Source organism: Polyergus mexicanus, unplaced genomic scaffold (assembly GCF_030449975.1).
Source record: "Polyergus mexicanus isolate NDT 795.1 unplaced genomic scaffold, iyPolMexi1.0 SCAF_26, whole genome shotgun sequence".
NCBI classification, from domain to species: Eukaryota; Metazoa; Arthropoda; class Insecta; order Hymenoptera; family Formicidae; genus Polyergus; species Polyergus mexicanus.
In genome coordinates this window covers 4437708-4681590 of record NW_027223346.1, presented here as the reverse complement: position 1 = coordinate 4681590, position 243883 = coordinate 4437708, and the positions used below count along the sequence as shown (strand labels likewise).

The 243883-nt window shown below is 34.8% G+C and overlaps 16 protein-coding genes, 2 long non-coding RNA genes and 1 pseudogene across 44 annotated transcripts in view; 9 read left to right on the top strand and 10 right to left on the bottom strand.

Annotated features, from left to right (window-relative positions):
* Positions 1 to 404: 404 nt before the first annotated feature.
* Positions 405 to 5223, top strand: LOC138943297 (uncharacterized). Of its 2 annotated transcripts, XM_070314006.1 has the most exons (9): positions 405 to 575; positions 783 to 863; positions 1348 to 1550; positions 1641 to 1794; positions 2131 to 2216; positions 2315 to 2420; positions 2774 to 2904; positions 3227 to 3522; positions 4080 to 5223. In XM_070314006.1, exons 2-9 carry the CDS (start codon positions 788 to 790, stop codon positions 4216 to 4218), a joined length of 1191 nt encoding a protein of 396 aa, XP_070170107.1. In that variant the 5' UTR covers positions 405 to 575; positions 783 to 787; the 3' UTR covers positions 4219 to 5223. The 2 variants fall into 2 exon arrangements, with proteins under 2 accessions (XP_070170107.1, XP_070170108.1); XM_070314007.1 differs by lacking the exon at positions 405 to 575 and having other exon boundaries at positions 730 to 863.
* Positions 5224 to 9350: 4127 nt separating this feature from the next.
* On the top strand, positions 9351 to 44959 carry Dsb (debris buster). Of its 2 annotated transcripts, XM_070314324.1 has the most exons (11): positions 9351 to 10325; positions 19779 to 20033; positions 20113 to 20687; positions 39343 to 39434; positions 41097 to 41257; positions 41518 to 41656; positions 41850 to 42053; positions 42194 to 42338; positions 42481 to 42732; positions 42812 to 42930; positions 43146 to 44959. In XM_070314324.1, exons 3-11 carry the CDS (start codon positions 20507 to 20509, stop codon positions 43578 to 43580), a joined length of 1728 nt encoding a protein of 575 aa, XP_070170425.1. In that variant the 5' UTR covers positions 9351 to 10325; positions 19779 to 20033; positions 20113 to 20506; the 3' UTR covers positions 43581 to 44959. The 2 variants fall into 2 exon arrangements, with proteins under 2 accessions (XP_070170425.1, XP_070170423.1); XM_070314322.1 differs by having other exon boundaries at positions 19779 to 20687.
* Positions 44150 to 55978, bottom strand: LOC138943467 (X-linked retinitis pigmentosa GTPase regulator). Of its 2 annotated transcripts, XM_070314320.1 has the most exons (12): positions 55770 to 55978; positions 52963 to 53088; positions 50351 to 50443; positions 50087 to 50149; positions 49137 to 49460; positions 48395 to 48547; positions 48045 to 48209; positions 47840 to 47961; positions 47687 to 47764; positions 46439 to 47555; positions 46159 to 46244; positions 44150 to 46016 (listed from the first exon to the last, which is right to left on the bottom strand). In XM_070314320.1, exons 1-12 carry the CDS (start codon positions 55798 to 55800, stop codon positions 45993 to 45995), a joined length of 2382 nt encoding a protein of 793 aa, XP_070170421.1. In that variant the 5' UTR covers positions 55801 to 55978; the 3' UTR covers positions 44150 to 45992. The 2 variants fall into 2 exon arrangements, with proteins under 2 accessions (XP_070170421.1, XP_070170422.1); XM_070314321.1 differs by lacking the exon at positions 50351 to 50443.
* Positions 55979 to 56182: 204 nt separating this feature from the next.
* On the bottom strand, positions 56183 to 58551 carry LOC138943316 (uncharacterized). Its single transcript, XR_011448453.1, has 3 exons — positions 58205 to 58551; positions 57790 to 57886; positions 56183 to 57706 (listed from the first exon to the last, which is right to left on the bottom strand). It is a non-coding gene; the product is annotated as an uncharacterized lncRNA (long non-coding RNA).
* Positions 58272 to 89017, top strand: Barc (RRM1_TatSF1_like and RRM2_TatSF1_like domain-containing protein barc). Its single transcript, XM_070314041.1, has 6 exons — positions 58272 to 58563; positions 58969 to 59726; positions 84304 to 84470; positions 86237 to 86423; positions 87886 to 88022; positions 88428 to 89017. Exons 2-6 carry the CDS (start codon positions 59007 to 59009, stop codon positions 88561 to 88563), a joined length of 1347 nt encoding a protein of 448 aa, XP_070170142.1. The 5' UTR covers positions 58272 to 58563; positions 58969 to 59006; the 3' UTR covers positions 88564 to 89017.
* LOC138943322 (limulus clotting factor C) lies at positions 59928 to 67565 on the bottom strand. Its single transcript, XM_070314049.1, has 5 exons — positions 67213 to 67565; positions 61626 to 61901; positions 61310 to 61543; positions 60989 to 61193; positions 59928 to 60853 (listed from the first exon to the last, which is right to left on the bottom strand). Exons 1-5 carry the CDS (start codon positions 67247 to 67249, stop codon positions 60619 to 60621), a joined length of 987 nt encoding a protein of 328 aa, XP_070170150.1. The 5' UTR covers positions 67250 to 67565; the 3' UTR covers positions 59928 to 60618.
* A 1571-nt stretch (positions 89018 to 90588) lies between the features above and the next one.
* LOC138943278 (uncharacterized) lies at positions 90589 to 92350 on the bottom strand. The gene is made up of 2 exons (XM_070313971.1): positions 92191 to 92350; positions 90589 to 91515 (listed from the first exon to the last, which is right to left on the bottom strand). The coding sequence occupies exons 1-2, from the start codon at positions 92293 to 92295 to the stop codon at positions 90790 to 90792; spliced, it is 831 nt and encodes a 276-aa protein (XP_070170072.1). The 5' UTR covers positions 92296 to 92350; the 3' UTR covers positions 90589 to 90789.
* A 1171-nt stretch (positions 92351 to 93521) lies between these two features.
* On the top strand, positions 93522 to 96649 carry LOC138943266 (uncharacterized). The gene is made up of 4 exons (XR_011448442.1): positions 93522 to 93573; positions 93936 to 94107; positions 94187 to 94473; positions 94841 to 96649. It is a non-coding gene; the product is annotated as an uncharacterized lncRNA (long non-coding RNA).
* Positions 96650 to 97169: 520 nt separating this feature from the next.
* On the top strand, positions 97170 to 137866 carry Vg (transcription factor vestigial). The gene is made up of 6 exons (XM_070313938.1): positions 97170 to 97512; positions 124964 to 125174; positions 125275 to 125433; positions 128371 to 128488; positions 129810 to 130036; positions 137730 to 137866. Exons 1-6 carry the CDS (start codon positions 97312 to 97314, stop codon positions 137774 to 137776), a joined length of 963 nt encoding a protein of 320 aa, XP_070170039.1. The 5' UTR covers positions 97170 to 97311; the 3' UTR covers positions 137777 to 137866.
* LOC138943334 (uncharacterized) lies at positions 111133 to 111975 on the bottom strand (annotated as a pseudogene).
* Positions 137867 to 151641: 13775 nt separating the features above from the next.
* On the top strand, positions 151642 to 160282 carry LOC138943344 (uncharacterized). Of its 2 annotated transcripts, none has more exons than XM_070314094.1 (4): positions 151642 to 151825; positions 157100 to 157278; positions 157666 to 157945; positions 158737 to 160282. In XM_070314094.1, the coding sequence occupies exons 2-4, from the start codon at positions 157109 to 157111 to the stop codon at positions 158980 to 158982; spliced, it is 696 nt and encodes a 231-aa protein (XP_070170195.1). In that variant the 5' UTR covers positions 151642 to 151825; positions 157100 to 157108; the 3' UTR covers positions 158983 to 160282. The 2 variants fall into 2 exon arrangements, with proteins under 2 accessions (XP_070170195.1, XP_070170193.1); XM_070314092.1 differs by lacking the exon at positions 151642 to 151825 and adding an exon at positions 156222 to 156448.
* A 2494-nt stretch (positions 160283 to 162776) lies between these two features.
* On the bottom strand, positions 162777 to 176439 carry LOC138943336 (blood vessel epicardial substance-B-like). Of its 3 annotated transcripts, none has more exons than XM_070314073.1 (7): positions 176015 to 176439; positions 174246 to 174562; positions 167386 to 167726; positions 166799 to 167196; positions 166022 to 166443; positions 165337 to 165602; positions 162777 to 164885 (listed from the first exon to the last, which is right to left on the bottom strand). In XM_070314073.1, the coding sequence occupies exons 3-7, from the start codon at positions 167719 to 167721 to the stop codon at positions 164862 to 164864; spliced, it is 1446 nt and encodes a 481-aa protein (XP_070170174.1). In that variant the 5' UTR covers positions 167722 to 167726; positions 174246 to 174562; positions 176015 to 176439; the 3' UTR covers positions 162777 to 164861. The 3 variants fall into 3 exon arrangements, with proteins under 3 accessions (XP_070170174.1, XP_070170176.1, XP_070170175.1); XM_070314075.1 differs by lacking the exon at positions 176015 to 176439 and adding an exon at positions 175681 to 175888; XM_070314074.1 differs by lacking the exon at positions 176015 to 176439 and having other exon boundaries at positions 174246 to 174677.
* Positions 176440 to 177190: 751 nt separating this feature from the next.
* LOC138943307 (popeye domain-containing protein 3) lies at positions 177191 to 180106 on the bottom strand. The gene is made up of 7 exons (XM_070314016.1): positions 179978 to 180106; positions 179562 to 179696; positions 179177 to 179358; positions 178851 to 179090; positions 178627 to 178779; positions 178269 to 178413; positions 177191 to 178103 (listed from the first exon to the last, which is right to left on the bottom strand). The coding sequence occupies exons 1-7, from the start codon at positions 180030 to 180032 to the stop codon at positions 177928 to 177930; spliced, it is 1086 nt and encodes a 361-aa protein (XP_070170117.1). The 5' UTR covers positions 180033 to 180106; the 3' UTR covers positions 177191 to 177927.
* Positions 180107 to 181410: 1304 nt separating this feature from the next.
* On the top strand, positions 181411 to 183239 carry LOC138943331 (myb-like protein V). 3 transcript variants are annotated; one of them, XM_070314067.1, is made up of 7 exons: positions 181411 to 181508; positions 181587 to 181643; positions 181870 to 182029; positions 182112 to 182293; positions 182518 to 182644; positions 182733 to 182905; positions 182998 to 183239. In XM_070314067.1, the coding sequence occupies exons 3-7, from the start codon at positions 181883 to 181885 to the stop codon at positions 183080 to 183082; spliced, it is 714 nt and encodes a 237-aa protein (XP_070170168.1). In that variant the 5' UTR covers positions 181411 to 181508; positions 181587 to 181643; positions 181870 to 181882; the 3' UTR covers positions 183083 to 183239. The 3 variants fall into 3 exon arrangements, with proteins under 3 accessions (XP_070170168.1, XP_070170170.1, XP_070170167.1); XM_070314069.1 differs by lacking the exon at positions 181587 to 181643; XM_070314066.1 differs by having other exon boundaries at positions 181411 to 181643.
* A 22-nt stretch (positions 183240 to 183261) lies between these two features.
* On the top strand, positions 183262 to 184793 carry LOC138943332 (E3 ubiquitin-protein ligase MARCHF3). Its single transcript, XM_070314070.1, has 2 exons — positions 183262 to 183575; positions 183814 to 184793. The coding sequence occupies exons 1-2, from the start codon at positions 183333 to 183335 to the stop codon at positions 184318 to 184320; spliced, it is 750 nt and encodes a 249-aa protein (XP_070170171.1). The 5' UTR covers positions 183262 to 183332; the 3' UTR covers positions 184321 to 184793.
* LOC138943330 (sin3 histone deacetylase corepressor complex component SDS3) lies at positions 183699 to 186338 on the bottom strand. 2 transcript variants are annotated; one of them, XM_070314064.1, is made up of 8 exons: positions 186171 to 186338; positions 185931 to 186000; positions 185734 to 185847; positions 185443 to 185644; positions 185197 to 185377; positions 184689 to 184806; positions 184508 to 184592; positions 183699 to 184446 (listed from the first exon to the last, which is right to left on the bottom strand). In XM_070314064.1, the coding sequence occupies exons 1-8, from the start codon at positions 186301 to 186303 to the stop codon at positions 184351 to 184353; spliced, it is 999 nt and encodes a 332-aa protein (XP_070170165.1). In that variant the 5' UTR covers positions 186304 to 186338; the 3' UTR covers positions 183699 to 184350. The 2 variants fall into 2 exon arrangements, with proteins under 2 accessions (XP_070170165.1, XP_070170166.1); XM_070314065.1 differs by having other exon boundaries at positions 184689 to 184803.
* A 141-nt stretch (positions 186339 to 186479) lies between these two features.
* Positions 186480 to 243883, top strand: part of Dila (centrosomal protein dilatory) — a 67797-nt gene continuing 10393 nt past the window's right edge. Inside the window, exons 1-2 of the mRNA XM_070313962.1 lie at positions 186480 to 186765; positions 190052 to 190088. The gene's annotated coding sequence lies outside the window, so the exon portion shown is untranslated. The remainder of the gene's footprint in view (positions 186766 to 190051; positions 190089 to 243883) is intronic.
* Mmd (disintegrin and metalloproteinase domain-containing protein mind-meld) lies at positions 187071 to 228146 on the bottom strand. Of its 17 annotated transcripts, none has more exons than XM_070313948.1 (26): positions 227239 to 228144; positions 213199 to 213252; positions 211062 to 211210; positions 210766 to 210822; positions 210567 to 210646; positions 210340 to 210406; positions 209693 to 209839; positions 209032 to 209235; positions 208592 to 208666; positions 208350 to 208522; positions 207951 to 208120; positions 207668 to 207831; positions 207392 to 207559; positions 206692 to 206993; positions 206330 to 206449; positions 206128 to 206209; positions 205891 to 205989; positions 205341 to 205494; positions 203262 to 203364; positions 198063 to 198215; positions 195605 to 195676; positions 193768 to 193916; positions 192316 to 192673; positions 191281 to 191397; positions 189551 to 189760; positions 187071 to 187888 (listed from the first exon to the last, which is right to left on the bottom strand). In XM_070313948.1, the coding sequence occupies exons 1-26, from the start codon at positions 227324 to 227326 to the stop codon at positions 187378 to 187380; spliced, it is 4026 nt and encodes a 1341-aa protein (XP_070170049.1). In that variant the 5' UTR covers positions 227327 to 228144; the 3' UTR covers positions 187071 to 187377. The 17 variants fall into 17 exon arrangements, with proteins under 17 accessions (XP_070170049.1, XP_070170051.1, XP_070170048.1 ...); XM_070313950.1 differs by having other exon boundaries at positions 198063 to 198212; XM_070313947.1 differs by lacking the exon at positions 203262 to 203364 and adding an exon at positions 200512 to 200650 and having other exon boundaries at positions 189551 to 189754; positions 227239 to 228142.
* Positions 238274 to 243883, bottom strand: part of Drep2 (DNA fragmentation factor-related protein 2) — an 11938-nt gene continuing 6328 nt past the window's right edge. Inside the window, exons 2-5 of one of the 2 annotated variants that reach the window (XM_070313963.1) lie at positions 243717 to 243813; positions 242733 to 242906; positions 241650 to 242014; positions 238274 to 241170 (exon numbers count right to left, since the gene is read on the bottom strand). In XM_070313963.1, coding sequence (XP_070170064.1) covers positions 240313 to 241170; positions 241650 to 242014; positions 242733 to 242906; positions 243717 to 243813 — 1494 coding nt within the window. In that variant the 3' untranslated portion in view covers positions 238274 to 240312. Of the gene's footprint in view, positions 241171 to 241649; positions 242015 to 242268; positions 242454 to 242732; positions 242907 to 243716; positions 243814 to 243883 lie in introns of those variants that run through there. The other variant, XM_070313964.1, reaches the window with a different exon arrangement.

Below are 243883 nucleotides of genomic sequence, written 5' to 3'. Positions count from 1 at the left end.
AAGCAGTGGTATCAACGCAGAGTACTGTTTGATGAGTTCTATTTTAATTATAATTGTGCTATTCTGAAGAATATTTGAAATTTTCGAAGCAAGAGATTAATAACGTTATAACCTTAAGATGTACACACATTCTTCTCTCTCGTATTAATAGTTTTTCTATATGTTATTATAAACTTCACGTTACGCGCTTGTTCAAATATGTATACACATTCTTCTCTTTCTTATTACCTCTCTCTCTCTCTCTCTCTCTCTCTCTCTCTCTCTCTCTCTCTCTCTCTCTCTCTCTCTCTCTCTCTCTTTCTCTCTTATTATTTACTTTTTCTATATAAGCGTATATTAAATCGAGTTGAGTTTACGATCTGATGGAATATTCTGGAATATTGCTAGGACGTAAGAATGGGGGATAGGTCGTATCGTCGTGATGTGAATCAGTTCATTCTCCCATACACGTATCGTGTGTACGGACGTCCGTTAACATAAACTCGAGTTAATTACAGCAGCAGGACTGCAGAATTTTTATAAATATCAAACTGTGCTGAAATTATATAAGTGATATTTTATAATAATAAAATAATGTAAGTATATATGCTCACTTGTTTATCAAATTTATAAAGTTCTTACATTTTGTCGCATACACGCGCAAATAATATTTTATTATACATGTTAGAAAAATAATCTTTAAATTACAATCTTATTTTTTTTTAAATTAATAATGGAATCAGATAAAGAAATATAGAAATTTATGAATATAAACAAGTGGGTATATCTTTAATTTATATCAGATATAATGGAAGAAACGGTCGCATTGATCAAATCATGCATAATTTCGAAGAAAGGAGGTGTACCGATTAATGATCTAAACGGTGAGTTTTATTATTCTTCGAGAAGCTTAATTAATATTTTTATTTAGATTTTTGTGTGTAAATTTGCTATTCATATCTGCGTAACATTTATATAAATAAAAATGATCAGAAAAATTCATCGATTTTTCTTTTAGATGTTAATATTTTAAGAAATATTAATACATTTAAATTAGAGATATTATAATATAAATTAGAGACTAAAAATTTATAAGTTAATGTTTTTTACATACAGATTACGCATTTATTAGTTTTAATAACATTTATAAATATTTTAAACTAACTTATGTTAGAGCAAAACATATTTCTTTAAGATTAAAATTACTTATAAATATATACATTCATCTATTTATATTATTTAAACAAGAGAATACTCTTTCATACTCAGAATTTTTTTTTTTCCTAATACTATTTAAATTAAAGACACTTTCTGTACAATTTAGCATTTATAAATTCAAGTATTAGAAAAAAAATGCTGTTTTCGCAGATGAGTTTCAAAATCTGGTCGGAGAATTCATACCTTACCGTAGATTAGGATTTTCAAGTCTCCGTGCACTTTTACGAACCATAGATGGTTTGGAGACAAGTTGGAACGAATTTGGCGAACAGGTGTTAAGGATAAACGATTCTAAGATTGCTCATATCGATAGACTCATACGCTATCAAAAGGTCGACTATTCGAAAACAAGAGTACGTTCGATGATTCTCACGGCAGTGTTATAACACGTAGTAATTATATTAGAGATTCGGAAAATAAAGAAATTGTAAATTTTGTTTTAGAACAAATATTATAAACAATTTGCACATCACAAGACCAATTCTGAATATAATGATGAGCGTAGGCAAAGAAACAGAACAGTGCACAATACCAATCGTGCCAATAGACGAATTCAAGGTTTCGATTATCATCGTAATCCATACTTGTTAAAAAACAGTAAGATATTTCTCATTCGGCATATTCGGTTTTGAACTATTATCGCTTAGGAAATAATATTTTATTAAATATTTTATTATATGTAATTATGTATTATGTATTAAAATTTTTTTTTATTGGTTTAATTTGCTCATTATTTTTGTTCCTTTTTAGAAACATTTTATTGTACAATTTCAGATTTATCAATTTTTATATGTATTTTCTATAGTTTTGAGTTTTATTTTATCTTGATATTTTAATTGTAACGCAAATCACTTAGAATAATTTAATCGAAGAATCTTTTCTTACGAGAAAAAAAAATTTCGAGACAAGTTGTAATACTTGTTTATATTTCAGACAGCTTTCATGAAAGTAATAGCTTCTCGTACGAAGAAGAAAATCATCGTCCGGTGGTAATAGAAATGAATGAAACGAAACAAAGTGTGAGTGTATAATAGAATTTACTTTTGAGGTCCATCAAATAAAATCCTCAGCGGTCTTTCTCGAAAGTAATATTTCGAAATATTATTTAATATTCCAGACTAGCATACATGAACCTATTGCAAATGGCCAGCAATTACTTGGCGATGATTTTTTCTTGCAACTCGCAATACGAAATCTTCATCTTCCCATTTGGAGATATAAAGGTACAAAATTTTTTTTTCCTGAAATTTCCAGCAAGTTCTATTGTATTTTTGCAAAAATCTACGTTATTTTTCTAATTATATTTTTTGACTAAATTAAAATCACACGCATACAATTAAAGTCGAAAATTTGTTTTTGCAATTATTATTTGTTTAATTAAAATTTTTGAATAATTTGTTTGATTAAAATTATTATTGCCATCTATTAAAGTCATAACAAGCGCAAAACAATCATATAATACGCAACATAATAATAATGGAAAAGTTAAATTCTCTCGCAGGATAGATTATATATTTCAAAATATATATATAAAGCGTTACGGTTTTTATATTAATTTGATTATTTTATTTTGCAGATAATTTAGCCTTACATTGTGGTTTGTGCATCTCTGGTCAAACCATAAGCAATTGTACTCGGGCTTTGAGGAATATTAGCACCATCTCCAATCGTGTCGTGATCTTGCTTGGTTCAGTCGATGTCTACAATGTAAGTTAATTTGCCTCTAGCCTATGTGTTTTCAAGCAAATATAATACTACGTAAATAATCTTTGAAGAAACTTGTAAGTGTATTTATTTACATACGGAATGTACACATACATACATATAATATAGATGCCAGTAGTAGGGAATTGGGCTGAAGTAAAAACGCCAAGCACTATAAATGAAGCGCAAATTCTTTCTTTCTAATATGACTTTATTCATAATTCAGCATAATATTTTATAATATTATTCATAATTCTTCATAATATAAAATTAGATTTTTATGAAAATAATAATTTATTTAAATAATGTTCAATTACTTTCACAGGGCGCCACTTGCGAGGAAATGATATACGATATGACGGAACTCTTGCAAGTTCTCCGGTCCAAATTTCATCTTTCGAACTCGGCTATCACTATCTGCACGCTTCCACCCTTGGCCAATCTCGGCATTTATGCTTATAAGAAACAAAGCTTGGCGTTATTTTGCTTTAATAATTGGATCAGATCTCTGGCTGACGATGCATCTAGAAGAGGCACTTCTTTCGAGAGCTATCCGATAATAGATCTGTTCGAAAGCTTCTGCAACGAAACATACGTTACGGAATATGACTGGTTTCAAACGTAAGTGAAATAATCCAGTTCTGAACTTGCCATAACTTTTGTCGTACACAAATTCTCTTGTCGATCTAAAATTGAGTCTTCTTCAACAAAAATGTCTCTCTTGATGCATATCAATAGCTTTTAAATTATAAACATTTAAAAATATAAACATTTAAAAACAATTTAAATCCTTTGAAATTAAAAATAAATAACAAATTCTTAAAACTTGCTCAATAGGTATGTGTATTTTATATAAACATTATTATATTTTAAATAAACATTATTGTCGCAAAATTTTAATTTTTAAGACTTGATTACTAAGATTTTTAACGTCCAAGGTTAGGAAAAAAATATATTGAAAAAAATGGCATCTAAACAAATTGTTAATGCTATTGTTGAAAGATAAATTCTAAATATATAAAATCTTGTATCTGCAACATATAATAATTAATTTTCTATTGCAATATTTTACGTATATATATATATATATATATATATATATATATATATAGAGAGAGAGAGAGAGAGAGAGAGAAAGAGAGAGAGAAAGAGTGTGTTTAATTATTAATCAATTTTAGGCAAGCACGTAGAGTGTCTGGAACTAAACATTCTTATGTGCTATGGAATAATAAAGGACGTAAGCAAGCGATGAACCTCATTTGCAAAAAAGAAGACACAGAACGCTCCAGAAGTCCCAACTCATTGCGGATGCAATGAGAGTTAATAGGGATCTTCCACTATATACGGATCGCGTATAATAAAAAAAAACAGGACGATACATCGCGGAAGACCTTATTCGTCTTTCACGACGACAGCTGTTTCGAGGACCCTCTCCGAGATGTATCCTTCTGCTTTCTTCGTAGATGCGCGTTCATAATTAAATCCAATTTGTGTTTATTAACAATATATTGTACATAGAACACAATGAAAATTTGCAATGTCGACACACACGTACACAGAGGATAAATCGCTTTATCGTGCTTAGTTGAACGACTGTTGTGTAAGATACTAATTAAAAAAAAAGGAAGCAGGTTTCACTTTATTTCAAAGATTAGTGTAAAGCAGCAAGGTAAAACAGTTCAGGCTCTATACAAGTTTTTCAGGAATATATAATTTAAAAAGTTTTATCTTTCAATGCATGTTGAGATCTTATCGGTCATTATATAATTTTGTTTGTTTGCATCTCAAAAACATATGCGGTTGCAAATCTCTTATTGTCTGATTATTAAAGGATTAAATTATTTTGAATTGTAAACGCCCGCTTCACGGTATTCGGAAAGTTTAAATAGGAGACACCCAACAAGCTCGTATTTAAGTATATCAGAAAAGTATAGTGCATTTTTTAATTAAATGCGGGTAATTTAAAAATGACACGCATACCTTTTTGAAAATTGTACAGGCGAACTTTAACAATTTTCCATGCTGTGCTAAAAATTAATTTTTCTTTAAATAATTTTTTACACATAAATTTAATTTATTATCATTACATTTAATTTAATATAGCGATATATTTGATAATAATTATTATAAAAGCTCTTTCTATAAAATATTAATTTTTAATAATATTATTTATTAATGATATAAAAGATTCAAAAATTTATATTAATTTATAACATAAAACGTTATATAAATTTATACAGTTACAGAGTATTTTTCTAAATATATTTACGAAAATTATTATAAATTTGAGAAAATTCATCCGCTTTCAATGTGAATAAATTAACAACCGTATTTCATGAAATATGACCGGGATTTAATGATTAAATTTAATGATTAAATGTATAATAGAAATTTTTGCAGAGAGATTAAGTTATGAAAAAAAAAAAAAACTAAATGTTTATAAGTATTATAAAAAGTTATGCGTGTATGTGATTTCTTAGTATGTCTATTTAAATTATTTAATTATTATAATAACTAAACTAAATAGTTTTATATAAACAATTAAATTAAATTAAATTATTTAATGTTGTGTAATTATTATTACAGTTGTTATGAATCTAAATTTCGAGGAAAATTGATAGAATAAGCGAAATAATTGATTTTTAAAATCAATCTTTTTTTTATTAAAATTTAAAAATAGTCTCTATAATTTACAAAGCAATATTGCTAATTCAGAGTTTGTGGTTTAAAAATGGAAATGTTGCGTTTTCAAATTAATCTTAAACTTTAGGAATGAATGCGAGAAATTATTTTTTAGCGGAAACAATGCGAAGGGCTTATTAATATATTATGACGTGCAATTAGAACAATTGTGATAATAATTGTGATAAATGTTATAAATAATAATAATAGATATGATAGCAATATACATTCTCTTTAAGCTGTTAAAGGCTAGTTATTAATAGCCATTAATAACAATGAGATAATACACTGTTGGTTATTAATATTGCAATACTATATATTCACATTTATATATATATATATATATATATATATATATATATATATGTGTGTGTGTGTATATATATATTGTGTTTGCAATTTTAATAGCCAGCAGTGTAATATAAATAATAAGAAAAATAATAAATATAATATAAATCGTAGACAAATGTATAAATATAGAAATGTAGAAACATGTCGAATTTATGTAATTATAAAGTATTGCAAGTATTATGATCAATAAATCATCAATACATATACTTATTAACTTTTTCTCCCTTAAAACACATATGCAAGAAGATAAAAATATTATATAAGTTGTAATATAGTCGCAAAAAATATTTATTTATATATGTAACAGATTTCTTTTTCAATGTACACTTTGTTCGAGCTTTTCTCTCTTTTTCAACTTCTATTTTATATATATTATTTAATATGCAAAAAATGACAAAATTTGTCACACATACAGATACACATATACGTACATATATTGATATCTGTTTTATTTTTCTGAAAATTCTTATTAAACATCATATATTCCGTATAATATGCGCCTAATCTGAATATATATCTGAAATTAATATTCTATTCTTATTTAAAAAAAAGCTTATTTAAAATAATTACTAAATTATTAATTTATTAAAACAAATATATATATAACACAGAAAGAGAGTAAGAAAAAATAGGTTTTTTTCTGAATACAATTAAGAAATAAATTTTTTAAATTCAACGTCAACAATTTATTATAGAATCTAGTTTTTACATATGCTTTTTCAACGATTACAAATATATATTTAATATATAAATATTTATTTTTTCTTTAATAAAGTTAATAGTAATAAATAAAATAGTAATAAAATTATAATAAAAAAATCTGATAGCGACTATATGCCATGTTATTTTACATGATATTTATCAAGTATTGTATTAAATATAATAAAAAATAAATTCTATTGTACTACATATATTTTATATATAAAAAAGACTTAATGTATAATATTTGATAAAACTGTTTTCAACAAAAATTATACAAAAGATTAAGATATTATACTAAATAAATTCTATTATCTTATTTAAAAGAAATGTTTTATTCTTTAAAATTATTTCACTAAGAAAAAAATGAGTTTATTAAGATCATTCTTTTTCCTAAATATCTAAACACACACACACACACACACACACACACACACACACACACACACAATAGTATATATATAACATATATAAAATGTAAATAAGATATATTTATATGTATAACATAAAAGAAAATCAGAAATACCTAATAACTTTATCCTTAAAAACTAATTAGCATATAGTCGGCAACATATAGTCAGTTTTTACATTCATAAAAATATTTAAAAATAATTAAAAGTAATTATATTTAATATATTTGTTATGCGCTCTAGGAAATCAAAAAATTAATACAACATTAAATGTAATTACAATGTTCTAACAATTGCATACTTTAGCTAATTTTACTTTTTCTTATTTGAATATAGGAGTTTTTTAAACATTCGATTCCTGATATTACCTCGCTCAACTAAATCTGTGAATTACAATTAGCAGCATTAAAATGTGATAAGTCTTCTGGAATTTTCTTGCTAATATATGTATATAAATTATGCGATTATTTATGCAAACATTGATGAATACTATTAAAATATACATAATGTTGGCCAAGACTGATATGTTAGCATAAAAAATTGTTGTTTGAACATTTAATTGGAATGATTATCTTTCTTTGTTATTTATGTAAAATTAAATAATTTTATATATAATTTGTGCAATTATATAGATCCATGCTTTTTATTTATATAAAAAAATACGCCGCTTTTTACGTAATAAAGTTGAACTGGTTTATGTGTCAAGCAAGTGTGTAGAGAGAGAGAGAGAGAGAGAGAGAGAGAGAGAGAGAGAGAGAGAGAGAAATAGAGATTTATGAACTATATTATTTATCATTGACGTGCGGTTTATTTGTTGCGCGTAATGCGACGTTTGACGTACGTCATTGTGTTTGCGATATCTATCTAATTGTAATCATATTTATCTAAAACTAATCTTTTTTTTTTTCCTTTTTTACTCCGGAGTGACTTCTGACATTACAACTTCACCTGAACAAGACTTTACTCCTCTCGTTTGACGTGATACGTATTATTTTCAATCTGTAACGTAACATTTAATGTGATTACAAGAATTCAATGTTTCTTGAACGACTTGCCTATTTACAGTTCGCATTCTTGCGGTTTCCGCTCGGCGGTCTTTAATCCTAGGGGTTCGGACGAGTCATAGGACCTCTAGTGAAGAAACGCGCGGCGGTAATATTCGTTTTAGTCTTTTTCTGAAAACCATAATAATGGTACATACTTCTCCGAGGTTCGTAGTATACGATGTTTCACTTCCGCTTTTTTGTACACTTACAACTGGTAGCGCTTATCATTCCGTAGGAATCGCTAACCGTGCCGGAGAAACTTGATTGATTTCATTATACGAGAATATATAGTGTAGCGAAAGGAAAAGTTAAAATTATTACTACTGTGATTCGTTTACTTTGTATCGCATGCAATAAAGTACTCACGCACGTAGCGAACAGCGTCGGATCCATCACCGAAGACGAAACAATAAAAATAGCAACTGCGACGACCAATGAAGCATGCATAGTACACGCACGACAGTCTGTAAAAAAACCGGAAACAAATGTCTGTTCTATGTAACATAAGTTAACTTTACGTCACGCATAGAATTCTTCATTTTCGCATGCAATATATACAATGTGTGTGTGTGTGTGTGTGTGTGTGTGTGTGTGTGTTGTATATTGCCGTCCCGTTTTAATAATTAAAGTATTTTTTTTATTCATATTTTTTTTCTTCATTGAGAGTTAGATTGATGTACGTTCTTTTATGAGGATTTATTTGTTCGTCTATATTATAGTTATACCTATACTATAGTATATTATATCTATTGTAATTTTATATGTTAATTTAAATTATCATTAACAACTTAAATTATTATTAACAATTTGATTAAATCCAACACACACATTAATATAAATTAATTACATATATAATACAATTAATTTATATAACTTAATGATAACATATTATGAATCGAAATAATTTGAATTATTAAAACGAAATAGTTATCGTCTGGTCTACACTAATTTTGATTAATGAGCGAGCGACATGGTAGACAATTTTAGAAATTCGACGCTCACTTTAATGTGCAATAAAGATGTTGAAAAATTTTTTGCGGAGAATTGCCATAAAAATCGCATCGAGTTATCTCGACGCAAATGTGCAAAGTGTTAAATGTATCGTCGTTCAGCGACGAAGCCGTGTTTTCGTGAAATCGGCGAAGTTAATATCGACAATTTGCATGCGCTCACTTGTCCGAGCTTATACTCGGCGCTCTTTCCCTACCACCAACATTCGATGGGCACTCGGTGGGTATCTGGTGGGCACCTGGTGGTCTCTGTAAGCGGCGGCACCACATCGCACTATCTCCTCGCTCGCTATTCGATAGATCGTGGACCGCGCGCGTACATCCGAACGTTACATCGGTCCGTCTCCTCTCGATTTCTTCTCCTTCATTCACCACCTTTTTCCCATCTCTATCCTCCCTCTCACCATTCCCATCATTTTCTTTCTTAAGCTTCTTAGATAATCCGCTATTTTCTCTTTCTCTCTTTTTTTCTCTGTCTCTCTCTCTCTCTCTCTCTCTCTCTCTCTCTCTCTCTCTCATTCTCTCTTCCCTATATATGCATTGATGCCTCGCGAATTAAAAAAGGGGCTCGCGATCGTTCACCAGGAATAATTCGTGGAAATGCAGCGAGTGATCTTCGCGCTCCGAGTGTCATCGCGACTTCTTACTGTGATCGATACTACCTATTGATGAACGCTTTGTTTTCGACAAAGACCAAATAAATGAAGTTTGTGACCGTCGACGGAAAGTGACTTTACGAAGTATTACGTTTGTCGCCGAGTTCTCGTCCGTTCACGAATTGTGCTCCGATAAATCGACAAATATATTAATCGATCGATCTTTCGGTATGACAAGGTGATCTAACCGTGTTGAGGAAGACAGAGGGAGATACGAATAGGTGACGGCTCGATATTCGGCGATTTTTGATAATTGGCCATAAGATTCGGCGAAGATCGAAGATATCAGAGATCCGGACGAAGTCAAAACGCATAAGTCACACCCGACAGCAGGATAGAGAAACTTGTCCGGTGTCTCTTTCGCCGCTCTTCCCACTCTCTTTCTCAAAGAGCTTGTTGTGAGTTACATAAAGAGGGATTTTAGTGGTCAGTTAATGAACCCGGCTGTGCGCTCACGCAAGGAACGTCCAACGACGACGACGACGACGACGACGACGACGACGACGACGACGACGACGACGACGACGACGACGACGAAAACGACGAGGACGACGGCTGAGTCGGCATTACGTAAGTAAATATGAATAATTTGTCATCTGAAAGCGGCGAAAAATGTAGCCCAAGAACACGGTCGCGTAATGCACGCATCGAAAAATGCATCGGCAGAGAAAAGTGACCTGTAAGGAACAAGTATACGGAAAGAGACATAAACGGACATTTATTTTATATGTCTCCAGATTTCAATTTTTTTTATGATTTTGAAAATGCTAATAAATAATAGTGAAAAGAGGGAGAGGAATAACTGTTAATAAATCTTTAAATTATTAAAATCAAATAAAACGGATTAAATACGAATAAGCAAATAGCAAACTTTTACTTTTAAGTCAGAGTTTTATTGAATAATATTTTTAAAGATTGATAAGATTATTTACGCACGATGACATTTATCGAGCGCATTTTTTCTTGGGAGATACCGGTATCATTCGTGCGTGCAAATCTCGCTATTATACGTTGCATGCAATCGCATATTTACGATTAAATCGGCCGATTTCTACCAACCTGTATTGTATATACCGAGCCTCATAACATTTCAGTAATATTTTTTAAATCTTTTTAATCTATTGTAAGCCGTAAAATTTGACTTGTTTTACGTGTGTTTTAAGAGAATTAAAATTTTTTAAATTAGAAAAATTAAAGATATTTTAAAATATAAAAAAATAAATTTATAATAAAGGAATCTATTTATAAAAAAAGTACTTATAAAAAGCTTAAATTTTGAAAGTATAGAAAAATATAACAATAAAGAATTTTTGTGGAAAGATTAGAGTAGAAAATAAAAGAGTATAAAAAATTATTAACTATAATATTGTATATACATGCAAAAAAAATTGTTTTATATTTATTGCTCGTCTTCAATAAAAGATTGGTACAAATCTTCGGATTATAACATATAAAATAGCGACCAATATTTCTGACCTGAATATATGCATCTTGACATACTTAATAAGTTCATAGAAGATTAGCCACACAACAATTACGCGTAATACATCGGGAGATTTTCCTTGCAAGAAGGTGTGATTTATCGTCTGTAGAAAATTGATTATATTAACATGCATATTAAAAATAAACGTATTACTTTACGTTAACGGATGCAATCGCGGAGCTTACACACTGACCGATTTCTCGTGCACTACTTAGGCGCGATCGGATACGAGTCCTTGAAGAGTGGATATTCCGTCGGTTTCAAATGTTCAGATTAGCAAAATCAATGATCCGATATACGTCGCGTCGTTCAGAAGTAGAGGAAACTTTTAAAAATCTTTCTAGATTATGCAATATTTCGATTCGCGGAAAATCGAGCTGCCATAACTTCTCGAATTTATCGAGTGTTTTTATGGATATAATATAGAAATAGTTTTTGTTATTTGATGAAAATTTAAAATTCACCAAAAAATGGATTTTAGATTTGCAGTTTTTTACGACAATGAATTGTCTACGCGTGATAGATCTTGAATAGAATAGAACCCATCTTATCTGAATTCTAGTTGATAATGCATATTTTTTAGCATAGGTGAGATGAGATAATTTATCTTCTTTGTATTCATCAAGTAACGGCGGGCCTTACGATGACCTTTCAATGATCATTCACACGAGACGACTTTTCACCGCGTTTATCTTTTTTTAATGGTATCTCTGTCGCCTACCGATACGTCATATTAGCGATATTTTATTGTTTTTTTTTTTCACTGTAATATTATTATTATCTGCGACTCAACTCCGCCAAAAACACATTATCAGAGCGATATTACCGAAAAATTATGGATGTGGATAAAATTTTTATCGCCGTCTTTTATTGCCGTTGCGGAAACATTAATGGGTATGATATAAACATTAGTGGGTATGATATATATATATATATATATATATATATATATATATATATAAACCTAGCTGTAAAAATTCTACAACAACAGCTCAAAGTTTTAAAGCACTCAATAAATAACGACTTTCTTTAAAAAAAAATTTTTTTTTTTTTTTAATTTTATACAGTATTTCTAATTCGGATATAATCTAGCGAATAATTTCAAATGTGCATATTATTTCGGAATTTCTGATTTATATAGATGTTTCAAAAAAATGTCAAATTGTTGCATCGTGTCCGGCTCATTTTGCGGTAACGTGAAACGGTTGAAGCACTCTTCTCTTCTTAGACTGTTCGGTAATGCGGAAGGAGTAATCATTATTTTCCTCTTTACCTTGTATTGTGCCTCGTACGTGTCATACTGCTGCATCATTACCCGCGAGGCAAACGAGTTGTTGTTGCAGGATAATTTCAGAAATTTCCAAAAATATGGATTATTGTAAAAACAGAATTGCGATTATCGTAAAAACAGAATTGCGTCTGACAACATTGTGCTCAAATTATTGCAATCTGTATATACTCCCCGTCCACGGTTTTTAGACACATAGTCTCGGTGCACTCGCACTTACACGGTTGCATCAAAATAACGGTTTTCATATCGAGGATCGAAGTTTCGGTCCGCGAGCAGATTACTTTAATATTTAATTACCGGAATTGCGCGATGCTTTTCACATCAAGGAAGAAATGGAAAGTTTCCCTCCTTAGCGATCGCCTCTTTTCACGAGTTAATCTTTACTCAAGTTAATATGGTCGGCACAGTTTATTTCGAAATTTGAAGAAACCCCGAGAAAGCAGTTTAACGTCAGCACGAGGTAGAGAGGAGAGGGTACGAGAACATTTGAAACACGATTACGTGCTTCTGTGTAATAATTTTTGCTCAATTTTTCGAGACTACTTTAAACTATTTCAATTCCCGTTGCGCGTAAACTAAAAAGATACATGCCAGGCAAATATATTTTTGATATTGCTACAACAATATCTTAATGCAAGGCAAATTTAAAATAAAATGCACTAATATATGAGACGTTCTTAATATTCAAAAATATTCAAAAATTTTGATGAATATAAGAAAGATATATTTTGCCAGAAAACAAAATGTTCTTATCGGTTTTTTTTTTTTTTTTTTTTTTTTTAATTGTTCAAAGCATGGTAACCGTTTTACAAAGTGTGTAGTGTCAATAAATATATTTGCTGGCATTCAAAACACGAATATGTCGAAGAGAGTCAATGGGATAAGTAAATATTAATGTTGAAAAACAAAGATTTATTGTGATTTAGATAAGAATATTATATTCGATAAAATTTATTTTGATATATAATAATAATAATAATAATACACAATATTTGTCGTTTACAATAGTATTAAAAATATATACAAAACAAACGTAGATATACCTAAAATAAACATAAATATATTTAAAACGTTGATATATTTTAAAAGTTGCAGTTAGTTAAAAAGATTAATATTCTTTCATTTATATAAAAAGAAAAAAACAATAAATTGTATATTAACAAAATCTGTAATTTTAATAGCAATTTTTTTTAATTAAAATTTAAATGACTTAATTATACATAAAGTAAACATTCGCATTTAGTTAGCATGCTTATTAATTAATAAATCAAAAGACTTTTTGATTCTCTGAAGCGACTAATTATCGATGGCCAATTAAATGCGCAGTTGCGGTTCTTCGTGAAAGATGATCTAATTAAAGAAAGCCAATTAAGATTGCATATAATTAAGAAATAACCCATGATCGACGAAACAAAGACCCGTATTATTGTCAACAAAACTGGAACATTAAGTAACCTGATTTTAAAACATAAAATATTTATAATTTTAGTAATTTTAGTAATTTCCTAAAAGTTTTTTTATAATCTGTGAGTATATTGAGATTTTTTTCTGATCCGTCTTACGCTTTCTACATAAGTCACGTACGTAGATATCAGGTAATATTTAATTGTTACAAATTTAAAAAAAGTTTGTGTTTTATTAATATTAATGAAGCAATTTATATCAATATTGCTGTTGATAATATGCTGTTAATAACACTGAGAAATCAACTGACAATAACAGGCAATTTATTATGCAGAAAAAGTAAATATAATAATAAGAATATAAGAGCAAAAACTGTTTTATAGATATCCAAGTATTTATCCATCTAGCAAAAAAAAAAAAAAGAGTGTCATATGTAATTGTGCGGAATATTCCGTGTTGAAAACTCCGCATCACTGATTATTCTACGTCAATAATCTAAAATAATATACATGTATAACAATGCATAATTAATAAACTGAAAGCGAGAGATAAATTGCACAAAACCTGTTAATCTCGAAAATCGAGTAGTAATGAAATAAAGCAAAAACATAAAATTTGTCAATAGAAAAAAAAATAAAATAAATATTGCAAAATAAAGTAGATATCGGGCACACATTTTGTAAGATTTTTTTGCAACAAAGAGTGTTCTTGAAATCGTAAAGGAGTGGAAGGATCGCGTATAAACAGCGCGTAGCACAAAAGAGCACGTTTTATGTAACTAGAATCAAATCCGGCAAGGACGTTTGTCAGAAAGGAACGATAATAATTTACGGATGCCAGGTTGCGTTTCCTTGATGCTCGATCTCTCATTGTCAGCGAAAGTTTCGCGATGCGTCGAGGATTCGAGGAGTCACCGATTGTGCGTGTCATTGCGTACTCTGTCAAGCAAGTTTGGCGTAACGGTTTGGCGGAGCGGCATCGCGGTACGACATCATCCCGGGGTGGTTTCACTTCTTTCGGTAACGTCGGGAGGTCGTGAAAGCTTGATCTAGTTTTAACGTCCGTGCGCGCAATAACAGACGGAAGCGGTGCGTCATGCGTGTCTCTACTCCTGCTTGTATTCGCGAATGGAAAGGCAGCTATCAGACTTCCTTTTCGCTATCGCGAGTTGGAACGACCATCGTATTTAAGGTCATTATCATTACTTAGCTGCGACGAATAGATTGGAAATAGATGTGGCAAAGAGAAAGAGAGAAAAGAGAGAGGTGGAAGTGGAAAAGGAAAATTTTTAACGATGGTGAAGGTTACAAAATAAATAAAAGTGCTGGGAAGATAATAATAGATTTAGTCGTAGATATATCAATCATATACTCACGCGATTCATTATACGAAATACGTACGGAAAGATAACTTTTATACAAAAATATACCCTATTATTATATCGTATAATAATAGATCTTTGTAATCACATAGAAAGATAATATATCAATCACATACGATACTTGCGAAAAGCAAACTTCTGTAATATGTGTGTGTGTCTGTCTATTATTATATAATAATAGAGATCTTTTTCTAAAGAGGATCACAGATATATCAATCATATATTAAATTCATGCAAAAGACTTATACGAAAAATAAACTTGCGTAATATATCCAGGCAAACTGTTTACCACTGTTTACGCGACTCGCCAAATCTACGATGAAGGTTAAAAAGACTTTAGAAAAAATTCGCAGAAGATTAGGGGGTTTGTACGCCATGGGCGTTCTTCGTGAATATTCAATGAACCTTTTGCTAATGGTACAAATTTTACTAGCTTTACTTTTTAGTAACAGATATTAACATTTTTCTACGTAACGTTTAATGAGGGACTATCTTGTTCCTTGATCCTTGATCGAAAGTTACATTGAAAACACCATCAACGTCATTATTGATTATCAGCTATGATTAAGATAACGGGATTAGCAATTAACGCTAACGTATATGTATGCCGGTACGTAGTTATATATTGTTAATAGGCGAAAATACAAGCTTGATCAGCCTAAACTGCACGCTATTATCGCAAAATATCATGCGTTTTGCCCTGCGAGTATCGATTATGCACGACAGTCGTAACAGTATATTAAGCAGAGATAAGCACACATTTTGTACGCACGCATTTAATGAAACAAAATTTACAATTTCTTGCATAGTTCGTGTGGGATCACTCTCGCGCCATTCTTCTTACCTGTATATCTTTACCTAAAATAACGAATTCTCCGAATGTAAAGTATCGTACATTCTATCACGTCCCTTACATTACTGCATTCGTTGCATCTGCGACACAAAGTACAGATTATGATAGGAATAAAAAATTACGATATATCATATAAATGTAAACTTGCGCAGGCAATCGAGGCAGATATGGAATTATCTGACTTACTATCGTCGAGGTGCGAAAGCGGTAGGACCAGTTGAACAATGCGTATGTTGGTTGTAACGGCGCATTAGGCACTAACAATAAGAGACAGTGCCGAGTAAAAGTACCGAAAGTATCGTTGGCGATCGCCCTTGCAAACACGAGACAGAAAGTTGCGACCGTAAGATTGTGTTAGCGCATATCATTTTCCAAGTGCGCACATATACGTTATAAAGAGAAAGAGAAAAAGAACGGCAAATAATTTTACGCGTGATATATCCGAAACGCTTCAATGCAATCGCATTTTTGTAGCAGACGCGTATGTGTGATCATTAATCACTTCTCTAGAGGCCTTGAAGCAATTCAATTATCGAATTTTGTGTATATGAACGGCATTGCAATTTGGGGACCATTCTATGTATATAAGATTCGCTCGAACATCATAATTAAATGTTAGGTTATCATCATTATGACTTACTGGCCATGACTAGTAGAAAAATTGTGCCATTTAATTTTTTTTAGCTTCCTTGAGATGTAAAGTTGATAAAAAAAAAATCTAACGTCGTTTAAATCCTGTTTCCATGCATCTTAGGAAACCATTGCTTATGTTGGATTGCTTGTTCTTGGAAATTGCTTCAGTCATCGGTTTACAATGACGATTATACCTGTGTCATCGTATTTACTGTACAAGAAATACTTCTCGAAGAGATTTAAGACAGACGCGCTAATAAATTGACGTGAATTTTGTTATTTCGGTGACTTTCTGACCAGTCTTTCTTTTCTTTCTATATTTGATTAATAATCCCACAGACAAATGTTGAAAGATTATAAAGAAGAGAATGTTTATTCAAGTTTTTTCTGTTGAGGGAAAACCGATTTAAAATTCGCCAAACAATTTATAATTGAGAGAAAGTATGCGAGTTCTGATACAGGTTGTGTGATATTTAAAGTTAATATAACATTTCATACTCGCAAGACACGCGCTTTAATTTTACAACACGCTCTCGCATTTGTTTATTAATATTATTTCTACGTTCTAATTTGCAAAGAATTAATAAGAAAAATTCTATTATTTCTTTTTTAAATTTAAAATATCGAGATCATAAAGCGTTAATAAAATAAGCAATTTTTAATCGAGTTTCATGATTGAAAAAGCAATCTGCTTTGCATCTCGTTCAACGTAAATACGTATTTTAATCTTGGCTCCGTTAAATATTACAGATTATTTATCTTCTTAATGTAAAGCAAGGAGATATAACGAGATTTTCTGAATTAATTCCATCTTTCTCTTTCAATGTAACCATTATGTTAGTTTGCGTCTTTTGAAAAAAGTACAATAATTAATAAAGTTATGAAGCAAAAAATAACGAAATATCTCGTGTAAAAATACCATTATGAATGATTCTCGTTGTCACATGATATATCAGAGTATCGATGAGCGCCGAATATATGTAATCGAAAGACAAATTAGTTCTATGTTGTATTAACCGATCTGCTCTCACCGGTATTTCCCAAAGTCGTACGAAAAAAAATGGATAAACGCGAAGGAATAAACTTTGCATTTTTAAACGTGACCGTTCTCGTGGTTAACGCCGCTCATTAACGACTCGTCCGTTCAGATTACGTGTCAGCGATCTTAGGTCATGTAAAAGTATGAAGAGATGCCTTTATATTGCATTGTGCAATAAATTTAATTTTGGCGAAACGTTAGATGATTTTTTCAAATAATTATTTTCGTGATAGACTTTGATTTTTTTGGAACTAAGCTAAGTTATGCAACGTGTGGAGCGTAAAAATAAAGGAAAAAGATATTCTGCTGAAACATGGATTATATTTATTCATATCTGAGATCTCACGTTACGCAATTAAGGATTAAAGTACGGTTCGTTTGATGTATAATATTTTTATAATATATTTACTTTTTATATATATATTTATTTTTATAATATATTTTAATTTTATATAATATATTATATTTTAATTTATAATAATACATAATATATTTATTTTTATAATATTAAATATAGACGTATATTTTTTAATTTCATGTTGTTATTATAATCGCAGCAATTGACCGCGAGAATTATTTATAAATTATAATAAGTACAAAACCTCGGTATTTGCGACGATTGCGTGCGTCAGCAATATAATTGCTTAATTGACTGTTTCACTCAACAAGTATCACTTTATGTAACGTAGCATTTATATATTACAAGACGATTAGCACCACTCCTACCCAATATATGAAAAATTTTTAATTAACTTATACGTATCAGATGTTCTAAGAAATAAGTTATTTATACATAGTATTTTAGACATTAATAGTATTTGTGTATTTTTAATCATATTCAGAGAAAATTTTTCTTAACATCTTTTAAACATTATATATTCTACCTCGTAATTAAATTTTGATATAATATAATTTTATTATAATTTCTAGTTATTTAATCGAAAAATAAAACTTTATTACTTAATTTCTCAAAAATATACGATAATTTCATCTTTTAAAATTTAATCTAAAAGAGTATTTAACTGTGGTATTTTCAAAAATTGGATATAATCATATAATATCATATAATCATATAATATATTATTGATTTGCGCTTGAACTAGAACTAGAAAAACAAAATCTTTTTGCTAATGTTGTGAGATACATTTAGAAGCTATTAAACATTTGCAGACATAAACATATTTTCGATTGTATTCTATTGTTGTATTGATATTACTTGATTGCGTGTATTATTTTTGCAGGGCTCCACTTTATTCCGTGATCCTTGCTATAATCGATCGACTTTTTTGCAACACGTGAATTTTCCAGAGAATTTTTTTTCTTTGTTGAATATTTACAATATTTAGTGATTTATAAAATCTTCTTCCCAATATTTATAAAATCTTCTATCTCTCACGCTGATCTCATTGTACTTTTATGTCATATAATAAATGCTTGAAATGACAATCACTGTTTGCAATATTGGCATTGATTGATAGTCATACAAAATTAAAAATAAATCTTTAATAGAAAATATTACATATAATTTACGACAATAGTGAACTATATTTTTACATAATATTTTACATAAATTTTACACATATGATTTGATACAATATTCCATTTTTATGTGCGGTATCGATTTTTACATTATAGTGTTTGTAAGAAAAATGCGGCTAACAGATTATTGTACCTGTTGCAAAAATACAAATTCGGCGATATTTTCATAATTTTGATCAAACGATTTTAATATCGACACAACAAAGTTGTGATGAAAAAGATTTTCACATAAATGGATATTTTGCAGTTACGTAATGCATGTTCGATGGCAAACAGTCGGTTACGTCGCGAAATAGTTTGCTCTTCGTTGTATTTTTCCGGTATTTTCGCGATTGGCGTGGCCGATTTCTTTTTTGCTTCTATCTTCTCTTTTTAATCACGTTTTGGTTTCGCATTTCAGGCAAAAAGCAAGAATAAAGGACCAACGACGAGATCACGACAAGTGAAAGTGAAGCCGGGGTAACGCGCGTCTCACCTGGACCAGGCGTGAAAGTCCAGTGCGTAATACGAACGCAAGAGACACGTGGTGTGGTGGTATCTGTCGAAACCGCGCTATCGACACGACCACGACGACGACGACGACGACGACGACGACGACGACGACGACGACGACGAGGCGATATTGATGATAACGACGGCGATAATGATGACGCAGGTACGCACTCACAGCAACAACAATGCTCGGAGCAGTAACGTCAGATGATGATGATAATGATGATGATGATCCCCTCTAGACGCGCAATTCTGGATCAACGCGCTCTCAATCGCCAATCAGAGCGTAAAGTGATTAATTATAGCTGCCTCTGGATTATATAATGAACTTTTATTCGACTGAGATTGACAGTTTATTCATCAATCGAAGAGATCGACTGTTCGAGGATTATTGAGAGTCGATCTGAATAAAAGTGCGATTAACAAACATTGTTTAACATTATTTCTAAGAAATATTATTAATTAAATAAATTGCAGACAGTTAAAATTAAGTTAAATAAAAGTGACGTGATTGGTTCGAACTAATTGGTGTAGAACCAATCAGTGTCTTTTTGGGTGAGATCGATTTTTTTTATCGATCAAAGAGCTCAAGAGAAAATTCTTCTGCACGATTTGTGAATCAATCAAAAATCGAATATGAAGTTTATCGCATCTTTGTTTGGAACGGGATCCCCGAAAGCGATGGGCAGGCAGTACATGAAAGTCGGCAGGAATGCTCTTTTTGGTGTGAGAACTGACAACATTGACACTATTTGCACCGAAAAAGTGCCGAGGCCGTTATCCTTGCTAATCTCTAAGAAAGGAAAACTTAGGCACGGTGAGTTATTATATTCATTATGTAATACGATAGTTAATGATTGACAGTTTCGATAAGTTTGACATTGAAAGCCAGAAGTCCATCGCGCTTGAAAATTTCTCTCTCTCTCTTGGCATCAATTTTTTTATAATATGTATTTCTATATTGATTTTTTTATTACACTACCGCTATTTTTATTACATCAGTCATTTAGAAACTTTAGAGTGGTAATTTTATTAATCTTAAAACATTAAGCAGCAACGAGGCTCGCTCTTACGTAATTCTTTCGAGTGGTAATCTGATTAATTTATTACAAGCCGTAATTTTTAACCGCGACTAATGATAACTTGTTATTAGATACGCGTGGGATTTATGCCGACAATCAGACCGAAACAAGGCTGCAGCACGAATTATAAATTGCCATTGTTCACTCGTCAACTTTCTTAATTACTTATTATTCTGTAAAGACAATCAAAATTTAACGTCATTTGATTGCCACGAAATATTTAGCTAATTCCAGCATCGCTTGAATACACATATGCAAGTCACGTTAATTGATGAAGAAAAATGGTAGATATAAGACAAACAGTTTCCCCGTGGAGAAACTGTTCAAGTGTTAACAAAATACTTGAATTTATATCAATTTCATCGTTATTTTGCAAATGATATATAATAATTTATTGAATGTTTAGAATGCATTTTAAATTATACGTTATATATTACAGAGTAACACTTACAATTAGTTTCACCAGCAACAGCTGACTTATTAGTGAAATAAATTCCCTTATGTCTTATTTTACAGCTGTAAAAAGAAAATAACTAAATTCACCCTGTGAATAAGTTATATGTTGTTCAAATGGTAGTCCCGTGTAGTCGATTAGGAGCGCGATACCGTACTTCACGTTAAATCCTTGCGAAGTCGCGCCGGCAAGAAGTAAATTTTATCTTTTTACTATGATCTCATTAAAATTTTTACAATTGTCCTTGGGATATTAATTAATTCTTTTTTCTCCGACACTCAATATTTTCATGAACAGTAAGGACTCTCGTGACGAGTGTTTATTTTAAAACTCAATAGTTCTTCTTTTGATAAGAAATCTAATTTATCGATATATTCTTGTTTAATTAAAATGTTTAAGAGAAATATCACTTTTTGAATTTAAAACAAATTACTTTATTTGAAAATAATATAAATGTTTAAAGTAAAAGCGGTTGATATCTTCGGCACAAAACGTGCTTCAGATTTTTCAGAAAACTTTTAATTGGGAGAAAGTTTGGAGCATTTCGCGCAGCTATCTAGATCTAGAATATTTCTACTCTGACCTACGACTACTTACAATGTAAGCTACATGCAGTTGATGAAAATTTCGAAACCGTATCGCAAATATACATGGTACGTTTCTTGATTTGATCTAGATCTGCATGTAAATCTTTTGATTAATTAATTTTGTATTTACTTTTTCTTTTTATGAAAATTTAATCAAGCACCTTCTCTTCTTGTAATTTTTTAATTTTTAATTGAAGATACGGAACATGTGTATGTGTTGTGTGAGAAAACACTTTCTGAAATACTGTATATATTTTTATTTTACACTTTCTTCCATTATAACTTTTGCTTTCGTGAAAGAAAATGATATAATAGTGTCTATCACTTTTCATATTTTCCGGAAGCTCTAACGGTAAAAAATGTTAAATACGGTCAGTTACCGCAAATCTAAATGTATAATGGTATAGCAACACTACTTTATTAGAAGCATGTTTTGATATAATTTGTAGTTTCTCAACATGTAATTTATAATTAAAGTGTCTTCAGGATGTTGTTGATTAAATTCCAGTAATCCGAGTGCAATGATTGCAAGATAGTTACAAATTAGCAAGTCATCTTAATTAAATCATTCTTCATGAATATCAGAATGCATGAAATTCAGTGCGCCGAATAGTACGTTGCTCCTTTCCGCTTGTGCCTCGCGTATATAGAAAAAATATTTGATATTACTTTCAGACATCGAGCAAAGATAGATATATACATCAACATTTTATAATATTATCGATTCTTGCGCGTTAACGAGTCTATATTTTATAACGTGATATTATAATAGAATTAGATTAGATTGTCATTTATTTCTTTATCGAATTAAATCGCACACAAATAAAACTTCTTTAAAAAGTTTTTCTACGAAAAAGCCGTCACGGAAAAATCTGTCGTTAACAAGGAAACCGATTGCGGCAAAACATCTTGTACATACACGTAGGCAATATTAGCCACTCTGTGCAACATACCTAAGGCCGAAGTGCAGTGGGTCAGTGGAACGCGAGTGATAGAGGACAGGTTGCACAGCACAGTTATACGTTACGCATCACTTCGATTACGCTTCACTATCGCCGACATGTTTCACGCTGACATTCTATCGTAAAAGTTTGTTATTTCGAGGAATAGCAGAAATTTTTGATTGCCAGGAATCTCTTAAAATCTTAAAAGAAAGTAGTTAATATATAATTAATACACACACATCATAGACCAATATTATATACGTATACGATATATGTATATAATGTACCAAATGTAAGAAACATTCTCAAAGGGAAAGAGCTTTCTACTTAATTTTATTCGAAGCATTGCAGAACAAAAAGAGAAAGAAAGATATATATATATATATATATATAATACATATACGAAGCAAATATTATAAAATGCAGCGTATTTAATTTAGCGTTAAAGTCTCTGCTAATATTCTAGCCGGCGTTGAAATCTTTGAGAGCGATAGACAGGGAAAAGGCATTTCTTACAACATGTTTATACATTATTCATGTATTAGATTTCATATTATGATTTCGGATTATATATTCCTTCAATTTTTAAATATCGCTGTATCTCTTATAAAAATATAATTGCAAAGCTATTAAAACACACTTGTTTGTTTAAAAACGTCAAAGGGATAAGAAGGAAAAAGAAAGGAAATCCATCTCTGCTTTTTCTATGCCGTTCTGCCTTCTGGGCAAACGTCCTCATCCTACGTCCGTATCCTTCATTCCGCGATACCGTTAGGTTCCGCGAGAAAATACGAGTTTTTGCTCGTCTTGTTTTTATCGAACACGGTGTTAATGGCAAGCATGGCACGATTTTCACTCACGCTTTGCATCACGCGAGATAGACACGCTTACGTAATTCGAAATCTTGTCGTCCTCAAAATCTTTCTTTTAACTTTTCCCCACGCAAACCGGAAATCGGCGCATTTTTGGAATAGTTCCTTCCTCTTTTCTCTTTCCTTCTCTTACTTTTTCTCGCATTGCCGCAAAAAAGAGATTACTACTGATATCATTTAACATCTTAATGCTTTCGCGTTAATGACGAGGTCATATAGTCTGCATGATAAAATCTCACATTAAGCCATCTGTGAATAAGGATCTTTATTCGAATCTTGATAATTGTGCAATCGTTTCGCTCAAGTATAAGATGGTCAAACTAATAAATAAAAAAAAAATTGCGACAAATGAGAGAATAGAAAAAAAGGAATAAAACCGGTTGCCATTAAGAGTGATTAAATCGATGACAGTATATTTTGCGAAATCTTCGCAGTCGGTTATGCGCATTACGAGTACACTCGATAAACAAAACAACTGTCGCCAAAACACTCGAGTAAAATATCGCTAGGATTTAGCGATCGAGAACGCTTGAATAAGGCTCTGATTGAAGAAGCATGATAAATCGTTCAATGCACGGCGCAAATCATTTATCTATTATAGATCGTAGCGAAGCGCGTTGACATTACTATGCCACATTCATAGATCCGCGCTATCGACTTTCTAATATGCTTGTCCTGCAATGAGACGGGGCCACGTCCTGTCATTACATAGCGTCATGATATACAAGTTGGCGATTGCAGACAGGCGAGATATATGTATACGCATCATTATCGTATCACGTGAGCTCGAATTTGACCGCGTTGTGTCGTATCATGTGAAGAAGCGTGGTGTCATTATTTTCCATTTCCTCTTATGGGTCACACACAAGCATATATACGATATATAATACCTGATATATATTCTGTCTAATTTGTCTCGCCTGCTTCTGCTTCGACGTGACAAAACTAGAACAACCAGAGTCTGATTATACATCCTCTATATGACAGATAAAAGGTATTTTGTATGCAGAATATCTTGGAAGTCGTATATTTTCTTTGAGTCATTGGAAGCTGATTTAGACGGTAAGCGTTATGAATGAGTGAAAATTGGAAGTTTTACGACACTAATTCTCAGACGAGAATGGAGACAATCGGTGAATCTCATATTTGATATCGGCAATTAACAAATTACGATATAAAGTGATGTTTCATTGATAAGAAGCACTCAACGCTTTTATATTCTTTCTGGAAATGATTAAAATTGTTTCCTGATTTTTTTCAAAATGTTTGTGCATTAGCGATCTAAAATCTCAGTATATATTCATATTTAACGTAAGAAAAAAATTAACAATCGATACGTCTACTTTATTTCGAGTTCATATTTAAATTATTGATAGATCACTTTAAATTACTGATAGATCACGGCTCTGTTATCATAGAAAATCGCGCTATTTTCCCTTATTACGGAAGTTATTAACACACTTACATCAATCAAATTACATCAATTTTCTTGCGCAATGAAGGCTTTAACAAGAAGGTCACAAGTGGTATTAAGTATTAAGTCATTCCATATGCAAGATTATTTAAAAATAGAATAAAACTGTATGCAAAAACAACATTTTCTATCTTTTACATTGACGTTTTGCAAAAAAGAAAGACAAGTTTTAAAATAGTGTTGCAATGATTATGACTATTGATTATTGACTATCGATTATTCAAGTCTATTCGGTTTTTATCGTGCAATAAAAATACATTAATGGCAAAATTATTTGGTCGCATAGATCGAGATAAGATGAAGAAGATAAGCTTTTAGTTCTGTATATAGAGAAACTGGTTTATATATATATATAATGATGTAAGATGTATATATATATATATATATATATATATATATATATATATATATATATACACACATCTTACATTTGGACTTGAATGCAATTGAGATTAAATCTTTTTGAAGCTGTATTTTATATTCTATCTCATGATTTTATTAAATATTCGCGACTTAATTATCCTTTTTTTATAGAAACTTCAGAATTACAGCGAGTTTCAGTTTAATTGATACTTCCGTGTAAAATAATCGTATGTTTGTATAATCGTAAGTAACAATTTTTTATATAATCTTAACATTTAAAAAATCGTCAATCGTCATTCTCATTGAAGTCAGCGGTGGTGAGTTTTTCCGTATAGATATATCGAATTTACTGCTTTCTATTTGTAGTTCTCTTCCTGTACGAGAACAATCTCGCATGTATACTGCTAAATACTCTGAACGAGATAACATAACTAATAGTTTAAGTGCATTTAGTAAAACATCTAGCAAGCTTTTATATGGTTGTAGAAAACTATAATTAACGAGTTAAATTAACTTTACAACGCCAATGTAATATGATTAATATTGACTTTAAAACATTAAAAGAGCGCTTTCAAATGCGTGCCAATTTTCTAAAACAAAACGCGTATTCCTCTTTTTTCAGCGGAATAATCTAGCAATTAAAAATTCTAAATGCCAATAAAATTTAATTCTATTGTAGAACTTTTAATTTTTTTTTTTTTTTTTTTTTTTTTTTAAATTGTTTTTTACAATATTGCGCTACTTCATATTAGTAGACTTTCTATATGAAACGTGGTGTCCTTACAGTCGATTGCATGGCAACCCAAGGTCGATGATTTCGTTAGGCCGTTGTACTCACTCGAGAAGTCGAGATGGTGGTTCGAATGGCATGAATCCGGTAACAAAAGATCGAAGGTCGTGGAACAAGAGATGTCTGTATTCTTGCACGGTCAAGATCGTGTGCTCTTTATTTCACTACTAGTTCCCGAAACAATTACAATGACAAATTCGATGATCTTGAGATTTATAAAATGAAAATTAATTTTATTGAGTTATGATAATTAATTATCAGATATGATAGAGATATGTCCAAGACAAAATGAAATACAGAATCAGGGCGTCGGTAATTTAATGAATTATTTAATGTTATGAGATTAAGATCTATTGTAGAGACATCAAGAGTAAGCCGAATTTTGGCAAATATATAAAAGTCAAATAATATTTGAAACATCTGGAACTTTTAAAATTGTCATTTCTACTATGTTAATTCGTATAGTTTGCTATGAGTCAGTACAAATCAATATTGTGTCCTTAACTGTATGATTATTTCGCATAACGATATGCGGAAAATTCCCGCGCGAGCAAACAATATTTCAATTTACGTCTTTTCTGCTTGATAGACGAAGCTTTGACAACACCCCGATGAACAAAGTTCATTCATTGCTCTTTGAAATCCGTTTAGCGTTAATTTTCCATTTCAACGGTAAATTGTATAAAAGGAAGTTTGTGTAAATTCCTCGAATCATTGTCATAGAGCAAAACACTCTCGATGAAGTCTGTCAAAAAATAGCAAGTCATTGTCGCGCCGATTGATAGTGCATAATGAATAATCGAATAGTGAAATAATAGTGAAATAGACTTCACCATAACACACAAAGGGTTAATACTAAGAAAATTTAAACTATTATCTAGTGTTAAAAATAGAGACATTGTAAAAAGGGCTAATACGTCAAAGAGTTGTTAAACAGAAAATTGCGGTAAATGTAAGGCAAAGGTGATTTGAAACGGAAGGTTCTTACGTATCGAAGGTTCTTACGATGTACTGGACGGTGATAGTTGACCGTGACGTTGAATGACTCGTATCTTGTAAAAAAAAACATACCGTCTAAGATTAAGAAATCTCCAGGTGCACTGCACCATAAGAAACCAGCCGGAAACAGCAAGCAGACCCAACTGTTTTGCGCAATTTTGCGGTTGCGCGACCTATCGCATAACTTGTATTAAAATCCTATAGAACAATTCCGCCTGTCGTCGAGTCCGTGACAATCAAATGCATGAGTTAATGTATTATATCAACAAAGACATTGTACTTATTTAGCATCGTTATATTTTATGTTCTTTAGCACCTAGATTGTAGATTACTTTGACCTTAGAATGCCTTAAGGTCTAAATCTTATACTCTCCGTGTAATCTTCACTACTAGAATAACTGCAGAGTCATGAAATAAGATTCATTCACACTTTGAATGAAACACGTGTGTATTATCAGCTCGTCGCGAAAAGCTTGCTTCGCTGCGGTTTTACGCTCCATTCGATCTAGACAATCCCTTTCTTTGGAATGCACAGTTGGAGTTACAAAATCGTGGCTGTCCAAACAACATAAATACGCAGCATTATCGCGTGCTTTTTACGCGACCGTTTCAAAACGCCAGTGTATATTATTCATGAAGTATATAACTGGTGCGAACACGACAGGTTTGGCCACTTTAATGATTTTGAGATCACTTTCACCCATGGCCAGGGCTGGCTTCAGGCGTTGGTCCAAGAGGCAGTCTTCTTGTCAATCAACAAGTCAAGAAGAAACGCCTACAAATTATTCTGTTCTTATCTTGACCAGAAAATTAATAGATCAATTAAAATATCTTTATGTTTTCTCTTGATATTTAAATTTAACAATCATAAGAGTGTGTAATCTAAGAGAGAACAAAATGTATGAAAAATTAAGAAAGGAACTTGTCAAATATGATGGTGTGTAAAAAGAGTTACATTGTAAGGAAGTAATATAATAGAATTTAAATATTAAGATTCAGTATTTATTTTCGAAATTGATCTTATAATCTCTTCTTTTCTCTCGCTTTCATGTTGTAAAGAAATCGTTTAACTTTATCGTACGTTAAGTAGCATGTTTAGATTCACGTAAGACTATAACTTATATAAAGGAAGAATGGAGAAATTCAGGTAGCTCTTGTAAAATACTATTGCCCATAATATATGTATATAGTGATTGATGATTAGGTTTGCGTTAGGGTTCAATGATTGCATAAATATAGTGAAACCGGCCCTGTTCACGGTCCATTACTGGCAGATCCACTACCGACCGACTCTCTCGGTATGTAAACGCATACTTTACGAATCGACACCATGAATATCCTCGCATCCTCGCGACGTGTTACGTACAATCATTAAGCAACTGCGAAACCATGAGATAATAAGTGGAAGAGGTGCCAAAAATAAGTATGTTACGTCAGACAGTCTTTGATGTGCAATCAATATTGATGGAGATATCGTAAGGACGAGGTCAACATATTTCATGGAAATTCCGTTCATAAATTCTTTCACGTGTTTTAATAATTTGAATGTGTTATCTAGGTGTAAAGATCAATTCTAGATAATATAAGGTTAAAAATTAATAATTTAATTAAATAGAAAATATAATTTATCGGAAAGCTGAGACCAACTAATTTCAAGTATAGTACAATATATTTAGATTAGAAAATCTATAACAGCTCGAGCGATGCGATACAAGTAATAATCTAGAAACCAAAAAGTCCAGAAATTAAATCTATCTTAAAGAAAAAATAGAATAACATTTCTATAAGAAGAAAATAATTTTTGGTATATATATTCGATTCGTCATAATTGCAACGAGCGTGATACACGTATATATCTCGTATCACGCTCGTTGCAATTCCGACGAATCGAAACGTCATCAGACAGATATTAATGAGAATGGAGATCATAACTCATTTTAAATCAATTTAAATGAGATTAGCTTTCTGGCATGTACAAAAAAACTAAGTCGCATACTCGAATTTTGAACTTTGCTACTTTAGTCGCTTCCTTATGTCTGCAAGAAGTGCGTTAGCATAAAATCGCTATGAAGAATAACAACGGATAAAAACGGAAGCAATTCCGAGAAGGCAACGAAGCTATAATAGTGAAAAAAAGCGCAGGTTATCACTTCTAATTGCCGTCTCAAGACACTTTTCTTTTTATTTTATTTTTATTAATGACTGATCAGGTGTCTCTTCTTAAAACATAAGTGAAAAATAATATCGCTAGATAGATTATTTTCCAGTGTACTATATTGTCGGTAGTGTGCATTATATTCAACAAAATATAAACATCAAAGCAGTTTAAAAGTTTTCCAACATATTAAGTTGTCGGAAAAGATTTCCGAATTGTTTATATTTTTATATTTCATATGTATTTCACTATATATATTTTATTTACAAATAGAGAGAATATACATATAGAAAACATTTTTCCGAACAAATCAATACGAATGTATTTTTATTTCGTCAAACAGTAATATATGTATTTGTTGCGCTAAGCTTGTTACATATACACACACACACACACACACACACACACACACACACACACACACACATATATATATTTTATGAATCATTAAAATAAATTAAACTATGAAACAAACGTGAAAAGTGTCTCTTGTAAAAATTTATCTTTCAAGATATATCCGTTCTTTATTCTCTTTCTATTTTAATTGGGACATTGCAATCGTCTTGTAGAAATATGGCTTGCGTGACTGCGAATCGATGTATAATAACTATAGCTGGACCGGATGTTGTAAGTTCGATGCATTAGACACACTAATGATTGGCGAGATTTCGAAAAAAATTGCACGTTTGGTGGCATTCTAAAGTTGTATCAAAGCGAAGGTCTGGGACTGTAGTTTAGATTAAGATATCATTAGAGAAAAATGTGAAAGGTTTTATAGCCGAGATTGCCGAGTCTCCCGCAGAATGCGTGTGATTGCATTTTTATCATCCTCTTGAGCAAAATAGTATTTGTTTAGTATCTCTCGCCTTCTTTTTTTTCTTTTTAAATCGAGAAATTATTTGAATAAACATCTCTCTCGTGCATTAGAATATGTTACCGAGAATCATAAAAAGCTAGAGCGCAGTTAAGACTGGATACAAACTAGAGAGAACCGTTTTTACATACCGTTTAACATTTCTAATGCGACTTTATCTCGAGCTTCACACTAACCTCTCTCTCTCTCTCTCTCTCTCTCTCTCTCTCTCTCTCTCTCTCTTGAATTGTCATAAACTATTTTACATAAAGCGATAAGTATCATACTCTAAGAAGTATTCAATAACAATTACAAGGTTTTTTTATGTTAGATGATTTGCATTCCAGATTTCTTAAATCATATAGTTGCCTTGATCTTTAGCATATGCGATTGAAAGAGTATTCTATGCGATACATATATTACTTTACAATGCAGATTATGATCATAAATATTTATTTGTTTATTTTCCATTTTACCATCTCTATTTTTTATCAATTATCTGACAAAACTTATATTTTATTATCAATAATTATATAAAATTCAGCTCATTTACATTTCTGATTAGAGTTACCATATATAGCAACAAATTAATTATAAAATCAGACGAATCCGTCTTCCATGGTCGAAGTATGTACAATAGATTCATTTAATTTGTTAAATATCTGTATCTGCTTCGATGAATTCATAAATTGGTAGCTCCATAAATTTGCAAATATGATCTTTGGAATGGGTGTTTTCACATATTTTATTCGTACACTACCATTAATGAGATTACTATTAATTAATTTTAATTCATTTCACTGAACTGAGCAATCTCTCACCGTATCAAAAATCCAAAAGTCACTTAAATAACGATTCAATCAAAAATATTATTTTTATTGTCCTGTAGTTAACTGCCAATAGACTCTTGTATCAAGATTTGTCAAAAAAATTATTAAGAGAAATTATTTAAGATTTATATAAACTTAGCAATGTAACTTATGAGAGTTATTTAGCTTAAAAAAAAGATGTGTATATATGTGTTTTCTTGGTTCAATTAATTATATAGATAAATTCTTTATTTGCATTTATTTATTTATTCAATAATGTTATTTATTTACAGAATATGTGATCGTGATTTCTGAAAATTATTTATTTAAAAAATTAATAAACGTTAAAATATAATAATATATTTTTTTTAATTTTTTGTATAACGCGAGGAGTATTAAAAATTCCTGTTACACGACTTTTTATAAATTTATAAGAAACCGGATAGATTAGATTTTAAATTCTTGATATAAGTTTATAAAGAAAACAGAAAAAATATTATATCCTTATTAAGGATTTATTCGTTAACTTATTCCAACAGTTTTTTTGCGACGTAAAAAAAATATTTTTTTATATTACAAGAACATCGCCTGTTGCTATGCAGATTTATATATTTTTTTTAATTATTTTGGATATCATTTTTCTATTTCATCATAGTATTATTGACCAATAATATCACACACAATTTATTATATCCGAGTTTAAATTTCTATATCTTAAGTTATTTCTGGCTGATATTAAAATAGGTATGTATAACAAAAATAGTATAAGCATTTCTTTTATAAATAAAAATTTATGGGAAATTACAGTTAAAAAAAAATCATCTTTATTAGTGACATAGATTGTAAAAATGCATTGAGGAATAATTTATACTGTCGTTGTGGTTTACAATTGTATTATCATTCGCAAAATGTTAAGATATAAATATTATACTATGATTTTCTCGTCATGCATGATAGGCAAGCAAAGAAATCGTTTTCAAGCGCGCTTAGGAATTACGGGGAGAGTTCGATGTCAAGTGTGCACGTGAAACGCGTGCACATAAATGACTCCATTTCTTTTCTTATTGCAGCATTAGTAAGATTACGCAAAATTATGCACGGAGGAAAGCCTCTCGCGCTCTAAAAGTCTTATTGGACGAATAGATTTGCTTCAAATGCGAGAACTTTGATAATGACACGAAGGAAAGTGACATTAGCGAGTGTATAAATAGGAAAAGTATAATATTATAGTTAGAGTCACATGCGATAAATTTAATTTTTTATATTATTATTTTATAAACAATTTCTCATGACTTATTAGTTTTGAAGAAATCCTGTTTTCTAAACAATTTTATATGCAAACAAAAATGTATGTAATCAAATTTGAATAGATATTATATAATATATACATATAGGGTATCTCGCCAAAAGTGGCCACCCCTTTTATCTTTTAAACTAAAAGAGATAGATCGTAACAAGTATATATATATATATATATATATATATATATATATATCAAATTAAATGGTTCAAATTGAAATAATATTGAACTATTATAATATTAAATAACTATTATAATATTAAATAATATTCAAACTGTATTTTTTTTTTTTTTTTTTTTTTTAGATTAGATTAGATTAATAATTAATTTTCGGAGCAGATTTTTTATCTTTTGTCTGTCTTATTTCGGAAAATATCACTATTTATATACCATATATGTTTCTCCCTCCCTCCCTCCCTCCCTCTCTCTCTCTCTCTCTCTCTCTCTCTCTCTCTCTCTCTCTCTCACGGCGAATTTAAATATCAACAAGAATATGTGATGGCTCAAACTGGAACAAAATGTAATATATACGTGTAATGTCCCGTTTCGCTTCGAATTTCCCCGCCATTTAGTAACGCGTAAAATGGCGTATTACTGTCAAGTTACTTTATTACTGTCCGAAAAAAGAAAAAAAATTTCAGCTATGTAGAATCCTTACGCAATAATAAAAAAATTCATGCAATCCGTATTGAAAAATGTAACAAAAAAGCTCTTGTCGGATTTTCTCATTGAGACAATTATTCGTTTCTCATTTCAAGAAGATCTATAATACTTTCGGCGAGAAAACTGAGATGTGCATATGAACGATAGACTAGTATGTAGGCTACATTGCGGCTACTGATTGACGTTTACGACGCGATCATCAGTGTTATGCTCCAATAGTATCAAATAGTGTACGTACGCGTCGTTTGTATGAGAAAGCCATCAAGAAATCTCCTTATCCGATATAATCCTGACCAATAAATAAAAAGTTTCAGACTAAATGTAAGAAAGTTTATAATTTTAATGCGCGAGAAATCATTATGGCAATACACAATGTGTGACATCGATACTCGTATATGGGGATAGTCAATAGAAATTCATCGCTCCATAGTATTCAAGGGATTAGAGAGAAATTAATCAGGGACATCCTGTACGCGTTACAGGAAGCTTTCCCGTATCGGGGCACCGCGGGTATCCGCTTCTTCCGCAAACTGTAAACTTTCTAGCGGCTACGCACAGTTTCTCGCATACAAGCACGCAGCTGCGTCTGTACTGCGTGTTCGCGCAGACGACGAGTTGAGCGCGAGAGAGACGTTGCAAAATCGTGATTGCGCTTCGTCGAGAGGAGAATTTTCGCTCTTACGTTTTTACGGGAGAGAGAAGGAGGGATAGAGGGAGGAGTAGGGGGATGGCGAGGGAGACGCGGTGCTGCCTGGGTAGATGCGTGTGCAATATCGAGAGAAACCGTACGCACACCGTACGCACGCACCTTACGCGCGGATGCTGCGGCTCCGAAATCGCGGCGGCGACATTACCGCATGTAACGAACGGCTGCTTGCTTGTAACAACGTAGGAACGCGGACGTGCATCTGCGGCCAATTAAAATACGTTGATGCTTGGGTATCGTTAGATATCTCTCCAAAGGAGAGGATTTCTCTCTTTATTTCCTAAGTGTCACGTGGGAACGAATCTGGTTGAAATTGCATATTATGCGGATTTATTAAAATTTTTGATAAGGATTTTAATCCCCTTGTATGTAGGTCACATATTTCTTTCGCTCTATTCCTGGTCACATATGGGTCACAATGTCCTGTCGCAGTTTTAGCTATCTCAAAATGCTTGAAAAAATTCTTGGAAAATTTATATATATTCCTTGATATCTCTGTAGAAAATGATCATGTACAAAAGTTAAATAATAAATTCTTATAACATTTTGTTTATTGTTTTAGATCTTCGGGATATTTTATTGCAAAAATATTGATAGAGTCAAAATGAACCACACTTGACTTTTAAGAATTAATTATTAGTTAATTAAGAAAGATATATACTAATTGAGAAATTAATCGTAATCATACATTCTGATGTTTTAACAAATTTACTTTTTTTTTTTTTTTTTTTTCTTGTCCATGTGTGTGCTTTGGCTTAACGTCTCCGCGGATAATTTGTACAACATTTGTAATATAGAGAAAACTTTCCTTCGGCTTTCAAGCCGTAGGAAGCAATCACGTAATCTCTATTATGGTGGTTACATCCCGCGCGAGATGAACGGTGATGATTCTCGCGAACGTGTTCTGCATCCGTTTCTCGGATTTTTTTAAACTGGTCTCTCATAGGCCGGAAATAGCGTTAGCTATAACGTATTACGTACCCGATGATACATCGCTGATGTACCTAACTCTAATGTATGTAACAGGACCATGGAACGCAATTCAGCGAGAAGGTCGAAAAGACATTTCTCAGAATTCCTTCCTTAGAGAGAGGAAGACGCTTCGTTCTTGGGATCGTTATAAAGAAAAACTGTTGTATTTTAAAATTCCTTTTTAAAATTCTTGATGGGAATCTTGATGCTTATTCTTTCATTTTTCGATTCTCGAATCTTCAGGGGCTCTTAATTCTTGAAAGATTCTTAAAATCTCTTTTACCATTTCTCTAATTTCTCTTTCGCGATATAAAAGCCGCGATATAAAAATCGCGTTTATCACCCATATCGTATTTCCGGCGTGTGGAACTATTATGCAAAATAATGGTATGCAGTGTAATGCCAAGAGTCCTCAAGGATTACGATGTAAGTTAACCGCGAGTTACGTAATGAGCAACTTATAACTGAGTAGCTCTTTAAACTCAATAAGAGGGAAACAATGAGCCATTAAGTATCGCTTGTACAATTACCGATAGTTAGACCGCGATAAGTGATATTCAGCGGCTTTTATCACACCAACGTGATTAAAGGATCATCAACTATGTTCGCGTTGCTTCATTTTATGTTCTAAAGAACCTGCAAATTAATCTCACTTAACGAGCTACTTGAACGTCGCTCGCTATTTCATCAACCACAATCGATAATCGATGATTTATTTCTTTCTGACAAAATTAAGATAATTTATAAATAGTATAATAGCATTGTTCTTTTAAGGCAACGATTAATCTGTAACAATAATAAGATTATTATTCTCCTTAACATCCATAATATTTTCCTTTTTAATTGAAAAGTTCTTCGAACTCGTGTAAAAAGATTCCTAAAAATTTTAATAGTTCTAATAGTTTTTTTTTGCTTCTTAATAATATTAATAATTATCTGTATATTACCTGTTAACTTTATAGCTTCTTCTATACCGATAAATAAGCGAAGCTAAAACGGAACGAGCTAATAACCGTGATGATTGTGAATCATTACTCGGATTATCGATCGTTCGCAAAAAATTGAGAATAACCGAGTGATTCGAACGAGATCGATCTTGCGTTTCTTCGATGCACGCATCTTCTCGAGGTCAGATTAAGAAATCGAACTTCGGGCACGTCTGGCCGGTGGCCGGTGGCCGGTATCTGAGAAAGGAGAGATCGCAAGGTGCGTTGCGCAACCGTTCCCGGATAATTTATACCACTCACGGTTAACAAATACCACGCACCGTATAGCTTTGTGTGAGCAGCGCGCGAGTTATTTTGCACTCTCTCTGTGATATGCGAATTATAAATTGCCAAATAAACGTTCCATTCACTATGTTGATCCTTTCAATCGCGCATTACTGCTTTCCTATACTAATTGTAAGACTTATTCGCGCTATCGCGAATAATCCTTAGATATCGAGATAGTATCACGGATAATCAATTCCCATTATATGTGTAATCGATGCGGTGTGTTAAAAATGATAATTTGCTTGTTCACTTTAACGAAATTGTTTTAGAACGGCACAATCTTACATCTCTTAAGATCAATTACTTACTTAAGTATAATTTATTTACGATATACACAATTAATTTTATGGTGTAAATTAAACGCTATTACTTTATATTCCATTTGTTCTTTTTTAACGAAGATTGTTAATAAATCTTACTTTATGTTGTGTGAATTATATTAATGTTACATTATAAAAATCTCTTTACTTATATACTGACTATCTCGTAAAAGGGTCTCTCTTGTACGGAGAATTGAAACGTCTCTTATAGAGAGAAATGATTGTGCATAGATGCATGAAATAAAAACTACGGTCATAGAGAGATAATGTTGCTAAGCAATATTTATTGAAACTGAATCAAATTATCTGGGAGAAAATCATGCGGATGTATGTAGAATGCGGATATAGTTTAAGCAATCGAATGCTTTCTACTAACGGAAATAACGAGAATGAAAACGGAGAGATAGAGAGAGAGAGAGAGAGAGAGAGAGAGAGAGAGAGAGAGAGAGAGAGAGTGCTACTTATTTAATTAGGCTTCAATATATGAATATCAATTAAGAAAGTATAAATTTATAAAATTATACGGTATTAGAGACCAAATGAGATTAGTAATTATAGCAATATACATGCACTTGTATATGAATATATTAATTGATTAATAGAAACTAGATGCAACTGGGATATGGCAAAAAAATGTTTTTCTATTAAATTAAATAAAACATTCTAAATAATTGAGAATGACGACAAGTCATTTATATAATATTATATTTAAAAATAAAATATAATATTATATTTAAGAATAAGATACAGAAATAACAAATAGATGGGGCAACAAATTTTGACAGTATAAACTATTGCTAAATAAAAATTTAAAGGAGCATGAAGGTCATTGAGAAGAGTAATCTTGTTCTAATCTATTTTTCTATTAAAATATCTTTGAGAGATATTTATAATTTATTAGAAATATTAAGAAACGTTTGCAAACGTCAGTATTTGTTCGGATATTATGCAATTCAAGGTCGTTGAATGGCCTCAGGTGAATTCCTTGGCCAACGAAATTCTTGACAGTTTCATTGAGAAGATTAAAAGACCAGATCGCCGAGTACCTTTCTTTTTTGGTAGCATCAGTATTTTTATCTTTTGTTCACAGTCCGCTATTCACGTTTTTCTAAGAAGAGATTACATTTACTGTTATCGAACTGATAATTGCAGCCGTAATTAGCGTCAATTCGACAATGTAAATGTGGATTTGGTTGTAAACATAATTTGACGAAGAAAAGTGAATCAAACAACGTATATGTATTCCTCTTATTTTTCTCTACCGTAAATGATTGGTTACTAGAATGTTTTCCATAATTGTGAGCGCACTGTAATGTGCAATATGATGCATTACGTCGATGGATCGGGGCTTTGGACGGTAATTTCAAAATTGCATCATTAGCGTCCTACATTTAATTCGGGAGTGAAAGCATGTTGACCGACTTATACGCAATGAAGAATTTCCAATGATGCTGGGATCTCGTAACAATTATGTAACGAAACGCTCGAATTATCGCGTAAGTTATACATCTGGCTCGTCACAAAGACATTAGACTTCGGAATATTATCCAATTAACATTACCGATGCTTCCTAAGCAGAAAAATGTATAAATGTCAATCGCTCAATGTCAATCATAGATAGCTTCGCGTAATGATTTTCAGACATATTTATGTGTAATAACTGCGAACGTTCAATTTTACTAATAATTATTATTGACACAGCGAACAAAGCATTATGACGCTTATTTAAATGCATTTAAATTATAATTGATATGATAAATTATCGGTTTTTATCAAGATGTAATTTGTCACAAGAAATATTGACGTCATTTACTAGTAATATGCATCATGGCATCTCATGTCAACACTAATTATCTATTTATTACATAAACTTCTGCGAAGTGTTCTAAGATCAAAATCATAAAGTTCTCCAAAAATTATAATTATTACAACACACATATATCCATATACCATATATGTGACATATGAATAAATGCAAGTAAAATCAAGGATTAATTGCTGCCAAAAATATTAATTTTTGAATACAAAATTAATTTATTATTTCATGCAAATCTCTTTGTTTCAAGTAGCAATTAAAGATAATATACGTAAGTTTTTATCTACACTTCTCGTTTAAAGTCTTCTAAGGATTTACAAATTCTCAACGAATAACAAGGACTACCAGTTTGGTGGCAAAGAGTCTTGCTTAATCTTGAATCTAAGATCCTAAGCTATCGCTATGGAAAGTGTATTTCGTAATATATTTTCCAGGTTATTTACGCACTATTATACGAGCTAACCGTTTCTACTTTGTATTAATAATTTATTCAGCATAAATATAAAGTTATATTATATGTATATAATATACATGTATACATACACACACACACACACACACACACACACACACACACACACACACACACACACACACACACACACACACACACACAACATTTCGATTAAGATATTTTTTGATATATTGTATAATTACATTATGGCAATTTCATAAGCAAAAATTTTGCCACATGTAGGGCACGATAAAGTAAATAATAAATTGATCATTTTATTTTAATAATTTTTGTATGTACGAAATTTTTACAACAATATGTTTCTCTGGGAAGTGTTGCCAGTAATTATAGAATATGAGTTACTCAATGAACGCATATTCTCGATACTGGGCACTAATTTTCAAATGTAGGTCAATGCTTGCTCTATGAAAAGTAGTGGATAGATATATGTATATGATGTCGATAACCTTCCAATAAAAAAAAAAAAAAAAAAATTGTTTGCGCAAACGCGCATTAAGTTTGCATATATTTAATACTGTATGTTTTAATGCTTGTACTATTAACTTACTATTATTATTTTTGCAGGTAGGATAGCAGCAATCTGCCTAGGTTTCCTTGCACTTATGATCGGCATAGTGCTCAGTAGCATACCGTGGGTTGATTATCTTATTTTAAGAGTAAGTATGAAACACTTAAAATATATACATTTTGCGTTCGATACATTTAATAAATATGTAATATAGTTGTCGCGAGATCTTTAAAATTATTGTATTATGCTCTTTTATTTTTATATATTTTTATATATTATTGAAATAATATAAATAAAATTATCTATGAACATATAATAAGATGCCATTTATATACTGTCAATGTATTTTACAAATTAATATATAGTTTATTATAATTTTATTATTAGTATAATTTTAAATAGAAATAAATGTAATAGTTAATAGTAAATATAAAAATAATTTATAAAATGTAAGTTATAGGGTGGCAAACCATAGGATCATGTATAATATGGTAATTTGATCTCATCAATTGTAATTGACACAATTGAGAATTATTTGATGTGTTTAGGCGACAAGATTAAGATTATCGCGCAAGCGATACATCATCAATGAGTCGTGTGTAATTATTTCTTTGACAGGTTCTTGCCTTTCGCTTTCGTTTTACTTTCAAATCCTGTGAAGACTGAGATTATATGCGTGTATTTGGACAAAGTACGTCTCACGCAATGAATAATTAATATTTTTTATGGCCCATACTTGCCGTCGAGTAATTTGCATTCGCAGTAAATAACTTCGCGAGTCTCTTTTATCATCTAAGGTCAGCTTAACGTACGCGGGATAGACTGTCTGCAAATAATTTATGATTGTCAATCATGAATTGAACATATTATTATATGTGCAATCTTTATTAATAACGTTACTTGCACAATTAATTGCATATCTGGTATGTAATCTATATGTAAATTATTTTGTACAAATATCAATTTATTAGTTTTATTGTATTTTGTTATCAATCTTTATCATATTAATTAAATATTTTAGATCCAATGCTATCATTGTAATTATATTGTAATTATGTATCATATTTATAATTGTCGAGAGTAGAAAAGAAGAAATTGATTCTGCTACACAAACTCTACACGATTCTTTATGATAATGCTGTTTCGTGACTCTTTAATTATTCGAAATTAAATTAATCCTTATAGAAATAATTTACAGTTGTTTTAAAGTTGTTGCCCGCTACAAGTTTTTACAACATAGGTAGAAATTTATTTTCGTCATTTTTTCTTTCCGCGACATTTCCTTCCTATCTAAATCTAAAAGAAAAACCGGAAATAACATTTTTTTCACAAAAAGAGTATAAGAGAGAATCTTGAAACTTTTCAATGTTTAAGAATCCACTTTCATCTATTTAGAATGAGCTCCCATTAACTCGTTTTACTATACTTCTTTCATTTTAATTTCCTCGGAAATTATCTGAATCGTTAATGCGCAAGATAGACATTCAAAATATGTGCAGCAATCTAATCATGTAATCTAATAATGCTTCCCGAAAATATACGTGACCTCTTTTCTTACAACGAATTCAACACAATAAATAATATTGCGCTATCAATTAGCTAATTTAAAAATGTGTAAAGCGAATTGTGTAAAGCAAACCAATATGATTTTTTCCCCAATATGATTAACGATTGTTTCATAAAAATCTTACGATAAATTACCCTAAATGAAATACGAATGTGCATGTATACAGATCGTAATTTTAACTTGAGAGAAACCGCCGGTACAACACGCCGGTAATAATATCGGCAATTTATCGTGTTTTTCAAGCAACTGCGACTATGGAACGGCTCGCTCTCCTTTCAATATTGGCAAAAGCCAGGCGTAGCTCGATTAACCAAAGTCTACATATTTAATGTAACCAACACGGAGAACTTCCTGCAGTTTAACGAGAAGCCAAAGCTCCAGGAAATTGGCCCATTCGTTTATCGGTAAATATACGCTTACTCGTACTGCAAATTTGCATGATCATAAAATTAGCATTAAAATATATTTTTCTACGAATAATTATTAGATATCTTTGTGTTTATCTAGTTACTATAGTTTCTTAATACTTTCCCGAAGCGCTTGTTAGTATGCAAACCGGCCGAACGATGCTTCATTCGGGTTGCGTATTTGTGTGGGCTAAGCTTTGTTAGACAGCACGACGATCGCTTCGCAATCGATATAATAAATGTGCATCTTTTTGCAGAGAGGATATGGAAAAGGTTAACATCGTATTTCACAATAACGGAACTGTCAGTTATCAGCATAAGAAAATTCTAAACTTTGTACCAGAAATGTCTAAAGACGGAAATATCAAATTAATGGTGCCGAATATACCTTTGCTAGTGAGTTTATAGCACATATACGAATTAATTTTATACTAATATTGTACAAACTATAATATATATATATATATATATATATATATATATATATTATTACAATGTATAAAGAAAATTTATTTGATTTATCTTCTTTTTTTATTCTTGACAAGAAATCAAAGAAATATGTAAACGAATATTTTTCTTTTCCCTTCAGACACTTTCGACGCAGAGCAAGAGCCTTCCACGTTTCATCACAATGGGATTATCAATTTTCTTGAGCGGGATGCACATGAAACCCTTCGTTCCTGTAACGGCGCAGGAACTCGTCTTTGGCTATGACGATCCATTAGTTAGTCTCGGATATCGATTTCTTCCCAAAACAAGACGGCCCATGAGCAGAATGGGCCTTCTTATCGGAGTAAGTGCGATTATTACATTATCGTAATTTAATATTTTATTTTCCGCGTTATATATTTTTATAAAAAATAATTAATTTATATTTTTTACACGCGCAAGCCAATATATTGTATATGCTTTATAATCAAACTCCAATTGTAGAGAAACGGCACATTGAGTGAAATATCCACGATATTCACCGGACATACGGATATGAAAGAGTTTGGTTTGATAAATCGATTGAACGGAATTGATCATTTGCCGTATTGGCCGACGGCACCCTGTAACTCCATTACAGCTTCGGAAGGTAAGTTTCTTTGCATTTCAAAAAAATATACATACATCTATACAACTTACTAAATTCGCTTTGATGATCCGAGTTTTTTTCTCAATAAAATGTTGAGTTGACACATTTTGTCACGATTAAATTTTAAATGACCTTTGAACAGGATCCTTCTTTCCGCCGCGAGACCAGACCGGCGCTGATATCATTCATGTGTGGGACAAGGATCTCTGCAGAACATTGCCGTTGCAATATCGCGGACCGGTAGAAAAAACGGGTATCAAGGCGGATTTATATACCCCGCCAGATGTAGTTTTCGGTCAACCGAACGAGAATACGGAGAATGAGTGCTTTTGCTCCAACGGCATCGAGAATTGTCCCCCGCAAGGCTTGCAAGACATTAGTCCATGCCAGTACAGTGAGTGTTACGAAAAGTATTTCGAAAAGTTGAAATTTTAAAAGATGAAATTTATGCAACTTGCATTTCCTTGCTTTAGGTGCGCCAGTTTACCTCTCGTTTCCACACTTTTACAAAGCGGATCCCAAATTGTTAGATGCCATTGACGGACTCAATCCGATGGAAAAACTACACGAAACATACTTCAAAATTCAACCGGTAAGCAAAACACGAAGAAGATTCTTAAAAATTTATTCATATCGACAACAAATTTGTATCAATTTACATATGTAGCAAGCTTACATTAAACGTAAGAATAAATAGTAGCATATATTAAAATAAAACGCCTCATATATGTTTGATATTCGAATCACTTCAAAAGTCATGATTTGAGATATAATTTGAATTCGAAATACTCTTATTTTCGTCCTTAGAAACTCGGTGTGCCGGTCGAAGCTAAAGTTCGTGTCCAATTGAATCTAAAGGTAGAGCAACAGCGTAATATTGCAGTAGTCGCGAATTTCTCTGACATAGTTTTCCCTATTATGTGGCTCGAGGAGGGCATAGAAGAGCTTACGCCACCCATCAGACGATGGATCTATTTTGCGACCACGTTTGCCGATATCGCTGTACCCTGCCTCACATACGGTATGATTCTAGTCGGATTGACGATAATCATTACAGTATTCGTGAAGATTTACAACAGTCCAGTGTTGGCGCACGAGGCAATCGAGCTCGGCAAGAGAACCATCAGGAGAGGCTCGTCCTTCTTGATAACCGGCCAACATCGTTTGTTGGCCAGTCGAGACTCTTATATCTTATTGAGCAATGTCGACCTTGACGAGAGGCAGAATGTGATAGAGACCTGATGGATATGCTATTCTGTGCATGAATTTTAATGTTTGCCGATGCTGTATAAATAAGTATGCGCATTAATTATAATGATTGTCACGTAAGCGACAATTAATGACGCTTAGTCTCGATTCCTCGTGAATTAATTTAATCGTGACATTTATAAAAGATTTGTTAAATAGTGATATGATATATGCTGAAAGTAATTGGAGAATCGCGATTTTAGATAGCAGAATTTAAGAATCTCACGGGAATTAAGATAAATAGAATCTAAGGCGTTTAGGAATTTAACTCATCTATGTCTCAAGGTATGATTTAGGATCCAAAAAATTTAAATAATCTACGATTCAATTGACTTGAATTTTGATTAACATATGATTTAAGGTGTTTGTAGAGTTCGAAGAATATAAGAATTATAAAGACTTACATGACATAAGGAGATCTTTAATTATTGAGACTTTAATTGTCAATAAAATGTATATGCTAAGAGCTCTTATACGATTCTTTCATGAAACTTGCCGAAAGGCTACGAGTCTTTTAATTAATCTAGGATTGTATTTGATTTTTTTTTTTATTATTTCACCAAACATAACCGTAAAAATATGCACACATATTAGTGCGTATAACTAGATTGTAATTAACATAAGATTTAAGAAATCTCGGCATTAATTCTTAGGCTTAGGATTCTCGAAGCCACATATCACCTAAACCGGATTTAACAATTCAAGTATTAAAATTTTTAAAGATTTCTTTCCAAGAGTTGATTGTGCAAGAATTATAATGTGTTTATATATATTTCAATAATCAAATAAATGATAACCAATTTATTTCTCGTCAAAAAAATAATCGAGCTAAAAATTAAATCTAGGCCTTAATCTAGGTCCTTAAATAATAATAATAGCATCGTCGTTAAAAAAATGTTGGTTAAGTACCTGCGATACGATATGTGGCGTAATGTAAAATGCATCTTCTTTGACTGCGTATACCAAAGTCTCACTGTTGATGGATAACTAATTAACTATAACTACATGCGGAGCTAAATTGGTATTTGTACATGTATCTCACCTCTGAAGAAGGGCTTCCTTTTATTTTACGCGAAGTTTTATTCGGACGAAATTCGCGGAAGAGTTTTTATTTGATTAAATGGAATCGAAATTCGCCAAAGAATCCCTCACGATCTTTCATAATGCGTGAAAGTAAACCGATACGACCATTATAATATTCATATAACTATAACAAAATGTAATATGTATGGTATTAGCGTTTTCCTTATTATAGTTATGGAAGAAAAATTTTGGGATCCAACGGACGTTTGTAGACGTAATTAATCAGGGGTCACCTGATAATCTTCGCGAGAGATCCCTAGATTATATTGAATATATTATTATGTCTGTGATTCCATTCTTATTTATATGTAATATGCAATTCGCGTTTGAATGGAGAACAACGAGGAGAAGCTTCATTGGCAATTACGCGAATGGACGAAACTTTCACTTGTGCCGATCGTGGCAAGATCGCGCGTGAGACGATGCTTCTTCTCAACATGTCCCACTCGTACTCGGCCATAATCTAGTGCAATATTAGTGATCGTATGTGTTAAGTAAACCATTGCCAGCAATCGTGCGGCGAAATAACGTCGAACTGTAATAGAAGTAAGGTCAGTTGCGCCGACAATTTTAGCGCTACATATTACTACAAATCTAAATATCAGATTAACAATTTGGAACGCGGCTCTAGTTCTACAAAAGAACATTGGAAATACACCAATTTATTATAGTTTAATCATGATTACTGTTAATCGATATCGGTGCGTTATATGGGTTAAATACGGCTTGACGGTTAATCAAATGAATGATACATTGAAAATGTAATACGATTATGTGTATCGGTTTTAAGTATTTTTAATATATCCCAAGAATGTGTGAAAAAACATTAGAGGGTAAGCTTGTTCTAGTACGGACGGAATTTTCTAACCGAAATTTAATAAAATAACTTTATCCAAATATCACTGTACATTTTTCACATTCAACTGTCACTCACCTACTCTTCATCCGCTACAGCTATTACAGATTTATGCTTTCTTCTGAAATTTATATTAAAAACGAAATCAATTTCTATATGTAACTTATACATTATTTAGAGTGCTTAAATACAGTCAGTGAATTATTGTTCTTATTTAAACTCTTCGTCGCCGTAACGAGAAATAGAAATCGATGCGATATATATATATATATATATATATATATATATAATGCAGGAGAAATCTCTAAACTAATTCTATTATATAAATATGGTTGAATGTTAAATCGAGGTGTTGATTATTGAAGAAGATTTTTCCGGTTCCGTATTGGTCCCAGCGACGAAAATTTATCATAAGTATTTTATAAAAAATATAATGGATTATGTTTCTTTGTTCGAAGTCTTCTCGATCACAGAACAGTGCATGTCTTTGACTGAAAAGTAAAAAAAATTTTATATTTGATATAATTTTTATAATTGATTTTTTATATAAAATTTAAATTATATGGGAAAAGAGGTCTCCTCGAGATCTCCTCTATAAAATATTGTATATATCTAATACATTTATCAGCGTACCTTAGCTTTTGGATTCGCTGCGCTGCTCGTTTTATTTCCGTTCTCTATCTCTTGTCTCTTTCCTTTAAACAACTTTGCCACCTTAGCTAGAAGGCAATAATCTCGATTGTGTAATATAATTCGCGAGTTTAAGTATTCTATTTAAATTAATATCTGATTTCTCTCTTGAATATTAGAAATATTATTTCGCAGAATAAATTCTAATCGATATTTTTGATTGACCCACTCTTACTCTTTACGAGAAATAAGAAAGAGACTAAGAAACGCTTGTTTCACCAACCTGTTCGCGGTGCCGGAGATTGTATCACATCAGTATCGTCTTGTGCGCCATCCGTCTCCACTTTCTCTGATTCTTCACCATGTACTTCCTCCTTAACCTTTTCTATCGTATTTTCAATAGTCTCCACAATCTTCTCAGTGATAGTTTCTGAAATTGCCGATTTTGATTTTCCAAGCGACTTTGGGCTTGAATCTGCGGGCTCGTTGCTCGTCTTCGTCTCTTCCTCGCCTTTTTCCTTTTCGCGCTTATCCTTTTTGTGTTCGTCCTTTTCGTGCTCATCCTTTTCATGCTCACGTTTTTCGTGCTCATCCTTTTCACGTTCATTCTTTTCATGTTCATCCTTTTCGTATTCATCCTTTTCGTGTTTATTCTTTTCGCATTCATCCTTTTCATGCTCATCCTTTTCGTCTTTATCCTTTTCGTGCTCATTCTTTTTGCTCTCTCGTAAGGGATCGTTCTCGTTGCTCGAATTTTCGATACTTCCGGATTTTAGTCTCGGTGGTTTTGGCGGTGGTGTGGGATTCGTCGACGTTTCTTGTTCCTTTTCTTCGTGTGTCCTCGAAGCTGCTGCTTCTGTACATGACTCCTCGACATTTTTCGCTGCTGTCGCTGTCATTTCCACATTTTTATTATTTTTCTGTCTTTCACTATTTTCATGTACATTATCTTTACTTTCATTATCTGTTTTGTCTTCGGTATTTTCACCATTCTGCGCGTTTTCTTTGTTCTTCGACTCATCTTCTTTGTCAGTCGGTTGTGATTCTTCGACTTTGGCATTTGTCTTTGGAGTATGAACCTTTTTTTTTGAACTTTCCGGTGGATTAGTTTTTGAAGGACTTTTTGATTTCTTAGGACTCGCGATTTTTTCGTCGCTTGTCGAAGACGAAATTTTTTCCTTATTGACAATATCCGAATTTTCCTTTAATGAATCTTTTGAAGACTTCGTTTCAGTATTATTATATTTTGGTGTTTCATTGATTTTGTCGACATGATGTGAATCATCTTTCTCATGTTTCGATTTTTCCGTAGCTCCGTCCACACGATGTTCATTATGTACATACGTATTTACAGGAAGCTTTAAAGGAGGTAGAGAACTTTTGTTCTGCGTGGCTGACTCCTGAAATTAACGAATAACTCATAAACAATTTATATTAATTTAACTTAAAAATTAATTAATAATAAATTTAATTTAAAAGATTAATAGAAAATTTTATGTTAGAAATTTATATGGAATATAGTTGCGTTTACAGTGGAATCCGATTGCGATTGAGAATCCATCTCGTGTCTTCGACCAACCAATATTGTATGACATCCTCCACATGCGACCTATAAAGTAAGAAAACAATTAAAATCAAATAAAAACACGATAAATATTCATTTAAACAAAATAAGCAATATTACATTCGTGATGAAGAGTTCTTGATATTTGGCAGCAAATGTTACTTGGTGAACATTATTTTCATTTTCTTCCAGACCTAATTTACCATGTCGTCCGTCACCACAAGTGAAGAGTTTCCCGAGTTCTATTAGTAATAATTAACACAATTGTTAATAAAATTATTTAAAGTTTTAGAGGGATGCGATAGTACAATAGAATTTTAATTACCAGTAAGTATAGCGCTGTGACTTTCACCGCAAGCAATCTTGACGATTTTTTCATTTCGCAGAGACCCGCGTGCAAGATGTTTTGGCATATGTATTTCGTTAACGTTCGTGCCCATTCCAAGCTGCCCACTAGCATTACTGCCGGAGCAGTAAATGTTGCCATTTTCTAACAATTTAAACAATTACTCAGCAATTTGCAGATCCTTAAATATTGTCGTATTTTAGAGAGTTAAAATAAAGAGATACATAGATAAGACGATAAGAATGTGCTAATTCTTCTATTCGAGAATTTACAAATACGTGTCAAAGTATTGGAAATATGTCGGTGTTAAAATTTATTGATCTCAACACCTCCTAACACCAGTGTGTGATGACCGCCGCAGGTGACATGAACTGCCGGCGCCGGTAATTGCATCTGCTTCGGTGCAACTTGCGTAGAGAAGTTGACATCGATCCCAAGTTTACCGCTTTCCGATTCGCCGCAAACATAAACGAGACCGCTTTCTGGAAATAAACCGTGTGATGACTGAATTACATACACGCTAATATATTTTACAACCTCTCGTATTCGTGCAAATCGTTCTAAGCGCGCCGCAGCGGAAGCGATTTTATCTCGCGAAAAGTGTGTCTTAGAATCCTTGAACAAATTCTTGGAACGAGATTTTAAGGTTATTGGATCGACTTTATCTTGAAAGATATAATTTTTTTTTGATACTAAAAGCGTGAGAATATAAAAAATATATACATATATGTCGTTTCGTAGAAAATATAAATATAATATATTCTTGTTTACTTTTAGGTACACGGAAAAAAAAAAATTTGCTGCCGTAGCTAAAAACTGCGTGTGGTAATTAGATTTCAGTTGTAATATATGGATAGCGAACATCTTAGATGTGACATCTATTTATTAGGTGCAACAGCGAACATCTTAGCTGTGATATCTATTTATTAAATGCAACAGCAAACCGTTTTGCTGCAGTTTAGAAATTTATTTTGCAAACCATGATTAGCTGTGGCAGCGAAATTTTTTTTTCCCTTGCACTTAAGGCTTATATGACTTATTATTTTACGTAGAAATAAAATCATTGATTACCGGTCAAAAAAGCTGAATGATAATATCCCGCGCTGATTTCTTTCACCAATTCAGGAATAGGGACCTTTGTAGGTTTGTTAACAAGACCCGAAACCCCTGGTAACCCTAACTGTCCCTCCAGATTACTTCCCCAAGCGACAACTCCTCCGTCGCTGGTCAGGACCATCGAATGATGCGATCCTGCTGCAATTTGAACGATCCTGGATCCAGCGAGTCCGCAATCGTAAATCAAGATTGGAGAACTTGAACTATCGCCTATCGCGGAATTTTCCCGCCCCAATTGACCTTCTTGATTACTGCCGCACGCAAAGATTTTTTGGGCTCCTGAAGAAAAAAAAAAAAAAACATTTCAAGATACGAAGTGTATAAATGTTCCATGTGATTTAATTATGAATTAAAATTGTATTTCTATTTTTAGCAAGTTAAGAAAGAATAATTTAGCTTTTAAATTACCGAGAAATTAATTAAATTGATAAAATCGACTATGAATACATTTTCACAAACTACATATTTGCCCGAAGCGGTTTTAATCTGTTAACAAATTAACATCTCGCACTCCTATCTGAAAAGTTAGCAAAGTGACATGCCATTTAGGACTCCTTATCATATTGATTAAATCTTTAAACGAGAATAAGTTTGAAGTTGAATGACTCGGCAGATATTCGTCCAAGTTCGCGAACACGCAAAGCCACATATAGAAATGGCATGCTCACTTAATGAGCCTCGTGTCTATTAATGACAATTGTATACATACTTATATATGAAAAGAATATTTCAAATATTGCGCATTATATTTATTATATATTATTTCGTCAAGCTAATTTTTCATTTCTCACAATTTACAAAACAAATTATTAGAACAAATGACGTAATCAATTTAGGTATACGTAATCGAGAGAAAGCACGTTTGAGATATTTGTATTGTATATGCATTATTCGTCGTTGCTCACCTGTACATATTAAAGTATGCGCTCTTCCGCATGCGACGTGTGTGACTTTTTCTGGTTTCAGGACTATAACAGATGGGATTTTCATTAAAATCATGAGCAGCAAATTAATTAAACGAACGGTTTTGCAAGATATTATTAGTGAATTTTCAGAAACTACATTTAATGATTCGTCGATGTAAAAATAATATGTGTATGGCGACATTTAAGTGGATAAAATGTAATAGTTTTATTTATATTTGCTACATTACGAAAATAATTACAAACTTTTTACACACGAAGGCTTGCTGATGTGATTCTTGTGACCCAGACCCAATTGACCCCAATCGTTACTGCCAAAGACGAAAAGTCTACCGCTCTCTGGAATAAGAAGCAAGCAAAGGCGTTCCAAGCAAGCATGAAAGATATGTACGTTCGGTAAATTATAATTCCACAAAAACTATTCCTTAGAAGTTAAGTTGATATCTTTACTTATATAATATGGAGAATATTCAAGGCATCTAGGATCTAAAAGCATGTTGAAATATAATTTACTAGCAATAAACATGATTACGTAAGTTTAATTACTATACTAAAAATGACGATAAAGATAGCTATTAACTTTACGCAAAAGTAAAATCTGAGATTTTCAGGAAAAAATGTCGAAAAATTTGTAAAAATTCCATAAACATATCTACAAAATCCTAACATTTTAATAATATTTAAATTAATAATTAAAAAACGTGTAAAACAAAATTTGCAAATGGACGAAATGGATGAGATATTAATGTTAGCGAGCAGCCGCGATGATAGTAATAATCAGGGTTGGGAAGTAATACGTTACTTGTAACTTGTCGTTACCGTTACAGTTACTTTTTTTCGGTAACAATCGTTACTTTTTTCTGTTTGTAACGGTAACGATAACGTCGTTATATTTTTACAGTAACGGTAACGAATTAGCCGTTACTTTTATCGTAATTTTTTGGTTTTTATTATCTTATATCTATTCAATAGATGTATTTTTTGAAAAATATTTTGCAGCCAGTACTGAAAATCTATAGTAACGTAAATTATAGATTTTACAATACTGACAGTGAATATTGGGATACACTCTTAATAATATCAATATTTCTCTTATCAATATTTAAAAACAATGTTTGATAAAAATTCTCGACAAAATCGAAATTTGTAAATTACAATTTAAATTCCTATAAAGATAAGTGTATTAAAAAGTAAAGATATTAACATAAAAAATTAGAATCATTAAATAAGTTTAATATAAAAACGGCTTGCTGTATAGAGAGTAATTTAGAGTTTTTAATTGTAACATAGATTATTACATTTAATATTGATTATTAAATAATTTTATAATCTAATCGCTTATTTTAACATTACAAAAAACAAAAACGTAACGAAAAAGTAACGAATCTTTACTTTCCTTCGAGTTACTTTTTACAAAAAAATAACGGTAACAGTAACGCGTTACGTTTACGCGGTCTTTGCTTCGCGTGACTTAGCGCGAGACATTACCGTGTCTCTTGATAGAGTAACGTTCCCAATCCCAATGGTAATAATATAGTAATCAATATCTATAATTGCTTTTTTTATTTTACTAGTGTAACATTTTCTGTATAAAAAGTAATAACGGAATAAAGTTTTTCGAGATGCGTTGAGCTAATAACGCCAACAATGTCGGCTAGACTGAGCATTGCGTGTTTAATATCGATTTACTGGACAGTGGTATACATATTCCTATGTCAGCATAGCTCTGACTGTATACAATATATTCCTTACGTTGCACGCTACAGAAGCTGTAAATCATATGAACCCGAATTATATATTTTCATATTATAGTCTGTAAATTTTATAGCACAGTAATCAAAATTCAAGGCTTTGAAACGTGCCTTATCGATGAAAATTATACGGTATAATGTAAATATCCGAGCAAGAACAAAACAATATTTTGCAAATAAGTTCATAGAAGATAAGAAGAGAGATAGCTCTGTCTAACAGAAATAATTTTTTTTCGATTAAAGTTATTGTTTTGTAAACATTGCTCATCATGAATATGTGACTTACTGTCAACTTTACATTTCACGACATTGATTAATGATATTTGTCAACTCTTTTTTTTTATATCTCGACAATTTAAGCTAGATGCTAGATCTTATCTTAAAATTAGTTCAAATTAATTTGAGCTAATAATCACGCTGTTATTTCAATATTTCAAGCTAAATTTGAGTTTATTTTGGCATAAAAATATACTATTGTATAATACCTGTAATTTAATGATTTTATTATGTCCAATCTGAACCAAATTTAGATCTAATCTAGACTCATTGTGCATTGATGAGTACTTTCTTAAATTGAATCAGTGAAAATATCACTGATTAAAACAATGACATGATTTCACCGAATTATATTGTTTTCCAGTGAAAACACTCACACTTTGCTCCTCCCTTTTATGTTTCACTGATTAAGACAGTAAGATTTCGTATAACTAATATGCATATTGTACTTTTTTACTTTTAAGCTGTGATAATAAGCCTATAAAAAATGAACAAGACTTTTGATCAAACGCAGATATTTTTTTAACAAAATATATCGCTACGAAAATTTACCTCATAATATTATAATATAAGATGCATTTTAAAATTGATTAAAACAGCCACTACCACTAACTGATTTTTTTCATTACGATTTCACCGTTTGCAATGCTATACTTATGTCTAAAAGCACTGTTTGTCAGTGATAATACACTGATTCTATTTAAGAGAATACCTTCAATAGTTCAGGCTTGTGGATCTAGCCTGATTCCATCCTGGATTCAGAGGGACGATAACTACTCTTTTAAATAGATTGTAAATTTTTCTATAAAAAAAGCCATGCGTAGAACTTACGACAAATAACGGCGGAATGCTCATCCCCGCATTCAATAGCGACGACTGGATCCTTACGTATGAAGAAATGTGACGCAACATTGTCCGCAAATCTGCTACGGCCGATCGTGAAGACTGCCCCAGTCTCTACAATGTACAAAGATCGATACAATCGTTAAATATTGAAGATAAGATGAATCGAGATTTTCTATCTTCGAGCGAATTTCTTCGATTGACAGAGATCTTGCATTCAAAGATCTGCGAACTTTGAGAAACAACGAGATTGTATGAGGTCCTTTTTATCTAGAATCTCTCACTTACTCAAAAGTTCAAACTTGAAATTATGCAGTATTTTCGTGAATTATATCCTGCATGTAGCAGAGAATCCGTTAAGACATTATTATCTATAGCGTGCAAGATTGTAATCGTTGGATGTTATTCTGATACAAGGTTATAAATATACATATTGCACAAGGATACATCATCTATATTGCACATAGAATCGCTTGTAGCGATCTTTAATATGTGACTCAAGCAAAGGTATATATTGTATAATGACTTTAAAAACGCAACATGTATAGCAATAGGAAGTATAATTATATAGATAACGGCTTTGTTACTAAAATATTCCACACATATTAGCTATTCATATTTTACCATTATTTTTAGAAAAAAAATGGATTGTTACGGAAGATAAACATTGTTGTTTAATTATGCTAATTGTAGTAACAAAAGTAAATAGAAATAATTTTTCAAAGAAATGAAACAAAATTGAACTTAATTATCTTAATCATCTCTCATGGATTTTTCTATTTCTGAGCACCGTTGGTGGTGCATTATAGATATAGCTTGAGTGCATTTTATCGTTGCATAACCTTAGCATAAATTAAGTTTAAAGCCAGCGGAAAGAAAAAGAACCGGAAAAGCGTTAAGACACCAAATGACGTCTCAACACGAGATTAACAACGGCAACATTTCGGTCTCCCTTCGCGCAAAGGTCAATAACGCAAAACTAGCGATATAATCCTTCGAGATTTACGCGTGCGTCTCTCTTATCAAAAGTTCAAACAGCGGCCTCATGCATAATTCATTATGCATCTGTCCTTCATCGCAAGCTATCCCAATGTGAATTATCTCATTAAAAACTCTTCGTGCGAAATATTGTATATATGAAAAAAAAATTATAATACTCATTATCAGAACTTAATAGATCCCTAGAGCTTTTAAAATTTTTTTTTCATATTTTTTTTTTTTTTTTTTTTTTTTTTTTTTTTTTTTTTTTATTGTTAAATCTTCGAGTGTTTTCTCAACTTCTCGAATTATCAATTCCCAAGTTTTACGATTCTCAAATTTGAGAATTTTTAGTTTCTAAATATCCTTATCTCTTTGAATTTTAATAGATTTTTTTAAATTTATTTTATATTCTAGATATTTTTTAACTTACAGATCTCTTGAATTATTATTTTTATTATTAGTATCTTATAACTTTGGAATTTATAAGAGAAATTATAAAATACTGAGAAAATGAAAGCGAATATATTCGGTTTTGTAGAAGATTAATAGTAAAGCTCGCAAAGTTCGCATATTTTCTAGGGTTGTTGACCCGAAGGTCGGTTAATAGCCATCAAATTGCTCCGCAAAATATATGTACTTACATAATCTGATAGTCGATAGCAATTGTTTGTGCGCGCGTGAATAATAATCCAATCATATGTAAAACATTTAAAATGCAAGCGAATTAATTTTGATAAATATTAATATTAAAATACTATCAGAAATAGAGATATGTCGAAAGCACAGTACAAAGACCATGTTGTGTGCGCAAAAAATATATCACATAATTGCAAGTATATGAAAGGGATACAGAATTAATACATTTTACAAAAAAAATAAAGATAAATTAATTTATAAGCTATATACACACACACATATATAAATATGCTTATAACAAATATCGTTGAACAAAAAGGAAATAATATATGTTCCTCATCTTATATGTATAAAAATTGACGTTCTTTAATTGGTCCCTATTGTATTACGTCAACTGGTATTTACTGGTGTGCACTATTGATATAAACATATAAGTTTATTAAACGAATGAAACGGTGCTGGTTTTTTTGTTCCAACTTACAATAACGACGTTTAAGTTAATGATATGAATGCACATACATGACTCGCATGTGACCATACGGTGGCATTAGCCGATTAATGGTCGGATTGTGCTGGTAGCAGCATGCTCCTAAATAATTCACTACTATCCGTTATTCAGCACATTCGCAACGTCATGCAGCTCAGTAAAGCGCATATAATCTATCTTACAAATTTATTTTACAAATAAATTACATGCTGTTGATTATTCGGCTAAATAATGTGAGAATATATTTCAGTTTTACATATTATAAAAAAATATTCGAGCATGTTTCTTCAATGTTTGCGAGCCTCTCGCGGCCTAATCGCAATAAACCCATTTGTCATCGAGTGTAACCACTGTAAACAACTGTAAGTTCCACTTGTATTTTATGCGCCGTGCGTACGTGCCCGTGATCGTTTGATAACAGCGACGGATATCGATTCTCGTTACTTAGTCGCTTCACGCGGACAACCGGCACGTCACGAAGCAGGGGTACGTCGTGAGGGGGTTTTAATAATGTCGGGGGAGATATGCCCGCGCGTCGGTTTCAAGGATCGATCGCTGCCGGCGTTGTACTGGCGATCTAGGATAATTCGCGTCGATCAATTTTTTACTGTGCGTGACGAATTTATGCGTGCAATACCGTCTTCAAATGCGTGCGTCACACAATCTCTTGTAAGTTCTCTTTTCGTTTTACCGGGTATGGTCTCTATGTCTGGCAGGCCCATGCTTGTATACCTTGCACCGCGCAACTTGTAGCCGACTGACCGCCAGGTAAGCGGGCATGCTCGCCGGTGCTGACGCTTTCGAAGACGACCACCATGTATCCTAGCAACTGGAAATCAATTTCTAATGGCACAACCGCGTCGCTGTTTTCCTTACAATAAAGAATAGGAGCGATCGGCACGGTTCTCCAACGTAATCGAAAATGATCGACTTTGCTCGCTCTCTCGTTCTCTTTGCATTTTTATCACGATAAAAATAGAAAAATTAAATTCTTATATATAAAATATATCTAAGTAATTATACATATTTAATACATTATTTTATTGTGAAATATATTAAATAATATAAAAATATTTTAAGTATTTTAAAATAAAGCCTGAAATATTTCGAATTATATATATATATGCCTTATATTATATACGATAATTCAAAATGGATCACTATCGAAGAAATAAAAAATGAATCAGCAATGTGTATTTTGTAAATAATATAAATAGTAAATAATTTATATTAATAATATAAGTAATTAATATATTAGTAATATAAATAACTCATCAACATATATAAATTATTCATCATTGCATATCGTTGGTTCGTTTGTTGTCCAACGTCATTCTGAAATTCCTCTTTTAGCGTTTTCGAGTGAAGCAAGGTTTGATTGTTCTGACTCAATTTTTTATAAACATATGTTCGACCAAAAATAAATTTTGAATTTGATTAATATAAATAAGTATATTTCTAATAATCCAAGACGGTGCTTATGATGTCATTAATAATTGCTTTCAGAGCGATCAAATTTACTTCACTCGAAAATATTATTTCTCTCTCTCTCTCTTATTCACCTTTTGTCGTGATACTTATATTCGAAAACAATTAATTACAATTAATCGAATGCACGACGATCGCGAAACTTTACACGGTATTCCCGATCATGGATTGCACGAAATACGCATTTTATGATATTGTAAAAGAGCAACGTAAGAAGTACGATTTATGTGCTCGATATTTACTCGAGACCAAAGTCATGCGTCATAGCTATTTTCTTTATCGTTAAATTATGTATGGTATGCACAATAACACGAATCATAAGATCGAAAGATTAATATATAACAACATATCAGGTCTAAAAGTTAGCAAACTATTGTATTATAAAAAACGCTATAGAATGTCACTTTCTCTCTTTCTCATATTCGCCCCAATCACTCATCTTTATTCATACATTGCATTATACACATTCGAAATGTAAATAAAAAAACGATCGCTTTTTTATTAAAAGCAAACATACGCGGACGTGTGTGCATCTAGTTAATGCATAATTCTTGTATGACGATTGCAGTATAATCGCTTTCAATTCATATATTTTGCTCGTTGACTCAGTTATACTTCGTAATCGTATCATAATAATAATAGTACTCTTTGTGTTTACACTTTTCTGCCATTCGTACATATCGTAGATACATATTTTTTTTTTCACGCGTTTATTGCAAGCCAAATGCCGTTTCTGTACATGATTCTCTCAGAAGTAATAAAATCTGTATACATATATGAGTATCAAACAACATTTTTCAACATGACTCTAATATAATCTTAAACAAAAATAAATTATAATATGATATATGTCTCTATGAGCTAGTGCATGTATGGAGAATACATACATGCATTAGTTATGTCTATACATACATATACATATATGTATGTATGTTTATATCAATATGTGTGGATGTCACAAACAATTGTGTACATTACGCATTGATGTTTACAAATATGCGATAGCATAGCATAATAAAATGCACATGGAAAGCGCTACAGGGTTTCAATAAAACTTCTACATGCGTCAAGTTTCTCCTAAGTGTTCTTATATATTAATAAATTCACCATAGCATCTGCTGGTGCTTTGCAACAGATTACCTGCAAAATAAATATAAATTGATTATTTAAAAGAATTTTTTCTAATTTACAATATTGAAATATTCTTACATTCTTGTACTTACATTATGGTATTGTTGTTACAGACTTGTGAAGGCACAAAGTAAATGACTAGAATCAATGCTAGAAGAATTGCGAGAGTTTGGATAGCCAAGTTTCTGTCTGCAAATATAAAATAAATATATAAAATTATATAACATATAAAATTATTTAAAATATTTTTCTCCTGAGATACTATATATATATATTATTAGAGAAATCTTTCATATCTACATGAAAAAGGAAAGTATTGGAGATATTAATTACACGAGTTATTTTAATCAATATTGCATAATATATTTTATTTTATCCAGCTATTGTTTTATTATTATAGGAAATGTATGGATCTTTTATGTATGTAATTGTTTTAAGAGTAAAAAAATTAACATTCTATTGTTTGAAATTAATGTTTTATTATCGACAATAAAAAAATTTACTTACCTACAGTATAGCGAGCAGTGAGTTTTTTTTCAAAACTTCCATAAAGCCGTCTTCAAGTTCTCAGTACTTTGTCGGTGCTGTCAGACACGAATCTAAGGAAGTTTCTGGCAGATTCCATAATCTTATCTGTATATATCATATGCACTCTGGCAGATAATACGTAGCGCACCGCGCACCTGCTGTACTCAACTGTTATTCTTTAGTCTGATATATATCGCGCGTCGGTCACGTAGCCTGGTTTTCTATCAATTGCACAAAATTAGAATGTAATTATTGCCACTGTGATTGTTATAAATTCACGAATTATGTAATAATTAGCGCAACGATTCCGGCGGAATTTGCTGATGGCATAAATACTGGTAAGTATTGTAGAAATTCTTCTAGTATTCTAGTGTCGGTTTTCGTCATGTTTCTAACCTTATTTTACCAAATTACTATACAAATTGTTTCGTATTTTAAATCATATTCTCGCACTTAATTTAGAAACTGTAAGATTAAAAGTTAATAAACTATATATCAAACTATGAGCGATAGTAAAAGGTATTATATTATTCGTGTATTTTGTAAAAATATTCGTATAACATTCTGCATTTATGTTTTGTTTTGTTTGTATTTTGGTTTGTTGTATTTCTTTGTTGTGACAGGTCAATACTAGCTAACAATAAGTAATGTCTGCGCTACATAAATAACATTATTTAGATTTTTACAAAATAAGTCAAAATTTACTTTTTATCTATAATAATTTCTATCTTTCTGTATTGCAGATTTGTTGTTTGGAAGCTGACTTAATGAATTAGTGAAAATGGCTGATATACAGTCAGTCGCAGAAAACACGGAGGAGAAGTCGGAGAAACAAGATGATTCTATGAAGAACTATGAGTTTGACGGACAAACTTATATCTATACCGATAATGCAACAAACATTACCTATAGATTTGATCAAGAAAATAATAAATGGGTGGTAAAGGAAGATGACAAAGTGAACTCCGATAACAAGGAAAGTTCCGATAAAAAGGAAAGGGAAGAAAATTCTGATTCTGAAGTTAATGCAGCTGGTACTTTTGGCTTTGAGAACGATACGCATACTTATACGGATCCAAATGACGGTAGTGTATACTTCTGGGACAAAGAGAAAAACGCCTGGTTTCCAAAAGTTGATCAGGATTTTATGGCCAGGTATCAAATGAGTTATGGTTTTGCGGACACTAGTACGCCGCAGCCAAACCCACCAGAGCCAAAAGAGCCTACATCCCCTCAGAAGGCCAAAGAAGAAAAGGAACAAAGGAAAGCGGAAGCGAAACGGAAAGCTCAGGAACCGCCGACTTGGTTCGAGGTCGACGAGGCGCATAACACCGCTATTTATGTATCTGGCCTACCTCTGGACATTACCATGGATGAGCTCATAGAACTCTTCACCAAATGCGGCCTCATAGCTAGGGACGAAAGAGGGAAGGACAAAATCAAATTGTACAAAGACGGCAATGGTGAACCAAAGGGAGATGCTCTCTGTACTTACATCAAGGTAGGAATATATTGTTTTACTTATTTATTATTTATTTTTACGTTATATGTATGTTATTTAATATGATCTATCCTCGATATTTTTCTTAATATTACTAACAATATTGCACTATAAGAATTAGTCAATATCAATATTTTATTATACATCATTAAATACATAGAGGCTATATATATATCGATGATCCTGTGTTGATATATTTACAAACGAAGCGGTGAAAAAATAACAGACACGTGGATTGAAATATGAAGATACGAGCATTATCTAGCTTCTTGATTCACTATCTAATCGCATATGTCATTTATAAAAATTATGATTAGCGTAAACGGATATCGTGAGATAATTATTGAATAACAATTATAGCAGCTTATTTAATTCGTGTAACGCAATCCGTCGCAGATAGCAGTGATAAGAATCGACAGCTTTAGATTTTTAATCGATACATGATACTATTTACGCATTATACCATAATTAATTAATTGCACAAGACCTTTAGCAAAATAATCGTGAGATAGAGAAAGATAGATATAGAGAGAGAATATTGTGAGACGAGTGTGTCTTTAATAATATCGAATGCAATTGATAATGAGCTAGTTAAACATCGTATGATCATTATTTATCATTATTTGTCCATATATGATTTTCACAAATATTCAGGAACGTTAAGGATTCTGTTCCGAGATTAATCTTGGTTGCAATAGTACTGCAAAATTTATTTTTACAGTTGGTTGTATATATTGCAGTGGTTGTGCCAGCGTATTGGCAGTTCGATAGTATCATTGTAACAAAAATTTTACATGCAAGTTTTTTTTTAGTCGCATATACATTATGTAATAGAGTAATAAAGTCAAAGTTGCAGCCATAACTGTAATTATCAATAATTTACGTTTCTTCTTTACGGCTTCAACAAAATCTCCTCCCGCGCGAAATCGTTTATTTTATTGTGAAACGAAAAAACATTATTCATGTCCAAATTTTGTGACTGATGGCTATTGAGTCTACCGCCCAGAAAAGCGCCGTATTCTCGCCCTTGAGGCAATACTTGGGCAACTCTTGGCTCAGCTGATTGCAAACGGGTTTTATTCGAACGATGTCGCATGCGCTCTCTGGACTGCGTGATCTTGATGGTACTGTCAAAAAATAAAATTTGAAAAAATTATTAATTGTAGAAGATCTTAATTACTAGATATTAGAATTGTTTTAAATTGCTCCTTTTCGATTTTCTCATCTTAAAATTTATTTAGAAATATCGAATTATTATATACTTGGAAGGTGGCCGCGATCCCAGTTTGACACCATGAGCCCATTGTTCATTCTCTCTTTGGTCCGTCCAATTTTTTCTCCAGTTTGTTCGATTCTTCTTTCTTCCCTCTAGCTTCCTCTGTTCGTTTAAGTATTTCTTACTCTTCTTTCTAGGTTTTAATCTTTGGTTTTGCGGCGCGAAAGGATCCGACTTCTTGCGTCTTCTCGCTGAACAAGACAAAAAATATCATATTGTTAAAATCATTTATAAACTATATCGACATTTACATATGGCAGCGTTTTCTGCTGTATGTGTTTTTCGAGTTTCTCAAAGCATTTCTCACATAAACGACCGGCGGGCACTTCGCATATATAATGCTTCCGTTCGACGCAGCTTCTCGCGCTCCACTTGTATTTCAATGCGGGATCCATTATGATACAATGCCACGCGTACTTCTCAGATTTCCCGGATTCCATTTTCCCGAAACTCTGGAAAACCATCTTCTCACCCGTCACACCCCATTCCCAGGCCATCTGTTGCCAGTTGAAAATTCCGCCGATCCACCGCTCCAATTTCGCTGTCGAGTTTCGCCAGATTTAGGCGGAGTTGCGCGGCGTTATAGCCAGAGACGAGACGAGACGAGAATAGCTTATACTCACTGAACTGATCCCCCATCAAGTACTTTCTCAGCATCCTGTCCTTTCCATTTCTGTCCAATATAGCCAGGGTGGCATTTCTGTCCTTGCAATGGAAGTACGCGTCCCTCCATGGCGCTGTGCCGGCGCTCAGGTAATAACAGAATCGTTTCAGTCGAAAGAACCCTACGGGACACGCGAATCGTCTCACGGGTTCGTGCTGTCGCACTGTTCTCGATTGATTAGTCGTCAAGGAATTAACACTAAAGTTTGACAAGTTCGAAACAGCCGAGGATAAGCCTGGAGAGCAAAGTCAGATATGTTAGTTTCTTCGCATTGCAATAGAAACAAATTTTTGATAAATATTTTATTGATAATTGATAAATTTCTAAATATCTTATAACACGTATAAAATTTTAGAGGAATGGAAAATTCAGATTATTCCGATATTTTTCGCTCATTAAACTCGTTCTTTCAGTATCAATAATTTTCAGCAGTTGGACAGGAATTTCTGGTTTTGATAAATCTCGATATTTTAAAATCCATAATTTTCTCTTTTAATCATATAATTTATGCGCATACTTGACGCGCGTTTCGTTCCGAGTGAATACATTTTTGTTACATGGCCTTGAACGGAATTTAAGCATTATGTAATGCCGTCTGTAGTTCATGCGTGACTAGGCGCCACATCATTGCACAGCTAAGATATCGAGCATTGAATTATCGAATATTGTCTCTTAAAATAGATTCTTTTCCATCTCTCGTACGATAACAAATTTGCAATGTTTTCAAGCTTATCATTAGAATGTAAATATTTTATTTTAATGGAACGCTTGTTTGCGATCATAGTCTAATCTACTTAAATGAACATGTATTAAATCATAGTTTTATCTTTCTTTGTATTCATACATTCCTCCTTAAATATATGTTTACATAGTTTTATAGATCTTATTTATCTAAAAAGAGAAAAAACACAACACAGAGAAAGTCATGATCGACTCGTTTTCGAGGGGGGGGGGGGGGGGGGGAGAGAAACAAATTTTCGTTCATTACAATTTTACATAATCTGCTTGCGGAGGATTAGTAGGTAATCCTATTGATTCAAACTTTTTAGAGCGTGACACTCCTTCGGGTGGAACCGGTAAAGATAAAGCAATTTTTATGACAGCACTATACTGTATGCATACAATAGATATTTATATTTTAACTATCAGTTTAAGACAGCAGTTAATGAGTATCTCATAAATGATATAAATAAATGATGATGATGAAACGCATTTTTTAAAGATTGTGCAATGTTCGAAAAAATGTTGAAAAAAATAAGAAACTTATATATGAAAGATTTTGTGGAAGATCATAAAAGAAAGTTTGCCTGACATGTATCGACATTTATTGTAAATTAGTATAGCTGTTACGAAAGTAACAGGCAGCGCAGCAGACACATATTGTGACAATGATTGCCATACATATCCAATTAATTACTCAAAAAGCCATCTCTATGAGTCATTGTCGCATAGAAGAACCTCGTGGCGATCATACCATCATAAATTTCATTTATGATACACAACTAGTATCATATGACTATTAATAAATACCAGAGATTTAACCTTTATATGGGAGGCCCGCAGGCTTCTAGTATATATAGAAAATATATTCTTGTTCGCACGACGATTACGCGTGATAGAACCGATTATTATATTTTATCGTAGCACGTAATCAATTCATAGAAATATCTCTAGTTGACAATGTGATGAGATAAACGAATTGAACAAGTTTAAAAAAGATCTTATTACAATATAAAATAATGCAACTCTAATCGAAATAACGTAACCACCTTAAACAATAATATCATAATATTAATTTTGACCTCTATGATAAATGACATGAAATTAATTAATTGGAGCAAGTTTTTTTTTCCCCCTTTTTTAGCTTGGCATAAACGTAAAAAGGAATAATCAGACAATGATAAGAAGAAATGTAGAAAAATAGTGAACTAAAATTGCGTTTTATTCCAGTTCGAATGTGTGATGTAATGGTTTTTTTTCTTTTTTTTTTTTTTCTTCTTCTTCTTCTTATTATGTTGTCATTTTATGCATTTTACTTTGACAGAATCATTATTCAAATGCTAATAGGAAGCATAAAGAACACATGCCGCTTTATGGCTTTATGTTAAATACGGTTTATATTTATATTACGTAGCACTCTCTAAATGAATATTTAATTACTATTCGCGGAATTTTGATTTTAAGCTACGATAAATATGTACAAGTAGAGCGCAAATTTAAATAGCTCAAGTTTAAATGGATCAGATCAACTTAATCGATTAGTTAATACTCGGAACACATGTTAAAGTGCAGTGATTGTCAGAATATCTTCGAGCATTCAAATAAACATTTATATTGTATAACAGAATTATGCGAGAACTAGTTTCTACGAATAATAAAAACCAGTAGCTGCCGACTACAATTTCGCGCCTCTTAATTACATGCGATCGATTTTATGATAGTTAGTTATCAGCTCAAAATAGTACTATGCACATATCAATCTTCCTCTGAAATAATTATAACTGAGCGCAGAACAAACTTCAATCGTAGAAATGAAACTAAATTAGGAATTCAAAAATTGCCTTTGCTAAAAAATAACTCTATCTGCAAAACTACTACGAAATTATAAAATATCTTTGTTGAAATTTTTTTACGTGCCGTTGCTTTCAACCGCACCCGAATTTGCGAACTAGTTTGTTAGAGTTTGTTTCAGCTTTGGATAGCGCGATATACGACTTGCTTTAAAATGCGAGACATAACAAACGAGATGGCCAGCGCGTATGATGCATATTTCATTTTGACTCGAAATTCTCAGATTCCGAGAGGCCATGCCTGAATCTTTAATGCGGAAATTCACCCAGTTTCTTAGTTTTCAAATATACAAAGTATTACTTTATACGAATATTGATAATAAAAAAATAGATTTCCTATCCTACAATGTTTCACATATTCAAAAAATTTTAAATCGATGAGTCATAGAGCTTTATTTCTTGGAGTGTCACATTTATGAGTGTGAGAGAATGGGAATAATAAATTATTTTTCCATGTCAAGTTTGTACGTACGTATCTTCTTTGCGTAATCATTTAATCGTATGCGTTTTCTTATCACAAGTGTGCAAACTGTTGTCTGATACTGAAATACCTTTTTACACTAACAGCGGAGAATATCGTGTATAGCGACTACTTATTCACTTAAATATTCGGTCACGCATAAAGTCACGCAAAACTTATTTTTTCCATTTCTAGAAGCATAGGTAGGATAATTATAGATAATTATTAGTACTAGATAATTATTAATATTAAATTCTCATGTTTATTATTTCCATTTCCACAGAAGATCGTAAGAAAATATAAAAAGATACATAAATAAATATATAGTTTTGCTTATTGAAGCGATATTTCGTCGGGTATGCAGACATTGTCGTACATCTATCTAGGAATTGTGCTGCAACATGTAGTCAATGAATTCGCATAAATATTTGATGTCCGGTGAAGTTAATTAAGGTCGTTGCTAATTAAAATCGAAACTATGAAGTTAATAAGTTTACTTCGCTTATGTAGCGTCGTTTGGTCGTGATATACGCTTCGAGGAAAAGTCATCCGATATTTTCAAGCTCGTCTAATCGACTGATATCGATAGACATGACAAGGATATTATATCTATGGAATAATATGTCTACCCACAACTTGCACTTTCATTCATTAATGGAACAAGGCTAACCTCGGTGGCTGGATAAACATTCTTCTCATATTTCCAGAATTTACCGCCACTTTCGCGAACAAGCTGATATTATTAGTAATTGGTCAATTAACCTTTAATATATATATATATATACACACGCATACACCATATTATCAAAGAAAATTAATTAATTCAGGTTAAAAGGTCACGTAATGACTGCAATCGCTCAATTGTAATTAGCCGTCATTAGATTATTTTCATTAATGAAAGAAAATTTTATCAAATATAATATTGAGACATTGTTTTTACAACATGACAACTGCATTGTTGACTTTAATTCCAAGTTTCTTTTCGATAGTCGCAAGCAAGTTTACGATTGTGGCGATCGAAGCTATTTTCGACGCAGATCCGATTTGTTGGTATTGTTTCGTTGGTATCATTCTCGCCAGATCCGATCTCGCGAAAATAGATCGCTACGTTTGCTCTCAGAAACTGTCCGTCATCTTTGATCGTTAATTTATTTGCGGTTTCCATTAGAAAATGCTTGGTAAAATATGCGCGTCCCGAAACTGTCCGTCCTACGTACTCGTTCCACTTGCAGACTGGTTAATCTTATATGCAGAAATTTCACGTGAGTCCGATATAAAGTATGCATCTCGCAACGTGCATCCCTTTTAAGGTTTGCTTCGAGATTTTTTATTAAATTTTTTTAAGGTATATTAAAATCGATTGCCTTGGTAAAAACAAATGTATTTAAATTAAAGAAAGATAAAAGAATATAAAAGATTAAGTATAATGATAAAAAGACAGAATTTATAATTAGAATAATTCTTGCAGGAAAAAAAATATTATATAATTTTTCTTAAAAATATAGATTATTGATATAGTTCTGTACAACAGAGTCCGTATGAATCAATTATCTGTACTGATGCCACCATTGTTTAAGTTTAACACATCAGAACTTGATAGACACTTATCAATTACGGTCATCACGGTACTTATGTAATTTCAAAAATCATGTAGGTAATTATAGGTTGCGTTATCGTAACTCTCAGAGTTGCTATTAGGCTGCCAATTAGCAAAGTACGTAACTGCTAATAGATACAACAACCAAGTCAGCTGTGCCTCAGCATCGAAAGATATCATCTCACGATTACATTTTACATCGTACAAATTACTTTAAATATCATCAAGATTTTACTGGCATTTAGCTTTTAAGTTCGCAAAAACTGGAATTTCGCTTTCTTATCAATACATATTAATAAATAAATAAATAAATAAAAAACGCGCACGCCAACAAGTTGGAGAAATTGAATTTTATGAAATTGATTGAAAGATATTCTGCTTACTTTAATACAATGATTTTAATTGATGTTATCTATATTTTCGCGGTCAACGGAGAATTGCATTTGCCATTTTAATACATACACGCATCGATATTAAATGCCGGGTTAAATATTGATCAGTTATACAATAATACTGAATTACATATTATTTTACTAGAAGAAATAATATAATTGTAAGAGAAGGTCAAATCCGTTTTTATTAAACCGTTGTTTATTATCGCAATTTTGATGCAATTGATCCTTGTTTATATTGACATCCATCAATTATTGCATAAAAAAATTGCCATATTCTTTCCGCGTTACTTTATACAATATTTTATTCCGTAAATTTTTAATTACGATTATTCTCATCTCAGAAATTAATCATCATTTTTTTTTTACTACTTATCTCCTTGAATTAATCGCTTCCTAGAATCTCGGCTTGTTCACCAACTCATTCATGCTTTCGCGCGTATCTCGCCATTAACACCTCAGACTCTCGTTAAGATCATCCGCGATTTGCTTAAATCCACATCGCGCTCTTTAAGCGATTAATTTACCTGCGAAGCACAGAAACAGGATCCAACACTTCCACATGTCTACTCCACGGATCGCTTACTCGTTGAAGTACTTGATACGAAGGTCGCGATAAGCGCGCAGGATCGTCCTCATTCTCGTTTCTTGAATCTCGCCTCGCTTCCGATTTCGCGTATTGTCATAATGACACGTGTTCGCGAATTCGGGCGATGAGAAAAAAAAAAGGAGAAGAAAATCGACCGCTTCCACTTTTACACCCCTCGACTGGTTTCTCAAGAGATCATAGACCGTATCGTGATCGATAGGGTGTCCGGACTACGCCGATCGTGGAGAACACCGTTCTTTGACGGAGGTTCGCACCCGACTGAAGCCGACGCCGACCGCCCGGACCGCCGACGCTTCCATTCCGCTCGGCGCGTACCTTCGCGCGCTCCTCTCGAGCTTACGAGAGGAATTCTCTCGCCTCTTCCCCTAACGCCCAGATGTTTCCGCGATCATTTTCTGAATCCAAAGAGCCGTATAGCCGCCGTAGCGAGAATCTGTCTAGCTTACTCCGATTTCTGTTCGAATAAACGCGAATGCGCTTCGCGCAGTTACACGCACGCATTCGCGGAGATATATCATGCGGATTATATGACAAATACAATACATTTTCCGCATACTTATTTTACGAAGAACCCATATAAAGTTCCCGCGAAGAGATTTTTCATAGATAACGTTGCAGCTTTTCGTCTTTATATAACGTTTTATATAGAAATCTTACAATTAGAGCGGTACGAATTTTTAAGTCTGCATTCCTTCAATATCTGGCGTTTGCCTTGATATTTAAGGTGATTTCGAAATAGTAGATTATTGGCATATTTATCATTGGTATATGGAAACGCATACACAATTTAATGATTTCTGTTCACGTTTTGCATAACGCCACCAATCCGTCGTCAGTCGGACTCAAGGATATACGAACTTAACAAGCATAGAACGTACGTTAATTGCGCGCGATTGTTATAGGAATTGTTAAACAAATATTGCGTCAACAGCTCGCGAAATGTTTGCGGAACTACGCGTAAACAAAGCTAAAGTATCTTCGCACTTAATATTACTATCATAAAACAAGATTAAAATGTACAACTATGTATGCGCCAGAATGTGAGAGAAGGGATCTAGTATCGAGAAGATTTAAGTCAGAATATTTGTGAATATTTATCGAAACTAGAGGAGAGAGTAAAAGGAATTATTTTCTTTCTTCGAGGTAAAAACATCATATAAAATATAAAACAACACACACACACACAAATTTATGTAAAAACAAAAACAAGTAAGAAATAATATATGTAAAAACAGTCGCTTGTTATTTACGATGATAATAACTTGGAATTACTAGAAAATTAATCAAGTTATATATGGAGGAATTATTCGGCGATAGCTTTACTTATTTTATTGATTTTTAATGTTAACGCTTAATCATTGGATAATGTTTAGATGAATGTTTATATATTACTGATTATTATTAATTAATAATGTGAGAATGTGATTGACAAATTTAATATTTATATATACCATATATATAATTAATAATATGTGTTTATAAGACAGTATCAAAGCGCGACGATCTCAAATTGAACCTACTTTTAAAATATCATCGCGCTAGCAGACCGGCGTTTGCGTTTAATGGCAGGCTGCCAATTGGGTGCATTAACGTCTATCTGTCGGATAGTATCTTTTAGGGAGTTAACTTCTGAATGTCTAAATCGAATTGATTAAAATGTAGCAGCAAAGAGATAAGAGGAAATGTTAGCACATAAACAAGTCCGAGATGTCTAGGAAGTAGGAACGTAATTTGCTACCGTCGGAATCGGATTTTGCGAATCTTACGTTTAATAATTCCTATTTACTTATCGAGGACCGTGCGAATCTCGGCCTAAGACGAAATTAGAGAAATCGTTGATGCACGGGAGTTCGCTGATTATCCGAGAGCATCAATGACGATATTCAAGTATCCGTGGATTACTGAGTAAACATATACCGAGATCGATCCCCCGACAATTCTACGCTACAATAATTATTTTACGATTCTGAAATTCATTAGACGATGAAATGAGAATTGAATAATTAATTCGAGGAGATCATAATTTTTCCACGCGGCATTTCGATAACTTTTCGCGCGATGAGCTCTTTAATCACGCGAGCAAACGCGAGTTTTCGCTACGGATGAGTAAAGCGCAAAGGGCCCGCGTGCGTTCATTCCCGACAAAAATGAGAATGAGAGAGGTAGTTACCCCCAAAATTCACTTTCGATGGATGAAAAGATGCGAGAGATACGGAACGCGACCGTAATACGTCTCGATAATCGCGCTTGTGTGAAGAGCGTTACGGAAAATTTAGGCTGGACGGATAGATGGGGGGAGGGGAGGGGAATGTCGTCGAATATCTCTTCCAAGAACAGGAGCGAGCGAGTTTTTTGCGAGAAAAAAATCGTGCGCCAAAAAATCTTCGCGATACGAACAAGGATAAGATAACGAAGCTCGGCGATACTTTTGCAATCTCGCGATTATTTTCTGGCGAAATTATACACATATAATTGAAGAAGAATCATATATTTTAAAAGAATATTAAAGTATATTGAAATACGAAACGTGTGAAAAACGCGACGCGAAGCTTCACCAATTGTGAAATTTCTCATTTAGCTGTTGGTACTCGTGGTTTCTCGCGGCATTTCAGAGACATCGATTAACGTTGACACGTCACCCTTAATTGGATTTCAGTAACATTCATAGTTTTAAAACTAACCAATCACCAATCAAGAATCGAATGACCGTGATTGGTCAATTTTACAACCATGAATATTATTAAACCTGACGTGTAAAATTAGTCGACTAACTGTCGACTAACCGAACACATTTTTTTTTCTCTTAAATAAGAATATTTTATTAGGAATGTTCATATGTGGTGTGTGAGCTGCTTTTCAGATATATTCCTCCTCGAATCTTACACATTCTATTCAACGATTATTCTCGTTGTATTATCGTTTCGCCATGAAAATTGATCGAGATTTTGTAATATAAGCTCTCTCTCTCTCTCTCTCTTTCTCTCGAGCCGCGCTTCTTTGTTTATATCTGAATGTTTTCATCCAACTTTTTTGAACGCTTCTCTACCGAGACGTTCGGCGACGCGGTCCTCCCCTCTCCTCACCTATCCGTCTAGCCTAAATTTTCCGTAATCGTGTCAGTCTCTTCACACAAGCGCGAGTCTCAAGACGAATTACGGTCGCGCTCCGTGTTTCTCGCGTCTTTTTATCCGTCGAAAGTGAGATCCGCGTACGAACGAGTGTCGGGGGGGTCTTGTATCGAATAACAGGCGATTATCCGAGTGTAATATATTAACCCGTGTAATCGTGATTAAGGCATCTTTCGATATATATATACTCGCAAACGACAAGATTTTTCCCACGCATCTTTTATCTATCGAAAATGAATTTCGCATCCGAACGAATATTCGAAATATCCGAATCGAGAGTAATTTGTAGTTTTGATATATCGACTTTATAATACGATACAACGATCGATGAATACATTATTTAACATATTTTTAGGCGCTGAAATAATTTACTCGCTGTCGTATATAATAATATTGCGTTGAAAATATAAGCGCGTCGCGTTCCACACGTTTCTGCTTTAATATTCTTTAATATTGTTTTCAAATGTAATCCTTTTTTCAGAGTTATATTCACAATTTCATAAATCGAGATCGCAAATGAGCGTCGCTCGAGCTAGTTTCATTTATCTCGCGCAGGATTCTTCGCGTACGGTTTATTTCTCGGAAGAGACGCGCTCGCTCCTTTTCCTGGAACGGATATTCGACGACGCGTTCCCCCCTCCCCATCTACTACTACTCAACCTGCCTAAATTTTCCGTAACCGTTACAGTAACCGTCGTATTGCATTAGCTGCGAGATTGAAATATTCTTTCCGTATTTCTCGCCTTTTTTTATCCATCACAAGTTTATCCCGTGTATAAAGTGGATGTCGTGAGTATCGGGAATGTCGATTAGAATCACGGAAAATCGTCTCCGTCCATTTATTAATACGCGATTATATGTTCTTTCGTGTTTATAATCGGCATGGAAATAATTTTACCGCGTCATTGCATATGGCGGATTTTGGACTACGAGTGAAATAGTGATTATGAGAATAGTGATTATGCATGAGTGGACAAATTGATAGACTGTCTCGTCTCAATTTGAAGCGAAGGGACCAACCGGAAACGGAAGGGATCTCGCGATGACCAGATGCAGAAAGAAGTGAGACATGCAAGGGCGGTGCATCGGTCGGTCAGTAGAATTTATTATTAAACATTTAAAATTGTCAATACAATTTTTAGTTTATGGAAAGAATAGTATTGAAAAATCGGGGTTTTTTTTTTTTTTTATTATTATTATTATTATTATTATTAATGATTTATAGCTCATGTATAAATATTTAGAATTATAACTGACCATATTATTTTTGCCTTGATTATTTCTATTATTCGTCATTGATGATTATTAATGATTTCATAATTATAATTGTTGAGCGCATTAATTTTACTATTTTATTAGCATTCGAAATCATCATTAATACGATTACATTTTATTTAACTCTGATCACTCTGTAATCTTAACATCCTTAACGCGTCATTTTTAGAGAATGAAAATTATCAAACATGTGCATTAACAAAATTAATCATATAAATATTTAGAATTAAAACTGACCATATTATTTTTGCCTTCATTATTTCTGTTATTCGTCATTAATGATTACTGATGATTTCATAATTATAATCGTTGAGCGCATTAATTTTACTATTTTATTAGCATTCGAACTCGATCATTAATACGATTACATTTTATTTAACTTTGATCACTCTGTAATCTTAACATCCTTAACGCGTCATTTTTAGAGAATGAAAATTATCAAACATATGCATTAACGAAATTAACAATATGCATGTCAATTTATTTTTTAATTTATGGAAACGATGATATTGAAAAATCGAGTTGTTTTTGATTAATTATTTATAATCTGATAATCATATAAATATTTAGAATTAAAACTGACCATATTATTTTTGCCTTGATTATTTCTATTATTCGTCATTGATGATTATTAATGATTTCATAATTATAATCGTTGAGCGCATTAATTTTACTATTTTATTAGCATTCGAAATCATCATTAATACGATTACATTTTATTTAACTCTGATCACTCTGTAATCTTAACATCCTTAACGCGTCATTTTTAGAGAATGAAAATTATTAAACATGTGCATTAACGAATTTAACAATATGCATGTCAATTTATTTTTTAATTTACGGAAACGATGGTATTGAAAAATCGAGTTGTTTTTGATTAATTACTTATAATCTGATAATCATATAAATATTTAGAATTAAAACTGACCATATTATCTTTGCCTTGATTATTTCTATTATTCATCATTGATGATTATTAATGATTTCATAATTATAATCGTTGAGCGCATTAATTTTACTATTTTATTAGCATTCGAAATCATCATTAATACGATTACATTTTATTTAACTCTGATCACTCTGTAATCTTAACATCCTTAACGCGTCATTTTTAGAGAATGAAAATTATTAAACATGTGCATTAACGAATTTAACAATATGCATGTCAATTTATTTTTTAATTTACGGAAACGATGGTATTGAAAAATCGAGTTGTTTTTGATTAATTACTTATAATCTGATAATCATATAAATATTTAGAATTAAAACTGACCATATTATCTTTGCCTTGATTATTTCTATTATTCGTCATTGATGATTACTGATGATTTCATAATTATAATCGTTGAGCGCATTAATTTTACTATTTTATCAGCATTCGAACTCGATCATTAATACGATTACATTTTATTTAACTCTGATTACTCTGTAATCTTAACATCTTTAACGCGTCATTTTTAGAGAATGAAAATTATCCAACATGTGCATTAACGAAATTAACAATATGCATGTCAATTTATTTTTTAATTTACGGAAACGATGGTATTGAAAAATCGAGTTGTTTTTGATTAATTATTTATAATCTGATAATCGTATAAATATTTAGAATTAAAACTGACCATATTATCTTTGCCTTGATTATTTCTATTATTCATCATTGATGATTATTAATGATTTCATAATTATAATCGTTGAGCGCATTAATTTTACTATTTTATTAGCATTCGAAATCATCATTAATACGATTACATTTTATTTAACTCTGATCACTCTGTAATCTTAACATATATCTTTAACGCGTCATTCTTAAAAAATGAAAACTATCCAACATGTACATTAACAAAATTAAGAATACGCAACAAATTCTAGTGTATTTTATTTTTTGATTCGAGCTTTATATATATTTTTTTCACTATGGGGGGGGGCTGGCTTAATGTCAAGCTAGCACCCCCCACTTTGAATGTAAATTCCTGCTAAACGGTTTGAGCAACAAAATTCGGACTACGGCAACTAATTAGCACATAATTAGCACTAAATTATTTTATGTATTTGACTTAATTTGGAGTTGGTGGGAGGGCTAACTTAATATGGGTCATTTAGCTGTTGGTACTCGTGGTTTCTCGCGGCATTTCAGAAACATCGATTAACGTTGATATGTCACCCTTAATTGGATTTCAGTAACATCCATAGTTTTAAAACTAACCAATCACCAATCAAGAATCGAATGACCGTGATTGGTCAATTTTACAACCATGAATATTATTAAACCTGACGTGTAAAATTAGTCAACTAACTGTCGACTAACCGAACACATTTTTTTTTCTCTTAAATAAGAATATTTTATTAGGAATGTTCATATGTGGTGTGTGAGCTGCTTTTCAGATATATTCCTCCTTGAATCTTACACATTCTATTCAACGATTATTCTCGTTGTATTATCGTTTCGCCATGAAAATTGATCGAGATTTTGTAATATAAGCTCTCTCTCTCTCTTTCTCTCGAGCCGCGCTTCTTTGTTTATATCTGAATGTTTACATTCCAACTTTTTTGAACGCTTCTGTACCGAGACGTTCGGCGACGCGGTCCTCCCCTCTCCTCACCTACCCGTCCAGCCTAAATTTTCCGTAATCGTGTCAGTCCCTTCGCACAAGCGCGAGTCTCAAGACAAATTACGGTCGCGCTCCGTGTTTCTCGCGTCTTTTTATCCGTCGAAAGTGAGATCCGCGTACGAACGAGTGTCGGGGGGGTCTTGTATCGAATAACAGGCGATTATCCGAGTGTAATATATTAACCCGTGTAATCGTGATTAAGGCATCTTTCGATATATATATACTCGCAAACGACAAGATTTTTCCCACGCATCTTTTATCTATCGAAAATGAATTTCGCATCCGAACGAATATTCGAAATATCCGAATCGAGAGTAATTTGTAGTTTTGATATATCGACTTTATAATACGATACAACGATCGATGAATACATTATTTAACATATTTTTAGGCGCTGAAATAATTTACTCGCTGTCGTATATAATAATATTGCGTTGAAAATATAAGCGCGTCGCGTTCCACACGTTTCTGCTTTAATATTCTTTAATATTGTTTTCAAATGTAATCCTTTTTTCAGAGTTATATTCACAATTTCATAAATCGAGATCGCAAAAGAGCGTCGCTCGAGCTAGTTTGATTTATCTCGCGCAGGATTTTTCGCGTACGGTTTATTTCTTGGAAGAGACGCGCTCGCTCCTTTTCCTGGAACGGATATTCGACGACGCGTTCCCCCCTCCCCATCTACTACTACTCAACCTGCCTAAATTTTCCGTAACCGTTACAGTAACCGTCGTATTGCATTAGTCTGCGAGATTGAAATATTCTTTCCGTATTTCTCGCGTTTTTTTATCCATCACAAGTTTATCCCGTGTATAAAGTGGATGTCGTGAGTATCGGGAATGTCGATTAGAATCACGGAAAATCGTCTCCGTCCATTTATTAATACGCGATTATATGTTCTTTCATGTTTATAATTGGCATGGAAATAATTTTACCGCGTCATTGCATATGGCGGATTTTGGACTACGAGTGAAATAGTGATTATGAGAATAGTGATTATGCATGAGTGGACAAATTGATAGACTGTCTCGTCTCAATTTGAAGCGAAGGGAGCAACCGGAAACGGAAAGGATCTCGCGATGACCAGATGCAGAAAGAAGTGAGACATGCAAGGGCGGTGCATTGGTCGGTCAGTAGAATTTATTATTAAACATTTAAAATTGTCAATATAATTTTTAGTTTATGGAAACAATAGTATTGAAAAATCTGGTTTTTTTTTTTATTATTAATGATTTATAACTCATGTATAAATATTTAGAATTATAACTGACCATATTATCTTTGCCTTGATTATTTCTATTATTCGTCATTGATGATTACTAATGATTTCATAATTATAATCGTTGAGCGCATTAATTTTACTATTTTATTAGCATTCGAAATCATCATTAATACGATTACATTTTATTTAACTCTGATTACTCTGTAATCTTAACATCTTTAACGCGTCATTTTTAGAGAATGAAAATTATCCAACATGTGCATTAACGAAATTAACAATATGCATGTCAATTTATTTTTTAATTTACGGAAACGATGGTATTGAAAAATCGAGTTGTTTTTGATTAATTATTTATAATCTGATAATCATATAAATATTTAGAATTAAAACTGACCATATTATCTTTGCCTTGATTATTTCTATTATTCATCATTGATGATTATTAATGATTTCATAATTATAATCGTTGAGCGCATTAATTTTACTATTTTATTAGCATTCGAAATCATCATTAATACGATTACATTTTATTTAACTCTGATCACTCTGTAATCTTAACATCTTTAACGCGTCATTTTTAGAGAATGAAAATTATCAAACATGTGCATTAACAAAATTAATCATATAAATATTTAGAATTAAAACTGACCATATTATTTTTGCCTTGATTATTTCTATTATTCGTCATTGATGATTACTGATGATTTCATAATTATAATCGTTGAGCGCATTAATTTTACTATTTTATCAGCATTCGAACTCGATCATTAATACGATTACATTTTATTTAACTCTGATCACTCTGTAATCTTAATATCCTTAACGCGTCATTTTTAGAGAATGAAAATTATCCAACATGTGCATTAACGAAATTAACAATATGCATGTCAATTTATTTTTTAATTTACGGAAACGATGGTATTGAAAAATCGAGTTGTTTTTGATTAATTATTTATAATCTGATAATCATATAAATATTTAGAATTAAAACTGACCATATTATCTTTGCCTTGATTATTTCTATTATTCATCATTGATGATTATTAATGATTTCATAATTATAATCGTTGAGCGCATTAATTTTACTATTTTATTAGCATTCGAAATCATCATTAATACGATTACATTTTATTTAACTCTGATCACTCTGTAATCTTAACATATATCTTTAACGCGTCATTCTTAAAAAAGCAAGAGGAGCAACAAATTCAGTTTCTTATATATTTCGATAGTATATTGTCCACAGATTATTTTAATACCAAAAACATGCGAGCAACAAATTCTTTTAGTTAGTTTATATAATATAATAGCGCGTCGTATAGGGTCCGCGGCGACAAAGTATCGATTTTTAATACTTTAAGACGAGCAACAAATTCAGTTTCTCATATATTTCGACAGTATATTGTCCACAGATTATTTCAGTACCAAATACATGCGAGCAATACATTTTTTTATTTACTTTTACTTCGCGCAAGTGAATGGTGCGGCGCGGCGAGACTGAGTATATAGTGGTATTAATTAAATAATATACTTTTTTAAAAATATTTTTATGTTATTTTAGAGCAACAACATAGCAACAGATTCTAGTGTATTTTATTTTTTGATTCGAGCTTTATATATATTTTTTTCACTATGGGGGGGGGCTGGCTTAATGTCAAGCTAGCACCCCCCACTTTGAATGTAAATTCCTGCTAAACGGTTTGAGCAACAAAATTCGGACTACGGCAACTAATTAGCACATAATTAGCACTAAATTATTTGATGTATTTGATTTAATTTGGCGTTGGTGGGGGGGCTAACTTAATATGGGTTTACTTATCACTTGCAGAGACGTGGCAAGATAATAATACGGGAAAAGTATGTCAACGACAGCTATAAAGAAATTAAGAACGAAACGGAGAAGAAACACAATGCATGCGCGTAGAAAATATGAAATGCACTTTGAAAATTCGGCTATTATATTACATGTATTAGAAATACCATCTCTATGATATTTCATTTAATATCTCTGAAAATACACCGATATGCTCATTTGTGATCATTATTACGCATGATTTCTATTTGTACTTGCTATCGCGCTTGCATAAAATATATCGCATTTTTAATATATCCACGCTTCTCTTCTTTTTACCGTAGAAAGCTATTTTCATATATCTATTGTATATGTTTATTGTGCACGCGAATGTATAAATAGCGATATTGCATTCTTGTGATTTACATAGAATTCATATTTTTGTAATTTTTTGTGATAAAGGTATTTAAAATAATCTATAACTTTTAAATATTGCCCATTCTCGAACTATCTATACATCTAAATATTGCACATTTCATGTTGGAATGTTTTATATGAACTTCAAAGAGTGAAAGACAGAAGCGTGATTTTTTATTTGATTTTTTATTTTTTATTACCTATAAACACAGGCTCTACGTTTGGGTGATGGCGTGGTCGAGGTTACGTTCAAACTACTATGAGGACGATTCATTTGTGCATTCCTGATGCTTTGAAAGGTACACTGGGAATGCTGCAATTCGCGGAATTGCAATTTGGGATGGGTTGACGACTGCGTGCCTGAAATCACAACGGAGCGATTGACAGATTCAAATAATTCTAGATATTGCATCAGGCATTATGGAGATGTAGATACAGTGGTCATGTTTATGGCTTGAGGATCATCATCGCCATATACGATTACGTCAGTATAATGTGACGTCAAGTCAATCGTCATTTTAAATTGTTAGCTCATGTTTTCAAGCTTGTATACCCTTATTAGTATACAGAAAAAATTTCCTGAGCTTCTGTGCACTTGAGAGAGAATTAATCCCACTTCAGTATAAGTTCTTTAATAACGGAGAACAAATATTTTTTTAGAATAAAATAAATTAATTTATTTTCTTTACAAATTGATTTTTAATATTTTAGGCTTGTATTTTAAATTCAATTAATGATACAAATAAAAAGGCAATTCCGTTCGAGGAATGCATTAGATCTTCATATTAGGCATACGACCGTGCGTACTTTTAACGCATGTTACGTGTGTTTCTAAATTTCTCTCACAAACATACAGAAATATACATTAGAAAAGTTAAATTCTGTCAAAAAATAAATCAATAATAGAGCTGAAAAATTTGGCATCCTCCCAAAATTAAGTTTTACCATGATACAATCCATACCACGCAGACCACAAAGCATTGCCATTTGCCACTGCAATCGAAACGTCGGAAGAACTTGATCTTCCTGAGACTGTCTGACTATAGATTTACAAGAGGGCACGTTCTTTCACGTGCAGTCGCCGCGAAAGGAAGATCGGCTCTTTCGAAGCAACAGGAAGATCAGGTACATCATACATCATTACAACTGCGACTGCAGGTGACACATATGATATGTTAGCCGAATATTTGTAAACATATCGATTTCTTTATTTGCTGCTGAAAGAGTTAAGTAATCTTTCACTCGTCGGCCGTATAATCGTCAAGAGGCCAAGGAAAAAAATCGGCGTAATAGTTGTCTCGCCCTCGGCTCTCGACTCTTATGTATATTCATTCACGACCAGTTTCTTTCTCTTTTTTTTTTTTTTGCCGCGGGAAAAAATCCGCAATTTGCGAAGCCGTAATTTCCGGCGATGTCGTTAGTTAGATATCGAAGTGTCGACGGTTTCCTAATTGTGCCGTCGACGAGGAACGGCTCATCGTCTCTCCTTTGCGGCATAAAAACTACGAGAAACATAAAACGGCGATTTTTTTACGAGCCTCCATGCGCGCTCGCACACACTTCGGACTTTATGGAATTCCGGAAACCGGTTTTGCAAAATGTGCCGCGCATATATCTGCTCGCGATGCGCGGTGTCGTCTCTTAGAAGAGACACTTCGCCTAATATAGGGAGGGTTTTATCGCGGAGTCTCTACGCGGAGTTTAAAAGAACAATCATATAAAATGGCGAAAGGATGCAGCACTCATCGTAAATCAGAAGATATACTTACTGAATGAATTTGACCGCCAGAACTTGCAAAGGCAGTCCAGAATCATCCCATATGACATTTTGAAGAGACAGAAATTAAACGAATGTGAGATTGATGAAGATTTAGTACCTGCACGAATATATAAATAGTCATTTTTAATAAAACGCAGCAATATGTTGCAAACATCATTAGAAGACATCATTTTATTCTAATTTGAGAGCGTCCCTTGATGAATAAAATTTTACTAATAGTTCGGAAGATATCTTACAACTTCCCTCGTCATTTATCTACAAAGTGAAAGTGCATCCCGAAATATGCTTCTCAAGAGAAACCGGAGCTGTCTGGTACCACTTGAGATATCGCGCTGCACGACACAGCGATGTACAATATTATCTAAAAGGTAAAATAAAAATCTTAATGAATGTTGTATCTGTGGGGAAAGAGACTTTATCGATCTTGAATTGCATTTTATTGCATTTACTTGTCAATTCTATATCGGTTTAAATTTACTCCAATATAAGAGCCATAGAGTTTCATACAATAACAATTTTTTCTTATAACTTTTTAAGTCGAAAGGACTTTTTGATTGGCGTCGTAATCCCATGAGGCAAATTGGGCTATAAAAATTCGGCTCGCGTTTCGCGCGATGATACGTTCGGTTGGACCGCGACTGTAAATGACGCCACAATGTTATGAAACTTGCATGCGTGATCATCGAGTGCAATTGTCTGACTCATCTCTGGCATTTTGCGCGATGCAAATAAATGGAACAACCGCGATCTTAAACGCCAATAGCGTAGGCGTAGCACCAATCATTTTCATGATGAATTCACTTTGAACCCTCAGTTGAGTCAACGTGACGTGCGATATATATACATATATACAGATGCTCCCGTCATTTATGCTGTCTTTAAATCAACACGATGTCAATACCATTGTTCGATGCGTCTTATCATTTATTCCTCATTTCTTCTTCATTCAAAAATGACAAGATATATTAAGAAAGTGACAGGATATGTCGCGCTGGAGGTTTTACAATGTCACTTTGAGAGATTTCTACTATCTAGTTGAGACAGGATTTAAAATGATCTTGAATCGTCGTTGGAAATTTTTTTTTCCATTGACAGCTCTTCGGAGCGCAAGAGTTCTCCGAACCTTCTGCACGTTCTTCTTAGCTTTACACTTCAACTTGTCTCTCCACAATTACAGAACTGGCAGTAGCTGGAATGCAAGATATAATATCGTCAACGGTGTAAAACTTGGAAGAAGCAAGATTTGTTTGTAAATTATCATCATTCGCATAAACTCGCAATAATTGATTGAAATATTGCTGAGGATTATTTCAGGATTGATATTCGTATTTATCTATATAATCGATTAGATATAACCAAGTTCTTCGAGAAAAGTTCTTTCCTGTTCTTGAGAATTCCAGCGAATTTTCTTGTCGCGTGTGCAACCACGGTATTTAATGCATTTCCGCGAGAAATTTGGCCTGGCGCCAGTACAGTAATGATAATAGACATTGGCTAACTATAGTTGCTTAGGGGGGAACGTCAGTATTCATTTCGAGGCGTGTTAGAAACACGACATCCCGTAATAACTGTGATGTGTTCATGGTACCTCGAAATCTCATCGTCTGTCATTAATCAACGTTACACGCAGATAAATGCGTAACTTCCGACGCTCTCTTACACGTAGGTAGCGTTTCGTGTATCTATTCAGCATCTTGTACACGATAAACACAGCTTGACTTTTTATTAAATTATTCAATGAGATTTTAAACTGCTACGCGTACGCGGTTACATCGTTAGGTATTAGTCATTAAGGAAATCGCACCGCGATGTGTACATTCGAGGAAGCTTATCTTATCAGAGAACCACTTTGGCAAGCAGTCACGTAATTGTCTAATTTATGTATTCTTAGTACGTAGCCATGCCTACATGGCTAGGAGGAACGAGAGAGCTAATTACGCACATAGAAAGACAATCATGAAATGCGAAAATGCCGAATCTATTTTTATCGAGCCATCCGTAAATGTGTTAATTACATCAGGAAGCTCTAAAATGTGAATATGTACTTTTGATTGAAAAACGGAAAAATATGTTCTCTGCTTCTCTCTTAATATATATATATATATATATATATATATATTAAGAGAGAAATATATATATATATATATTTCTCTCTTTAAGAGTGAGCCCTTGACGATTGTGATGCTTTACGTGTATATCGACTGGAGGAACGCGTGTAATTTAACGTGAACTGGATACGAGGGTACACCGTAATTGCAGTGATCTAACATAGGCTGTATGTGCGGCGAGATGACCGCGGGAACTTGCGTCTGGGTGGTCGAGGATCCTGACAATAAGTCGAGTCCCATTTCTCATTGGTCTCGAGAGAGAGAGAGAGAGAGAGAGAGAGAGAGAGAGAGAGAGAGAGCTGGATCTGGAAAGGCTGGAATCACATTTCCAGCAAAACCAGCATTTTAATCACTGTTGGGCGTTTACGCGTGAACAACGATAATCTATGTCTGCTATGTCGACTATGTAGATCATCGTTTCACGCATTATCTAGCGCACGCGTGTGCACGTAGCTCTATGTGCCTACTCCACCTTAATTCTGTTTCCAAGAGCCTGATCTTAATAGAAAAAAATAATTATATGTGTATATGAATATTGCGTGATTATAACTTTCTCGACATCGCTATATCGTGTACCAAGACCTAACGGCGTTAACAACCACGGCAAGAAATCAGTGCTGTCTCACGAGAGAGACCGATCATGCGATAGGAATTGAAAAAGGAGATCCTATTTAAATTACTTTGCGAGTCCTGTGGAGATGATGACGTCAGCGGTCACGTCGCTTTCCGCTCGCGTCCCACTGGTTAAGGGTTAAACGAAAACGAGATGTGTTAAAAGAAAAAGAGAAGAGCGAAGCCTTGAAGCTGTCTGGCGCGTGGGTGTTTCAATGGATGATGATGCGTCGAAGGAATAGCGAGACCCTTTATACGTCCGCAGGTTCTCAAGGTGTATTTACGCGACTCTTTATTTCTCGTGTGTGGATATCCTTGAGTCTAGAATTCTTACGTTCCCAGACGAACACGCATCGCCGATAGCTATTGCGTCCTTTTCTCTCCAGCTAACTTCCTTCAAATTACATTGCTATAAATTCTCGATTTGTAACAATTTCGTGACGCGTCGTATCGAAGCGAAAATTATTCTTACTTTCAACAGGGATTTCGTTTAAGTGGGTCGACGATAAATCATTGCGACCGCTTCTGAATACTTCCCGGAATATTCTTTACACTTGGTCTCTCGATCTTCTCGAGATATCAAGCAGAGTAGGAAACTATTTTTTAGGTCATCGTTACAAGGGAGAGTTGTCTCGGGATCATTACGTCATCCATCGCCGGCATCGCGTCGTGTGCGTATCTAGACACTCTGGCCATTCTCGTCACGTGCTGCTTCATCGTGTATTATCATGCCGAATGCATGTATAACAAAAGCCGGCCGTTCTATTATATGCGAGATATCCAGCAAAATGCAAAATTTCATTTGTGCTTCCACTATCTCTTCTTCGAAAATTTGTTCATGGTTATAGAAATTTTTATTCTCGATCTATTACGTACTTTTCATTCATCCATCTGTCGATGCACAATATTTGTCGTATCTTTCTTTGAAGGATGAAAGGTGTTAGCAAATAGAGTTATTTCTTGTCATTTATTTCCTGCTCTATTTTTGGTATCCGTCCATGAGTGGTATGAAGTCACGGTTAAAATGGCCCTAAGCGGCTTATGTTTTACGAGTTTTGTAGCAATAAACGTGACACCATTACTCCGCGGGAACTGTTTCGCTATTTCTGATACATATTTTAAACAATTTTTTGACGCATCGGACGTTCGGAACGAACGATGGTGCGCAACAGCTGGAAATACAATAATTCTCGAAATGCTGCGAATACAGAATTGACATCCGTTTACATATACATACGTATGTAACTGTCTATGTTTTGGAGCGATAAGTTATTTAAGTTTTTATGGCTTCCCTATACTACGAGCTCTATGGGACTTCTTTGAAATCATTAAAAATGCTCAGAAATATAACTTAGTTTTGATGATGTAACGATTGGTGGATTAAGTTCGGGATACATGTTTAATTTCAGTCCTTTTCTAATCTCTAGTATCCGTAGTCAGCATAGTCTTTTTTCGCACGTATTGTTAAAGTTCCATAGAATATATCTTTTTTCTGTATACGATGAAAAGATTTAGAAGAAGAAAATTTTTAGAAATATCTTGAAATAATTAATAGAAATAACACAATATAAGCTGATTCCGTTCTTATTTGGCTAATGCGATCGCGAAAATTTGAATTACGCTTACGACGGTTGAAAGACCGGATTGCGCGATGAAAGGACCGATCTGCTTAATTAAATGGCCATTATATATAAATGGGGAATACGCCCATTCATGAATCTATGGCCAAACCTTTCGCATGTAAGCCGGAATTTGTTTTTTTTTCGGCAATTGTGTCGTGGGCGTAGCTGGGTAATGAAACGTATTTAAATCGATCGCGAATTTTTACTACACAGACTTGTCGCTCTTACATATTGCCAGGTAACAATGGCAATTACTTTGGCACAATAAGTAGGAAGTGCAGCCTATTAACGCCGCCTCTTTTACGTCCTGCGTTAATTATTATCGGTACAATATACGCGAAATTTGTTAAATAACGCAACATCCGTTTTTTGTGTTTAATCTTGAAAGAACTTTCATCAAGCCGCGATTTATCGTCGGTTATTTATTTTAATATTTGTTCTAGGTTGAGTCGGTGGATCTGGCGCTGAAAATTTTGGACGGCTCGCAAATCCGAGGGAAAACATTATCGGTTCAGAGGGCAAAGTTCCAAATGAAGGGCGAATATGATCCCGCGCTGAAACCGAAGCGGAAAAAAAAGGATAAGGAGCGGCAGAAGAAGATACAAGAAAAGTAAGTCTCTAAAAATTTTATGAATGACGAATTTTAAAACGTTTAATGTTGATTAAAGTTAACGATTAAGTAATCGCTCGCGCGTGTGTTCCGTAAAATACAAAAATATGAATTTAAATACATCCGTATTTTTTATATTCATTTATATTTTTTATTTAATGAATGTATATTTTATAAATATAAATTTATTAAATAAAATATATCTAGTATAAATTTATCTTTACTGGAAATGCTCGCCACGCCTTATCTGCTTTTAAAGCGGTGGTGTCACTTCCTGCCGAGTCGCTCCTTATAATTCGGGTTTCGTCGAATCGCCTTGCGAAATCGGGATGGTCGCGTTTCTCCTCGGTTTCTCCTCGGTCCATTCATCTCTCTTTTCGTTCGCGTCCGTGCGAGACGGCGTATCCCCCGGAGGGGGGATCAAGATATGTTTCACGATCACAGATGCGATCGCCACGCGTGTATGTATCTTATTAAGGCCTCTATGCATCGCGTTACACACGTGTCGCGGGCGGCTCGGTTAAAACAGCATCGCGATGATTTCGAATTACGATGCTCGATTATGAACGATAATATGAAAGAAACGTTTTCACATATACGTGCCTTATGCGCGTGTAACACGTATTACGTAAAGGCTTTTACAATTGCGCTGCCATATCGACTCGTAGCCGCCAGACTGCTTGGCGTTGGCGGTTGTTCCGACAAAGGCAACTGTGCACGTCGATTACCCGCATTTAGTCTGTCGGCCCGTGCATACAGGCGGACCCAAAATTATACGGGCACGGTGCACTTCCAGCAAGATTGCAAGGGAGACGCAATTCGTTGATCGAAACGCGTGATTGCGCCGAATAACATTGATTTCCAAGCGACGAAATCGAGCGTTTCTTGTTTGATCCAGAAAAAAAAATATGTTTGGTCTTGTACGCATTTATAATGATTTTACATTGATTTTACGATTCAATCGTGATTGAATTAATATGCAATCGTGATAAGATATAGGAACAATTATAATGAAATAACTTTATCTTCAAAAACGTACCGTCCACGCTTCGTCTTTAACATCGATTTCGAAGCGATCTCCTCGCGCCACGTCATATTTCATTTCATCGTATTGTCCGATCGCGAGACGCATCTCTGTCATTTTTATCGTCCGCATCGTCTCGTTATCCGGCGTAGGTCGCGAGCGCAGGGTCAACGCCCTGAACTTTGCGAAAACCAGTTATCGGCGAACGTGTGCGGGCCCACGTTTGCCGGCCGGAAGTAGTCTTTGCAGCAACACGCTCTTTCGACAACCGTTGTGAATCTATGCGCGTTGGCGCGCTGTAACGTTTCCTATCGACGTTATTATTTCCCCCAAGCCATTCCGAGAAGTAGAGGTCGTGAGCCACGATCTGTCCATCATCGCGACTATTTTCACGGCTGACGAGTTTTGTTCTCGATTATCCGGCACGATACACGACAATTTGTGCTGAATCAGCAATATTTGTCGGCGTTCTTTAATCATTGAGAAACGTCGCTTTAATAACGATAGCAGTGAGTCGACATTATATATTGTATAACGTGTAGATTTGAAAGATGCAGAATTATTCGCTGTTATTTTTGTCGATGAAAGCTATAGTTTTAAAGATTGCGACCGCTAATAAGAATTATAAAGGATTTAAAATGAATCTTGAGAAGAAACGCTCATCTCTGATTGATCTGAATATAATTCTTATTGCTATATCTTTTCATTAGGTTTTGTGCCATTATTTGTTTACAAATAATAGATTGTTTGACTGGCGACCGGAGCGCATGCGGGGCGAACCGTTGAAGTGTGAAAGGGTAGTTATCTTAAAGAACCTTTTCACACCGGAGGATTTCGACAGGGAAGTCCAGCTGCTCCTGGAGTACCAGCAGGATATCCGATCCGAGTGCCTCAAATGCGGTGACGTCAAAAAAGTCGTCATTTATGACGTGAGTTCTTATTTTTATTTCTGTGCATTTGTAATATTGCTCTTGCTAAACGTTATTAATTTTAATCGCTGGATAATTATTAAACACAATTCAAATAATAATTAAAATTTTCTCATCATATTCTCTCTAATATGGTAATAGTTAAAAACTGTGAATATTGCGAATCTGAAACACGAACTCTTAATATATTTAAACTGTTTGTTGAAACCGCCGTTTCTCCTTTAAATTGAATCAAGTGATCGACCCTCCTCGGGGTATTTTTAGCGACTGAATTTCACGGAATAGGCAAGAGAGAGAGAGAGAGAGAGAGAGAGAGAGAGAGAATAGGCAAGAAAACGCTTTCGAAAGAGGGTCTCCCTAATCCCCATAAATCGAGAGGCGAGAAGCGAGAGATACTCCCAATCTTTGCGCCTCAACCGCGAAACTATTCAATGGAATGAAAGTACATTCCATCCGTACGACATGTGACATGTCACACTCCTTTCCGTGTATATATATATATAGTATATCTTTCTTTTTCTTTCCACTTTCTCTATTTTTGTTTACAATTAGAAAGGTTATCATTGTTATTGTCACGGACATACATGGACATTGTATTTGTCTATCTGATATTATTTGAAGAATGAAATCTTTATATATATTTTTGACGATTTTAATTTGCTGATTAATTTGTCTTGAGTTCTGATTTTTACAAAGCAAAAATCCACGTAACATTATATAATCTTATTTTATCAGAATAGTTATTCTTTTGATGCTACGATATGAGAAATAGCATCGACTTCAAAAACTATGCGAGGGATTTTATGTTCTGCTACCTAATTTACCAGAAGCATCTCGCTGCCATTTTTTTCTCATCTTAAGAGCACGTGTTACCGCCAATGTGTTCTAGAGTGAATTATGGCCTTTTACTGTCGTACTTATCGTACGTTTTGCTAAAGCAGTGGCTCAAAGGAGATCCGCTGAAAGTTTTATGGAATTCTATGATATCTACAATTCTTCCGTAAATGAAAAAAAGAAGATATGAAATTTGGTATTAAAATCTGTAAATTGTAATTACGGATTACAACTGACATTAAAAACAAAAGAAAATTAATTTGAAACTTATGTATAAACTTTACTTTATCAAACAAAAAAATTGATTTTATTATATATCTAAATATATAATATAATGTTACTATATGTATACCAAAAAATATATTATTACTACGGATTTTCCTACGGATGTATCCTCGTTCAATCAAACAGAAAAGATCTATCAATTCGGCAAAACAAAATTGTAAACCAGTAAGTTTTAATTACATTTTAATTTTTTGAAATTATTATTTTCCACGTTCTGTTTAATTTCCAATAATATTAACTTTAACATGCAATCGGCTGTCAAAATGTGATTCAATGAAATGAAACGATCTGTGTTCGATCCATATCTTATATGGATCGCCTTGCATTTGTTTTCTCTTTTTAGAGACATCCTGAAGGAATAGCGCAAGTCACATTCCGAGAACCGGCAGAGGCGCAAGCTTGCGTACAGCTTTTGAACGGCCGTTGGTTCAGCCAGAGAAAGATCTCAGCAGAAATCTGGGATGGCAAGACCAAATACAAGTGAGTTATTCCATTGCTGATTCCTACTATACCGGCTTTAGAGTCAACACCGATAGTTGTTGAAACAGGTATCTGGATCGATCAGAAACCTAAGCCATTCCTGTATTTTCTTACATATTTGTGTGCTATTTTAAACAAATATTAAAATATCAATTATAAAAAATTAAATTATCACGTGATACGCTATAATATATTGTCGTTTTCGAGAAATATTTTAATTGGCATCTACTCATGAATAAACCCTCTCAATCGAGAGAGAAGTAGAGTGTCTCTTGTGATATTCGCATTATTTATCTATCGCCGGTACAATCTGTCTTCATTCAATTTGCAATAAACGCTGTAGTTTAATTGCAATACTGATTGCAAACATATATATTTGTTAATGTATCGAAATATTCCTTACAGAATTACAGAAACTGATGCAGAGATTGAAGCGCGACTGCAAAAATGGGATACGTACCTGGAGCAAGAAGACGAGCGAAAGGAAAAGGAAGAGCGGGAAACAAAAAGCAGTAATATAGATCAAAAAGCGTCGCAATAAGAATGCATTCCACGACCGATAAAATTGTAATCATATTTCAACGGATTCTATTTTCCTTATTTCCACATACACACACATAAAAGTCCTCGTCGTCATTTCGCGCTGAATGTTAAACTCAAAGCTTTTTCTTTGGGCGTTTCAATGAGAAGGCGATGATTAATCGATTCTGTCGACGACAGCATGGTTGAAATTATAAGCTGCTCGCAATCTTCGTCGTTGAATCGGCGCTACTGTTGTATTAGTAATATATTGTTAGTCGTTGCAACAATAAAGATATCTCTTCGGATTATCTTCTCACATCGCATCCATTTCCCGAAATGTCATCGCCACGTCAATCTATGTTTTCTTGATTCTCTTTCCTCAATTTCAAACCTATATAGATAAAAAGAATCGCGCACATGATATGTTGAGATGATGAGATGCATGTAAAGACATATAATAATACGATAGAAATAGTTAAAAAGTACATTTTACACATATATTATTAAAATTAAATTTAAAACATAATAATCAAAACGTCAATATGTTAATATGGCTTATTATAATTTCGGCTAATTATTAATTCCCCGGGGCTGAGAAAAATCACATACAATAAAGAAAGAATAAGAACAAAGCAAGATGGAGAGACAGGAATTCCTTGGAATTCTCTAATTTGCTATTTCGGCGTTCCTGACAATCTCCTTTCGTGGGACTGCATCAGCGGGAGACGGTCACTGCCGATCTGTCAAAAAACGTGGTCTGCAGTATCCTTGGACTGCGGCGTCCTTTCTCGCGATTATACACTCGAGCGAATTGCTCGTCGAAATCACCTGATTGGCAATAAACGCTATTTACCGGAGATACTTTGAAACGGGTCAGTTGAAAGACCGAAGTTAATGATTGCTTTTCTTCCTCGAAGTTATTGTCTTAAGACTTAAGACTCGTGAATTTTTCTCTAAAGATTTCTTTTGCGAGAGATAAAATTATTTTGAAATATACATATATATATATACAAAATTTTTTAGATCTTTCATTTCTCTTATATTTATGTATCTTAATATTCTTAGATGTTCAAGTTTTGTGAGATTCTTAAATGAGATATAATGGAAATAAATTTTAAGATCTCGATATTTAAGTACTTCTTAAATTCCTATATCTTTTTTTATCGATGATCTAGCAACTAGATGAATGCCGATTATTCGATTGGCACACGTGGCGAAAAAGAACAACACGAAACGCGGGGGTTTATTCGAGCAGTGTCTTTGCTTCCTATTGTCCAGCATATATTCGAACCATTCCCCTCGCGATGGGGATGAAAGACGAGTGGCGGCATATTTCAGTCGTCCCGCGTCATTCATGATCCAGATAGGGCAAGGCGATCCCACCCGGCAATATCACTGACAAATTTAATGCCCAGCTATTAGGCAGCGGAGGGGTTCACCTCGCCTCTTCTATCAGCCTATTGTCGAAGTGGCCACGTGCAGGATGACTACTGTTCGTCTCGCCCGGGCGAAAACGTTTAATCGTCATGTTGTCCGGAGACCTCCTGCGAAAAAAACGCCGCGCCCTTGTCACGCTTGTCGAGGGTTATTGGATTTGCCCGTCGCTCGAAAGTGCCAAGTCGTTTGGGAACCTGCTAAGTTACACGCGAGATTACACCAACCAATGTAACGTCGGACACGATTTGATACAGTCAAGTGTTTATCGAGACGCTACGTGTTTTTCATTGTAGTGATTATTTACTCCGTAAATATGTAGTAAGAATTAAATGAAATTATATTTATTTTGTAAAACTAAATTTTTTTTAATCTTTGAAATCAAAAATTGATTATGAAATATTTGAAGAATGAAAATATATTTAATATAAAGTCGTTATATAATAAAGCGTTAGAAATTTTCACGACACGCAGCCTCTAAGTGATTCAATGTATTAACCTATCTAATAATAAGATCTCAAAACTAATGACAACTACTTTATTTATAACATAAAATAGTTATTAAATGTACATAAAAAAATTATTCTATACAATTTTCTTTATATAAATAGATAATATTAAAAAATATGCATATATTTCATAAAATAGCCTCAAAACATCGTAATTTGTAAACAATATATAGAATAGTAAAATATGTTTTATGCATAGATAAATATAGCCTTAACAATTTGAAGATCGGCTTAAAAAATGAGTTTTTTTTATAAATGTGTGTATATAAATAATATTGATTTAAGTATTAACTTAAAAATTACTATTCTTCGGCGGATACTGCTTCATCAGCATCTTCGGCTGCCCTTCTGAATCGAAAACCACCGGTTACACCAACTGAGGGAGAGAGCCCATGGCCTCCCGGGCGTGGCTGAAATTGAGTTTGACCTCTGATGAAACCGTCTTTGCCAAAGTTTCTCTCAGCCTGGACGCCGACGTGCGGCTGCACTCGTTGTCCAGGTACTTTATTCAATCCTCCGTAGACGTCCACCGTTGTGCGACCATTGTTATAAATATTACGATTGGCGTTAAGATCCCAGCTAGGTTGGCGGTTTGGACCGCTCAGAGGCTGCGTCCCCTGGAAGTTTATTGAACCTCTTTGCGGTTCTGCCTCTCTCCTGAAGCGAAAACCACCGGTTACACCAACCGAGGGAGAGAGCCCGTGGCCTCCCGGGCGTGGTTGAAATTGAGTTTGACCTCTGATGAAACCGTCTTTGCCAAAGTTTCTCTCAGCCTGGACGCCGACGTGCGGCTGCACTCGTTGTCCAGGTACTTTATTCAATCCTCCGTAGATATCCGCCGTTGTGCGACCATTGTTATAAATATTGCGATTGGCGTTAAGATCCCAGCTAGGTTGGCGGTTCGGACCGCTCAAAGGCTGCGTCCCCTGAAAGTTTATTGAAGTTTCTTGTGGTTTTGCTTCCCGTCTGAAGCGAAAGCCATCGGTTACATCAAAATCCTTTTCGGCTTGGTCACGAGAACGCGGATTCTGTAAAGATGAAGATCAACAATTCTGAAAATATAATTCTTTTGTGTACAAAATACATGTTTATTTCTCGACATATTTATTTTAAATTCGAATTTATAATAAGAATTGATTCTAAATTGATTCTTACATGATTATTTTTAAATTTGCATTTGGTTAACAAATTATCTAAATTGGATATATCAATGCTTTATATTTAAAATAAAGAACTCTTTAAATGCCTCCCAAAGATAGCTTTTTTATTTATTACTGTATTTGGAAGTTAAGTATGCAAGAAGAATAAAAATCATTCGCGAAGGTACAAAGGTACTTTTCAATCTAGGAAATTCCCATTCAATGACAATTCCAGATTTGACAGGTGCCTTTGTGAGTCACGTAAGAAATACGAAGTAATTAGGGTACGACATATAATATATGTATAGCCATACGTATATATAGTTATAATTTGACGTAGCGCAAAAAATTAATAATGTTTATAAAAAAAGTATTTTTTTATTTAAAATACGTGGGAAATATCCATGTATGTTGTATTCAATTTAAATAATTAAGTAATCAAATGATAATTAGAAAAAAGATGTATAAGAATCAGTTTAGCTATGAAGTGGAATTTAAAATAAACTTATAAATTTTAAATTTGATTTATTTTAATAATATATTACTTAAGTTACAATTACTTACATGTTGAAGAATTGGTTCGGTGGACAGTGGTTCGGGTTTCCACAAATCGGCGCTCGTATAAACGATAGCACATGATAAGGCTAACACAAAAATTAACAGCTTCATAGTTGATATTAATTGTGTTCTTCTAAGAAAGTAAGGAATGTTTCCGTTTCTACTGCGAAACGACTTCTGATGCCTGTCTACTTTATCTCGGTCGCTTATATACAAATTTTCGACTGGGGGATGTACCCTTAAGATTTTTTCCCGTTGCATTATCTGCCTCTCCGGGTAATACCCATTTTATGCGCCTGTGAGTTGAGTCCACGCAAGCAACGCTCGCGCCGGGAAATCCTCGCGCAGTAAACAGATATAAAGCTGTCATTTTTCTCGCGAACATATTTCTCTCAACACGTACATTGTTACAACAATCGTTCTCGTATCACACCTGCGTCTCCGATCATATGAGTAATAGTCTTTTATTTTATCTTGTCTGACGATATTTTGATGTCAAAATATTTACGAAAACGAAAATACAAATGATAAATGATGAGTTTTGTCATGTGTACAAGTTCTATAATTTCTCTTATTTTTTATTTAAGTAACAGATGTTATTCTAAATAATTATATGTATAATTATTAATAAAAATATAAGAAGGAACAAATTTATAATTGGTTTTTGTAGTTGAAGATCTCACTATCATAATAAATTTTTAGAGTAATGAAATGTGTTCTATCTTTCTTTTAATTCGTAAAAATGTGTGTATTTTACGATTTAAGTACATGTTCTTATAATGTTGTCTCTCTCTCTCTCTCTCTCTCTCTCTCTCTCTCTCTCTCTCTCTCTCTCTCTCTCTCTCTCTCACGCAGGCACATATATACATTTATATTTTCAAAATAAAGTGTAAAAGTCTAGTCGAAAATCATAAGTTATATTTAAGGTCTATGTGTATATATGCGTTTTAATCTTTATATTAGTTTAAGAAAAATATAAAATATGCAAAATAAATCGTATCATAAATACAAATATATGTTGATATGCACTTAATGATTAAATATAGATTATCGAAACAGCGAGATAATAAAAAAAATGATATGAGCGATATGTTTTACGTAATCGAGGCGAGAGTTCACGAAGATATTAGTAATCAGCGAATCGGGAATGTCCCTCATTCTATATCACGAAGGCATCGATCTTAACAGCCGTTCGCTACCGCAAGATAAAGACTCCCTTTGTATTTGTAAAAAAAATAAAGAGCCGGTGATGTCCCGTAGAAATGACGTAGGCTACAGCCTGAAAATCCTACATCTTATTTAAGTGTCAACCTTTCTCGTATTTGATACAGAGTCTCATCTACGCTCAATGCATCTATTGGAAGAAATTAGTAGTCACAAAATAAATCTGTAAGTACTTATTAAATATTGAATAATTTATATATAAGATAATTTGATTTAATTATTGTTATAACTGTATTACATTACGCAAAAAAATTAAAGGGCCACTTTCTTCCTTCTACAAAAAATTGTCTTTTCTGTAGAAGGAAGAAAGTGGCTCTTTAATTTTTTTGCGTAATACATGTACAAATTATAATAATATTATTAGTTGTTCATATTTTTGCAATATAAATGTAATAATATTGTAAACAAGTTTTACTACTATTTTAAATTTATAGAAGAAATTATCTGTATTACAATATACAAATATACAATATATAATATTAACAAAAAACTAAACTCAATTTTAATAAAATAAATATCATTTGTAGCTCACATTCACACATCAGAAATCGATCCTTCTACTAGCAAATAGTAATATATCATAAACATCTATGGATACCAATTGAAACATTCATCTATTTGACAATGAAGAAATAATTGTTAATTTCTTATTGAAGATGCTAGTATAAATTTGGATCATAATGTCCAGTTGAGAATCTGGTAAGTGAGAGTGATTATTTCAAGGTATACAATAGTTTTGAGTTAATGACTATGTTCAAAATTTTAAAATTGGTGATAGGTTCTGTTGAAGAAGAGAAACCGATCGACACGTGTAGCCGAATTGTGTCGAGGCCAAGAAGCAATTGTGCAAGAACTTCGGTTTCATCGAATGGTGTCGTGGATTTTTAACAAAGAGGGACCGACCATGAAATACAGCTTTTTCTCAACACTACCGCTGGTATCTGTTTTAGAAAGTCGAGTAAATTGAAAAGACCGAAGATGTAAAAAGACAAGCAAAGAGATGAAATTTAATCAATGATCATAAACGTGATCAAAATGGCTGAGTGTTCATCAAACATTCTCAATGTAAATATTTAATATATTTAATTATTTTTTCTTGCATTTATTCTAGTAATATTTTCTACTGATATTATTCTAATATATGCAACATAATTATTCAGCATGATACTATATAATAAAAGATATTTGAAAAAATATTTTAATATATGTTCTCATCGAAAAAAATATACGATTTTGCATATCATCCTTATATGAGAATCATGTTCCAATTTTCTTTGAATTGTTTTAATATCTGAGTAAGTATCCCTCTCTAATATTTTCACATTTATGGTATTTACAAATATAAATTATCCACCTGTAACATTAAGAATAGACTCAACACCCTTTGCCTTCTCCTCGCTCATCCTTGTGTAAATTCAATTTCATTTTGAAGATCGTGCCGGATGTAGCTGAAATCAAACCATAAGTCGGTCGATCGGTGCCACGTGAAAATGCGATTTTCACGACAGCAACATTTCCGTAGGAATTCCATCCTGAAGACGCCATCTTCTCCTCCCCCTTTCACTTCCTTTCGCCACGGCAAATTAAGCTTCCCAAAACACCACGAAACTGTTAATTAAGACTCATTATGCGCACTGCGGGGGATGGTTACCTGGGATGGAAGGAAGGTGGCCGTAGCGGAGGATGAAGACCACGAAGAAGCCAGAGGAAGGGGTAGAAAGTGGCAGGGAGCGGAGATGGTAGGCGGGGGTGGTTTAACCCGAGTACGAACTTCTTAATACCACAGCTGTAGTCGGGTTCATTGTGGGATCAATACGGGGAGAGCCCGTGGTAGTGGCAAGCCAAGTGCGATTGGCTCCAACAATCGAGCACGGTGATTGGCCAGTACCGGCACTACCAGGAGGCGGGTTCTGTCGCCACGAATCCAACATGTTGGGGTGGCGGAAAAGAGGAAGAGGACATGCGGCGTCGCCGATCGCTCGAAAAGGACGGCGACAGGAACGGTTCAGAAAAAGACAGCGACAAGTTCCAGGAAGAGAGAGGGTGACACACGGTGTCGTGTCTGGGGGGTTTCAGTCCGTGTTCACCCATGAGAGACACACCACCAGCAGCGACACGCTCCGCTCACGTTGCGAGGGTGAGGGCTCGTTTTTCGCTCGCCAACTGGTCGTCCTTTGCCATTTGTCTTCCGCGTTGAATTCAAACCTCATCGCGATCGGAGTCTTGGATTGGTGGAAAAATCCGTGGGATAAATTGTGAGACGAGTTGTACATGTTATTTTGGACTGCAGGTGGTCCTGCGTACGATGTATGAAATGAAGTGCCGAAAGCGGTGACAACAGTTCTTGTTACTAGCTAAGTGAAGTGACAATGAAGTGTTAATAAAGAAAAAAAAATTAGACAGCGTGACAATTAGACAGTACGCTTTATTGACAAACTGCAATAGAGAACAATTAAAATTTTTTAAGCTAAAACTCATGGAGAAAATTGTGTGTGTCAGTACAAGTGACGCACACTCTTATATGACAAATTGTAGACATCAATGATAAAATTGATCTGTATCGAAAAGTTTTGGAAAAAGACACCCGAAAGAAAAAAAGGTTTTGGGTAGAAAAGAAAACTTTGCAAGTATCGATTATTGGTATATGACAAATTCGGAAAAATTTCTGAAAGCAAGATCGCGGAAGAAAAAAAGTTTTATGAAGACTGTTACCAGACATATGCCTAGCATATGCCTTTGTTTCTCTTGTCCATCTTTGTAGAATTCTTTGTAAGTAAGAGATATATATATATATATATATATATATATGTAAGAGTAAGATATATATATAATGTCGCAATTTGACATATCTAACTGATGACAATTATCTGAGTCCTTTCGCATTTGCACAACGCGCTTACCAAGGCAAAAGAAAGGAGAACGATCGACTTGTGCAACCTCTTGCATCGCTTCGGCTATCTTGAAGAATTAACTGCGTGTATTCATTGTAGTTCATTGGTTCTCGAGAAATAAGAAAGAACGCGTGGAACATTGGTTCATCGTCTGCTAAAAAAATTCTGCTGAATAAAAGTGGATAGAATTGTGTCTGGACGAAATTGATGAGCATATTTTATACTGTGATCAACTCGTAAATGCCTAATCTTTCGTAATTATTTCTTCTATTTTCTTCGCGATATATGCATGAAGGCATTTTGTGATTGTGATGTAGCACTGAAAAAAAAATAAAACATTTTTCTATATAACAATTACAATTAAACAAAAATAAATTGTGATTTTGATGAGTGAACGCATGCGCGAGACACATTTTAACATAATAAATATCGAAATTAGATATTACATAATAGAAATACGTTTATTATCATCCCTATGTGTTAATTTAGTGACTTGATAAATTTTTAAATAAACGTATCTTGGACAATCGAAATAATTGGTGTAAAAAGAACATAAAAGAAGACGAGACTGTTAACAGCAGCATCCAACAGCATACTATCGAATTTTTTATAAACGGCACAATATGCTATTAATTACAGCGTTTTAAACGTATTTAACAGCGTCTCTGTAGATCGTGAATAATTTTCAATATTAAAAATATTATTTAAATCATTGATCATGTCGAGTCATCGAAGAAACTAAAATTATCCAAGATATATACATACATATCTGAGAACAGTTGACAACAATATATTAAGCTACCTCACTGTCGCTATGTGTTACAGCACGGACTGTTATCCTTAGTGTCGAATCTAGTGATTCCGAATGATTCTTCACGCTTGAGCCGATCGCGGTGCGCCATCGACGAAGTTGGAGGACGAGTTAAAGAGTGGTGTTATTCAAAAGGGTGGTGCGACGTTCGGGTACGCAAGTCTGCAGGCCAGCTCTGGGGTGCCGGGCCCGGGCGGGGTGATGAGCTGCTCCGATGTGATGTATCAATATTATCCTTATCTTTACCAGACCCACCGGCCACCGCCGCCGCATCCGACCCATCCCCATGCGGCCCCGCACAGCCACCCCCATGCCAATCCGCACGTGGCCCACCACAGCCCGGCCAGGCCGGCGCCCTTTCAACCCTTCCAGGCGGCTACGGCGACGCACCAGTATGACAGGGTGAGTCTACGTCTCTTTTATTTCGATCATTGGTTTAACATTTTTACCGGAATTCATCGGTTTTAAGAGAAGAGAAATGCAAACTTCGCGTCAATCTCAATAATTTGTATAAAAATCATTAATAGTTAAATTAGAAATGATAATTATAAATGATATAAAGTTACGTAAGCTAATTCACCCAGTCTCTCTCTATATGTAATAATTGAAATAATTAAAATAAGCAGATTACTCGGTTGATTGACCAATTTACTTAATGATGCTACGATATGAGATAAAATCTGTCGTTAATAGACGAGGCAGAAAATTGTGCGAAGGCGCTAATAGAATACGTCAAAACGCCCACATTTTTAAAGTGGTCTATCAGCACAGTTTTATAATCCCGTTGTAGAACGCTTGTATCCTTAAACTGCCCAAAGCAATTAAAAACAGATCCGCCTGCGTTAGTCATTAAAAGTTTGACGCGTTTGGTAAAAAAAAAAAAAAAAAAACTACGTCTCTATTTATGGCCAACAAACACTCTTTACTGCCATATAAATTAAATCAAGGAAATAACTTTATATATATATATATATATATATATATATATATATATATATATATATATATAACTTACATCGCGTTATATTTCTTACAAAATATATAAATTCTTTATTTATATCTTATTATATGAGAAATAATACAATGATGGAAGAGAGAGAAAGAGTAAGATAAAATACATCGAAATATCGTATCATCTCCATACAAACGTGATTTAATTATGGCTAAAAATATTACGTCTCTTTGAATTTTTGATACATTAAATTCTCTTGAATTCCTGATTCTCGATTCCTTTTTTTCTCGGTTTTTATTTAATCTGCCGACTGTCAGATCGTATAGCGAGTTCCCCGAGTTGTCGAATAGCAAGTAGTCCTTCGAATCACTCGATTCCCGAATTCTCGGTCCTTCGTATCTGCGAATATCACCCAGTGGCCTTTCTTAGAAATCGAGGAACACTGTCACCGGAATAATATTGCGCCCAACCACGCTCATCCTGAAATAGTTTCGAGACCAAGAGAAGAAGGAAATTTTCTCGGGTAACGCGTGGAATCGTCCGTGCATCATTTTAATTTGTCTGCTGGGAGATCAGGCGTGCTTCTGCATTCATGCACCCGTGCATGCATCGTAGGGTGACGAGCGCCGTTTCGCTATCTTTTCCGGCTCGGTGGAAAAGTAACGTTTCTTTTTTTCCAGTATCAAATCTCTTGCTTAGATAAAATTAAACTTGTAATTAATGATGCAAGCCGAGAAATTCTTGAGAACATTAGCTCTTCGGAAAACGAAGATATTTTAAGAATGAAAATGTATGAGAAAATTTCTTAAAAATATTTTTGAAATATTATTTGAGAGAGAGAGAGAGAGAGAGAGAGAGAGGGAGTAATTCTATGTAAATTCTTGTTCAAAAATTTATTTAAAATATAATTTTAGATTGACCGGAGTTTAATTAATCAAGGAAAGCCGACTATCTCTCTTTCCCTTCTTCCAAGATATATAGTTATGAGCACCGTTGGCCCATTTATCTATCAATCTTCCAGCGACATTGTAGAAACACGAACGTCCCGACGTTCTCGCCACTTTTCTCTCTCTCTCTCTCTCTCTCTCTCTCTCTCTCTCTCTCTCTCCCTTCCGTGGTCTCGCGATCGCGAGATAACATCCGGCGAGAGCGTTAAGCGCGCGCGATACGAGCGAAGAGGAGGAAAGGAGGGAAAGCCGATCTCGGACAGCCAGACAGGACAGGTTCTCCACGAAGGAGGCTCCCCCGAGGGAAGAAGAGGGAGCGCCGGGGCTCACACCGGCTCGTATCCTCGGGGCCCGGGTAGTTCACGCGAACGCGGCGCGACACGAGTTTACTTTTATTTAAATCTCTCTCCTGCTCTTTTTATTTAGGGCCCTGAGGAGCCGCGAGAAACGCCGCTCATTTTGCTCCTTTGCCCGACCTCCACTCTCTGTGTCCCCTGGTCTCTGAATTAATAGCCGCGCTCTAGTGTTTTTCGCAGTTTGTCGGCCGCAACGTGCATTCGTACGAAGGCGCGTACCGACGTGACGCACGTTAAAAATGCGCGTCGTTTTCTCATGGGACGGGACGCACCGAAACCGCCATGCTTTATCGCTCTCGCTCGCTTGGCCGAGTAAACGAGCGAGTGTTTAACTCGTGGCGAGGACTCCACTCGCGAAGAATGATATACGGAGTGTCGCGGAAGCTGCGCGATTCTTTGAAGAAACGCGCACACGTTTAATTCCTTGAAAAAAATATTTTGGAAAGGACTCGAGTATCATTATATCAGTAGGCTTTATCATTGTTTAAATACGAAAAGGAGAGAATTAATTAAGAGAACTCGATGTGTACGAATATATAATTATATTCCTTGAAATGAAATAGAGCCTTATTAAGAATAACCATAGAATTCGTAAACTAATATCAGTAAGCTGATATCATGTTCGCGTAATGCGAAGGCTCGCAAGAAATTAGGCAATAGAGAAAGAAATTCAGAGATCGGAGCGCGCACGATCGTTTGGTCGTGAAGAGAAACGCGTGCGCAGAGGAAGAGGCAGGTGCCGGTCGCAGGAGAAGCCCACAAGAACCCGGCTATCCTTCATTAGCACTCTCGTTACTCGACTGCCGTTTCTTCTACGCGCAGCGAATGCACGGACTGCGGAGACTGCATGCCCGCTGTACGGGCAGTCTTGCAACATCGTCTTCAGTTATGTCACGCGGGCTCGAGAGTCAACTAACGCGAATATAGGCTCAGTGGATGCAAAGACGATTTAATGTATTGAAAAACGAATGCGTATCTATCTTAAAATGTGTACGAGGTTTAAGGAATTTAGAATATTTCGTCAGTATTTATCTTGTTTTAACACCTAATCTGCTGTCTTCGCGATATGTATATAAAGTTAAAAAAAATTTGAAACTCGAAGCACCTGCTCGCGAAGACTTAATAATCGAAGAGAAAAGATCTAGCATCCAGGCAACCACAGACACTAGGATCCAAGATATATCCGGGATTTGAGAAATTTAAAGTCCGAGCTAATAGAATTCAAAATATTTAGGATCTAGGGCACTTAAGGGTAGAGAATTTTATAAACTCGTGTAATTCGGAGCTCGATGCGACGTATCGATCGTCGATCGCGAATGAAATCGAAACAACGTTGTCGAGTATCGCGTTAATCGAGTTCTACCCAATAATTACCTGGTTTCCCTTCTCGGCGAACGATAATAAGCCACCGGGCGCCTCCTTCACGAAACTGGTAGAGACACCGTGACACACACACACACACTATGGCAACGAACGAGAAAAAGAAGGAAAGATTGAGGAGCGAGAGCGAGCGAGCAAAGAGCAAAGGCGAGATAGAGCGAGGAAGAGAGAGAGAGAGAGAGAGAGAGAGAGAGAGAGAGAGAGAGAGAGAGAGAGAGAGAGAGTAGTCGTAAAAGCGCATTTTTCTCGGGTATCTGGCCGATTAATGAACCGATGTCGTCGCCAGGACCACCCCGAAGGATACGCGTACGGGACGCGCATCCCTCGCGAGAGATAGACCGACAGCGCGGTCCAAGACTATAATACCTATCCTATAACCAGCTCCTGTCCGTCCTCCTAGCAGCAGGTCTCAAACGGACCGCGCCTTTACCTGACCAAGTTTTACGATCGTCGCGTCGAGGTGGCGATGTGTCCTCGTGTTATCGTCCCGGCGGGATCTGGCCTGGCTAAAGCAGCCTCCTGCCACGGTTTCTTTTATATTATATTTCTCATTCTCCCCATTTCCCCCTCTTTTCTCGTGTATCTCCTCTTCGTTGCCCTTGCGATTAAAGAACGAAGGACGCCGCTTTGCCAACTGCATGTTCGTCAATGTGACTTATATTAGTCGCGATGCTGTTTCGGAAAGGAAAAATAATAGCAGTAACGATAAGCAGGATCGCTTTATGATTAGGAGTATATTATTTAATTCAATGTATAAAATTGATTTTATTAATAATTCTCTTGGATCGTAAGAACGTATGTTTAATTTTTAGACGGCAATTTCGATGTCTCGAATTTTGTCCAATTCTTCTTCTTAGACTTTCTTCATACTTTTAATTTAAGCATTACGTTTGTACATGATTTGATTCACTTGCCACTATCGCTGTCATAATTAATAATTAACGAGACCATCGTCGAAGACGCCATCGCGATCGATTTGCTTTTCAACCAACTGTCAATCCTTGGCGCAGTGTCGACACCGCGTCGAGTTTCGAGCTCTGGCATTTCCGTCGCGTCGTATTAGGAGAGATCGACTACTGTCCGGTAATTTGTTGTTCTCGCTTCGACGGAATAAATTTCCACCGGGACTAGTTTCTCGGCCAGAGCGCCCAAGCCCTGCGCGCCCTTTCCCCTGCCGTCTTTGCGTCTTTCCATCTATGAGATCGCTGTCGCAAACGCTTATACAACCTGTCGTGGAAAATCGCCGCAGAATGCGACGCCGATTTCTAAAACCGCGAAACGATCCCGGCAGCCGAATGGAACTCGACCCGTTGATCGCCGGAGTCGCGAGGCGGGAAACCGATTAAAATTCTATAAAATTATAAGCGAAGAAAGCGGAGTTATACAATCTCGTGCATCTCAAATCAGCCGCGAATAAAGATTAACGATCGCGCTTATACTAATGAGAAAAGAAAGTATGACGGCGATTATGCAGCCTGATGCATTGGCATCGCTTAAAGATTTTTGATTCGCCAATAATTTATCTTTGTATTATTAGTCAATGATACGAATCAAAGATTGTATCGAGATCTCGAGGCAGATCTGAAACAACATATGTACATATTATCGTAAGACATATCCGGATAATTTTAATAATAAGAGATATGCGAAAGAAACATGTAATAAATACATGTTTTTTTTCCCCCATATATTTTCCCATTTGTTTAATTCATTGAAACGAACTCGAATTTCGGTGGCTCTCTTTCATCATCGATCCGTCGCAAGAGCGTTTCCCGGATCCGTATTTCGGCGATCTACGCCACTGTGCGAGCCACGCAGAAAATTCGCCCATAAAGCGAGCGGAACGACCGCGCGCGCTCGTCCGTAAAAGAAAGAAGAAGCGAAGCGAGCGGGGTACGTTTTTAAACGCTTGCCGGGCGCACGGGAGAAGCTTCCCAGAGAGAAGCACGCAAGACTTTACGCTTATGTCTTTACTTAACCCCTTGACCATACGATGAGCACGGCAACATTTTTCCGACGCGAGATCAGGAGGGAGTCTTCCTGCTGCCCCCTTCCCATCGCATGAATCGCCTTTAATATTTGCCGGCGCGATCACGCCGAGTATCCGGTACCGGCGTGGCATTTCGATATCTCGCCGGCTACACCACGTAGCGCGTAAGAAAAACGAATTAATTACGATCAATCTACGCGTCGATAAAAGCCAGCCCGTTCGACGACCGGCTGACGACCCTGTCCGAGTCGAAAAGGCGTTACTATACCGGGTATGAGCTACGATGGCCGTTTTCGTCGTGCTCGGCCGAGCAGGGAACATCGACAACGGCAAAAGCTTCCCTCTCCGTGTGACTCTTCTCGCTGTATCATATTCTGCGAAAATCAACGTAGCACGTTGGTCGGTTATTTGCAAAATTAAATACCGAAAACACTTTATATTTTAAAATTAAATTATCGAATTATTAGACGTTTAGATCGTAGGAGATTAATCAAGAGTATCATGGATTCTAGATACCTTCGGAATCTAAAATATAACTGTTCCTGAATAATTTTGTTCTTTAGATATATATATATTAAGGATGTTTGAAATGTAAAATTTGAGCAATTGCGTAGTGTTTTATTTCGTCGATGCCTTTGATTTTCAATTTCGCGCATTCTCAGGAGCGCTTCAATTATGTATTGTCTATATACCTTAATATTACATATTATAATCTGCGAGAGATTCTAAGCGTTTGCAAATATTCTAAACAATGATAATTCTATTTTATAAATGATACATAGATCCTAATTTCATTAAATAGATAATAATCGAGTGACAATGGTGAGGCACTTGGTACAATTTATTCGTCGAAAGTAACTTGATATAGCCGGTAGAATCTGTGCACTGATTTTTCCTTGTCGCGCGCCAATGTGTGTTAAGAGATAAAAAGGAAGAAAAATTGAAAATAAAAGACACACGACGGGGGTAATATCGAGAGACGCTCGCCATGACGACGATGATACTTCGGACCGGTATAGCAACGGCATCCTCGACCGCGGATCGCGGTACGATCAAACGGTGCGGTACGGATGGAAAGAGAGCCGTAAGTAGGGGTGGTTGCGAGGTCTCGATAAATTCAGGATCTGCAAGTCCGAGAGTCGTTGACTTTTTTATCGCCAGTTAAACGGGAAAATGGTGGTGTGCATATATTATGCAATAAATGTTATCTATCGTTTATTTATTTTCAGAAAACACATCGCGCTCTCTCGCACCTTCTCCCATCGACCTTCGCGCGAATAAATAAATTTCTCCAATATTTCTTAATATTCGCGCGAAACGAAGAATTTTTATCTGAAATAAAGAAAGTTATGAATTTCATAAATTATTAATTATTAATATTTCAGAAAATTATTAATTCTTTTATATATGAAGAGGAAACTATAATATATGTAGTTCGCTGCTTACAATATATATATATATATATAATTCTTTCTAGTACAAATCGCAAGATTAAAAATATCGAATGATTTCTGCTCGATTTGTGAGTTATCGACGTTATCTTTTACGGGACGCGTAAAAGAAACGGTGGTCAGTTGCGCGGTGACACGGCGCGCTAAGAAGGGACGCGCAAAACTTTCACCGAATCGTCGCGAAATCGAGGTGAACTCGCCTTACCGGTTTAAACGAAAAAATTAATACGTGACCTAGCGCGGCGGCGGAGATCGGCGACCGCGTGGCTGAGATAAAACGGCGTCCAGGTATCGGGAATCCGGGCACCACGAGCGCGCGCCAGGTAAAGACAACACACCGCGCCGGACAATCCGTTGCTCATCGGGCAAAAAAAACGATCGGGCCGCTCCTGGTGTACGGTAAGAACTGATCTGGCTGCCCAAAGACCGGAATGATGATGATTCTGTTGTAACCGCTCGCGAATACTATCCGTTTCTTAGGATTCTTCGATCCAACGTATCACGTGGCGTAATCGCGGGCACAAAATGATTTTGAAATCAAATCGCAAAACGGTAATTAAGAATCAATTTATTATTTGTATGCAATATTTTTATAACATTTTTATAATGGGGAGTCGTTATAACATAGTCTGTCATTATAATGTAATCGTAATTGAAAGCGGTATAAGATTTTTATCTAAAAAAAAGATATAATTATTAAATTAATGATAAAATTATTAAATTATTATTAAAATTATTAATAAACAAAACCGCTGGCGAATGGGAATGGTATCCAAGGGCGAATACGAGGCGGAAGACGAGCAAGGAGAAGGAAGTATCGCGGAAGCGGCAGCCGCTTCTTTTGTGCCGTCGGATTGGTCGGATCCTCCTCGTCAAAGAGCGCGGATGCGTTTCTGCTCGAGGCGGTTGCATTGAATTGCAGATCGCGCGCGGACAGATGGACATGTCCATGGACGAACTCGCGGTCGCTTGTTGCGACGGTAGAAAAAAAAAAAAAAAAAAAAAACTTTCCGAGACCCTGGAAATCTTCCGATCTTGCCGATCCCGTATCGTATCCTCGTAACCTCGATTCCACACGGCCGTTCGTATTCTAGGATCTTCAGATATCCTGAATAAAGGAAAAAACAAAGAAAAAAAATTATACTTATACTTTATATTTATAAGAAAAGATTATATCGTATATACGTACTTTGACATTTTCTAATCATATTCCCTAAATCGTTCGAATCTTCGACGGTATCACCTGTTGCAAACCTGTTAAAAAGCGCGAAAGGCTTAAAATTATCCTTATACCTTCGGAGTATCGGCTCATCGGATTGAGGAATCGATGGCGATCAAATCTTTTGGAGGGGAAAAAAAAAATCCCGCGTCAGCTATCAGCCCGCTCGTCGTTAGTCACGTGCGCCGCGCGTCTCGGCCATTTGTCTTTGTTCACTTTGCGCACCCGATGTCCGAGAAAATGGCCGCGTGTCTATTTGTTACGAGGCCGAAGCCACAAATCACACCGCCGCGCCGCATCACCGTTGTTGGTTGCATCCCTCGTCGCGTGTCCTCCGCCCGCCGAACTCTTCCTCGCGCGCCGCCACACGCTCGAGTATATTTAAACGCAATTACGCACAAGAGAACGGTAATCCCGCCGAAACGCGCACCACCGTCAGATTAACTGCCGCAAACATCGGGCAAAGTCAGAAGTCTGGAATCCAGACGTCGGGTATCTCTCCCCGTACATTATTATTATAACTTTGCGCGATTCTTGATGAACACGCGTTGCGATGGGAGACGCTCTTCTCGCAATTCGGTTCGGGATGAGACCATGACATCGATCGTTTACGCCTGTTAGCTCTAAGGATACATGAAAGAGACGTGAAATTTGTCATCCTTGGAGAGATACTACAATAATACTTATTAATAGCAGAAATTATAATAAATCTAATACTTCACGAAAAATGCAAACGTATAAAGACGTCACAGCTTCTCCGTATAGTGGCAATGAAATGTTTTAAGCGCAATTGATAAAAATTTAAACAATCGCTTAGCGCTTACAGTTAATCATATCGCAAATCGTATTTACGACATGGCAATTTTGACGGCGACCTCGTCGAGGGTTTAGCGCGGCTACGTAATTTAAGGGGATGTATAAATGCGACTTATTTTCTCATCTCTATCGGAAGAAACGAGCAACGCGTATGCGCGATAAGTGGCGAAAATTAATAAACACCGTCGAGGCTCGGTGACTCGCGACTCGAGAGACTCGGGATTCTGAGGCTCGAATGCACCAGCTGCCGGCGAGGACTCGGACTCCTGCGGTAGCCGGCGATAAGACTCCATTATTGAAATACCGGCTGTTTAACCCCGCGGAATTCTCTCGCCTCTCTCTTCAGGATTTCTCCCTTTTACTTCTCTCGGTGCCGCCTTTCTGCGCGGCGAGTTGTCTATTTTCTCTCGCCGACGTGGACTCTGTTTTGCGGCACTCTTTTTCTTTCTCTCTCTCTCTCTCTCTCTCTCTCTCTCTCTCTCTCTCTCTCTCTCTCTCTCTCTCTTTCTCCTCTTCCTCTAGTTAGGCAATTTCGTTAACGGAATACTAATGGAATGTGATTGTATTAACCCGTCGCATTTGGGAAACTAATATACGACGTGCTCCTGAGGAAGATGAGAATCTGATGTAGGCGAATTCTCCACTCTTCGAGAGCTGGGACCGATACTTGTTCAGCAAAAATTGAACGTCTCTGGAGATGGAAGCACTGTAACTGTAAAGATGATTACGTTTTGTATATTCATATGCGACTTTTGCGTTCTCGAGCTTAAATATTATGGCTACCTGTCGTTAACGAGAATGAGAATAATGCTAAGATTCTGCGTTGTTAAGAGTCACAGTCCTCCGTCAAAATATCCTACATACGGATACGTCGAAGAGAATGATCGAACTCTAGATCCTCGATCGCTCAATGCATCGATAGGCATTTCGCCGGCTCTTTCTGGCTGCCGACTACCACGTGACACGTGTGCCGGGCCGGATATTATTTCGACTGGACGGCAAGCAGAGAACTGGTCCGGTCGGGCAGTTGACGTATCAAAGAGATACCGACGAATGTCGCTCGTTCGTGGCTCGATCTCTCGCTTAGATATCACCGAACAATTTCTAATTAATCGCTCCTCGCGACCCGAATGCAACCGATCAGGACGTAGCATCCGTTTATCCTCGAAAGGTTCGCGATTCTAGCCAATCATCAAGTCTTGATGGAAATTCTTCAAAGATATTTTTCAAACTCGTCCAAGGGTCCTCCGTTACCATATTGTTCATCGGTAGTTTTAGACACTCTTAATAGACTAGCTATATGTTTTTTGCTTGTTTGAGAACTTGTCGAGAATGCTGAGATACTTTGGTTGTTTAAGTAGATGAGTGTAAGACCAAAACGGCGCCTCATAAATTCAAGGGCGATCAGTCAAAGGACTCGCGAGACGGGAAGAGAGAAAGAGAGAGAGAGAGTTTAGAGATCCGCCACCGGTTACACTGCTATGTTCGTCTTGCACGTGCTCGCTCGGTTTTGCGCGGGACGCTCGAGCGCCAGTCGACGTGTAGGCTGTCCAGTAGGCTATGATTTGTCGCATCGCCAACCAGCTGCCGTCCTCGTGTTGCCGCAGATTTTTCGTCAACGATGAACGTTTAACCCGGCAAAAATATTTTTGTCCAGTCGCTTCTCATTTCTTCTCGTCGCTTCGTTGTTTAGCGAAGATCATTAACCTTTCGATTCTCGAGGAACGTTTCAACTTGATATGTAAGAGAAACTTATTCGATTTAAATTTCAAGAAAAAGATGTAAGAAAGGAAGAGAAGAAATTAAAATTCAAGATATTCCTAGAAATCTTGGATGCGAGAAATTCAGAATCCCAAGGAGCTTAAACTTCCTCCATTCTCTACGCGACTCAGGATCGGTCTAAAAATTTAACATTGGAATGGTCTAGGATCCCAGCATCTGTTTCCGTGATGAATCACTCGAGCGGGCCACTGACTTTGGGGCATGTAAATATAGAGGCGACGCGTTGTTCGACGTCCCGGCGTCGTCGCGCTGAAGGAAGAATACTCAGACATTGTCTTAGCTACAAAAACGCCGTATGCCTACAAACATTTTGTTCCTTTTTTTATGACGTTCTCCGACAGCTTAAACTAACAAACAACATTTTGTTTCAAGCAGGAGAACAACAATAGGAAGCTAGCGAGAAAGAATAGAGTATCCGTAGCTGTGACGAGATAATGACTGACAACATATAATACAGTATTAAAATATTATCAATATTACGTTTCACATTAGTAGAGAATATATATGTTCATAATTCAATAAATTAAAGAATGTATGTATTATAATACTACGCTATATTGATATTTTATTACAAAAAATTTTAGGAATTACTTGATACAAGGATTAATCGAGACAGTGCAAATCTCGTTGACTAATAGCATAAAAATTTTATCGTTACGCTTCGTCAAGCATTCCATTTACGCAACTATTTACCTATTTCATAATTTTTATTTCGAGATGCGACGATTTTGTACGCAATATTCCGCGATAAGACAATATTCGCGATTAAGACAAACACGATTATAGGATAAAAATAGTTGGACGATTTATAATTTATAATATGATGCGGTCGAGGACAATGTAGTGGGCAAACATTCCGGTGCATTTTATGCGACCACTAAAGTCTGGCGGTACGCCAACCGACCAAAGGTCTATTATAGTTTTGTTATGACAGCGGGTCGTTTTCGTAAATTAATGTCGAAGCAAATGTATCACGTTTTAAGGGACCGCCGGTTGTATCCCTAATTGAATCGGTAAACACCATAAGTTAGCCGGTAACTAGTCATGTCGACATAAATCACTTTTTGGAAGATAAGCTGTCACCCTCGAGTCTCATAGTCTTCTTTAATCTCATAAATGAACAAGATCGAAGCAAAAAGATACGCTGAAATGTCGCTGAACTCTAAACTAAAAATCGTACAAATCTGCGATCGATAAGATTAATATATTTTCAGGTTTTCATAAGTATAACTTAATGATCCGTATAAAATTTATTAATTTTGAAAACAATTTCTTCATTATTTTTTTTTTTTTTTAGCAAATAGTTGATATTTTTTATATCTTGGTGCGACATCTTGTACATATAATGAGTCTTTGCAATGAGTAGACATCCTCCACTAGACATTCTGTCTGATTACAAGTTCCTTGGATCCTTCTCGCGCGTGCCCTTAATTGCACGCATCGTAGCGTGCGGTGTCTGTATTATCCCGAGAAACTAGAGAGGAGCGTTCGCACCTCATAGAAGGAGGACCTCTATATTAACTCACTTTACGCCAACATCGTGCTTTCCACGTGCTTTAAATTAAGTCCAAGCCTTGCTACAAGCTTTACTCTATTGAATCTTTATTTGCATCTTTTCTTTTCCATCCATCGATGCTTGCTCGTGAATTTAAACTGCATATTTAAAACACGTTTAAAACAGATTGCAATTAATTCATTCTATAAATTTTTCTCGTCAGAATTTTATACGAACGGTTATCTGCGCAATAAAGCAGTTTATTCAAAACATATTATGAGAGCGCCAGAATGACATGATATTATCTGGAAAAAAAAAAAAAAAAAAATTATAACATATCTTATAAAATTTGTACGATGTCGAATAATAAATTTATTTGAACAACGTTGAAATTTTTTTTTTATATAAAATAGGTATTTCTTATATAGTCCGATATCGCGTCTTTATCTACTGATTAGAAACTTTTCATTTTGACCATTATTACCCATATTTGAGAAGCCAAGTTACATGTGCAAATTGCATCGAGTATGTATCGTACCTTTAGCTAGAAAATTATATTTATCTGATTGGTTAAAAATGTGTATTAGCTGCTCGATGCTTTTTATCAGGATGAGACCTCCCTTTCTCTTTGTTGACAATCATTTCGACGCTTTCTTGGAGAACTGTCATCTCCATCATATATAATTCTTTTCCCCGCGTGACGGCAAACGGTTTGGATGGATACAAGACATTAACTCTACGTGCGGAGAACGTAATATGTTAATGTCACCGATGACAACTGGTCGTTTAATCACTTAACGCCTCCTTTGAATGCCAGAAATCGCGTGCCCGGAATGATTCATCGGCCGCAACGGCATCTCCTCTAATCTCGAAATTCCTTTCAAATAGTCGCAGCAGCTGCCTACTTCACGCGCCAAACATTTTCATTTTTTACGTTCTCTTAATAAATTTGTTACCGACCCGACATGCACACACATTATAGCGTACATCACTTTTAAACATCTATGTAGAAAGGGAATGCTGTTTTTACAATAATTCCTACGTGGAAGAAGACACTTTGCAATTTGTTAATATTTCCATAAATATTACATATATATATATATATATATATGGTATATATTTAAATTCTTTAGATGCTGCATTCCTCATGGATCGTCAATATTTCTTGTGCTGAGATTTCCAGTTTTTCGACTTTTGCTTTTACGCATCTTTTAGACTTTCGCTTTCGTAAATCCGATTTTTAGATTCTTCACTCCATTAGAGCTCAGATTTATCATGTTTATTTTCAGATTCGAGTCTTTAAACTTAAAATATTATCAAAATTACAGAAATGAGAGAGAGAGAGAGAGAGAGAGAGAGATTGTCGATTGTCGATTGTCGTTAATGAATGATGGTCCATGAACAACAATTAATTATCCAAATTCAACTCTGCGAGATTATGTATTTCGACGACCTCGTATTATCGCAAAGTACTCGCCACGCGGCATACAAATGGGGCCATTAATGTCGGTTCTTAGTTGTATCTGCTTTACAAGGAGGGTTCCCTTCTTTTGCCATAAGTTATACTTTGCGAGCCGTGTACCGAGGAGACACGCGAGAAAAAGGACGATTGTCGTGTATTTGTTTTCCTGTTCTTAGTCGCCGCTCGTAGCCGTCACTCGCGTTTCCATTCCACGCGAAGTGAATCCATCACGTCTGATCCGATCGGTAGGCGAGATCCAGCGAGCCTGCAACAATGAATGAGCACGCGCGTGGAAAGATCCGGATGCGAGAATCGTACGAGCTCACATTTTTCACATGTCACATACGACTACGAGATATTTCGAAATTTCGTGCAATATTTTGTACACATAATTTTAGGATTATATAAAAAAATTAATCAATTATCAATTAGCAATATAGTTGCTTATCATTAGTTTCTGGCAATGGTTTTAATTTTAAAACCATTTCTGTTAAAAACTTGATTAGATACGTGTATATATCTATTTTAGTAACTGAAATTCACATTCGTCTTAGATTATTATATTTTTTATTAAGGCCTATCGATAGACTTTCTGATTTTTCTACAATTCTGAAATCTAAATTTAAGTAACGGAGAAGAATGAACGCAAAATATATCGAGCATACTCTCTGGAAACTTCACATCCTGCATCAAAGAAGTAAGACGTTTTCGTACTACAGATGGACAAGAAATTACACGATTTTACCGAGAACGGTGCGGCTGATTTTCTCGTTTCTCGAAGAGGTGGTCTGTCCGTATTCGTTAAATCTGGCCGGGGATCGATACGAAGATAAACAGAAGTTACACCTTGGCTAACGCGCGCAGGAATTAACATAGCTGCGCGCGGTTCGACGTTTAAAGGCCGATCGCATTTCCATACCGGTGCTATTCGGTCCCGTTTGGCCCATCGGTAATCTTTTCCCCTTAATGTCCTACGCTGGTCTATATTTGCCCTCGGACTGCGGCGAGGACCCATTTATATCCCCTTATCCGTACATCTTTGCGCAGCGGGTCTCCGCGGGCCCGAAGGCCGAAACTGCGCCCTCCCTCTCTCTCTTTCTCTCTCTCTCTCTCTCTCTCTCTCTCTCTCTCTCTCTCTTTGGTTTTTGTCTCTTTCCTTCCAGTTTGTCTCAGGAAGATGAAGCGTCGACTCTTTCGCTGTGAAATTTTGACCCTTCACCTTTGGAGTTAAGTGAGAGAAGGGAATGCATCAACCTCTGTTTAAACAGAGAAAATGTTGCATTTTAGATCATAAATTACCTCTAGCTCTTCTAACTAGATTCAATGTACCTTAATTGTCAAATTCTGTCTTTTTGAATATTTCCGATTGAAAAGAAAAACTTGGACAAAATTTTTGGATCGTAAGATCTTCGTTTGAAATTATTCGTATAACAACACAGGAAGAAATTAACGCGGATGCTCGCGACGCGTCACGTTAGGCCCTTGACAAAATACTTGGTCGGTATTCGACTTTTGTTAGCGGCTCTCGGGACATGATCGATGCAGATTCTGGCTGACGCGAATAACTCGCGAGACCGCAATGCTCTTCGTAATTGGATGTATCCGAAGCCGTCGTCGACATTAAAATGCGTATGGCGGCCCCGCCTGGTCTCGCCCTCGTTCAGGATCAAAAGACAAGAAGCGAGAGATGGATTTTTTTTTGGTTCTCGCGTACCCATCTGTTTTTCATTCATTCGCGCGAACGAGTTGATTTCCGCGCGTGAGATTCCTCGCCTCTTCGTTCGCGCGCGATTCGCTCATCCAGCCGCGAATCTCGCCGGGAATGTTTCTTCATTAATAAAGAAGAAAGAGGAGAGAGAGAGAGAGAGAGAAAGAGAGAACACTGGGGAATCGTCGTCGTAGGTGCTCGCGCGAGTCCGCTTCGCTCCGCTCGACGGCAAACCCGAGCGGAATGCGCGCGAAGCGCATACTTTCATCAATTTCACGTGTCTCGCAGCACCGCTCGCAGCTATTTCATTGACGACCTGTCGGCGAGGAAAAGGGCGAGAAAGAGAGATGGAGAGGGGGCAACAGAATCGTGTATTTTGGGAACGAAATCGCGCAAGGGAACATCGAGATTATAAAGAGAGCGCAATGAAAGTGATCAATCTGACAATGTACACTCGGAAATATTATTTGCCACGAAGGATGGCGGATAATCAGTTGTTAGAGGATGGATAGGAGGGATCTCGCGCCGTGATCTCTTTCAACCTTTCCCCTAGGACGAGAAAGTGCTCTTCATCGTCCGAATATCGAAGAATTTGTCGCTCGACTTGCCTTCATCCGAGCGAGAATACATCAAAGCGTTTTACCCCCACATCCCCATCTTGCCCTTTCTTCGCGACGGCGTAATAATCATTTATTATCCCGGCAAGTAATAACGACCGCGACTATGCTATGAAGTTGCGGAAATTAGGCTTTGTTTAAAAATTAGCCGCCCATCCGAACGGGCTCATAAACTTTCCTCCGCTCGCTTCATCAGCCAGCAAATTTCCCCATTTTCCTCGAAAAACTTACCACAAAGCACCCTTTCCCCTCTGCGTCTTCTTTACTCTTACCGCCTGTCGATGCAACTTATAATTTTGCTAAGAAGCGTAAAAATATTGCTAGAGCGAGGCAATGTCTGTCAGTCTTATCAGTTATCAACGATACGATTCTTTATTGACAAACAAATATAAGTAAATAATTTAGTATTCAAGTATTTTAATTTCTATATTTTTCTGCTATTCTCGAGTGTAATAAGAAAAATAAAAAGCAAAAGAATTTTTATTACGTTGGAAAATATTTAGATTTGAGAAAATCTCTCGAGTGTGGTAATACAAAAGGACGAGATGCATACCTGAAAGCGTACGAAAGTATCTCGGCATATCTCGTAATAAATGCAGTTAGAGAGGCCGACGATGGCTCAATTATGCGACCGCTCGTTTGACACTCGATCGAGAGAAAGAAAGTTTGCGTGCAAAGAAAATCGCGAATCCGATTAATCCGCAGTTGATTCGTTAGAACCCGGAAGCGCGACCCTGTTCGGCGAACTCTCCGTTAATTGTCTTAGTCTTCGATCGTGTCCCTCCTCCTCCCTTCCTCTCCATCTCCCTCGTCCACTAATTGAAATTCTTACCTAAGTACCTGCGCAAACACAGAATTCACTGTTAATTGATCGGAGATTAACTCATTGAGTTACTGCACACGTTAGGATACGATGATCCGAGAATTCGAAGACTCAACAAGTCGTGGACCGAAAGAACCAATATTCCAAGAATCTGAGGAATCGAGCTTTAAGCGCAAAGCTGCAAAATTATTAACAAATATTGACGATCGTTGTAATTAAAATAGCAATCAAATTTTATTTGTTTAGATAAAAATTATCATTTATTGTGGAGAGAGAGAGAGAGAGTGAGAGAGAGAGGGGGGGGGGAGAGAGAAAGATAGGAATTTTTTTTTAAATGTTTTAAATGAACTTTTGCTAGTGTTTTATAAATAATCGATAACAATATAAGATCTTGAAGATGAAATTGCCATAATTGTGGGATTCGAGCATTTAAAAGAATCGACTTGAGATTTATAGACTTTTATTTCACACTAACAGATAATCTTTTCTCTATTTCTGTAACATTTTCTCGCGCAAGTATTTACATACGGAAAAAGAGAGGGGAAAAAAAGATAATTTTATAAAAAATTTTAGCCATTATAAATTTTTAGCGGCCGCGCATCTCGCCTTTTTTTCTTCGCGACGAGGCGTTTCATTCACTTTTTTCTCCCTTCAGCCACATACGCGCCGACCGTTGGTCTAGACGTATAATTGAAGAAACAAAGGGGCAATTACATTGTGCAATTATATTGTGTGTCTCACAATTACCGCGTCGCGTCTGCGCGTTTCAACAAGGATGGCAGCCGCGGCGACTTGTATTTTTGATAGAATCATTTATTCCGGAAAGATGGCGGAGGTGATTTTACGATATGGATGTTAATTGAAATAATTTGCTGTATTTTAACATTATTTTATAAATTTTGATTTCAGAGATACAATGATTAAAACAATTAAAAATATCTCGACACACTTTTATTATTTGACAAGCGTTTTCGTTATCGCATTGTCGGATTTAAAAAATTTAAATTCGTAGAAATCGAGCATAACATTTATATAAATCGTATATCATTTTGTCTTTTCTCCAGTTTAAATCGACACAAATTTATCTCAATATATTACTAATCGTTAATCGCGCTACACAATCGCGCGAAAGACAATATGGAGAAACGATCCCTCTTATTTCTCATTTCCGATCTAGCAGGACATTTTCATTAGTCACGAGACGCTACGAATAGAAAGACACTGGCGCTGCCCGATGACTCAAGGATTGACTCGAGGACTGTCGATTCGTCACTGTCAGCTAGTGCAATGTCACGAGTGCCGAGATGAGACGAGCGATTACGGGATTGAAAAATGATCCGCGAAAAGTCTCGGCATTTCGTCCATAATTCCTCCATGGTGAACCGTGGTCGTCTACGTATCGCTGAAAACGATACGACAGAACGTCTTCTACTTAGTTAGCTTCAATATCTGCATCTCAAATTTTACAGAGGCAAATAATCGGGGAGATTATCCGTACCTCTTCAAGGATCGAAAAATTCAGGGAACTAAAAGTTTTCTCGCACATTTTAACGATTCAATAACTTGATAATACACCGAAGAAAAATTTACGAAAAAAATTTAAAAAATAAACTTCAAGTATCTCTTCGCGACCGTAACTACGCCCGGTATATAGCTGCTACGATCAGATCGCTCTCTTTTTCCTCATGAATTCGATATAGATGTTTCCGGGCTCGTGAATCGGAATTTTTAAACGATCGCCGCCTCTGCCTGGAATGCACTTGCCGCCCCGGGCTCGCGAGGTCGTTCAAAGGTTAAACAGAAAATGTCGTACGGAGGCATGCCGAGGAGGAGGCGGCAGTCGAGGGAGGAGATGGTCGCGACGAGAGAGAAGAAAGCCGGAGGCATCGCGAGCCCGAGCTACCGGCGGAAGCTAAACGCACGTTAAAGAGGCTCGTAAAATCATAAGCATTCCGCAACATTCGCTAATACGTCGACGAGCCCCGATGTTGCCCGTCGGCGTGCGGTGGGTGTAATGAATGTATACGTTAATGTTAATAAAGGAGGCGATGAGACGCGCCGCCGCGCCGCCGCGCCGACTCGAGGGAAGACTCGCGCGCGCGATCGTGCATTTCCCGAAGGCCAGATACGACGCGAGCTATTTCAAACGATTACGATATTACAATAAACGTCATAAATGCCTTAACATTTTTATTACAAGTATTTTACGAAAGCTACTTTATCCCAAAATTCAACATTCCTTTGTTCTTTAGATTCTTTGAACTTTGCGATATTTCGTATATTTTGTATATTATATTCCGCGAACTCTACAAGAGTGAATCTTTCCTTTTAAAAACCACAATTCGTCGTCAATCTTTGTGTAGTGAGAATACTCTCATCGTTCGGAATGGTCGTAAATGCCGAGCGGAATAGCCTCTAGGCCGCGATCTCGAGATCGAGCACTCGATTCTACAGCGGCATTAGAATTGAATTGAATGAGGTTTTCCTCGAGAGCCAGTTTCCACGGAGCGGGCTCGTGTCGCCATTGAGACGCCTTTTGCCTTTTTTCCTTCCCTTCAGGATCATAGGCGTCGACTGTGAAACATTTTTGCGAGAAATTCTTCAGATAAAATTCTCAAAGTTGAGATACAATCCACATCATGCGCGAGCGTTTAATATTAATTAATTTAGCAATGAATAATTTATTATAAAATAAAATTAATAGTCACATATATATATAAAAAAATATGAAATAATAGAACGCTTATTTATAAATAAATATATAACGATTTCAAAAGTCATAATTCATTATTGCAAATTGTTCCAATAAAATTCTCATTACCACAATCTTTTGGTAAATATAAATATTATAATTATTAAAACACGATGATAATGGCAAGTGAATAACGGAATTGCAAGCATTGAACGTCACGCAACGTTCGTGCAAACAGCTCGGAATTGTCATTGAACTGCCGGCATCTATGGCCGCTTACTTTCGTTTTACCGTACTGACTCTCGATCAGATCGATCGATCGATCGATCGATAGATGGATAATCCTTGAAAGCATGATTTGTGCCTGCGAAAATTAATCGCCGCGCATCGCGCGCCTTTATGCAGCGAAATCGGCGCTGACGCTTCGCAGAATCGCGGAAGCCACGCGACCCGTCGTTATTTATGATCGGCAACCGGACGCTATTACCCGGCACAGATTTCTCAACCTAGTTTGCCTCCACATTGTCGAACACTGACGTATCGCAACGTGACGGAACGTAACTGAAATGGCAATTGAAAAAGAAGACGCGATTCGCGCATGAAACACAGAACATAATCGCGTAAGAAAAAAGAATAATTATATTTATAAATGAATTTTTTACAATATGTATTTTTATAAAAAGAAATTATAAAAGAATGTAAAACATGTTGTATCGTATCGCCATATAATTTAAAACAATCGCACATATTATATTCCATTATTTTAAATGTTTTATATAAATTCGCCTGTAAATTATAAATCAAGTGGTAATTCTATTAAATTATGAAAAGAGTGTAAAACATATTGTATTATCTTACAATATAATTAAACGGACGCATTATCCCGTTATTTTTTATGTTTTATAAATTTGACTTCAAATTAAATTTAGTGGAAACTCTAAATCATTTATCGAATTTTTATCTGAGACTTTATCAATTCGAGTCGTCAAACGTACGTCGCTGGAATCTTGCGGAAAGTAACATGTTATGCTGGTCGACAAGATAGTCGTCGGAATTGTCGGGATACGCGACAATTATTGGCGCGACTTTGCCATATCTCACGCGCGTCACGCGATGATCGAGTCGTAAGACCGTCGGCCGTTCGAGTGTTGGACCCGCTGTCAACTGCCGGCAGCAAGGTGTGCCGCAATGCGTTGCATTCCTTGAAGCTGTTCTGTTTTTAGTCTAGGATCGCCATTCTTTGCGACACGCGCATCGCTACGCTTCGCGTTCGCTATTCCGCACGCACGCACGCACGCATTCACGCGCTCTCAGCGAGCACGCATTCCGCACAGGAGAGACGCAGGAATCTACAAGTATTCACGATGAATTAAGGATTAAGGTATCGATATTTTTGACACTTGGTTTTGACTCTCGATGTTATGGAAAAAAATGGAAAAAAAAAATGCTAAAGATCCTTCATGAGGTATGTTTTTATCGAATCTTTTTAAATACTCATTTTCTTAAATTATTCTTCCAATTGCATTTTAATAGAAAAACATCCAACTAATTATTAACACGGGAGGAGGCAGACGACTTTTCTCGTCTTCGAGAAATAATAAGAGTCCTCGCTGCATGAGAGACGCGGAGAGTCGAGCGAGTGTCCTCAATATCCTTGCATCGGGGGTAATGGGATGCGCGGAAAAAAATGATTGATCCGCAGCATGCGATGAAGAAGTTTTCGAGTTATGCGAGAAAAGTTAGGTTCGATCGACTGGCAGTAGCCTCGCGCCGTCGTCGAGCGTTCAATATTAATCGAGTCGCGCCGCCGTAAATCGCGTTCCTCGATCTCCGGGTCGGCTCGCGCGCTTCCTGCTATAATGAATCAGAAAAACGCGGTTACGTCTTAGTATCCGGCAGTTTATTATTTGCACACTCGTAATTTCTTGACGATATTCGGTATCTGACGGTGACTTCGAAAACACATTAAGTCAAGATTAATATATTCTTGATTCTCTAACTGGATCAAACTCGAACGTTATTTAATTTCAATAATTTTTCCGATAATTAAGATCGATAGATTTATTTTCCTTCGGACAACATCGTTTAAAAGCTTCCATTTAAGAGCTACCATCAGTTTCGAAATTCTGGCCGTAGAATAGATAAAAATATAACGAAGAACTTTGAGTCGAAGGTTGATCTCTGATAAAAAAAAAAAAAAAAAAAACGGTGAGAAGGTTCCGAGATGCGAGGCGCTTTTAACGCTCTCTTATCAGACCTGATCCGATACGGTGACCAGTAACTACGGCTACCTACCGCAGCGTCCGTGGGTTATACTCTCGTCGACCAGGACCATTACCAGCTTATTACTATGTACCTCGGCAGCTTATTGAAAATTCGCGGTTGAGCGTGTTGTCTAATAAAAAGGCGATGTTTACGTCCCAGCTGTGCTCACCGTGCTTGCCGCGAAACATGCTCTTTTGCGTTCCGCTATGACTCTTCGGTGCTCCTAGATTTTTAATTATCTAAACTCTAATTATCTAAATAAATTGACAGTACGTCCGAATCTAGGATTTTAATTATTCTTTTGTTGAAAATTTTGAATATTTACGCCCAAGTCCAACATCCTAGTATCTACATTACTTTTATATTTTTATTTTTTTAAATTTTATTTATTATCCATTATTTTATATCTATATTATTTTTATCTTTTATATTATCTCGAGTCTATAGAGCATTTGATATTTTGAAGATTGAAGGATACCAAGTACAAACATAAAAGCGACTATATTAATGACAATTGAAATCGCAAGATTAAAATAATTTTCAATATCGTCCATTATTTATATTGGAAAAATAAGACGGTAATATTTTCTTTTCCTTTTAATCTCTTATATATTTTATTTTGTTGGCTCCTCTTCTCTCTCTTTATCGGGAATAATCCACAATGTCTGAGAGAGATTATTCTACGAAGAAGATGAAGGACGAGTGATGCGGAATAGGGGGAGCCGGTAACAAGCTGCCATGGCGTATCTTGCAATTTGTTTGCCAGACACGGCCATTCATCGACGCGATTCTTCTATCTTCCATGAAGATGAGAGGCGTCCCGAGTGTAGGGATTGCTACTATCGATAAGCCACGCCACCGAGCAAACGGGCTGCGCCTTCGCTTTTAAATTTAGTTCATTAGTGGCTGCGCCAGGTGGATGATACCGCGATTTCGCCGACAAATTACAGCGAAATCGCACCGGACGTCACTATGTCGATTCGACGCAATTCCGCCAGCTCGAGAAATTCCTCAATTCCTTAAAATGCATTCATTTGGGAGACTTAATAGAAGAAACGAAAAATTAATAGCAAGAAATTAGATACACTTGTTTGTCCAATAATTAAATCTCTATTTCAGATAAAAAATTCTACTTGTTTTTTTCTCAACTTCTTTTTATTTCTTTTTTAAGCTTGTTCTCTATCTCTTACTTGAATCCCGCGCAATGCATTGAAGCTTATTGCGATCGATGGGAAATCGTATGCAATGGGAAAAATTAACAATTAAAGTGAGTGATAATAATTGTGAGATTAAGAGCAAACGTGATAAGCGTTATCGTTCGCGTGGAAAGTATCGTACTCGAGGGAAATTCGACGCTGTTCGAATAAACTAACCCTATGAATTTCGCCCAGTAGCATAATCGTAAAGCCGATAAATCGTAAAGCCGGATTCCAGCCGGGATTTAACGACGCATCATTTCGATCATATTTATGCCTCGCGCTAATTAATTGAACGATTCACAGACTCTTGCGGCTAATGTTGTATTGGCGAAGATGGTAAACGCCGTCAATCGAAGGATTCCTCTAGGAGGTGTCTAGCTATCGTTCGTCTCAATTAGCATCTTACGCGAACATGGGCCGATCATCCAAGAAGATAACGTGGAAACGCGTGTAACGCCTCCTCGCCACAATATTTTCGACAGCCTTCGCTCGGCGTCAACGCGGCGTCTCCGCGATTGCGAATTCGTCTCGACGTAAACAACATCGTGTCGCTAGATGCCTGAAATTCCTTATTTGATTCCTGATTCGATGGATCGCCATTGCGATGGATCTTACGAGCGCGCGATGCTACCTGAGAATAACGAGAGAGAGCTTACTATATTTCGATCGGTCCTTTCTGTTTCGATTTTGTTATTATAACTTAAATTAACAATATTCGTTTACATATTTTATATTTGTTATTATTGTATTTATTTTATTATTTTATATATTTTTTTATATTATTCATTACCTTAAATCCGACATATTCTATATTATTGTTGATTTTTACACTTTCCACGTTTCAAGTTTCTTAAACACAGAACATCTTCAGCGTGCCGGATGAGAGATTCACAATTATTGTAGAATCATGATCGTTGAACACTCGGCATTTTATATTATTTTCAATAACCTTGACCCTGGTTTTCCCAGATCCCGGGACAGAGGATCCTTTACACCCTTTACATCCTATTCCTCCTTTACTTCCCACATTGGCTATTCCCGCGCGCCTCGCGATATACCAGCTAATCGTCTGGCTCGAGCGTGTACTATTCGCTTTATCTCCCGCGGGACCTCGCCTCATAATAACAGCTAAGTGCTACCAGACGTCCACAAATGAGTAAAGCGGTGTGCCACCCGCTGATAAGGGTATTCCGCCGCAAGGAAAGAAGCGCGCCCCGGTATCCGCTTAACGCGGCCCCGCCGCAAAGATACACACCGTGAATAATATCGCCGGCTCGCGATATAAATGCAAACGCGCGGCCCAGGTTTGACTAAAGGGTTTACCTGCTCGTTACCACCTTCGGCTGCCCGTCGTACCCGCGCGAGACGATAAATAGCATCAGCTTGCACCTTTCCTCTCTCTCTCTCTCTCTCTCTCTCTCTCTCTCTCCCTCCCTTCTTCCCTCCCTCTGTAGAAATTAAGGAATCGAGAATCGAGAGAATCAAGCGACCGTCGGTTCAGTGAACCTCAAATATAAGGACTCTCGAAACCGATGAGGAGCTACGATCAGGAGCTACGATCTGTGAGAGAGCTAAGAGATCCTACGATATACAATATATCGTCGTAGGTCTCTCAGAGATCTATAAGACAAAAGGGAAAGAAATAAAGATGCGGTCTCTCGGGCCTTTCGTGAAATGACTCGACACCGGCAGGAAGGGGAATGAGGAAGGAGGAAGGAGGAAGGAGGAATGGCGGGAGGGAGGGAGGGGGCAAGAAGAAGAAGAAGAAGAAGAAGAAGAAGCGAGCGGAGGCCGTGGAGAGGAACGGGCGGACTCGCGCTTTGGAATGCTTTGAAAGGCCGCGAGCAGCTCTCTCTTTCTCTCTCTCCTTTTCTCTTTCTCTCTTGACTAGAGCTGCCTGTTGGCTGCGTGGCGAAGAAGGGAGAAAAAGCAAAAGAGGAAGAGGGGCTGTCGGGGACGGTCTTGCTTCAATTAATTACCACATTGTCGTTCGGCCGACCGCGGCGCTGGATGTTCCGCCGTGCACGGTAATCTATGGAAGGACCCGCAGCTCCCCTTGATTTAATCGCCTACGCGCGCTCTCGTCCTCGCGAGAGAGGTGAGTTTCGCGCGGCGCGATTGAACGCTCATCGATCGAACGGGCGTCAGTCTGAATAAGAAATACTCGAAGCTTTCGATAAATTAACGGAAGTAAATAATCTTTCGATTTGAGATTTTTTTACGTGTTCATTCCGTTATAACTTTGCTCAGCACGAAATCTAGATTCGATGAAATATGATCTGGAGAATCGTGAATCCCCTATCTCAGATAAATCCCAATTGTCAATTCAAATCGAACGATCTCGTCGACCGCTTCAATAGTTGCGCGAGCCAATCGTATAACGCTCGTTATTTTTGACGCAATATCCATCGGGAATATCCATCGACCGTTCGCCAACGCGAATCGCGCTAGTGTCCGACGATATTCATAGACGTTTACGCGCGCCGAGCTTATAAAGCTATTCCGCCTTTCATCGCGAACCGCCTACCGATCAGCAGTCGCAAAGGCCGCAGACGACAAACGAATGTAGTTTCATACGACGACCCGCCTACTCTCCGGGTCATCGCTCGTCATCACTTTGTGCATCAGGACGGTGATGTACTGCACCGTGAAGCGCGTCGAGTCCGAGTTTATTGGAGTAGATAACGATAGCGTCTCGTCGTTCGTCTTTTCCCCCATCTTCATCGCTTCCTCTACCTACCCTCGTCCCGCGCACCCTTCCGCCGACCGGCGCATACATCAACGTCAGCTTATTTCCGTGCATCGCTGATGCACGCACGTAATTGGCGGGGTGGCGAACGAAACGCTCGGCTCGTCGTTCTCGTCGCCGACGAGAGGGCAGGAAAAGCACGATTCGCAGTGATTTGTTGGACATCGATACGCATTCTTGCTCCAGTAACGTATCGGGCAACTAATTAAAAAACGTATAATGCGCGATAAAATCAGTATTAAAACAGTAATGTAAATTTATATGCCCATCGATCAAAATTAATTTATGATGGACGAGAAATTTATTTAATTCCTCGAGTCTCTAATCCGTCGATTATGATTTCCGATAATAAATATATATCTATAATCGAATCAACCTCAATTTTTTAAAATTAATCTCGTTTAAAGAAAGATTCACTCCAGATGATCTTGTCATCTTGTCATTGTATACGCCACCGTCTAATCTTTAGGAATAATGTTCGCTTGAAGAATGCGCGCAACGACCGGAAGGGTCGAATCATTAGGCCGCTGCGGTGTCGAATTGTGAGCATGCCGACAATGTGGAAGTCAATGGGCCACCGTTCGTTCGTCGCCGTTCCCGTCGTCGACATTCTCTTTATAGCGCACGAGAAAACGCATGGCCTCGATGTCACGCGGAAAATCCCGGCTATCGCCGTTAAAACGCATCGGTATTTACACGCTCGTATTTCTCTTGTCGTCCCATCATCGCGATCACTGCGTCGCGCGAGCAATGCGATCGTCGACGACCACGTTTCACCTTGGCTCGCACGCACGATTTGCCGTTCGAGAATTTCGTCGATCGGCTATGACAAGATCTTGACGTTCCAAAGGATACAGAATGATCGAAGAAGCCGAGGAAGAAGAAAATTTACAACATTTATCGTGCGAATAGACGATATGTACACAGAAATTATTGTATCATTGCTATCGTCAAAAAGTTTGATCCGTGTCCTTATATTGTAGATGTGAAGAGAGATTCGAGATTCGAGAAAATTAAATTTAGAAAATCCAAGAGGCATTTATAAAACGATTCGAGTCCCGGATATTATTTTAAAGACAATATTTTTATCTTATATACAATACATTCCAGAATTCGAAATTTGTAGCGGATTTTCCAATGTTTTTCTTTGCTCTTTAATAATCATAAAGTCATAATAATCGTGCAATTTGTATCAACCGACTAATTAAACCGGTTGAATAGTCATCGTTAACGATTAGTCAAGCGGCTAACCGGTTAAGCGATATCCTTAACTTAATAATCGATAAATAGCGCGATCAGTATGTTTTCCATATCATAAGCAATTATGATTTTTCTCTATGATAAATCTTTTACTCGCACGTATGGTATTTTGTCATCTATTGTATTTTACTAAAGGGATAACTCGCAATTTATGCTATTTTATGGCGTGAAATGAAGAAATTGAGTATATGTATCAGATAGAAAGAGAGAGAGAGAGTTAAAATTGATAGAAATTAACTCTATCGGATAGAATTTTACAACTGCATCCACAAGAACTTTGGAATTTGTAAAACAAAGCAAGAAAAAGTATAGAAATTTAATAATGAGATATAAAAATATATGGATATACATATAATCAAGATATATGTGTATATAATCGAATGTATGTGATCTCGAAACATATACATGTATTTATCATATTTAATAATAATTATAATTCCATTAGAAAGCCAAAATTTTACAGTGTTACCTTTCGCATTATTTTCCGCGATTTCTGCAAAATACAGTTAAAAATCATTATTAACTCTCGTCGACAAATCAGAATTTTACTAACGAGTATACGAGATGAAAAAATTGTTGTAATATCGTAAAAATGAACTAATAAATGACTGACAATGAATAAAGAATAAGATTTTAAGGATCGATAACGTTGCGTCTGAGATTAACGTCGCGAATCGCGTCTCATTGCAGCTGAACGTTCATCAAAGGTCGTTGGAAGCAGCCGGCATCGAGCTCTGCGGCACCGGCGGAAGCGTCCCTCAAGGTCAGCCGAGCAGCGCGGGTTCCGTAGGGTCCGCGCCGAGTCCCGCGTCCCCAAGGCCAACGCCGCAAACGCGACCACCCCTCGCAACCACCACCTCGCAGCCCTCGCGAACGCTGGACGATGACAGATCGACGGACGGTAAGGCGGATGATTAATTATTGTCTCGATTTAAAGCGACATGTATCTCGTCAGTTCAATATTTATGTATTTTAATACATCATGCTATGTATAACACCAGGTGTAGGTGCTGGTACCGCCACTGAGGACTCCGACGACGGCGAGAGCAGGGCGCAATACGTTAACGCCAACTGCGTCGTGTTCACGCATTATCGAGGTGATGCGGCTTCGGAAGTCGAGGAGCACTTTCAGAGAGCCCTCGCTCACGATAAGCTAAAGGGTGAGTAAATACTAAATGGTATCTAGATAAAATTATCTATTTCTGTATTGAAGGAAAGAGAGAAATATTATATACAATATTTATATTATAAACTTAGCGATATATGGCTACCTAAAAGGTTTAAAGTTCGCATTGTTTATCGAAGTCCGTCTTTTCGATCTCGATGAAGTCGAGCAAACGTTTCTTAAGCGGATAATAAAGTACGCCATTAGTCGGCGACAAGGCTAACAAGCCTCGTGACAATTGTAACCCGCCTGTCGTACTCGCGCCGAGCTTAAAACGCGGGCAGCGTAGGGCACAGCAGTAGGGAGAAAAGAGCAGAGGGAACGTCTCGACCGTAGAAGAGAGGATTGGTGGCAGGGCGGGATAGGAGGGAGAATTGTCAGCACGCGAGCGGGTTTGGCAAGCGATCGGCAAGCTCGTCTATATCGGTGTCGTTTAAGGCCGCATTTATCCCGGCTACGAGGTGTCGAGGATCAGTTCAGTAGCCTGCTTAGAATTCAAGACAACACGACCTAATTGTTACGGCTCACCACTTCCCTGCCCCTCCCGCCCCTTTTCCTCGTCCTTCGTTCTCTCTCTCTCTCTCTCTCTCTCTCTCTCTCTCTCTCTCTTTCTCTCTCTCTCTCTCTTCTGCTGCGCGTTAACTTCCCGCGACCGCTCTCGTACGAAAGGTAAATTAAGAGCTTTTGCGTTGGGAAAAGAGGGATGGCGGTGCAGGGCTGAGGAAAGACATTGTGAGGGAAAAGGAGGAGGGATAGAGGGGTGACATCGCGGGAGACAGTTTTAGCCGCGGAATGCCGGGTAACGTACGTACAAGGATTGAAGCGGCTTTAAGCTTAAACGCGCGTACTGCCAAAACAAAGAGGGAAAGAGGAGGAGGAGGAGGAGGAGGAGGAGGAGGAGGAGGATAGGACGGCTGGATGGAGAAAGGTTTGTTCTTGGAATTAAAAAGGAATTCGAATAATTGGCTTGAAAAAATACGGCGAGATTCCGGTTTGAAGTAAACAAAAACTCTTCTATTGAAAGACAGTTATTTTTGGAATCGTATATAGCCGAGAGAAGAAAATAATTAGTAATATATAATTAAATTTAATGTAAATTTAATGTAAAATGTTTTATATATACGTGTATTAGTGTCTTTTTCGAGTATTAACGTTGCGTAGTCTCTGAGAGAATATTTTACTATTGATTCCGCTATTTAAGAATGTGATTGCAAGAGCGATATCGAGATTCGTAAATCATCGATTAAAATCGTCGGCGTTTTCTAAAGTTCTAAAGAATACACGCGGGTACTTATTGGCGAACCAAACATCGACAACCCTTTCTACCCGGTCCACCCTCTCCCCTCCCCCCGTTCCCCTTTACGTAGAACGATACCCTTTCTCTCTTCGGTCGCGGCATCGGCAAAGAATAAAGCCGGCCGCAGACGGTCGACACTCTGTTTCTTTAATTGCGTTAATAAATAAAGGACAGTCAGCGAACCGGGACCGAGGTAGATACTAGGCGGGAAAGGAGAGAGGGCATCGCAATCGGTCCCACGAGGTTCCCGGCTATGTTTCCGTCTCTCGAGAATTGAAGTATCATACTTATGGTGACAACATGGAATTTTTGAATTGTCATTTAATTACTGTTTAAAAGTAAATTAAATATATGTTAATCTAATTGCGATTAATTCCTGAAATATATCTGTAATCATAGGTATATAACTCTTTAATTTTCTAATAATCTTTTTAATTTTCGGCAAAAAAACTTGGTAACATTAAATTAAATGTATGTTAATCTAATTGCATATATTTATAATCGCACATTAATCATATATTACTCTTCGTGCAATTAACTAATATAATCATGACAATAATACAATAGTTCTATCGATTGATGAAGCTTTATTAAAATATTCGCGTCCTCTAATATCCGCGTCGTTCCCACGGATTTTAGAGGACCTCGCTAAACGGGCAAGCAGAATCCCACGGGATCAGCGGAAGGCAGAAGGGTACCGCTCGGTTGTTTTACAAGCGGCCACTCTGAAGCCAGAAGCTTGTCGTGTATCCTCCCGCAATCCTCTCGCGCGGTCCTCGCTCACGTTGGATTCCTCTTCTCCGTTTTATTTTGTTTTCTCCCCCCCCCCTTTTTTTTACCCATCCCCCGGCCAATCGAAACGCGCGCCCGCCGAAGGTTGTGGACCAACGCGAGGTCGACCGTACGGTCCACGATTTATGCCCTCCAATTCCCTTCCCGCGCGCGTGCGATTTCATCTCCGGCTAAGTCACTTCGATTATCTGCTACGAGAGGCATACCGGCTGCTAATTTACTCCGTCGTTACAAACTACGATGATTTAGTCGGCCAGCGGCGTTATTTATTTCCGCCGGTTAGGACGAATGGTTTGTGGTGGAAGCGCGAGTGCTTGAGAACCCGTTTTCCGGGAGAAGATAGTCCTCTCCCTGGGGGGAAAAAAAAAAAAACACGACGAGTTATCGGTAGAATTCATTACTCAAGGATCATCGGTTTGTTACCGGTATTTATAACGTTGCCTACTCCAGACATCGTTTCCCTTAACAATCGACTTCCAACCGGGGGGGGGGGGGGGGGGAAGTAATGGTGCGATATTTGTATAATTGCGAATAACATATTTCTTAATTAGATTCCGGAAAAATGCCAAAAAATTCGGAGGAGGGGAGAGAGGGAGATTAAAATTACACAGAAACAATTGATAAGACCTTTTAATTATTTGGGATATTTTCTGAAGACGAAGAATGTCCACCAGGAAAATAAAGAGAGGCGAGAGATTTCTCTCTCTCTCTCTCTCTCTCTCTCTCTCTCTCTCTACCTTTTTCTCCCTTCTTTTCTTGAAGATTTTTCGTAGGCACGCGTTTTCTCGCACAGTCCATTAAAAGCGCACGTCCTGAAACTGTGTTTTCTTTTTTTTATTGCAGAAAATATCTCTCCCATGTCCATGAGGAATTTTCCCCCTTCCTTTTGGAATAGTCAGCATCCCGGTGATGTCTACGAGTACCCGACGGATCCGTGGCATTACCCGCAGTACCACCACAGGTCAGTGTTACCGATCATTGTCGCTTTTCTCTATTTTCTCTCTCTCTCTTTCTTTCTCTCTATACTTCTACATCTTTCTTTCGTTTTACGTAAATAGTATAATTTTTTTTCCGTCCCTTAATAAGCACTCTTCACAATGTTGCGTGAATATCGGCGCCGTGTTCCGTGACGTTTCATTGATTCTTAAACGCGCGCGATACGAGTAATCGCGTGTTACTCCCAGCACCCAAAAGACACCGTAAAGACGCAAAACCGGGATCACATTCTGGAGATTTCTCTTGCGAGCTCGCCATTAAATGCTATGCAGCTCAGACATTACTTAATGAGATGAATCATATGCATTTTCTAAATACAATCTTCAGAGTCGGATTAATTGTTCGATAACTCATTATTTTCTTTTTCTTTTTCACAATTGCAAATTGATCCGTCTTTTATGGCTTTTATTTCCATTCTACATTCTCGAAATGTGATAAAATTGAATGCAATTTTTCCGTTAATTAGAATCACATTTAGTACATGCGTATTACAATGTGATTAAGAAGCGGATGCTCGTCGAGATAAAAATATTTTTGAAATACGTGATATGTAAAATCCCGAAAGAAAGTTACACGCGGGAGAGAGGAGCGAAGAGGGAAAAATTGAATGAGAGGAGAAAAAAAGAAGTGGCCAATATCTTCCGTCCTCTTCCTACGGCGACGGTGACAGAGACTCGTAATTTATACGAGCGGCCGTAGTCGGATCAGTGTTAAAGATCTCGGCGTTACCTGCTCCCGACGGTTTTCAGTATTTTTCACATGCTCGCGCTCTTTCTTCTCGCTTTTAAACCGCATCGCTATCCCTCTTCTTCGCTGCATCTCATTCTCTCTCTCTCTCTCTCTCTCTCTCTCTTTTTTTACCTTTCATCTCACCTTTTTAGGGCGTCCCTTATCCAAAATGTTACATTGATACTTTTTTTTATTTTACATATCTTTTTATATATGTATATATAACTTTACAATCATCTTGGATCACTGATGGCGAATATTAATTTGTGTCTTATTGCTTTCTAAATATTAGTCATGCTTTAATTAAGATAATCATATTGGCACGCTGAGGTACGCGATACTATTTTTATATTATTTTGATGCAACGCATCTCCATCTCCGTACGTCACGAGAGTGGTTAATTTTAATTATCCCTGACCCGAAAATTTGTAGGTCCTCCATTTCGGAGCACTTTTTCTTCGCATCATCGCAGATCATCATCCACAGTTCTCATTTCAGACAATTCAGGTCGCGAATTTTCTCTCATTTTTTCATTTTTTTATTTTTTTTATTTTTAGAGCTGTACACGAGTACCACCACCACAATATGGCGGCAGCGGCGAGTTACAGTGGCCTTTTGCTTGGTGGTGCACGCAGCCTCGGCCACCACACATCTCACCACGCGGCGCATCACGCGCACGCTGCAGCATCCTACAAGGAGTGGACGTCGACGACGCCGTCGCAGTCCCTCGTCGACGCTTCGTCGGCGCCGCCCTATCCTCACGGCCACTACGCACCCCTCTCCGGTAAGTAAGTAGACTTTTGGTTTCACCAAACGGCGAATGGATTCCGGAGAGTAAACGCTCCGTTCCAAGAGCACGTCTCTTTACGATTCGCCTAAAAGTAATTGTCTATTTAAACGAGTGGCAGTCTTTCGTCGTTAAAGGAACTGAAATCGTCGCGTTTGCCTTTAGCACAACGAGGAAGAGAATATTCGAAAAGCGCGTAGTTTAAAATTAAAATTTTGTTTTGAATTTGGAGTAGTTGTGGAATTTTGAATTTTTAATATTAATTTTACCGTAAAGTAAAAAAATAAGCTCTGTGTCGAGTTAGCGATTAAACTTGAGTAAAGAAAATCTTGACGTAAATGTGATAATTTAATTGCGTGAACCGAACAAAAGTAAACATTATTATTTATAATTTTTAATGTAGAAACTGCGATTATTCAAAATCGTATAAAGCTATGAAATAATTAATTAAATTATTTAAGAAATACTTTCAAATTAAATACTTATTCTTGGAGAAGATTACGCGATTCCTGATTTATTCTCGATTTATCACAAATCCTCGTTACTTCATCCGATGTACTCGCGTACGAATCGTCGGCATATCGACGGTACATCAAAGCATCCTGCCATGTCCTGACTGTGTCGAACGACAGCAGGACGAGGTTTACGCGATCAACGGAATGGTACGCAGGTAGCGCAAGAAAGATCGGTCGGTCCTTTAGATGCTCGCAATTAATAAGGGCTTAATGGGAGCCGCGATCCATACGGCGTCCTCCTTTGGCTCGATGTTCACCCACCGAAATCGTCCGCTGGACAAAAAGCCGCGGACGCGTCTGCGAAACATTTCGCTCCTGTCGCCGCCAGGATCCCGCCGCTCGTATCCTCGTTCCTTGAACGCGCCGCTCCTCTGTCGGTGAATTATGCGAGGTAGAAAAATAGCGTTAAATTATGCGGCATAGAAAAATGGCATTTCTCTCCATCGCCGATCTAATTTTTTGCGAGGAAAAATCGCCGACGTATTCGTTGCCGAAACAAATCTAATATATTATTAAAATATTTCGTCTCTTCGTATAGTTATATACGCGAAATATTCTGAGAAGAACAGATCGATAATATTACGATTCCTGCATAAATCGGGGAGAAATATTTATTTGATTTTTTTTTTATTGAATCGGATCGGATAATTTATTCCTCGGTAAAAGTGACAGATTCGAGTTGTCCGCACATGGGATACAGATGCAACAAGCCGTGAAAAACCACGTCCATTGTGATTACGAAGACCATTCCTCTCAATTTGTATACCTTTCTCTCACCTTCGATGCAGTCGCATAATTTCGCATACAGTCTTTAGAAATTTCTGCGATACGTCGCCGCTGTTGGAATTTTCGTTATTTCATATTTTCATGATTTTATATCTATTATATCTAGCCCTCTCTCTTTGATCTTGTGCTTTCAATAAGGATTATATAATAATTTTCGTATTTTTTATCGACTGCTTCAATTATTTTTTAGATTCCCTCTCTTCCGCATATTCCTTGATAGATAAGTTTCTGGAATTGTGAATTTCTTCAATTCTTGGTTCAATTTTATATTGCTTGGATTTTTAGTCCACGATGAAATATGAAAGTAATTTCTACTTTTGCAAAAATTCTTAGATGCTTTGAATCCCATATAACTTCAATACGACTGTCAAGATCTAAGACTATCTGAATTTCTCTTTAGACGAAAGGCATGGCTGCCGCGAGCATGGAAACAGTGACATCCATCCCGAGTAGGGAGAGGAGGTCTAGTATCGATTTTGTACCCTCACTTTGCTATACGCCGAGACCAAGCATCGCGCCGCAAAATGAATCCCAACCCTCTACTAACCCTCTTACTATATACCCTCTCATTTGAACGATGGAAAGTCTAATGGGATAAAACTAAAAGTTACAAATATAATGTTTTGTACGTTCAAAAAAGAAATATGTACATAAACGAGAAAAGAATTTAGAAGAAAAGCAGCAGAAATACTTTGTATAAGGGAGAACAGTCTTATTATTTAACGAATAAATGAAGTCTACGAATTAAGTTCTTTTTTTTTTTTTATGTAACGTAATTAAATACATTACAAGTTAACTCTTTAATTGTCAATTTAAAAAATTAATATATAAACAAATTCAAAAAAATATGTATATAATGTAGAATTTTGCAAAGAAAAACGTTGATCATTATCAATTTGCGAAAACAAAGTTTGATTCATAGCTATTAAGAATTTGACAGAAACTCGCGTTTTTCTCGAAAGATCAAGGGTCTCGCGGAAGATAATGTAGAGGGTGAAACTAGCGCCGAGTTGAAACCATTCGGGGGTGAGTCGCAAAGTGTTGCGCAAAGTCGTCAAAATGTCTTTAAATTTAAGTGCTGCCATTACGGCGCTTCGCTCGATTCAGACCGATTAGGTTCGCTGTCCGCACGATGGCCGCCGCGCTCGGTAATTATATAATTACGCGAAATTAACTCGAATCGCATAAATCGGCTGTCGTTTACGCGACGATTAAGAGAAATAAATCGCAATTACCGGATGACGCGTCCGCGTCTTAACATGGCCAGATGTCCGTCATGCTGCTTTTATTTCGCGGCCTGCTGTTCGTCTCGTGAGACGTCGTCATATTAGCTTTAACATTGGAGAACGGTTTGACATTGTCAAATAATAGAGTGAATTACTCGAATTGTCTGGTTTGAGAAGAACTTACGTTCAGTTTTGAAAATTTTGTTAAAATAAATCACGCCATCGAGATATTCAAGATTTAAAAATTCAATTTTTATTATTAATATTGTAATTTCCTTCCTCGATAAGGTTAATTATATTTATCTATTATTCAACGTATATCGCGCTCTAGTTGAAATGATTAATTTTGACGATTATTATCTTTCGTATTCTAGTAAGTCCAAAATAAATTTGAAGGAATCTCTGAATATTGTATTTCTTCATGGAATTTAGAATACACAGTTGGAGAACACGAATAAATAATATGCTAAAATAACTGTGTACTAAAACACCTTCTCTATGAATTATTTACCTTATCATTAATTTACTTTTAGAGAATAGATTGAGACAAATTCGATATGGAGCGCGGAGAATTATTCGTTCTGTCACGTATACACGAGATTTGCATTTCGAATTTAAATAAATTAGCGCAACTTTTCTAAAAGATTAATTGCATTTGATATGAAAAGAGAGCTCGATGGCCTTTAAAATTGATTAATTTTAAAATATACGATAAAACGAATTATTTTTTCGCAATACAAACACAGGTACGATTCTAATCTGTATAGTCTGGTTTTAGATAAACACGCTCAACATTCTTACTGTTCTGATAAATGAACTGTGTTCGGAATGCAGCGAACCCGAAGCAGGATCTTAAGATGCTGTGCTTTAATCCGTTTAGCAACTGTTCTAAGGTAGGCAAGTTCAAAGAATGTTATGGATTTAGCATTTATCGAATCAGGAATCGTATAATCTGGATTCTCAAGCGGTCTTTTAATCTAGGAAAATTGATTAATCTAAATAATTTTGATCAAGAAAGAAGATAACAAGATATAAAAGAAGAAACGAGAATTTTTAAATTCAAAATATAAGAAATCCAGAATGGGGGAGAAATTAAGAGATCTAGGATATCTCTCTACTAGAAATCTAAAATTCAAAAAATTTGAGGCCTAATTTAGGATTTAAGAATAATAAGTTTCTTTTCGCGTCTAGGATGACATTCTTCGTAGAACATTCTCGCGCGACGTAATCCGTCGGGGTGCTCCGATCATTCGTACGCTTTCTGGCACGCGCCTCGAAAATGGCGTCGTACAATGACGTCACGTAATTCACCGTTCCAAGAGAAGAAGGGAAAAGAGAGACCAGACTCAGGCCAGAGCCGGGGATGACCATCCTCGATTGGTCAGCCTGCGAACGGAGGGAGTGGTCGAGCAGTTGCTGGTTCTATCGATCCCTCAAACTCGACTCCGCTTTGCTACGAACGAAGCGAACCAGACAGGTCGCCGCATTGGTGAACGAGAGAGATTCATGATGTTCCCCTTTCGCCCCCAGATTTTTAATTACCTGATCTAGGATTTTGGAAATGAATCGACACATTGTTGCACTTTTTTCTCTTCTTTCTCATCTAAGTTTTATAAATTTTATAGAGATGATTATTCCATGAATTCTCTAATTATCAGATATTAGCTTTGAAATAAAAAAATATTAAATTTTTTAATTAATTTTAATTAAAAATCTTCAAATCTCCAGAAATCTTGACTTATCAATTTCTCGGTTCGTTATCCTCTTGTTTTTCGAATTCTTCGCGTCTCTTTTTACACTGAATGTAAAACGAGAGAGCTTTTCTCACCGCGCAAAGAATGCGCTCGAATGTACAGAAACAAGGGCATCGAAATTAAATTAAATCGAACACCCTCGCTCTGCAAAAAGTAAGGAGTCGATCCTTCACCGGCGGGAGATGCGCGCATACGGGGCGAGTATTGTGATGACCCTTATCAATGGGGGCGGAAGGGTCAGACCCCTCGCCGTCTCTGGAATCCAATATACTTGAACTCGTTGTAAGCCTGGTCGACCGGCACCCCTTGCGAGCTCGTATGCATCGATGAGCGACTATTAGGTACAAATTAAATCTCTCAAATCTCTCCGGGATCACCGACGTACGTAGGACGTAATATCGCACATATTGAAATAATCACCTTCTTTCGTATCGTTCTTGTTAGACGAAAACGAAAGCCTACCTGTGTTTATAAAAACAAAACATCTCGTAAAAGCAAAACAATCCTTGAGTTCAAAACAGTTGTCATACATTTTTCTTACTTCAACAAATAGAAATGTAAAAAAGTCTAAAGAAGTTAAAATTTTGAAAGCGACCCATTTGATTTATTATTTGATGGAGATACCTTAGAATTGTTTTTAAGAATCTTAATTCTTAAATACGATCATAATCTCATGAATCGAATAGGCAGTTTTCAAAATTTTTACATCGACCTTTTTCCATGTACAATAAATTTTCTATCTGCTAAGCGTGACTAAAACCGATAATCACGATTAGCTGTTAAATGTTCACCTCGAAATGAGGGATCTTTCATGTGGCTCTTTTATCGAAAACATCGAAGGGTGACTTCAGGGTAATACGGCAAACATCGGGCAATATTGTTCGGATTATTCGACACACCATTTACCAAGCCACCCTTTGCGCCGCCATTTTCCCTGTGTCGCGTACCGGCTTCGCATGTGCGTCTGCGAAAGCGCGCGTATACCCGATTCGCATAAATCGTTCCAGCCGGATGACACTTATGGCGCATTATGCTTGGCATTCGCGATATCGCAGGGCGTATTGAATTAGGACATTCTCCCATGAAGATTATACGCTGGCCTTTCCGTTCAAGATTTTCGCGAAGGATTAACGATGTCATAGAGGGATCGTCAAACTGATGACCACTGTGGATTATTGCGTTTCTCGAGGAGAATTCCCATTATTAATAGAATGATCGAGGATTTTATGATTTTGAATGAAATTTGATTCTCTCTTCTACTGAGAAAATCTCGTAATCTCTACTCTATACTTTGTTTTATGGCGCACATTTTACTAATAACGATTTTTGTAGATTATACAATATATATTCTAATATTGTGTAAAATAAGACAGTAAATATATTAATATAAAGTTATTTAATTTTATTTAGTAATTGACCTTTGCATAAAGTTTAGGGTAACAAGAAATCGCATACCGCGTTTTATCATATTCTTAAGAAATGCAGAACGGGATGTTTCCGTTTGAAACCTCAAACGCACACACAAATCAGCGAAATACAAAGTTACGGACGGACGCATCTGTTATGAATGTTCCAACATTCAATATCGTGATATCAAAGAGCAGTGCGAGATCCCGCGCTAAGGAATTCCCTTTAGTCCTACCGACAAAGAAGGCGTACAAACTCCAAGGAAACCGGCGAAACGAAACGTTTTGTCGGAAATTGCCAAGAATCTCTTCGCTCTATCCCACTAAAAATTTAATCTTGGAAAATAATAAATTTTAGATAAATTAACGCTGCAAAAACGCCATAATAATCTATAAATTACTTAGAGAAATCATGTACACGCATACACAAAAATTAATGATATTAAAGATCACAAAATGCATGTCTGTGTGTATATACAATATATATGTATATATTGCGTTTAATTTGTGCAGTATAATTATGTATCCGCATAAAAGAGAGACTATTATGATTTCATTGCATTCTCGAAACAAAACTATATTTTTTCATAGTCGCTAGATTAGAATTACAAAATTGTAATAAATTCTCGACTTAATTTCAAGTAATAACTAATTATTTTCACCTTATCCCATTTTATATAATTTATCGTCATATACTTCTATACTACAATAGAGGGTCGATTCGTCGCGATAATTTTCGAAAATTGTTTTCCTTCCTATCCACCAATGCCTTTTTCTCGATCATTTTCCAGCTCAATGATTCTCGATCAAATAATACTTCGTCTTCCATATGACGATTACTCATACGGCCGCGTCTTTTATGCTCGCATCCGTGCATATACGTTCGCGCGCCAATACGGTGACACTCGCCTGAGTCGCACGCTGACTTTGAAGCAGGTAGATACATCCACGTGCCGGACACGTGCGTATCGATGGATACAAACTCAATCTCCCGTATCACGTGCTAGCAATTCGCGATATCAAACGTCGATGTGTTGCGCGATAATCGAAGGCGAAGCTCGCTTGATCCGATCAAGCAATATTAAAGAAGAAATTGAAAAGATATCTGCAACTTTAATGCCTTTGATCGTTGTAATGACTTAATTTAATATGTATATATATATATATGTGTGTGTGTGTGTGTGTATGTGTGTGTGTAAACAACTTTTTATATTCTTAAAAAAGATATTTAATCTTTAATCTTTTTCTAAAATAATTAATTCAATTTATTTCTTTTCTTTTTTTTTTTTTTGAATATTGTAATTATAAAGAATTATGAATCTGTTCTTCCGAATGAAAATAAAAAAAGTATTTTGCAAAGTGTTCCATATTCATAGCACGAAACTGTTCAACGATTATAGAGCATCCTTTATCCGGACTATATAAGGATGCTGTATCGGCGACGATGATCTGTCGTTTCAATCTTCGGTATATCGAGATAAGAGATAAATTCGGTCGCAAGAGACATGAGATCTTAACTGACCGGTCTCGTGACATCGGGCCCCCATCTGTCTATTTCGTTCGTTCGTCCGTCCGTTTGTTCGTTCGTGTTGCTCAGCGGGTGCCATCACCAGTTCTGCACCTTCGCATCCGTCATAACGTTGTCTCTCCTTTTATTACTGCCGATAAATAATTTCAAGCAACGACAAGAGAAGCCTTTCAAATCAGAAAGCAGCTTCAAACAGCCGATCGCTTGTATAACGTTTAGGAATCTCTCACTGGAATGCCGGAAGCCTCTTTATACGAGATCGATCTTTTATTTGATAATGTTGCTTTCGAACAATTTAAACATTTTAACAGCTGTTTTAAAATCTGGAGAAAAATATAGAGAAATGGTGTTTTTTTTTTTTTTTTAAGCACGTAATAAAATTTTAATTTCAATTATTATACGAACAGATCAGAAATATTGACAGGTTAAAAAAAAAATTGTATATTATAAACATTTCTCTTGTTCCGTGTTACAGGACTCGAGTCTCAAGTTCAGGATTCCAAGGACCTCTACTGGTTCTAGGATCGAGCGATGGAGATCGGCAGGAGGCATGCGGTTTCCTTAAATTCAGAGGACGACTGAACGATTGTGTTTCGATTAATGAGAAAATTTAATGACGCGATTAGATCGTATAAAAATACAAATGTAAAAGGAACGAGGACGTTGTTGAGCAAAAATGACGACCGGGCGTTCGTCGCGTTGTCGTTTGTTCATCGTTGTACATAATGTTACCTACGTCTTTTAAGGATCTACTACTAGTATAAAGAGGATAGTATTAGACGAATTATATTTGCGCGCACTATTACCTTTATAGTGACTGCTGTCTGACATTAAAGAGAGATTGGCCGTGAGAATGCGACCGAGAATCGTCTTCAGCTGTTACAATAGCGTAGCGCGATCTAGACCATCAAGGCACACCTAAATTTTCCAAATAATTATATAATATAATATGTCTTTGATTTTGCTGCGAGACATTATCTTTGGATTTCTTAATTCATTAAAAATATGTTGGCTAAATGAGAACAGCCTAACAGCATTCAATAAATTATTTATTAAAAAAGCAAGGTAAGAGAATTTAAAAGCTATAAGAGAGAGAGAAGGAGATTTTTCTTCTAGAATTCAAATCGAGACATTACTCAAGATTAGCAAATAATTATTTGGCAAATTTGGCTGCCGATTTAAGTGAAGTATTTATTGACCAATGATCTTGCCATATATATAAATATATTATTATTAATTATTATTATTATTATTATTATTATTATTATTATTATTATTATTAATGTATCATAAACAATGGGCGTTGCAGATATGAAATCTCCTCGAGAGAGTTAGCGAATTAAAATAGTTATTATCCGACGAGTCAACTATTATTCTTTGCACCCTAATTACACCCCACGTACGTCTTATCTCTTCATCTTTCAAATCTTTCTCACCCGCTACTTCATCGTTTAGTATCTGTCCGGTATAATCACTCTATCGTATTACACTTACATTAAGCACATCGTATCCATCTCATGTTATCGCCTGCCTAATTGTTAAATAAATAATTCACATATCACATCATTCGCTTCTTTTTCACTTACCGTCGATATCATTTTTTCTTTTTTCTCAAAATCAACGAAAATCAATTTTTCAAACTTTTTTTCGATCTTTAGAATTTTACATCCTTAATTTTCTTGCGTTCTTCAATTATTTTATTAAATTAATATCAATAAGGGTAACATTTGTCATTTTTGGCTAGAAATATGCTTTGAGATTTATAATTTAACTTTATTGATTTATACACTTCTTATGTTTCTTTTTATTGATTCTAATCATCTAGTTTCTAAAAGCAATTTTCCGCCGTGGAAAATAAGATTTTATGTTTTTCGCGGTTCGTTACGCTCATCCTGGTTAATTACACATCGTTGGATTTAGTGGTGCTCCAGGCACGGAAAGTTAATCGAGCACGTAATAAGAACAGGAAGTTTAATTTGTTTTCTGTCCAACGGCTTTTCATCTCGCCTTGAAAAATACAGGTAAGCGAATTATTGCAAATTATAACATAAAGTATACCATTAAAACTTCAGTATTGAGACTGTAATTTTTCTTATTTATACTGCATTTTCTTCGAAGAAATTATTCTCGATTAACAAAGAAGATGCTAAGAGGCGTTTTGTTTGCTCGAGGTTCTAGGAGAAAACTCGATGTTTTACATGCAGCTTAATAACTCGACGGTATTAATTTAAGCCCGTAACACGTGGGCTTGCGCATTTGTTTTCCCGACGCAGGCGGAAATAACGCTAACGAGATGAGAAAACGAGCAATTAACTTCGTCACTTCGGCCGAGGAGGAAACGCGCAGATGATCGACGCGCGCGTTATCACGTGTAAAGCATATGCCGTTCATAGTCCGCGTCTGCTTTAAGATAAATAGTATGTGCATATATGTCTTATAGCTTTTAATAAATTATCTCGGGTTTTTATGGGTCATTATTTGATTCAGCGATATTACGTCAAAACAGGAATCTTTATAAGACGATTTTGCTATAAAAAAAACAAATCAATCTCAATTTCAACGAAGAGAAAATAAACCTCTTACTTTTTAATATGTATTGATTACAAGAATAGAGTCGGCTTTTGAGATGCAAGAATACGCGCAATTTTGTTTTTATTTAATTTTCTTTTATAATCCAAAAGGGTACAAAACAAATAAATAATTTAAAACTTTACAATTTTAGCATCGTTTTTTTTTTTTTTTTTGTGAATATACTTTATGAATATTTTGCAAAGAATAATTCGAATATCTTTACTGTGTTATGTATAGCAGTGATGTCAGCTTATGCACGCTATAAATGTTCTGTAAAGGATCGCGTTTTATCCGGCGATTTAACATCGTCGACTTTAGTCGGGACATCGCCCCGACAACATACATAAATCAGTCTGTTCCGTTTCTTTTACCATTTCGTATGATCCCTGTGTTTTCTTACGCAATCGTACATATGCTGTGGCTAGACGCGGAAAAACTACCGACAGGAAACCACGTGAGACCCACGTGAAGAACGGCGAAATATCGAGCTTCCTGATTTTCATTGTCATATTTCTAGATAGATATGTATATTACTAGCATAATTTCATTTTCCCTCTTTGTTTGACGATAAATTTATGTATACAAATTATATTAAAGTTAATCGCGACACAAAAATTTGTATTATATTTATATACAATATAATCTTTAGCAATTTTATAAAAATATTTAAAGATAAATATTTTCGCGTACATAGAAAATATATATAATTTAATTTTTCATTGATGATAAAATATTATCTTAGTTTCAATTCTTTTATTTTATCCATCAGATTAATGAAACAAAATAAAAATTGATTTTATAAAAATTTAAATATCGTTAAAGGATTGATTTATCGCAATTAATATAATCCCATTATCTTTTTGTATACAAGATTGATGTGATAATTAAATTCCAAGACACTTTCCAATTTTTGAAATGCATAACACTTTGCGTTTACCGAAGAAATATCCTTTGTAACGTGTCAGTTTTGTTGAGTTTATTTCGCTTTAGTGGTAATTAAGCACCTCGTAATGACGGCGGACGTTGCCCCGGTTGTTGTCTCGTAATCTAACAATAAGATCGGGATTTGATTTCAATAAACGGTAGTCGCCAATAAATCTAGCATATAATAAAATAAATCCTCGCACGGCAACAGCTAAGAGAGGTTCGGTTCTAGTCTCGATTCTTAGATAAGAAGAGAACGATCAATATGTACAGGGTGTCAATTCTTTTCACATAATTGAAATTGATTTTCTATTAGCAAAAATTCAATAAAAGAATTAATTATAAATAATTAAATTGCAATTAATTTGATGCTATTTGCAATATAACTTACAATAGTATAAATAAGTTCCAGATTCTTCAAGAAATTTAGTATGAACGTGAAAGATAATAGTAGAAACACCGTGTATATACGGAAGACGAGAGAAGGCTCTGAAGGAAGATGGAGAGAGGAAAGGAGAGTAGAAGCGAGATTTATTGCCAGACTCTAGAATAAACTATGCTGTTGTAATTACCGAACTGGCTTTTGTTTGGTCGATAGTTTCATTCACTGTTCCTATTACGCCCGCGATAGGATCGCATATGCAAATTTATTAGCGCGCTATTGAACTTTCTTCTGCGACGTCAAAAATTGATATTAAAAATCGAAATCAAGAAACTAAAATATTGGAATAAATAACGGTTTCCTATGTTCATCGATTTGTTCATCTTTAAAAAAATTAGCTAATCTGAAGAAATTACAACGGAAGAAAATGTCACACACATAGTAAAAAAATAAAATTTGTTAAATTTTCGTGTGGTTGAAACATTGAAAACACCAAAATATTTGTGGGATAAATAATCAAACACTCTTGTGCGAATCACCCCTCAAACTTCGCGGTAATTAAATACCAAATACATATGAGCTCCCCTCTTTATTGTAACTTAGCGGGATAATATAAGGGGGTCGAGAATCGTCGATATTGCACCGGCACGATAAATGGCTCGACCGTGAATATGAATATTAATTTTTCTTTGAACTTGTCGGCCATTAGTCAAAGTCCAAATTTATTGTATAATATCTGTATAAATAGCGCGAGCAATCGATGACAACGGAATTAAATAAGCTGCATATCTCCAATCTTTGCATCAACTTTAGTTATGGAAATAATCTTTTCTATATAACTTTTTTGCTGTTTTTTTATGTAGCTATTTCGTTTGATGTTACTAAATTTTTCTAACAAATATTTATAATTAATAACTAATAACTCTCAGAGTTTGCATGTGGCCAGGACAAAGATGAAGAAATAAAAAATATTGGAAACTTTCCTTCTAGATTTACTTAAATTCCTATTTTACCCAAAATTACCATCAGCCACAATGTACCTTCGTCTTCACCCTGGACCCCACATGATATCAGCCTCTTCTCCCACGAGGTAGATTTATGATCAGGGAAATATATAGGATCTCTCTCTCTCTCTCTCTCTCTCTCTCTCTCTCTCTCTCTCTCTCTCTTTCTCCTGCCACCAGCACGCTGTCCACAGTATAGGAATCCCCTATTACATAAACGAGCCGCATGTTCTCTCGTACATAGAATAGGGACATTCGGCTATCTCTCGTGGCTGACATAGGCGTAGATAAACGTATAGATATAATCGGCCACGCTGACAGAAGTCTCTCCCTTCTTCTCGCGCAAGAGGCTACCTGCCGCGCGGGATGTCTCTTCAAGCATAGACGATCGCGGTAGATCTTCGTATAGCTGGCCTGGATCATCGAGGAATTAGGGAGCATGATTCGAGCATTCCACGGCGTCGCGATCCTCGAATCGAGGAATGCAGCCGGTCAACTGCGATCGGCAGGACATCTTTTCCAAGGACGGGAGTCCGGAAGCCACTGGTATATCCGTTAAGCTCGTTACGCATTACGGTAGAATCATCTTACAATGGATTTTGTCAAAGTGTACACATCTTATGTAATGTAATGGCAATTAATAAATTAAAAATCTAAAATAGAAGTAATATATTTTCTCTATTAATGAGATTTATGCAAACAAATATTTAATAATAAATCATCTATCCATAAAGCATCAGTCAATGAAATTCGCAGTCATCAGAAAGGATTTACTCATGACTTATCATTTTAACAATATTATTTAACTTTGATTTAATTTATTTTTAGTTTTATTATATAATTTTTTTTTTTGTGCTTATCTGCTCTCTTCAATATTTATATTTATAATTTTCAGAAGATTAAAGTCAATCGATAAAAGTCGTCCTTATAATTTGTTATTGTTTACTGAGTCATTGAGACGTCGATGAGATGATGTCTATTCGAGTCAAGGGGATCGTCCTTCCTCTTTCTCTCGTCGTCGTACGCCAAGGAGTCGGCAAGCAGCTGCGGAATGTCTTCATTAAAATACTCGGCCTCATCATTTATGCAGAGCAAAAACGCAACGAGGTGAGCGTCTCGCGAATGGATCCGACATCAACGAGATTCGCACTCTATTTCGCGGGCATTTGATTCCATCTTACATCGTTCTAACGATACAGATGCTTTCGTTTATTGAACAACACATAATTCCTAAGAGACTGTTTATCATTTTATTTTCTCTTTTATTACAAATTATAAAAAAGTTAAATTAAATTAAATTTTATTCCTTCTGCAATTCTATAATTATTATACAATTAAATTGGAACTTTAACATTTTATAATTAATAATTATTTCTTTTATAATATTTTAAATGTTAAAAGTTAAGAGAGCATTATAATTAATTTAGATATTAATTTTCTACACGTTTTATAAACAAGAGTACGAAATAAAGGATAAACAGAAATAAAGGGGACAGTGACTGTTGCCTTTATTTGTTTGATTAAAAAAGAGAATCCTAAAGCAGCAAAATGATTTATCTCATTGTGATTGTTCCCGAAGCGCATCGGCGTAACAATAGTTACGCGGGTGCATCGTCAGGCGCACGTGGGTTCCCTTTAAAAGTCCTACTATGGGCAAGCAGCTCGATCCCTACTCGTTTTTCCGGTCACGTCTCATTTGGCGTATTCAGCGTGTCGTTAGGGTTCGCCGTCCATTAAAACGCTCTCGCGAGAGGGCAGGTGCACAGTGATTCGCGAAAAATCACCAAAGATCAACTGCATTATTAAATCGAGGATCCGATTAAGATTCTCTCGTCTACTTGCTTTATCCCAGTTTCTTTCGCGGAAATCTGTTAATGTTCGATATAAATTTAATAATTATATATTTTATTCGATTTTTCTCGTAGTACTTTAAAAGAGTAATCTCCGTATTAGTTGGAAAATACGCTCCCTTTAAGCTCGACGCGAAAATCAGCATTGAGTTACGATCAAATCTCGATCTGATCGTGATGCGACGTCATACAATCGCGCGTTCGACAAAGACCGAAAAAATCTCTAGGAATGCTGGCGGGCATTTTTCGGCGGTGTCACCTCAGAGAAGGTGGGGGAGAGAGGGGGAGGGGGATCGTTATTCCTTCTCCCACTCCTCTGTCGCCCCCATGTGTACTCGTTCTGTCTCCCTCCCTGTAGTTCCGTGCTCTCTTCGTCGTCCGACTCGTCTAGGCAGACCCTTGTTATCTACCTGGAGCACGGGCCCAGGGGGGCCTCGAGCAAGACCCCCGTTGTCGGGCCTGTCGGGCATCTCGTGTTCCCACGAGCTCGGGCCCCTCTGACGTACGATGTCCCGAATGTGCGGCTACAAGGCGTCCTTTCCTCTACTGGTCTATATCGTCGATTTTTTCTCCTCTCTGTCGATCCTCTCGCGCATTTCACTGGTTCCGTTCCTCTCTTCTCTATCCCTTCCGTACCTTTTTATTTTGGAACTCACGAGGAAACCGGTAGCCCGACGTAGTCGTCGGCGGCGATCTTTGAGCGACTTCCGGATCTTTCGAGAGACTTTATTCGTTTTTACGATAATGCGAAGAAAATTAAGGTAGAAATATAAACACGATACATTAGTCTACAAATCAGTCAGTATAAGCTTTGTATAATAATGTTATTTGTTGGAATCCATTAATTGGGACTCTAATTATTATCTTCATAAAATTAAATAATACATTTTATTTTTCCAAAATGTTGAAATGGAACAAAGATATAATGAGAAACGTATGTAACTTTGATCATATCTAATAATGCACGGAGAAAGTTGGAAAATACACGGTGAGGTATTCGTTTAACAAATGTATCGGAAGTGTACATAAGTCATTGCATGGATACAAATGCAAGTTCCCGTTGCCCAACTGTCCGATATGCATACAATGTCACGATTGCCGTATGTCTGTCTCTCTGCGACCATTATCCATTTTGATATAATGGATAAGTTCGCGTTGACGTTGATTTGCGTGCTCCGATAGACCGATAATCGGCTCGATTAAAAACATCAAATTTGTAAAGAATTCTAAACTATTAATATCATTTTGGAAATGTACCTTTGAAAACATTTTGAAAACATTGATGATATGTACTGATAAAAACATATTTACGTAAAATATTTATACAGTAAGAATACGCAACAAGTGTACTATCGAATATATAAAATAACATATAAGATTTCATACACGATTATTGAAATTTATTTCAAATTATATTAAATTTTAAAGTACAAGTTTATTGATATTTTTATATTTTGCATTTCTATGGTTTCTTGGAATATTATCGAAATGAAAGGACAGCAGATTGTCGTTTAATTAAAATTAGAAATATACAGATCCAAATTCATGGCTTTCGCGTCTTTCTCCTCCATTTTTGGCCCGATTCCGACACCTGGCTTGCGCCATTATTATCGTAGCAGCAATAATTATTATAACGCATGTCCAAGATTTTTGCAATATTAATCAAAAAGCAAATATTTTTTAAATTATTATTTTACTCATATTTACCATCTTATTATCTCATTATATCATAATTTTAAAGAGAAAGATTGTGCAATATCTTCAAATATTATTGATATCCCATACTTCTCAAAATTAATTTACAGTTTACAAATCTAAAAACTTTTATTATATATACATATAAAAAAAGAATGCCATCTTTTTCTTTAAAACTTTTATGAATTCTTTTACCTTATAATTCGTTTAAATAATATTACGGGCAAATGAGAGCCATCGTGCTGGATGAGGAACGCAAAAATTATGTTATTCGTTGTATGATTGTATTTATTAAACATTTCGGTTCGAATATTGGACTATTTTTAGTAACATACAAAATAAAAATAAATAAAATCAGGATATAAAAGAAACTTAAATTATGATTATTAATCATTAATACCATTATGATTAATAATGATGTGGTTGAGTTTGACTGGTTTCACAAATCTACGTTTTCTGAGAGATATCTTAATTTTAAATCGCAGCATCCTTTCTGCCAGAAAAGAAGGCACGATCATTGATCTTTGATACAGCCTTTCGTTTATCTCATCCAAGATATCATAAAAAGAACTTTGAGCTCGTATAATTAATACTCTTTTAGACAATGGATATTCTTTGTCTCTGATCTTCTTCATGCGATTAACGAATGTTTGAAGAAATTTTTTTTTTTTTTTAACTTACGACAATAATTTTAACTCGTTTAACAATGATACAAGCAACAATGAAAAATACGCTTATTTTAACATACCATACTTATGTTAACTTATATCTCAGATCAATTTAAACTCGCGACGAAATATTTAAACAGCACGCTTTTATATGTACAGGTATTAATAATGTTAAAAAATCTTTTTATAAATGTACACAAAGACAAGCTAGTTACAGAATCACGCAACAACGTAATTTATAAAATCTCTTGTAAAGATTGTAACGCTTCTTACGTCGAGCAGACTCGTACGGTTTTAAAAATCAAAATTAAAGAAAAAGATTTAAGTCACTATATTATTATGTATGTTTGTTTATGTCTCGACCATCATCTTCGACAAATCATACATACGTCATTAGTCACTATTGACAAGTGCGGCTATTTATTATTTAGAGCCTGATATACCAAGTTATTTTGAAATAATGTCAGTTTTCTGAAAAATTTTAAGACTTAGATACTTCAAGATCTTATGTTTCACATTATTTCCATATCAAGTCTTTTTTTAAATTTAACATTTGAAAGGAAAAGCACACTTTATATAAAATATACTTATGTATATGTAAAAATTAATGTATAATATATTGTGATACTCAAAAATTTGACACAGAAACTTGCGCAGGATTTTTTCTCTTTTCGAAATAATCGTTTAACGGAATCAAAATCAACACTATATAGTTATCAGACTGATGATTAATCAGATTAATGATAAGTACTTACGTTGGACATGATTACTGCAATTTTTCGCGACTAACAATATCGACGTCGCTTCGGATTTCGACGGATGTATTTATGGTATACTGGCGGCAACAGCTGTGCAAATAAATGTGCCATCAATAATCAACAATGTCGATTACGTTCTTGCGTTTCAATTTGCAACTGGGAATCAATGAAATTTACGCACTATCTCTTTCCAAATAAAATTTAATAATTTTTTTTTATCTAAAACGCATAATGTAGAATGATGAAAAAGATGGGAAAGAAAGAAAAAATCTCGAGAATTATCGTCATTATTGCAATATAGTTCTTCGCGAGTTAAGAAAAAAATCCGAGGAACCGAGATGATGTCGATTCGTGCCGAAATCGACGGCGATTCTATCGGCGTTAATCGGTAACTGATCTCATGCAAATCTGAAGTAGCGCCTATTCGGAAAGATTCGGAAAGAAACTAAGACAAAAAAAGAGAAGCCTGAGAGAGTCCCTTTTCTCGGCCCTCGAACGTTGTGCCCGAGATAAAATCTTCGCTTGTACCGCGCTGTCTTCCGCGCTGGACCACGATCTCAATACACGAGCGCGTTTATCTCTTCACACATCAGGACGAATCGCAGGTCATAATTATTAGTTACATCTTTATATTCCGCGTTAATTCATGTGTGCATTGATGTCAATAAATTATACTAGAGTCGATAAAAAAGTGCCCGTTCAATATTCATAAACATCTGTCTTGGTTTTTACAATATATGCATTTATTGCAAGACAAAGGAATATTTGTCATTGGACCATAACTGGAATATGGATCGAGCGTAGCCGTATTTGCGATGTATGCTACGAGCCTTATGGGATCAACCATTAAGAAGAGAGGAGGCGGAGGAGGTGAGCCTCGTTTCAACGTTCATCTCCCGCGAATGCCGGGCCGCGCGTTGGTCCAGGAGACGGCTGTGTTGTACGTCGCCTGGTACGTACGTATCTGAAATACTCTTCGTCCCCGGAACAGCGGACAGGAAATCGTCGTTAGGCTCGGCGGAATTTAACGAGAGTGACACCACAAGTCACCGGAATTTGAGCGTCGCATAGCGTAGGTACCACGCGAGCCTCTTTTCGTGTCGGATTCTGATGAATCCGTACTTCTCATGGACTCTTAGATACGCGAATTTGAAAATTGGTGCGAGCGGTTTGAAATGAGATCACTGATTTCTCTGACTTCTTCCTAATCATTTAACCCGAAGTGATATGGCACGAATTTGACGAGATTTTTTTTTGAAGATTAAAAAGTCCGGATACTTTGATTTTTTCTCGTTTTTTTTAAAATATGTAGATACGACTATTTTAGATATTTATTAAATATAGAAAGAGAAACGTCTCGCGTGTACTCTTTTGCATATATTTAGCAAATATTTCGAATCGCTTAAAAGAGTAGGGTATACATTCGTTAATTTAAAAAAAAATTTTTAATAAATTATTTAATTCTTCGAAATTTTTGAGACTCATGAATTTTTAAATAATACTTGAACCCCTAATTCCTTTTTATATTTACTTCCTGTGGATTGTTTAAGTACTTCTGCCTTCTTTCGCATTTCTGCGTTCCCGAGTTCGCGACCTCGTCTTGCTTGAAAGAGAGGGTATTCCCAACGAATCCTTCCTCTTATTTTTATCCCGCAATGAACTTCCGAGTGGCGGCGAGCAGCAAAGCGCGGCACTTTTCGATTGTCGATTTAACCCCCCGAAAGCTCCATCCCGAAACCGCCGACCCGTCCGCCCGTCCCCGCGCAACCCCCGATATAGCACCCTGCCTTCCCCATCAATTATTATCGTCCTTCTCGTCCTCGCGGGGCCGACGTCGACTCGGTGTAGGCGCCCTACGATTGGGCGCCGGGACACCCGGTATCGCCATAGCAACCGACCCTCTTCGACGAGGGCTGCGCAGGGGGATGGGAGAGCGAATAACTCGCGAAAACACGTAAATTAAACGCACTATGGAGGTTGATGGGGCGGAATGGGGCCGAGTGGGTGTCTCAGACTGTGAAACATAGCCGTCATAAGCGGATATTAAAGCGTCCTTTCTTGGGGCAGGGTCCTTCCGCAGCCCTGAATCGGCTCGTAAATGCCAAATAAAAATTTTCATCCCCTTCCAAGAATCTTTTTGTTCCGCCCTCCCCTGTCCTTCTACCTCTCTTGCTATCGCGATAATTAGATGAATCTTCATGAGGTGAATATCTCTAAGGATTTATTCCTTTTTGTTTAAACATTTTATATTATTTTTCGTAAAAGCTAACGGAAGAATCGTGAACTTTTAGCCCATAAAACAGCAAAAGAAACCTTGTTTATGGGCTAAAGTGAATTTCAGTTTCGATATCAAGTACCGATCTCAAAAATGGATAGAATTTTTTTGTGCAAAATAAATATACGTATTACAGTTGCTAAAATACGATAAAGATAATTCGCTTGATTTTGTTTTTCTTATCTTAACTTATCGTTTTTTTTGTTTTTTTTTTGTAGTGACAAAGTTGCGAATTATGCAAATGTTTCTCTCGCTCGATTACTCGCAGAAAAAATAAGCTTTTAAAAAATAATTATCTCTCTTGACGTAAATTACACTTTGCGAGAAAAGAAAAAAAAAATGTATACGCATGTATATAATCAGTTGATCGAGTACGATGCACATTCGGTGTTCGTCGTTGAATGAACAGGTGTCTCTGGCCATTTGTACGCATAGATTACCGTCACTCGTCGTCTCGGCGACGACGACGGTATACTCGCTGACAGTTCTCCAGTTCCACGGTCACCGAACGTGCAACGCTCCGCTGATCGAACAGGTGACCACCGGTCGTCGAAGAAGTCGACTAATATCGTCACGGTTTCTGCGCGACGGACGACACGTGGACACAGTGCGATCCGTCTCCTTCTTCGGATTCCTCGCGCAGAATGCGTTCTCCATAAATTAACTTCTTAACTACGCCATTACTCGCCGCGCAAGAAATGTCGACACACTTCGATCGTCAGCATTTTCGGCGTCGTACGTAATACTGTATATTTCTCTTTGCGCATTAATGAATCAATACTTCAAATAATTTCGGACGAGTCTTGCAAACTCCGGATTTTTATCTTCACATCTTTTACTTTGAAAGAGATAGATAGATTTTGATCGGAGAAAAATAATCGAATCTCCCCACCGTAAATTACTGATAAATTTTCTGACTAGTAGCGCATAATGATAAAGACGAGATCAATATTCTGGAATAATATTTCGAGATACTCGTAATCTAGGATCCAAAGGACCCCCAAGAGATGGAAGAAAAGCGAAGAGAGAGACGAAGCGAATGCGCCAAGTCGAACACGGCGTGATTTACGTCGACGTGTAAAAACGGCCGGCGAAACGTATTCGAAATAATGTCGCGGAATGTCCATATATTTCAACGGAACGTTAAACGTTTACGCAGCAGACGTTTAACGCATATTAACCGCATGGTTCGTCTTCGCGTTGTCAACGCTGACTCGGGCAGATAGTTCCTTATGTTATCGCTATGTTATCTCCTCCACTTTACAACGATATTTCTAATCGTTCGTGTCACGATGGCATCGCAAATGCAATATCTGAAAATTACTACGTAGTCTACGTACATATCTCGTGTATGATATTTAATTTGCTTTTGATTTTTAAATCATACACAATTTCGATATAACTTTGAAGGCAACTTTTCACTTATCGTTAGACCCTACATTTTATGATCTTTTTCTCAAATTTTTTATTTGGACCTCTTTATTTTTCTCCTCGTTCTTTCTACTTCGACATAGAATCATTACAGCCAAATATAGGGTAACTATTTGTCGCCGTTTACATTCGCCATTCGACTGAGAAAAACGACAAGGATTAATCGCAAGTAGAGAAAACGGCGGAGAGGAGCGTTGGGGAGCAGATTAGTGGTTAATCGAAGGGCGATCTACCGATGAGGAGAGGGCGAGGGGAGAAAGAGGGCGCAAGATGGAAAGGCTGATGGACCAGATCGAAGGACGCGAATTGCATTTCAATGGGCCCAGCGCGTACGTAAAAGCGTTTCGTGGATTCCACGAGGGTAAAAACCCTCGACGATCGTCGGCGAAAAGGGCCTCAAAGACTGCCGGTCTTTTCGCGATAGCGAGCGAACTCCGTGGAATGCCGGGATCATCGCGCCGACTTTTCGGTTGCCGAATGCGAAGGAAAGTAGTTCGGGAGGACCACGACGGATCTACGATGCCTAGGATTAACGATGTTCGGAATTTACGAAATGTAGAATTTGCTATGATTTTATATCGCTAATCCACAGTAATCGGGATACGAAATAGATAAATTATTATCCTCTTGAATGAAATGTTTATCAATCGTATGTGAAATATGATAGAATTATATTGCAAATTCAACTTTTTATATAATCGTTAGAAAAAAATCTTTAATTTTTTTGACATTCTTTTTCTTATCAAATTCCCTCTATTCTTTTTTTTTTTTTTTTTTTGTTCCTTTTCTTTTCCATTTAAATAATCTCTCTCTGAACAGTTGCGTTTTGAAGAACGCTCGCGAATATTTCTATATAAAAATATTAATAACTAAAAATATTTTATCAAATAAATAATATTTTAAGTATTTTCAAAAATATAATTTAGAATATTATATTTTTTATATGCAGTTTATATATAATGATGTAACGATGGATCATCCTCGCGGAGATAACCGAGCGAATTATTGCATAGGTAAGAAATTAATTAGATAAACAAATAATAAATTATAAATCACTTATATCTACGATTGCTCCATTGTCACATTCACAGGCTTCTATCGTTCCGATTCCTATTGGAAATATATATCGACTGCGCGAAATAAAAATTATTTCGATATAGTCGCCGCTTCGATATATTTAGTCGTTGACGGCAAAAGTTAATTATCGCACGAGTTGATAATCTACTCGTAATGAATATTAATCGCGACTATATTTCGAGAGATAAGAATACGACAACACATAACAAGGGGTTACGGCCTTGTAAATATATGATAGCACATAATTCATCGCTCAAAACAAAGATCGTGCGTACGTAGTTAGTGTTGTTGTTACGAAATATTTAACGCGATACGAAATAAATTCACGCGGCAAAAATTCTATTCCTTAAATTTCTCAAAATTAATTATATCAGTGCAGTATCAATGTATTATCAGTGTGATATCAGTGCAATATTAATGTGTGTGATTCTCATCTGTTTAAATATCTTCTTAAAAATTTATGATGGTCTTTCTTGCATTTCGTGCAAAATCAATTGATGAAAAATTTTATTTTACTTACATCAAGAAGCGAAAATTTACTTAAGTGAATGTATTTATGCGAGTATATATATTTTCTATTATATCTTTCATTTTTAATTTTCATATAAAGAATTTAATTTTGTATAAATAAATTAAGCAAAGATTATTAAAAATTTAGCATGAACGAAACAATGAATATCTTTATGTTACATGTCATATTACATGCCAGGTTTGGGTAGTAATGAGTTAAAAAGTTGAAAGTTAAATTAAAAAGTTAATAACTTTTAATTTTTGTTAATTTTAAATGCATTAACGTTAACTTATTAACTTTTTTTATACAAGTTAAAATTTTATTGTAGTTTTAATAATCGAAAATTATCGGTTTACTAATAATTATTATGACATAAGACAATATCCAGTACCATTAAAACGTATGTTCATAAAATACAACACAATGGTATTATTCTCGGCGTATATAGAGCGTATGTGCAGGTAGTTTAGTATATGATGACTTAAGAGAAAAAATGACGGATCATAATTTTGAGATGACACTTTTATTAGAATTCAATAAATATTTTTAAATTGTTTCAACTTATTGTTGGAGTATCTAACAATTAAAGATAAAGATAAAACGCGCGTGTGCAGGTAGAGCGGTTTAAATTAAAAAGAAAAGTCCTCTTACAATTAATTAAAATCCCTATTAACCTGTTTTGTTTTTAAACACTGTAATATCTTTATTCTAATATATCACAACTATAGCGTATTTAAGTAATATGTATTATTAATTATTATATAAGAAAAAATACATGCTTTCTTTTACAAGAAACCTTTTTATTATATTATCTAAATTTGAAAAGTTTAATTTAAAATGTACAATTAAAAGATTAATTGTGTAAAAAATATAATTTTGTATAATTAACTTTTAACTTTTTAATAATTTTTTAACTTAACTTTAACTGAGTTAATTTTGGTTCAAGTAACTTTTAACATAAACTTAGTTTTATTAATTTAATTTTTGCCATTAACTTTAAAGTTAACTTAGTTAAAAAAAAAATTAACTTATCCAATCTTGGTATATGTATGTACATACGGTTGTCTTTGGAATTAGCGCGATGACAGCATTATTCTTATTTGATCTCTGGATTTATTTTAATTTTTCAAATAAATGTAATGAGTTTCTAATTCATTTTAAAATTGCTCTTACCTAGCGTGAGCTTATATTTATCCTGAAATTTATATACTCTTTTAAGAACGATGAGGCACGTGGTCCAACGACGGACCTCAGGATTTGACGCTCGAAGAGCGCGTAGATAAGGCACTTAGATTTAGGTGACACGCGCTACGAAAATACACGGTGAAAGAGAGTGGCCGGGACGACAAGACAGAATTAGAAGCGGAGAAAGAGAGAGGCGCGACGTCCGACCGTTTGTTTTACGGCTTCGCCCGTTTCCACGACATCGAGCGCAATTTTTCTCTCTTGGCGCATCGTCCTCCTTTTTCTCGTATCCATTCTCCTTCTTCTTCCCCCCAGCCTCGCCCGATCGAGACTCCTTTATTCCGAAGAGAGCTCGCATGCTGTCGACCCCGGTAGCGGAAAATTAATGACTGCCTTGACGTAATTGCTCGTGATACCGTGATAATATTCTCGAATCTTGAGATTTATTCGTGAAACATAGATATAAAGTACAGAATGCATGATACACACAATGAATCGTAAAGAAAATTTTATTTTATTTATCTCTTATTCTTAAATAAATCATTTTCTGTAATAATATTAAAAGTTACAGCATATTTCGAGAAATTTTATATATTTTTATTTCTTTATTTAATTTTTCAACTATTATATGAAGATAATAATAGACTAAATAATAGACTCTGTTATTTTCTGTCTTCAATTATTGTATTTATTTTATGTATGAGAACTCACATTTCTACAATTATTTATATCTTAAAGAAAATATCATCGATACAATTTGGGGTATCCTATTATATTTAAATACCCGTAGAAGGGGGACAGACAAAGATATTGTTAGTGTTCCATTTGCGACTCGCGACCGCGAATTCGTCAACAGGCACTCCGTTTAAAAATAAGACGTAAGAACTCACCATCCCTCTACGGAGGACCGAAGACGCACTGGCTTATTGGCGTTTCTGCTCATTAGGATAACCAAGGGGGTTCTCCGACGCGATAACTCATTCAGCTCTGAGAAAAAGTAAATAGAGCGAGAAACGGAGAGAAGCGCGCACGCCGGTTGAGAATTCTGCGAGCAACCGAGATTATCGAGGAAACGTTTTATTTTTGCTTGTTAATTTCACGTCTCGCTTCCGTCGCTCATTTATTTCCCGCCCTTTTCATAATCAACATGTCCCTTTTTTTTCGTCTTGACTCACTCGAATTCAAGCAAAATAGTTTTTGAACATTTTCGAAAATAATCTTCTCTAAAGATTTAGTCGCACAAAATATATGTCCAAGTTAGTACATATATAACGTTTCTCATAAAAATTTCTCGAATATATTCGCCTCATGATATCATCATCAAAAATGAGATAATTTTGTAATATTTAATACAAACTTTGCAAAAATTTAATATAATTTAATAAATTTGCAGATTCTACAAGAACAAGTGAAATGACGGAACTTTTAGTAATTTCTCTCATTGTTGATAATTTTGCATATTATTCCGTCAATTTAATATCGTCATTAACGTTGATTTATGCTCATTTTTTTTTCTATCGTACAATTACTTATCTGTATTTTCAGATTAATAATAAAAATTTTAAATTAGAACTACTAGGAACGATACTATCTGTTTTTAGCGGAAAACACACACACACACACACACACACACACACTTATTGAAGATATAGAAAGTTTTCTTATTGTTAGATAAAATATTTTGATAAGTAAGAATGTGATATGCGTCACATATACATTAAATACAGAGAAATTGAAAAGATCAATATTAATGTTGCCTAATTAATTAAAGAATTTATAATCAAGTTTTTTTTTTATATATGATCAAGGAAATCAGTATAGAATCAAGAAACTTGATATAATTGCAATGTAGAAAAATATATATGGTAGAATTTCAATTTTATTTTGACATTAAATATGTATATCCTAGAAAGGTCTCTCTATCTTTCGAAATATTTTTGCAACATGTAAACAGAGCCGGATTATTATTGACAACCGATTACATTTACAACTAGGTTTACTTCTATGTCACAAATCGATATAAGAGAATTAGTACCAACATAGGATTGCTTATTCTATCGTATGTATAAATAGTAAACTCTTATGAATCTTTCGTTGTGACAAGAAATTATTATGTTAGATTATAAAAAATAAATATTCTTTAAAATTAAGAATAAGACAATAAATGTTAACATTTTATTATCAGTATGGGATATTATATCCTAAGGATCATTATCTCATGTAGAATGTGTCTATAACGTAGAGATCTGTAAACTTTGTTAGATGGTATTCTCTTCAATGTTGCCAAACACATTAAATTTTTCTTTAGGATTAACAGTGTAATAAAACTTGTACAATTATTAGAATTTGTAATAAACATTTAAAAGGGCTGAAAAGATTTTACTAATTTTTTCTTTTCTAATTAATAGAATTATTAATAGCTTCATGCTTCAATAGAAGAAAATATGCTTCTAGCAAAATTTATTGATAGAATAGAAAAATCTCAATACTGCAAGATATCTACAAATAATGTTTGTCTTAAATTTAAGAGTTAAGAATATCGAATTAATAATATAGATATTATAACAGAATTGTAGATACAATAAATTAAAAGGCAAATATCTGACCGATTAATAAAATAATTAACTTCTTATTTTTCTCATCTTTTCATCTTGACACGAGGAAACTAATATATCTCTGAGGAAACTGTCGGTAGAGCAGAAAAATCAATAGCCTGCAACGTTGCCGTGTTGAACATGTCAAAGGTCGAGTGTCGGAGTTTTCACGAGAAAGCGATTTTCGTCGCGAAGGGTGAAAAGAAAGTAAAGGGGATATTCAAGGAAGTCTGATCACACGTGGGTCATGACTACGTCGCACATCGCGAGTACGTAGGTCGAGTGTTGTAGGCTCTTTGCGATTCGTTCTGTGTGTTCAATGTTGCGTGAGACGAGTGTTGTCTGGAAGATGTATTGTTGTGATGTCACGCATGTTCTTCAGGGAACGTGTATCTTACGTGTAAATTTTTTTTTTTTTTTTTTTTACATTAATATCGATCACGGCAAACAAATTGGTCGATGGAGAAGTAATTAAATTGTTACATCCCGAGCATACGATCAAGATCTTCGCAAATGATTTTTGAAATCTAAGAAGAGGAAAAGACAATTTAAAAATTCAACAATCTTGAAAATAAAAAATGTTAAAATTTAAGCTAAATCAAAGTTCTCACACTGAAGGATTTAAAAATTATCAAGGATGTATAAAAATCTAAAACTACACACTGTATTAATTATATATCTAAAAATCTTAGGAACGTTCAAAGAGTTAAAAAAGAATTTTAAAATAAGCGAACTCTCTCTTTCAAGAACATGCAGGTCTATCTAAAAGCATTGATACTTTCTTCTTATCGATTTCTTCGATAAGTTAAATTAATCTGAGATTTCAAATTCAGTTACATACTGTAGCTATTTATAGATTGATCTGTAAGATATTCGGTAATGCTTTCGATCGAAATTACTAGACATTTTCTGATTTCCAGGATATCAGCATGAGTCTCTGCCCACGGAGACGCTTTCGCATCACTCCTATGCGAGCTGTAGCAGCGTTTTTTTTAATGGTTGTACTCTTCTGGTATAGCCTCAGTCGGCAAGAGATTCCACAGCAGCCGTGTAGCGTGCCCGAAGAATTTACCGAGAAATTACATGATCTCGCTTACAGGTCCGTATTTACGATACTCGGAGAGAGAAAACTTGAAAAAATTAAACCACAAGAAATACGCAAAATGTCTGAGAAACTCACGCTCTTTAATTCAATCATAAATACTAGATTAAGCTGCAGCAATACATATATTTAATCAAATTTTATGCCCAACTAGATTGTATTAAATTTACATTAAATGATATATATATATATATATATATATATATATATATATATTTCTAATCTCTATGTAATGTATAATAAGCTCATGATTATTAATGTAATATCAATAATTGAAATGTTGATATTAAAAATCTTAGGAAAGAAAATGTTATAATTTTAAAATATTAAAATTAAAAAACTTGTTTGAACATATGCAAATATGGCTTTACGTAATTTTACCAGGGCTCATTCGGTTCTCTCTAAGTTGGGCATCGTTCACTTTCTCTGTCTGGGTGGCCTTTGGGGTCAAGTTCGTATAGGCCGTGCATTGCCGTGGGCTCGCAAAGTGGAGCTATGCTTGGTGGACACTCTTCGCGACGATGTCTTGATCACGAAGGCCTTTCGAGAGGACGGTCTGAGTGCAACTTATCTTCATGCGGCGGGAATTTACAGGATACAGGAGCACGAGGTCGACGAGGATGCACCCAAAGTGGAAGTGGTTGTTTTCGAAGAAGACGCAGTGGTAGGAAGCGCTTTCTTCATGCACGAAAAAAAAATTTTTATACTAATAAAAATGATATATACATTAAATTGAGATTTAAATATGAACGATTCAATCTTTTAAAGATGCAAAAAGATATATTCTTAGATAAAATTAAAGATTAGAATGAAATATGCATACAATTTGTTGCGTTAATATTCGCTTCACATTTAGATCGTTCATTGTTATTTTATTGTTTTGTTATTGGCACTTTATTGTTTGGCAAATATCCGTTTCATATTTAAACCCATTTTATTGTCCCATTTAATTATCGGCTGTAACTTTAACGACTCTTCCTTGCTTTTATGTCGAGAGCGGTATTTGTATTTAGTAAAGTTGCGTTTTATGTATTTGACACGCGAATTTGACACTTTGTGCGCTTTCTATTGCCTTTATATTTCTATGAAAGATCTAAGAACATTGAAATATCCGCCATTTTCATGCACTTTATATATTTCATATTTAGAACGAACAAAGATAACTTTTGGCAATGCATTTGTCTATAAGCCCGCGATAGATGTTTTACTGCTCCTTATTTGTAAGATTTACGACTCAGATTTTTTGACAAAACATTAACTTGCCAAATCCATCTTAATTTTAGATTTACGAAGCTCATAAGTTCAGCCTAAACCAAATCTCTTTTAATGTTTTTGGTTTAAGGGATAAAATCTTTTTAAAAGATTATTCAAAAGAAGAGAAAAAGAGATATCTATCGTAGATAGCGTTGTTATAATAATTCCGAAAAAAATCGGTCACTTATATAACACTTACAGACACAGATGGTGAGGAGGGTCGGCTGGACTAGAAGGGTCCTGCCTCCGGATTGCGAGTTTTCCCCGAGTCTACAGTGCTTTCCACCGCAATTAGTAATACCGCCTTTACCGGCGAAACAATTTGGCAGCCGACTGATGCCGGTGCCACGAGAAGGCATAGAATTACAAAAGTATCATTATCCCAACGACTGGTGGCTAGAGATCAAGCCAACTGATTGTACCGAGCCTCAAGAGACGAATGTATAATGTACAATTCTTGGGAGAAATTAATCCTAGTGTTATTTGAACACTGTTTTCGTTGAATCATTAAGATATGATCATTATGATTTTAAATTATTATTGAATTTAAATATTATTGTTTAAATTGTTTTTTGAACATAGTATCAAAATAGAAATAGCTTAAACTATTGAGAGAAAACAGATTGGCAAATTTTATTATAGTCTAGATATTTTCTAGAAATAGATGCGACAAGTAGAAGAGGTCGCATGTGATAAGGATGATAGGGATATGAATATTTTCCAATTGTCTATATATTTAATTTAAGTTAAAAAAGGAGAGAGAGAGAGAGAGAGAGAGAGAGAGAGAGAGAGAGAGAGAGAGTAAATGAGTTTGATCTGCGACTTCAATGTGGCAACGCGATTACTGCTTATAGAAAGTATTCAAGTGTCGAAATGAAATCTACTAATAATATTATTGGCAATGACTGACTGCTATAATCATCATAATGATAATATTATTAAAACTATGAGCAGAGTATCAATTAGAACTAAGTCATATTTTCTAATCGTTTTTTATTCCGGACGTTTTTCTATCATTGCCATTTTCACCATTTCCATTTTTATACATTGTCTTTTTTCATACTTTTTTCAGATATATTTTTATCCATAATTAAATAAGAATTTTTATAAGCTGAAAAATCTACATTTACAACTTATAATTAATTAAGATCTTTTTACATATCCTTTTGCAATTGTTTTGAAAATCTTTTAATTTTTTATAAACTAGAAATTTTTAAATACGTATTTACTACCAGAAGTGCTGAGAAGATTTAAATACATGTGAATTATATAATATTCGTACATTCCTCGAAGCGTAAAATACGATATTTAATCGTGAAGTTAAAGCGAAAGTAGATACTCTGTACGATAAGAAGAAAGCAAATCTTAGTTAAAATATATAGTTAACTTTAATATACTTAATTATATACTTATTTATATATTTCTCCACATTGCTTTTTATGAGTTAGACGCAATGACGCATCTTCTAAAAATGTACTTTGTTTAAGCGATTGATTATAGATAACTGTTATTTAAATAGGCAACTTTGTCACAATTTATTATAAGCTTTAATTACAATCGTAATTATTATTATTTGGCGCAAAATAGCGAGAACAATAATACGCAGTAATGAAATGTATGAGTTACACTTCTACGATATGAACTGAGCTCACGAATCTGTGCTAATTACGAGTGTAATTATAACAATACATCCCCTGTAATGTTATAGTTACATCCCGAAATCTTCCAAGAGTCGAATAAAAATCCTTACACGATATTAACGTATCCTTGAATTTAATTCATAATGATTATATACGGCGCAAAATATTCTTGTATTATATTTCTCTTCTATAATTAGAAAAAGAAAGTATACTGAAGAAAACTCCAACACAGAATCTCGATGACTAGACTGATGATATTATTAACAACAATGAGTACTCTTTCTAAAGAAATCTTTGAAAGTAAACACGTATACATGTACCACACGTTTGAAAGTATCTCGAAAGCGCTTTTATAGACGTCCGTATTCACTTTTCTCTCTGCTGATTTCATGGCTCATCAGCTGTAACTATCTCTCGACATCTCTCTTGCACTATCGCTTTCCTAAAAGAGTATGACAGATTTAGAAAAAATTTTCAAACTTTTCATTTAAAAATTTTTAATTGGTAGCTATATTTCGTTAAAAAGAAAGAGTTTTTATTCAGATTTTTTTGTATGATATGATCATCTACATAGATGCGCATATCTACGAGATTACAAGCAATATTAATATTCTACGAGTTGAGAAAATAATTAATGCAACATAAATCACATACATATATGCAATTTGTAACTCGTTTGCTTGAATGATTTTTTATATTTCGAATTATTATATATTGAGAATATCATTGATTTTTCTAAATTAAAGTATATGCCGTTTGGTATACATAATCTGATTTGTCAACTAATAACTTATTTTGTTCATTTGTTTATTTGAGAAAAAAGCACATTTTAAAAACATATTTCTCTTTTTTTAGAAACCTTGTTTTACTGGAAAAAAATTGTAACAAATTTGATCTGAGTGTTACGATGATATGCGTAAACCATTGTATATATGTATATTGCTTTAGGCGATATAGAGAAGAAATGGAAAGGGATATATAAAAGAAAGTCGCTCGTTCGAAGACTTTCGAGTTATCTCATTTTCGATTCATTCAAGTTTTATCCGGCCACGCGAACAGTTCTCTTCATCCAAAACTTCAGTAATGTACGAGGATTAATGCGTCCTTAATTTCGTGTCAAGAAAAAACACGAATTGACAATCTAAAATCGACGAATGTTATTGTTGGTGATATCTAACGAGTTCATATTTCATATCGTACATTTTTCAAATGTGTGATATGAAACTTTTGCTTGTAAACTTATTAAAGTGATTAAAGTAGAAATTAAAAAAAAAAAAAATCTTATTTTAGGGAAAATGATAAATTAACAAATACCAGATGGTAACAAAAGAAATGATGAAAAGAATCTCTAGGAAATGTCATTCAACTATGTATATTACATTTAATCACTAATTTAATTAAAGTGAATTAAGTGCATCGGGGCATTCATTCGTATTAATTAAAGGAATATTCCACATTATATAGAAAAATGCAGGTAAGTTAATTAATTAATAAGGATTATAATGGATACTCAAAAGAATAAACATTTTCGCTTGCGAAAATTAATATTAATAAAATTTGATGCTCTAATAATAATTTTCAGCTATCCGTAATTATTGTGCTTTTTGCATTAATATTGGAATTCGTGGAATTGAGTGAAACCTACAAGATTATAAGACCATATAAATTTTACAATCGCCATTCATGGCGACCACCACGATGGCATCCGCTTCCAAAACCCCGGAAACACTATCATCCCGTAAAAAAACAACCGGCTAAATATCACTCTTACGAACCAGACTATCACAGGTAAAAAGTTGTTATATATTTATCAAAGAAAAAAAAAATATTTTAATAAAATTTGATAATAAATTTTGGTTTTAATTAATTGTTCTTTTTGGTCGCTTACTTTAATCATTCTATAGATATGCACCGCATCATGAGGAGTCAGTAGATACATATGACGATGACAAACCTTATGTCGTAATCATACAATTTCCACAAAAAAGCGAAAAGAAGAAGCATCGCTCTCATCAGCGTCAACATATTATAGATTCTCCGCGAGATATTGATTATATCGACGACGATGACGACGATGACGACAATGATGAATTGAAAGTATATGAGTTGAATGACAAAGGAACGCAAATCAAAATAAACCACTGATCTTTGTTACTCGCTTTGTAAAAAGTATTGCGATTTCATAAGCTAATTAATAGATTTTAACAGAGCAATGAATTAAGTTTTTAATTGTAATATTTATATCTTTTTATTTGTTTGCTATATTTTATATATTTTATACGTTAATCTTTTGCATATTCAAAGGAAACTGTTAATTTAAAGATATATGCTTATTTAAATATATTATATAATTTATGTTGCGCTGTGAAAACAATTGTTTTTAAATATATGTATATCATGTTTTATTTATTAAAATTGCATATAATTTTTTTATCTATATTAATTTTCAAAATTAGGTCATTTTTATATTTGCAATTTTTAAATCATGTTATCGTGGATGTGATAATAAAATTGTGAGAAAAACCGAAAAGCAGAATCAGGATAAGTTGGCTTATTCTTAATATTACACCTCACATTTTTCAATGCATTTTTTATTTCTAACATAATAGTCAACGAACATATTGTAATCGTAAATAATAATAATATACAATATCGTGATGTTGATGTGTCGCTGCTGCAGTCTCCGTCTCGCGCAATTTATTTTGCTTTCGTTTATTCTGCGTCTTGACGCAACGTCGATCCATTCGTATTTTAGGCTCGTGTCTACGTCGGAAAATAGATCAGTCTTTGCAAATAAATTCTCTAAAAATAATCCGACAAGTATACCGCGGCAATATTCATTAAATTTAGAGAGATTACTGCAAATATTATTCAAAACTAACAGACTTACAATACCAGTCAGCAACTCAGTCTTTCCAAAAAATTTCGATTATTATAAATATATAAAGTTATTATATTTTTCATTTTGCTATATATATATATATATATATATATATATATATATATATACATGTTCAGTTATTACAAAAGCAATTACATAATGATGGAATATTACAATGGTGTCTCGTCGAATTTGACCAAAGTAACTTCTACTTGAACAACGGCGATCCTTTCCGACGTGCGCCTCTTGGAACACACTCTTCACACACTCCTTCGTAACGTTACAATACTCTACAATCATTTTTTGCATTTTTTTTAACATTTACACACTCGAGTCTACACATAGCCGTTTTAATTAATTTTATTTCCTTCACGTGTTTTGTTTAATCGTTTGTGCGTCTTTGTTGATCTTCTACAGCCTCGCTCTCACACGCGGCGATTATATAAACATAGAAACATACAAACACACGTTTTTTTTTTTTTTTTTTTTTTCTTCTACGTTATGCACGATGCATATTTTTTTCCGTTTAATTTGCGTGAATAATTAAAATTTGTATCTTGCCATCAACTACTATTTTCGAAGCACTTTATTGCGCAGGCTTTTTTTAACGAAGCACTTATTGTTTTACTCCTGGGTTATTCGGCATGTTTTTCCATTTCATTTTTCCAGTTTTTTCTTGTTTATTTATTTAACGCTTTTCGTATTTGATTAAAGGTGTGCAAATGGAATTTTTTCCGTTCGCCGGATAAAATCTGCTGCGTGTTTTCTCAACATATCACATTTATCGCGAAAATGCGCATTTTATGCACTAATTTTATACAACGATCCCAATTTTTGCTATTCGGATGTCTTTCGCTAATATAATTTTATTTCTATGGAGAATATATATAATAATATGAAGATATATAAAAATTCAATAATTTACGGGAGTAAATGTTATTTGTACTATAAAAACTTAAAAGCTTCACGGAAGCATGAAGAATAGAAATTCGCGGAAAATGTATAAAACAAATAAAAATCTATGTAAAATTAGAAATCTTGTAAATACAAAATTATCGGAAAATTATCACGGGCTTTAACGGAGGACATCTGAATTCACGCAAGCGTTAGGATTGATTATGCGCGTGTGATTACCGCGGCAGCTAATTAACGCACGTGTCTCTTCTTGTATGTGTATATATAATCAGCGTTTCTCTGAAAGACTTAATAATTATATCCGTTGTAATCACAGTCGATGTAAAAGTGTGTGTACATAGAGGCGATGCTCATCGATACAATATATTCTATATTTAGTCTTTTTCGTTTACGATTATCGTCATCGCTTACTCCATCTCTTCACGTTAATTCCGGAACGATTCACGTCCCCTTTCGATTTATCTCGAAAATCCGACGGATGTCCCGATCCCGTAGGGACATCGGAACTGTTTCCACGCCTGTCATCGCGGTTTCGATTTCACACGTGCGTGCGTGTCCGTGTAAGGCGTGGCACTTGCAGAATATGAAAATCAATGGCACACCTCAAAACTGCACCCGCAACAACTTCATTTTTCCGCGTTCTCTTGCGATTACGCGATACCAAGGAGACCTCCATGATACTCTCGCAGCAAACCCGTATCGCGATCGTCGCATTCTTCCTTCCCAGGAGGTAGGCCGTTCGTTGATATCGCGCGTCGACCGGAGGTTTAAAGAGTGAGTTTTACGGTGTGCTTCAGGGTGACAACGAGACCACGACGGGGCTAGGCAGAGCGCTGCGGCGACAATGAAAGCAGAGGCACGCTGGCAGGACCTTCCCCGTCAAGTGAGCGTCATACCGGTGTCTCGAAAGTCACCTGGAAAACACATCATTATTTTATAAATTTATGCAATCGCATAAAAGAGATGGATTTGCGGACGATGTGTAATTATTTGTTCGAAATGAGGGCAATATTGTGTTGACAGATCAACAGGTCAAATAAGAATATTAGAAGATATTTTTTATTCTGTTAAATCCGCAAATATAGTATTGGAAGCACGTGTTATTCAATCGTATCTTAATGCATAAAATGTGCAAATCTAATTAAAAATCTCTAATAAAGATATCCGCTTGAATGATGTATATGTATATAATAAAATATTGAATGCGTTGATGATGTTAATTCATTTAAAAAATTTACGTCTGCCTTTTGCTTTATTTATATCTAAAAATAATTGATGCATCTTTTGCGCTATGGGGAAGGCACTCAAGCTACTATCTTCATAATGAGATCAACGTAATGAAGTCAAGAAATGACATCGACCCACCTCTCTAGTCCCTTTTTTCGATCGTTTCCTCTCGAGCTTCGGTGTCTGAGGTAGCAGGGTGTAATCGCCGCCAGCACCCCCGCTTCGCTGCCGCGTCACAGGGGGTTGAGATAGCGCGGGTGCTCGCGGAGGCGGCGAGAATTGGACACCCTGCGGCAGTAACGAGTAGCCGAGGTTTTGGCTCTGAATAAACGGCGAAGTCGGCGGAAAGTGGTTGGCAACCACCGGCGCCCAATATTGATGCGAATACCCGGCTGAGGAGTTGCCTGAGGGGGAAGGACAAAAAAATTGCAATCCATCTCTATGCGATTCAACTCTTTGGCCCGTATTTATAGTCTGTTCTTATTTCAAGACCGTCTTAAGTAATGTCTTAAGATGCAAATGTACGGCTCTGTGATTGGTTTACGACAACTTAAGATTATACTTAAGATGGTCTTAAATGTAAGAACTGACTATGAAAAATCCAACCAGTCTAACTTGTCAGGACGTGCCAATTGAATTACCGGTTACGTAAATCGAATTGTTGAAGATTATACGCTAAACTGCATGAAGTAAATGTGAAATGATGTGAACGTATATCGAAACCATTGTAAAAGATCAAAATTCAAGGTCTACAATAGACGGAAGATATGTAGAATAAAGGAAGTGTTATCTAGTATGAAGAAAAAAGTTACGAGAGACTCACTGTCATTACGCGGATTGGTGTACCGCCTCTGCGTTTTCCAGGTCGTCGATCGAACCTTTCCGGCGGTTTCCGTGTTAACGGCGTCTACGCTGGCGCTTCTCGAGACTCCCCTGTAAGGATTCGACGTGGTGTTCTCACTGGCGGTTGCGACACCAGCGATCTGCTCGTTAAGGGCGTACAACTTGGACGTAATGTCCTTACCGATGAGGGTGTTGAGAACGACCTTGAGCAGCGGCCTGTGTCGGAGCACCCTGAGCAACTTCATTCTCGTCCAACAGATGTAAGTGCTAGGCTCCTCGGCTCGGATTGTCACCTGGAAGACGTCGGCGTCGTTTTCGTGCATGGCCTCCCATTCGGGTGAATCGACGAATTGGTAAGCTCTGATATAATGCAAGTGTGTTCCGTCGCAAGTTACCTTCAATCTGGAATCGAGAGCGGGATTTAATATCGAAACTGTGAGCGACGAGCGACTTTTCTACACCCGACAAAGAAATGTTGAGAAGAATTTCTTCTTTCCAATTGACAATAATGGATTAATGCAGTTAATAAAAAGATTAACTAAAGAATATAAAAAAATCTTATAGAGGTCTTATTCTTTACGATATTAATTTTACTTTATAAAAATCATAGAAATAATATTAAAAAAAAAAGTATTATAGCGTCTCTATATTAATCCAGCTTTAATTAGTCTTCTATTAAGATCAGCCTTCTTTCATAGAAAACAACGATTTTATATCCGAAAAGAATTAACTTTTAGTTAAAAAGAAGAGCACTCACTTTCCACGTAAAAGAATGGACAGCCTTTTATCTGCCTGCGTGACTCCTTCCGTCGCGTACGTCTGATCGGAATCCAGCTTAAGTATTCTCGCCTCTTTCGCCAGCTCCTGGAAGTGTTTCTTGCTGACCTTATAGGGCTTGAAGAGCTTCAGATAGAGCTCGGCTAATTCGGGGCTGAGAGCCGGGGGTAGGAATCGACAGGCGAGTATCAGAGAGTGAATACCGTTCAGCAGACCGAGGGCCAAGCACCACAGCATAGCGTCCAGGGCGCATATAGTGATTCCGGCCCAGAGAGCCGCCAACATAAAGCCCGCCGTAAGAAACGTGCGAAGAGCCAAGACGGAAGCCTTGAACGAGCGTGGCACTAGAAACGCAGCCGCAAAAAATAAATTTGCTGCCTGAAATTAAAATAGAATTAATAATTTTTAAAAGGGTAAAAAAGGATTTCTCTAAAAAGAAGAATAAAAGACATTAATAATACGATATTACGTAAAAAAATTCAAAGGGGATGAAATTTAATTCCGACTACACTTAATTAAATATTAATATTAAATTTAACTTTACTGTCTTCAAAAGCGAACTTTCACCTGGAAAAGCTTGTGCTGAGCGGCCTCCCATTCGTCGCAGTAGCCACCCGGTATTAACACTGTCGCGTTCAACCTTTCAGTGATGTTGTTGACCTCGGTACCGTTCCAGACGTCCAGCCACAGTTCCGTGTAGTTGAGATCGTCCAACGAGTAGCCGCCCAGACTGGGCAGACCGCTATAATTGAGGGTGTAACCCTCACTCGAGTAGGTCGCCGCCGATGTTGACGAGGTGGTAAACGGCGTTGTCGTCGAGGACGAGAGGAGGCTGCCGCCGGTCGTCGCGGGTGAGTCAGTCGTGTTCGCCATTTTTTGTCGAGGGCGCGTGACACGTGCCATCACCTCTGCAATACCAAGGGCATCGGTCCCCTTTAAATATCGATCTTTGAAAATCTAAAATTTGTATCTGTCGATTCCCATTATACATACGAGCTATAAATTGTTTTCATGATTGTAAACATATATCCAATGTTATTTTGCAAGAATCTCTTATAAAGAATATAGTTATAAGACCATTGTTAAAAAATTAAACGATTCTCGATAATAAGAAAATTAAATACTACAGAAGATAGTTTTAATATCACCAAGTGTGTATCTCTTCGAAATCTTTCGTCGACTCTAACTAAAATCTTGATCGTCGAACGAACATTAGTGACCAATTAAGCTATCGTATTTTGAGTCAGAGAAATTTTCTTCATACGAACAATTTTCCGATATCCGTTAGTCGTTTCCGATACGCTTGAGCTGACCTTTCATATCTGACAAGCGCTGTGTATATTCTTGCCCTTAATTTATCGAAATTACAGTTAAGCACCGACTGTCAGATTTACAATGAAAGCCACAAGCAACTGTACGATTAACGTGGAATATCGATTCGGCTCTTCGTGATTCGGGATGCAATATCTGAGCTTTATTATCTTCGAGGTCGCGCGGAAGGGCTGCGTGACTCTAGCATTTCGTTTCGCCGCCGGCCCAAACATTTCGCGGGATATTTTCTAACTGAACGGCGAAAATCTCAAAATAGCATGCAGTTAAGGATCGATTACGTCATCGCCCAGAAAAGTCGATTTTATCTGCTTTCAAGCTGAGCTGTGCCCCAAAATTGCGCGAACGACTTCCAAACCGCAAAATCGAACAAAACCTCTTGGCACATACTTGGCTTTAGATATCTCCATCTTTCCAGATACAGATATATCTTCATAATTTTTATTTTTTCATAATTTATAAAATATGATATTAGGTTTTATGTAAAAACCCTTTTCGTATAAAGTTCATTTCTTGCTACCGTTGCGATCCAACAAATCATGTGATATCTTACTGTACAAGCTAAAACTAGCAAATTGCGTTCAAATAGATTTTCAGATTGAAACCAATACCTAAATGCATACAATTCTTGTTCAGAATTAAAAATATTAAGTATCTAACAAAAATATTGATGTGTCTATCTTTGTACGAAGAAAAAGAGCCGAAAAAAAAAATATATATATATACATGAAAGAAAGACATCTTAATATAAGATATCTTTATATAAAGGTATATCTTATAAAATTACAGAGAAAATTTAAAATAATTTTACATACATTTCCTTATTTTTTCCATAAAGAAAAGCAATCCACATCGTTTATTCCGAATCGTTTGCGATTCAACTATAAATATCGTCATAAAAAAAAGAAGAAAAAAAAAATCGCGCAAAAGAATTTTCAATTATCTCTTATTGCGAGGCACGCTGTTATCAATGCGAGCTACGCAATCAGCTAGAAACGGCCAGAAATACCGTTTAAAGTCCTTTCCGCTGACACAGCAAGCGCCAATAAGCGTGAATTCGCTCTCGGAATGATTCAATATTATTATTCGATTTTCGATATTTCCGTCCGAGGTGGGCCGATGCCACCGCTTTTCTAACAGAACTACGTTCCATTGAACGGAAATTCGTTAGGACACTCTTTCCGGCCTGATTCAACTACCGTACAATAGGTGTAAACTGATCACAGGGATCGTAGGAGACGTGAATATTCGTGAATAACTATAGTCAGAGGATATCGACTGTATATTTTTTCTTTATCACTTGTTTTAATATTTTTTTATATTTAATTGCAAAAGAGAGAAATGATTATATATTCAGAATCTATGTCTAAAAGAGAGAGAACACTATTTTTAATTAAATATTCCGTTTTATGAATTTCATCTCTATTTTCGCAATATTTGTGCCATATCGTAAAAGAGTGCATGCAAATATAAGTATCTCTTTTGTGAGATATTTTTCATCGTCTCAAAAGAGTTATAAATTGACGACCGAGATTCTCCGAATAGTCAATGTAGAATTCGTATTAAAAATAGCGATTATATAGGTCGTATTACATTGCGAATCCTGGAGATAATTACATCTAGGGCAAATCATTATACTATTAAAGCTTGATTTATCTCCACGATACAGTCTAGTTTTCCCTAAACATATTAACTTAATTTCGCGTTCGTGCGATCTCTAAGGAGTTGACGTCTGTCTGCTGCAAGGGCGGCTAATTCGTTTCGTTATGCAAATCCTAATTCGTGGCTTAGACCGCGCCGCGATACAAGTTTGATCATATCTTGATGTCCTTTTGCTTAAATCTCGCTGTGACGTGAGCCGTTCCTCGCAAACGGAAACACGAAGTAGCCTAAGATAATCGGCTTTACAGGCGAGATTTCAACTACAGATTTCATCAGTTGTTGCATCTGGTTGTAAATGCCGCGTAAATTCCAATTGTCCTATTATATATTTCATAAAAAATATTATAATCATTATATAATCTTTTTCTATTTAAAATTTTAATTGATATTATAAATAATTGAGTGTGGGCAAAAATGTATATTTATTTTAGAATACTTCATATACATGTATAATATATATGTAGCATTAATTTGTTTATATAACTGAACTTTCACACATCAAATTCTATAAAAGATATTACAAGTATATAAACTGATTTTCTATATATAAATCTTACAATTATTATAAGTCTGCAAAATTTAATTTTGTTTTTATTTATTTATTTTTCGTAAGAGATCGTGAAATTTCTCTACTATGTTATGCCATGTTATCTACATTGTTATCTCCAGCTCGTGTTGATCGATTGATTCACTCGGTTACGTTACAGCGGCAATTCACGCGAAACGAGCAAATTTGCCGAAGATGCCTCTTACAAACAGAGGAAAAGTTTCAAGGTCATCGTGCCGCTGTATCGACTTAGCTCGTATGCTAATTAAGGACGAAGGCGGAGGAGAGGCTTTCGTGACTGGCCGTGCTCGCTATCGTCCCAGAAGACTTATTCGCGGATTCTATGTGGGCTCGGCTGGGTCAGGGTAAATCACGTGACATTATAACAGGGTGCGGTGATTTACGCTAGGCTCTAAATGCCACCCTGCAACGTGCGCAGCTTGCACATTTGTGACGTGTCGAATTTTTATTCGAGCAATGTCTTGGATTTGAAAAGATTGATCTTTTTTTGTAAAGAAATTTCGGAAAAAAGTTTCACGAAGGATCAGTGATAAAGAGAAATGCATAGTAATCTTAGAGTCACGCGATTCAAACATAAGTGTCTTATTTATCTCGATTATTTTGAATTTTACTGCATGCTATATTTCTTTTTGCTTTAGATTCAATTTTTGTGTTAAAAATTCATAATTTATTAAAAAAAAAAAAAAAAAGAATCAAAATTAGCGAAAGATCTACAATTAAATAGAAAAACAAAATAGTATTTCAGAAGATTAGATGATGCATGCATTATATATTGATCTAAACGCTTTGCTTTTTTTTTATTGCCTTTCTGTTCGAATTACGCTAATTAACTTCCCTCGATTGGAGCCAACAAATTAGCATCGATAACATATTAGGAGAAAACGAAGAAACCGATACGATCTCTTTTATTACTTATACCGTGAGTCCGTATGTAAATTGGGTCTCCTGAAAATATGAAAATAATCTTGTCGACGGGCAAGATATGGCTTGCGTGACGACAAGCTTCCTTGAGATTTTACTTCCGTTTGCCACTTTGTTTCGACCTCGAAGATGTCGGCTTACAATATAGGAAACGTTGATTTCGCTTCTACTAATTGCAGGATATTTAAAAAAAAAAATTAAAAATATTTAAATCCGGAACAAATTTAATCATAGATATTTAAATTGCGCATACTGTCAATATAAACACGCAGAAAAAAGATATATGTCTCTCTATAATATACGTATATGTATAGATTATAAAAGAAAATCCTAATGTGCAAAAGTTCGCTAAAAAACTAATTTTATTATTCTATTATCTGATATAAAGTCAATCAAAAAGATTAAAATAGGCAATAAAAATGCAAATGAGCCAAATGACTGAAATTCAACAAGGATAACGTTACGTGACCATTCTGAAATCACCCTGGGATTGCCGGAGCGAACACATCCTGTCACTCCCGATTCGTTTTACGATGGACTGCGGTGGCTTGTCGGATAGCTTTCGAATTAGATTAAAGCCGCATATCGGGGGTCCAAAGTCAACCCTTTACTCTCCTATCTCTCGAATCACACTAAAATGGTAACCGACGAGTCAGAGAAGACAGAAACTGTGGCGGTTGATCGATCAATTCAATTTATGCTGATGGAATTACTTATTTCTTACGCTCTCCATGAGAATGGTTCGCCAAATCCCGACTATACCGGGATTCCCCATGAGCTATTGAATTCGCGATTTTTCTCTCTCTTTATATTGAATATTGTCGTATTTATTTTATTTGTAGCTATAAATAATCATTGATTTTAAGTTTCAAAAAATCACGCTAAGAATTATATTTAAGATTAGAAGAATAAAATTAGATTTAATTAGATTCAATAGAAGAGATATTAGATAGAATCAAAATTAGAAGAATAATTAGAAATTAATTATTTAATAGAAACGGTCACTTATTATTATTTTTTATCATTTTATTTTTTTAATTAAAATATTAAAAAATATGTAAAGTATTAAATTATTATTCGTATAACAAAGTTTATTGGAAATTAACGATTGGTCCATATAATAGATTTTAAATTCAATAATGAAAAGTAGTGATACAAAATTTAAAAAATAGCAAAAAGTATAAGTAAATCTTAATTCTCGCAAGAATGCCGTTTGCCAAGTCATGAAGATCCTCACTGGAATATATTGGACTTTCGTTTGGACTTGCGCCGGAAACACTTGTTGCCCCGTCAAGTTTATCGTGCGCGAATCCATCGCACATAAATTGTTTCATGCGATTCTCTCGAGCGTCTAAAATTCGCGATTACTTCATAAGTAAATCGGAATCATGTATGAAATTATTATTCTTTTCTCGTCTTCTATAGATCGTTATTATAATTGTCAACTATAAACTATTTTTCTCAAGTGCGAGATTATCAACATTTTATTCTTATTATAGATTAATTGCATTAACAATGCTTGATGTTGAGTAAATCGCCTTTTATCTCATACACAAGTCCTTTTCTACTTAAGTGAGCAATGAAGGGCTTGCTACTAAGACAGGTAGTAAAATCCAATTGCCATAGCTAAGCGTAAAATTCTACCCGACTTGCGAAGCACGATACTACTTATCATATAAAGTGGCAATCTTAATCCCAAGATACGAGGGAAAAGAAATGAATACAGGATGATGCAAAGAAATCTTCGAATTTTACAAGATCCGATATCAAAGCCATTTCGAATAACGCGTATCAATGATACGGCATCGAAGAGAAGAGAGTTATCGGAGAGAAGAGAATTAATTTTCCAAATCACGAATGTCGATGACTATGGTGTACAACGCTCCGATGTGGCAGCCTCTTCCCTTAGTAAACAGCTAACAGCTGATGAAAGCAACTCTCCATAATGTGGCGCGTGGGGTTGGCGCGAGCGCTGTCCGAAGAGAGAGAGGGCTATCGACCCTTTCGACGGCAACGGAGGAACCACGCGGTCTGCTTCGTGTAACCCTCCTCAAAGGCCGCTACACACTGCGACACACGTGTCGGCGAATCAACTGTATGGCCTCTAGTTTGATCGAAACGTGATTCGAATTCAAATTCCAGCTCGCAACGAGGCGTATCTTTGATCTTTTCTTGTTTGTCCGAAGAAATGACAAATATTGACGCATGGCTTACATGCAGTTGCATTCAACATATAAAAAATGTTGCGTCGTATCGTGAGATTTAAAAGCCTATCGCACACACGTACTTATACACACAAAATGAGCAGTTTCATAAACATAAAATGTTAAATTTTCTTCAAAACACGTCATTATACTAATAATAATTTATAATCAAATCTAATTGCGTGGAGAGCAAATTGAATTATAAATTATGACTATTTTATTCGATTAGATTATAAATTTATGTATACTGATATTATAATATGAGAATCAAATTCATACATTTCATACATTCACAATTAAGTTTATACAATTCAGAATTAAAAGCATTCTCTTTTAATAAAATATTACTCGTCTTGGTTTTTCTTAAATACCTAGACTAGAAGATAATGTTCACAGAATTGTTACACGAATTACGAAGTTAGCGATCCGTTACTTGCAAGTCTCGTCGTCTCTTTGCACGAACGTAAAGCAACAGGTAAATGCTCTAACGTCGCATGTCACAATTAATTCTTTTTCTTTCTTTTTTTTTTTTGCGTCGAGACAACGCGAACACGACCACGATTAGAGAGATTATTACGTAAGAGATAGAGATCTTAATGACTGAGAAGTATTTAATATCTCTTGTAACGCGACTTTTTATTTTTGCATGCAGTACGATCTCTTGACTTCAATCAAATGACTCAATTGTTACCCATGCTGTGTGATTTATTTAATTTATGTACTAATATCCTCTATGTTCTTACCTTATGGTGGATAAGCGATATGTCTTTTGAAGTGCAGGATGATACATCTCAGTCTACCGTAGGTATGCGACGACAACAGCGAGCACGAAGACGCTGAGCTTCCTCTGTCCTCGTCGAAATTCGCGACGCGTACGAACATCATTGCGCGCGACACCATCGCAACCGATTAACTTTTCGACCTCGATAAGCTTGCCACGCGAGGAAAGGATCTCACGCAGTTCTCACCACAAATAGAGTCACAATAGTTATCGTGAGTCTGCCGTAATTCGTCTTAACGAAACGTTTCTTCGCTTTCTTCGCGGCCTTGTCGCAGATGCCTGAAACGTTACACGATTTGCGGGAATCAACGAAGATCCTTCGATTGAATTGTTAAAAAAATAAAAGATAAAGTGTCACAATCTTGTCTCTCTTGGTATTACAATACAAAGTTCAGATGAGTTAACGCCAGTTAATAGAGTTTTCCCGATTAACTCGCGCGAAGGGATTATAAGCGCTAGCTACTTTGTCATTAATTTGAATTAGAATTTATTATTGATAAACCGCGAGAAAGTATCTTTTTTCAATAAATTTTTAAATTTTATAGTCTTTCACGTAATAAAAAATGGATAAGCATAAGAAATCCATTTCTTTTTACATTGATTTAAATTTAAATTTAAATTTCTTAAACATTCGAATCATTAATTTAAACTAAAGTTTTTAAAAAGATTAAAATTATTATTAAAAATTTATTGAAAGCTTTGAGGGAATGCATATTTTACAATTAATTTGAATTTAAATTTAAAACAGTTCAAACTTCTATTAATTTAAAATAATTTCAGAATATAATTTTGCCAAATGGGAGAAAGTATCATTATTTTATCATAAAACCCCATCACTCTTTTATATAATCGTCACATTATTCTCGTCGTTATTACAAAGCAACTCACTATATAACAAGACAGCAAGACGAATAGACATTTCATCTCGTTAATAATAATTGTTTATCAAGTGTTTTAGTCGTAATTCAATTAAGTTCTACTGATTGCGACATGCTGTCAACTCAAACAACTATCATTCTTCGTAATTCTCGTAAAAATCTTTAAATGCGAATCATCCCTTTAAACATTTCGTAAATTAAAACATCGTGTTTTCTTGCATCAGTTATAGACCAATTGAAATCAATTTTTCTAAATTTGTTTATATGGCTAATTAAAATGGTCAAATCAAAAAATATTTTTTTCTGTCATAATATTTAAGAGCCAACAACCACATACACACATACACACACACACACACACACACACACACACACACACACACACACACACACACACACCTCAAATGCATCACTTTGGATCAATAGCAATCAGATATTATTCATTTTTCACTCTCTCTACAACTCTGGAGCTTTCTGGAAAGAAAATCTTGTTACTACATCGAGATTAGAACAACTTACGCGAATAAAGGGTACAAGCGTCGATTTAAGTTACAGTCTCACGCGAGTCAACAACCGTGCGTCTCTGCGAGAGAGATGCGTGTTCTCATCATATTATTGATCAATAACATTCACACATCACGCTTATCAATTTTCTCGTTCGCGATTCTTCATCAATCTCCAACGCGATCATACGCCACCAAAAATAAGATCATCGTCAACACTCTCTTTTCAGCTTCATTGGAAGCTGCTTGACACTCTCTCTTTTTCTCTTCTCCCTCCCTCCCCTTTCCTCTCTCTCTCTCTCTCTCTCTCTCTCTCCCTCTCTCACCAGCATCCCTTATTCTCAACCCACCGGATGTTCCGTCAGAAGTGATCCGTCCGCTTGTCAGCAAGGGCACAGCGGCAGCATGATCAATCTGAACGGATCGTATCCTTCGCTGGAGTACTGTTTACACAGCAGGATTGGCGCCATGGTCACTGCCGCCAGGAGCGATGGAAAGCGGTCCTCGGTGGCGATGTGTCCTTCGTCCTGCCGATGGTGGCGGTGGCGGTGACCTTCTCCTGTTCTTCGTACGGGATCCTCCTTGTCCAGCAAGGACACGACGTCATCGAAGGGAGGACGAGGCATACAGGACGGCGACCACTCGTACGTTCATCTCCGCGCGGAATCTCCGCGGAATCTTGGCGATGTATGCGCGGAGTACGCCAGCCTTGCTCTCTCGTTGGTCACCCCCAAGCGGAGCTTCCCTCACCCCTTCCTCGCCGCCCCTTCTTCACTTTGCCCACCTGCCCACCTTCAACCCCCTCGCGCTCGCTCGATCGCTCAAGCTCGCGTCCCTCTCGCTCTTAGCCACCCTTAAACGAGGGCGCGAAACTGTACACTTCGGGGGATGCGTTCCGTGCGATGATGCGCCTCTGGGGGCTCTCGCGACACTAAACCACCCTTGGAACTAGCGCCACGCCCTCCGCGTAGATGGCACCACCGCTTGTTAACCCTTTTTACGGGGAAGCCAAAGCGACTGCTGTGAGTCTCATTGGAGAGTCCTTCAAACGGTTTTCTTCTATTATTAGTAGAGGCTTTCTTTCTTTCTATCTCTCTTTCTCTTTCTTTTCCTTTTTCTCGCTTATAGATTTCTTCTACTTTTCTATTCCTTCTCTGCTCAAACTTGACTCTTTTTATAGTCAACACATTTATAACAAAATATAAATTTATTGAAAAGATAAAAAAAAAATATTTCCTGGAGAATTTGACAATGTAATTATAATTACAATTAGAACAATGCAAAAATAATATACAATTAATAATAACACATATATACAATTTTTATAAATATATATAAAAATATATTTTTAATTTTTACATTGGATTCTATTTTTTTTTTTTGGGGGGGGGGGATATCTAGGAGATCGTGAAAGATAAAAGTATAAAATAAAAATCATCGATAGAATGTTGAGAGATTAACGAGACGCTTTTTGTTGAATACTATATTGTTCTATTTTTATTTATTTAATTATAAATATGTTGCGCTTTAAAATTTGATTAAATATGTTATATGTAAGTATTTTATTTATATTTTTTGTAAAAATTTTTTCAGTAAGAAATTCTAAATTTTCTCTTGCTTAGCTCGAGCTAAGGATCGATCCTTCGATCGATCTTGATATTTACAAAAATTTTATAGGCGCATTTATCTGCATTTGCTTATAAATATTAAATTTACTTAACGTTTTGGCTTTTTTCAAAAATTGATTAAAATATTTTTATAAGCACATAATTTCTTCTTCCCTCGGATTAGAGTTTCCATCCTCCAATTTCGTCGTCAAGTTTGATATTTACAAATATGTACAAAGCATTAAATTTACATTACATGCATACTTTTCGAAAAGTGTTTTCGTTGCAAATTTCGTTGCTGGGCAACAAATCTACAGAATATATCTACAATATTGCGGCTATGGGTATATATTCTTTGATGAATCCTGTTGCTATTGATGAATTTACTAGCAAAAATTCATGAAATGTCTAATTATAAGACTTGGTATTAAATAGTTCAAAATTAAACCGTCTTGACGGTTTTATTAAAGTCCAATAGTGTAAAAGCGTTGAACGGAAGTAAAAGCGTACGCTCTTAATTGCCGCCATCTTTTTTATCGTTAGTCGTCGTATGATCTCCAACACTCTGTGTTCTTGTAATCGAAGAACTGTATATCGTTTTCGGCGTCCTCGCCATCGCCGATCAAACTCTCGTAATTCGAGTAGGAGGCGTGATGCTATTCGTCGTCGACAATTTCGCAGCTGTGATACTTGCTGGAGGAATCCAACCAGCTCTCCACACCGCTGGAGGCAAGATCATCGCAGGACGGCAACTCCGGAAGGGGTTCCATGTTCGGTGCGCCTTTCTTCGATAGATTATTCACCGTACGTTCTTTGGACTTGATGCTGCTAACTAAAATTCAATCGATCAATATAACGATCAATTAATATTAATACAATAAAAATATATAATAATATATTTTAACAGATAATTTTTGTTTTAATTGGTATACAAATTTTTAAAAGAATAATTTGCGTGCATTATTTAATTTCATTTACTGTATTAGATAATAAATACCGTTATTAGATGTCGGTTTAGTTTCTCTCTTACGGATCTGTGCTTGTCTGTAAGCTCGAGGACTTCTATATTCGCTGGTGATGCCTAAACCAGCGCTAATCGTAGGAAGGCGAATGTCCAAGTGCGATCCCTTGTCTGTAACTATCTAAGATATCGATAAGATATCGATCAAAACTCCGATAAAGAATTTAATAAGAGATAATATAATATTAAATATTTTATTACATTTATATTATATTAATTAAAAGAATTATATGATTTTATATTATGTGTACATTTATAAAAATTATTATTATACAATTTAATTTTTGAAAATAGAAAAATTTACAATTTTATTCTTTTATCAAAGAGAGAATACCTTGTTATTCATTGCATACAGCTTCGTTGCGATATCTCTTGCCACCAGCGTGGTTAAGACAGTTGCAAGATAAGTTTCCTTCACGAGCAGATACTCCAAAGCTGATCTTTGCCAATACAGGTATCTGCAAGAACTCGCCGCTATGATAGATACCTAAAGGATTATTAATTTTATATTTCGGGTGTTTAAATTTGTAATTAAATAAAAAATAAATAAAGCCATACCTTAAATTTATCATCAACGGAAGCTCGAGAACTTTCGAATTCCGGTGAATCCAGGAATTCGCAGGGCAATATGGGATGCAGAAAATTAGTATCGCTCAAAACATTGACTTTGCCCGTGAGAAGCAAACCTAATCTATCTGTTCTCGTTAGATTTTGCATCGCGTATGCCTCGCCGGCATGAAGAGACATTATCGTCGCAAATTCTGGCGATACTAATCGCTTAAATTGCAATCGTGAAACCTGCGTTAAAAAAAAAAGCGATTTAGTTCCAAGATGCTCTTAAAAATGATATTTACGAATTTGCGACATTATCGTAAAAAATTTACTTTGAAAGGGTAAAAGAGCGTGTGATAAATTTCTTCCAATTCAGGATCAAATCTGATAGGTCTCATTTGATAAACGATGTAAACTAATTGACCGATATTGAGCAATAGAAAGCTAAAGTTCCAGGAGAAGATATCTGGAGCGCATATCACATGCCAAGCCCATCCTGATAGCAACATGAAACCTGAAAAAAATATTGTAGAACTAAAAAAGAATTTAACAATTGCAAGTTAAGATTAGAATGATAGAATTGCATACAATTAGTAGTAAATAAAAATAACAATAAAATTTGCAAATTAATTTCGCGATCTTTTAATATGATGTATTTTTTGGGGACAAGTTTCTTCGAAAATACTTTACACAGATTTTATATTATTAATCACTTACCTAGGATTAGCACTGAATGCATGAACAAAATCCCTTTTTTAGAAGAAGGCGCCGAATACGACAGTGCGAAGCAGAAATTTGCCAACTGGAATAAAATGTGTTGCGGCTGTTGCCACAAGCAAAGAGCAGTGTTTCCTTAAAAAGAATGAAAAAGAACCGATACGTTGATTTATTGCTTTTCGAAAACTTTCTATTCACATAAACGCGACAATATCCTTACGGGCGATAACTTTTCATTCATACATTTCTCATTATTACGCTCTCGTGTCTTTAACAAGAAAAAAAAAAGGAGAAAAACTGTGTTCGCTTTCTTTCTCGTAATTTTACGAATGAAAGATTCTGATATCTCGTGCGTATATGAGAGATAATAAATCTTGCTCCAAAAAATATAAGGGTCAATATTTTGTCAAACTCACCGAGAGCAGTAATGTTGTACGATGGCAAAGGATCGTGCCCCAAGCCAGGACTCATCTTTCTCAGAATGAAAATGCACTATTACGTATTAACAAGGATATCGGAATCGGCTGTTCATGTTCATTGATATTTCTCGGATAAGAACTCTGTGTGTTTTCACCCCTCGCACACGCGGACGCTGAAGGATATCCTTCAGGGCGCATGTGCTAATTTTACAGGATCGATATTATTTCCTGTCGGTCCGAAGGGATTAAAGATATAACAATTTTGCAATACCGATACGCGATAAAGAAAAATTACAAGATAATGTACAAGGTAAGAAGAATGAATTATTGTAATGAAAAAAATAATAGAGATTGCGCTAAAGTGAATTTAAAAGAATCACTCCGAAATTTTATCATCTTTGGAACTTTGGAAATCTTTCTATAATTTTGATTATTTCTAATATTTCAAGATTATATTCAAGATTATTTTACGTGACAAGTTTTTCAATGAATTTCTAATTTAATTTATGTAAAGCCGTATAGCAACACAATTAAATGTACAGCTGGAATTTCTTAATATAGAAGTAAAGAAAGAGGAAGAAAGAGAAAGAGAATAAGAGAGAGAGAGAGAGAGAGATGAGATAAAAATATTAAAATCTTTTTATATCTTTATTAAAAGGTTTAATTTTTTTTAATTCCGCTTATTTTAACAGGAATATCACAACTAAGGCTTTCACATGATAATTTAATTAATAATATTATATAATTATTATCTTTTTTTTTATTATACAATTATAATTATCATTTTTAAATTATATTCTCGATTCTTTTTAATCAAATACAATCTTTAACAAATTTTAAAATATATAGTGTGTGTGATAGACGCACACATACATAAAGATAAGCCTAAGAAAATCACTCTATCGTGAAATAAAAATAAATTAAGAAAATGATAAGATTAAATAATAAAGAATCTTATGAATATATCACACGTAAGAGATAAAAGGCAATCAAGAGCTAGAGCAGTAATTTGTGCGCATATGTTTTATTATAATCAAATTACATTGATATTTTATCTATCACGTAGTCAAAATATCAATGTAATTTGATCGTAATGAAACATATGCGCACAAATTACCGCGCTGGCCCTTGATTGCCTTTAATCTCCTTCGTAAGAAAATGATAATTATTAAAAAATAATCATTTTTAATTCTTCATGCCTAAAATTTAATTGCTAATAACAAAATATTCTAATTTCTCTGCATATGTATATTAATAATAATAAATATTTCTCAGAATACATATCGTGTTATTCAAATTTTCAAACGGCTAGTGATATTTCACCATAGAACAATATTTTTATTTTTCAACGTTCGCAACACTGACATGATAAAACGCGCCGTTCCGTTCAAACGGCAAGGCGCCGAAGTTACTACGGAATCGATAAAGAGTTCAGAATGGAAGCCAGTCATAAACAGCTTATTTATCTTCGCAATAATCGGCCGCCGCGAGCGCTTGCGACGTGCGACAAATCATTTTGGGGTTTCAAGTGAGTGCTAAGGAAAATGCGCCGTCAATATCCGATCTAATTAAAGCCTGACATTTGTTTCTTCGCCCGATTAAACAGCTGACGCATAAGTTTACGCGTTTCTTGCGCGACTTAACCTCCCAGAAGAAACTCAAAGTACGTCTTTGAAGATCTTTTTGTTCATCTTATTAAATATATTCTGTTCCTCTGATGGGATATTTCTTTATTCCCGAATAACTTTATTTTTTACTTTACCTTTATCAATGATTCGCAATACAACTTTTGTATTGCAATGTTAAGTAAAATAGTCTTGATGAAAGAGAAAGTAGAAAGAGAACTTCTGGAAAATATTGTTATCTTGAAGAAGGATTTTTTCTTACAGTTGCAGATGATCAATGTTGGAAGGATGGTATTGCAGATCCATTGCCAACAACAATGCAGACGCAGAAGAGGAAGACGATGAAGATAGTCCTGAGGAAGAAGTGCCTAACTATAAGGATCAGTACCGCAATCTCAAAAGGAAGCTGAAATTCCTGATTTATGTATGCAAGAAATATTTTTGTGTCTAGTGTTTTCTTTCTTCTCTATACTATTTATTTTGACAAAATATATATTGCGTTGCAGGAAAATGAGTGTTTCCAAGAAGCTCTGCGTTCTACACAAAGAAAATTGCTCAAGGTGAATAGAGACAAGAGTTTCCTATTGGATCGCTTGCTGCAATACGAAAAAGTAGATGCATCATTCAGTGAAAGTGATGAAACAGAGTCATCAGATGAAGAAGTTGTTCGTCTTGACAATTCTAAAAGGTAAGCATTGTTATATATATAAATTTGATTTTGAAAGAAAGAAAATTTTATTTCAAATTAACAAGAAATTGTCGAAATTTATTCAACTAATAACATGTTTAATTTTAATTATATGTTATATCATATAACAATATAATAAAAACTTGTGTCATAAATATGATATAATAGAGAAAATATTACAGAAATAATTTTTATCTAATTACAATTGTATGTGCAATTTTTAGGAAAAAGGTTGAGATGAATGTCAACAATCATACTTCTCATCATTCGTCAATAGTCACAAAACCGCTCAGTACCAGCAAGAAAAAAAAGAGTACACCAAAAGTTGCTAAAACAAACAACACACCTATAGTGAGTGTGCTTGTATTCTGCATAATATATTTAAAGATCAAATATAAGTGTGAAAGTGAATTGAAATTGAAATATACCTTCACCTCAGGTACAATCCTCAAATAATGTAGTTCCAATGTCCTTAATGTCTGATGGACACATGACACCAGAAGAAGTGGAGAGACATTTGGAATCTCGTCAAACATATCTAGAACTCGTACCAGAAAAAGCACCACCCACAGTTCCAACGGAAATGTTCAGTAATGATCCTTCCTTGGACAGGTAGCCTTTTATTACTAATAAATATCTCATCTTTTTCTATGCCTTTTGCATCTTTAATTAAAAACGGAATTATTAAAATGAAAAATTTCCAGCGAATCGAACGAAATTGGAGAACTTGAGACATCCCCCAGTAATATGGGAGAAGATTGTCTCAGCGTGGACATGATGGCAGAGTGACAAACATTCGTTTACTCATTAATTATTACAAAGTGCACATAGAGTTATATGGCTCTTTAAGATATTCACGCGATTAACTCAATTGTATCCACTAAAACATAATACAAATTTTTATACACAATAATAAATAACGCTCTTCGCTTTAAATACCTTTTTTAAGAAGAAACATCTGTGAGTTAGAATGCATTTGTCTTATGTTTTAGCAGTTATTTGTTTATTAATATATTCGTAGAAATTTCACATTCTCGCTATGACAGCAAAAAGTAATTCAGTAACTAGCATTTTAGATAGCATAATTTCAAAAATAGAAATAGAAATCGAATTAGAACGAGAGACGGAATCATTATATACAAATCAATCAGAGCTGGAAAATTCCGTAACCTCAAATAAAAGGAGTGTATTATCATCATGCGATTCGATGGAAGATACAAACTGTCGCATTTGTTACGATCCTAATCAAGAATTACCTATTATATATCCATGTAAATGCAAGGTTCGAGAAAATGAAATTCTATAACTGACAATTCAAATATCCAAGAATTTTGAAATCTAAAAATCCAGACCTAGGATATTAAAAATCATATAATCCTATATATATTTCTTTTATTATATTTTTAATAAATCACATATATATTAATCTACGGAATGACTTATTTAATTTTGTCTGATCAGAAAACATATATATTTGAAAAAAAGGTTTCAATAATTATAAATTTGATAACTGGAATTAGGGAACAATGGGTGCAATCCATTTGAAATGTTTGGAGCGATGGCTAGAAGAGAGCAATAGGAATAGTTGCGAATTGTGCGGCTACGAGTTCCAAGTAGAACGAACACCTCGTTACAAGGTTCTCCGCTCTATCGTGGTTTGGTTGTGTCGGAATCAGGATGAGCATCAGATGTACGCTCGCAATGTGAAAGCCGATTTACTCAGATGTCTCGTAGTCATTCCTGTGACCATCGCGTGCTCTTACATCTGCGTAGTCGCTGCTGATTTTTACGCTATGAACAATTACGACAATTTCCCACCCGCGCGATGGACCACTTACTCCCTGTTGTCAATGATGGCGTTACTGATCCTATCTTTCTTCGTCTGGATTTACATGGCATTACAATATCATCAAAAAGCATGGTTTCATTGGTGGCAAAAGTCCAGCATTGTGACAATAGTTAATTTGACACGGGAAAATGCTGCTTTAGAAATTAGAAACGAAAAACGCAATATATCAGAGATCTGACAATGGATGTCGAGTTAATCGAGGAATTGATTAAGAGGCCCGTCGTTTGATAGAGATCTTCCCACGACTCAGTTGCGATATGTAAATGCGTACTTTGCTACTGTCTGAAACCTTTTTCACCCAGATCTAAAAAAAGTATACATTTTGCAATATGACGTGCGATTTATCTAATGTCTTGAACACTTACCGCTTCAGTACCAATTGCCGAAATATGCGCCGCAAACCTGTTAAGATCTTTGCCTTCGACATAAACAGGTTGACCACGGTGAAACCTATTAACAAAAAATTCGATCAAAGTATTTTTTTTATATTTGAGAAAAATTACAAGCTTTGAATATAAAATAGTAGTAGAAATAGATTAAAAGTACCATCTCCGTTCGTATGACAATTTTCCATCCTCTATCCTAGTTTCCACTAATGGAGTCTCAGGCGGTTGCGGTATATGTTGAGATGATATATTTACTGCGTTGTAATGTGGTAAAACTACTGTAAAACAAACAGTTATAATTATTTATTTAAAAATTTATTTCTTATTTTTAATGTTTACATACATTATATATTTGTTCTCTTATATTTATACATAGGATGTTCAAAATTTGTGAAACACTTTCTACTATAGTAGAAAAGACTAAGTAAGATAAATCTTTCAATGATTTATTCCAAGCAATAATTTTTGAAGTACAAGAACTTGATAAAGTTATTGTTATATATATATATATATATATATATATATATACATATATAATTACAAGCTACGATTCAGTGTCAACTAATAATTGTTTGAAATAAAAAACTAAATTTTTATTACTTAGTGTTTCGAAGACTTTTATACTTAGAGAATATTCATGAATTTTGAAACAGCTTGTAGATGTGCACCTGGTTTACGAACAGTGGTGGACGTTTTCGCGCGATTAATCGCTTTCAAATCGAGCTCGATCTCTTTCTCTTCCAATAGATAATTTACTGATGCCGGAGGTGGTTTTCGTCGCTTTTCTACTTTCTCAGGTACTGGATCATTGGGACGTCTGCGTAATTTTCTCGTCATTACTGGTTTCACCTGATTAATAAAATAATAATGTTGAAAAATATATATTATTTCAGCAAGGCTAATCTTCTCAATACCTCCATCGAATCACCGGTAAGTTCCATTGTATGACGGTCTGACTCAATTATTTTCCTTTTTTCTTCCATATCAGTAAGCAGATTTTCCTTCAGATCAATTTTTTTCTCTTCGAATTCTTTTACCGCTGCTTTCTTCTCTAATATATAATCTCGTTCAACCCATTCTGTCAAATAGTCTCGGTAAATTATATTCAATCTCAATCTGATAAAAATATATAAAAATTTAATTAATATAATTATTAGTTTTCACAAATAATTATTATATATTAATAACAATGATAAATTAATTACCGTTCTTTATATTGTGCTTCTAATCGTTTTAATTTACGATTATATTCAGGATGTGTCCCATCTTTTAATTGCTGTAGCTGCTTTTTCAAGCTTGCTAACTTATCTTGATACATCCTGAAAAATTAAATATACAAATACAGACTTCGAGCATTAAGTTCATTGTTAATATATGAATGTGTTTTATCTTGTAAGCTTACTGTTCTTTAATTTCTGTGTATTCTTCGGATTTTCTCTCTCCCATATCAGTTTCACTCGCCTCCTCAGTATCTAAAAAAATTTCCATTAGCTTTATTAGTTTTAAGCAAGTATTTCGATATTATTTAAAGTATTTATGTCATAGGAAAACCAGGTAATTCTAAAAATAAAAGTTTAAAAACATAAGAGATAACAGAGAATTTATATTAGGTTCATATATCATTTTTTATTATCACAGATACCTTCATCGCTATCATCTTGTTCCTCGACATCCCTGTCTTCTTCCATAAATTCCTCATTGTCTTCGTCGAGATCATAATCGTCTTGACGATCGTACATTGTGCAAAATTGTGAATCTTGATAAGACATGATCATTTCTACCCGTACAATGCATCCTTCGATCGTTGACAAGCCGCTTATGGTTATGTTAGGTTAAATCTGGGTTAGGTTCAATCTATTTTACGAACGCACCGCGCGCGACGAAGCAGTGCAAAACCGAACACATGGTGATCACGTGTTTGGCTCATTCAAAATGGCTGCCGCGCGCACTAGACTGCGCCAAACGTACGTACCGCTTTCCTATATAAACATCGAAAAAGTGTTGATTAAAAGTACTAATTAATTGAAAAAGTGTATCGTAGTGATCCGTCACATGCCTGTATTCTTGAATATCGAGAAATCACGTTGCAGTATCACCATATAAATCGGTTATGATAGCTTATACAGAGTCGCTGTTAACTCCAATTTCGCGTCGATATTTACTCGATAAGTTTTAAATGTGGCTGAAGAAATCGACGCTTTGAGAGTATATCTTGTATATCGAGGGATCGCGAACAGGTGTGTAAAAAATGCTTCTAAAAATTTCTTAAGTTTTTGCATTGCATGTATATGATGTATATGTAGAACTAGAATAGACTGTAGAACAAAGCATATATATATTTATATAATATTCGATAACGCAAAAGAGATGCGTTCTTCGAGCTGCTTTACTCGATTAAATAAATTCGTGAATTAATTAATTCATTAATCACGATCGCTAATAATGTATCCCATGCAAAAAGGTGAAATAACAGACCCAATGAGATTTGAGTAAATCGTTTTACTAATGTTTATTAATAAACATTTCATATAGATTATTTGAATTTAATATAATTTAATACGTGTGTTGTTGTTGTTGTTGTTGTTGTTGTTGTTATAATCGTCGCAATTACAGTTTATCGTTATTTACACTATTCAGTATAAAATGCGAGTTCGAGATTAAATCATCGTCATCATCGTCATCATCATTGTCACACCACTATACTGTTTTATTATTATTATTATTCTTATTATTTTTATTATTATTATTATTCTTATTATTATTATTATTCTTATTCTTATTACGACTTTCTTCCCTTTTCTCTTTTTTTTTTTTTCCTCGGACACTATCTGTCATCGATTAATTAATTATCAATGCTTGTACTCAGGAAAATGCGTGGGGGGCAGTAGGGCAGTATTTTCGTTATCACTAGAGTTGTTGGTAATTAATTCTTTGGGGGAACCATTATTCATTATGTTACAATCTAGACTAAAGTTATCGTCTAGTGGGCGTTTGTTAATATTAGGCAAATGATTAACATCGATTCCACGAACGTCGCTTAGCGTTTGCTGTTGGGATTGAGCAGATTCGACCTCGGCGTTGTTGCCAGCGTCGGGGCTGTTTTCGGTTTGTGGGGGGGATGGATAATAGCCGCGCTGCTTTATTGGCAGTTGTTCCACCGGCAGTTGGTGTTGCTGTTGCTGTTGCTGCTGCTGCTGCTGCTGCTGCTGCTGTTGTTGCTGCACCGGCAACGGCATCGCAGGCGGCGGGGGTGGTTGCTGCGGCGGCCGGTGCTGCACCTCTCCTCCTCCTCCTCCTCCTCCTCCTCCGTCCTCACTAGTCCACCGGGCTACTTGTTGTTGAGCTTGAATAAATGCATCACTAGAAAATAATAAGATTACACGAGCCCATTGGATCTAGTCCACCGCCACTAATGCTGCATTCGAACGCGGGACGTAACAACATTCGGTAAACGGAGCCAACCGGAAGACCAAGTCGACCTAAGAAGCCTCGGTGCATACGTGATTATTCTCTAAGCTATCGTTTGCATTAGCCTGGATCAATGATATTGTATATAAAAGGTATAAAAAGTTTATAGAGAAAAAATAGAAAATGTGTGTCTTATATGGCTAATCTAATACGTCGGTCAATTTTTGATAATATTCTTAAAAATTTCAATTAGTTAGTAGTTTCTTAAAAAAATAATAGTTGTGATGAATAAATTATAACAAATTATATTTATAATTTACCCGTGCAGACAATTGAACTTATATTACCATTCATAAAGTTCTTTCATATAACTTTATTTTAACGAGCTCTAAATTAAATTCAAGAATTGAACTCTAACTCTGTGAAGAAAGCATCACGTATACACAAGAAGTAAAAAGTTAATTAAGACATTCAAAGCGCGCGTGCGAAGCCTTTGGATTCATCACTACAATAGTTCTATTTAATTCAAAACATTCCTTCTACACATTATCTTCGAACATACCAACGAAGAAAAACTTCAGATAAGGATAAGTGCACATCGGTCACGGTGTAAATTATTTGATTGATAAAATTGATTGGAAATGTTTCTTACAATCGTTTTAGAAATTGAAAGATTCATTCTCGGCAATTTAGTTATGCAATGCAAAATACTAGAAGCAGCATATGTATGTGTGTGCGTGTGCGTGTGCGTATGTATATATTTGTGCGAGATTCGATCATAATTGTGGACTTTATCAAGTGTCCCAAATCTGTTTATATGTATTAACTTTAATTAAATGAAATTGGAAAGAACACGAAATTTATTTGATAAACATATAACTTAACAACGTTTTGATCAAAGCTATTTGAAAAAATATCTGGGGTAGATTTTGGGACGTACTCGATCGAGCTCATTGGCCAAATATGTGTGTTGTTATTGTTCGATCGTTTAGAGTAACATTCGCACAATGCAAAAGCGAAGGAAAAAGCGTGCAGACTTTCATGTTATATACATTTTGCTTTTCTCAATATTTTTTAAATTATATCATTTTATATTGATGAACATTTTTACATCAATATGTAAATTTTGTTATTAATTTGGTAAGATATGCAATTGCGAATTGCAAATTAAATCGTATATGCCGAGTCCATTTATACTTTACGTAAGTTTCAAATTCTCTCCAGCTAGTATATATAATAATTTTCATAATACAATTTTTTACCGTTGTTGAATATACGCGATGTATATATAACAATTATATATATAACGAGATTACAATTATAATTTTGTCTAAATATTTAAAATCCTGTTTTTTTTTGTCTTCAAATTGCGCCATAATTTTTATATTGTTTTACAATTATTTCGATGTCAGCTTGTCAATATTTTTGATTCCATTTTTCTTTTCGCAAACAACAATACATGCACCATATCCTTATCTGAGATATGCGCGACTTATCGTGGGACTCGCGATAGTGTGGATGTGATGTAGACACATGAGCCGAGAAATAATATCAATGAATAATCGCTACTAGCGAAGCCGTAGGATCCTTCGTGATGCAAGAATCTTGCGATACCTTTCACAATCGGGTGTTTCACCCCTAGTATTTGAGCCTCTGTCAGGATCGGCAGTTTCATAGATACCCTCGTCCTCGGGGTGCATTTGATGGGAATGTTGATGGGTGTGTTGATGATTGCCGTAAGGACTTCGAGACGTTGGTTGACGATATCTACCGTAGACGAATCTACTAGCGTCCTCGTCGCGGCCGCGGCTACATCTTCTGCTTCTACGTAGGAAATCTAATCAATTCCTACATAGATCTACGCCACTTGCACTCGCAGTTTATCTAAGACTTCTATTTGCTATTTAAAAGTTAAAAATATCCGTCCCTCTCTTGGCATTTGATAAATTAATTTAGAAACAGAGAAAGATATTAATATTTGATATTTATATAAAAAATATTCGGGGCGCTTATCTATTTATTTGTTTGCTCTCTTTCTTGTATAATTAATTCATTATTTCTGTATGTTTATATAATTCATATAATATAAACAATTATCTTGTTTATGTTCTCTAGGATGCAGCAACAGCGACATTCACCATCTGTGGTATCGGTAAGACAATTTCGCTTGACGTTGAAGAATTCAAGTTTCGCTGCTACTAATATTTTAATTCTATCGCAATTAATTCTTTATAATCAAGCTCGTTGCGATTATTTAGTATAAACAGACTCCGCATTTTACCTTGAGTAAATTTTCTCTATATAAATATTTATTATATATTATATGTATATACTAAATGTGTATCTCCTTTTTTCCGTTATTCTTGCGCGTGTTTTATTGTAATCTACGGTCTCGCAAAACATCAAATATAGTGTCTGATATACATAAATAAATGCGTCGAGTTTGACAGCCTTTTGATGCGTAAGATAGGAAAAGCAGAATAAGATAATAAGTTAACCCTCTCATTCTATTATAATTATTCGATTATTATATCCATTATTCTAATAAAAATGCATTAATTTGCATATTTATCTCTATTTTTTACTTTTTGCATATTTATTTTGAAATATAAATTATGGATATATTATGACAATATATGAAAGTTGGAATTATATATATGTATATTATATGTAACACCATATTTTCTAAGAAGAATTTAACTCTTGATTTCTATAAATAGATAAAAATATACGGGATTAAAAATAAAAAAATAAAGGTTTATACATACAATATATATATTTTTTATCGCGAATATAAAAATTATATTTCAAATTACATAAATTATCTAAATAAGAGAAATCGATCAAAAATATATGAATTTATAAAAATATAAAGATATTTATAAAAATATGGAGATATTTAATTTTGTATATAAATAGAAATATTTACAAAATATTTATGAAAATATATTTATAAAATATCTTTTGAGACAATCTGTAATGTATGAGAGGGTTAAGATAATATAAATTGGCGAAAGAGAAGATAAGCAATTCACAGTGAGAGTTATAGCAGCGTGTGAAATGTCTGCTGAAATGACGATAGTCGTGATTAACAAAGTATGAAAAAGCTCAGATATATTTAGTTGATTGGTTCGGTAAGTACGTATTGTTGAAAATTGAATTGAAACAAATATATCTATTTTACAAATGATTACTAAAACATCTAAGAATATTTTTTACGTATTGTAACGAACATCTTCGAATAGTTTGAAATTATGGTCTGCACTTTTCTCGAAGTTCAGGCTCTTTAAGTTTAAAAGCTTGTCTGATATAAGCGCGCGTGTTTTTCTCTCGCAAATTCTTACCCTTGAGACGACTCGCTACAGACAGAAGAATCGATTCTGTAGTGTCGATCCGGTTCGCCTTCGGATATTCGAATCTCCTCGGATCCACTCGGACTCATCTGGCCAGTCAAGTAAGGTCTGATGACAGATTTAAACATTAATATGTCTTTAATTTCAAGAAAAGTTTAAATGATTATCACATTTCACAAAAATCGAGCAACTAGTGGATGCGGTATATTATTATAAAATCAAAGAATTAAAAATTCCGAATTCTTCAAAATTTTATGATCTGAGGCTCTAAAATCGATATTCGAATACCACGCATTTAAAAAGGCATACCGTTTGAGACCTCGAAAAATGAATACATTTTCTAGATTTTTTTGCAGAGCAACGATTTGATACAAATTTTTAATTTTTTATAATATTAATACGATGTTATTAACAACTTGAATAAAAATTTTCAGCTTAAGAAGAAATTTTTTTTTTCTAAGTTATGAGAATATTTGCAGAGCTTCTCCAAATTTTAGGTGGCTGCATGATGTGCATGAAAACGTTCGTAGATCATATCCGAAATTAAAAATACAAGCTTTTTTTTATTAAACATGTTAATAGCTATCTGCTATCCAAGCGTTTTTTCAAGATCTTAAAAAATAAAAAAAGGGCAGCATGTTGAAGAAAAAAAAAATTTCGTTTTTTTTAAGTTCATTTTTTTGTTCATTTTTAACAAAAAAATAGGGAATCGGATTTAAAAAAAAGGCTTCCGAGTTTTCATGCACGCAAAACATAAATCTGCATAACTCCAAAAACAAAAATTTTTTCTAAGCTGAAAATTTTTATTTAAATACTCAATAATATTGTATTAATAAAAAAAGTCGTGACAAAAAGTTTTTGTCAAATCGTTGCGCTGCAAAAAAATCTAGAAAATATACTCATTTTTTGAAGGTTCAAACGGGTATGTCCCCTTAAGGAATTATGAGTCAAAGGATCTGACGATCTAAATCCGAACTATCTAAAGCGACATCAAGAAATTACTGTTATACGTAAGATTCATCTCACCTCGTAGTTGCTCGATGCTCGAGTTGACGAATGAGATCCTCGAGAGTGCGTATACGAATAGTGCCGCATGGGGGTTGCAACTCCACGTCGTCGTCGTCATCCTCCTGTCCGTTGTCGATGCCGTTGTCGATGCCGTTGTCCTGACCATCGGTGTCCTTGCGGTAAACATCGGGATAACCGCATTCGGCCAACGATTTGCGTAGCGCGTCTTCATCCAAAAGATTGCTGCTGCCCGATGGGGTGCCCGCGAGATCGCGACGACTCGCCGCGTTTTTCAACACCTCGAGTATGTCCTCGTGATAGCCATTCAGCTGATTCAAGGTCCTTTCTACATGCTCGATTGCGCCTCCACCTAGTCCTGACGAACAAGTGACTCAGAGTTACCGCTTCATAAAAGAAAATTCTCAGGTGGTGCAGTTTTTGCTTTAACTTTTCGTGCGCAATCCATTTCTTCTTCGGAGATTTATAAATTTCTCTCATACGTATTTGTAGATTAATATCTTATTAGTTTTCATAGAATGTAAAAATTATTCTGATATATCTGACTTGCACAAAATAAAATGTAAATTTATCATCTAAAATTAATCAGCGCATGAGAGAGTTAAGTGATTATAAAGTTCTTTCGAAGATTCTTTTAAAATAGTCCTGTATTAACCCCTTATATCTTGGGATAATATTGAATCTTAAAGTAAATTTTTAATAATATAGTATAATATCTAAAATTATATATGCTGAATTAATTTCTCTTATGATGAATCGGGTGATGAAAATGAAGCGTATGAAAATTACTGATTTATAAAGGGTTAACGTTCGTGAAGGATCGATCCAAGAAGTTCGATTTCGCAAAGAATCGAGAGATATAACCGAGCGTGTAGCGTGCGCAAGATTGTAGATTTTTTAAACGCTTGATTGCTTGGATTCTAATGTAAATTACGAATGTCAAATTTAGCACATTCCCTGCATAACAGTATCAAAGTAGGAAATATATTTATTTACAATTAGTTTTTATAATTAACAATATTTTCTGCTTAGAAAAAACGCCAAGAACAAAATATTTTTATTTAATTTTCTTAATCTACACGTGTAAAAAAAAAAATAGATGAATATAATTCGATAACTTATATATTAATTCTTTAAACACAAACAATTTGTTAAAATTGTCACTGATATCTTCCAAAATATTTAATATTGATAATTATTTAAAATGCTCAATGAACGACGAAGAAGAATGTTTTATTAAAGAGTTCTTTTTTTTTTTTTTTTTTTTTTTTTTTTTTTTTTTTTGCGACGATACGAGACTACGTAATTATTCGCATAACTTAAGCTACAAGTTCGATTATCTGCTTGATCTTTCGATTCACTGAACTTCGAACTCCTTCTAGTTACTCTTCACGAGATATCATGAGTCATTACGCCCACTCGTTGTGTTACAACTATCAGGTATTACAATACCGTAACCACCGTGTTTCTTTAAAATTCCCTTCTCAGGCAACTTTGTGAGATTGTTCGGTGGAAGATCAATGAAAGAGACAACCTCCTCTGCTCCCGTACCTCCATCTTCCTCCTCCATGCCGTGTCTCTTCGGCTGCGGTTTATGCTCCCTGAAAGATCGATCAGACGTATATCGAGATATTTACTTTTATCATTATTTTCTTCATACTTTGTACTCTTTTCTGTTCTCAAAAGAAATGTGCGGTAACTCAATCGAATCAATTTTTTAAAAGTGTTTATCACAAAAACGAAATCTTTAAATCTTAATTATTTGTGTTTCCATCTTATAATATTGTATTATAATTCTTATATTTATAATAATACAACCTCATATGATATTACATATTACATAATTTTAGTACTATATTTATCTCATATCAACTGCAAAATTAAATGCGAAAACAAGTTTGTACATTTTTTTGAAACTGATATTATTACCAAGATTCTTTCTCATCATGGGTTTCTTAAATATTGCCTATCTGGTTTTTCTTCTTCTTTTTTTCAATTGGACAGGAATCCAAATCTGGCAATGATTCATAAAAAAAAAATCGTTTAACTGCAGATAATAATCTTCGTCTCTTTGAACATAGATAATTTTGATTTAGTTATTAAACAATCACAGTGTCTTTATTCAAATAAATTATTTTAAAATAAAGATATATAAGAAATTATAATAAATTATAGAATGATATAATTGAGAGCGTTTGCAATGTGTGTGCTGCAATTTTATTGATTTTGAAATAAATTGTCGATAAATTGTAATTACTATTGCAATTGCCTTATCATTGCCTGCTTGCATCTGTCTAATTGTGAAAATATGAACGGTGATAATATTTAATGATATTTGATCCTTTTGCGATGAAATGCCAAGTGAGAGATTAATTTTTGGTGAATATTTCGTGCACGGTATCGTTCATATTTAATATAATTAAAAACAAATTATATGCCAGGTAGCATCTGTACACGAAGTACAGTGTTTCTTTGTGCAGAAAAAAATATATCTTGGTGACAACGAGACGTCCCGTATACAAGTGCACTAATCATGCAATAAAAAAAGAATTCTAGCGGAATAAAATAATATCGGTGCGATTGATAGCAATAAGCGTGCGAGGATCGAATCTTTCATATTTGGTTCGACCACAGCGTGTGTGTTGCAAAGTCAGCTGAATTATTGAGATTTGCGGTTGTGCAGAAAATGATTTCGTGCGAAATACGAGAAGAAAAATGAAAGAGGACTCCAGGTCGGATTATTTAACAAACGTAATTAGATGCAGAGAAAAATCGACTCTGTCGAAATTTGCGAAACTGTAATTACAGCAACAGCAACGCGACAAATGCTATTTCCGGTGTCATTGAGACACAGAAGGACTGCCGATTGATAATCGATCGAATCGCAGCAATGCTATGGTCCAAGTAAGGAACAAAATCTGAATTATGCACAGATAAACTATGAACAAATGTACAATCTTAGAAGGATATTATTTAATTTAGCTTTTTTTCAAATTTTAATTAACGATTGTTATATCGGCGATTTATTGATCTTTAATAATTAATAAAAGATATAAATGATTATTGATGATTATTACAATATAATGATATAATTATATATATTATATCAATCGAGAAATATCTACCAAATTTGATTTCTCTTTCAACGGATTGTCCGGAAAAAAAATCATTGAAAAAATCTTGGAAAAATTTTTCGAAAAAAGATCAAAATCGATGTAAAAAAAAATGATTCCTTGATTGGACCAATTGATTGACAGTGAGAGATGACGACGAGACACATGAGACTTACTTGACTCTTGGCCCGTCGGTGGCGGCGACGTTATTCGGGGGTCGAAACAGCACGCGCTGGGTCTCGCCGCGGCTAGAAATATACTAATATAGGCATGCCGCGGCTATTCTTATTAACCCTCAACTGCTACGTGCACCGTTCATTTAATCTGCTTATCATTCCAATTCCGATAAAAAATATACTTCTTTTTCTTTATCCTCTCAATAATAAAAATATTCTTTATATTAAAAAATCTAATTGCTTCATTATTTATTATTAATAATGATATATTGTCCACGCTCGCGAAATTATAATGTAATAAAACTTTAATACATTTTACTTAAATTCTTATTTTCTTTACGAGACTTTATAGACCTGTTCGTTATAATTATTTTTGTTTATAACATTAATCTATAGTCTTACATTGAAAAATTATTATATATTAGTCTTTAATAATCAAAAGACTTAATAATTAAAAAAATATCTCGATTAAAAAATTTTTAATTACTTAAAAAGATATCTGAAGACGACATGTATATATATATATATATATAGATATCCAATAAAAATAAGTAAAATTACTAGAGGTTGCAATTAATATTTTTCACCATGTTAAAATTAAATTATCTACACTGAGATTAGCGCTGCACTCGTTATAATAATTGAGGGTTAATAAAGTTTTTTATGTGTAATGCCATCTTCCACTTCTTTACTTGCGGAAAAAAATTGACCGAGCTATTAGACTCGTAATTTTCTGTCGTTCGCGCGCTTCGATTTTACTACCAATAGACAGGATTAATAAATAAATAGTTTTTTTATAACACCTATAAACTATCTCGCGGAAAAAATTTTGATTAGCGCTTAAAGCTTTGGAGTGAACAATTTATAAAACAATTTGTGATGTCACAATTAAAATTATTATCAGGATATTTACGAATCGGAATACAACTTTGCGCTGGAAAAGATACATATCTTACTAAAATATATAATAATAATTTTATATTTTTCTACTTAATATAATTTATTATATCTCTGCATATTATTTTATAATCCTTCAAAAATTCGATACTTTATAATATTCAAATATCTAACGCAATTAACAATATCAGGAAGATCATTACGAAGCGCATACTAAAAGCTTATGTAAAGTTGAGGAGTCAAGATTTACCTGAAATAAAAAGGTATTGAACTCCTCGCAAAGTCACATTGATTCAAGCAAACTTTTCAGCTCATTTCTTATAAAGCTGCCTACGCATTTTTAATAATAAGCTCGTCATACAAAATGAGCCAAAAGTACAATTAAAAATGATGATTTATATAGAAAGAAAAATTAAAAGGGAGAGAAAGAGAAAGAGTAAAATATTATAAAAATTATCTCACAAATATGATAATAATCAATCACCTTTGGCTCTTTCTGTAATTATCTATATTAGGAAGATGCGAACTGCGTTCATCGTTACATAATGATAACGTTCTTCGAAAACGATCGAACGACAGAAGCATTTCGAGCTGCAATCAATCCTACATTATACATTGATAAACGCATATTACTTGTTAACATCTGTAGGATGTATTCTGGGACATCGCGATGGTTTAATAAAAGAATATGTTTAACATGCATATTAAGATTTGCCGATTGCGAGAAATGATGAGAAATATGATGAAAAATGAAACGGGATGTAAGATGTAATGAAATGCTCTTATTAACATGTACATAATATTTATATATATATCAATGTGTACATTCGGTTAGTAATGTACTAATTTATATAATGCCCATTATTATGAAAATCTTTAATTTGTCAATATCTTATCTTCAGTAAGAAAATCGACATCGTTGCTAGTTAATTGGGGTTATAATATAATTATGTAAATTATTCCGCTAGTAATTTGCTTAAGATTTCTAATCCTTCGATATGCCGATGTCTTTGTTAGTACATCTTATCTAAATCAACGCAACATTATTTAATTAACACCAAGATATTTCAATTATATTTCAATTATATGAAAAGAAAAAGAAAGAGAGTTTCAAGTAAAATAATAATAAAATTGAAAAAAATTTATTGTTATAAAATTTTCAAATTTTTGAAAATAAGAATTAATATATACATTTTTTTTTTTTGCTAAAAGTATAAAGTATATTTAATAAGAAATTAGAAGAGAAAATTAATCTGGTAATATATACCGTAATTAGATTTTAGAAATTTATGGTATTTTTTAATTTACGAACATTAACTAATTTGTGTGTGTTTGATCATATAATTGACATATGATTTTGAAAATCGATTCTCTGCTTTATGCGCCGGTAAATATTAAAAATCCCACTTGACAAATTCAATTTTAATGTTTTCCGTATACTTCATTTCTTGCAAAATCTGATAATTTTTTAACATCCTCTTTGGATATACATATATTAGAATATTCTGTAATTTAAAATAGCCAGTGACTAGAAAAATAAGCAACGAAATGACCGTCGTACCTGTAATGAGGCATTCTGCCGAAAGTGAGGATCTTGTTGACCGTGTCCAACGCCGCAGCTTCCGCATGATGATTACCGGAAACTCCGCTGTAGCTCTTCTGCTGCGGCTTTTTCGAGTACGGCGGGTCATATTTCTGGACGGTGCTCTTCCTTCTGCGAGAAATTCGCCGATTACGCATAGCTTGTCGATTCGTATTACGGGAAAAATTACGGGTAAAGCACATGCGGACTAGCGGGAGATTTGTTTAAAGTTTAAAGTATCGAGTATCAATGGATTTAATAATGTTAAGAGGGATGAATAGCGACAATTGCGTGGACTAATTAATATTGTTATTGATTACAAACATAGTTGCCAATGTACAATTGATTAATTATAAAAAGTTTAGTTTGTATTAGTTATATTAATTGATATTAAAAAGTTACCTGAAATAACTGGAACATAGAGATAATTCAGATAATGATTTTCTGTGTAATACTAATCTAATTTTGAACTTTTTGAAATATATATAAGTCCTTACATATATCAAATACACAGATAAATAACGATATTTTTAATGACAATCGAATATAATAATTGATTGAATCTTAATTGACATTGATTAATGCGCAGCACTTTGCAATATATCTCATAATTATTGATATTCAATAATGTTCAATACTCAAGCAATGATTGTCCTTGTATCGATTTATTCTGACAAACGAGTCCATCGGCGCAAACTTGACGCTGATAATCCCTCTTAAGCTGGCGGACGAGGCTCATCAGAGTCTACATACATAATTCTGTGATCATAATTATTATTATGAATAATACAAAGTTACATTACAAAAATTCGCGTTTCGATCAACGTTGTTTAAAATTTACATTCTTGCTACAAAGTCAACGAATTCTTTTGGCATGCAAAAGTTAATTTTGAAGCAAAATAGATAACCAGTCAATTGGTACAACCGCAGCCGCCTTTATAGGGATCACCTTCCACTGCAGTACCCATTAACCAATCAGCAAAAAACAAATGACAGTTTAACCCTAAACAGCATTAAGTTCAACGATGTAAGAAAACATTTTTACAAGATATTTAACAAGTGATTAATTTATAGCTATCTTGTTTTGGTACGAAAAATATAAACATGAAAATGTGAAAAAAAGATATAAATTTTAAAATTTATATAAATGTTGAAATTATTATAAACTTTAAAATTATTATTTAAAAAATTAACATTATTATAATTTTTTTAAATATAGAAATATATTGTACATATACTGTTTAAGGTTAAATAGATGAGATAAGTTAAGTAAATAATGAATCATAAAAGGGTAATAAATATTTCGTTTCTGAGTAATAAAAATTTATATCAAATTTTTTTCTTGTAAAATAAAAATAAATTTTACTTTTAAAATGTAATATCATAGATAATATAGATAATTTGAGATAAATTTAATCATCAATTATTGTACTTTTAAAGGCAAATGTCGTAATATTTTTATATGTAACTCTTATATGTAACTCGCTAGCAAAGGAAATAAAAATTGGGATCGTGGTAAAGAAGAAAAAGTGTGTGAAGAAATATACAAGAGAAATAAGTACCGTGACTTTAATATTGATATGAATGTATGCATGTATTTGGGGTTGGTGCAAAAGTTCGTTTCGTTTTTTGTTTTTAGTGAAAAAAATGGGACGAATTTTTGCACCAACCCAATATGTATGCACAATATGTATAAAAGTATAAATATAGGCACGTGTGAGTACATATAATGTGTACATGCATAAAGAGAAAAGCGTATGTTAGGAGCGAAGCGTCATCCTCTTCGAAAAATTTGAAATTGAATTTCTTGACGCGGGCGTTCTACACTTAAAACTTCTATTTGCAATAATCTTTTAATTAACAATGAAAAATAAATATTTCTTAAAACTAAAACAACTTTTTTTCTGTAAAATTTGTAAAATATATGAGCGCTACTAAAGCCTATAGCTCAAAATTCTAAAGAGAATCTAAAGGACCTAATTGTATTAATTATATTAAATAATTGTATTAAATTGTATTAATTAGAAGCTATTATATATACAATTTTGTCAGAAGTATACTGTTATAAATAGGCATTGATCATCAAACGCAAACAAACTATGTAACTAAATTAGATAAAAAGGTAATAAAATAAAATTAGACTTACATATGGCAAAACTTATGTCACTATTAATGAACACTAGCATGAAAGCAACATGAAACAATTAAACCAAATATTAGCTAAGAAAAGAAGCGGTATTGCAAATTTCTCGAGGAGCAGCATTCCATTCTTAACACACTCTTTCCACTTTGCGCATTATACGTACAGAGAGAAAAAGGAGAAGAAAAAAAGAGAGAGAAAGAGAGAAAACGACAAAAAATGACGGAAACAGAGAAAGAAAGAACACAGAGAAAAAAGTTCTACTTGTGTATGTTTCTGCACACTAACCTGAGACAGAGGGAGAAGTTTTTATGTACTACGACTGACCTGTAGCAGAGAGCCATCAGAGCAAATACTACGAAAACACCCCCTACCACCGACATGAGCATACCAACTAAAAATACAGTGTTAGAGCCGTGGTAGTTCTCTGTATGCGTATTGTATGTATACGTAATTCGTCATCATCGCATCGTCATCATCATTAGCATACATCATCAGCATCACCATCATTATCATCATCATCATCATCATTATCGATATCATCATCATCGTCATTATCATCGGATGTGGCGAGCCATTGTTTACGCCGTCGTATAAATAGATTATTTATTTATTTTTTGTTTTGCAAAACGAGGATTTACACCATTGCAGTTTACGCAGTGCAGGAGGGTGGTTCGATTCGGTATTTTCGTATCCGAGTATCCCACAGCATGCAGACAGACAGAGATGGCAGACAGAAACAGACAAGAAACAGAGAAGCCAATATCAGCACGTGAAGAGAGACATACACATATATGTATATTATTATATGTAGACAATTGCGATCTAACACAGAGTATACATTTTTAAAATAATGTAATATCAAGATTTTATTTATCTTATTATTATCATTATGTTTAAAAACGCGATAAATGATTACGAACTTAATGCGATCCATTTTAGTATTATATTATAATATGCCAAGTTTTTATAATTAATGTGAAAAAGCAGAATATTTCACATATATATCTTTTTTTTTTTAAATGAACACTCCATATAACATCACTCTAATTATATCTATAAACCTCATAACTCAAACAATGCAGATTCAGCGTTATATTTTTATCATCGAAATTTAATCGTCAGCAATAAAAGTGAAAATCTGCAAGTTTCGAGCTACCAAGTTTCCGTATAATCAGGGTAATATGGCTTGACAGATTTTTAGAATTTTTTGATTCTCAGATCTGAGAATCCATATATCTTGTTAGTATTTAAAGACTTAAAATCTTAATCATGTAAGAATCCTATGAATAATCTATAGATTTGTAAGATTTCAAAAATCTCAGTATCCAAGGATTCAATGACATATAGATTCGTAGATTTGAGAGAATCCAAGGATTATATCATAATCCTGCCTTCATATTCTTTTTAGGAAAAGGCAGCTTCTTTCTCAATACTTCCAGTTTTATAAATATTCTTTTATCAAAGTTATAACAATATATGTATATACTTAACTATAAGTAAATTAAATGATATAGAAAATATATTTTAAGCGAACAATTGCCAAAAGGGTTAATATATTGTAGTTACTTAATTTATCAAAATATCGATTTTTCGCAAAAAATCTATTTCATTGACTCGAAAAAATCGATCGTTGTAACTTGCAAGCGTCCTCCAAACTTCAAACAACTGCGCACGATTATCAGTAAATGACGATGTTCAATAGGTTGTTCGCTAATCAATTTCTTTCATGCTTTCATAGGGCATACAAGCAGCTGGCACATTGTATAGTTTTTTCGACGTCGCCTTTTGAGGGACAGCCAAAAATTATGTAGAATGTAAACATTTTTATTTATCGTGAACATTGTGATTTGACAAATTTTATTTATAATTATCTAACATCTCTTCATTTGATATATAAAATTATTTATAAAAGAGATGTCGACGAATTATAATTTATAGGACATAATATTTCACAAACTTATAATTTATATCATATTCTTCCTATGCGTTTAATCGAGTCTACTCTCTCTCTTTTTTTTTTTTTTAATGTACAACGTTTTTTCAACACTATTATCGTTGTCCCTCCAAATGCGATAATCAACTAAGATCGAAGTCTTCGTTCGAACAACATAATCACGATGATCATAGCACACCACATAGTGACAATATATTATTAATATATAATATATAATATATAAAAAAAGATGTACATATATATCTTGTCATGTATGCGAGCGGTACAGACACAAAAACCAGCTGCATTCTATTTTTATAGAAAAAACATTATTAAATACAGTTGAGAGAAAGAGAAAAGAGAGAGAGAGAGAGAGAGAGAGAGAGAGAGAGAGAGAGAAAGAGAAAAGATACATTAAATAATATTTGAATTTTTAATAATTTACTTTATAATCAATAACTGTGTTTTTTAATCGATGATAAATACACTTAAATACTAAATAATATAATATATCTATGATTCAAGGATCTTAGGGAAAAACTAAATATATATTACGTAAAATATTTAAAAAATTAAGTAACTTAAGATTCATGAAGCGTAGAATTATAACGTAGTGTGAATTAAACAATCTCGAATTCACATCGTCTAGAACAACTATACTCTTTTGAAAAACTTCTTATTGTTAGCGAGGAATCTAGGATGTGAGATAACTAGAATCTAAGTGAATTGAAAATTGAAGGTATCGAGGACACTAAAGACGTAAGCGATCTAAATTGCAAAACACATAATAGGATCGGAGAAAGTTTCGGGAGAGATTATCTATACCGATGAGCTGAACACAGTGACTTTTGTTTCTGCAACTCTCGCGTTTATATGAAGTATGTGAATAAGAGTAAACACCGAGTAGAATAGGCTAAGAGTGATCGATATCATGATAGAGCATTTATGGCCGCGTGCGATGCCTCCTTATCATCATCATCATCATCATCATCATCATCATCATCATCATCATCATCATCATCATCATCCAGCTAGCCACGAATTACGACGACGAAGACGACAGGCCTTGATCGCGGGCGATCTGTTCCCGCTGTTACTGTACCTGTAGCAAACAGCCATTAGTGCAAAACAAAGGAAGACGCCGGTCACGACACCCACGAGGATCACTACCATCAATCCTGTAGACAGATTGTTGTTGGTGCCTCCTGAAATGATCAAGCATTTTGTGGATACAACCGCGCATGCGATGCGCATATGCGTGTCTTATTCGTGTACGTGACTGTGTGCGTTGCATCGCATGGTGATTTTATCCTAATATATGAAGATATCGTCCCTTTAATCGTAAAACTTTGTAACTCCAAAGATTCCGAAATCTTTCTCTTCTCGATAATCTTGAAGACACATCTGATACAAGCAGTTAGAAAGTTCTACAATTCGGACGATTTTCATAACACGTATTATTTTTGACATATATCTATATACTAATTTTAAGATAAACTACTTAATACGAGAAAGGAAGGTACAGAAAATTGGAAGGTACGGCAAATTTAAGAAATATAAAGAAATATAAAAAAAGAACATACAATTTTTGGAATTTCTCAAATCCAGGGATCCAAGAGTCCAAAGTTTTAAATCAAATTTATAGTCTTTTTTTTTTCTATAAACAATAAAATGGTCTAAAAATATTACTTGAGGGATAAAAGCGGGAATGTCGCATCCGGAAGGATCGAGAAAATATTAAAAGGATATATAATAAGGATACAAAAGGATCCTTCTTTTCCTTACTCTCGTATGATATATGAGATCGCATACGCATCTAATTTTATGTGCACAGCTGATAGTATGACCCTAAAAAATCTTATCGCGAGCCTAAAATCGATTAGGACAATCGACTGGGACCAATATTGTTGGAATTGAAAAGACAGTAGACTTCCTTTTTATCGAAAACGACATTGCTTTCGGCCAAAATCGTTTTTCGGCGATGAGAGAGACAAGGCTTATCGCTGATCGAATTACGAAAAGCCGTAGCTTCTATATCTAGCTCTATCGATCTTTAGTCTTCTCCTATTCTATTTTTCAATAGATTTTATTTAGAACTTATTTTCCGTTTGCGATCAAATACTTATTTAGAGCTCATAATTTCTAAATTGCAATTTTATTTATATAACGATTGTGATAAAAATAATTTTTTTAATAAAAATTTTAACGAGACTATAAGAATTATGATAAATTAAAGGATTCCGGTCGATGACCGGAAAATAATTAAAATTTTATAATTGTTGCAATTTTCTGAACAAATGCATCACTTATTACTTCGCGTAATTATGACCGATAACGATTTAATGGAAGTCCTCTGTACTCTCAATGATAATTAATAATGGTCGAATAACTCGATAATTAATAATGGTAAAGTATGAGAACAAGCACCACGATTGTGATATAATTACAAGTATTACATATTTTTATAACGCTTAAATTCTACGATATAAAATTAATACGAAATATTGGAATATCCTATTCATTCTCTCTCGTATCGTAATAATGTTATAAATAATAATTACTAAATAACGTACTTTATGTAAAATGTATTCTATCGAAAACTCAATTCAAATATTAACAGCATAATATCTCAGATTTTATGCAAGCGCATTTAAAGTATTCAAATTAATCTGCGAAATGCAGCCGATTAAACTTTTATTCACATCTTTCACATGTAAAGTATCAATAGCATATTTTTAAATAACATTTAAAAAATAATAATTTAAAAATTTTTTACGTAATTTATAAATTACTTTAAATTTCAGATTACATATTCCTTGATCTGCTGTCTTTTTAAAATGAATCATCGATATAAGAACGATAAATAATTGTATAGTAATAAATGCATTGAGACGATTATACGATTCTTTTCAGGCAATTAACTTTCCAGAAAGCATGCGTGTAGTAAATACGCATATATTTATACGAGTTGCGAACTCGTATAATAGCAAGTTATATAGGAATCTTGTCTGTTTTACATGCCTGCCAGAGAGTTAATTGTAACATTTTAAAAAATTCTGCAAGAATGATGGCGCATCAATTTCCCGCTTTTATCCTCTATATATATATATATATATATATATATGTTAATATATAATTAATAATTATGAAAAAATTTGGCGTAAAAAGTCACATAGCTTACCGTAGGGGGTCTCTTTCTTCTCCAGTTTAGAATCCGGTCTTTGGACTTCGGGCTCGGGTGTCGTCGGCAATTGCGTTGGGATAGATTGTGCTAAGGAACAGTCCGGTCCACTCCAACCGGGATGGCAGTAACACTTGTTAGCGTTCGTACATATCTGCGACAAAGCAACAAATTCGAGCAACGTTGCATATATGTATATTTAAGATTTAACATAAATTAATATAATTAGGTGGCATATTCAATGTGCCATTTAAAAATTTTAATCTCATAAATAATCATGAAATCAAAAAAGAGAGAGAAAGAGAGAGAAAGAGAGAGGGAGAATTAAATTAAAAAGATTCTAGACATTATTATATAGTTTCGATCGGATATAAGGGCATTTTTTTTAAATCAAATATTTCAAGTAATTCACACACACACACACACACACACACATAAATATATTCTTTTATTTTAATTTTTTTATATCAGAATTATTATTGTATATTTATCACTATCGTTTATTAGGAGCAAATTATTTATTAGATTATTTATCACGAAATATGCTTACGCCATTTCCCGAACATTCGCTGTTATCGTGATTACTAGGACACTTATTCTCTTGATCCATGTGCGGAAACTCGCTCGTACAAGTTTGATTTATGCAAATCTAGAACATGTAATTAGCAATTTATGTAACGCGTAATTAGGATAAAAAAATTATTTAGATATTATAAGCAAAGCTACGTATAATAGTTTTTACTGAGTGCGCAATTTGAATATAGAGTATTATTTAGTCAATAATTACCAAATGATCGCCGCAAGCTGTACCATCGCGAACCAATCCCATTCCTGGTATTTCGGTTCCTTCCACTCTTCCAGTCGTAGCTCTTATTAAATCGGAATAATTGGTTTAATAAAATCGCAAATTGTGACAAATACGATTGATTAAATATTAATATTCGATTATGTTTAAATATTAACAACAGTTTGACTCGTTAAATACTTACTTGCATTCGTACTCCTGACTCTTGATGGAAATTATAGTTCGAGAATAATAATCCTTCATTCCTTCGATTACCGGCTGCTTGCTTCCTTGTTGACATTGAAGGGACCCGCAGCGAACGTTTCTGAGGGAAAACATTTTCCGCCTTGACACTTAAATCGCTATTATATCTAAATTAATAAATTTTACGATTGGAATAAATTGATTTCTTTATAACATGATAATAATTGAATTTTTATTTAATATCATATGTAGGAATTTATGTTAATATAAATATTCTCCAATTGTTTTTCTCTATTTAATTTTTTTATCTTTTTTTATATTTTTTATTCTTTTATCCTATATGCAATAAAAAGGATTACTAACTCCGCCTCGCACTTGATAAGATGACCGCTGGCGTCGGTGCCGCAGTGGCCGTTGATAGATCCCTTAGAATTGAACTGCTCGAAACACTGCTGATCGGCAACTGCCCCGCCGTAACCCCAAACTTGTTCGCATTGCAAATCTAGGGCCGGACATACCCCGTTGAAGCAACGCCCGTCGTTCGCGCACGGGCTGCCGTTTTTCTTAAAGAAATCCGGCGGACACTGGCCGGTTTCGCCGGAGCACATTTCCGGTAAATCGCACTCGTTGGTCGATTCGCGGCAGACGACACCGCGGGCACGGAGCTACAATTTTATATTAATATATTATATTGAAAAAGCTTTTATTAAATTTTTTTTATTAAAATAACATATGTAAAAAAAATAACATGTATAAGTGACGTAATTGTCATTATTCGTCATATATTAATTAGTAGATGTAATTATCTCTTGCCTCTTCCCGAATCTGCATTCGCCATTTTTCATATATTTTACTATGTATTAAAGAATTTTGAATAATTTAATATTTCTTAGATTGTGTTTTGGATTGTGTTTGAAAGATTTCTTTGAGAACGAGTTGCAACAATGTATTGTATTGTATTTCATGTAATATTAAGCATAGGGTGCGCGTTTATCACTATTATGCCCTGGTATTACTTCCAGAGGCTTCTCGCTAAAGGATAAACGGTTCTTATCTCTCTTGCCTTGCAATTGCTGCAACAAGGACCGGTCGCGCATTCAGCCTCCGTGGTCAGTTTGCAGGTGATAGGATCGCAGCAAGGATCGTACTCCTTGCACTCCTCGATCGGTCCGCAATCGCATTGTTCCCCGTCGTCGATTACCCTGTTTCCGCATGATCTCCTAATCTCCAACTATAACCCAAGGCAGATTCGATCGATTAATCTTAATTGAAGTCCCGTTCCAGCCCCTCCCTAATTCAATCGAAACGTTAATTAATCGCAAGTAGATTTTCGATTTACCTCGTTTGGTTTGTTAAAAAGGCAGAGACCGTGGCCGCTCTTCAAGGCTTCTATATAATCAGTTTTACTACATTCCGAAAACTTGTACGGCTGAACGTTTTCTAAACCGACGATGGATTGAGCCATGATGCATCCGTGCCAGTCGCGGCAGTTGCAATCGTTTCCTAGAATTTTTTACAGAAAAATTTTATCGTTCCCGGAGAAGGAAATTATTCTTCCGCTTATACAAGAGATCCGATTATCGTATTGAAAATTAACATACATAAATGCATGATATACTCACTTCCATCGTCGTGGCTCATGCCGATATTATGACCGATCATATGAGCCATGGTACCAGCTAAAAGATGAGGCTCGTAAGTATTTAAATCGACGCTGATTCCTACGGATCTTTGGCTGCACACGGTCGATGGTACAGCCACCCCTGATTCACCACCTGAGAATGTCTCACCCCTGCCATATCGAAATATATATTAATTATTTATATATTTAACGATTTTATTTTTAATTATTCTCACACATTGGATTATATTCTCAATTTTTATTCAGAGAACTAATAATATTAAACAAAATAAAATTATCACCAGAATGGAATATGTATTTAGCATAAAAAAAAAAAAAAAAATTTTTTTAATTAGATTGGGAAAAGGATTAAAAATCGAATGACGAACAATGAACTGACGTGAGCAATTGGGTGGTGTCCTGAGCAACTTGATACATTCTCCGTGTCGTATAATCGTTAAAATTTAACAAGGCTTGACCGATGTCGATACCGTTATCGATTTGCGCCTGGTTGCTACCTTTCCAAGTTTCGATGTATACGACGGAGACTCTAGTGTTTAACGTACGGAAATACTGTAAAAAAATCCACAATTTAGTGTATATTCTGTCGAGATAAATAAATTACGCGCGTATCGAGTTTACCAAATCTGCGATATTAGCGACTTGGATGGCATCGTGAACAACCTCAGCTCTGGTACTACCGTTTCTTTTGTCAAACTACGCACACAAATAAATACAAGTATTATTATTATGATCATGTATATTAAAAATAAATATATTTAAATATATACACGGAAAAAAATGCTGTCGCTTCGATTAGACGTCGATGTTACGAGCTGCCGCAAACTTATTATAATTCATTGAATGATATTTTTATTGGGCCAAATATCTGGATTATTAAAACAATTATCTGATGATCATCGGATAGTTGTTTTAATAATCCAGATATTTGGTCCAATAAAAATATTGAATGAACTATATATGTTTGTGCGGCAGCCCGTGACGTCGATGTTTAATCGAAGCAATAGCTTTTTCTTCCGTGTACAAATAATAAAATAATAAAAGTATATAATAATGCGTACCATAGCCTTATCGATAATGATGGCAGTTTCGATGTATTTGGTTGCTTCACGGACGTCTCTTTTGTATCGATCGGAAGTGGTCTTTGATAGCCCGTAAGTGTGCTTCTGCCGACGATTTTTTACACGCCACTCAAGATTTCCCGAATTAGCGCAACCTTTGTTAACTTTTGTTCGGGCTTCAAATATAATGTGAGGATGTTTCTGCTAAAAGAGAGGCCTGCATATAGTTTATGTTCTCACCAGCCATCTTGTACACGTTCCCGACACTCGACATTCCATTTAATTATAGCACGACCTAAACTTGCGCGAAGCTATGTCTAATCTAGTAATAAAATCAAGCCAAATTAGCCGGCTCGAATTCGAAGCCTTTGACGCGGATTTAGTCGAGTCGGCGAATATTATTTCGACACAATGTTGTATGTGAGCTGGCACAAATTAGGCTTAAAATTATTCTGATATTTCTCTCGACGATAATAGCGATAATTATTAATCTTTTGTCAGTTGTTGTTAATAATCTCTAGTATAAAAATATTATTTTGAAGAAATATTTTATTATATATATATATAATAAAGATTTGTTAAAGAATTTTGATAGTTTCTATACAAGTGTATCACACACTTAATTTTCTTATAATAATTAATAAGATGTAATTTTACTGACCGACAAATCGCCGCCGTAAAACGGATGAATGACGAAAGTCTCGTTGCCTAAATGAATGACACCGCTGACACCGTTACACGTATGAAAAGCAGCGCTAGCTCCTGGATAATCTCTCACCGTGCCATGATAATAACAATGTTCTATCTCCTGTAAGGATTAACATCACCTTGAATTTTATCGTCAATGTTCATCAAATTTTATCAAGTGCGCCTTTCTCTTAATACTTAAGTCTCACGTGAATTTTAAATCTTCCCATTTACAATATTTTGCTTTTATGTTTGAGCAAAACGAGTAATGTAATACAATATATATATATATATATTATACATGTGACACTTTTTCCCTTCGTGATATTAAAATAACTGTGTCACTATTCGATATCTAAAGAACTTTTTTTATCTTATCCTTTTTAGCGCTCATGTTTGGAAAGATCTCTGACATGGTAATAAGACCATTTATATCGAAAGTAATTAATTAAACTAAACTCATTTTATAACAGCTTGCAGAACGAAATAATCAATTATGCAAGAGAATATATTTTTATCAATAATCGTAAATGTGTCAGTTCGCGTCACGTGAGTGACACTTAAGTTCATTAATCATTAGATTGTTGCATATAAGATTGTATTTTACTGGGAATATTTTACCTGTTTACTCATTTGTTCCGCATCGGATAAAAAGTCTTTCTGTATAAGATTTGGAGCTAGAAGTTGCCTGCAACGAAAAGATTTTTTTTTATCAAAAACATATATTAATCTTTTAATAAACATGAAAATGTTTTAATTAAATCTCTTACAATTCGAATCATTTGTGGTTAAAATTCTAGCAATATGTTAAAAAAATATTTTAATCAAATGTAATCGAAAATACTTACGTATTTAATTCTAAATCTAGGCGAAATTTGTGATTAAAGGCCTTGATCAGAAGGGATGTCCGGTGAAAGTGTCTCCCTGTCTGAAAATGTCAACATTGCAATTAATCTTCATCGCTAAAAATATTTTAAGGACAATTATTTGTCTCAAAAATTACATTAATAATTAAATAATTATCAAGATTTCTATTACGAAACTTACTCTCATTCTGCCTCTAGAATTTTGATATCCTCCATCTCCGTAACCTCTTTGAGGAAACTAAATTACATTGATACGATACAATTAACTATTATATTAATAGAAATATTTCATATAATTATAATATTAAAAAGACAAAAAATGTAAATATATTAAATATAATATTAAAAAACATATATATATATAAAATATTTTTATATAATATAATTTCTTTCATAATTTATAATTTTCCATAATTTTTATTGAATTTAAATAGTATCTCCGCGCAAAAAACAATGTAGAAAGCGACGTGATTTTACCTTCGACACGCCGACTTCTCTCGTGGATATCCCCATTTTCTCGTGATGCCGTAGCTGTACCGGATAAATGATCTGATAGAAATGGCCACCGATATTTCGTACTAGCTCCTGGTTTTGTCGATATTCGCGTAGTAGTCGTTCGACCTCACCTGAAATCAATTTCCATGTTCAATCGAATGCCCTAATTTTACCCCTCACTCTTTCCACTCACACGTCCCCCTACGATCTCTAATTTTATCTCGAATGGACTTTGGGGAGATTCATCGCGCTGTTGCCATTAACCTACTCTGCCAACCATCACCGTGAAAATTTTAGGCCATATGACTCAATAATAACGATGATAATAAAGTAGATTTTATTGTCTCATTTCCTCTGTATTCAGTTCTCTGTATTAGTCACTTTAATCTCGATTGATCCGATTTCTTAGGTGTGTAAATGGGAAATATTTTTTTTTCTCAACTTCTAAATTTCTCATGTGAACTTGACGATACGCGTGCATATTTTTTTAAAAACATTATGAGATATTATTTTAGTTTAATATTTGTAAACGAAAATTTTATTAAAATTTTGCATTTTTAAATTAATAACTTAATATGATTTAAATTTAAAATTATTGTCACATTTCTTCAATATTTTTAATTCTTTAAACAATTTATACTTTTTATTGCCATTTCCGTTTATCTTTCACTTGAGAGATTTCTGAACACCTTGCATATGGAGAATTCTGGTCACCCAGATAAACGATTGATTGCTTGAAAGCTCCTCTAAGCCAATAATGCTTATTCCACATGAGTCAAGAATTATTTCGCGTTCTTATTTCGAGAAATTTGTTCGCATTGTCGGAATTTGCGAAATTAATCCTTATTTTCGGGGTCGCCCGAATACATCGAGACTACTCGCCAATTAATTTATTCTTTTCATATTGCTCGTCACATCTCGTCTTTATCCTCCCGCCAATTATTGTTATTGCCGTAAAATTTTGCAATTAATTTAATCGACATGATTACCATTGTTATATTTTACTTTGCAATAATATCCGTTGCGGCAGAAATTCTTTTGCAACGGTTTTGATTTTTCATCAGAAGATTGTAACATTCATTCTTAGCTTTGTAAAAAAAAATATTTGAAAATTATATACTTGTACAATACAAGGCCCGATATTTTTTTAAACTTTAGTTTTAAATTGAACTCTTCAATTCTTTGTATTCTAGATTCTCTGTTACCAAAGCATGCCCATAATGAATTTTCCGACGCTTTCAATCTAGAATAATTAAATCATAAATTAAATCTCTGTATAAATAATAAATACTCAAGTGATATGTCAAATTAAATTAAATTTTATATTATGCCGCAGTTATTGCTGTTTACTCGTGTACGCTCAACACCGCTTTACATCCTAATCTGTAATTAAGCTTCTTAATTCCGACGAATCCTGCATTCAACGTTACATTATGTAGAATTTTCTCAGCTTTTAAAGCTAGATTAAAATAGATAGCTGGAATAATTCGTAATTTTTCTTCTCTTAAGACAGATTTCCCATTATACAATCGTCGTAATATCTAGGCCGGAATTCGCACCGTCGAGTTCTGTCCCGGTGCATTGTCCCCGTCTAAAATGTAATCCAATTTAAGTTTCGCGTTTCCGACCAATCAGTGGTGTTGACTTAACAATAAACCGCTCTCGAGGATTTGTCGTATCCTCGAGGATCAAGTTTCTAACGAAAGTGCTGCATTGCGGTCCTTCCACTTTACGGCGGTTTGTTTACGCAGAGCTTTATACAGCAGCTGTCGCAATTGCGCAAAAATTGCGCTAGCAAATGTTTGCAAATTTTTTAATTATGTTATAATAGATTCGTTACGTAAAATAACGACGGAACTGAAGTTCAATTATTTTGTTAAACCAAAATTAATCATCATAGAATAAATCAATTCGTGTTCATGCTCATAAAACTTTACTCATTGAATTTCAAAAATTTTACGAATTAGTTGATTATATATTTTAAGCTATGTAATTATTATTTATGATAATGGCGACAATTAAGTTTAACGTTAATAAATTTTAGCTAATTAAAGCGTACACACATATTACATAGTATTATATAATGTTTGTATGTCTATGTGTATGTATATTTACTTACCAACGGGAGTTTCCTCTTCTTTCCAAAAGGAATCATCTAAGGTGTAGTCGGCTTCTACAACAGAAGGAGAAAATGCGAAATTTAATAAATAATTTTGATTCTATATTCGATATAGTATACTATATATATATGATATATAATATATATATATATATATATATATATAACACTTATAAATATAACACTGCGCCATGGCATCCAAAAATAAAAACAATTTTTAATAAGAAGCAATTAATGTATAAAATAAATTTATATAGCTACACAAAAACTACTTTGTACAATAGCCAATGATTAATGTCTTAAAGTGTGATACTGACAACAGAATTAACAATATATATCGACCTGGTATATGTTTAGTGGTACATTTTAGTGGTTCATCAGAGAGTTTTAGATTAGAGATAGAACTTTGACGAATTTCCCCGAGCAAAGTAAACTTTGTCGAACATGTTCAAGAAATCGAAGATGAAAAGAAAGGAGGATCAAAGGATCTAAGAAGCTTAGGACTTTGAATATCTTATATTCAAAACGTCAGAATCTCTCAAAAAAAAAAATCTCAAGACAGTTGCTTTTTAGCTTACGATAAACTTTAATTAAAAATCGAGTTTTAATTTGAGTAGTAATTGCAAAAGTGTTTAATGTTGATTAGTAAAATATTTAAAACATACAGGATTTCATTAAATTTTTGCTTTAACAATTAATTTTTATTATCGATTTTGGAATTTTGCGATATTAAATAGCATGAAATATTCTTTACCTAATCAATCTATTTATTGACTGTAAAAGTATTTTGTTTAAAATGTCAAATACGTATTATAACGGTAAAGAGAACTAACGACGACGAATATTAAATATTTCAATATTGAAACATTCGTAATAAATCCGTTAATTATGCATCAGTTACTCGTCATATTATTGTCATATGTACATATTTACTTAACTTCCTCGCTCATCTGTTACACAAAATTAATTCAAAAAATGCCAATCTTTCTCTATTCGTATAGAAACAGAATAATTTATATATATTTATATTATTTAAATAACATATATATTATCTTCTATTTGTGGATATATGTTGACTCAAGCTTTTGTATTCTTTTATATTATTATTGTAAGGCCATGCTATGTGTTCCTTTCATATAAAAACCGTCGAAATGATTATGCAATTTATCATATCCTAGATTGCGACGTTCCGTCCATATGGTTAGCAGGGAAATGAATATACGGCGATATTTGCACTTTTATCCTGCGTAAGGACAAGAATGGATGGCTAAACTTCTTCATTTTCGCACGAAATTTCTCGCCTTAAAATTCATAAGATGGACGTAACGCCGGATAAAAGAACGGCAGTTTGCACTGGCCTACTTCCTACACTGGGGCACAAAAAAATCAGCCGTAGGCGAAGTCGTCCCCGAATGGATCGGAGTCAATGACGCGACGGCTCTATAACGGCGTTTCTTAACCCTCTGAAGCCCTTCGGGCCTTTCGCGCGAAATCGGGAGTACTGCTCGGCGAAATTTCTTTTCAATCATCAATGTAATGTTTATCGACAAGCGGATAGTTTTTATAATTTATAATTGTACGCATTTTTTGTGTAAAATATGTAATATTAGAATCTTCGAAATTTGCATGGATGAGAGCAGAAGAGTGTGAAAGATGGTGAAAGTTCGATCATTTGACAAACTTAATAATTGAGTTATCTAGAACTTGAAGAGCTCGAAGGACTCTGACATCGCTTAAGTTCAACGGTATCATTTGCCGCGAAATACAGGTGCATCTCAAAAGCTGCTATTTGCGCAAAATTCATATCCAGTATATACACTCACGAGGAGCTTAATAATTCAATAATCTAAAATTAATTAAATCGAAAGCTCGAAACATTTCTGAATAAAAGATCCAAGTGATCCGAACAATATTTGAGGAGAGAGATAAGCACGCGAGAGGGATAAAGCGTCCCCAAGGACCAGATAGGTTCGAGATTAAGCATCATGTTGCCGCGTATAGAACTGAACAATCAGTTTATCTAGAACTCAAAGAAGAGCCGGACTTGGAAGAAGAAATTCTAAAATCCTCCAAGTTTCGAAGCATCGAAACTGGAGCCCCCGAAAAGAGAGTACACAAAATGCATGAGAATTCTGATTGAGATTAGATTCGAATTATCACCCTTGCATGAAAAATTAAATAATCTACATTTTAATTAAAATACATTAATCCGATTATTTATTATTGAAGTTTAAGAAATCTCTGAAAAGGATCGAAGTAACGAATAATATATGAGAGAAAAGAGATAAGCATAGGGAAGGTCTTCGGGGAAGATTGGAGGAATCGGGTTGTCGCGTGTGGGACTGAACAGTCGGTTTATCTAGGACTCGAAGGGTCGAGCTTCGAAAGGAATCCAAGTTTCGAGAAGATAGGGCAAAAGGGCACGCATAAAAGAGAAAGAGAGGACAAACGAAGAGAGAGAGAGAGAGAGAGAGAGAGAAGGTGAGATGGTCCTGAACAAGGTTCGACTAGATTCAGTTCGGTGGCATTGCATATCCCGGCACATCTCGCAGGTGCAGGGCGTGGTGCCTTGTCGGCAATATCGATTACAAACCCGGGCGGTTGCGCATTCACGTCGACACGTGGACGTGGACCGGCAGCCAGACTAAATTTGTGTTGCCCTATATTTTAGGTTCCCGCACTCATCTGCCTCTCAAAGATTGATTGCTTTTCCCTCCGTCTCTTACCTTCCACACTTCCTTTTCATTCTCCGTGTTCCTTTGTCTCTATCTCTCTCTTCTTCTTCCCCCTCTCTCTCTCTCTCGTTGTACCTAACAGCGTTGTACCGGAAGTTACCCTAGAGCCCCGCGGATTGAAATTCTACGGTTCAAGCACACGAAAGCCCAAGGATGCCGAAATTTATAAGAGAGAGATTAAGGATGTAAAAATTAGCTAATACGTCGTGAGTCATAAGTAAAAGAATTGAAGTATATTTATTTAAAAATTTAAACCAAAAAAAATATCCCTTTTCAGATACATTGTGTATCTTCTCGGCTTTTCAAACTTTTTTTAAAAAATAATTTACAGAATTAATTAAATTTTTAAACATTGAATATTTTTGAGTCGGGAAATTATTGTAAATCTTTGCAGGAGTGATTATATCCATTCTCGTAAAAAGGCTAAAGGTTTTTAAAAAGTTGAAACAGGAGGTTCTGAGGTAGTGGAGCCACATTCACGAGATATATGTATGAGAGTTCCTAAAATTTCTTCGCGACTCGTTACCGGAAAATAAACTTTCTAGGATGAAGGTTCACTTCGTCCATTCTGTTGAATTCATTTTGTACAAAGACCACATTACTTGGCAAACGCCTTAAGCTTAAACTGCCTCTTTACTTTAAGGCCTCTTAACTTTATTGCCGCAGAAAGCAGCAGCTGTCGATTCTTTCGTGGCCAAGACTCTTCCTGCCGGCTCATATTGATTTCTTTTCACAGTCGCGTAAACTATTTCCGCGAAAGAACCGTTTTTTTTTTTTTTTTTTTTTTTTTTTTTTTTTTTTTTTTTTTTTTTTTTTCATAACAAAGACAAATCCGCGAATTTAGAACTACATAATTCTTCATGTGTCTCGTAGTCTAGAAAAGCTATATATATATATATTTATTTATTTAAAAATAAAATAATCTGATCACATTGAAAAAAATTAAAGAATTGATAAAATGGAAAAATCATAAATATTACAATCTCTTAAATGGAGAAATTAATCTCTATATTTCGCGATAGAATATATAATTGACGTATACTATATAATTAAACTTTAATTTATTGATTTATTATTATAATTAATTAAACATGCTTTAATAATAATGCGATAAAGATTTTTAAAAAATTATATTAAATCAATTTTTATAAGATTATTTCTTCTCTCTTTTCATAGTTATAGAAGAAGCTAATGTAACAATACACGTGTATAACGCGTTTTATTACGTGCGTAATAAAAATAAAAATCATCGAAATTCTCGACACGATCGTACGCAAAGTAATTCGTGTTCCGCGCGTCCCGAAATCCCGCGATTACAGCTTCAAATCCACGCGCAATCCCATATCCGCAACATCCTCCCACTCTTTCCAGACTCAAAGGGTTGCGTCTCCGCTTAATGGAGCCGCGTACGTTCGAGATAAATTGCCGGCGCGGAGAAATGCTTTTCCTGTGCAAACTATTTATCCCGAAGACCGGCATGGAAACGTTTTTCGATGGGATGAGAAGTGGCGAGGAGAAACGAGAAATGAGCGAGGAGAAAGAGGATAAGAGCGAGGAAAGTACTGCGTGAATGGCGGATTGGTTGAAACACAACTTCAACCTCTTCGTTCACTTCTATTTACTTGCTTTTTTATCTTAATTCCTCGAGATTCCTCGCAAATCCAACGACTTCAAGATTTACGCATTAAAATTTAGGAAATCTAAGAATTAGAGGATTATACATATATTCGATTCTTAAAACGTCGAGTTTAATTTTTATATAATCACGCAATTATGCATGTGAACGAGAAATTGAGATACAGAATTCCAAAATTTGAAAAATGGATTGAAAACGGTCTTTTATGTAATATTATAAGAAAAAACCTGGAATTCAAGATTAAAGAAGAGAACCGGCATTAGAGCTATTTTAAAAATGCATTTTTAATTTATTTTTTAAAGTGATAAAGTGCATCGCATAATTATCATAGCATTAACTTGAAAAGTGTATTAAAATGAAAGTGCATAAAAATTGGTGTCTGCAGCTAAACTTTTGCTAGTTGTGCCAGTTTCTTTCGCTTCGGCTTTTGATTTCTGATTCGTCCCGTCAACATCTCGTCGCGTACGAGAAAGATCTAAAATCGAATAAATATGCAATCAAACACGAACGGAGATTCGCTTTGAACCGTTTTCCCTCTCGGAATTTGTCTCTCCTTTTCGTGTTTGTCGCAACTGTTTATTTCCTGCATTTATGGAAGATTGGCAAATCTCAGGCTGCAGGCATTGAATAAATACTTGTATATACGACATCTCGGAAATACCGACACTACTTTCGTTTACGAATTCTTTGATCAATTTAAAATCGCTCGTAACGAAATTTTCTCCGGATATTATATTTCCTGGTTTACAATGTTAAATATCTCAATGAGCGGTCTGTGTTAAAGTTTGAGAATAACTAGATCTAAATTTATGCTTTTGTCTCTAAGAAAAAAAAAAAATTGTCTTTAAGCTCAACAGAAAGGAATGCAATTTCACTAATGTTTCTCATATAATGATACTCGTTACAGAGGGAAACGTGGAAATATATAAAGAGAAAGAATGTTCTTCAAAAATAAATGGGCATTATTATATTTGCGTGCGAGGTCGCAATCAAAGAAGAAACCTGCGAAATCCACGCGTAATAAAAGGCCTCTAACGAACGACGCAGGTCGAAATTCTCCACTTTTCCCACATATATGATGTTCCGGCATGATATAAAATTCTCCTGCCCAGTAGGACACCATAGAGCAGGACAAGAATGATACACCAGTGATGCGTAATTCCAGAGAGGGTGGAGATAATGATTAATTATGCCCAAGTGGCTCACTTTTTCCCTTGACGCGGTGACCTTCGTGCATGTACAGATGTCACGCGTGTCTTCCACGGATTATGTCTCATCTGGTTGAGATGAAGGTTTGCGCGCATTCGTTTCAGATTTCAAACGCTTTGCCACTTCGAACATCGGTAAAGCGTAGGAATTCTAAAACAAATACCACGCTTTGCGCTCGTCCTGGCCTGCGCTCCTCTCTTCGATATCTCGATCCTCTCTCGCGTCGTTTCAAGATACGATTCGACAGACGAATCCTCCGATTGTCAAACTTGACGATGTAGATCCTTGAATCTTTCGCTTTTTGGACACTTAATTTTTTTATTTTTTTATTTTTAAGATATCTTTATATAATTCTCTAGAATACCAAAGAATTATAAATCCAAGACATCCAACTAAAGAATCAACACTCTAGCAAATTCTTTCCGTATTATGCCATTGGATGTTCGCGACTTAAAAGTTTATATATTGTTGCAATTTAACAAAGTAGTCATTTCCGCCACGGCAAACCTTACGTGCCGTCATATTTATCTCTTGTCGTAACATTCTGTCGTTGCCGTATGTCGGTTCCCACAGTATTCGCCGCGTATCAAGATAGAGAATGATGATGGTCATTCCCGAAAAAGAAAAATGGACGAGAGATTGTGGGGGAGTCAGCCGGAAAAGCGGCAACCAGGTTCAAGCGGAATTTCTCAGCCGTCGAGGACGATTTAAGAGAACATCCGGGAAAAATGATCCGCCACAAACCCAGCAGTTTCGATCTCAAGCTACGATTTGCCACTAATTCAGAAATTCCGAATTATTATTTCGAAATAATAATATACTACGGTAATACATAAGTAATAATTCTGAATAATAATACCCGTAACATACATTTCTCTGACAAGAAAACCTGCCCAAGTGTTAGACTCCGATTTTTTTTTTTTTTTTCAAATTTGGCACAAGAACTACCAAAAATATTTGACCTGTATTTTTTCATTTGTGCGCATAAGCGGTTTTACGGGCGGGTTAATGCCCCTTCAATATTTAACCTTTTACTATTATAAGTACAACAAAAATGCATAAGAAACAAAATTTAATGCGAGATTATTGATGCAATATTAAAGAAAAATGTGTGTATGCTGTGCGATGTGTGTGTTTCTGTGTCTTAATAACATATATAATAAACAAGTCAAAAATCCTTTATATCTTAAGCCACTTCAATTAAATAAAGCATTTCAATTTTTTTTTTCAATCTTGTTGCTGATTTGTTTAAACCATTTATTGTTTGAATAATTTAAAACAATGCATTTTACAAATTTAATGAATCACTTACCCGAATAACTCTTATAATATATGGTCACTATACTGTATTTTCTCAACTTTTTTGCTGATTTGTTTCAACATTTTATTATTTGAACAAATAATTTTACGAATCTTACTTTACATTCATAATTAGCGATTCAAAGAACTTTTACATCTTGCATTAAATTTTGTTTCTTATGCATTTTTGTTGTACTTATCATGGTAGAGGATTAAATATTGAAGGGGTATTAATTATCCGTAAAACGGCTTATGGGCACAAATGAAAAGAATACGGATCAAATATTTTTGGTAGTTCTACATTTGTGTCAAATTTGAAAAAAAAAATCGGAGTGTAATACTTGGATAGATTTCCTTGTAAGTGTAAGTAGTAACAAATCCTTTTAAAACTTGATTACTATATTTGCGATATAAACGTTTATTATTTTTGCTATTAGTACTATTAATAATATTATTGTTTTTATACAATTAAGAAAATATCTTTCAATCGTCTTTCTGAAAATTTTTATATAAATATCCTTATATCTTGATATATTATACATACATATATTGAATTGCATATTTGCACCGCCAATATTATTCGATCTAAATATTAAAATAAAAATGCTAAAAGTAATGAAAACATTTAGCATAGTATAAAGATGACGAATATGTTGTATAAAATGCGACCAAAAAAATTATTGAGTATAAGCTTAAATAGAATTTTTTAGACATCAGAGCGCCTTAGGGAACATGTGGGGAAAACGATCCGGAAATTTACTCGCCCCGTTCCACCATAGTATTGTTTGTACACGAGTAAGCAATACGACGTGAGACACGTCTCGCCATGAGAAAGGGGTGAATGTAACAGTTGCGGGTTGAATTGATATCTCGTTCCCTCTCTCTCTCTCTCTCTCTCTCTCTCTCTCTCTCTCTAGCGATGATCTCGAGCAGCTCTCTGAAATTCTTTAGGTTTCCGCTAAAAGTGATTCAAGTGGTCGAAATCCTTTTTCCTCAATTGGCATAAATTAAACGAGCAGACTGATATCGCGCCCGCATACACAAATCTAATAATGCGATTTCAAGGCGAGATAAAGGGTGTGCAAAGGCGCATAAAAGAGCACCGGCTCGCGTATACAGCGCTCACACAGCCCAGTTTCTCGTAGCCGCTTTCAGAGATCATGCTAAAATTGGAGATCTCCTTTTCACCTCGCCACTACGGTGAGGTGAGGTGTCTTGGCCTCTTTCCGCGAGAAATTTAATTTCGCCCCGCGTCCGTTCAACCCCCCTGCGCGCCATTCCGCGCTACCAGATCTCTACTACCCTCCCTGAATTTTCATCACTACGTGACCAAGTTTTCAATTCTGTGAATAACGTCAAAAAATTCACGCGGAAGACGAAATTTAAACGGGAGACGCGCAACAACAAACTTGCGGGAATAGACGGCGAAATTCACGAAGCGTGATCAAATTCGTTCCGAACATATATAAGATAGGTCGTTCTTCGCTTGTACGTTGATAACCGATGCGACATGACACGATACGCTGGCTACATCCGACCTATTTTATTCGAAATGTCTGCAGCGTTTGCTCTCTTCGTATTATCGCAATACGAAGATGTTCTAGAAGTCAATTGTCCGCGGAGTCGCTCAAGCAAAATATCCGATATACAATTTACGTTTAAAGGTAGGAAAAACTCAGATCAGATTGACCCACATCATGCATTCCAGGGTTTGGTGAATCCATCGTTCTTCCGTCACTCGATAACCGCGTAAGAACCCCTTTCTCGCCCGACCCTCCCGCGTCTCCTCTTTCCCCCTACCCTTCGCGTTTCCACCCTCATTACGTCATCGCTACCAACGCATACGTCAATGTAGACTGCAGGCGCTCTGCAGTTGACTGCCTCGTTATTTCGCGATTTCCTGTTGATCGCCACTCTACAACATCGCGAGAGATCGATCAAATAGATATATACGAATGGAAGGACACGCGTATACGTGTGTGTAAATCGATCGTCCTTTTACACACCTGTGTATATGCTTGTATCGTACACTTTTATCGCTATCGTTAAAATGCAACGCTCAACAATCGATAATCTAAAATCTAGATCGATTTGTAGCTTAGCATGTTAACGCCACTTCGGTGCACGATTCCATTAATCGCGTTCTATCTATCGGAAAGGGTAGCAGTAGAATGAAATTTGAAATATAAATTGCTCTATATTTTCTGTAGGAGAAACCTACTTATCCTCATTTCGGTGAAAACCATTTCACGAAAATACATGTCCCAGACTTACCAAGTCGTCTTTTATCTACAAGTTCTTTCATTAATTTATAAGAGCTGATTTTTCCTTGATAAATGGAAAAGCTGTATAACACATACATACATACACGCGCTTCAAGATGTTCAGTCTTGAAAAAAACATCGATTTCAGATTGATCAAAGAACTTAGAGGTGAAAGATGACTCAATAGTTAGGGCATTCTTTATAAATCGACAAAATATCACGTCAATAATTAAGTCTCTCTTTTCGTCTTTCTCTTTTTTCTTGCTTCATAAATCTTATATATTTTTAAAAAAATATTAAGAAAAATTTGCATATGTTAAAAGATGATTTACTAAATTATATATTACATTATTGGACAAGAAATATTAAAACAATACAAGTTATAGAAAACCAAAGACAAGCGTGAATCGTAAGTTAATAGTACAGGAAGATATACTCAGACTGTGGGAATGAATTAAACGAGTAGATACGTAGGCATAGTGCTCGAATGAATGGACGTTTAATCGCTCTAGATAGACTATATCTGCACTATGCAATCATCTATTATGCCGGTTCCCGTAGAATTTCTATAATTCTTCAGATATACTTACTGTTGCGCTAATCATCATTATATATTACAAGTATTATTATTTCGATTATTATACCAAAATACCTCTATCTGTCATAAAAGAAAGCAATCGTTTGTTTGAAATATTCTGTACAATCGAGTTCTTAAAGCATTTTATCTTCAACTTTTGAAATCTTATCATCGATTAGCGATAAATTTCAAATTAAATCCGTGCGCATTATTTCGATTTTTCGAAGAGCTGTTCGTCCTATTTCGTCGAGCTGCAAAATCGGCCGCGGATTCACGTATTAAAAGCCAATAAGTTAGAACTGGCACGTTGCCATTTCAATCTCGTGGGTCTTGCTCGAGGAAACTCGTCGACAAGCCGTCTTCCCGTTTTATGTCCTTGATTAATTGCAGGATACAAGTTGATTGATTTCGCGTATAACGGGTAAACAAAATATTCGTCGGCTACAACCCCTTCGTTATAGCCGCTGTCATTCTCTCTCTCTCTCTCTCTCTCTCTCTCTCTCTCTCTCTCTCGAGAGAGAGAGAGAGAGAGAGAGAGAGAGAGAGATTCCAATTAATTTTTAGAAAATCGAAATGTATAGATACATTTAACACTACAATTAATTATTGTAATAATAGCCAATTTTTCTTTAAATTATTTAACAGTATTTTAGTTGAGAATAATTTTTGAAATCGCGACTATATCATTTTTATACTCTCGTTTATTCCTATATATCATATGCGTTTTCATGTCTACAAAGTTCCTGGCGACAAGAGAATACATTAGCATTAGAGGATGTGATATCAGTTACAAATGTATTTTGCAACGATAAATATCATGCAACTACTTGTGAACGTTTCATAAATGCTTATACGAGAGTTTATAGCTACAGCTTGAACACATTTTATGATTATAGAAATATCTAATAAATATAAACGCGTATCTTCCCGGAAGTGTGTCACGTTTACGGCTCCTTCGAACAATTTGATATCGATCTTTCCTTAACGAAAATATGATTAGGCGCCATCTTGCTACGCAAACTTGTGCAGTTTTCGCATTAGCTGACTTTATAACTAAGCTCCAAATGAAAATTTTTATTGAAGTAAGTTTCCTCGAAATTAACTTAAAAGTAAAATTACGTTTCCTCATTATCAATTTTTTTATTTTAACTAAATTTAAACATAGCCCAAGTAAGCTAGTCGGCGTAAAATAAAGTAAGAGCGTTGCTTTTTTTAGTCCGTATTCTACTCTTCTTTCGATCACATGAGAAGAGCGTTAAAATGTCATTAAAATCTTTATTGGTGATTTATGACAAACTGTATATATTTTTGAGAAACCGGTCTTTAAGAAGCTTATAAATATTTTATAAGCTGTCGCGCTGAAACTCCACGATTCATAAAGATATTTTGCAGAAATAACTGTAGCTGATATCCTGAGAATAGCATTTAACAAAATTGAAAACATTTCACAAACATACGATAGAAATAAATCGAATCGCTCAACATCGATGTGTAACTTCAAGAATCTATCATTTTTTTTATCGATAATTCTATCCGTTGGAGTGATAAAATTATCCGAGAATAATTTTCGAAACATTTCGCGGAGTTGCGCCCTTTCAACATCGCGCGACGCGAATATCCGGCTATTAAGGAACGCATCATCGTCGTCGTTGTCGTCGTTGGGAAAATCGACGGCGCGATAAGCCGCCGCGATGCGATGATGCATGTGCAAAGCGCACATTTGCATGCTCCGCGGTTTTACGCGGCGATGAGCGGCGACGGCGACACGCAAAGTGAGCGAACGAGCGAGTGTAATTCCACGCTATAACATTATGAATAATGCAGCGGCGGGATTTGAAGCTCGACGGAAATGTACGTAACGATTACGCGCATTCCGACGCCCGGCGCGTCGCGTTTTTCCGCGGCCGTTTCGTGAAAATCCGCGGCGTACCTATGCACGGTCATAAGCATCGTCGTTCCGCTGATCTATATTAGCATTTTCCGCCGCCGGCAAATACCAGAATGCGCGAATCTGCGGAATTTACGAGGAGCTGCCACGCGCGGTCAGCGGTTTTTATTACGTGCGAGTTAGCGAAATTAATAAGACGCTTCTTGTAATATATCTGATGATTATCGAGTATTGTTATCTGTGTACTGGATCATGAATTATATTGGAATAATTTTTTATAAAATTAAATATATTATAAATAAATCAAAAAATATATATTTAAACTAGATATTAATATATATATATATATATATATATATATATATATATATGTATATATATATATGTATATATATATATGTAAATGCACATTATATTTTACGCTAATAATATTTGCATTTTCCTGTTGTATAAAAAGAATTATATGTGTAACAAGAGAAAGTGCATGTATAACGAATCGTGCATGGCAGCGATAAATAAACGTCGACATCGAGCAAACATGCGCCCCCACACACGAAGATACATATATTGATAATTGATAGGAAAATTAGAAGATACAAAGAGTCTATAAAAAGGAAATATAATAAAAGATGTAACTCTCGACATATTAGGATGCTGATGCTTCTAAAAAACTCTGTGAGATTAAGATTTAACGCAAAGACTCAAGGATCCAAGTACTCGAGGATATTAAGATTCATGGATCCAAGAAATTAAGAATGTCAAAATTTTTAAAATAAAAAACTTATTTTTTTTTTCATGGATGCAAAAAATTGAAAATTTTTTCTAAATTCGAGGATCCAAGAAATCCAGAACGCAAAGATTCAAGAACTCGATAAGTTGAGAGTGTAAGAATTTAACTTGATAATTTAAGAGGTCGAGGATTGCAACTCGATGGGGTACTCATCCTTGTTCAAGGATGCAGAGAGCTAGCGAGTTCTCTCTCTCTCTCTCTCTCTCTGCAGTATCCTGGGAACGGCGAAGACTCGATCGAGCGGTCCTTTCGGTTCCTTAGATTTTAATGCGAAACTCTCGAATATTCTGAAAACTTCCAATTTCTAGATTTTTACATTATTACTTTTTGCAATTTTTTAAATTTATATTTTTTACGCGATCAAAATATTTAATTTTTATAACTTTATCGAAAATCAAGTTGCGTACATCCTAGATCTTTGATTTTGTTAAATACTTTAATATTAAATTAAATTTTAAATTGCTTTATAATCTTTAAATCCTGGCTTGTAAATTCCGCACGGATTTCCTTCACTGGAGATTGATCTAATCTCTAGATTAAATTATTTAAATCCAACATTCTCTGGATTTCTCGAATTCTGAGATTTCCAACCAACACGACATCATAGGTTCTTTGACGTTAAAAGCAAACGACGTTCTTCGATTCCGGAGGGAATCCGTAATTTAATGAATCGAAGATCAAAACAACTTTGGATTCGAGAAACATAAAGCTTTATGTATCCGGCGCTAAAAGAACCTCTTAGACACTTAAAGTTTAAGAAATCGCCGATCGAAAAACTTAAATTAATTAGAAAAGTTTCGAATCTATAAATTTTATAAATTTCCAAAATTAGGAATTTAGAAAAAAATAAAACAAAAATGAAGAAAAATAACAAAATTATATAATTATATAATTTAAAAATGAGTTCTCTAGAATTAAATAAACGATACGCTACTTGATATGATTGCACTCGGCTAGATAAATGTGGTAACTCGATGAATAATTTGCGCTCGCGTCTAATTATAAACCAGACTATTATCCGTTCGCACTATAAATTATTACAGTAAAATTATTCGAGTTCGCCAGGTAGACATGATTAGTCAATAAATAATATAGACCAATGCTCACTAAAATGTTAAATTAATCTAAATATAAAGTTGTTGCTTTTTATGTAGATAATTTCAATTATTTGCATAGAATGATGGTCGGGAAATTTTAAATATTTCTTGAACTCGTAAACGCCTTAAATCCAATTCTCCTTTCGTGGGTGCTACCTCCTTAAGATTATTAAGCAGATAGGGTGGCCAAGCAAGGTGAGCAAGCAGGTGCGATACCTCCATAACGATCAGCGCTTTACACTTACACCCGTTCATTCAAGCAGCTATCCGTACAGAGAATCGCAATTCCTAGTTAGTCCCATAAATAATTTCTATCATCTTATGTCAAATTACCCGACTCGGACTATCTTTCTCGAAATAGGTGCATCCAGCTTTTCGACAAACACGATGGCTTGGTTAAAAATTCGAACCGTTAAAGATTCGAACCCTAATTTTCTTTATCGAATTATGATTTCTCTGGACCGATATCTCGAATTGATTACACCAGACAAGTAAGCAAACAGAAGAGATTAATTAAGGCAGGCAGGTAAGCAGGCAGGCATTACCTCGCTTGGATGTGGTGTCGGCTAAGCTGCTAATAAATCCACGTACGACAATCACGAGAACAAAGAGTCCACAGTGTAGCCAGAACATGTTTACGTCTTAACAACATTGTTTAATTCCATATTACATGACGCTCGTGAAACACTGCGACGATGGCGGATGCTGCGATCCCGACGGGCTTTACAGGATTATTCATTACTACGCGCATAGTCACCGACATCTACCACCTTCTTGGTCATCAGACGCGGCACGCGGAGCCGAGCGGATCGGAGGAGCGTAATTGAAGCGGTATCGAAGCGGAACACGGGGATGATCCTCCCGATGATGGTGTACTACCGATCTCGTGTACCGATCTTTGGGATACGCGCGCCCACGCGAGCGATTGTGTATGTACGGCGATGAAAAAAACGACAAAAAAACAGCGAGACGAACACGTCGCGCGAGCGGAGCCGAGCGAAGCGAAGCGGAGCGGAGCGGATTCCTCTTACTCTGTCTCTCTCACTCTCTCTCCTTTTCCGTCCCTCTCTCTCTCTCTCTCTGACCGTCTTTCTTTCAGTGTTAGTCAATCAGTCTCTCTTTCTCTCCCTCTCTCCCTCTCTCTCTCTCTCTCTCTCTCTCTCTCTCTCTCTCTCCCTTGTTCTATTTCTCCTCAAATCATTTTCCGAGGGCTTCCTTCCGGGATTTTCGAGCCACGGGCACCGTCGACCGACAACGAGGAGACCGAGCCACGAAAGGAGAGCACACTATTTTCCGGCGACTTCTTCCTCTCAAACCCGGAGCGGATTGCGGCCCTGCTATTCTCGCGCGCGCGCGCAGCCAGAAGAGAGGAAACTGCCCGGACCGAATCACGCCTCGGCTGCCATCTTCTACCTACGCCGGGAGTCTGGAGTATGAAAATATTCTCCGCTCCCTCTCTCCCGATCCTCCTCCTCGCACTCTACCTCCCCCTTCGATTCTCTTCCATATCTCTCCCTCTACCTGCTCGCTTCCCACAACCCCCACACAGCCCTCCGCGGCTCGTTCGCTCGCTCTGGAGCGCTCGCTATACCAGCGGTCTTCCTTCATCTTGCGCGCGCGCACCCCCGCGCAGCGCATCACCGGCAGCTTTGGACCACCACTTCCTCTTATCGATTCCTGCGCCATTTCGCCTGCCGTCATTCCTGTCAAATCAATAACTCGCGCTGGCCGCGCCGGCGGCTTCCTCTCTACGACCGCGGGGGCAGAAGCGGCGTCGAGATACGAAAACCCCCTCTGGCTGGGATAGCGTACAGAACACGAGAGAGAGAACGAACCCTGGACCAGGTGGCGGGAGTTGCCACGGAGCATCAACCGCCAGGAGATGGTGATCCTACCGTTGACTGTATCCTATAGTACGAAGAGTCACGGAAAGTGCTGACGTGGATGCGAAGAGAGAGGGTTTCAGATGAATGGTGAATACATGGGGAATAGGAGAAGGGGGACGAAGCTGGTATATATCTCAGAATCAAGTACTCGGTGGAACGCAAAGTTGGAAACGAAGGACTAAGAAGCTTACTTCGTGTCTTGATTCCGCGGATTCTAAATTTTGTATAAAGCCTGGCTTTTTTTTTTTTTTTTTTTAGACTTGCATAATTCTCAGCAACGGAGAAAAATAAAGAGAGAAATAAATAGATAAATAAAAAGAAAGAAAATGGGATACAGTAGAAATATAGTACTTTTAAATTTAGTCATCTAAAAAATATCATATAGAGGATTAAAATTGTAATTAATAAAGTAGAAAAAAATTGGACCGAATACAAAAGTATTACAGATGCACAAATACATTAAAACAAAGGCGAATTAATAATCGAAGTATCAATCATAGAAACTTCATCTCCAGTTTCGCTTGGCAGAAATGAAGAAAACGCATACGTAAGCTACTAATTGATAGTGCGATCATTAGCGTCAATCAAACAAGTGAACTGGAAAGGAAAGGGAAAGGGAAGGAGGGTGAGAGAGAGAGAGAGAGAGAAAAAGGGGGATAAAGCTGGATTAGGTGACGATAGTTGGAATGGTGCATGAGATATTGGAGATGGCGGATCAGGTGGAGATTGTGGAAGAGTAGAGGAATTATTGAAGTGTAGTAGTAATGGTATGCGAAGAGCGTTTGAGATTGCTCTGAGTAAGAGGAGATCTGCAGATGCTGTAGGTTACTACGAAGTAGCTGGAATGAAAAGAATTAGGGACTTGTGAACCAGAGTAAAGTTTCAAAAATTCTTGGAACGTGAGACGCTAGATAGGCGAACGCTAAATAATTTAAGATCTGTAGAACCTAGAATTTAAGGAATCCTGATCCGAGGTTGTCGCTTTGCAACATATATGAGAGTTAGAGAACTCTGGAGTGCGAGGAATATATCAAACCGAAAGTTTTTAAAATTTAAGAAAACTGGAAAAATTTATATGTTACAATATATCCAATATTCAAGGAACGTGAAAAATTTAAAAATTTATATTCGAAAAAATTCTCTGTTATTCAGGAAGAAGCTCGAATGTAAAGTTAGAGAAATTTTGAATCTAAAAAATCTCTAATTTACTCGAAATTTATTCGAACTTACTAATTTTAATCGCAATAATTAGTCTGCTGCTTTCTATCATTTATTATTCCTTTAGCACGCAAGGATAAACTTACTATTTTCTTCCGAATTTGATTCAATTATTGTTGTTTGCGTGACTCGGATTCCTGAGAGATTTATTATTTATAGAATCTTCTTACCTGTTGGTTAATCTTACAGCAGACTGTCTTGATGTCTCATTTCTAAATTTAAATGCATAATAGCTTGCACAGCCTGCAAAAACAATGTGTCATTTTTAACTGACCCAGCTGTTTTACGTTCACGAATTTCTTCGAAGATCATAATACGAATTCTGTCTATCCTTACCTCCGATGGAGTAACTCAATAAACATTTCAAGACTTTCTAATGTATAAATTATATAAATTAATAAAAAATATTTAGAAAATGCAAAATCGGAAGAAGATGGAAGTCTTTAGAAATCTAAAAATATATATACAATATGTGATGAAAGCTTAGTTCACTAAAGAATTTATCATAAAAAAATTTCAGAACTCGAAAAAAATCATAGTAAATTAGTAATCAAAAATTTTTAATTTTTAGAAAATCGGAATAATTGTAAATTATTGTAGAATTTCTAATTTTATATCTCTGAAGAAGAAAAAATAAAATTTTTTTCAAATTTGTGCTAGCAAAACATGTATAATTCGCGTCACTATGAAAGACGATAGAATAACAGCGACACGTGCCGAAACTATTTTGTAACAAGCGTAATAATCGATTTTGATTCATACGAGAAATGGGAAGTCAACATGACGAGGCACGTGAGAGATTCATTCACGTGTTGATCTAAATATAGGTCGCCGCGTATATAGGCTGCACTGCAGACGATTCGGCTGACGATTATTTATTTTTAACAAACAGCGTGAGTGCAGCATAATACTATATTTTTTACATTCGACATAGATTTCACTAAAAATCCTACTTAAAAAAAAATTTTATTACAAAATATAGAAATAAGAAAATTATTTAAGTCTTTTATATATATATATATATATATATATATATATATATATATATATTCAATGTATTAATTTATATGTACACACTGTAAACACATAACTATCTAACATGTGTTAAATTTTAACTATAAAAAATGATTTGTTTCTTTATATTTTGTAAAGATAGGTGCATGCATAGCATAAACAACTAAGAATTAGATAGGAAGATACTCGATTGTACTAAATAATTTTTGTGAATATTTAAATAAGATAATTTAAATAGATTAATGTATAATATATGTACATATTTAAAAACAATAATTATACAACAAAAGTGATTACCTGCATAAATTAATTTCTAACAAGAACAATTTTAAAAATATTCGACATAAAAAATAATAACTATTTTTGAATAATAGAAAAGATTTCAAACGGCCTAATCTCCGCCTCCTCACTTTGTTCCATCTATTCATTTATTTGTTTATTTATTTATTTACGTATGGTAGGTACATTTCGGCTGTATATTAATCCGTCGAGAGAAATAAGTTCGTGTTCGCAGCGGAACTCATTCGCCGCGCGCAAAATTCGCCGTCGCGTTTTCTGCGGCGAGGGGGGAAAAGATAATGGAGCAAAACACTTTTGCACTAGTGGAAAACAGAATCGACGTACAGTGTGAAATTTTATCAATCCGGGAGAACAAAAATACTTTATCTAACTGCGTCTAAATATTGATACAAAAAATGTTTACCGTATTGACTTCGTAATTATTATATATATAATTGTGGTACATATATACAATATATATTGTATATATAGTTTCGAGTTTTTTTAAAAAACACATGTAAGAATTTAAAATTTTATTATATATATATTTTAATAGATCTACAGAAAAGGATCTTAAAGTTTAGAATGCAGAAATAATTAGAATTTCATCTTTCTTTATATTTTATCGCTTCAATATCAATCTCAACACGAGAGTCTGATTTGTGAAAACACACCCTATTAAAAAATTAATTAGTTGTACAAATTACACACAAAAACAACTAATTTAATATTAAAAATTTCATTATTTTATAATTCAGAGTATACATATACATAACAAAATTGTATGTTTTTTTCGCATTGAAGGAAAAACTTATATATAACTTATTTCTTATTTTTTGAAAGAAAAAAAAAGAAAAAGAAAAAAGAAACTTATATATAACTTATTTTTTTATATTCAAGAATTTTTATGCAATTTATATTTTTCAAATATATATAAATATATATAAATTTCAAATTAATATGTATTTAAATTATATAATTTTGAAATAAGAGAAAATGCAGATAGGTGAAATATCTTTGTTCTCTTCGATAGTTTGGGCAAAAATTTCATACTGTGCGACGGCGATAAACATGCGCGTCAGCCACCGAAACAAACAATTGTAATCTCACGTCATTGTAAAGTGGCAGTCGTGTAAAAACATTCCTCTAATATTAAGTAACTTTATAAGCTCGACGTCAGCGCGGAACATTCCTCTTCAACAATCGAGCGATCTCTCCCGGCATTATCCTGCGACTTTTTTATACTGACTCTTTTAATAAACGCATCGATTATACATTGGTTATGATGGAAGGGTTAACCCTTCCTGCGCCTGGCACGAACTAGGGCCTGTCGGACCCTACAAAATTTATATAATGGTAAACGTTTACAGGATGAAAAGTTTCACTTTCATCTTGTTTTGTAGTCTTGATTTAGCTATTTTTGAGTGAAAAAAATAGAACTACATATCTTAAGCTACAAATGGCGTGAAATCTAATTATAGTTCCAAGTATCCAAGAAAGAACGCCATTATACATATGCCCAGAAAGGGTTAACGAGGAATGTCTAATTATTGATGATATTCACATCACAAATCATTTTGCACCGCCTTTTTGTTGATGAATTTTTTTTTATATTAAAAATAAATAAAATCAAATAAAATTTTCGGAAGAATTCTCAGAGAATTTTCAGAGGATTTAATGGGATTGATATAAAAATCCAAGAAGGGATTGGCAACCGTGGATTTATAAATCTAATAATCCAATTGTCTGCGAGAATCCAAAGAATTGGCAAAGAATAAAAAATTGTGTCGGTATTTTTATTAGTCGCAAATTTGTTTAGACATTATTTTGCAAGAAAATTCACGAACAAAGTGGTGCAAAAATTCGCTCGTCGGAAAATCGCACAGGATAATGCGATTGTCGCTATTGTGCATCGAATCCATATTATATATATATATATATATATATATATATATATATATATATATATATATATATGACGTATGTATTGTGTGTGTGTGACTTATACACTTGGCAATTATAGATCCTCGTGGATAATTATGGTATTATACGGTCTTTATTATTTACATGCTTGCTGCACACTTGTCAAACACGCACACGCACACTTTCACGCACGCGCGATTATATGAATTGTATATATATGTATATACATAGACACATGTGGTCTACGTGTGTTCTTACTGTGGATATATATTATGCATTTATGTATATATACACATATTATACTCCGTAACGCGATAAAACGTTAAAAAAGTCGTCATCGTCAGTACATTAGTTCTCTCTTTTTCTTTCATCATTAATGCTTAAAAAACCTTAATTTGCACTACTTGTTTTATGTTTCGTTTTCGACAGTGCACTGTAGGATTGCAAATCATGATTAGTTTATATTATATAGTTTATATTATGTATAAATATGCATGGTATGCGAAGAAAGTACTCGCGCCATACTTCATCTTAAAAGATATAATAGTTTTAATCAAGCGCTATAAACTTATTCTGTAATTATGTAATAGTGTATTTGTATTATGTGAAGTTGCATAAGTATAATAACTTAGCTATTTAATTAAGCGAATATTTAAATAATTCCAAAGTTTCTGTCATTTAAATATGTAAACATTTTAACAATAAATAATCTAGGATTTAGAAAGTTTAGAATTACAAGGAAAATTTTATCATCCAAGAGACCCGTAGAATTTAAAAGAAATAAAATTTTATAATTTAATATGAAAAAACTTATTATATACATATATATAATATTTATAATAAATCTTTATACTTATGCTGATGAATAATTTTGTTTTGCCACATAATATAAATACACGCGATAAAAAGAGTACAATATAATATTCGCATTATAAAATCATGATGATGTGCGAGTGCTTTCTTGACATATTGTATATGTGTATGTATATAGGGCAACGCGTGCCTCTCGCGAGGGAAGACTCCTCCTAAGTACCTCGTCCTGAATAAATCTCGCAGGAATCCCCATCTTTTGATTTACTCCCCTGCTTCATTGTTTCGAATCTTACCTCCATAAGTTAACGTAATTAATTAATTACTTCATTTATCTATTAATACGAGCTAATCGCTACGCGACAAGAGATGCTAAATGTACTTCGCGATCGATACGAATATTTATACAGAATGCTCCGAAAGTTTTGCACGACAATAATTGATTTCTCGCGACAAAAATTTATGTCTCGCAACATATATCTTACTTGAAAAAAGAATTTTAGGTTTCTATTTGAGTTCAAAATCATATAAGATTTATGGAATCCGTGAATTCATGAATTAATATTTAAATAGATATTTTGAAAAATATTGTATTCGAAAAGCGTTTAAAAGAAACGCTGAAACACATATTCAAAACATAAATATTCTTAAGAATTTATATAGGATTATACAATATAAGAGGACATTTATAGTGGGAAAGATTGTCGTCGCGAAGATAAAATGCTAGCACCGAGTACTCTTGACACGCGTTTGGCACATACTTTTGGAACGCTCTGTATAGAGTTTCTTTTCTGCTACATCAAGTAGTGACTATGTGTTTTTCTCCTTTTAAAAGTAGTTAGAGATTATTGTAATGTGGTCATGCAGATACATAGAGGTAATCATAATGCGAGGTTGCTTACGCTAGATCTCTCCCTTACGTTGATCGTCAGTTGCTTGCTGTAGATCGATCAATCGATAGATCGTGGAAAAGTCGCGCTATTATGCGTTATACGTAAAATGACACAAGAATCGCAACAATATTTTAGGCAACAAATCACATAAACAAGAACAAGAATGTTTTTAATATTCTTATAAAATAAAACTCTTCTCCGACATTAATAATATTTTATACGATTAGAAACATTTGAAAAAATGTGTATTATAAATAATATAAATTACTCAATAATATATAAAAATTATGCATAGTAAATATGCATAAATATTATCAGGATAAGAATATTATAAGATCAGGATTCGAAGATCTGATATGAAATTAGGGTTGCAGAAAAGTTTAAGAAAAATTCAAGAATCTATGAATTTATGGCTCTTGTTCTAAAAAGATACAAGAGGTCTGTAACAATTATAAATAAATCATTCTAATGATTGCTATGTTTGTGCGATATAAGCGAAATATGTAATATTTTACGGCTTGATTTATCTTGTTGTTGTATATAATTCCAGGACATTGCTCTCTTTGCACAAAAGGATCATAGGACGAAGTTATGTTTAAATAAACAACGGAGGCCATATCCTTAGTTTAGGGTGTATGTGTATAGTATCTGCATGTACCAGAAACAACAGTTACAACTTATAACAATTTTTTTATTCTTTTTATCATTATTATTTCATTGTTATTATTAATATATTATTTGTTGTTGTTTTATTTTATTATATTATTATTCATTATTATTTAAAGTGGCACTACGAGACCAGAAACCTGTAAAGGGTTTTTTTTCTTATCATGAAATAGTTCTCGGGAGCAGAAATCTTTTCTTCTATTTTCTCTCTCTCTTTCTCTCTCTCTCTCTCTCATTTTTTTTATTGCAAAAGTATGCGTTCCTTTACAACGAAAAAAATGTATGATCAATTCGACAAATCGAAATCATTCTATTTATAGTTTCCCCCTTCTTCTTTTACTCTCTCTCGACAATCTTCTCGTATCTTTCTGTGATTATCTTAAGTTCCTTCTTCATGTGATCTTAGAAAGTAAAAATATCGAGGTTCGAAGATCCATGAAGAGAGTTTGATGATGCGATGATCTATGAAAATAATAGAGTGCAAAATAGAGTTTAAACAATCTAGATAATACCAAGATCTAGAAAAAACCTAGAATCTTGCAGTAACTTAAAAGAATTGCGAAAAATTTAAATTGGAAAAAATCTATCTTCGAGAACATCCTCTGCGGAATTCGTAATTTCAAATCCGAGAGAAAATCGGAGGAAATTAAAATCTCAGATTCCGAGGATTCGAGTAAATCGGCGAATGTGGAATATTCGAGAGATCCGCAGGATCGATGGAATCCTCAGAATATCTCTAGATTTCAACAATCTCGAGATTCAATAAAGCGCATTTAAGATAAGATGATAACGAACGAAGTATGAGATGAGATAAGACACATGGAAAAATCTTAACGCCAACGGAACGACGAATTTAACTCCTTCCTCTGTACGCGGGTGCATCTTTTTTTTTTTTCTTGACTCGCCCCAAATTTGCCATCGAGCGTTCCTCGCGTCAGCCTTAACGAAACGACCCGTATATGTAAAGTAGTTTCCTCACGACAGTTCGCTGTATTATTATATAATATATGTATATGTATATCTACATATATATATATATATATATATATATATATATATATATATATATATATATATATATGTATGTATGTATATATGTATATATTTATATACGCTATCGAATACCTTCCGCGCGTCGTATGCCATCGCCTCTTTCTTTCTTTCTCTCTGTCTCTTTTTTTTCTTTTTATCTCACACACATACACACACATACAGTTTCTCGAATATACTTACAATAGAAATATATTAAAATTGCAAAGTTTCACATAGAGCGTATCCCCGACACGTATCGATATATCACTTATATAATCATGTAATACATCCGCTAACGTAAATTCCGAATAATTCCGACTATATTTATACCATTACACGTAATCTATACGCGCGCATATGTATGCATATGTGTTTTTGAAGCGCCGTTCAAAAGTTTCAATTTCCTTTCTTCTCGTAAAATAAACTCAATACTTATCGATACTAATTTCTTGTTAGACAGGATACTAAATTAGAGCTTAATAACTTTGATTATAATAAATATATAAAAAAAGAAGAGTTAATGAATTATTATAAATACAACAATTTCGAGAATACTATTTTATTCTATACATACAATATATAGCTCATAAGAAGAAGGCAATATAACAATATATTCCTTAACTTCTCAAATATCTTTGTCTTATTGCCATTTGAGAGCTAAAAATATGTATATAAAATTACAGAAAAGATAATTCTCTACTATTGGAAATAGACGAATAACTTGTGAGGATCTTTTCTAAATAATTTGCAATTATCAAAGAAGAAATAAAATGTAATTACGCACTGATTTAATATTTGAAAGGAAGATTAGAGAGATTTGAACGATGCTTAGTGTATGAGCTCCGCTTTGAATGAAATGCAATTTTCATTCGCGGATCTAATCTGAAATACCGCAGCTGCAACGAGCCAAAATGAGTGAAGTGAGTACTAGATTCTTAAGAATTATTAATTTAAAGAAGAATAAATGAATTTTAAGAAATAAGCAAATCGAAAGATTGAATATTGAAAAATTTCGTTGACTTAGGCAATTTATTATAAAATTCGCGAAAGAGATTTATAAAAAATTAAAATAAAATTTAAAAACTAAAATTAAACCATTATTCAAAAAATTATTTAAATGATTTATAAAAAAGTGAAATTTAAAGAATCTAGTACCCAGATGATCGAAGATCGGAGAATCCAGAGGATCCAAGGATCTTAGGCTACAAGAACATGTTTCACAAGTCTACGTCGGCGAGAATTTACGTCGGCGAGAAATCAACAAATTCATTGTCGCGTCACTTTCTAATTAACTTTGATGTCGATCTTTGCGCAGTGAATCGTCCGCGGTGTTCGATGAATAAAAGGCAGCCACGCGATTACATTTATTCATATTTAATATCGATAGTGAGCATTCTATGGCGATCTGATGGATCGATACATGTGCTCGCCATGTGTTATTCACCCGCCGTTCGAGATCATCGATCGTTCCCGACACGTCGACTATCAAATCTTGCACCTTCGCGAGATTTTCACATTCTTGATCGCGCCTATTAAAAGTGTAAATTAATCCTTTATTGCAAGATGTCTCTCAGAATTTTATTCAGAAGAACAGATATAACACACACAGATTCATTTTAAATACTATGTTAATTATTTATGAGTTATAAATTCTTAAATGCACTGTGCATTGTTCGATGAAATTAAATGCTAAAATATATCGTTAAAAACTTGAGAAAAATTATAATCTAGAAATTGTATTCCACAAGAAGAATTTAAAGAATTTAATATTTAGTTATTGAAATTCAAAAAGCTACTTAGAACTTTTCATTTATAAATTTAAATAATATATTTTAAAATATTGAGATAGATATATAAAATTAGGTTAATCAAAGAGAGGATTGCAAACAAGATTACCAAAATTACATTTGAATCCTGCAATAAGGATTAATTAACGGCGCATTACGAGCGAAGAAAAAGAATTATGTCATTGAGTTTAGTCGAGTCTCGAATCATTACTCATTGTATATATTCGCATCTTTTAGTTTATTCTCTTTCCTCTCTCCTTCTTTCTCTATTTCTCACTCTCTTCTACTTTGTCTCTCCACTTTAGATAGGGCAGTGTTGTGGACGGTTACGGAATCGGTGTCCGTAATCCCAAAAATGTTTCCTACAAGTATACATGCTAGTTTTAATAAGTACATATTTCTCAACAACCGTCTTTAGAACTAGGTTTTTAATAAAGTTGTATCATATTACATGATTCCATTATGATGCGCTCTCCTCCTACCCCTCCGTTTTGTTTTCTCTTCTCCTTTTTCTTTCTTATTACGAAACATTTCCGGAAGGGAGTAGTGGCGCTTTTCATCGATCTACCCTCTGTCATCTTTCGATCTTAGAATTAGGTTTTTCCCCGCAAATGTGATTCGCACACCTTTCGCTTTTTCGTGGACCTTATCTTCGATCCGAGGATTTCGTGAACAACAACTTTGAGAAAAAAATTGAGAATTGTTAGGCTGCTTATAGATTCATATACAGAGTCATCATAAATGATGGAGAGTTTCATTGGACAATTGATAAGATTTGGCAGAATATTGCTCATTTTGAAAGGAGCTTTAGAAAATTGATCTATATTTAATTTTTTCAATTTAAATATTAATACTCGTAGTCCGAACAAGTAAATGAAAGAAGAGACTAAATTGTACAGAATTTTTTAATTATTATCTATCTATTCAGCAAAATATAACATTAAATTATCTGTCATCCTTCTTATTTTTCTCCTATAATTTCTCCTTGTAGGTAGAATATACAAGGAGATACAAGGAACTTTATATAGGAAATTATGCAATAGTTCGAGAAGTCATTTAGCATACAGGACTAAAAAATCGAAAATATTATATGTCAATGTTTAAAGAAATTTAAAATTCATATCAAGATCGTGAATATATATATACGAAGAATCTAAGACCTAAGTAACCTAGAATTATAATATCTGCGATCTATATAAGACATCTAGAACCTAAGATGTTTGAATCTGTGCGATTGAAGGTACCTGGAATCTAAGGCACCTAAGGATTACAGTGTTTATAGAGTCTGCGAAGATGTTTTATAACATTTAAGATCTACGGTGCATTTTTAAAATTTAAGGGATTTAAATTTTTAATTTATCCAAATAAACTATCTAGTAATTTAAAAAAATACAGAAATCGAAAATAGTAACATTTAAAAATTTCTTTCAAGAATTTTGAAATCAAAAGTTCTAAAAACATATCGAAAAATTATAAAACAAATGTAGATATATTCTTTAGATATTTCTAAAACTAAGAAACTTTGAGAGATTTCTAAAAAATTAATGAGATTAATATTATAAATTTTACAGGATCATAACATTGGAAATTTCTAAAAAAGAAAATTTTTGGGAGACTCTGCAAGAGAGAGAGAGAGAGAGAGAGAGAGAGAAGAAATTCCGAAATCTTAGAAAAAGTTGAAGAACATTCTAGAAAATCCTAGAAGACTAGATTTAAAGAATTCTTAATTCACCAAATCTTGGATGATTTTTACATAGTTATATATCATCCAAAAATCGAGAAATTCTGCGTTAATTCTAGAACTTTCATAGATGTATTTGGCACGAAACGAAGCTACTTCGTTTTTCGTCATTAAAAGAATATTTGGCAATCGTAGGAAGACTCAAGGAAGGAAGCTCTCGGGGAATCCTTGAAGGATTACGGAAGATTCCAAGAAATGTTATGACTCTCGGAAAAAATCACAAAAAAGTTGGAAAATCCTCGAATCCAAGATTGTGAGACCACATAATGTTCCCCGTCCTTATTCCCGTTTACAACATGTCCTAAGTTAATAATAACCAGGAATAGGTGTATAATCTATCTATCTATCTATCTAGTAAAACAGCATCATATTAAAGTCTATCCTCCTCCTCTTCCTCATTATCCTCGTTATTCTCCTCGGACTCCTCCTTGTAGCCAGGATGCTCCGAAATCGCATAGTAGTTCCCGTTATAAATCACTCCGAGCTCCCGCAGAACATCGCCCCGGATGATCGCCTTGATCGTCCAATTGTAGCACTCTTCGCTCTCGCTTTCGCGATCCAATCGCTCGACGTCAAGGATCTTGGAGCTGAGTCGTTCTAGTATGATACCGATGTCCTTGATGCTAAGATGATGCTTCTGGTCAACCGTTAGCTGGTCGATCAAAAGAAGAAATTTCTCCGAGGTCACGATCTCGTCTTCCATTATCGTGTTCTCCGTCTCAGACTCGGAGCTGTCATGCTCTTGATGGTGATGATGATGATTGTGATGCAGATGGAAACTGGTGGTGCCGATCAGACGCGAGGTCGACTCCTCGTCGGCGGTGTCGCGGAAGCGAACGTGACCTTTGCTAAGGCCGGGCCGCTTAGTACCGTCCGACAGGGAGGATGGCGGCTGTGGCGATGGTGTCTGCGTCTGCGTTTGCTGTTGTTGCTGTTGATGCGGATGATGAGGATGTTGATACTGTGCATGCTGCGCATCCTGGATCGGTGACGTTGCCACCGACTTGTGCACAGCGATTCTACGGCCCTCTTCGTGCAGGGCGCAGCAATGGAAGTCGCACTCGCCGACGGCGCCGCCGTCAGCACCGTTCACCGGGCTGCCGTTTCGCGCGACCGGTTGATGGATGTGATTTGAGCACTCTGGCGTATGAATGTGGATGGTCGTGCTGTCGAACGAATTCGTGCCCTGTTTTACTAGGCGGCCCGGCATGTGCGGCTGTGTTGGTTGCTGTTGTTGGGATAAAAATGAGTTTAATAATGATTGTTTAGTTTGTGTAAAATAAAAATTGCGAAAAAAAGAGAGAGATAGAGAGAGGAAAAGAGAAAAATAATGCAGTTAAAATCGAAAGATTTGATGATGCAACAACGCAACAGTGTAACATATGTAGCCTGTTGTTTTAAAAATTTGAAAGAAGTTATCTTAAAAAATTAATGAATGTTGTATCGATTTCTTTAATTACAAGTGAAACAGGTTAATCTAGTTGAGATTAAAATGCAACGTTTTTTTTTTTTTTTTTTTTTTTTTTTATATTCGAGAAGTCATTTTATCGGAATCTTAAAAAAATGAATTAGATCACTGTCGCACCACTAAGTCCATTAATTGCAAATGATACAATAGTTTTAGGAAATCACGGACTAGAAAAATAGTCGAGCTAGAATCTGAAAAGGAAGAACGCTTGAACTAATAAGACCATAGTGTTTTAATACCATGTCGTCATGATTTATCACAGTGATTCGCGGACTGGTGTACCGCGTCGGGCCGATCTCGCCGGGCAGATGCGTCGCCTTGCCGTCATAGCCGAGCTTGTCCAAGCTGGTCTGGATCACCAAGGACGGCCGTTGAGCGCCGCTCAGGTCGACTTTCTTAGTCGGCGAGTACTTGGAAGTCTGGGCATCCTGGCCTGCCTTCGATTGCTGCTGCTGTACCTGCGACGACGACGACGAGCGCTGGTCCCAGTGTAGCACCACTGTGACTCGGCCTTTATTGTCCATGATTTTCCACGATGGCGTCTCATCGTGCAACTCCAGCGCGTGGATCGTCTCGCAGACTATTTTCGGGATCGCCGAAATTGCTGGGAATACAGAAAAAGAACGAGTCGTTAGTTAATTGGCAGATGCGAAAGCAAGGATACGGGTAGTGTTTGGTGCTGCAAGACGTGACAATCAGTGCCGATGATCCATCGCAAGAGTGCGAGATCCACAGATCTTAAGGGGGCTAAAGAATTTACAGATTTAAAAGTCTAAATAGAGGTTTCGGGTGGTATAAAGAAGATTGTAAAAGAATTCAAAACATCTAAAGAGAGCTTAAGAATAGAAAAAAACCTACTTGGTTGATCGTTTAAAGGCTTGTGTGTGTGTAAGGATTCAGTTTGATCCACGTGTAATTCAGTTTGATCAATTTTATCAGTTGCCTCGAAGTTAGTTTCCTCAACCAAGTTGCCGATTTCCATCAACCAAAGTTGATCGTTGTAATATCCCCTTTACATAGCAGCGCGTATGATTCTAAAGCAGCTATATATTCGAGGTTTCAAAAATCCAGAAAATCGTGACATTTGATAGTAGAAGGAAGAGCTACTTGGTTGATCATTCAAAGGTCTACGTAAGAAACCAATTTTTATTTGTAAATTAATTCAATGAAATTAATTCTTTTATATTCTTCAGAGGCATTATCGTTTTCTTTAGACATCCTTTCGAATTTTTTGTCGTCCGTGTTGCTTCAACCTTAAATCCCTCAACCAAGCTGCCAATTTCCCCTAAGATCAATGGCGTGTAATGGGCCTTTTCGCCTACCAGCGCGAATGATGTCGACGCCAGTGGGACACCAGCGTTCACCATGCCGCAGCAGGAGCAGGATCGTGTTGTTGCCTAGTGTCTTGAAGTACTCGCCGTCCTCGACTTGCGTGCCGTCCGACTCCAAAACTAGCGAGACATTCTCGTTTTGTGGCACGCCCAGTTTTTCCTTACCTGAAACCAAGGATTGGCCGAGGGTTGAATGTCAGGTGACGGTTAGCATTGCGATAACGCTTCAACATCAGCGTGTACGGTGTGTGTGCGTTACGTATTCGTGTCTGTTCAGATAAGTGTGCGTATGCCACGTGTCGCTTGTACCGTGTAATCGTGTGAATGGCGTAGTTGCGAATAATAGTGGTGTGTCCTCGAACGAACGAACGGCCCTTTGTCTCTGAGAAATGTTGCGAGAAATGTGTGTTGCGGGAGCGACATTTTCAAAGGAACTTTGCAGATAATGCAATTCCGCGCTGCGATACGCCGCGCGGAAATATTTCCGACCGGAAATATTTCTTCGCCACCGGACATGTAAAAAATGTACTTCGAAAAGATGACGCGTGATGGTCGGCAGAAATTATCCTGAACGAGACCATGTATTGATTTTTCATAAAAAATGAATCTGGTATCTGATTCTTTCTCGTGTGATCTTGACGTCTTTTTCCTAATAATTTTTTTATGAGAGAATGTCGAGTATAAAAAAAGCGATACTTTGTAAACGAGTGATTTTATATTTAAGTATCGTGAAAGAAATAAGAGTTACATACGATACGTTGCTGTTAATTTGAAATATTACGAAACAACAGACGGATAATAAATTACTTAATTATTTGAAAAGTATTTGTTCTGATAAATATGATATTTTGGAAACGTGATTTTAAATAAAATGCCTCAATGATAATACGAAAAAGCAACTTTAATATCTTGTTTTTAATTGTTTAATATTAAGTTTAACGAGGCTAATCTTTTAGATCTTAACATATTCCTCACCCCGGACAATCAATTCTTCAAAATTGCTAACGACCAGCCCTTTTCTTACGTTACGCCAGCTGTCCCATATCTTAAAAGGTCTCTTGGTCCGTAACTCCTGCAAAAATTAAATAAGACACAATTAACTTTTTTAAAAATAATATTAATATTTATTATTTCCAACTATT

Excerpts from the sequence above, each read along its gene's own strand:
- LOC138943297 (XM_070314006.1), top strand. The coding sequence starts at position 788 with ATGGAAGAAACGGTCGCATTGATCAAATCATGCATAATTTCGAAGAAA. Across the intron at positions 864-1,347 it reads ACCGATTAATGATCTAAACG|ATGAGTTTCAAAATCTGGTC; the intron begins GTGAGTTTTATT and ends CTGTTTTCGCAG. Across the intron at positions 2,905-3,226 it reads GTTCAGTCGATGTCTACAAT|GGCGCCACTTGCGAGGAAAT; the intron begins GTAAGTTAATTT and ends TTACTTTCACAG.
- Dsb (XM_070314324.1), top strand. The coding sequence starts at position 20,507 with ATGAAGTTTATCGCATCTTTGTTTGGAACGGGATCCCCGAAAGCGATG. Across the intron at positions 42,339-42,480 it reads CTCCATTACAGCTTCGGAAG|GATCCTTCTTTCCGCCGCGA; the intron begins GTAAGTTTCTTT and ends ACCTTTGAACAG. Across the intron at positions 42,733-42,811 it reads CATTAGTCCATGCCAGTACA|GTGCGCCAGTTTACCTCTCG; the intron begins GTGAGTGTTACG and ends TCCTTGCTTTAG.
- LOC138943467 (XM_070314320.1), bottom strand. The coding sequence starts at position 55,800 with ATGGGCCTGCCAGACATAGAGACCATACCCG. Across the intron at positions 50,150-50,350 it reads CAAGCCTTCGTGTGTAAAAA|TCCTGAAACCAGAAAAAGTC; the intron begins GTTTGTAATTAT and ends CATCTGTTATAG. Across the intron at positions 47,765-47,839 it reads AAGAACTCTTCATCACGAAT|GTCGCATGTGGAGGATGTCA; the intron begins GTAATATTGCTT and ends CTTACTTTATAG.
- Barc (XM_070314041.1), top strand. The coding sequence starts at position 59,007 with ATGGCTGATATACAGTCAGTCGCAGAAAACACGGAGGAGAAGTCGGAG. Across the intron at positions 59,727-84,303 it reads CTCTCTGTACTTACATCAAG|GTTGAGTCGGTGGATCTGGC; the intron begins GTAGGAATATAT and ends TATTTGTTCTAG. Across the intron at positions 84,471-86,236 it reads CAGAAGAAGATACAAGAAAA|ATTGTTTGACTGGCGACCGG; the intron begins GTAAGTCTCTAA and ends TACAAATAATAG.
- LOC138943322 (XM_070314049.1), bottom strand. The coding sequence starts at position 67,249 with ATGTGGAAGTGTTGGATCCTGTTTCTGTGCTTCGCAG. Across the intron at positions 61,194-61,309 it reads AGTGCCCGCCGGTCGTTTAT|CGAGAAGACGCAAGAAGTCG; the intron begins GTGAGAAATGCT and ends TGTCTTGTTCAG. Across the intron at positions 60,854-60,988 it reads GGATCGCGGCCACCTTCCAA|TACCATCAAGATCACGCAGT; the intron begins GTATATAATAAT and ends ATTTTTTGACAG.
- LOC138943278 (XM_070313971.1), bottom strand. The coding sequence starts at position 92,295 with ATGAAGCTGTTAATTTTTGTGTTAGCCTTATCATGTGCTATCGTTTAT. Across the intron at positions 91,516-92,190 it reads CCGAACCAATTCTTCAACAT|AATCCGCGTTCTCGTGACCA; the intron begins GTAAGTAATTGT and ends TCATCTTTACAG.
- Vg (XM_070313938.1), top strand. The coding sequence starts at position 97,312 with ATGAGCTGCTCCGATGTGATGTATCAATATTATCCTTATCTTTACCAG. Across the intron at positions 125,434-128,370 it reads CGCTCACGATAAGCTAAAGG|AAAATATCTCTCCCATGTCC; the intron begins GTGAGTAAATAC and ends TTTTTATTGCAG. Across the intron at positions 128,489-129,809 it reads TACCCGCAGTACCACCACAG|AGCTGTACACGAGTACCACC; the intron begins GTCAGTGTTACC and ends TTTTATTTTTAG.
- LOC138943344 (XM_070314094.1), top strand. The coding sequence starts at position 157,109 with ATGAGTCTCTGCCCACGGAGACGCTTTCGCATCACTCCTATGCGAGCT. Across the intron at positions 157,279-157,665 it reads TTACATGATCTCGCTTACAG|GGCTCATTCGGTTCTCTCTA; the intron begins GTCCGTATTTAC and ends TAATTTTACCAG. Across the intron at positions 157,946-158,736 it reads TTTTCGAAGAAGACGCAGTG|ACACAGATGGTGAGGAGGGT; the intron begins GTAGGAAGCGCT and ends TAACACTTACAG.
- LOC138943336 (XM_070314073.1), bottom strand. The coding sequence starts at position 167,721 with ATGGCACGTGTCACGCGCCCTCGACAAAAAATGGCGAACACGACTGAC. Across the intron at positions 167,197-167,385 it reads CTCAGCACAAGCTTTTCCAG|GCAGCAAATTTATTTTTTGC; the intron begins GTGAAAGTTCGC and ends TTTTAATTTCAG. Across the intron at positions 166,444-166,798 it reads TCCATTCTTTTACGTGGAAA|ATTGAAGGTAACTTGCGACG; the intron begins GTGAGTGCTCTT and ends TCTCGATTCCAG.
- LOC138943307 (XM_070314016.1), bottom strand. The coding sequence starts at position 180,032 with ATGAGTCCTGGCTTGGGGCACGATCCTTTGCCATCGTACAACATTACT. Across the intron at positions 179,697-179,977 it reads GTACAACATTACTGCTCTCG|GAAACACTGCTCTTTGCTTG; the intron begins GTGAGTTTGACA and ends ATTCTTTTTAAG. Across the intron at positions 178,780-178,850 it reads CCGTTGATGATAAATTTAAG|GTATCTATCATAGCGGCGAG; the intron begins GTATGGCTTTAT and ends ATAATCCTTTAG.
- LOC138943331 (XM_070314069.1), top strand. The coding sequence starts at position 181,883 with ATGTTGGAAGGATGGTATTGCAGATCCATTGCCAACAACAATGCAGAC. Across the intron at positions 182,294-182,517 it reads CGTCTTGACAATTCTAAAAG|GAAAAAGGTTGAGATGAATG; the intron begins GTAAGCATTGTT and ends TGCAATTTTTAG. Across the intron at positions 182,906-182,997 it reads AATGATCCTTCCTTGGACAG|CGAATCGAACGAAATTGGAG; the intron begins GTAGCCTTTTAT and ends AAAAATTTCCAG.
- LOC138943332 (XM_070314070.1), top strand. The coding sequence starts at position 183,333 with ATGACAGCAAAAAGTAATTCAGTAACTAGCATTTTAGATAGCATAATT. Across the intron at positions 183,576-183,813 it reads TATATCCATGTAAATGCAAG|GGAACAATGGGTGCAATCCA; the intron begins GTTCGAGAAAAT and ends AACTGGAATTAG.
- LOC138943330 (XM_070314064.1), bottom strand. The coding sequence starts at position 186,303 with ATGATCATGTCTTATCAAGATTCACAATTTTGCACAATGTACGATCGT. Across the intron at positions 184,807-185,196 it reads CACCACTGTTCGTAAACCAG|TAGTTTTACCACATTACAAC; the intron begins GTGCACATCTAC and ends TTTGTTTTACAG. Across the intron at positions 184,593-184,688 it reads TTGTCATACGAACGGAGATG|GTTTCACCGTGGTCAACCTG; the intron begins GTACTTTTAATC and ends TTTTGTTAATAG.
- Mmd (XM_070313942.1), bottom strand. The coding sequence starts at position 227,326 with ATGTTCTGGCTACACTGTGGACTCTTTGTTCTCGTGATTGTCGTACGT. Across the intron at positions 213,253-227,238 it reads CGACACCACATCCAAGCGAG|AAGCCGACTACACCTTAGAT; the intron begins GTAATGCCTGCC and ends CTTCTGTTGTAG. Across the intron at positions 206,994-207,391 it reads CTTGTTGCAGCAATTGCAAG|CTCCGTGCCCGCGGTGTCGT; the intron begins GCAAGAGAGATA and ends ATAAAATTGTAG.